Raw genomic sequence first — 288,358 nt, forward strand, 5'->3', positions numbered from 1 at the left:
TGTGCCATTCTCTGGGGTGTGAGGTGGTATCTCATCGTTGTTTTGATTTGCATCTCCCTGATGATTAGTGATGTGGAACATTTTTTCATGTGTCTTTTGGCCATGTGTATTTCTTCTTTGTCAAAGTGTCTGTTCATTTCTTCTCCCCATTTTTTGATGGGGTTAGATGTTTTTTTCTTGTAAAGGTCTGTCAGTGCCTTGTATATTTTGGAGATTAGCCCCTTATCTGATGGGTATTGGGTGAATAGTTTCTCCAACTCAGTGGGTGGCTCTTGTATCCTGGGCACTATTTCCTTTGAGGTGCAGACGCTTCTCAGCTTAATATATTCCCATCTGTTAATCTCTGCTTTCACTTGCTTGGAGAGTGCAGTTTCCTCCTTGAAGATGCCTGTAATTTCCTGGAGTGTTTTGCCTATGTGCTGTTCTATATATCTTATGGTTTTGGGGCTGATATCGAGGTCTTTAATCCATTTGGATTTTACCTTCGTACATGCTGTTAGCTGGGGGTCTAAGTTCAATTTTTTGCAAGTGGCTATCCAATTGTGCCAACACCACTTGTTAAAGAGGCTTTCCCTGCTCCATTTAGGATTTCCTGCTCCTTTATCAAAAATTAGGTGGTTGTATGTCTGGGGAACATTTTCTGAGTATTCAAGCCTATTCCACTGATCTGAGGACCTATCCTTATTCCAATACCATGCTGTTTTGATAACTGTTGCTTTGTAGTACAGTTTAAAGTTGGGGAAAGTAATTCCTCCCATATTCTTTTTCCCAATGATTGCTTTAGCTATTCGAGGGTGTTTATTGTTCCAAATGAATTTCAAAAGTGTCTGATCCACTTCTTTGAAGAATGTCATGGGTATCTTTAGAGGGATGGCATTAAATCTGTATAATGCCTTGGGGAGTATTGCCATTTTGATGATGATAATCCTGCCAATCCATGAGCAGGGTATGCGTTTCCATTTCCGTGTGTCCTCTCTTATTTCTTGGAGCAGAGTTTTATAGTTTTCCTTGTATAGGTCCTTCACATATTTAGTCAAGTTGATTCCAAGATATTTGAGTTTGTGTGGCACTATTGTGAATGGGGTTGTTTTCTTAATGTCCATTTCATCCTTATTACTATTGGTGTATAGAAAGGCCATTGATTTTTGTGTGTTAATTTTGTAGCCTGCCACCTTGCTATATGAGTCTATTTTTTCTAGAAGCTTTTTGATAGAGTTTTTAGGGTTTTCTAAGTAGAGTATCATGTCATCTGCAAACAGTGAGAACTTGACTTGTTCCTTTCCTATCTGGATTCCCTTGATATCCTTTTCTTGCCTAATCGCTATAGCAAGTACATCCAGTGCTATGTTGAATAGGAGTGGTGAGAGAGGACAGCCTTGTCTTGTGCCAGAATTTAGAGGGAAGGCTTTCAGTTTTTCTCCTTTGAGGATAATATTTGCCACTGGCTTGTGGTAGATGGCCTTCACTATATTGAGAAAGGTTCCCTCCATTCCCATCTTGCTGAGAGTTTTGATCAAGAATGGGTGTTGGAACTTATCAAATGCTTTCTCTGCATCTATTGATATGATCATGTGCTTTTTATTTTTCTTGTTATTGATGTTGTGTATTATGTTGATAGACTTACGGATGTTAAACCAGCCTTGCATTCCTGGGATGAAACCTACTTGATCGTAGTGGATGATCTTTTTAACGAGGCATTGAATCCTATTTGCCAGGATTTTGTTGAGGATCTTTGCATCTGCATTCATCAGTGATATTGGTCTGTAATTTTCTTTTTTGGTAGCGTCTCTGTCTGTTTTAGGTATCAAGGTGATGTTGGCTTCATAAAAGCTATTTGGAAGTGTTTTTGTTTGTTCAATTTCATGAAAGAGTCTTGCCAAGATTGGCAGTAGTTCCTCTTGGAAAGTTTGACAGAATTCATTAGTGAATCCATCTGGACCTGGGCTTTTGTTTTTCGGCAGACATTTGATTACTGTTTTAATTTCATCAATGGTGATGGGGGTGTTTAGATATGCTACATCCTCTTCCTTCAACCGTGGAAGATTATAAGAGTCCAAGAATTTATCCATTTCTTCCTGTTTCTCATTTTTAGTGGCGTAGAGTTTTTCAAAGTAGTTTCTGATTACCCTTTGAATCTCTGTCATATCAGTAGTGATCTCTCCTTTTTCATTTCTGATACGAGTTATCAAGTTTCTCTCTCTCTCTCTTTCTTTGTTAGGTTTGCCAGTGGTCTATCAATCTTGTTTATTTTTTCAAAGAACCAACTTCTGCTTTCGTTGATCTTTCGGATTGTTTTTTGAGTTTCCACTTCATTGATTTCTGCTCTCAGCTTTGTTATTTCCTTCTGTCTTCCTATTCTTGGGTCCTTTTGTTGAGCATTTTCTAGTTCTATTAGCTGTGTCATTAAGCTACTCAGGTAAGCTCCTTCTTCCTTCCTGATGTGTGCTTGCAAAGCTATAAATTTTCCTCTCAGTACTGCTTTTGCTGTGTCCCATAAGTTCTGATAGTTTGTGTCTTTATTGTCATTTGTTTCCAGGAACCTTTTGATTTCCTCCTTGATTTCATCTCGGACCCACTGGATATTGAGCATGAGGCTGTTTAACTTCCAGGTGTTAAAGTGTTTCTTCTGAGTCCCTTTGGAGTTCACAAATAATTTCAGAGCCTTGTGGTCAGCGAAGGTAGTCTGCAAAATTTCTATCCTCTTGATCTTATGGAGGTATGTTTTATGTGCCAGCATGTAGTCTATCCTGGAGAATGTCCCATGTACATTGGAGAAGAATGTGTATCCAGGTTTCTGGGGATGGAGTGTCCTATATATATCCACTAGGCCTCTTTCTTCCATTTCTCTCCTCAGGTCTAGAATATTCTTGTTGGGTTTCAGTCTGGTTGACCTGTCCAGTGTTGACAAAGCCGTGTTAAGGTCCTCCACAATTATTGTGTTGTTGTTGATATTATTTTTCAGATTTGTCAACAGTTGTATTAAGTATTTTGCTGGCCCCTCATTCGGTGCATATATGTTTAGGAGAGTGAATTCTTCCTGCTCTATGTACCCCTTGATTAATATAAAATGTCCATCTTTGTCCCTTACAACGTTCCTGAGTATAAAGTTTGCATTATCTGATATTAGTATGGCCACTCCAGCTTTTTTATGGGTGTTGTTTGCTTGGATAATTTTTCTCCAGCCTTTTATTTTGAGTCTATGTTTGTTCTGACTATTCAGGTGCGTTTCTTGTAGGCAGCAGAAGGTTGGATTGAGTTTTTTTTTTTTCTTTTTTTTTTTTTCTTTTTTTTTTTTTGGTTTTTGGGCCACACCCGTTTGACACTCAGGGGTTACTCCTGGCTATGTGCTCAGAAATCGCCCCTGGCTTGGGGGGACCATGGGACGCCGGGGGATCGAACCGCGGTCCTTCCTTGGCTAGCGCTTGCAAGGCAGACACCTTACCTCCAGCGCCACCAACCGGCCCTGGATTGAGTTTTTTGATCCATTTAGCCACTCTGTGTCTCTTAACTGGTGCATTTAGTCCATTGACGTTGAGAGAAAGAATTGTCCTGGGATTTAATGCCATCTTTATTTCGAAATTTGGTGTGTTTTTTGGGTAGTCTTGTCTTAGATTAGGTCTTTCAGTTTTTCTCTTAAGACTGGTTTTGTGTCTGTGAAGTTTCTGAGCTGTTTTTTGTCTGTGAAGCCATGTATTCTTCCGTCAAACCGGAAAGTGAGTTTTGCTGGGTATAGTATTCTGGGTGAAGCATTCATTTCATTCAGTCTTGTCACAATATCCCACCACTGCTTTCTGGCATTGAGCGTTTCTGGTGACAGGTCTGCTGTAAATCTCAGGGAAGCTTGCTTGAACGTGATTTCCCCTTTTGATCTTGCTGTTTTCAGAATTCTGTCTCTATCTGTGGGATTTGTCATTGTGACTAGGATGTGTCTTGGGGTGGTTTTTCTGGGGTCTCTTTTGGTTGGTACTCTTCGGGCATGCAGGATTTGATCACATATATTCTTTAGCTCTGGAAGTTTCTCTTTAATGATGTTCTTGACCGTTGATTCTTCCTGGAAATTTTCTTCCTGGGTCTCTGGGACTCCAATGATTCTTAAGTTGTTTCTGTTGATCTTATCATAGACTTCTATTTTCATCTGTTCCCATTCTTTGACTAATTTTTCCATTGTCTGCTCATTTGCTTTAAGTTTTTTGTCCAATCTCTCCTGCTGTATGGAATTGTTATGTATCTCATCTTCCACAGCACCAAGTCTATTCTCAGCTTCTGATACCCTGTCCCAGAGCTTATCCATTTTGTCATTCACTTCGTTTACTGACTTTTTCAGTCCTGTTAGTTGACATGTTATTTCAGTTTGGAGTTTTGTGATTTCTGTCTTCATATTTTCTTGGTTCTTATTAGTGTTCTGTTCAACTCAATCCATGGTTTCTTGAAGTCCGTTGAGCATCTTCCATATTGCTAGTCTAAAGTCCTTATCTGAGAGGTTGATTAGTTGGTTGGTCATTATCTGGTCCTCAGAATTGTCATCTTCATTCTCTATGTCTGATGCTGGCCTGCGTTGTTTCCCCATTGTCACACTTGTATTGTGGGTTTTTCTACGTGTTGTGGTGGTATTCATTGTCTATATGATGCAGGCAGTACACTCCTCTGGCTCCTCCCTTTCTGGATGGGCTGACTTGCCTCTAAGGGAGGGGAGTTTTCCGTGGATGAAGCCTCACACTGGGTCAAATCTTAGGCCCAAGCATGCAACAGAGAAGACAGTCCGGAGAGAAATGTTTGCTTCTGTGATATAGCGCGTTCTTAGTGTGATTTTTCCTTCTTGTTGCAATGGAGTTCTTTCCTTAGAAAGAGTGCATGGCCGCATAGCGAAGCGGAGCGGCCGTGCTCCGCTGGAGCCTCTTTTTGCCCCACTCGCAAGAGTTTCACGCAAGAGGACAGTAGACAGACATAGACAGGTCACACTCACATTTTTTCACAGTTGGGCCCCACTGGGCCAGTGTACTTTCGCAGATTTTCCCCGCCTGGTGTCACACACAGGGAGCTGGCTTTTGCAAAGCTTTGCCGGTTTTTATGCTCTGTAGTCCCTCCCTGAAAATGGCGTCTGGGCGAGCGAGGTTTCTGGAGCCTCTTTTTGCCCCACTCGCAAGAGTTTCATGCAAGAGGACAGTAGACAGACATAGACAGGTCACACTCACAGTTTTTCACAGTTGGGCCCCACTGGGCCGGCGTACTTTCCACACAGGGAGCCGGCTTTTGCAAAGCTTTGCCGGTTTTCATGCTCTGTAGTCCCTCCCTCCCCACCTGTGATTCTTAAGAAAAATATTTAAATCGGACTGTTATAAAAAGGGAAATCTGACCAAAGATGGAATATAAATAAATAGGACAAGTGCACTCATGAAAAAAAAGTACCGGGGGCTGGAAAGATAGCATGGATGTAAGACATTTTCCTTTCATGCAGAAGGATGATGGTTTGAATCCTGGCATCCCATATAGTCCCCTCAGCCTGCCAGTAGTAATTTCTGAGCATAGAGCCAGGAATAACCCCTGAGCGCTGCTGGGTGTGACTCAAAAACCAAAAATAAATAAATAAAAATAAATTTTAGAAAAGTATCAGACTCCTTGAAAACCTTGGTGATTTCTAGATGAAAATGTAACTAGATATGAGAAAGGAGAAGTGGAGAGATGGTCCTGAAACTTTGATGGTATAACAGGTGAATCCTATACATTTATAGAGAAATTAACTGAATTCAATTTCTTTTTTTTTTTTTTTTTTTTTTTGGTGTTTGGGCCACACCCGGCATTGCTCAGGGGTTACTCCTGGCTGTCTGCTCAGAAATAGCTCCTGGCAGGCACGGGGAACCATATGGGACACCGGGATTCGAACCAACCACCTTAGGTCCTGGATCGGCTGCTTGCAAGGCAAACACCGCTGTGCTATCTCTCCGGGCCCTGAATTCAATTTCTTAATTATCCCTTCAATTCTCCAATGTTTAAAATAACAAATCAATGGAAAAAACAAATTTTTACCAGAAAGCATGCTAAGGTGGAACCAGAGTGATAGAACAGTGGGTATGGTGTTTGCCTTGTACATGGTCAATCCAATTCCCAGCATTCCATATGGTTCCTGAAGTTCACCAGAATTGATTTCCTGAGGAAAAAGTCAGGAGCGAGACTTAAACATTACTAATTGTGGCCAAAAAAGCAAACCAAAAAAAGAAGGGGAAGATTGAGAATCACTTCTTCTAAGAGGAATATATTAATAGGTAAGAGAATTGAGAGGAATTATCAAGATGGTAAAAATAGAAATAAAAAGCAGAAAGGGTATAGGGCAAAATTAAAGGCATAGGGAAATGGTACATTAGTGAGACTGGAGTATGGCTTTATTCCAGTATGGCTGGAATAAAGATCCAAAATGGTAACATAAGGAAGGGCACAAGACCATATAAAGAATTGTTAGAGTATGTAGGTATATAAGACCAAGATCACAAAGCAACAGATTTACTTTGAGGGCATTTGGTAGGATGCATAAAATCAAACCAGCAATTTATAAAGATAATATTGTCCAAAAAGGTGAATCACAGATTGAGACAATATTTAAAAATGGGAGACATTAGCAGGTGGTTTTAACTATAAACATAAAAATTCATAAAATAAAAATAATTATTGTACCAATCCAGTGTTGAGGATGTTATTGATCATTACATAGAACAAAAAGAATTTTTGTAATTCAAGGAAACACATGTTTTATAACAATGTTAATAAGAGAGAAGTAGAATGCCTGTCTCAAATACAGGCAGGGAGTGGGAGAGGAGGAAGATGGGGAACATTAGTGGTGGGAATGTTGCACTAGTAAAGGGGGTGTTTTTTTTATGGCTGAAACATGTTTGTAATCATGATGCTTAAACAAAGATATTATTTTTTTTAAAGAAATACATCTTTTTCAAGAGTCAGAGATCAAAAAATTAGGCATGGGGCAAGTGAGATAGTCAGGGTTTAAGGCATTTGATCTAGATTTGAGCTTAGCATCTCAAAGTCCCACCCCCAAATATTGCTAGGTATGGCCCTTGTGGCCCCCACATACTACCAGTCTAAGCTACATCAGTAGTGGCTCTAGAAACTGGAGCACTACCAAGTTTGGGCCATACCAAAAAATACCCCCTCAGAATTCAAAGTATACTATATAAAATTAAAATTAAATAAAAGTGGAAATAATATGTGACTTGGCAAGATCACTCCTAGCTATCCAAATAATATGTAAAAATTTCATTCTAAAGAATATCTCCATGCCTAATCATCACCACATTATTCATAATAGTGAAAACATGGAATTAACCTTGTCTATCAAGAGATGAGCCACTAAAGAAGCTGTAGAAATGATGGAGAATCAGGAGGTTGGGTCAAAGGCAAGAAGTGGCAACGAACCGGTTCCAAGTAGTAGATTGGATTCCTCAAAAATTTGGGGGAAGCTTAGACTTTTCTTCCCTTAGCCAAAATTGTGAATCTGTGGCTGAATAATCACATGCTGCTTCTGACAACAACCAACCCCAACTGCTATCTGGAATTTATATTAGCAGCCCAAATCATGCTGCGCTTTGCTATTGTAAGATGACACCCAGCTATTAACCCAAAGCAAAAGCATTCCCCCAATCTCCTCTTTCCTTTTCACCTAGCCCTTTAATATATAAAAGTCCATCTGGGTGGCCAGTGTGATAGCACAGCAGTAGGGCATTTGCCTTGCACACCCAAGACGAGCCTGGGTTCTATCCACTGCATCCCATATGGTTCCCTAAGCCAAGAGCTATTTCTAAGCACATATCTAGGAGTAACCCCTGAGTGTCACCGGGTGTGATCCAAAACCAAAAAAAAAAAAAAAAAGTCCACCTGGATCTTGTTACACTCTCCTCCACCCAGTCGAATTTAGTTCTGGGAGAGTATAGAAAGAGCAGTTTAGTTTTGGCGCACTCAGAGAGACAATGAGGCAACAAGCAATTTGACTCCATGACTCTCGCTTGACTGGTTGGTTTATTAATTCTTTACTGCTATCCTCCTTCAGATCCATCTGCCTTGGGGTTAGAAATACAGTGTGTGGGGGTAATTTCCCAATAAGTAGATATTTTTACAGCTATAATGTTGATTCTGTTCTTATAATGACAATATTAATAACCTGAAATCAATGAAAATGTTTAAATGAAACTTCAGATACTTGAATCATTTCTTACCTGTGTTGCTTTCTTACAATGAAATCAAGGTATAAGGTCTGTGGTAAAAAAAAAAAAAAAAAACAAATAAGTGTCCAGGGACAAAAGAATTTTTAAAGGCACCAATTGCTCTTGAATTTAAATGTTTTCCCTATGGGTATAATCCTTCATATGTATTGATTTCCCAAACATTTATTCTTCTTTGTTATCTCCTGCACTGAAAACTTCAGTAATACTAAGAACTCTAGTTAAATAGCATTTCCTTCCTCTGATCCTCATGGAATGAGTAGGAAGATCTGTCTTCAGTAGGTCATTTCAACTCAGGGGCTGATTGTAGTCCATGGAAGAAGGAGGAAACTGTCCCCTTCACCTCAGTGCTTTCTGGATTAGAGTAGAATACCAATGTGTCTTTCCCAGGATTGAAGTGATCATCACCACTAGCCAATTTGGCAGCTAAATAAGAGATTGCTCATCATTCAGCTCTGTATAAAAAAAATCAGCATGTACCAGGCAAAAAAATCAAGAACAAATTGCAGCTACTCACTCAACTGAGACAGGCAAGAGATAAAGACTCCCTACTTGAGTCGTCATCAGTGGGACCCACCAGAGTCATCCCCAGTAAAGTGAGCTACTGATCTCAACTACAAAAGAGTGGAAGGCCAAAGAAAATGGAATTGGATGGCTGAGGTATAAAAGATTCACATGCACACATTTTCCACCCACCTCAGAAAAAAGACTAGCAAGTCCAACTTCCCAAAAACCCAAGGAAGAAATCTGAGTCCTTGTTACCTAGACCTTGTGTTTATGGCACAAATGTGTAAAATTACCCTCCATTTTGAAAATAAAAGGAAAGGAAAGAGAGAGAAGAGAGACATGAGAGGGCATTGATTGTGGGAAGGTTACACTGGTGAAGGGGGGAAGGGTGTACTTTTTATGACTGAAACCCAACTACAAACATGTTGTAATCATGATGCTTAAATAAATATATTTTTAAAAAATTAAAAATTTTAAAAAGAATAAAATGAGTGTTTCAGAAAATACAAGTGATTTCCTTTCACTGCCTGTGAAAAGAGTACATGCAGAGTGGATCTATTTGCTTTGCCACATCCTAGACCCTGCTGTCCTTCTGCCTGTGACCTGTGCCCATTCCCTGCTCATTAAGTGCCTTATTCATCACGACAACCGGCTGGAGTCAAAGGCTGCACATTCGTTCAGTTCCAGGAGCTCAGAAAAGCCCCATTAGTTTTCAGATGTTGATGGCAGGTCAGAGGTTCCCCGAGCCTGTCTGGAATTGAAGAGACCTCACAGATTCTTCCATCAGAGATTCCGGAGGCATCAACAACAGTGGAAAAATACCTTGACATTATGAAATGTAAGGGTGGATCAGAGACAAAGGAAACCCGCAACTGTATAAAGACATTTTGCCTTAACCTACCCAGCACTGATCTCTCACCCTACTTTTCTCCTGCTCATACTGGGTCCTTGAGTTCTTTAGTTTTAAATGTTTTCTTTTCATACCGTAAATGTCAAAAGAAAAACAAAGAAACACTATCTCTAGCTACCAGTGCCTATGCTGGAAATAGTGGACAAGGGTTTTGTTTGAAAGCTGAAAGTAATTTGCAAGCAGGAATGAAGAAAGACTCATATTTGTGATGAGTTGCATACATCTTTCTAAAACGCCTCAACATTTTAAATGCTTCTTTGAAAAGGCCTCTGGAGCCAAGTGTAGGTAGGAGGCTTGATTCCCATCTCTCTGAGCTTGGCTTTCTTTCCAAACCCTCCTGACAGGCAGGGTTTTTCAGGCCCACCTTGCCTTTCTGGGCCTGCAAACTTGTTGAGAGAGATGAGGATAGAATGCAACTGCAGTGCTGCTCCTTCTGTGGGTTTGGGGACTAGATAAACTCCCAGTTCAAGACTGTGGGGGTGGGGTGGGTGGTGTCTGTTCAGCCTATACTAGACTCAGAGAGGCAGCATCAACATAAATATTCTGTTCCCACTTGTTATGATGAAAATAACCCTGAATCTAAAAATCACACAGGTAAGCTAGTGTATAAGAAAGGTCTAGACTTGGATATTGTTTAAAAACCTGATTCAAATAGCATTATACTGGGGCTGGAGCAATGGTGTAGTGGGAAGGACACTGGCCTTGCATGCACCCAACCTGTGTTTGATTCCTAGTACCCCAGGTGGCCTGCTGAGCACTACCAGAAGTGATCCCTGAGCCTAGAGCCAGGATTAAGCCCTAGGCAACAATGACAACAGATACAAAATTACACTTGACAAGAAGAATATATGTCACAGGATCTTTTTTTCCATGTGACCCTAACCAGTCATCATGGTTTGGCTGCTCAGAACATGCATTTTTTTATCCTCCAAAAAACTCTCTTTGGAATTTCTTTTGTTTTCTACAGCAATAATTTATCAAAAACTATTGTCTTCTGAAGTCTTTTCAATATGAGTAATTAAATAGTCATCATTGGAAGGCAATAAAAGTGTTTAGATGTGAACACATCTTTCTAGAGCATTCTTTGCTTTACCAGTGATGAGCCAAGCCTGAGAAGTAAGAAGGTAGAGGGGACCCCTCTGCAACCTAGAGTCTCACTGCCAGGACTGAACCTATATCCTGCCATTTTCTGTGTTGATATAAGCAAGTTCTTTGCTCTCTATGAACTTGCTCACTCCATTGCAAAATGGAGATGATAATCACACATCCTAAGGGATATTTTACATGCAAAGTGCTTTTGTTGGACTGGCATAAGTAAATCACTGAGTAAATATTTTCTCCTATTACTAATGCTAGTAAAATACAAATAGGATTGGCCAAAGAGAAATTATGCAGCAGTCTTTTATTATGAAATGTTTCCCATGTGAGCATAAGATATAGCAAATAAACATGGATAGTAGTGTGCACACACAAAGGACAAGATAAGGGCAGAAAATAAAAGACCCCCATAAGGGTTGATTAACTTAATTCAATAACTGCCATTCTGTCAAATATGGGACCGCCACTAAAAGAGACACACTACATTTGAATAACCAATATAAAGTTCTCCGTTAGCTATATTGGTTCTTTTCAATAGGAAAGATGTTGAAATAAGAACTATGGATAAAATTAAAAGGATCTCCAATCACCAGAAGCCTTCTTCTCCACTGTATATTTGACATATTAGAGTATATTCATTTTAGGTAGATATTTAATGTACACAACGCTTAACACAACATATTAATGGTATAAAGTGATAAGGTTGCTTGTCACAACAATTATCACTGCTGTCAAATTATCTTTTCTTGTTGTTAAAATAATTAAAGAACAATAACTTAGAAAGTTTAATGATTAGACTACAATATTGCTATCTATATTTGACCAAATGCCATTATATCTCTAAGACTTATTCACTACTTTTAAACTTATACCATTATTTATTTGTCCTATTCTCCCATTACTTATATCCCATATTATTTTTACTTTATTGGCAGACTTCGCTTTTAATTCCATATGGAAATGATATTCTACAAGATAGATCTTTCTCTTTCTTAATCAGCATATGTTCAAAGTTCACCTATATCATCATCAGTGCAGAATTTTGCCCTTTCTTGTAGCTCAGTACTACTCCTTTGTAGAAATAAACCATATCTTCTTGACCAATTCCAGTTTGGGGTTGCCTTAATCTCTTCAATACTCTGTTACCTGGACATGAAACTGATAATGTGATATATCTGTTTTTTAATTTTTTTATATAGGTTCCTCAAGAAGGCCTGTGACCATTTTCAGTTGACACTCAGGTCAGGAGTGCTGGGGACTGGGACTGTGAAAGCAATACCCTTCCAAGCAGGGACACAGGAGGCAAAGCAGTGCTATAGATAACACTCAAAGCCTCACACATTCTAAGATGTGCCCTAATACTTGTGCTACTTGAGCCATGGCTCCTATTTCTAATATTTTGAGGAGAGTAAAATCCATTTTGTTCAACCAAGTGGTTGAGCCCCACCCACAGCAGAGGTGTTCCCTACATCGCCACCTATGTATTGTCTCTTGATATCTTGGTGGTAGGCATTCACATAGGCCTACATTTCTATCCTATGAAGCTTTAAAGTGTATTTTCTTCAAGATCTTGAGCATCATTTAATGTACCTGTGAATAAGACTGATGGTAAAAATGTCTTTTTGGTCCTTTTTTTTAATCAGATTTTACTTGTATGAGTTCTTTATATATTTTGGATCTTATCCAACATATGGTCCGCAATAATTTTTCTTCCCTGAATAGCATGATAAAGAATGGTTGAAACAATAACCTGGGACATAAAGCAAGATTTAGACTCCCATGATCCTTTATGGTAGGATCATGCCAAGAAATTGGGTGGCAGATGATAGATGGTAAGTAGTAGGTGGTTGATGGTATAACCAATGCTGGTTGAAGGTAAAAGGTATGGGGTAAAGATCTATTGTCCTCTTTCTATTTTTCAATGCCTATTCAAGGTGTCAGTATCAGCAGGTGACAGTGAAAAAGGAGGAGTTGTGGGAGGCTGGAAGTGGTCATCCTGCAAAATGGAAGAGTAAATGGACCAGATAAATATATTATGTTAATGGTCCTGGGCAGCATTAAATTCACATTCAAAGTTCATAGTTATGGATATAAAGTCAAACCAGACATCAAGGTTATGATTTTCCCCAGCAGTGTTCAACTACTTAAGTATGGAAAGCAAATATACTATGGAAAAAGATTAAATTGTGATTGTGATTTTGATAATACCATTAAGTAAAAATGGGGCAAGGAAACCAAAAGGACATGAAAATTGGTAGGAGATATAATTCAACAATTAAGCAGCCATTATTAGGGCCAGTGAGACAGGACAGCACGTAAGACACTTGTCTTGCACACAGCTGAACTGGGTTCAATAGCATTGCTTATGGTCCCCCAAACACTGCCAGGAGTAATTCTTAAGCACAGACCTAAGAGAAAGCCCTGAGGAGAGCTGAGTTTGACCTAAAATAAAAGCATAATATTAAATAAATACTTTTAAAAGGAGTCATTATAAAGAATATCATAAAACATAAGCTGTATAGGGGCAAAGTGATCTCATGAGCGTCAAGTGGAAATACAATAATGATCAGACCTAAATATCCAACCCAGTGTTGACAATAGTGGAATCAAGAGACTCAGACTACAGCAAGCCATAAGCATTATGGCAGTCTGGGAGTCTAGAGGTGTAGATGTGGCATGCATGCTGCAAGCAATGGTGGAGGGAGGTCAACAATGGTGGTGGGAATTGCCCTAACTCACTGTCACTATGTACCTTAAATATAACTGTGACATATTTGTAATTCACATTGATTCCAAAAAAAATTTTTTAATAAAAACATAAGTTGTGTTAAAAAAAGAGGTTACAAAAATGATGAAAGGCAGCAAAAAGAAAACAATAGATATTTGTTGAAGGTGTTCAGAAGATTGAATGAATACCAAAGTCCAGGGTTGTGAGGAACAAATAATAAAAAGATAAAAATATGTGAAAAATTTGATATACATTAAACTGAGATCACCAATACAATTTATAGGAGTTTAAGAAGCATTCTAAAACATTTTCTTTAAGTAAATAGACTATTTTGGTTTTACTTTATTATTTTTTCTAGAACCAATATATATAAACTATAGAAAGAAATTGTCAGGACAAGAGTAGTACTATAAAAGCAAAGATACCTACAAAAGTACTAGGATTTCTAAAACTAAGCAGAGGCTAAAAAACTACCTATCCTAAAAGAAGAGATGAGTGAGAGATCATCATGACTGAACTATGCACAATTCTTTCCACACCAAAATTCTTCTTTCCCCAAAATTTTTTATCTTAATGAAAACTACATAAAGCAAATAGTGGGAAATGCTATGAAGATGGCATATTTGTTCTCTCTGTTCAAAGTAACTTCTATACTTTTTTTAAATTATTTTCTTTAAACCCTATGGCTAACAAGGCTGTTCATAATACAGTTGGGTTTTTTTCATGGTAACAAAATTGTTCATGATAGAGTTTCTGTCATACAATGTCCAACCATGCACATTTCCTACCACTAATGTCCCAGTTTCCCTCCCGCCCTCCATGTCCTGTCTCCATGGCAGACATTTCTCTCTCTCTCTCTCTCTCTCTCTCTCTCTCTCTCTCTCTCTCTCTCTCTCTCTCTCTCTCTCTCTCTCTCTCTCTCTCTCTCTCTCTAATATATAATAGTCTCCATGGCAGACATTTCTCTCTCTCTCTAATATATAATAGTAATATATATCACTGTGTCTAAAAGGAGAAAAATAGGGATATATTTGACAATCATCCTCCTAAGCCATTTGAGCATGTCGTCTTTCTTTCCCTAAAGATCCAGTCTAACATCCCAGCACCTTGGATTGTTCCCAATTCCTTGCCTCTGGGTCTCAATCTCAGTACTCTCACCATCTCCACACAGCACATTGGCTTGTCCTTCCCCATCACCTAGAAGGTCTGGTCCCAAGTCACTGACTTAGCCCATCTTCAAGTCAAATCTTAACTTCTGCATGAGACCTCCTCTGTCTCAGCTCTATTCAAGAGCCTTCCTCTGATTCCAAACTAGTATGACAACACACTTGAGTAATTGTTACAGAAGTATTTCTCCCAAAAATCACTGATTACTAAGGGTTTACTACTCCAGATTCCCCCATCTGCAATTGGAGAATTTCTAGAATTCCTTCAGTCCTAACTCTACTTCCTGGTCCTCAGAACAGGCCTTTATTTTCTCTCAGAGCATTGCAGTATTTGTTTCAGTTTCATGAAGTGGGAAATGAACTCAAACCTGACTTATGGGATCATGACGATTCATGGCCCAAGTTTATGAGAAAGCATCTTTGTAATTGTTGTTTTTTTACTGGACCACACTCTGCTGTGTTCAGGGCTTACTTCTGGATCTGCACTCAGGATCACTCTGGTGATGCTCAGAGACCACATGAGGTATTGAAATTGATGCAAGACACAAGGATCCTCAGCTCTATACTATCACTCCAGCCCAAGGAAGCAAGTTTTATAAAAAAGCATCAAAAAGTCAGGATCCAGGCCAATCTGTTGTTCTTGCTGCTGCTGCTAATGCTACTGTTTCTCTCTCATTCCTGAGACCCAGTGACGTTACTTCTCCAGTTTCTGTTTCATGTAATATGCACAACAGAAATCAACTCTTCTCTAGGGTCCTCATCATTCAGTTTTCTGGTAAGAGCATTTGGAATCAAAATATCTGCACATCTTGACATGGGAGCAATGTACCTGTCCCTATGTGGACCTCAGAACTAATTCATATTCCCCAATTTACTTATCAGTAGCTGCAATACTTGGGGTTATTGCTAGAGGAATAAATCATAGTTTCTTATTCAGAAAATGGTTCTTGAGTGATGTCTTTAAAATTCTAGAGAAGAAAAGGTGAATGGCAAATCAGTCCTTGAAACTCAGCATCTGTTCTCCAGAACTGACCTCTTTCAATTTCAACTTTGCTTTCAAAAAATATTCTAACATGCTTCTAGCTTCTATCATTTATGCCTTTTTTTTTGCCTTTTCATAACCTTTATAGAACCAAACAGTGTTACTTGAGTGCTAATAGGATTTCCATCAGCAATATTATCAACAAGCAATTGGAAGCTTGTCCCTCCAGCTCAAAACTAAGGCAAAAGCCAAGATCACTAACTACAGAAGACTGAATGTGACAACTGTGACTGGGCAGAAATTATCCCTGGGACCATTAAAAAAGTCCCTCGTCTAAGGCTTTGGCCTACGATCTGTACAACAATCAAGATCTCTAATTCCAGAGGTCTGACTGTGACAATTGCAATCGAGCAGAACTTCTGGAAACATAATGAAAGACTCCATCCTAGGCTACATGGTAGGATTGGTACAAAAACCACGAACACCAATTATAAAAGACTGATTACAATAACAGTGATGGAACAGAACTTCTAGAACTGTAAGAAAAGACTCAGGCCTAGGGTTCTTCCTATGACCTGTGCAAATACCAAGATCTCTAGTTACAGAGGTCTGATCTTATCATTCGTGACTGGGTGGATAGCTTCCAGACATCACAAAAGGACCTAGGGGAGGGTAAAAGAACAGGAACGAAGCCTGGAGTTATTCCCATGACAGTATACTTCAAGGGCGGAGAAACCCTGTATCTCTTAAGCCAAGAGAATTCCCTTTCTAACCCTTTCTAATCCTCCAATATTTACTGTGCCTATGATAAAAAGAAAAGAAGCACAAATTAATATTTTTAGTTGTTATTGTTGCTATTTTGGGTTTTTTTTGTTTTGTTGGTTTTTTGTTTTGTTTTGTTTTATGTTTTTGTACTTTGTTTTGTTTCTATTTTGGGATCGGTATTATTGTTTGGTTGTTGTCTTTATTGCTGTAGTGCTTTTCGGGTTTTTTGTAATGATTTTTTTTGTATTGTTGTTATGTTTTTATTCCTTTTTCCCTTTCTTCTCTTAAACCAATATTTATAGTGTCTAGAAGGACTCCTCCCATTTTTTGCTTGTTTGATTCCCCCCTTTTTTTTCTCTTTTTTCTCTTTCCTTCAAACAGAACCACATAACTTGAACCATCTTGTTCCGCCTCACAAACTGAGGGGAAAATAATAGAGGGTACCAAGGCCAAACAGTTGTATGAACATTGAGTAGAAATAAAAAATGATCAGACTTAGGTGCCAAATCCAAAGCCAATGACAACAGAATCGATACCTAATCTACAACAAGCTAGACACAGAAGGGACCTCTTATACTAGCAGAGGGCAAAGGAGGAGTTTATGGGAATAATTCTGGGAACAGGGGTAGAGGAGGACAACATTGGTGGTGGGAATGCCCCTGATTCAATGTCGCTATATACCTAAAATTCTACTATGAATGATTTGTAATCCACTTTGGTCAAAATATAAATTATTTTAAAAAAACTACAAACCCTTGATTTTCTATTGGATCATTGCAGTAGATGCATTTTTTAATTATTTAAAGCATTGTGATTTACAAAGTTCTTCATAGTTGGGTTTTAGGTATACAATGTTTCACCACCAATCCCTTCACCAATGTCGACCTCCCTCAATCAATATTCCCAGAGTCCCCCAGCTGCCATCATAACAGGCTCATATTTTATTTTGATTATTAAAATTGGTTTCATGATTTCACTGTTGTTGACTCCATGGCTTGGATATTTAGTTTGTTCTTTTGTTTTTTTGTTTTGTTTTGATTTGTTTTGGGGTCATACCTGGCAGCACTCAGGGGCTACTCCTGGCTCTATGCTCAGAAATCGCCCCCAGCAGGCTTGTGGGACCATATGGGACGACAGGATTCCAACCACCATCCTTTTGCATGCAAGACAAATGCCCTACCTCCATGCTATATCTCCGGCCCCAGTTTATTTTTTCTTAACTCCACCAATACACCTGAGTCCCCTTGGCCCCTGATTACTATTATTTTATATTTGTCTTTCTCCTCCATTCTGTTTCTTTCCTTTGAGAGGACACATTTGAACTCCCAGTTTGTTCCCCTTGGTTTTTCCAGAGGCACAAGCAAAGAAATTTCTCATCCCTGTCTGTGACTCTTAATATTTCAAAAGCAATATAGATCTTATCTCTGGTCCATTTAATTGAACATAAACAGCAAGGTCACCCCAGCCATTTGGTCCCCAAGTCTTCTGAACCACCATATCAACCTCAAGAGAATATTCAGCATTCTGTCACCTACAATTTAGAAGCAAAACAAATGACATGAATGGCCCCTTAATCTTTTCATTAAGGCTGGCATATGGGCTGGAGTCTGTGACAGGACAGCAGTGAGTGAATGAAAAATAAGTTTCCCTGGTTATTTTGCAGAAGGCTTTAAGACATCAAGAGGACACAAGAGTTACAGTCTAGTTTCCATGATATGTAAAAGGCTCTTCAACAGTAGAGAGAAGGCAAAAGGACATTCTGGCATATTTCACCTACCTCCTCAGGCTTTATAATAATTCATTTTTTGTTCTCGATTGCTATCACTACAATAAAGAAAAATTCCCTAGAAGGAAGAATCAAGACTACTTTGAAATAAGAAACAAATGAGTGTGCTAAAATGCACAGAGCTGCCTCACCCTGCTCAAAGTATCAGCAACTCGCCCTTGCATTCAGTAATTCTTAGCAGAGAAGTCCAGCCCTTTAGGAACCTTCTCAGCACTCCTGAAAATGGAAACAGTGGAAAACTTCCAGTAGCCAGCAAAGTGCTCTCTGATCCATGTCCCCCTTCATATAGAAAGCCATACTCTAATGACTCATGGCTGACTTAGTGAACAGACAGGGTCCAACTAACTTTTCCTCCCACATACACTTGCAGAAAAACCGGCAGAGCAAAAACTGCCCTCTGAAAGGGATAAATATAGAATGATCACATTCATTTGTGGGATATAAAAAATGATAGTATGGTAATAATATCCAGAGATAATAGAGACAAGACCCAGGATTACCAGTCCATGTGAGGAAGCTTGCCACAAATAGTGCAGTTAGGGCAGAGAAGGGAGAATTATGATAATTAGAAGTGAAAATGGGGCCCGGAGAGATAGCACAGCGGCGTTTGCCTTGCAAGCAGCCAATCCAGGACCAAAGGTGGTTGGTTCGAATCCCGATGTCCCATATGGTCCCCCGTGCCTGCCAGGAGCTATTTCTGAGCAGACAGCCAGGAGTAACCTCTGAGCACTGCCGGGTGTGGCCCAAAAACCAAAAAAAAAAAAAAAGTGAAAATGATCACACTGGACAAGAAATGGGTGCTGAAAGGATATAAAATGATAGGCATGAACTACTTCAGTTACAATATTGCAAACCACAGTTCTAAATGGAAGAAGAAAGAAAAACAGAGATGGAGGAGAAGGGAGGAGGAAGAGAAAAAAAGAAGGAGGAGGAGAAGTAAAAAAGTAAAAAAGGAGGAGAAGATCTGACCCAGAGGCAGGCAGTAGGGAGGGTGGGAAGGAAACAAAGGACATTAGTGATGGAAAATGTACACTGATAAAGGGTGTTGGACATTGTATGACTGAAACTTAATCATGAACAACTTTGAAGATGAATGTCCTGCCTTATGGAATAGAAACAACCAACTGATCCAAGATTCCTTTGAGCACAGGTAAGGGCATCACCAAGTAGACAGGCCTCAGTCCTTTGTCCTTCCCTACATCCAGTGGCACAGCTGAGAATTTTTGATGGGTCCTGGGACCAAAGTTCTCCCCTTTGTGGTCTCAAATCTTTCTCCTTGGAGATCGAAGAGTAATAAGGCTCATTGGGGCTGGAGAGATAATACAGTAGAAAGGGTATTTGCATTGCACATGGCAACATGGGTCTCATCCCCAGCAATCCAGAAGTTCCCCTAAATCCTACCAGAAATGATAGATACTGAGGATTTTGTTAGGAGAGAATCAGGGAAGTGTAAGTATTGAGGTTCCAGGGGAAGAGAGTTTTTCTCTGGGTAAAGGGATGACAGAGAGAGGCAGGTCCAAGATAAAGAAAAGAATAGACAGAAAGGATCATGTCCAGTCCCAAGAAGAAGAGCCAAGATCTCTAAGAAGAGGCAACAAAAAGGAAGATTCAGAATTAGTCTCTTCCTATACCTGCTTTAGGACAAGTACATGATTATAAGTCCTTGGCAGCTGCCAGCAACTTGGCATCTTGTCCAAGAGGACAGTGCGCTCTTCTTCAAGCACTTTTCCTCCCTGAAGCCTACACCATTTTTCTCCCTTATCTCTCCAGAGCCAGCATCTTAGGCGCCTGCTTCTCATTCATCATTCATCAGCCAGCTGATTTACTAAGATGCCATTTTCCTCCTCCGTCCATTCACAGTCATTTCCAGAAGCACGCAAATGGCCACACACATTTTCATTTGCTCGAGGCAGTTGTGTTGATGAGTGGTGCTGAAAACAAAATTCCATTACATCAAAGTTAATTCCTCTGCAGTGCATCAAGAGATGCTTCTCAGGGCCAATGTATTAGCCTAGCTATGGTGGCTCTCTTACATGGCACTTCAGTCAGTGACGCCTTCACTCCTCAAATCCTGACCAATCTTTCCACTAATCTGGGGCTGCCTCATCTGAATGAATCGCAAAATGCATCACTGTCTACCAGTGTGTCATTTACCCATTAGTGAGAGAGTATCCCGTGCAACCATCCCAGACAGCAAACACCCACAAGATCCAGAAAATTGTGACTATGGTATATAGGTCATCAGAGTTGATGAGCTCTGACTTGCCTTCATCCTGCCTATAAATCCTTTTCTCATGGCAGTCTATATGGTTGAGAAACTCACAACTGCTTCTTATAAGCAAAGTCAACTGGCAGGGCCAGAGGAGGGAAGCATGGGGACACTGTAGCTCATAAAAGGGTAAGTCAGGTAAAAATTTACACCAGTTGGTGTCAACCCAGGAGACTTGAGAAATGCTTGGATTTCCCTACTTAAGGGAAATTCTGTTGGCCAGAATCAGGGAGAGAGCCCATATGTCATTCACACCTTGCTTGAGTCATGGCTGGTGCTTAATGCCACTAATTCAAGAGAATGAGATTCCTTAGAAAGAAACTGAATGCCCACAAAACACTCAGGGGAGCAGTTCATGGAAAAGCTGCCTGAAAATTGGGTGTCTCTGGACTACAAATGACGCCCTTTGTTCCTATCCTAACAGAAATGAAGAGATTTGAGTGGTGTCCATCTTCATCTCTGTGCCTTTGATGAAAGGAATAATGCAATCAGCTGCACACATGTAGTGGAAGACAAGATGGAGAGGTCCATGGGACTATAGATAATTCTTTATGAGACTGACTAACAGGAAGCAGGTGTCAGTAGAAAAACATTAACTTGTGCCTCTACTAAGCTCCAAAAAAAAAGATGGCCACTAACTCACCCCAAGAAGTCCAATCTAGGCTGAAAACTGTGAGGCCTTCTCAGAATGAGTAAAGGAAGATTCCCATTTCTGTTTGAATCAAAGAAGTCCAGTGCCACCCCCTATACCCTCCAACAAAAAAAATCCAGCCACACAACTTAACTTTATCAAACTACCAAGCTACCAGATCTATAGATCCCAGACTGTGTGGCTGGACACCCCAAAATTTCATAGCAGTATCATCTCAGTAGGATCATAGCAAATATGATGGGAAAGTTACACAGAATATCACCAAGCTCAATGAGCCTAAACAGAACTCAGAAAGCTTAATTAGTACCAACCACAGTCCAGTAAATCCTCAGACACTGATTTTGTAACACTATGGAGAGATTTAATAGTTATTTCAAATTGACCTATGAAACTAAGTTTTGAACATTCCATTTGCCTTTGTGTTGTAACCTAAAAAATGAAGTCAATTTGTTCTTGTTTGCAAGAGGGCAGACTTGGGTAGTAAGTGGAAAACTGGGGACACTGATCGAGGTCAGACTGGTGGTATGATTGGTATTTAAGCATTTAATTCCTAAAAGAACTATACTATTAATAAGTTGGTAAATCATGGTATTATAATTTAAGTTTTTTAAGAAAATATAAAATAATTTTTTAACAAATAAATAAAATAAAAACATTAAGTTGTACAGATACTAAGCACTGCTGTTGTAGAAAGGTGAATGACAGGAATTCCTCAAAGAATAGAAAGAAGGTGTAGAACCCTTCTAGGAACCAATTTTATTCATTGACTCTAGCATGACTGAAGTAAAAACTACTGCCTGTGTCTGTCCCTCATCTCCTTTCCATAGTTCCTCAACCCAAAGTGTCAGAATGAGCACCCAAAAGTTGAGGTCTGGTTCTCTTGCTGGCTTGAGACTTCAGACTTCAGCCCCTGAACCTGAAGCAATGGGACAGTAGGCAGGGCAGGTAGGTTACACGCAGCCTACTTCAACCCCAGTTGGCACCACAAATAATAGTTTCTGAGCTCAAGAATAATCCTTGAATACAAAGACAAGAGTAAGCCTGGGCACTGCCAAGTGTAGCCTCCCTGAAAAAAAAAAAAAGACTCCAGAGTCCAAAGTGATAGCACAGTGATACCTTACACTCAGCTGATCAGGATTGATCCCCAGCATCCATATGGTACCTCAAGCCTGCTAAGAGTAGTTTCTGAGCTCAGATCCAGGAGTAACCCCTTAGTGCCACCAGGTGTGACCTGCCCACCACCACCCCCCAAATAAAACAACCAGACTTCGACCTCTGACCTCTTTCCTCTCACTGTTTTTAAATAAAGGCTTTTATGATTCAACCCATTCAAACCTCCATGCTACGATGGTTATTTCACATGAAAGAACTAATTTCGAGGCCAGAACAATAGCACAGCGGTAGAGCATTTGCCTTGCAAGTGGCCAACCCCAACAGACCTCCTTTAGATTCCCGGCAACCCATATGGTCCCCCAGCCTACCAGAGGCGATTTCTGAGCACAGAGACAAGAGTAACCTCTTCGAACCGCTGCTGGGTGTGACCCAAAAACAAAAACAAAACAAACAAACAAAAGAACCCATTCTGCAGAACAAGTTTTTTTGGGGGGAGTGTTGGGAGGAAGGGTCTGTTTGGTTTGGTTTTGAGTTGGTTTTTTTGTTATTGTCTTTGGGCCACTCCCAGAAGTGCTTGTGGCTCTGCACTTAAGAATCACTCCTGGTGGGATTTGGGGGACCATAAAAAATGCTAGTGGTTGAACACAGATTGGCTGGTGCAAACCAAGTTCCCTACTATGTCTTTGGCCCTAAATTTTTGTTTTGTTTCATTTTTGTTTGGGTATTTGTGGGACACACCCAACAGTACTCAGGGCTTATTACTAGTTTTGTTCTCAGGGATCACTCCAGGTAGACTTGGGAGACCATATAGGATGCCAGGAATTGAACCTGTGTCAGCCACATGCAAGGCCAACAACTACCTACTGTACTACTTATCACTCCAGTCCTCTGTGTGTCATTTCTGATTCTCTTGTACCATTTTGTACAATCCCAGTATGAATGCCCATCTACAAATTCTGTCAAAATCCACTGACAGTTCTGCCACCTGTAGATGCACATGGGTACATGCTCTTGACTCCTAAGATCAGAAACTAGGGTTCAGTGTGTCACAGGACAAAGAAATGCTGGAGGGGATGCCAGGACCTTAGTCAATGATGCTGCGCTCACAGCTGGCCATGCCCTACAGTATGGGTGAGGATCCCCAGTGGTGTTTAGAAGCTCAGTTTATTCAGTCCCCTGCATCTTTACATGCCCTGAGAAAAAGGAGGAAAATTGTAGCTAGGATCAGAAAGAAACCATCAGTCAGCCAGTCACCATATTAACAGCTAGGTATAAGAATCACATTGATGCAATGAGTGCAAATACTGAGCCTACACTGATCTGGAGCCTATTCACAGCCTTCAAAGGATGCCATAAGCACCACATACTCCATGTCATGTTTCTTTACCAAGACCCCATATAGGTCTGATGCTCCACATCAGCTGCAATGTTAATGGGAAAGAGCCACCAAGACTGAAAACCCTATGTTAAACACAGACACCAGTTCTAAGACTCCACTTCCAGGGAGGATATGCTTGGGACACATGTAAGTCTTGGGGTGGAGGAATCAGCTGTGCATCTTGCAAATCATAGCCCTGCTCCTAATTAATGCCATTAAGAAATAAAAACTTGCACCCAAGGAACCAATTCGAAGGTGGCAAAATTGGAATCAAATTGCTAAGGAGCAAGCAGGATGGCATTGAAGAAAATAAACAATCCAAGTGCCCACAAAAGAGTTCCTTGGTCCTTCACATCCAATGAGAAGTAGTATGGGGCTAAAGCATGGGGCACACCTGTATTCCATCCCTGGCATCGCACATGGTCCCTTGATCTCACCAGAAATAATCCCTGAGTGCAGAACCAAGAGCAAGTCATAAGCACTGACAGGTGTGGGAGGAAAAAAAAAGTTTGTAACAAAGAGAGAGAACAGTAGGTAAAGTGCTTGCCTTGCCAAGGCACCACAGCTAAACCAGGTTTCATTTCAGGGCACCACAGATAGTTTGTCAATCACGTCCAAGAGTGCTCCACAGCACAGAGTCAGGAGCAAACCTTGAATAATACCTGATATGACCCTAAAACATAAATTATTTTTCTAAAGAGGACCAGTAGAAGAAATGATCCTAGCAAACTGTGAAAATCCCACCTTGCTATTTTCAAAGCCCTTTTACATCGTTACCAATGCTGACAGTCAACAAACTCGCCAAGGAAGGCAGGACAGTCAGACATCATTCCCTTCTCATTGAAAGGAGAAAAAAAGTCCTGGGTAGTGAGGTCAAAGACCCATAGAAATAGGACTGGGCCAAGTCTCCAGGCTTCAGTCTCCTGCTTCCCACTACCCTCCTGCTAGGAGAGCAGGTAAAGGCAAATAAAGGCATAGGAAGCCTCGAATCTGGAAATGACCTCTGAAGTAGACAAATGACCTCTAAAAATGACCTCTGAAGTAGATTGGCCCCAGATAAAGGTCAAGAAGGGATTTGCATATGCCTGGAGACAGGCTCTTTAGCATCACTCTGAGGCCAGGCCTCCTGATCTCAGTGACTTGAGTTCAGGGTGGTGTGTGTGTGTGTGTGTGTGTGTGTGTGTGTGTGTGTGTGTGTGTGTGTGTGTGTGTGTGTGTGTTGTGTGTGTGTATTCTCACTTCCCAGGCTGCAACCAAAGGAGCTAGAGAATTAACTTCAAGGAGAACAAAAAATTCCTAGGATTTTCCCACTGCCAGTTTACAGGCCAATGAATCGGGTCTAATGACTGAATGTTCAAAAGCTACCAGGGTCCTGGAAAGAGAGGGATAAGGCAGAGAATGAGCATCATGGCCTGGGCACCCTGATGGAACAGCCTCCAGAACAGTATAGTCACAGGGCCAAGGTTACTTCTCCTTTCTCTGAGAACCTCATGTTCTCCTCCCAGAGGGTCCTTCTTGTTAAGCCCTCACCTCTTTATGATCAGGGCTCAGTGAGGAGACTTTATCAAGATCCTTGGTGGATGATAAGGATCCATTTCAAAAGATTCTGTACACACATCACCACAAAAGAGTGGAGATAGAGATCTATGTTTGGCCACAACTAGTGATGCTCAGGGCTCACTCTTGGCTTTGTACTCACTGATTACTCCTGGCAATGCTCTAGAACCTGGGGACCATATGGGATTTTTGTGCTTGAACCCAGGTTGTTCGTGTGCAAGACCAGTGCCTTACCCACTGCACAATCTCTCCAGCCCCTGAATGGCTATTTTTAAATATATTCTTAAAAGAACATATTAAAAAGGAGAAAATAAATAAAATTATAAAAGTTTCTTGGACTGGAGAGATCATATAGCAGGTAGGACATTTGTCTTGCATGCAGCCAACCCAGATTTGATCACCAGCATTCCATATGGTACCTGAAGCACCACCAGGAGTGATTCCTGAGTGCAGAGCCAGAAGTAAGCCCCGACCATTGCTAGGTATGGTCCAAAAAGCAAAACAAAACAATAAATTAATAAAATAAAAAAACCCTGCCAAATCCTAAGAGTTATTAAGCTCCAGAATCTGAGCAATTTCTCTGCCATTGGGAAGAGGATGTTGTGTCTATGCCTGAATATACAAGATGACTTAAATGTTTCTGATTTTAGAGGTAAGAATGCAGTCCCTTACAGAGACCAGGCCAGAACATTGCCTTTCTTATTCAGTTTGCTAAACTCACATTCAAGGAAGCAGAGGCACAGGCTTGCCAATGCCGGCTCCTTGATGAAATGAATTCTGCATCCCCTGAATGAGCTCGGAGCCCATCCATCCTGATGTTTAATGGCGCTTTCCTAGATAATGAATCAGCAAACTGCACAGCCTGCCTTGTTTCCTTGGCTTGGAGAAAAATGTTCTTCCTGCCACACCACTCTTCTGGTTATAATCTGGAGGAAATGTTTCCTTTCCAATTTTCAAGAAATAACACTCTTTGGTTTGGGGCTGAAACAGAGCTCTAAGACAGGTAGAAAAAAACAGAAGCTAATAAAAGAGAATATGACTGAAAAGGAAACTCCAGAAAATCTTTCAACCAAGTAGTGAAAAGCAAAGATCATCAGCCCAAGCCTAGGAAGACAGTGCTGCACCAAGAAAACAATATGACAACCCATCAGTGAGAAAACAGTATAATAATCCCTCAGAAAGAAAACAATTTGATAATTCCTCAGAAAGAAGGAAAAAATAGCAAAATCTTCACTAAGAAAAAATATATCTCCTCATTGAAGACAATGCAACAATCCCTTAATGAGAAAACAACAATGTGATAATCCTTCAGTGAAGACAATATGACAATCCTTCAGTGAGAAAATACTATGAGATATAAGATGAGATAATATATATAATATGATATGAAATATATTAGAGAATAATATGATAATTCCTCAGTGAGAAAACAGTATGACCATCTTTTAGTGAGGAAATAATATGACCATCTCTCACTGAGAAAACTATATAACAATCCCTGACAATCCTTCAATGAGAAAACAATATGGCCATCCTTCAGTGAGAGAACAATATAATAATATCTCAGTGGGAGAGCAATATAATAATCCCTCAGTGAAAAAACAATATAATAATCCCTGAGAAAACAAAATGACCATCCATCAGTGAGAAAACAATATGGCCATTCCTCAGTGCATGGGAGCTCTTTCTGCTGAGGCAGATCAAGGCTAATTAAGATGCCAGATGGAACAACCATGTTCAACATTTAAAGGCCAGGACTGTACTCACTATAATTACTCTGGACTTGGGCCTAAGTGCTCCTTGTGTTGGCTGGAATGTTGGGCAGCAACCTTTGGAAAGAGAAGCAGGGATCAGGATGCTAATACTGAAGAAGGAAGAGCAATGTTCTCTGAGCACAGAATTTCTCCATCTGGTGCCAAGTGATTCTTACAGTTAGGTGTATTGTTTCCCTGAGATTATCGAACAATTGGCATAAACTGGGTGGCTTGAAATAATAGGACAGTTTTGTCTCGGAATCCTAGAGGCCAAAATCAAAGCCATGATGTCAATGAGGTGGGCTGCTTCTAGGGCCCCAGGATCCTTGGGAACTCAAGTGGTGACCCTGGGCACCCCTTAGATACCCTAGGTACCCTGATGGTGAAAAGATGTAGTTCTCCATTCCTTCTCCTCTCTCCCAGGGTTCTCACTGGAAGTGCCTTTAGGGTCATTTTCTCAGAAGAACCCCATTCACCTTGCACTTGGGGCTCACAGAATTCAGCAAAAACATTATTGTGACTAATTACCTCTGCAGTGGCACTATTACCAAACACTGTCACGGTCTGCTGTCCTGGGAATAGAATGTCACAGTTCAGCCCAGAAGAGAAGATGGTCAATGCGCTTAACAGTTCTTCTCTTTCTCTCTCTATTTCTCTCTCTCTTTTACTCTCTCATTTCTCTCTCTCTCCTCTCTGTCTCTCTCTCACACACACAGCCCCCCCCTCCTGTCTAGGGTCTGTTAATCAGATTGTACACCAGTAGCTGACCATCAAAGAGTTCTTCTAAACAATCCCAAAAGTCTACTAGATGCAAACTCATCTCTGGGTAAAACACACAATCAGAAAGATCAAGTTTAGATTCTGAGTCTGGAGTCAGAGAGAAGTATATACAGCCCTGCTCACTCCCAATCGGTATTTGATTCCTGGCACCCTATACAGTGCCTCCAAAGCCAAAAGGAGTAATCTCTGAGCCATAAGTAAGCCCTGAGCATGGCCACGTATGGCTCAAAAACAAACACAAATAAAAAAATTAAACTGATTTCCCCCCCTGAATTATGTAGCTTGTGACCTTGGACAATTTCTGCTTAACTTTGTGATGAAATAGTTGGTTCTTTTGGTTTTGCTTGCTTCTTGTACAGTGGCCACTTGTTGAGGATTCAGTGGCAGGAGACATAGTACAAGGGGTGAGACCCTTGATTTGTGTGTAGATTTCCCCAAGCATCACCAGGAATCACCCCTGATACTGGAGCCAGGAATAGCCCTTGAACACCGAAGAGTATGACTCCAACTCTCCTTTTCCCCAAAATATAAATTAAAAAAAAAAAAAAGTAAAACAGTATCTGAAAAGCATGAATTGCAGAGGGAACCCCAACAGAGACAGCTATCATCTTTCATCATTTAGGGGAGGTGCCTTTGTAGACTCCTCCATGCAAAGCTGATGGCTCCAGACTCCGAGACCTCCAAAAGCACAGCAGTGGCCCAAGCCTGCTCCCCAGGATCATCTGCAGTCCAGCTGCTTCCCTCCCAGCATCTACGCAGGCAACATTGATGCTGCGCAGAGCCATAGATCACAGGCAAGGAAGAAGGCAAGGGCCTGACCAGAATGTTAATGCAACTGCATTGCACCAGGGACAGACAAGATCAGCCCAAGTCCGTGCTGTGGAAAAGCTACTGGGGGGGACTTGGAGATGGAGCCAGTGAGGAAGTCTCACCCCTTAACTTTATATGGCAAACTCAGGAAACTTCATGTCCCTTGCAGACAATATCACCTGGGACCCTATGCTCAGGGTTATTCTAAGATATTTTGCAAGGAGATGTGATGGGTGCTGTACCAGTCTAGTGACCTCACTGACTAGAGGGAAAGGAGAGCTCCTTTCTCAGATTCAAAGCAATTGCCTGCCCCATAGTGGAAAAGTAGAACAAGGATGTATTTATTATATCTGCTGCCCCATGTCCTCATGCTCTCTAGTCTCCACAAAGACATTTCTCTTGAAAGTGCTAGTTCAGGGGCTGGAGTGAAAGCACAGAGGAGTGAGCATTTGCCTTGCACATGACCTACTTGGGTTCAATCTCCAGCATCCATATGGTCCCCCAAGCCTGCCAGAAGTGATTCCAGAAAGCATGGCCAGGAGAAACCCTGAGTGCCCCCCAGTGTGGCCCCAGAACAAACTAAGAAAAAGAAAGTGCTAATCCAAATCATCCAAGATTATTCACATCCCAGAGATCATGTCAAATCCCATATTTCTTTGTATTTTCTCTCACTGAGTAATTTTTGGGCATTTCCAAGAGAGAATAAGAAGTTACACTTAGAGGCTAGAGAGATAACATGGAAGTAGGGCATTTGCCTTGCATGCAGAAGAATAGTTCTTCAAATCCAGGCATCCCAATATGGTCCGGGAAGCCTGTCAGGAGCAATTTCTGAGTGTAGAGCCAGGAGTGAGCCTGAGTGCTGCCAGATGTGACCACCCCCCCCCCCAAAAAAGGAAGAAGTTACACTTACATATTCAATCAACACATTCTATCACACTCAACCCCCTTTAGGTGGCCTCCTTCCATCAACTTCTTCAGGTGGCCTCCCCCAAGAACCCCCTTTCACATTACCTCGTGCCATCTTTTCATTAGCCTATTACAGTCCATCCTGATTCCCCAGTGCCCTGAGAAGAACAGGTTTCTAACATAAAGCAGATCAGCCACCAAGGACTCTGAAGGCAATGCTGCAGTGCTTAATGTGATGATTTTCTTTGAGACCCAATATTACACAGAAATCAGTTTAGAAAACTCACCAATATTTTGCTTTCTTTCCCTGCTGATCCCTACCACAGGCTTCCATGGGGTGGGATAACTAGGCACTGGGAGTTCAGTGAATTCCTAAGAAGCCCCAGACTCTTTCCTGCCTCAGACACAACTCCCTGCCAGTTTCAGGTCAGGGAAAAGCAGGTGAATGTCCCCCCAGCTCAAGATGAAGGACAGTGGAATTATCAGTCTTTTCAGGACCCTAGTGACATTTTTTTAGTTTAGGCATCAAGAAATTACAAAGTTATTCATGAATGGGTTTCTGGTATAGAATGTTTTGACACAGATTCCTTCACCAGTGTCAACTTCCCTCCACCAATGACCCCCCCCCCCTCAGCTCCCTTTTGCCTCCCACCTACCAGTCTGCCTCTCCAAGAGTCTCTTTTTTGTTGTTTGTTTGTTTGTTTTTTGGGCCACACCCGGTGGTGCTCAAGGGTTACTCCTGGCTCTGCACTCAGAAATCCTCCCTGGCGGGCTCAGGGAAGCATGTGAGATGGCAGGAATTGAACCCAGGTTCATCCCAGGTTGGCCACATGCAAGGCAAACACCCTACTACTGTGCTATTGCTCCAGCACAGGAGTCTCTTTATTAAATAAGTTTTTGCACTGTGCTTTCCAGTACTGTTGCTGAGAGGGTTTCTTTTATAACACTTGCCCACCTTTCAGCTCCTCCTCCAATTCCCAATTTAACACTCCCTCTACCAGAGTTGTGGCCCCTTCCCTGTCCAATTCCTAAACCCTAACCCCCCAAATGGTATGTTTTCTACCAAGCACCAGTTCTCATGTGTAAATTTACTCCACATGTCGTATCTCCAACCCCAGGTGAATGAGTCTAAAGTGGGGTCATGCATAAAAGAATCCACAACAGACTGAGGATGAAAACATGTTTAGCCTGGCAATCTTCTACCTCAAATCAAGAGCAAGCTATCTGCCATAACTATGGTTTTTATTGAGTACAGAGACCACCCCAAGGCAAGGGAGTAAAGAGAGAGTAAGCACAAATAACTCAGGTTATCCTGAGCCAGTCCTACTCAGGTTTTCATGTAAGAGGGTCTCTATTTTGAGATAAAACTAAGTTGTAAACAGATAGATACAAAGGAAATAGAGATGATCTTTGTTTTGGGCACAACCAAGTTGTAACCAAACAAATACAAAGGGACCAGGAATGATCTTTGTTTTGGGTAAAATAAGGTGTAACCTAATATTCATGTTCTTCATTCCCATTGTCTTCGGGCACTCATCAATCTACCTCTATGGTTCTCTATATCTCGCATATTAAAGAGATCTTTCTGTCTAGGTCTCTTTCCTTCTGACTAGCTGCACTGGGCATAATCCTCTCCAGACCCTTCCATTGCATAATTTTTTTGTAGTCAAGTAATATTCCACTATATATATGGATCAGTTTCTTATCCATAAGGATAAGATATATCTATATCTATATCTATATATAGATAGATATATCTATATCTATATCTATAGATATAGATATATAGATATAGATATATCTTATCCTTATGGATAAGAAACTGATCCAGTCATCTATTCTTGGACACTTGAGTTGGTTCTAGATTTTGGCTACAAGTACTGTAGTGGACTCTGCTATAAGGAACAAAGGGGTACAGATGTCTTTTCTCCATTTTGTTTTGGCACCCTTGGGGTATATTCCAAGAAGTATAATTGCTGGGTCAAATGTAAGCTCAATTCCTAGGTTGTTTTTTGTTTAAAGAATGTTCAAGGTGCAATTTAGCCCATTCAGCCTCCAAGCAACATTCAGATATATCAGTACATTGTAAAATGTGAAATCACCCCTTTGCAATGGGACCAGTGAGGAACATCACTTCTATAGCCCAGGTGATACTATGCTGATCTTCATCTCATACTTTCCACATTCATTTCTCTGGAGAAAGATTAAGGTGGGTTCAGGCCATCACCCATCCAAGTACAAAGCCTTTTAAACAAATCCAGGTCAAGATGGCAACTATATCTCCAAGAAGAAATAAAAACTTTCCAACATGGTACAGCACAAAGCCAGGTTCCCTGAGGGGAAATTTAACTAGTACAGATACATTCAACTGAGCATCTCGCTGTCAGGAATTTATAATATATTAGTTCAAGTCTCCCTTAATATATTGAATTGGTATGTCCCATGTTCATCTATTTAAAAATAATTTCTTGGAGAGAGCTCTAAACCAGAGAATGAACTGGATACTTGCACTTGATTGTCCACAAATTTCCTTCCCAATATGGAAAAAAATCCCTTGCATAGGTCCAGAGGCATAAAGCATGGTCCATTCTCATTCTTTTCATACACCAAGAATCAAGTCAATGACAAACACAGGGTCATTGCTTTTTGTGATGCACAACACAAATATGCCCTATGGTCACTGTCGTCATTCTTGATTCATGTGTTTACTATAAAAATATCCTGAGTAAGAGGTTTATATGCAGGGTCTATTTGAGTTAGTAGTGGGCCTACTCCAGTACCAAACAATACTTTAAAATTAGGCTGTCTTCTGAGCAATAAGACCCCTGTAGGGTATCTACCCAGAAAGCAGCTGATCTGGGTTTAATCCCTAACACTAGTATGAAACCCTGAGCATACATAATCAGGAGTGATTCTTGAGTGCAGAGCTGGGAATAAACCTGAGAACAATCAGACATGGAACAAAACATGCGGAAAAAAACACAGAAACAAATAAATCAGACCGGGGAAGAGGAACATCAGGACTGTAGTATGTATATATCAGGTGTGGAGAACACAAAAGCTCACAAAAACATGTGTTCCAGCAATGACACACAGCAGAACAGACACTGGTGGATATAAGAGTAGTGGCAGCATTACAGCAGTGGTTGTGCTTATTCTATTGAGCCTCTTTTTGTTTTTTAAATAATTTTTATTGTGGTCAAAGTGAATTACAAGTCTTTCACAGTAATATGTAAGGTACATAGTGACAATGAATTAGGGTCATTCCCACCACCAGTGTTGTCCTCCCTCCACCCCTGTTCCCAGCATACCTCTCCCCTTTGCCCCATAGACTGCTCATGTAACAGCAGTTCTTTGTGTATAGCTTGTTGTAGATTGGATATTGATTCTGGTGTTGTTGACTTTGGGTTTGATGCTTAAGTCTGATCATTTTTTATTTCTACTCAATGTTCATAAGACTGGTTGCTCCTGGTACCATCCGTTTTTCCCCCCTCAATTTATGAGGAAGAACAAGATGATTCAAGTTTTGTGGTTCTGTTGGTAAAAAGAAAAAGAAGGAAAGAAAAGCTGGGAGGAGTCTGCCTAGAGGCTATAAATATCAATTCAAAAGAAAAAAGGGAAATAAAAAAAAACAAAAAGAAACAAAAAAAGAAAAACAATCAATGACAAAAAACACAACAGCAGCAACAAAAAATCATCACCAAAACAACAACCACAAGACAGAAAGAAAAAAAAAAAAAAGGAGGGGGGAATATGGAGGGCTGGTGTGGCAAGGCTTTGTGATTTTACTTTGCTTTGTTTTGGTTTGGTTTGGTTTTTTGCATAGGTACAATAAGTATTGGGAAAGTTAGAAAGGAAATTCTGCCAGAGAGATAGCATGGAAGTAAGCGTTTGCCTTGCATGCAGAAGGATGGTAGTTCCAATTCTGGCATCCCATATGGTCTCCCAAGTCTGCCAGGAGCGATTTTTGAGCATAGAACCAGGAATAACCCCTGAGAGCTGCCGGATGTGACTCAAAAACCAAAAAAAAAAAAAAAAAAAAAAAAGGAAAAAGAAAGAAAGGGAATTCCCTTGGCCTGAGATACAGTTTCTCCATCCTTGAAGCATACTGTAATGGGAGCAACTACAGGCTCCATACACACTCATTATCGAACCCCAAGGTCTTTTTTATAGTGCCAGGAAATTTTCTGATCTTACTGAGCTTCTTTTGTAAGTGCCATTGTCCACCCATCTTCCCCTCTGTGATGGCAGCCTCATGCTCCAAGACCAGACATTGAAGAGACATGGATCTGGAAGCAAATGCCGATGCAGAAAATAATCTACACATACTTAAGGGGGTGAAACAGGTTCAGGAATTCCAATATACTAGCCTACCACTCTTCAAAAGCAGATAGCTCAGCCAAGGAAAGCCAGAAATACAAACCAAAGAACCTTTCCCAAGACCCAAGATTTTTATTAGGAAGAACCAGACCACACCCTGGGGTGAAGAACAAGTGATCTAAAGACCAATCCAAGGTGCTACATTCAAAGATGTTTCCAACCAATGAGTAAAAGGCATATACTATTTGGCGTAGCACCCATTTAATCCAACATCTCCCTAATTGACTTTATATAAAAATGCAGAAATATGAACTAAAAGTAATTCACACCCCCAAGGTTCTAAGGGAAGAGAAGATGCTGCTAATTAAAAGATTAAAGGGTTGGCAATATTTTGCATAGGTACAGCAAAAGTTGGAAATATAGAAGAAAAAAACTTTTGGTCTATAAAACAGGAAGCATCCTGTTACCCACAATGCTCCCCACAAAGCATCCTGCTATAAGACTAACTATAGGTTCCAGGTATATTAATTTGTCTAACTCTAAAATCTTTCTTCAAGGTCCCAGGAAGGGTTCTTCGCAATCACAATTTTCACTGTGATATCAGTCATTGGTAAATTTGGTGTTAGCATATAAGTTAAGTCTAAGTCAGGATGTCCTGAGGCGTCTCCTGGTTTCATCTCACCATGATGATGTGAGGCAGGGAAATCTGCCTTCAAAGCAATTTATAGCTTATTTCCAACCCATAGTCAGGTTAGCATGTGAGCAAGCATGAGGCATGTATGTACCAAAGAACATAGCACCTTGAATTGGTGTTTAGACCACTTGTTCTTCACCCCGGGGTATGGTCTGGTTCTTCCTAAGTATGCAGATCTTGAGTACCATCAAACCCAAAAAGAGAAAGCCTACAAAATAAAAAAAAAATCTAAAAAGAAGAAACATAGAAGCAAGATAAAAGGTACAGTTGCAAACACTGAAACCTGGGAGGAAGTTGAGCTAAGCGGTCTTCCTGCTCAGAATGCAATGTGGAAAGTTTGAAACAGGAACCTCAATGATTGTAAATAAAGTGTAAAAGTATAACAATAAGGAAAAAAACTTGGGAAAAAAACATTAAGACATTCTTCTGTGGGGGATATAAAACTTTTAAAAACTGGGCTTTTGCCCCATTTGCCAGCAGGGAGAAGTAGCAAGAGAAAAGATGGCTGAGGGACAGGTACACTGCAGGGCTGAATGTTTAAATAGGTTTATGATATAGGCCACACACGTGGGCCAGGGCAATAAAGATGTTATCTCTCTGGAAAAAAAAAACTGTTTTGTATTCTGGGCCTGCCTGGACTATTACAAGGTCCAGTAAGTCCCTAAATGCCATTGGTTTAAAAGAGATGGTTGCTGGAAACATCTACAATTCATTCCAGCAATGAATGCCCCCTAATGCTGGATTTGTCCTGCATGACAAGTAATCCTCTCCCTCTGGGCACCACATCATTTCTAATTCAGAAAGACTCTAAGAGGACAACAAATTTACCAACCGGGGAGAAAGCGAAAAAGCATATGTTTTGGCACAAACATATGGTTTCTATAATAGCTCTTTAAAAATTGACTTTGACCCTGATCACTGATGGTGACAGCTTGATTAAGAATGACAAGCCCAATGTCGATGAGGTGGCACTAGAGGTAAGGTGTCTGCCTTGCAAGCACTAGCCAAGGAAGGACTGTGGTTCGATCCCCCGGCGTCCCATATGGTACCCAGGAGCGATTTCTGAGCGCTTAGCCAGGAGTAACCCCTGAGCATCAAACGGGTGTGGCCCCCTCCAAAAAAAAAAGAATGACAAGCCCGAGTAGCCACCTCCACCCATGGCAGAGGCCTGCTCCTAATTTGTGGTCTTAAACAGGGTTATTATAATGGGTGAGGTGATCTTTGCACACATTACCTGTGCCCACCTGCCGTCTTCCAGGCTTTTCACCCTACGTATCAGTCAACTTTATCTGTTTCCAAACTTGAGGGGGATTTGGAATCCCTAAATCAAGACTATATAAGAAAAAATAGCACCTTCTTAAAACACAAGCTGAAAAGTTGTGCTCACAAAATAGAGTGGTTCTTTGTTTGTTATTGTTATTTACTTTTGGTTTTGTTTTGATTTTAGTTTTTGGGTCACACCCAGTGGCGCTATACTTAGCAATCACTCCTGGCAGGCCCAGGGGACCATATGGGATGTTGGAATTCAAACATTCTAATTCTAAATTGGCTGCATGCAAGGCAAAGGCCCTACTGCTGTGCTATCTCTCTGGTTCTTTTTATTGTTATTGTTGTTGTTTTGGGGCCACACCCGGTGGTGCTTAGAAGATAGTCCTGGCTCTGTGCTCAGAAATTGCTCCTGGCAGGCTCAGGGGACCATATGAGATGCCAGGAATTAAACACAGGTCCATCCCGGGTTAAAAAGGAAAAAACCCTACAATTGTACTATCTCTCCAGCCAATGGAATAGTTCTTAAAAACATAGTGGTTGTCTCAACATTTATCACTACCAACAACTCTCAGAACCTAGTCTGAAGCTTCTCAACCAGGCCAGAACTGTGTGGTACACTTTCAGCATGTTTTTCACCCCATTTCCTGAGGTCTACCAGATCTTATAAAAACACTTATACCAGGATAAAGAGATTCATAAAAGCTGAGGGAAGGGGAATCCCAGTTGGCTTGTTCCCATTCCCTCTACCTCACTGTAGCCTGATAGTCCTAGTCTCTGTGAATTCCTCAGGATTCCAAAACAATGACATAAATGCCAAGTAAGATGTGGCTTTTCTTTTAAATGGTAGAGGCAAAAGGCCTCTCCAAACAGTGCGCAAGAGGCCTCAGTGCCCCACTGGTGATTCTCAAAGTTGAAATTCATCTCACAGAAAGTGACTTCAATGGCAGCTTGGGCAGAATTGGATAGAATTTCTTCCCTCTGGACAGTCCAGGATTAGGTTTCTCAAACACCTTCTCAGGTAGTCTCTAGAAACCCACCTTTCTTTGTCTTTAACTCATGATGTAGCATTAGTTAATAACACTGCATGTTTCACAAGTACAGCTTCACAACTCCCAGATGCACAGATTCCACCCAAAGTTCATGTTCTGTCCCTACTATCTCACTCTCTACTACCTTCCCTTCTATTTTGTTTTGTTTCCTGTTTGCTCTGCTTCTTTATATTTCAACTATGAGAGACACCATCTTTCATTTTGACTTATTTTGTGGAAGTAAAGTTTCATCCTAGTTGTCACCAAAAGCCAAGAGTTTATCTTTTGTTAGCACTGAATCATTCTAGTGAGTACACACACACATATATATGACATCTTCATCATGTTGGCAGAGAAGAAAAAAAATCCATCAAATACTGTGGTTGGAAATGTAGCCTGGTGTAGCCTCTCCAGAAAACAGTATGGAGAGCCCTCCAAAATTTAAAAATAGAGCTACCACATGACCCAGCAATTCCATTTCTAAGTAATTACCAAAGAATATGGAAACAAAAATATGAGTGACATATGCAGTCCTTTATTCATTGCAGAACGGTTTGAAACTAAGACATGGAAGTAACCAAAATGTCCAATGACAGAGACTCATACACTTCTCCTTTGCAACAAATCCCAGAAAGTCTCTTCATTTGTCTCTCCTGTGAGGCATTCTTCTATCAATATACTCCATCTTTGTCTGAGTCAGAAATACTCCATTTATTGTTTTGTTTTGTATTGGGGTCATACCTGGTGATGCTCAGGGCTTACTTCAAGCTCTGCCCTCAGGGATCACTTCTACTAGTGCTCAGAGAATCATATGAAATGTTGAGGATCAAACCTGGGTTGACCACATGCAAGAGCCCTATCTGCTGTACTATTGCTCATATTGAATCTGTCTGGTCACATATTCTACTCATTGTTAAAAGGAACTAGGTTCTTTTCAGACTATGTATATTAATAGGAGCTCAATGTTTCCTTTGGATTTGACTAAATATCCAAACCTTTAGGTTATTCTTTCTTTCATCACATTGGGGAGAGCACTAGAAGCCAAAATAAGGTTGGAGGATTCTTCAGTAAATTTCAGGTATTCCTCTATCCCCAAACACAAGCAGTCCAGGAGGCAAGTGCATGGTCCTTGCCCATCAGCTATCCTGTGACCCAGGGAGATTCTCAGCTCCCAGGTCCTCCATCATTATTACTGTCTCCTCTTGGCTGACATGGGCCACATCCAACCTCATTCACATGAAAAGAATGAGTACCAACAAACTGAATTCCAGTTTTGTGATCTACCATTGCCACACATCTGGGTCCTCTGCAGGACTGATAAGGAAATTCAGAAGTTTTTGATCACAAGGTTAGGTTTTCAATCACAACTTTCCAGTAAACTGGAAGAGTTAACCTGGTCACTGAGTCACCTCCAGAATTCTTTCCTCTGAACTAGTTAAAGTAAACACAACTTAGCATCCAAGGAAATAAAGCCAAGTAGCTGAAGGGCCTGGACAAATGGAGCTGCCACAAAGGAAATGCCCAGAGTCACTTCCACCTGTCCCCCAAAGTAAGATATTCCTGAGTGAGAAAATGGGGAAACACTCCAAATGAGAAAGCTGACAATTGGACACTAATGCAAATGCCTGCAGAGACCTACCCCCTCATCTCTTACCAATGCCAGATCCAGACAGAAACACTATTGTCTTACCATCCAGTTCCATCCAATTCTTTCAACATTCCTTCAAGAAGCTTCCCTCTTCCCTTTACTTTCATTAGTGTGTCCTTCACTCCTGAAGGCTCACCATTTCATATCCCAGCTTGGTGTCCATTCTGCAGACACAGAGAGTACAGATTTCAGGCTCTCACACACAGAGAGCCTGGATTGCCTGACTCTGGAAATGTGGCCTCTTTTATAGATTTATTATTGAAAAATGAATGAGTGGTTTCTCTCCCTGTACTGGAGCAGGGGTTTATGCAGAGAGAAAAGTTCAGGCAGTCCCCCCTGTTCCCTGGGTTCCAGGTACTTGACTAATATAGGAATGAAATGGGAAGTGGGTTACTTAACTCTGTAAGGGAAGTAGACGTAAGTCACCATGACTGAAGGACTTAAAAGGTTTCTGTCCTTCCTGAGAACTAAAACTTTGTACATTTTGTACAAAGTTGGGGGCAACATTTAATATACCTGCAAGTAGAGAAGCAGCAAGTCAAGAAAGCTCCCACCTCCAGGAGTAAAAGTCATAGAGCAGTGAGTGTCTAGGGAAAAAGGAACTCCCATTGTCTTCATAAGTTACCAAGAAGCTTCTACATCCCAGCTGTCCATCCCTGCCTTTATGAGAAACAATATAGAGATTCCTTTAAAAACTAGAAATAGAGCTCCCATATGATCCAGCTATACCATTTATAAGGATATACCCTAGGAACACAAAAACACAATACAAAAAATGCCCTCTGTACACCTATACTCATTGCAGCACATTTACAATAGCCAGAATCTGTAAACAACCCAGATGCCCAACAACAGATGAGTGGTTAAAAAAACCTGTGGTACATTTACAGAATGGAACATTATGCAACTGTCAGAAAAAAATGAATGCATGAAATTTTCCTATATATAGATGGACATGGAAACTATTTTTAATATCTTTATTTAAACACTGATTGTAGTTGGGTTTCAGTCATAAAAAAAACACACACACCTTCACCAGTGCAATATTCCCATCACCAATGCCCCCATCTCCCTCGCCCCTGTATTTAAGACATGCTTTCTACTTCCCTCACATATTGACATTGTTATGATAGTGCTCAGAGCAGTTATTTCTCTAACTGCACTCACCACTCTTGGTGGTAAGCTTCATATGGTGAGCCAGTCCTTTCAGCCGTCATCTCTGGGAATTATTTCAATAATGTCTTTTATTTTCCTTAAAACACATAGATGAGTGAGGCTATTCTTTTCTCTCTCTCCCTCTGACTTATATCACTCAACATAATAGATTTCATGTATATCCATGTATAGGAAGATTCCATGACTTCATCTCTCCTGGTGGCTGCATAATATTCCATTGTGTATATGTACCACAGTTTCTTTGGCCATTCATCTGTTGAAGGGCATCTTGGTTGTTTCCAGAGTCTGGCTATTGTAAATAGCACTGCAATGAATATAGGTGTAAGTAAGGGGTTTTGTATTGCATTTAGAGTTCCTAAGGTATATTCCTAGGAGTGGTATAGCTGATCATATGGAGCTCAACGGTAGTGGGAAGGTCACATTGGTGGTACATTGTTGGAACATTGAATGACAGAAACAACTGTATTGTGAACAACTTTTTAAGGCATGGTGTTTAAATAAAGCAATTAGAAAATAAATAAATAAAAATATAAGTGGGCTCCATATTAAAACATTAATTAGAAAATAAATAAATAAAAATATAAGTGAGCTCCATATTAAAACATTAATAGGATCCTAGGGCCCAATCAAGTGAAATTCATTCCTACCCAACTTCCTTTCTTGCCTGGCTTTTGCTTTTCTGAAATTATGTTCCATTACAGCGTTACTGTCCAAAGTTTATTTTAGGCTCTTTTTCCACAAGAATCCAACCTAAACAATAAACAAAGCAGCTATTTTCTTCTTTGATCCCCAAAGGATATTGTTTTATTTTGGTTTGTGGGGGGAGTCATACCAGACAGTATCCAGGGACTCTCACCTCTAGGTTAAGAATTGTTCTTGGCAGTGTTCGTGAAATTACATGGCACAAGGACTCAATCCCAGGCCCCAGCCCTACATGAAAACATACACCCACCCTCTGAGTGAGGTCTTTGCTCCCCCACTTCTTATGGACAGTGTTGACTTCATTCTGTGATAATGATTTTGGATGAATTCACTCATTAATTCCTCAGTACAGTCTTTTGAGTCATATTTATATCCAAAGTCCTGGATTGTCACTAACTGGCAAGATGGTTTATGGAAAGCCACTTCTGCCTTTAACTTCCAAATTTCTCAATACTGATACCCCAAAGACCCTTACTAGAACTTGAATTAAATGGAATTAAATCCACTTTATTTGATTCAAATCAGTACTAAAAGCCATTATTGTAATGATTCAAATATGTGTGTTCTATTGGCCTTGCAGAGTAGATTTCCTCCAAAATGCTACTTACTTCAGTTTCTACTTTCCCCACAGGCATGGAAACGAACAGTTTTTTGTGCCCATGTAGCTCAACATGAACAGAAATACAAGTACTAACCACAACCCCCCCAGAGAGGCAGCCAGAGAGAAATAAAGTGGCTCATTGAGAACCAGAGAATAGTTGATATTTCGAAAGCTTTGAAGAAAGGAGAGAGTCACAGGCCTCTGGTCACCATTGTGATAAAGTCCTCCCACCACCTCTGGGGAAGGAGTATTTCTCAGCCCTTCCAAAGACATCATATGCTTATAAATCACAGTGGCATTAACTGACTCTGCTTAGACCCACAATCTATCACTGTACCGATGACAGCAAGAGCAATAGTGCAAAATCACATGCATTATTGATGTGCTCTCTAATGAATGCCATTCAGTAATTATATTCCTTCTTATTAGACATGCAGGAAAGACATGTATAAAAATTTACATAAACTGGAGGATTTTCTGAGTCAAATGCATCAGGGTTATGAGGTCAGGAACGTTTACCCAGGGACGCTTTTGAGCATTATCATCTCACCCTATTGATTACTGGAATTTTTCACACTCCCCATTCAATCACTTCCCATGCCTTCACCACCAAAGCCTGAACTGTGGGCCACTATCAGCAAAGGGTCCTCCTCTCTTATGATCAGGACATAACAAAGTGACTGGAATGACATGATGACTGACAGAGTCCCAAAAATAAAATTCAAATTCAGGGCTGCTGAACTCCTGTGCACAGCCCTGCAGAAAGGCTCACAGGCAGATCTATCATAAGACAGGTAATAGACAACACCCCAGACTTTTACTGGGACCCACAACCTGTTTGAGAATGCAGAGAAGGGAAAAGCCTCTGTAAACAGAACGCCACACTTGGGTGGGGAATAAGGGAATATGAGAGCACTGGTAGTGGGAGTTGGCACTAATGGTGGGATTGGTGTTGACATATTAATATTATATGCCCTAAAACTTAACTATCACCAACTTTGTAAACATAGATTATTAATATTATATGCCCTAAAACTTAACTATCACCAACTTTGTAAACATAGATTCTTTGATTAAATACATTTTTAAATCAAGAACTGACAAACCAACCACTGAATCTGGACAATTGTAGACTATCTTTTTTTTTTTTTGAGGGGGGGTTCACACCCAGCAGAGCTCAGGGGTTACTCCTGGCTTTACACTCAGAAATCGCCCCCGGAAGGCTCCGGGGACCATATGGGATGCCGGGATTGAACCATGGTCCTTTTGTATGCAAGGCCAACACCTTACCACTGTGCTATCTCTCCGGTCCCAAGTAGACTATCTTAATCAAAGTCTAGTCTACATTCATTACCAAAAATAAAAATGACACATTCATCATGGCCACAAACCATACATAACTCAATAGTGCCCTCCCCAACATGTTCTGGAGATAACATCCTCCCATCCAGATAACAGCATCTCATCAGGGTGTCCTCAGGTGGTCTCTCTCTCTTTTTTTTTTTTTTTTTTTTTGGTTTTTGGGTCGCACCCAGCAGCGCTCAGAGGTTACTCTTGGCTCTACGCTCAGAAATCACTCCTGGCAGGTGCGGGGGACCATATGGGATATGGGGATTCGAACCAATAACCTTCTGCATGAAAGGCAAATGCCTTACCTCCATGCTATCTCTCCAGCCCCACCGGTGGTCTCTTTTACCCACTACATAGAGCTCATTTTCATGTGTTTTCTGGAATAACCATTTTAAAGACAGCAGCATATTCTAGAAAGCTGACAAAGCTTCAGCAAATGAAGCCACCTTTGAGAGTGAGGAGATCTGAGTCTGAGAAATCTAAGTGCTTCCCTGTTAACAAATAAACAAGATGCCTAAAGGTTTTATTGACCTAAAAATCCTGTTTTGAAATTTCCCTTTTTTATCGTTTACAGCTGAAGATACTTTGGGAATTTGAGGCTACTTTGATTCTCATGAAGCATTGAATCAAGAATGTATGAAAGACATCAAAGATCCTGTCTGCTCTCTGCTCATCCCATGCCAAACTGTGGTAGCTGTGAAGGGGACTCTGATAGCCCAGGTCTGTGAATAATGCTGAGCAAGATGGTGAGGAGCCTTGTTCAAGGGAGCAGAGCTTAAAGACTTGCGTGCTGTGTTTCCCTCAAAGAAAGCATGTTCAGTTACTTCCCCTCAATATTTCAGGAGGCCGTCTTACTCAGAAATGGTGCCATTGGATAATCTGGAGATAAGGTGCAGGAAGGCTATGAACACTTCATCCCCTAGGGCAAAAGTCCTTTTAAGGAAAGGAGACACAAGTAGTGAAGACATGGAGACACAGTGGGATACCTTGAGGCAGAAAACAAGAGGAGAGGCAGCAATACACTAGGAGTTCTGGACATGCCAGCCATTCTCAGAACTCAGAGGGATGACAAAAGAGGAATTTGCATCCAAGCTTGCAAAGGAGCCAATGATACAAGAAACTTCAGGCATCTGGATGTCACAGGGCAACACATTCTGGGCTCTATGTTGCCAATTTGTATACCTGGTTGCTGTTTCCCTAGGAAGTCACTGACAAGCAGGAGTTCACCATGGAAAAACTCTCTCTGGTCTAAAGGATGTCAAACACCCAATGTGGGAGTGGTGAAAGCAGCAGGAACTCTGGCTCCAAACTAAAAAACACTACAAATACCAACAGTCTACAGGATCTGTCCCAAACTCTCTCTGGGCCACTGTGGATTAGCAGGGGAACATTTGCAGAGGAGATGGTTTCCCCTGCTACCTATCCTGATGACCCAAGTTTGGTTAGACAGAGACCCAAGAAACATGAAAGTCCGGCTTGTCTGGCCTTGAGGTTAGCGGATCACCTGGCTTTGCCGATCCTGATTCCACTTAGTTCCACTGATGGAGAATGAAGCTGCATTTCTTTCCTAAGTATACCCTTGTTTTGTATGGCACCACACTTGGCAATGCTCAGGACTTACTCCTAACTCTGCTCTCAGGTATCACTTCTGGTGATCATAAAGGACCCTATGCAATGTGGGGGATTCAATCTAGGTTGGCCATGTGCAAGGCAAGCACCTTTCCCACTGCACTAACATTCCAGCCCTATGGTGTTTTTTGAATGAGAAAATGCTGGGGTGTACAGCTGATAGATAGCAGGAAACAGTAGCTGCTCTGCAGATAAAAATCGGGTGGCAAAAGCAGAGAAACCCTCTGCATTGGATTCCGGTGTACAAGAGCACTGATGCTTCCAGGGGGCTGTTTGATCCTGGTTATTGCGCTGGGGCATCTGCTCTAACAGTTTTCTAATGCGAGCTAAGACCATCCTTGGCACTTGTGCGGTTGCTTTTCCCAGCCGTGAAATAAAGCAGTATTTGCATTTCTTTCCAACCTAAGCTGTGAGGCAGGATAACGTGTCTCACAATTAATGAGCCCATTTTAATGCGGTGCAGCAGCTCTGGTGTGGCTCCAATTCTAAGAGACTGGGGAGGGCTCGCGGACACGATTGCTCTGCGGCAAACGCGTCCTTGGTAGTACTATGTGGGCAAAGTCATGGGGAGGAAGGACATAAGAAAGACCAAAGAGTGTGAGCTGTAAACTGAGGAGGACAATTTTCCATGGATGCAATCCTAAGTACAAATGCTATAATAGAAGGTAAGCAGTTTCACCATCACTGTGACAGGGACTCTTCCTCAGCCTTGAGGGCACAGGATGCAGGGTAGTGATGGGAAAGGGCAGACAGTGACCATCCATAGGGAGCTTCCAACTGTTTGGTTAAACATGGGACTGCCTTGGGTTTGATCCCTGGTACCTCGTATAGACCCCTGAGCACTACCAGGATTGCCCTGAGCACAGAGCTAGAAGTAAACCCTGAATATCACTGGATATGGCCTCAAGACAAAAATAAAACACCAAACAAAAACATTGTGAGCTCCTTTATTTTGCTTCCTGACAGAACCCTCCTTTTTCTCTAAACTATTCTGTTTTAATGCTTTGTTCATTTAATCTGTTTACATCCCACATATGTACATATTTTACTGATAACATTTTTTTGTTTTTGTTTTTGGGGCCACATCTGTTTGATGCTCAGAGGTTACTCCTGGCTAAGCACTCAGAAATTGCCCCTGGCTTTGGGACCATATGGGATGCTGGGGGATAAACGGAGGTCCTTCCTTGGCTAGCACTTGCAAGGCAGACACCTTACTTCTAGCGCCACCTCACTGGCCCCACTGATAACATTTTTATATTAAAAATGGGTTTGATCATAAGTCAGAGGGAGAGAGATAGACACAGAATAGTCTCACTCATCTACGGGTTTTAAGAAAAATAAAAGGAGCCGGAGAGATAGCATGGAGGTAAGGCATTTGCCTTGCATTCAGAAGGTCGGTGGTTTGAATCCAGGCAACCCATATGGTCCCGTGAGCCTGCCAGGAGCGATTTCTGAGCATAGAGCTAGTAGTAACCCCTGAGCACTGCCAGGTGTGACCCAAAAACCAAAAGAAAAAAAAAGAAAAAGAAAAAACATTTTTGCAGTAATCCTCAGAGACAAAGAGATGAGGGCTGGAAGGTCCAGCTAACATCATGAAGCTCACCACAAAGAGTGGTGAGTGTAGTTAGAGAAATAACTACACTGAGAACTATCATAACCATGTGAATGAATGAGGGAAGTGGAAAGCTTGTTTAGAGTACAGGTGGGGGTGGGGTGGGGAGGAGGGAGATCTGGGATATTGGTGGTGGGAATATTGCACCAGTGAAGAGGGGTGTTCTTTACATGACTGAAACCCAACTACAATCATATTTGTAATCAAGGTGTTTAAATAAAGATATTAATTTTAAAGATGGGTTTGATGGGGCCAGAGAAACAGTATAGAGAGTAAAGCACTTGTCTTGCATGCAACAGATTCATGTTAGGTCCTGGCACCTCATGTGGTCCCTTGAGCATCATCAGGGTTAATTAATTCCTGAACAAAAAGGTAGAAGTGACTCCTGAGCATCACCAGGCAAAAAATAATGCCCTAAAAGCAAAAAATAATAATAATTTGACATAAAATCTTGCTTTTTATGCGATCTCGTGCAAATCTATGTGTAATTTTAATTATAATTTGTGATTATAATATATTTGCAATGTACAATATAGATATAAACAATTTATAATTCATTTGCAAAATTGTAAGTATACTTTCAATTTCTTAGAGTTTATAAAGATGAATTCCTTTGTTTTGAAAACTAATAAAAGGTACTATGAAAGTACCTATTTTTTTCACCCCTTAAGAGAGATATTAGGGACTGGAGAATAGGAGAGCAGGAAAGGCACTTGCCTTGCACATGGCCAGCTTGGGTTCTATCCTCAGCATTTCATTTGGTCTCCTGAGCCTGCCAGGAATGATTCCTGAGTGCAGAGCTAAGAGTAAGTCCTGAACACCTTTGAGTGTAACCAAATAACAAAAAAAATTTTTTTAATTTTTATAATATAGAAACAAAAGAAAGATATTTGAAATATAAAATCAAAATATAAATAGTAATAATCTAAGTTAACTCTTTGAATTTAACCTTTCTTTTTTTATGGAGGCACACCCTACATACTCAGGTCTTACTCCTGGCTCTGTGCTTAAGAATTACTTCTGGTGGGTACAGGAAACTCTTTGGGGCGCTAGGGATCAAACCCAGCCAGCTTCATGCAAGATAAGTGCCCCCCCCAACTGTACTGTCCAGCCCCATATTCAGCCTTCCTTCCTCTAGTCCAAGCAAGGGCTGACCCTTTGGGAGACCAAAAAAGACAAACCTATCAGCTTCACAAGTAATTTCTATAGAAACTAAGCTGTATTTTCTGAAAAACAAACCTGACTTTGTTTCTTCCCCCATGCTCCCCTCTCCCTCCTCAACTCTCCAAGACCTTAGCAGTATTACTCTCCCCTCCCTATGTGACCTTGAGCTTCACTAGATTTGCCATCAGGGCTCTCTTACATGTCACTCCACTGAATTCTTTTGTATTTACAGGGAGCATGCCCACCAAATCCAATGCAGCTCCATGGTACCATGTGTCCCTAAAAGAGAATCTGATACATGCCCAAAGTTACTGTAGCCCCTGCAAAGTCAGAAAGCAGAAGGCAGGCCTGGGTCCAGTCTGATGCCAAAATTGGGCTCTTCATGTTAAGCCAAGTCCAACTCCTTCCCACTGTGTGAGTGAATACAGGATACAGATTCAATGTCAGTAGAAAAGTCTCCTCAGGAATAAGTTATAAGCCAAGATGGTCAGTTGAACGACCCTGACTTCACTTAAGATTCTCTTTTTTCAAGGTAGACTATGTAGCTCACTTTTCCCAGTACTTTTCTTTCTTCTTACTCCCAATTAAGTATATTACAGCACATCTGTGTGTCTTCTCATTGACATAATCCCAAGGCACAGGTCAAATGTGATTGCAAGTACTTGAGCCAACTTTTCTTGCTGGTTTCCTTTGTTTTGCCACTTCCATGGCTTTGTCTTGCTTCTCCCTCATGCCAATTCCACGATATATAATAAACAATGTGCTTGTCTTATCATAAAAATAAAGCTGGAAACAGAAGGCTAAATCATTCAAGGCATGAGCAAGACAGGCCCTGGGGAACATTTCATAGCCTTCCTCACATTAGTCAGTCATTTCACAGTACCTTATAAAAATGATGATAGGAGGTCCCCAGAGGTGGAAGGTCACTGTAGTCCCCAGAGTGATTTTATTTTGGAGGTCACAAACTAGAAGCAACAACTAGAAGGGGAAAATATTACCAAATACTAGTATTTAATAATAGGTTCTGGGGACCAAAGCAATAGTGCAGCAGGTAGGGGATAAGGGGTTGAAAGGGAAGCAGGAAAGTATGGTGAAGGGTTGAATGGATAGACAATGGGAGAAGGGTGGGAGGGAGAACAAGAAAAAGAGAAGGATGAATCGATTGAAGAATGTATTGTTGGATGCATGAATGGATGGATGTAGGTAGGAAGGAGGAAGAAAGGATGGGAAGGATAAATTAATGGATGGAGGGATGGATGGAAGGATAGAGGGAGGGAAAGATGACTAGAGATGGATGAATTTTAACCAACAACACCCCATATCCCCAATTGGGTTGTCTGGTCTCTCCTCTTTCTGCTAATCTCAATGACCTTGCTTCCTTATGTTTCTACCACATGGCTCAGGAATCTCCCAGTCCTGAGCCCAATTTCCAATGTCCCTTCTTCAAACCTATCCCCATCCATGTCACGTGCTGACAAAAAAAACCAATCAGTGTTCAGGAACTCAGCTCTCAACCTCAGTAGATCTACTGCACATTCATGGTTACAAAATATATCTGTGCCTCTAATCTCTCATCCAATATTTGTTCTTAACCAGCAACTTTTTTATTTTTCATAATAATAACTTCAAATACTTGTCATTCAGTTTCTATTCTTTTTTTTTTTTTTTTTTTTTTGGTTTTTGGGCCACACCCGGTAATGCTCAGGGGTTACTCCTGGCTATGCGCTCAGAAGTTGCTCCTGGCTTGGGGGACCATATGGGACACCGGGGGATCGAACCGCGGTCCGTCCAAGGCTAGCGCAGGCAAGGCAGGCACCTTATCTTTAGCGCCACTGCCCGGCCCCCCAGTTTCTATTCTTTAGGGAACTGGAGAGATAGTCTAGTTGAGGGGACTTGCTTTACAAGCAGTCAAATCATGTTCAATCTACACCATCCCAGATGGTTCCTGGACACCATTCAAAGTGATCCTTGAATATAGAACCAGAAGTAACTCCTGAATATCACTGGGGTGGCCCTCCCAAAATAAAACACACAGTTCCTTTCATTTCAATCCCTTTCATTCAGTGATCTTCCTCCTTCTTCATCTATGAGGCTATTAAATATGATCTTTCTCACTTTTTCTTGAGTTTATCTATTAATTTATATTCCTCAGTTTTCCTTCCTCTCCTTCAACTTCAGAAGCTTTCGTATCATTCCTCTCAATCATGGTCACATTTATGATTGGAACCTTGCCCATATTTCCTCAGAATTTGTCACCCTCTTCCATAATTTAATCCTACCTCACTCGCCTCCATGAATATTGGCAGGCAGAACACAGATATTTATAGTATCTTTTTAGTAACCTAAATATCTGTTTGTAAAGATAAGATTAAAAGATGTTGGGTAAATAATAAAGCAGATAGGTAAAACCCTCAGCCAGTAAGGTCTTGTGACAAATATCCAATCACAAAGCACCAGTCCTGGAAGGGACTCCAAGGTCATCGAAATCCCTGTCTCCAGCTAAACAGCACAAGAAAAATGTCTCACCTCCCATGAAAATTCTCTCAAGATAGAAATTCCAACAAGTTTCCATACTGAGAAGCCATGCAAAGGGATATATTTTGGTGGCCAGCCAGCCCTTTCCATATTCTCCTATTTCTTAAAATGCTTCATTCAAAAAGACCACAAAGCAATCAACTCAAATTACTTTCTGGAAATGAATAATGTGAAACTCTGGGAAAATGAAGTTAGCTCAGGACTAGCAGAGACTAGAGAGACAATAGATGGACTTCTTTAGAGAAAAAGGACTTCCTTAAGGACAATATATGAAAGAGAAGGGGGACCTATGGCCAGTGGCCAATGGTAACCTGACATGTACTAGATACAGACACAAGAGCACAGACAGGGGTAGCCAGAACCCTGACCAGAAAACATAAGAAGGTCTTTAAAATCTTTAAAAAGAAATTTAGTATCTTTTCAAATCACTGCTGATACATGTGTTTCTTTGTGATGTTGCCAGACTTTATGTCCAAATTATAGAAACACTGGATTTTCCCCCTCCTAAATCAATTTTCATTCTCTATAAAAGTAAGGTATTTAAAGGTGTAAAGAAGAGTGGGAGGCTTTGAGAACAATGTGATGTTGTACTTAAAACAACAGGAAATCAGGGAAAGAGCAATAGTACAAAGGGAAGGGTGCTTGCCTTGTACGTGACCAACCGAGGTTCAATCCCCAGCATTCCATAAAGTTCTCTAAACACCACCAGGAGTGATTCCTGAGTATAGAGCCAAGAGTAACCTCTGAGTATTTCTGGGTGTCCTCCAAAAAGAAACAAAAAAATTTAAAACAGTTTTAAAATGAAACAAAGATGATAAAAATTTTCAGATGATAAAATGAAATAAAGATGATAAAGATGAATGTTTATGGCATGATACCATTGCTTTATTTATAAAATAAACATACTCTTCATAAAAGAAACTAAATAAATACCATAATTAAATTTCATGCCATCAGTTCTCTAATCAACTTTGAAAAACATTATGGTATAGAATATCTATGAAGAGTCATTTTACTGCATTTCACTGATCCAGGGTGCAGAAAAATTAAGTGACTTATCAAAGATCTCACAGCCTTTAAACAGTTTAGATCACAGTTCAACTTAGGTCTTCTCACCCTAAAATATAGATCATTCTCTACAGAGAAGGATGCTATAGGGTCTACACAGCTTCTTCATGAGACTTGTCAACCTCTTCTCTCCTAGAATATTCTTATAAGTTACCATAAGACGTGTCTGTCATTACCAGACTACAACAACATTAAAGGCCCTCTGAAATGGGTCTTTCCCATGAGTTATGATAACTTTGTAACATTTTAAACAGAAACAGATCACCACCTGACTAATGTTTATATTAAATCTTTGGAATATAATCACTTATTAGAATGGAAGGCCCAGAGCAATAGTACAGCAGTTAGGGTGCTTGCCTACCACGCAGCCAACCTGGGCTCAATCCTCAGCAACCCATGTGGTCCATTAAGCACTGTCAGGAGTGATCCATGAGTTCAGAGTCAGGAGTAAGCCCTGCTGGTGTGGCCCTGAAACAGAAACAAAACAAACAACTCAGTGCATCGGGGCTAGAGAACAGTACATAGTGTGTTTGCTTTGCATGCAACTGACCAGGTTCTAGCCCCAGAATCCTATATGGTCCCCTGAGTGTAGAGCCAGGAATAACCCCTGAGTACCTCTAAGTGTGGCCCCAAAACAAAACTGAACCCAAAAAGATGAAAGATTGACTAAAAGGTTTTTCCTTTTTCTCTGAGCATCAGGGACCTTGATCACTCTAGTCAGATGTAAAAGAGGCCAGATTGGACAAATTGGACAGGCCTATCTAAACAGGCCTCCGGCATCCTGAAATACTGCCTACTGGGTAGGCAGACATAAAATATTCTAAACACTCATGGAGCTAGTCACAGTTCAGTCACAGAAGCTCTGGCAGGTATAGCTGCAGAGAGAAAGAGATTTATCGCAAGAATTACCTGTGCAGTGGGGTGATGGGGGGGGGGGGTGTATCTGGCTGAGGCCACCCCAGGTTACCAAGGCCAGAAGCCAGAAAACAAAGACTTCAGTAAGATTAGAAGCTGCCAGCCCAGAAGAGTTGTTCTCAGGGGGCCAGGTTCTTTCTAGGGTAGTATCCCCTGGGGAATGCAGGCATGGTTTTCCAAGTCACTCGCTTGGAACTTTTGTTTGACTAACTGGCAGACATGCCCAGTGGTTGAACACTGTCTTGCAGGCTAAGACCTTTGAGTTCAACCCTGACACCACCCCCCATGCAGGGTCACAAACCCACTAAAGAAATATGAGACCCCAGGTCATCAGAACAGCAACAATAGCCAAGGGAAGGGTGAGGGGCTGAGGGCAGGCATTGTGACACCCCACTGAAGTCAAGGTGCACTCACTTCTCTGACAGACTCCCCTGGTTGAGCCACAGCCCTGGGATCTGAGCACCTTGAGAATGCGCTCTGGGCTTGGAGCTACTGACCACTGATTTCAATGCCCTTGTAAGGTGGAGACTTGCTCTCCCACCACCACCACAGCTCTCTTTCACAGCTCTCAGTCAATTTTTCTATATTTGAACCCAGGAGGACACCAAGGACAAGAGGAAGCACCCCCTCCTGCCTCGGGAACTGAGAGACAGTCACTGCATGCACCACTGGCCCAAGGGCTGTACCTCCCACGCCCAAAACTATGGACAAGGGAGCTCCTCCAGGGCCTGTGGAGCTGATCAAGCAGATTGAGGGCTCTCAAGGAGAGAGACAAGGAGAACCAAAAACTTGCTGTTGAGGCATTGTCCTGTGCACTGATGGGGGATCCAGCCACAGTCTGGCCCAAATGCTCTGGATGTCAAGAGCAGCTCCCATCTCCAGCTTCAACAGCCAGAAATATCTCCCCTCCCCTATGTCTCTGCAGGTAATGAGTAGGGTAGAGCAAGGAACACTGGTATGAAGTAAGGTGGTACAGGGGTGGAACCTTTGGAGGCAAGACCAGGCCACAAGGTGAGCCTCTCCATATAGAAGTCAGGGCTGGAGAGATGAGACAGCAAGGAGGGTATTTGCCTTCCATGTGGTCAACCTGAGTTTGATCCCCAGCATCCCATAGGATCCCCCAAACCCACCAGGAGTAATTCCTGAGTACAGAGCCAGGAGTCATCCCTGACAGTGTTGGGTGTGACACAAAAACAAAGCAAATAATACATATTTATATATATATAGTATATATATATGGCAAAATAGAAATCAGTGGTTTTTGTTGAGCCAAGACTCCCCCATCTAAAATATAGCACTGTACCCCACCTTTCAGGCCTGTGGTGCTCCCTAGGGTGACACGCATACACAGTTCCCTAAGGGACCCCATCCATCTTTCAGATCCCCTACACTCCTCAGGTGCAGGAAAAGGCACCACTCCTGATTTCTCTGCCTGCCCTCCGCACCTGCTGCCTGCACACAGATTTCATCATCCCAGAACTGGGGTGTGAACTCCTGAGTCTGTCCCAGCCAAGGATTCCAGCTAAACCATGCACCTACGGAGAGCAGCTGAGTCAGCTTAGGAATCGCTTACTCTCCACCAGGCTATGTTCAGAAAGAATAACAGTTTGTTATCAATGAGAAATCAGCAAGTGTTGAGTGGGAAATCAAAGCCACATTATCTAACTGTAGTGCTCAAAATTACATCCAGATTCTTATATGGAGCATGAATAAAAATTACATCAGAATCTTATACAGAGTAAACACACAAAGACCGGCAGTTTGTTTTGGGTTTGTACCCTACACAACACACTTCACATTCAAACTTCAGAGACTGCCCTGGGTCCATCTGTGCTGATCCCAGGGACCAATAGGAGATTCTCTCTCTCTCTTCTCTCTCTCTCCTCTCTCTTTCCTCTCTCTCCTCTCTCCCCCCCACCTTACACTCCCTCCCAGGACCATCATTAGGAATGACACAGACACCCACCATACATATCCTGCTGAAAATATAAAATAGGGGAGAGGGAGAAAAAAAAAGAGAGAATATAAAATAAAAAGCCTTGTCTGTGTCAGAAACGTACATGGCTTAGAGACTCACCCAATTCTCCCTCTCCCCAGAGACAGTTACTATGGACCCTAGAAACAGAGATATCTGGCACTTCACCCAGATTTTACACAAGGAGCTACAGTGCCACATGTTTTGAGTTTTCTTTATGAAAACTGCGGAGCTCGCTGGACTCTGTGGTTGTTTCTATCTACCATTCTCGGTGACCTGGGAGCTCTCCTGGTTTCTCTGGCCCAGAACTCAGGCACCGCCGCCCCCACTCTGGCCAGCAGCCCACATGTTCGGTGCAGATGGCAGCACTGAGAATCAATTCATCCGCTGGCCCTGAAGGGCTCAGTGCAATTAAGGATCCACAATCTGGAAGTGCCCCAAGCCCAGTTCACCCCGCACTTTCAGCGATGGCTACCAAAGGCAACGAATCCTGCCCTGAACCTCCAGCCCTGCGTGAAATAACCTAGAAGGCCGGGCCCAGCACGCCCATGAACAGAGTATTCCTCAGTGGCCACTGTGCAGTTCCAGAAGGTGAGCAGATGGGAGGTCACTGCGAATGAATATTCATAGGAAGAAATCAATTATCTGCCTTCTGTGCCGCCTGCCCTTGGGGCTCAGCCAGCCCCCAGCTGTGGGAGTCAGGAGACCATGCCTCAACTCGATCAATTGTCCTCTAAGGTGTACACAGTGACCAGGGTTCCAATTCCAAGTCTGGGATCCTGACAGGACTGACCCCAGAACACTGGAATCTAGAGGGTCTGTGACCTTTAAGAGTCATTGAAAGATAAAACATCCTGTTTCCCAGGGGCCTATGGAAAGCAGGTAAAGTACAGCAGGTAAAGAGCTTGTCTTGCAAATTTCAACATGGGTTTGATCTCTGATAGCCCCTAGGGTTCCCCAAGCCCTGCAAGAGTGATCCCTGAGATAGAAGTAAGTCCTGAGCTTAGTGTGGCAACCCCCAAAAAATAATAAAAACAGGTATTGTTGGAAGTGCTTTATGGCTGGAGTGAAAAATAGACAGTAAGTGAAAGTCCCCTGGGTTGGGTTCTCAGCACTACAGTCCCCTGAGCATCACCAGGCATAGACCTGGACGCCCTGAGCACTGCCAGGGTAGTTCTGGGTAATTCTCAGCAATGCAGAGATATATCAAGAATCCCTGAAGGAGGCCAGAGTTACAGTACAGTGGGGAAGGAGCTCACTTTGCATGTGGCCAGCCCAGTTTCAGTTTCCTCACCCCCGTATCCCATAGGGTCCCCCAATCCTATTGAATCCTGAGCACAGAACCAGGAATAACGCCAGAGCACCACTGGATGTGACCCCCAAGAAAGAATCATGGGGGAATTCCTAGACCTTCTGAGCACGGAGACATCTCATATGAGGAGCACATGTGGCCTAGTGTGAGCAAAGCCAGGAGGTTGAGCCTTGACTGCCAAGTACTACCAGGAATAGCCCTGTCTGGGTATGGTACCCCCTCGAAATCCTTTCACAGATGTCAAAAATAAAGTGGCTGGGAGAGCCAATGGCAAGTGGAGTGCAGCACATGTGCTTGGGGAGACCTCGGCTCTCAGCCACCCCCAACTCACACCTCAGAAACTGTGAAGCCAGAGCCTCTCAGACATGCTGGCTGGGGGTCCTTGGCAAACCCCTCAATTCAGCTTTCTCTGGAAGCCACCCCAAAGAAGACTGCCCCCACAGTTAAACTTTCCTGGAATTCACTGCTGTGGGCAGTGGGAAGATGGTGAGAAAGGGCAGATCAGAGGGGAGTGTCAGGAAGAAAGATTCAGAGTATACCAGGAAGTGCTAGGGACTTCCTCTTGGCTCTGTGCTCAGGGCACTCTATACTGGCAGTCAACTCCAGTTGGGCAGAAAGTAGGACACAATTTTTACCCTATACTACCTCGAAACCTAAAGTTGGGTTTGTTTTGTGTTTGTTTTTATTTGGGGGCCACAACTAGTGATGCTCAGGGGTTACTCCTGGCTCTAAGCTCAGGAATCACTTCTGAGTGGTCTCGGGAGACCTGTTGATGGCTTGCAGGGCATTGAACCTGGATTAGCTGTTTGCAAAGCAAATAGTCTCCCTGCTATACTATCACTTTTTTTTATTCTGTGTGTGTGTGTGTTTGAGTTGTTTTTTTAGTGTGTACCTCTGAGGGTGTGTGTTTGAAAAAGTGATCATGGGGTGCTGGGAGGTAAAGGATGATCCCCTGATACTGAGTACAGAGAAGAGGGAGGGAGGGAGGGAGGGAGGGAGGGAGGAAGGAAGGAAGGAAGGAAGGAAGGAAGGAAGGAAGGAAGGAAGGAAGGAAGGAAGGAAGGAAGGAAGGAAGGAAGGAAGGAAGGAAGGAAGGAAGGAAGGAGTACAGAGAAGAGGAAGGAAGAAAGGGAGGGAGGGATGGAGAGAGGGAGGGACGGAGAGAGGGAGGGAGGGAAGGATGGAGAGAGGGAGGGACGGAGAGAGGGAGAAAGGGACGGATGGACAGACGGATGGAGAGAGGGAGGGAGGAACGGAGAGAGGGAGGGACGGAAGGAAGGGATAGAAGGGAGGGAAGGAAGGAAGGGAGAGAGGGATGGAGGGAGAAATGAAGGAAGAAAGGAAGGAAGGGAGAGACGGAGGGAGGGAGGGAGGGAGAGACGGAGGGAGGGAGGGAGGGAGGGAGAAAGGGAGGGAGGGACTGAGAGAGGGAGGGACGGAAGGAAGGAAGGGACAAAAGGAAGGGAGGAAAGGAAGGGAGGGAAGGAGGGAAAAGGGAAGGAAGGAAGGGAGGGAGGGAGAGAGAGAGGGAGGGAGGAACAGAGAGAGGGAGGGAGGGAAGGAAAGGGAGGGAGGAAGGAGGGAAGGAAGGAAGGAAGGGAGGGATTGAGAGAGGGAGGAAAAGAGGGATGGATGGATGGACAGAGGGAGGGAGGGAGGGACAGAGGGAGGGAGGGAGGGAAGAAAGGGAGGGAAGGAAGAAAGGGAGGGATGGAAGGGAGGGACGGGAGGGATGGAAGGGAGGGAAGGAAGGGAGGGAGGATGGAAGGAAGGAAGGAAGGAAGGAAGGAAGGAAGGAAGGAGGAAGGAAGGAAGGAAGGAAGGAAGGAGTACAAAGAAGAGAAAGGAAGGAAGGGAGGGAGGGATGGACAGACAGAGAGAGAGAGGGAGGGATGGAGAGAAGGAGGGAGGGGGACAGATGGACAGACAGAGAGAGGGAGGGAGAGAAGGAAGGGAGGGATGGAAGGAAGGGAGGGAAGAGAGGGAAGGAAGGGAGATAGGGGGGAGGAAGGGAGGAAGAAAGGAGGGAAGGAAGAAGTACAGAGAAAAGAAAGGAAGGGAGGGAGGTATGGACGGACGGACGGCTGAACGGAGAGAGAGAGGGAGATGGAGAGAAGGAGGGAGGGGGACAGACGGACAGAGAGAGGGAGGGAGGGAGAAAGGAAGGAAGGAAGAGAGGGAGGGAGGGAGGAAGGGAGGGAGGGAGGGACGGACGGAGAGAGGGAGGGATGGAGAGAGGGATGGAGGGAGGGATGGACAGACAGACAGAGAGAGGGAGGGAGGGACTGAGAGAGGGAGGGAGGGAAGGAAGGGAGGGACAGAAGGAAGGGAGGAAAGGGAGGGAGGGAGGGAAGAGGGAAGGAAGAAAGAAAGGAAGGAAGGGAGGGAGAGAGAGGGAGGGAGGAATGGAGAGAGGGAGGGAGGGAAGGAAGGGAAGGGAGAGAGGAGGGAGGTAATGGAGGGAGGGAGGGACAGACGGAGAGAGGGAGGAAAAGAGGGTGGGACGGATGGGTGGACAGAGAGAGGGAGGGAAGGACAGAGAGAGGGAGGCAAGGAAGGGAGGGAGAGAGAGACAGACGAAGAGAGGGAGGGAGGGACGGAGAGAGGGAGGGACGGACAGAGAGAGGGATGGAGGGATGGGAGAAAGGGAGACGGAAGGAAGGGAGGGATGGGAGGGAGGGAAGGAGGGAAGAAAGGAAGGACAGAAAGAAGGGAGGGAGGGATGGAGAGAGGGAGGGAGGGGAGGGAGGGAGGGAGAAAAAGAGGGAAGGAAAGAAGGAAGGGAGGGAGGAAGGAAGAAGTACAGAGAAGAGAAAGGAAGGAAGGAAGGAAGGAAGGAAGGAAGGAAGGAAGGAAGGAAGGAAGGAAGGGAGGGAGGGAGGGAGGGAGGGAGGGAGGAAGGGAGGGACAGACGGAGAGAGGGAGAAAGGAAGGAAGGGAGGGAGGGAGGGAGGGAGGAAGGGAGGGAGGGAGGGAGGGACAGACGGAGAGAGGGAGAAAGGAAGGAAGGGAGGGAGGGGGAAAGGAAGGAAGGAAGGAGGAAGGAAGGAAGGAAGGAAGGAAGGAAGGAAGGAAGGGAGGGAGAAAGGAAGGAAGGAAGAGAGGGAGGAAGGAAGGAAGGAAGGAGTAGAGAAGAGGAAGGGAGGGAGGGAGGAAGGGACGGACAGAGTGAGGGAGGGAGGATCAGAGAGAGGGAGGGAGGGAGGGAAGGAAGGGAAGGACAGAAGGAAGAAAAGGAAAGGAGGGAGGGACAGACGGAGAGAGGGAGGGAGGGAGGGATGGAGACAGGGAGGGAGGGAAGGGAGGGAGGGACGTAAGGGAGGGAAGGGAGGGAGGCAGGGAAGGAGGGAGGAAGGAAGGAAGGAAGAAGTACAGAGAAGAGAAAGGAAGGAAAAAAGAAAGGAAAGGAGGGATGGAGAGAGGGAGGACAGACGGACGGACAGAAAGAGGGAGGGAGGGACAGAGAGAGGGAGGGAGAGAAGGAAGAGAGGGAGGGAGGGAGGAAGGAAGGGAGGGAGGTAAGGAAAGAAGAAAGGAAGGGAGGGAGGGACAGAGAGAGGGAGGGAGGGAAGGAAGGAAGGAAGAAAGAGAGGGAGGGAGGTAAGGAAGGGAGGGAGGGAAGGGAGGGAGGGACAGAAGGAAGGGAGGGATGGAGGAAGGAAGGAGTACAGAGAAGAGGAAGGAAGGGAGGGCGGGAGGAAGGGACGGAGAGAGGGAGGGATGGACAAACGAAGAGAGGGAGGGAGGGAGAAAGGGACGGACAGACGGAGAGAGGGAGGGAGGGACAGAGAGAGGGAGGGAGGGAAGGAAGGGAGGGACAGAAGGGAGAGATGGATGGAAGGGAGGGAAGAAAGGAAAGGAGGGATAGAGAGGGAGGGAAGGAAGGGAGGGATGAAGGGAGGGAGTGGAGGGAAGGGAGGGAGGGAAGGGAAGGAGGGAGGGAGGGAGGGAGGGAGGGAGGAAGGAAGCTAGGAAGAAGTAGAGAAGAGGAAGGGATGGAGGGATGGACAGACGGAGAGAGGGAGGGAGGGAAGGGAAGGAGGGAAGGAAAGAAGGGAGGGGAGGGAGGGAAGAAGGAAGGAAGAAGTACAGAGAAGAGGAAGGAAGGAAAGGAGGGAGGGAGGGACGGACTGACAGAGGGAGGGAGGGACGGACAGAGAGAGGAAGGAAGGTACGGAGAGAGGGAGGGAGAGAAGGAGGGAAGGAAGGGAGGGATGGAATGGAGGGAGGGACAAAATGAAGGGAGGGATGGAGGAAGGAAGGAGTACTGAGAGGAGGAAGGAAGGAAGGAAGGAAGGAAGGAAGGAAGGAAGGAAGGAAGGAAGGAAGGAAGGAAGGGAGGGAGGGAGGGAGGGAGGGAGGGAGGGACGGAAGGGAAGGAAGGAAGGAAGGGAGGGAGGGATAGAGAGAGGGAGGGAGGGAAGGAACAGAAAGGAGGGGAGGGAGGGAGGAAGGAAGGAGGAAGGAAGGAAGGAAGGAAGGAAGGAAGGAAGGAAGGAAGGAAGGAAGGAAGGAAGGAAGGAAGGAAGGAAGGAAGGAAGGAAGGAAGGAAGGAAGGAAGGAAGGAAGGAAGGAAAAAGGAAGGTCTATGCAGCGGGCAGCAGGCTGGGTGCACAGCGCTGGGGGCGCACAGGAGGTTTGGGCCGCGGAGCGTGAGGACGCGGCGCCACCCTGTGGCCTACGCGCGCCACTGCGTTCCGGCACGCGAGTAGACTGGAGCTTGTTTGACAGAATCTGCCTTTTTTCACTCGTTTTCTAGTCTGTGCACGGAAGCCCAACTGGCCTCGCGGAGCTGTTATTTATCATCTTAGTAAGGTCAGTTAAAGCTCGAGACTCTGCCGGAAAGCTGAGGCCCTTTTCCACTCCCCTGCGGGCTGTCACACTTTCCAGGGCCCCGGGGCTATTAATTTCTAAGTGCTGAGCTACCGAGAGCGCCCCCAAGCACCAGGGTGGGGAAAGACATCAGCCACATGATGCAACCTTCTCGCTTTCTGCACGTGGTCTTTCCTGTGCCCCCAAATTCTGGGCTCGGGGTTAACCTCTCAGCACACTGAGAGTCGACACCCCACTTCCTTTTGCTGTTGCTTAGAGGGGTGGGGAGCTCCCAAAGTGTATGAAGGAAGTCTGGTTCTCCAGTTTCCAGAGTTTATTGCAGTCCCCATAGGTTAGGAAGGTCCCTAGCAGTGGTCAAGAGCATTCAGGGCTGCACCCCACGATCCTCGGAGGACCGTGAGGGCTGGGGTACACTTTGGAAGGCATGTGTCCTGGACCCTGTGCCATATCTCGGATATCTAGAGTGGCTAGGAGGAGTCAGGGAGAGGGGAGCTGTCTTACCCGGTACATTGCTGCTGTTTCTGCAGCATCCCAGCATCTAGCCACTAAAGGCCCGAAGAGCATCTTTCCGTCTCACGTGCAGCCCTGATCCAACTATCAGAATAGCTCAATCATTGACAAATGTGCCCTGACTGTGGAGTCTCCAAAAACTTACTCGGGGATCAGGGCCAGAGCAGTGGCACAAGGAGTAAGGCCTTGCGCGCGCTAGCCTAGGAGGGATCCACCGACGTCCCATATGGTCCCCCAAGCCAGGAGCGATTTCTGAGCACATAGCCAGGAGTAACCACTGAGCGTCACCGGGTGTGGACCAAAAAAAACTTACTTGGGGATGTAGTAACAATCCCACCATTACCTACTCCTGCTATTAATTAAAGGGTGCAATTTTGGAGAGATTAAGACGGTAGTTTTGTTTTTTGAAGTCACTTCCAGCAATGCTCTGAGCTTATTCCTGGCTCTGCACTCAGGAATTACTCCTGGCAGAGTAATCCTGGCCTCGCATATTGTCCTCTGCCAGGATTCTAATTCCTTATCGTAGGTGCAAAGAGGCTAGAGAGCACAGGTAAGGGAGACAAGAGGACCATGTGCAATAGGAGGGTCATGAGCAATCAGGAGAACCGTGAGGCTCTAAAGGAGGGTGAGCATGAAGTCCTGGGACTAGTGGCCATGAGCAGACACCTAGGGAATGTCCCCTGTGGCCCACAGACCATTGGAGAACACGAGCTTTCTCTTCTCCTTCAGGCACAAAGGAATCTAGCTAGGTTCAAGATTTTACTCCTTCAATAGACAGTTGCTTAAGTAAGAAGGAATGAAAAGTTTGTTCTTGTTTTTGTTTTGGGGACAGACCCCAAAATTCTTTGGAGTTACCTGAGTTCAGGAAGGAATCACTCCTGAAGAGCTCAGGGGATCAATCTAGATGCCAGGTTGGCAAATGCTTTGCCTGCTATATGATTTCTACAGCACCAGGAATGGAAAGTCTTAAAAGAAAATATTTCCAAGGAGAGCAAGGCCAGATTTATTCACTTATTCATTTATTCATGTATTGACTCTCAAATAGTCTAAAAGGATGTTAGTACTCACTTTACAAAATGATTATTGTAAAAAAAAAAAGAGGGGGGGGGCGGAGAGATAGTATAGTGGCTTTTGCCTTGCAAGCAGCCGATCTAGGACCAAAGGTGGTTGGTTGGAATCCCGGTGTCCCATATGGTCCCCTGTGCCTGCCAGGAGCTATTTCTGAGCAGACAGCCAGGAGTAACCCCTGAGCACCGCTGGGTGTGGCCCAAAAACCAAAAAAAAAAAAAAGTATTATTGTTATTGTCCCTTCTCTGCCTAACTGCACTTCCCCGTTCTTTGTGACAAGTTGTGACAATGGTAGTTAGGAATTTTCACTTAGAACAAGAACTGGGAGCTGAAAGCAACAAAGTGATATGTGTGATACCCCTTCAGTAACTATACTGCAAACCTGTGTTTAAAGGGAAAGAGAGAAAGAGAGAAAGAAAAATGTCTGCCATAGAAGCGGGGGCAGGGGAGGGCAAGGCAGAGGGCCAAAAGCAAACTGGGAACATTGGTGGTGGGAAACATACACTGGTAAAGGGAAGGGTGTTGGACACTGCATCCTTGAAATTCAATCATGAACAACTTCGTAAATGTACCTCAGGTGATTCAAAAATATATTTAAGTGGAGTCAGAGAGCTAGCACAGCAGTAGGGAGTTTGCCTTGCATGAAGTAGAGCCAGGACAGATGATTCGAATCACGGTATCACATATGATCTGAGCCTGCCAGGAGCAATTTCTGAGCACAGAGCCAGAAGTAACCCTTAAGCGCCACCAGGTGTGACCCAAAAACCAAATATATATACATATGTATTTAAGTGATTATTATAATGTTTCAGTCATAAGCAACAATTTCATTTACAAGAATCAAAAATGCCTCATCGCTTCCCTGAGAGTGCCAACTTAACACAATTTGTCAGAGAATAACAATTTGCAAGCTTTATTATCTTTCTAGTTTTGGAGCCACACTGATGATACTTAAGCAATATTCAGGGTTCTGTCCTCAAGGATCACTCCTCGCGATATTCAGGGACCATATGGACTGCCCAGGAAAGAACCCAAGTTGGGCTCCTGTCAGGCAAACACTATCCTTGCTATATTTGCACCCACCCAGGAGCTTTGCTGAGAGGTAAAGTTACCACCCATAGGATGGTGTTTCTGTATCTTCCCTTACAGTTCTGGCTATCTCCTAACTTGTTGGAAGTAGGAGTTGGTGCCTTGTAAACAGAAACATGATTTTGAGATTCGGTTCTTCCCCTGATCATGTAGGTTTCTTCTATATTGGCTCGGATCTTTTTTTTTTTTTTTTTTTTTTTTTTTGGTTTTTGGGCCACACCCAGCGGTGCTCAGGGGTTACTCCTGGCTGTCTGCTCAGAAATAGCTCCTGGCAGGCATGGGGGACCATTATGTTCAAAGACTGCCAGCTCCCATTGGTCCTAAACTGCACCAGGCCAGATGACTAAAAGGCCCCACAGTGCAGAGTGAGGACTACTGGTCTTGCAAACCAGGAGTGACTCGAACCTTCCCATTGGCACTTGCTTCCTTCTTTTGTTCTTTTAAAATTTTTTAACTGAAACTCAACTACAAACATGTTTATTATCAAGGTGCTTAAACAAAGACACTATTATAAGAAAAGAAATTAAAAATAAATCTTCCGGGCCCGGAGAGATAGCACAGCTGTGTTTGCCTTGCAAGCAGCCAATCCAGGACCAAAGGTGGTTGGTTCGAATCCCGGTGTCCCATATGGTCCCCCATGCCTGCCAGGAGCTATTTCTGAGCAGACAGCCAGGATTAATCCCTGAGCACCGCCAGGTGTGGCCCAAAAACCAAAATAAATAAATAAATAAATCTTCGGTCTATTTTTTTCTTTTCTTCTTTTTCCCTCTTTCTCTTATTCTTCTTCCTCCTCTTTTTTTTGGGGGGGGGTGTCACACCCGGCAGTGCTCAGGGGTTACTCCTGGCTCCATGCTCAGAAATTGCTCCTGAGAGGCACTGGGGACCATATGGGACGTCGGGATTCGAACCGATGACCTTCTGCATGAAAGGCAAACGCCTTACCTCCATGCTATATCTCCGGCCCCTCTTCTTCCTCTTCTTCCTCCTCCTCTTCTACTTCTTCCTCTTCTTTTTCTTTCTCCTCATGCTTCCTTCTTTAAATCCGCCCGATTAAATACAAACATTTCTACTTCGGGTAGCATTGAACATTACTCCTCCCTACACTGCAAATGACAAGCTTCCTTACTGAGCTTTGGACGGAGCCCAAGACAAAGTCCTGCCAGGGGTCCTCAAACTTTTTAAACCGGGCGCCAGTTCACTGTCCCTCAGACCATTGGAGGGTCTGACTATAGTAAAAACAAAACTTACGAACGAATTCTTATGCACACTGCATATGTCTTATTTTGCAATGAAGAAACAAAACAGATACAAATACAATCTGTGGCCCGCGGGCCATAGTTTGAGGGCCACTGGACCAACACACAAAGGGCAGAAGAGCAAGTGGGGGTGGGCGTGGTTCGAGGAGGAGCTGCAGGGGTGGGCGGGGTGCTCCGTGGGAAGGGAAAGGGAGTGAGTGTGGCTAATGAGAAAGCGGGGCCTGCGCTGGTGGGCGGGACGCGGGACGAGTCCATGGGCCGGCTGCAGGCCTGGAGAACAACCTTCCGCGACGCTGCACCTGCTCTGGCGCCGCGCGGCCAGCAGTCGGCGCTATGGCAGCAGGTCCCAGTGGCTGGCGGAAACTTGGCCGTGCAGCGAGATCAGTCTGGCCGAGAGCGAAGCCAGCTCTGCGGCTGCCACGTGGCAGTCTGGATTTCACAGCCCAGCCCTGCGGCCCTGCCCATCGGGGGAGGGAGGAGCGAAGCACCATAATAAACAGCCCGGGCTGCTCCTTTCCGGAAAGCCACGTGGCTGCAGAGTTCCTCCCACTGACTTTACTATTAAAAATGTGAATTTCTTCTCTCTTTTGGGGGAAAGGGGCACACCCATCTGTACTCCTGACTCTGCACTCTGGGATCACTCCTGGCGACGGTGCATGGGGACTTTAGGGGGCTTGCAAAGCAAAGACCTTTCAGGCCCCAAAATACATGAATTTCCCACCATTCAGGTGTCAGGGCTAGATCTTGATAAAGGACTGTCAGCACCTTCAGATTGAAGTGGAAAAAAAAGTCACATGGGGCAGAGAGATAGCATGGAGGTAAGGCGTTTGCCTTGCATGCAGCAGAAGGACAGTGGTTCGAATCCCAGCATCCTATATGGTCCCCAGTACCTGCCAGGGGCGATTTCTGAGCATAGAGCCAGGAGTAACCCCTGAGCGTAGCAGGTGTGACCCAAAAACCAAAATATAACATAAAATAAAATAAAATAAAGTCACATACTCAGATTTTTCAAAAAAACTGGCTTTAGAAAATGCAGTGCCAAATAAAAGTAAACATAATCACAAGGTCATGAGTCAGACTTTAATTCATTAAAGTCACAGTTCACTTATTTTCCTTTTTTCTGAAATGCCTAGTATTGCACATACTGCATGTAAATTATATTCATATATTCTAATTAATCCATAGTATTGCATATGTTAGGTTTCATAAAAATACATAATTATACAAGTGATTTTTTTTCTATTGTTGAGGTCTTCTTTGTTTTGGATTTTTTTTTTTTTGAGGGTGGGGGTTCTGGGAAACACCTGGCAATCCTTAGGGGTTACTCCTGGTTCTACACTCAGGGATCACTCCTGGGAGGAGGGGCTCAAGGAACTAGATGGAATAGCAGTGGTCGGCAATCTTTTTTTTTTTTTTCAACTGAGCCAAATCTCGCCAAAACCACGATTGAAATTTATTTTGAGAGCCACACATGGTGCGCACTGACAGAGGCTAGGAGCAGAGTCCTGACTCTTGGAGCTGCCGCCTGGCACACAGAAGAGCCAAATTAAAAGTGTAAAGAGCCACATTCGGCTCGTGAGCCATAGGTTGCCAACTACTGGAATAGCAGGTATTGAATCCAGCTCATCCAGAATAAAGCCAAGTGCCCTTCCCACTGTTTCATCTCTTTTACCCCAAGTCAGTTCTTCTTCTTCTTCTTCTTCTTCTTCTTCTTCTTCTTCTTCTTCTTCTTCTTCTTCTTCTTCTTCTTCTTCTTTTTTAATTTGGTTTCTTTGGGGATCACACCCGGCAGCGCTCAGGGGTTACTCCTGGCTCTATGCTCAGAAATTGCTCCTGGCAGGCTCGGGGGACCATATGGGATGCCGGATTCGAATCACCGACTTTTCTGCATGCAAGGCAAACACCTTACCTCCATGCTATCTCTCCGGCCCCCCAACTCAATTCTTAATCCATGCAAACACCAGGTAGGAGACAGAGGGATCCCCGTTCTGTGCCTGGCAGAGGGCAGGAAGTAGGGGCAGAGGGCAGTCAGGCCAAGAGCGGGCACTTCCCTTACCATCCTGATCCCAGAACTTACCATGGGCAGGAGTTAAGGCAGGGGAAAGAGGCCTGGAGCTTGAGCAAACTCCCCTGGTCTACTTGGTTTCCTAACTATGGACAAATAGCCAAAGAGATAAAAGGGTAAGGACGCCAGAATCCTTTATTGCCTGAATGTGGGCCTGAGCCAACAGAAGCGCTTACAAACAGGTTTGCAGGTATAGGTGTGCCATCAGTCAGGAACAGAAACATGTGGGGCACCCCATGCATGTACATACATCTCCAAAAGCAGACAAAAGCACCCCAAGCTCAGGTCTCTGCCTGACCCCCTGCACTTCTCACCCCTTCTTCAGAGGACCAATGTCAGCCAAGGCTTCACAGCAAACTGGTTCTCTGCTCACAGGTCCCCTGCCTGGTCTCTGGGTCTGGGGCAACCCCGAAAGCAGGGCCCAGCTGGACTGACCCCCTCAGCTCCCCATGGCGGGTTTTCTGGCTCTTCTTCCTCTGGCTCTGGGGCCCTGGGGACCACACTCTGTATCGGCCTCGTGTTCGTGCCTCTGGAAACATTTTTCTGCTCCTGGTGCTGACCTCCAGAGCTGAATTCAGAGAGGTGTTGGTCTGTTTCTCAACAGCTTTCTCCGACTGCTCCTTCAGCAAGGCCAGGACCGTCTCTGGGAAAGAAGTGCTGATTTAAGGGAGAAATAAAAGCCAAGAAAGCAATTTCCAGTGGGGAAAGACAGGAGCCCCTTCACCTCAGCACTGCAAACTGTCTCCTCTGTTCCCTCAACTGGGTCCAAGACCAAAGACAGAGCTGAGTAGGGTTGTCCTATGAAGCATGGACCCAGGCTGGTTGACTGAAGCCTGTGGCCTTTTTCATCCTTTTCCTATTTTCTTTCTCTTCCTGGCACCACATCTAGCCATTCTCAGGGCTCACCCTTGGCTCTGCACTTAGGGATCCCTTCTAGCAATCTTGAGGAGGCCACAATTGGTGCTGTTCTAGCTCTTTAGCCCCAGAAGACAGACTCCTTAATAGCTCAGGATACCACCCAAAAAAGTGGTCCTCATCCTCAGGGACTCTATCTGCTAAACCTTTCACCCCAAAATAGCTATTGCCCCTGCCCCTGCCTCTTCCCACAGACTCTGACTTCCCCTGGTACCAAATGCTGTGTCATGGATGTGAAGAAGTTGGATGAACACAGATAGGGAGACACAGCTGGCCACAGCTTGGTCAAGGCTACGAGAAGAGAGGTGGAACCCCAGGTACAACCTGGATACGTCCTTCAGGAGAAACCACAACCCCACCCCCATGCCGGGAGGGTTACTGAGAGTTTGTGGGGACACCCCCTGCAAACCTACACCTTAGAGAACACAGACTCACTGGCAAGAGGCCTGAAAGGGATTTGCTTGCTCTTGGTTTTCACCCGCACTGGCTTGTACTTGCACTTCCCTGGTGGTGCTCGTCTGGAAAGATCAAAGGGACAAAGTGGCAAGTTTTGGGGAGACATCAAGATAGTAAAGAATCCAGAAGGCTCAACTTTGCAAGAATTGGGTTCACCCCCCCACATCAGACAGGCAGATATCTGTCTCAGAACAAGTTGTGAGCTTGTTCAGAGCAAGCTCTGAGCTATGAACTTGGTGGGGTTGTGGGGAGGGCATGGATACCCTAAAGATGCAGCAGACCCCTGGGTATCATCAAAGTGCCAGCTCCAATCTCTGGCAGAATCTGGCTCAGGCTTAGCTGGGGACACCCAAAGGACACCCTCACCCTAAAGCCTGGGCTGACCTGGTGGACTCAGTACAGCAGTGCCCACACAGAGCATCATCACTGGGCTCTTGCACTGAGCATCTCAGAAAAATGGGCCCCTGAGCACAACTTGGGAGAAAAATGCAGAATCTGCTAAGGGGATCAACACTGCCACTGATCCCAAAAAAGGTTCACACAGAGATGCAGAGAGATCTGACAGCTGAACGGAATTCTAGAGACCTCTACTAGGTCTAGGGATCTAGGGAGCAACTAAGTCTCTCTTTTTTTTTTTTTTTTTTGGTTTTTGGGCCACACCGGTAACGCTCAGGGGTTACTCCTGGCTATGTGCTCAGAAGTTGCTCCTGGCTTGGGGGACCATATGGGATACCGGGGGATCGAACCGAGGTCTGTCCAAGGCAAGGCAGGCACCTTACCTTTAGCACCACTGCCCGGCCCCGCAACTAAGTCTTTATCAGGGAGAGCACTGTTGTCTGAGAACCCCAGACAAAAGTTTCCAGAATGGAAAAGAGGAGGCACAAACAAACATGAGTCATCCTGAGAAGGTTCAGAGACTGTCTCCCCACTTTTCTAGGATTCCTAGAGACTGGATCTGCCCATGAGGCTGCTGTCTGTCTCAAGGGGAACAGTTTACTTGATAATGTTTGCTGACTCAGAAGAGGGGGCCAGAGTGATGGTGCAGTGGGCAAGGCATTTCCCTTGCATGCATCAGACCTAGTTTGAATCCCCAGCACCACCCCTGAATCTGATCCCTACCAGGAGTGATTCCCTGAGCATAGAACCAAGAGTGAGTTCTGTGCACAGTTGGGAAAATAAATAAATGAAGATGATTCTGTGTGATTTGTATGGAGAAGGTCTGGGCTTGATCCCTTGGCACTACATGAACATGGCCAAGAAACCCTTCAAACACTAAGCTATTAAGAATCTCTAAGCAATGCCAGGTGTGATCCCAAAGCAAAACAACACCAAATGAAAAATAGTCTTTCCTAGGAAAAGCTAATCCACACAATGGATTTGAGGGTGGAGAAAGAGTAAGGGGCACTGGGGTGTTCAGGAGAGGGATGTGGGTACACTAGTGTTTAAACTATGTGCATAAAAAGCATTATTAACATCATTATAAACCATAAAATTTTAATCAATAATGATTTTTCAATTAAAAATGAAATTCTTCAGTGCATACACTATAATTTTTTAAAAAATAGGTTTAAGATATTGAACTGTGGGGCCGGTGAGGTGGCACTAGAGGTAAGGTGTCTGCCTTGCAAGCACTAGCCAAGGAAGGACTACGGTTCGATCCCCCAGTGTCCCATATGGTCCCCCAAGCCAGGGGCAATTTCTGAGCACTTAGCCAGGAGTAACCCCTGAGCATCAAACGGGTGTCCCCCCCCCAAAGGAAAAAAAAAGATATTGAACTGTAAGAAAGAGCTTAAATGCAATTTGATGGGGTATGTTGGCACTGTGCCCTCTCTCCTGATTTGTGAGCTGGCTATAGTTTGTGAAGATCAAGTGTAACATGTTGTATGTGTGCATTTTTATATGATTACATATGCCAAAGACATAATAAAATGTTTTAAAATAGTGTTTGCTTATTCTTGGTCAGTGAGAACTATTTTTATGATTTTTTAAATGAATTAAAAACCTCACCAGATGGGCTAGAGAGAGAGTACAGTGTGTAAGGTACTTGCTTTACACATGGCCAACCTGGATTAAATCATGGGCACCCTATTTGGTCTCCAGACACCATCAGGAGTAACTCCTAAGCATAAGACCAGGAGTAACCCCTGAACACTGCTAGCTGCGTCCCCCAAACAAAAAAAAAAATTAATTAAAATAAAATATAAACAGCACCAGAGTAGAAAAAGAGACCAAATCTCACCTTGACGGGTCAACAAATTTGTAAATAGATCCACGGGGTGCATAGGCACTGGGGTAGGAGGTGGCGAGGAAGTAGAGCTCCCCTAAAAAGAAGGACAATCATGAAGGGGAAGGACAGAGGGCCTTCTGGCTGCAGAACCTTCACATAGAAACAGGACCCCAGCGTCTGGCCTTTGGACCCCCTAGAGTTCCCAAGTCTAGTCCAGGGGTGATCCAGCAGAGAGCATCTGTGCTTGTGTTCGCTAACCCAAAAGAGCTGCCTTGTTCAGGTTCTGCCCTGGGAAACTCCTTCATCACCTTTTCCGGCTGAGACCTGCGGAGGCTTCTCTGAGCACCTCAGGCACAGCACATTCTGTGCTAAGCACAGGACTTATGATTTCTGCTTTCTCCTTGAGAAACTTCTTGCCAATTTCTAACCATACCTTGCCCTTTCCTCCATTTCTATTTCCTTCATTCCTAGAGTGTGAATTCTGACTCCAGCTAATGCAATTGTACCTGAGAAATGGTCCCACATAGTGTCTGTGCTTTTGTCAAGTTGGATCATGAGTGGCCAGAGCAGCAGCACTGTGGCGGAGGGCACTTGCCTTGCACAAAGTCAACTTATGTTTAATACCTGGCATCCCATATGGTCCCTCTCATTCCTCTCTGAGTCCTGTAGGAGTAATTTCTGAGAGCCAGGAGTAACACTTTATCACAGCCAGGTGTGGCCAAAACCAAACAAAAGCAAAAACACAAGATATTCCAGGACTGTCAGTCCCAAGATTATTGCATTAGAAAGTGTCAAGTTGGGGCCAGAGCAGTGGTGCAAGTGGTAGGGCATTTGCCTTACACAAGGCTAAACCTAGGACAGACAGACTGAGGTTCAATCCCTCAGCGTCCCATATGGTCCTCCAAGCCAGGGGCGATTTTGAGCTCATAGCTAGAAGTAACCCCTGAGCGTCACTGAGTGTGGCCCAAAAACCAAAAAAAAAAAAAAGGTTTCAGATCATTTCAGATCATCAGTCACTCTTCTATTTTTCTGTTTATTTGTCTTATTTGTTTTAGGGCCACACCTGGCTGCAATCAGTTTCAGGCTCTGCTCAGGGATCAGACTTCGAAGTGCTCAGGGGACCAATGGGGGTGCTGGGGATCAAACATAGTTTGGCCACGTGCAAGGCAATTGTCCATACACAACAGGATGACAGTCCCCTGAGGTGAGTGAGGTGTCTGTCCTGGTCTGTGTGCCTTGAGACCCCAACTGTCCCCAGCTTTGCTGGGCTTAACCAGAAACCTGGCACCTTCCCCTCAACTGAGTGCACTTGATATGACCACATGCCTTTGACACATATAGACCAAGAGGCCATTGGTGTCCCAGGAAGTGATGCTGGGTAAATGCCTCTCTCAGTGTCCAGCCACTAGCCACTGCTGCTAGACAGGAGGAGCCAGACTAGCCCACAGAGTTCTTTTTTTTTTTTTTTTGACTTTTTGGTTACACCAATGATGTTCAGGGATTACTCCTAGCTATGGGCTCAGAAATCTCTTCTGGTTTTGGGCTCAGAATTCTTTCCTGGCTTAGGGATGCTGGAGGGACTGAACCGCAGTCTGTCCTAGGTTATCCATGTGCAAGGCAAATGCCCAACCACTTGTGCCACCGCACTGGCCCTGATTTGACACTTTTTAATGCAATAATCTTGGGACTGACTATCCTGGATAATCTTGGGGTTTTTTTGCTTTTGTTTGGTTTTGGTCACACCTGACTATGCTTAGAAATCAAACTAAGGTCCATCCTGGGTAGGCCACATACAAACTGCCCCACCGCTGCGCTATAAATCCAACCTGCCCATTGAGTCTTGTACCTGGTCCAGCTGGCAACTTTGTTTTAGGTTTCTGGGTCACACTCAAATAGACTCCTGACACAGTGCTCACTGAAAACACTCCTCAGGGTGCTTGGGGGATCAAGAAGCCCATGTTCTCTCTCAAGCAATCACATTTCTCTTTTTTATTCTCTCTCTCTTGCTCTCTCTCTCTCTCTTTCTCTCCATACACATACACACATCTTTCTAAATAAGTCTTGTTGAAAATTATTTTGCAAAAAATTTTCTAAACCATTAAAAAATATCCATGACAACGTCAACGTAGGAGCCATCCTGACCAGACAAAAGCACCTGGATGCACATCACTCTGCGGGGCTCAGGCCCACATCACCCCAAAGAGCAGAGTCCATGGAATGCATGTCAACAGAGGTAAGCTGTAGAGTATTTTTGTATTTATTTTATGTATTGTATTTATTTTGTATTTAGAAATAAAGGAACTTGGAGGGGAGGCCAAAGGAGACGGTTGGGCAGAGGGAGTTGGACAGAGGCAGTGGGAGAGAGGCAGTTGGACAGAGGGGATTGTGAGAGGGGAGAGAGAGAGGGAGAGGGAAAGGGAGGAGAGAGGGAAGGGGAAGAGAGAAGAAGAAGAGAGACACAGAGAGGGACAGAGAGACACAAAGAGAGAGACACAGAGAGAGGGAAAGAGAAACACACAGAGAGGGACAGAGAGACACAGAGAGAGAGGGACACAGCGAGAGGGACAGAGAGACACAGAGAGAGGGACACACAGAGAGAGACAGAGAGACACACAGAGAAAGAGACAGAGAGAAAGGCAGAGAGGAGAGACAGGAGAGGAGGGGAGAGAGATCAAACCAGGGAGGATTAGGCTCTTTCAGCCAAACCTTTTGTCCTCCAAAACCTCTTTGTTTGGATCATTTATTGCAGACAATTATTGCCAAGGTCTCCCGAGAATGGGAGTTTGTCTCTCAATTTGGGAGATATTTGGGGACCCTGGATATATCAGCAGTGGACTCAATTTCATGCCACAGTAAGCTGATCACCCCACCCCCACCCCCGCCCAACAAAGAGTGGAACAACTTCTCCTAGTCAATTATCCCCAGCACAACATGTAGAAAACATCACACTACAAGCATGACAATGGGGAAAGAATGCAGGCTTCCACCATACACAGAGAATGAAAATGGCAGATCTGATGACCCAAAAAGTGCCAACCACCTATTTAGCCTCTCAGATAAGGACTTTAGAAAAGAAATATGGAGGATCCTCATAGAACTCAAAGAAAGCATGGAACTATTAGTTTACACCTTATTTTACCTACAAAGATTATCTCTGGTTTTTTTGTATGTTTGTTTACAATTTGGTTTTACCCAGAAACAGAGATTGTCTTACTTGTAAACCTGGGTGGGACTACCTCAGGATATCCTGAGCTACCTGTCCTTACACTGTCCTTACAGTATGTTACAAAGGGGTGATCTCTGTACTCAATAAAAACAGTGGTTCCAGCAGGCAGCTATTGGAGATATGAGGAAAAAGACTGCCAGACTAGATATGTTTCACCCTAGCCTGGTTTGGATTATTTCATGTGTGACCCTGCTTTAGACTCATTCACTTGGGGTTAGAGAGATGGCACATGGGGTGATTTTACATGGAATAAACTGAACAAACCACAAATAAGAATCAAGAAGATATGAAAATATAAATGAGAAAACTTCAAACTGAAATTAGAGTACTGAAAAACTTGATAGGAAAAATGAAAACATCACTGGAAAACCTCATCAACAGAGTAACAGTGGCTGAGGAAAGAATCGGTGAGCTGAAAGATGAAATACATAACTTCATATAACAAAAGAGACTTAAAACAAATGATTAGATAATGAAAAAATTCCTCAAAGAATGTGAATAGATGAAAATAAAAGTCTTAATAAACTCAACAGAAACAATATAATTATTGGAGTCCCAGAGACACAGGAAGAAAATCCTCATAAAGAATCAGCAGTCGGGGCCGGGAAGGTGGCGCTAGAGATAAGGTGACTGTCTGCCTTGCAAGCGCTAACCAAGGAAGGACCGTGGTTCGATCCCCCGGTGTCCCATATGGTCCCCCCAAACCAGGGGCGATTTCTGAGAGCATAGCCAGGAGTAAACCCTGAGCATCAAATGGGTGTGGCCCAAAAACCAAAAAAAAAAAAGAATCAGCAGTCAATTGCAAAAAAAGTCCCAAAGCTAAAAAGTGCATGCAACCAAATCCTGCATGCCTGAAGGTAGTGGCCAAAATAGATACAGAGGAAACCACCCAAGACACATCCTAGTCACAATGACAAATAGCAAATATAGGGATAGAATACTGAAAACAGCAAGATCAAAAAGGGAATATACGCTTAAAGGAGCATTCCTAAATTTTACAGCAGATCTGTCAAAAGAAAACTCATTTCCTGAAAAGCAGTGGTGGGATATAGTGACAAAACTCAACAAAATGAATGCTTCACCAAGAGTACTTCACCCAATCAGATTCAGCTTTAAAGGAGGGTTACACAGATTCACAGATAAACCAGCTCAGAAACTTTACAGACTCAAAACCAGACTTAAAATAAAAAACTGAAAGGTCTACTTTAAGACAAGACAGACCAACAGACACACCAAACTCCTACAGAAAGCTGACACTAAATCTCATGACAATTTTCTCTCCCAACATCAATGAACTAAATGCACCATTTAAGAGACACAGAGTGGTAAAATAGATCAAAAGCTTAACCCAAAATTCTGCTGCCTAAAAGAAACATATCTGAATACTAAGAGCAAACATATACTCAAAAATCAAAGGTTGGAAGACAATGATCCAAGTAAACAATTCCTTTAAACAGGCTTGAGTGGCCACATTAATATCAGATGACACAGAACTTTGACATTAAAAAGTTATAAGAGACAAAGATGGACATTTCTTAATAATCAAGGGATATGTACAACAGGAAGAAATCACTCATAAACATATACACATTTAATGAGGAACCAGCAAAATATTTCAAACCATTGTTAACAAATTTTTTTTGTTAACAAATTTAAAGGAAGAGATCAATAGCAATGCAATAATAGTAGGAGACCTCAATATTGCCCTGTTACTGCTTGATAGGTCAACCAGGCTAAAACCTAACAAGAATATACTAGCTCAAAAAGGAGAAATGAAAGAAATTGGCCTAGTAGACACACATAGGTTCTCCATCCTCAGTAAACTGCATAGATATTCTTTTCAAATGCAGAATAGACCACATGTTGGCCCATAAAACATACCTACATAAGATAAAAAGGATATAAATTCTAAGAACTAACTTCTCAGATCCTAATGCACTGAAATTAGAAGCAAATTAAAAACACAGAAGAAAAACATTAACACCTAGAAATCAAAAAGCTCACTACTAAAAAAAACAATTGATCAGAGATAAAATCGAAGAAGAAATCAAAAAGTCTTTGAAAATAAATAAGAATAAAGGCCATAAATTGTCAGAATTTGTGGGACACAGCAAAAGCAGTACTAAGAGGAAAAGTTACAGCTTTGCAAGCAATCATCAGGAAGGATGAAGAGGCCTAAATAAATAACTTGATGACACAGTTTATAAAATTAGAAAGTGATCAATAAAATAAACTAAAGCTAGGCAGATATAATAAAATATTAAAATGTAGAGCATAAATTAATAAATTGAAAATCCAAAAAGCAATCCGAACAATCAATGAAAGCAAGAGTTGGTTCTTTGAAAAAATAAACAAGATCAATGAACTACTAGCAAAACTCACAAAGAAAGGCATATCGAGAAACTTAATAAGCCAATTAAAAATGAAAAGGAGGTGATTACTACAAATACTACAGAAATTCAAAATCAGAGACTACTTTGAGAAACTCTATGTCACAAAACAAGAAAACCTAGAAGAAATGGATAAATTATTGGGCTCTTATAACCTCCCAAGGTTGAATCAAGATGACACAGCATATCTGAACAGCACATTACTATTGAGAAAATTAAAATGGTGATTGATAAGTCTTCCCAAAACAAAATTCTAGGCCCAGATGGATTCACTAATGAATTCTTTTGAACCTTTCAAGAGGACCTACTACCAGTCCCTTTCAGATTCTTCCAGGAAATTTAAGAAACAGAAACACTCTGGGAACCGGAGAGATAGCATGGAGGTAGGGTGTTTGCCTTACATGCAGAAGGACAGTGGTTCGAATCCTGGCATCCCACATGGTCCCCCAAGCCTGCCTGGAACAATTTCTGAGCATAGAGACAGGAGTAATTCCTGAGCGCTGCTGGGAATGACACTCCCCTTCCAAAAAAAAAAGAAAAGAAAAGAAAAGAAGGGGCCGGAGAGATAGCATGGAGGTAAGGCGTTTGCCTTTCATGCAGAAGGTCATCGGTTCGAATCCCGGCGTCCCATATGGTCCCCCGTGCCTGCCAGGAGCAATTTCTGAGCATGGAGCCAGGTGTGACCCAAAAACCACAAAAAAAAAAAAAAAAGAAGAAGAAGAAAAGAAAAGAAAAGAAAAGAAAAGAAAAGAAAAAAAGAAACAGAAACACTCACAAATAGTTTGTATAAAGCTATCATCACTCTGCTACCACAGTCTGAGAAGAGAGGATGCTCCAGTTTCCAGGGCCCCAGCACGGGGAAGGCCTCTGAGCCTGTGATCTGCCAAGACCCATGTTCCCGGAGTCACCTCTGACAGAAAACTAAAGTTTGGCTGTTCCAAAAGAGCCTTTGCACCTTTCCACAGAATCTCTTCACTCTGTTCCCAGCTTGGGGAGGAGGAAGGTTGAGGTAGGGAGAAGAGGGGACCGACGGGAGGGAGGTGGGCGGGAGCGGTGGCGCAAAGTGGTAAGGTGTTCGCCTTGCCGGCGCTAGCCTAGGACAGACCGCAGTTTGTTCTCCCGGCGTCATATGGTCCCCCAAGCCAGGAGTAACCTGTGAGCATCACCAGGTGTGGCCCAAAACATCTCACACACACACACACACACACACACACACACACACACACACACACACACACACACACACACACACGGAAGGAGGGAGGAGAAGAAAGGATCTGGGGAAAAAGAGAAAAAAGTATGGAGGAGAAAAAAGAAGGAGGGAGGAGAGAGGACAGAGAAGAAAGCATAGATGCAGGAAGAAAGATATTCTCTGCTCCTGGGAAAGGGTTCTCTCAGCCCCCTAGCTCCAAGTGGAAAGAAACTAAGAGCTAAGAAACCAGACTTCCGCCGGTGAGGTGGCGCTAGAGGTAAGGTGTCTGCCTTGCAAGCGCTAGCCAAGGAAGGACCGCGGTTCGATCCCCCGGCGTCCCATATGGTCCCCCCAAGCCAGGGGCAATTTCTGAGCGAGTAGCCAGGAGTAAACCCTGAGCATCAAACGGGTGTGGCCCAAAAAAACAAAACAAAACAAAACAAAACAAAAAAAAGAGCTAAGAAACCAGACTTCCTATAAAAAAAGAAAAAGAAAAAAAGAAAGAAAAGAAAGAAGAAAGAAAGAAACCAGACTTCCAGTGACATAAATGACAGCACAGGTCTACCTTGGATTTGATTCCCAGCACCCCATTGTAGGCTCTACATAGGACCACTGAGCACAGAGCCAGGAGTAAGCCCTGAGCACAGCAGGGGCTGTGTTCCCAAATAAAGGGAAAAGGAAAAAAGAATCTTCAGTGGCCGGAGAGATAGCATAGTAGTACGGTATTTGTCTAGCAAGCTGCCCTTGTGGAACCAATCCAGATTCGATCTCCATCAAACCATGTCCAAGAGTGACTATTAAATGACAAAGAGTGATTAAAATAATGAAGTGGTGAGGAGTGAATGAACCAGGAGTGATTAAAATAATAAAAATAATAATAATAATAATAACAGAAACCTTGGGAACAGGAAGGGAAAATTTTAGTTTTTCTTTGGAACAGAGGATGGGTTGAAAGCTCCAAAAACTTAAAAATAAAATAAACGAATCTTCAAGCTCTGGTTTGCACAGGAGCCTTCCTGGCCTAGAAGAGTTCAGCTGAGGGTCCACTTTGCAGGACATTGCTACACACAAACCCTACCCTCTGCCCCACCCCCAGATGAAAAATTAGAAGTGTGCACAAGTGTGAGGGCTTATTCTGATAAGGAAGCCTCAGAACTGGATTAAGACACCGAAGTCCAAACCAGAATATGGGGGGCCGAGGAGATAGCATGGAGGTAAGACATTTGCCTTGCATGCAGAAGGTTGGTTGTTTGAATCCCGGCATTCCATATAGTCCCCCGAGCCTGCCAGGAGCGATTTTTGAGCACAGAGCCAGGAGTAACCCTTGAGCGATGCCAGGTGTAAACAAAAACAAACAAACCAGAATGTGGGGAGCGGGGCCATCAGCACTGAACGAAATGGGCCAATATTATCTTCCCAAATCAAGTGCTGCTTGCTACAAAAGCCTGAGATGAAACCATTAGCTGGACCATTGAGGTGCACAAAACACACACCTCCCCCATTCCATCTCTGACTCTGTGGGACCCCAGCAACACTGCATGTGGCCCTGGAGTCCCTCAGCATCAACAGGCCCTTGTGTCCACATATCCTCAGGCCTGGTTGGTAGAGAGTTGTTGGGAGAATTTCCTGGGGTTCCCAAACAGTGCTGGGAAAATTCTTCCTCCAAAAAAGTCCAACTGCTGATTTAAAAATGAGTTATTGTATGGTATCTGTCTGTCTCTCTTGTGCATGTATGCATGTGAGCACGCGCGCGCGCGCACACACACACACACACACACACACACACACACACGGGCACACGGGCACACGGGCACATGGGCACATGGGCACACATGCACACACATATATAACCATCTTGCTCTGCTGAGTCTCTGTCCTTCAGTGAGTGGAACCTGTCTAACTGACTGTCCTTTGAGAATTTCTTTTTTTTTTTTTTTTTTTTTTTTTGGTTTTTGGGCCACACCCAGTAACGCTCAGGAGTTACTCCTGGCTATGCGCTCAGAAGTTGCTCCTGGCTTGGGGGACCATATGGGACACCGGGGGATCGAACCGAGGTCCGTCCAAGGCTAGCGCAGGCAAGGCAGGCACCTTACCTTTAGCGCCACCGCCCGGCCCCCTTTGAGAATTTCTTAAGAAAGAAATTCTTTGCCACTAACACTACCTCCTTTCTCACAGGGCTCAGCTGGGGGCTGACCCATTGGTGCCAACCCTCCCCAGCAGTCCAATAAATCCCATATGACTGCAAATTCTAGCAATCAGCTGGAGAGAGGGTCATGACAGGTTGGAGAAACAGCCATGGGCCCAAAGACAGGGATGGCTGTTCTGGTGTGCTTCCTTGTCAGATAAAGAACAAAATTAGACATTGCAGAGCTACAACTCCCGAGTCAGATTTCAAATGTAGGCTGTGGATAAGATGATTTACTTTGCTCATAATCAATCCCAGTTTGATTCCCAGCACAGCATGTGGTCTCCTGGGAACTACCAGAAGTAATCCCTGAGCATAATGCCAGGAGGAAGCTCTGGGCACACAGGGGTCTGGCTCCCAGGCCCCAAACAAGCAAACACATAAAAATGGACAGTATTGGGCCAGAGAAACAGTACAGCAGGGAGGGCTTGAATGCTGAAGACCTGGCTTCCATCCCTGGCATTCCTTATGATTCCCTGAGCCTTAGGAGTCGATCCCTGAGTGTAAGTAAGGAGTAAGCCCTGAGCATCCCCAACACCAAAAAAAATTAAGCTGTACAGTTCTTGGAACTGTATAGTCTTTTATAAAAGGCATCTCAGTGATAGAAGAGACATAACATCTGCTCAGTATATGACACCCACAAAGTGGGTGCTGCTTACAGCACACTTCCTACCTGCTTCGTCCTCAGCAAAGGAGATGATAAACTTGCTGTAGGTGCTGGCCAGTCCTGGGAAAGCACAGGCCTCTGGGCTGCCTAGGCAAATGTCCTTCTTCTTCCATTTCTTGTTTTTATTATCTTCCTGTAAAGCCATAAGTCGACTAGACAAAAAATAAAACCTTATAGGTTAGGAATCCATATTTCTACCCTCTGGCTTATTTTTCCTCCTAGACTCACCCCTTGCTCACCAGAAACTGGATCTCCCAGAGCAAATCAATAACAAGATTAAGGACAAGGACATGATTATGACTTCTTACACTTCTGTCAGTGTCCTCTGTCTGAAGGGGCAGTTGCTTTTCCATCCTAAAACAGGTTTGGTACACCATGAGGAAAGCATCTCTACCAATGATAAATCTCATTTTTGAAATATTAACATTGTGCCAGAACATCCTACACAATTGCATTGTTTTCGTAAATATATCATCTAGCTCGTTCAATAGTATCTGGGAAATGTAACAGTGCTGTCACACCTATTAGTCATTTATCTCTCTTCTTGCTTTGTAATATCAGATTTCATGAATATACCAAAATACCATATACCATATATACCAATATACCAAAAGTGATTCATCGTAAAATGTGACTTCAGTTAATAAATAAACTTAACAGAGGAGAGGGGGAAAAACAAAACTCTAATTTCTTTAAGATCAAGTTCCAAAAGCAAAATTAACCTGCAATGAAAGTGACTGACTGGTGGTGGTGGTGGTGGTGGTGGTGGTGTGTGTGTGTGTGTATGTGTGTGTATAGCACAAAAGTGACTATTTTAGTTGGCAATATACAAAAAGTAACCTTTCAGAGTATCAGTGATGTTCTATGCCCTGATACGGTTGGTGGCAATGCACATGTATGAACACAGTCATAAAAAAAATTATTCAAGGCATTTCACCACATGCCATTAAAACATAAATGGGGGCAGTGCTTCCTTACCCACTCATGAAGTCCCCAAAAATGTAGAGGCCATTGAGATTGGGGGATTCACACCCACGATAGACATAGCCTCCAGTGACTGACTTGCCCACGGAGTGGCCATAAGCATAGATTGGCAGGATATCATCTGTGTGGGAACAAAGAAAGAGAGGCTCATGATGTGGAGAAGTAAGAAGGGGGGACTCTGATTAGATAGAGCTATTGCTTCAGAAGAAAAATACTCTGCTTCTCAGCCTTTGCTTGGGCAAATAACCAAGTGGATCATGGTTAGTTTCTCAACAGCCAACCTGAAACTTCCCAAATTCCCAGGACTGGACCCTCAAGCAAAACAAGTACCCCAATCACCTTCTCTTGGGAGGCAGAGAGCTTACTCAATTTACCTGGGGGCTGCAGGAGGCAAAGTCGGGGTGAGGCAGGGCTGCATAAGGGATTTCGCTTACCAAATATTCACAATAAAAAATCGCATTAGTAAGAAAAAAAATCACATTAAACATTTGCATACCCCAAACAGAACTGCTCGGGGTATGTGAATGTTTAGTGCGATTTTTTTCTTACTAATATGATTTTTATTGCGATTATTTAGTAAGTGAATAATCGTGAATACTGCGATATTTGAAGGCTGGCGCGGGCCACAAAATGTTGTACGGAGGGCCGCAAATGGCCCACAGGCCGCGAGTTTGAGACCCCTGGCTTACAGGCTCCCTTGAATAGGACTCAGGAGAGTCTCAGACTTGAGGATTTGCAAAATATAGAATGTCTTCACTGAGCTCTGAGAGGATCTTGGAAATTAGGACTTTAGGGGGAAGAGTATATAACAAAGCTGGCAGCTCTCAAATAATGAATAACAGTTTCATTCAGCGACTGTGAAGGCAGCTTTCATCTGACCAATATTATACTGAGACCACATGGAACAAGAAGATGTTGGCTGAAACAAAGTCTCATAGGCCCTGCTATTTTGTTCAAAACTGTAAATTTGCTTTGTAACTTAGAGGAGGGCCGGGAGAGATAGCACAGTGGCGCTTGCCTTGCAAGCAACCGATCCAGGATCAAAGGTGGTTGGTTCGAATCCCGGTGTCCCATATGGTCCCCTGTGCCTGCCAGGAGCTATTTCTGAGCAGACAGCCAGGAGTAACCCCTGAGTACCGCCGGGTGTGGCCCAAAAACAAAAAAAACAAAAAAAAAAGAAGAAGAAGAAGAAGAAAAAGAAGACAATTGGAGCAGGAGAGATAGGACAGCTAGTAGGGTCTTTGCCTGGCATAAGGCCAAACTGGGCTCAAGCCCTTGCATCCCATAAGGTCCCCTGAATAACACCAGAAGTGATTCCTGAGCACAGAGCCAGGAATCACTGGATTCAAGAAAAAAAAAGAAGAAGAAGAAGGAGGTGGAGGAAGAAGAGGGAGAGGAGGAGGGGATGAAGTGGAGGGGGAAAGAAGAGGGGGAGGAAGAAGAGGGAGGAGGAGGAGAAGAAGAAGAAGGAGGAGAAGAAGGAGAAGAAGGAGAAGAAGAAGGAGAAGAAGAAGAAGAAGAAGAAGAAGAAGAAGAAGAAGAAGAAGAAGAAGAAGAAGAAGAAGAAGAAGAAGAAGAAGAAGAAGAAGAAGAAGAAGAAGAAGAAGAAGAAGAAGAAGGAGAAGGAGAAGAAGAAGAAGAACAACAACAACAACAACAACACCAATAACAACAACACCAATACCATCAGGAACCATGATCACCACCATCAAGAACCATTCCTGAGCATGGATCCAGGGATTAGGCTCAGAGCACAGCAAGTAATGTCCAAACATCCCTAAACCCAAGATTTAATTTTAAAAAAATATAGAGGGACTGGAGCAATAGTACAGTGGATAGGGTGCTTGCCTTGCATGCAGCCAACCTGGGTTTGATCCTCAAAATCCCATATTATCCCTTGAGCCTGCCAAATGTAATTCCTGAGTCCAGAGCCAGAAACAACCCCTGAGAACTACCTAGTATGGCAGAAGAAGAAGAAGAAGAAGAAGAAGAAGAAGAAGAAGAAGAAGAAGAAGAAGAAGAAGAAGAAGAAGAAGAAGAAGAAGAAGAAGAAGAAGAAGAAGAAGAAGAAGAAGAAGAAGAATAAGAAGAAGAAGATGAAGAAGAAGAAGAAGAAGAAGAATAATAAGAATAAGAAGAAGAAGAAAAGAAAAGAAAAGAAAGAAAATAAAAAAGAAAAGAAAAGAAAAGAAAAGAAAAGAAAAGAAAAGAAAAGAAAAGAAAGAAACAAATAGGTGCAGCTGCGGATAGGTTCACATCTGCCCACACCATCTGAGATTCGGGATCAGAACACCAGCCAGTTTGTCCCCCACTTCTATGCCCACACCCACATTCATTCAGGAGAGCCCCTTCTCGTATTCTTACTCAAAGAAGTGTTGCGACAAAGCGTCTTATCATAGCACCGAAAGCCTTCCCGGGCTCGCCAGCCATAGTTGCCGCCTTTCACAATGATGTCCACCTCCTCAAACCGGTTCTGTCCCACGTCCCCGCAGAAGATGCGACCTCGGCCTTGGTGTGTGACGGGGTCCCCACGGTCCATGGCACAACGCCACATGTTCCGGACGCCATAGGCATAGACGGCAGGATGCGCCCCGGGCTCCGAGATGAAGGGATTATCCGGGGGGATGCGGTAGCGTTGGCCTTTTGAGCTCCCATCCACATCAATCCGTAGCACTTTCCCCAACAGGGAACTTCTGGAAGAAGAACCCCAAGAAACAGGCGTGTTCAAGGTCTCTCCCAACTTTGCCCTCGTGATGACATGCGTCTGCATAGCCACAAACAGCAGATGAACGAGAAATCAAAGTTGCCCATACTTGGAACCTTTCATGGCTTTGCCAAGAGTCATCTTAACAGGAGACAGAATTCCAGTGTGGTTCTGACCTGCACTGCCCACTTGGTCAATGGCAGGAGTACCTGTGTACACCGGGCAGAACCTCAGAACGCCGCTCGCCCTACATTGACATGGTGGGTACTATGTTCCAATCAAGTGTTCAGAAAAGTGGGGAGGTCGCTGAAAGGGCTGGAGCAGTGTAGGGCAGGTAGGCACCTCGGAATGAATTCCAGCACCACATGATCCCCTGAACACTGAAATGAGAACGCCAGGGGCTTATCCAAACACTCCTAAAATGAATCTTTTTGTGGTTGGTTTGGTTTGGTTTTTGGTCACACCCAGCAGTGCTCAAGGGTTACTCCTGGCTCTGCCCTCAGAAATTGCTCCTGGGAGGCTCAGGGGACCATATAGGATGCCGGGATTTGAACCACCAGCCTTCCTGGATCAGCTGCTTGCAAGGCAAATGCCTCATCACTGTGCTCTCTCTCCAGCCCCTAAAATTAATCTTTTAAAAAAAAAATTTGGGAGGTCACATCCAGTGGTGCTCAAAGTTACTCCTGACTCTACATCCAGGAATTACTCCTGATGGTGCTTAGGAGACTAGATGGGCATCAACCCTGAGTCAACTGCATGCAAAACAAATGCCCTCCCTGCTATACTAGCACTCTGGCCCAAATTAATAACAAGTAAGAGGGTAGATCTCATGTTAAAGTCTCACATTGATCAAAAATATTTATGAAAATAAAATAAAATTTTAAAGGCAATGGGAATCCCACAGGCAGGGGAGGGCATGATTTGATAACAGATTATAAATAGTAGTAGATGACTGAGAATAAAAATAGGCAATAGGTAAATAGAATACCAAAAAGAGATAGAAATATTAAAATTAGGGGCCGGGCGGTGGCGCAAGAAGTAAGGTGCCTGCCTTGCTTGCGCTAGCCTTGGACGGACCACAGTTCGATCCCCCGGCGTCCCATATGGTCCCCCAAGCCAGGAGCAACTTCTGAGCACATAGCCAGGAGTAACCCCTGAGCGTTACCGGGTGTGGCCCAAAAACCAAAAAAAAAAGAAAAAAAAAGAAAAAAATATTAAAATTACACATACACACACATTCACACAATGTGAACATTCTCAGTTTTAGAATTCAAAAGATCCCACTTTAAGGTGAGAGCAATAGCACAGTGGGTAGAGCATCTGCCTTGTACACAGCCAACACAGTTTGATCTCCAGCAGCCCATATAATCCCCAGAGTTTGCCAGGAGCAATTCCTGAGTGCAGAGCCAGAAGTAACACCTGAGTGCCACTGGGAATGACCCAAAAGACAAAAAATCAAAGTCCCCATATTAAAAAAGCCCATAAATATATAAATGGACACTCCTGTGAGTGTCTGCCTGGCACTGGGAATAGCACCCAAACATAGTGATCACCAACAGACATGCTGTTGTCAGGGGAGTTGACCTAAACTGGAAAATAGGAGCTTGGTGTGTAAATAACGTCCTGCTCACATATGAGAAACTCAGACAGCATCTCAATATGCCATGGGCAGCCAGCCCAAGAACCAAACACATCCCCCCAGAGAAGGCTCCAACCTGCAGCCAGTGACTTAGTTTGACACCCCTGGAGTCTCCACATAAACATTTGCCACGGGTTTACACTCTGAGGAAAGGGACCCCCACTTTCATCAGGCTTACTTGTTCTGAGCATTTCCAAACTTGCCGAAGGGATCCCCGGCCTGCCCGCCGTCACCGGTGAAAATATACATATAGCCATCTGGGCCAAAAAGCAACTGCCCACCATTGTGGTTGGAGGCTGGTTCTTCTATCTCCAGGAGGACCCTAATAGAGAACCAAGAAGATGCGTCAGGCTTTGAGACAATCTGGAATTGCCCCTCTGAAATCCAAATGACTGGCCCAAGATTGGTAGTTGCTGTGCGTGTGGGTGTGGCCCAAAAACAACAATTAAAAAGACTGAAATTGGGCCAGAGGAATAGCACAGAGGGGCGGGCCTTTATCTTGTACCTTATCGGCCCAGGTTTAATCCCCAGCATTCCTGAGCCTCCTGAGCACAGAGTACCACAGGGTGTGGCCCAAAGACCAAAAACAGGAAAAAGAAAAAGGAAGATGGAAATTATCCGTGGTACTGCCAGGTCCCCAAGCACTGCTAGGAATCACACCCTCAAGTACCAAACTCGGTGTAACTCCCTGACACCTAAACATCGTAGCTAAAAATAATTGTGGTGGGGGGGAGGGAGGCACATCCAGCAGCACTCAGGGGTTACTCTTGGCTCTGAGATCAGAAATCACCCCTGGCAGCCTCAGGAGATGCCAAGGATCAAAACCAGGTCAGCAGTGTGCAAGGCAAATGCTCTCCCCGCTGTGCCATTGCTCTGGCCTCTAAAAAAAATTTTTTTTAAATAAAACATTCAGGGCCAGAGAGATAGCACAGCGGCGCTTGCCTTGCAAGCAGCCGATCCAGGACCTAAAGTGGTTGGTTCGAAATCTGGCATCCCATATGGTCCCCTGAGCCTGCCAGGAGCTATTTCTGAGCAGATAGCCAGGAGTAACCCCTGAGCACCGCCGGGTGTGGCCCAAAAACAAAAACAAAAACAAAAACAAAAAAAAAAACAAAAAAAACAACAACAACAACAAATAAACTAAAATAAACATTCAGGGCTGGCCGGAAAGATAGCATGGAGGTAAGGCGTTTGCCTTGCATGCAGAAGGACTGTGGTTCGAATCCCGGCATCCCATATGGTCCCCCAAGCCTGCCAGGAGCGATTTCTAAGCGTAGAGCCAGGAGTAATCCCTGAGCACTGCCGGGTGTGACCCCCCCCAAAAAAAAAAAAGAAAGAAAGAAAAAAACATTCAGGGCTGGGCTGGAGCAATCATACAGTTGAAAGTGAGGGTGCTTGGCTTGCAGCCAGCTCTGATCCCATTCTTGACACCATATATGGTTCCCTTGAGCACCTCCAGAAATGATTCCTGGGTATAGCCAGTTGTGCCTTAACCTCCCCCCCAATGTTGTAACGTTGTGGATTAATAGAAAGGAACCAGATCCTTTATAGGGGTCACTTGCAAACGTATTCAAGTCACTGTTGTATCTGAAAGAATCCAATCCGAGCTCCGTCACCAGCCATCTAATTAGGGTCTCCGTGTCTGTCCCTATGAGTCCCGCCTGTGTGGGCAGGTCCTGTGTCAGAGCAGGATTAGGGGCCAGTCCCAGGACCCCAAAGTAGCGCTCACCTCTCTGATCTGGGGTCCGCTCGATTGGAGTCGGCCCGAGAGACCTTCATCTCACTGATGCGGATCTTTTCCACCTGCTTAGGGCCCCGGCACGAGTAATAGATGTAGAACTTCTGGTTGCGGTGGAAGCGAGGGTGGAAAACGAGGCCCAGGAAGCCACGCTCATCCCCGGCCCACGGCGTGGTCAGCACAGCGCTACGGAGGTCCAGGAAGGGCTGGTGTAGACGGCTGCCGTCGGGCAGAAACACCCATACCACCCCGCGCTGCTCGGCCACGAAGAGGCGGTGGGTGGCATCGCCCGCGGGCACCATGCTCACGGGGTTCCGCAGCCCATTGGCCACCTCAGCCACGCACAGCTGCAGGCAGCCGTCGGGGGCCTGGGCCACCGCCCCCAGCTGGCCGCCAGGCTGGCCGCGCCTCAGGACACTGGGAAAACAGTAGTCCGGATCTGGAAGGGCGAGGAGGTGGCAGGGGTGGGCCCCGACTGTGGCCAGGGCTTGCTGCAGGCGCCGGTCACTGGTTAGCAGGGCCAGGGCAGAGCGGCATGTGGAGAGGAAAGTCGTGCAATAGTCGGGGCACAGGCCGGGCAGGCTGCGGAGTGGGGTCTGGGGGTTCTCCGCATCGTAGAGGTGGGCGGCATAGGGCGAGCACTCCTGGAAGGGAATGCGAGCGTCGTGGGTGTGGGTCAAGGCTGGGAGTGCAGCAAAGCAAAATGTTCCAGAACCAAACCTTGAGGGTCGTGGTAGGGGCCCCCCTGCTCTGAACGAACACAGGAGGACCCCAAGCACCGATTTCCGCCTGAATGGATTTCCTGGCCTCCCTCGTTTCTACCCGGGCTGCAGATTGAGGAGCAACTGTCCAGAGGCAGGACCAAGGATGAGGCTCACGAATCCCCTGGACTTGCAGCTCCCCAAGGCTCACCCTTACACAGCATGGAAAGCAAGCGACCTGGGGAGCTTTGATCCAGGGAGCGGGGCCACTTGCCATTTCTTAGCTCTTAGGGGAAAAAAATGAGGACTCAGGAGTCTCCAGTGGGGGGTCGGGGGTGAGGGAGAGGAGACTCTGCTCTCCCCAGAGTGAGCAGAGAGGCATCAATATTCTCACTCAAGGTCACAAAACCACAAAATGCAGCTTGGGCCAGAGTGATCACAAAGTGTAAGAGTTAGCACAGCTTATGGGTGTTTGCCTTGCACATGGTCAACCAGGGTTCAATCCCGGGCATCCCATAGGGTCCCCCAAGCATGCCAGGAATGATTTCTGAGTCTAGAGCCAGGAGTAACCCCTGAGGGCCAATGGATGTGGTCCCCAAAAAAGTTGGAGCTGTACAAGGAGTGATAGTGACTCCAGACATGCCCCTCTAGATTCCTGAATCTTCACCCATGAAGAAGAGGTAAGAAGCTACATTAAGAATTATCCCTGGTGATCTACAGGGGGTTACCTGAAAAACTGCAAGATCCCTCCAAGGGCTGCTGGTTTGACTTCCTGAAGCTTGATGTCCAATATCAAGGGGAATTTTCCACCAGCTCATTCCCCAGGAATCAACCCAGAGTGAGCCCCAAGAGATAGGTGGATGTCAGACAATCCACGGCTGGCTTTTGTGTGAGAATGCTGAGTACTCCAGTTGGTGTGGGCCAGCACCCCCACTCAGGAATGCTGGCAGTAGGGCAGGGGGATGACACCTCCCCCCAGGGTGAGTCAAGAAACTGCTGGACCTCCCTGAGGGACCATCAGCCGGCCCCTGGTGGCAGAAGTACCCTGGCCCCTCCCACACCATCATCAGATTTTCCATGCCCTCAGGGGCCCTACACCTTATAAGCCTCCCAGAGAAGTCAGAGAATGCAGCCTGTATTTCCAGAAGATGGAGGAAACCCCTAGTCACCAGAGAACCCCGCAAGAGCTGTTGTAATGTCCCGACTCTCCCTGACCCTCCTAGCAAAGGGGGTGCACCAAGACCAGAAACCCAGAGCTGTAATGGATTCTACTCCCCCAAGTCAGAAGCCCACGCATAGAAGAAGTTAAAGGGGCTCCTCCAAGATAAGGAGACCCCAGAGCATCTCCCAGAGGCCCACACAGCTTGTAAGGGGCCATGACATTCTCCCACAGTTGTGTCCTTCCCACTTCCCATAGGCTACCTGGCAGAGGATGTTCTTAATGTAGCTGCCACACAGCTGGTGGTCCCCAGGGTCCAAGGTGCCCAGGATGGCCCTGAAACGAGCCGCCAAGCGCTGGTCACGCCGCTGATCACAACAGCCAAAGGACTTGTAGTCAGAGCAAAACTCCAGGGGCAGGTGCGGCCGGAAGGGGGGCCCGTAGTCCAGACACTGGGGATGGCCCTGCAGCCAGCCCACCTGGGCCACCAGGAGTGTGAGACAAAGAAAAGAAATGCAAGAAGATGTAGGGTGCCAGGGGGACCACCACCAGGGTGCCCCCACAGCATCAGGCCTCTGCTGCATTTGTTGCAAGGGAAGAAAGCGTCAGGGCTGTCACTCGGTTTGCAGCTTTGTGCTGAGCTGGTTCCCTCCCTCCTCCGGACTTTCCTTCCTTCTCCCCACGCCCCAAGTTCATGGAGGTGGTTTCTGGGCAATGTCCCTACTGTGACCCAGGTGGCTCCATTTGTGAAAACAGAGCTGTGTCCCCTGGTCCCTTCTGAGAAAGAGCTGGCCCAAGTCCCAACCCCAGTGGCTGATTTATTGGGGTGTATGGTTGGTTAGCCAAAAGGTACAGCTGTGCCAGGGAGCCAGGCGGCAGGTCATGAAAGCCACAAGGAATGTGAGTGTGTGTCCATCTGTCCAGGAAGCTCACACTTGAATAGTCCCTCCAGGGAGAGACCCCTGTATGTGTGCGTGTGTGTGTGTGTGTACCCAGGAAGCTCACACTTGATTACAGTCCCTCCAGAAAGAGGCCCATGTACCCCGCAGAGTCCCAGACACCAGGCTGGGAAGGCAAGTCCAGCTTCCTGGTTCCTAAAGGCCAGAGGAACTGAGCGCATCTGCAGGCTGCAGGGAGAGGCAGACTGAGCTGTCTGCTGGCTGGGGATCCAGGAGTTGGCCCCAAAGCTGGGAGAGAGAGCACAGTGCATAAGCCTTAAGGCCACTGCTAACAGGAGGAAAAAGTGAGACCAAGCAAACAGCCAAGAGGCATTGGAAACCTGGGAGCACGACATCAGGCAGCAGAGAACAGGGGTTGCCATTCACATAATGGGTTTATGTCCTGAGGATGTATCTACAAGCCCAGGATATGGCTACATGGCATCTCTATACCTGTGCTAGGCACAGGTTGAGGCATCATTTACGTTACTCAAGGATACTTAGTGGCCAATAAAAGGCACAGGGTCAGAGAAAGTACTGGGGACAATGTACTTGCCATATTCACAGCACAACCAGCTTTGATCTCCAGCACATCTGGCCCCCCAGGAATCACCAGGAGCAATCCCTAACCCCAGACGGGGTGATCCCTGTATTTAGTCAGGAGTTGGCCCTAAGCCCTGCTGGTGTGGCCCTCAAAGATCTTTCGTCATTGGAACTATACACACTGCTGATCTGCAGTTGTTTACTGTACATCGTTTGCACTTTATTACTCCAAATATTAATCCCTTCACCCTGTACCAAGTTCGAATCATGAAGCTAGAAAACTTCCTTCTCATTCTATGTAAGAAATGTTCTTCGGGGCCCAGAGAGATAGCACAGCGGCATTTGCCTTGCAAGCAGACGATCCAGGACCAAAGGTGGTTGGTTCGAATCCCGGTGTCCCATATGGTCCCCCATGCCTGCCAGGAGCTATTTCTGAGCAGACAGCCAGGAATAACCCCTGAGCACCACCGGGTGTGACCCAAAAACCAAAAAAAAAGAAATGTTCTTCCTGAAACACTGCTCAGTACCCACTGTCATTAATGCCAGTTCTATTCCAGGCATGTTTACTCAAAGGTGAGGTCATGTCCTGGCCTAGGAAGTCTCAAGCAGAAATATGGATGCCTGGACAATCAGTGAGTTCCTGGCACAGCGGCCTTCTTGGGAATAAAGCATGGCCGAGGATGCTGAGGCACACAAGATCTCCACATGGGGGCCCGGAGAGATAGCACAGCGTTGTTTGCCTCGCAAGCAGCCGATCCAGGACCAAAGGTGGTTGGTTCGAATCCCGGTGTCCCATATGGTCCCCTGTGCCTGCCAGGAGCTATTTCTGAGCAGACAGCCAGGAGTAACCCCTGAGCACCACCGGGTGTGGCCCCAAAACAAAACAAAAAACAAAACAAAAACAAAACAAAACAAAACAAAAAGATCGGCCCGGAGAGATAGCAATCCAGAACCTAAGGTGGTTGGTTCACATCCCGGTGTCCCATATGGTCCCCCGTGCCTGCCAGGAGCTATTTCTGAGCAGATAGCCAGGAGTAATCCCTGAGCACCACCGGGTGTGGCCCAAAAACCAAAAAAAAAAAAAAAAAAGATCTCCACATGGGCTGGAAAGACTCTCCCTGCTGTGACTGACCTGATGCCCATGTCCCTTTTTCCCTAATAAGCAGGGCATCGAAAAAAGAAAAGTCTCCTTCAGTAAAGAGTTTGAATGATTGTTTATGGAGTCTTTACACCATATTTGTAATTCACTTGAGTGGCACAGAATGCAAATCTTTCTCTAACCAAGCTGTGCACATTCCAGGTACACTGGATGGGTCCAAACAGGCACTTCATTTCTTCTTTATTTGCATTTCCTTGATTCATGCTGTCAATTCTCCCTTTATGTGAAAAACCTGGTCATGTCCTTAGCTCAGTTTGCTCTGCAGTCCTTGTCCTAGTCTTACTGAATTTTAATCACGTTTTTGTGAGTGTTGTAATTAATTGTTTATAGACTATATCCAATTTTCTTTAAAGAATTGTTTGCTGGGGGTCTGGAGCGATTGCACAGCGGTAGCATGTTTGCCTAGCATGCAACTAACCCAGGACAGATCTGGGTTCGATCCCCGGTATCCCATATGGTCCCCCAAGCCAGGAGCGATTTCTGAGCGCACAGCCAGGAGTAAACCTGAGTGTCACTGGGTGTGGCCCAAAAACAAAAAACAAAAACAAGAATCATTTGCTGGGGGGCTGGGAAGGTGGCGCTAGAGGTAAGGTGTCTGCCTTACAAGCGCTAGCCAAGGAACTGACCGCGGTTAGATCCCCTGGCGTCCCATATGGTCCCCCCAAGCCAGGGGCGATTTCTGAGCACATAGCCAGGAGTAACCCCTGAGCGTCAAACGGGTGTGGCCCAAAAACCAAAAAAAAAAAAAAAAAAAGAATCATTTGCTGGGCAAGAATGCTAGTACAGCAGGTTAGGCACGTGTCTTGCATATGGCCAACCCAAGTTCAATCCCCAGCATCACAATATGTTCCCCTGAGCCCATAAGAGTAATTTGTAAGTACAGAGCCAGGAGTAACCCCTGATTGCCAGGTGAACCCCCAAATCATAGCCAAACAAAAAGAATTTATTGCTTCTCTTAATGCACAACTAGAAATAAAAATATTATAAAAAATTCTAGGAATCCAGGGCCAGAGCAGTGGCAGAGTGGCAGGGTGTTTTTTTTGCTTTGCATGTGGCTGACCTAGGATGGACCTTGGTTTGATCCTCCGGTGTTCCATATGGTCCCCAAGCCAGGAGCAATTTCTGAGTGCATAGCCAGGAGTAGCCCCTAAGTGTCACCAGGTGTGGCCTAAAAACCAAATAAATAAATTCTTGGAATCCATTCTCACCTCAATTTTGATAGAGATCACAAGGTTTTGATTAAAGATTACAGGGACTAGTACTCTTATCATTTTGATCTGTTTAGGCTTTTGTCCACATCATCTGGGAAATTTCAGCCCTACAGACTCAACTCATATGTTTTCATTTACTATAGTTTGGTTCTGTGGACAGCTACTTGGTTCATAATATTAAAAGACTGTTGGTTGCTGATAGACATTACTTTCTAGCTATAAAGTACAGGATTAAAATTATTTAAAAAATATTGTTTGTCTCCCATTTTTTTGCAAATGACTTAACTTAATAGGACATAAGTCAATGAGAAATAACTGTGCTCTGCCATCTAACTAATGGAGTAACTCTAGAGTAATAGTAGTCAGTGAGTTAGTTCACACAACTCAAATACCAGTTACTCCATCAGGTAAGGCTTAAGAGCCAAGACAAGACTGAACAAACAGTCCACAATCACACTATGTTCTAAAGCTCAGCACCTATTCTGAGAAAGCTGGTCTAGACTCTCCATGGTGTTTTGCCCAGTGGCTATGCTCTGTGGCCTGGGGACACTATTTTACTGTCTTCTCTACTGTCTTGTTGACTGCACACTGGCTTCCAAGAGGAAAGAGAGGGAAATATCAGCTCTATAGCATGTGCTAAGTAGAAAATAAGAACACCACTAGATCCAATGATGTCCTTCAATCTGGAGACTATTTGGTACCAAAGTGCCATGTCTTGATGCAAAATAAAAAAAGGAGACGTTTTAGGAAGCCTCTCTTCACGGCCAAAGAGATAGCACAGCAGTAGGGCATTTGCCTTGCATGCAGCTGACTCAGTATGGATGGTGGTTCGAATCCCAATATCCCATATGGTCCCCCCATGCCTGCAAGAGCAGAGCCAGGAGGAACCCGAGCGCCACTGGGTGTGGCCCCAAAACAAAACAGAAACAACAAAACCCTCTCTTCTCTGTACCCCAAATTCCACAGCAGAATTCATCACTGATCCATTTTTCATAGTGAAATACTTCATAGGGTTTGTTGAGACTCTAAAAGATACTGGACTTAAGAGAAAGTACAGTGAGTTTGCATGCAGCTAACACGGATTCAATCCCAATACCCCAAATGGTCCCCCAAAGCCAGAAATAAGCTCTGAGCATCACTGGGTATGATCCAAAAATATAAGATTCTAAAATATAAATGCATTTTACAATCCAAATCGAGTTTCTTTATATAATAATAAAAGGCAAAATACATGCAAAGAGCTATATAATGTTTATAAAACTGCATTCCCTCATTAAAGTTTTATTAAAATATTCCTTAATAAATAATAGTACAAAAAGGCAAATACTGAAAAAGAGTAAAGGCAGTGAATTTTTTTCTCTGACAGAATTCTGGCAACCACTCAAGCCATCATGAAATAGAAAATACATTACTAACCTGCTGATCTAGAACTCTGCAGCTTTTAATCTAAAATGACTAAAATTCGGTATCAGTCTCATAGATTTACAATACTAAACTTTTTCACTAATTTCTTCATCTGTTTGATTTTCTTCTTTAAGATTTGATGATCTTGTTTTGAAATATAGCGAAAATATCTACAACCTAAAAAAAAGGCAAAACCCCAGTTTGAAATGTTAGCATCAAATTCTTGGAAAGTTTCCCTTTCTCAGCACCAGCATATTAATAACCATGAAGATGACTGGGGGTTGCTAAAATGCTCATGGATTGAGAACCTGCTTTCTAAATGGGAGGCCCAGGGAGCTGACCCTCAAGTGCAGAGTTGGGAGCACTACAGTTTGGCACCCTCAAACTAAAGAAAAATGAAAATATATTTATTACCTATCTAGACCAAAATACCATACACAAATTATAAGAACTATTGCCACAGAAAACAGTGCTTCTACTGCAAGCAGAGACAAAAGTCTTTCTTTCTTATTTGGTGGCTGAGGGTGGGAGTTTGGGTCTACACCTCACCTAGCTATGCTTAATGAGCACTCCTGGTAGTGCTTGGGGGACCATATGGGGTACTGGGGACCAAACTGAATCTGCCTCATACATACCCTATATATAAAAAGAGTGGTTCTACTTTAACGAAAACAAAATTCACAGAAGTCTGCTTCTAGCAAGGTAACAAAAAGCTAAAAAGAAATTTGGTCTGACTCTAATGCACAGGGGAAAAGCCAGTCAATTCCACATTCCTCCTTTGCCTTCAATCCAGCAGAATTGAGATCACAGAGACCCGAAGCCTGAACAAGGAGACAAGGAGCCCCCAAGAGAGATGGGCCACGGGCCCTAGCAAGGGCAAGGGGAGGACTCCCCAGCCAAATGAGCCTGGAGTGAAATCAGGTGACGAGGGTGGAATGATGGAAACGTACATGAGAAACAAATGCACAACTGAGGGGCTTGCTCCCATCTCACATTTTCAGGCATAATTGTGTTCAGTAATTAGAGAGAACTTCTGAATTTTTCCTTAAGAAAGTGTCAGGGAATAAATAAATTTAAAAAATTTAAGTAAAAAGATGTTGGGTCAGCCTTGGTCATTTCAAAATTTCCCAGAAACTCTATCTAGAAAAAAAGAAAACAAAAATACACGTACCTTTTCCTAACAATATTCCAGCTACCAGAGCTTTCTCACAAGCCAATGTTTTCTCCTCCTTCCAATCACTTTTTGCCCAGAACAAGCTGAAGTGAAAGTTTGGCCACCAACTCTTCCTGGAGTTCCACTCTTCTTCAACCCAGGCCAAGTGATCCCTGGGAAAGAAGTGTCAAAATGGAATGAATGATAATGGCAGGGGCAATTGTACAGCAGACACTAGACTTAAGCATGTTTGACCTGGATTCAATCCCTGGCATCCCATATAGTTAATCCCCTGAGCACCAACAGGAGTGAGTCTTGCATGCAGAACTAGGAGTAATTCCTAAGTTTTGCCAGGTGTGACCCAAAACAGAAAAAAAAATTTTTAAAAAGAGAATGTTAATGACAGAGAGACAGAGACAGATCTGTTGGTAGATTCTGGATTTAAGTAGCATTGATGGAATAAAGACAAGAAAACTGCAAATTAACATTCTGAGTATGGCCATGTACAGTGTATTCTTAAAATTAAGTCCTTGATAGTTCTAATGACATCTCATTTCCCACTCAACAGAAAAGACTGTAAACAGACAACATGGCAAGGCCTGGATTGAGATAAAATCCTAGGTTCAGAAATTTCATTTATTATTTACATGATCTTAGCCAAATTGCTTCGTCTCTCTGCACTTCCCCTGAGGATGTTAATAGCACTCAAACTCATACACAGTTTTGAAGATTAAGCTGGGCTCCATTAGAGTAGGTTTCACTTAAAGTTCTCTACATGCACTGAGTATACATAATACAGTATATTTTCAATAAATGTTAGCAATCAATATTATCTAAAATTATCTAATAAAATTTTACTTTAAATTATATGCCAGTGTGAATGAATATATAAATCAAAATTCTATTATTATATAAATACATAAATGTAGCAGGTCAGCCCCTGAAGAGGTTGACTGATGGAGGGATGGAGAATGAGGCCCTTTTCTTCCAGCTCGGAGCACGCGTCTGCCACCCTGTCTAGCCCATGGTTCTGAGGTGAAACGGCGGGTAAACAGCTCGCAGACAATCAGGCTCCTGGAAATATTTGCTTTATTCGGATGGACAAAACTGAAGTCCAAAGACTCAGATTCAGTTCCAGCCAGCAAAATGCTCCCGGCCTTCCACAGACTCCTGTTTTTATACTCCAGAATCAGGTCCCACCCAATGGTGGGATCAGATACCAACCAATGGTGAAAGCAGAATCAGGTCCTACCCTAGTGTGGGGGCAGAATGCCAGGTCACACCCTAGGGTAGGGCACAATCACCTAATCAGTTTAGGGTGAGCAACATAGTAATCCCCCAAAATATTTACATACACAACAATTCCCCCTTTTGTTTTTAGTAAACAAACAATATTGTCTACAATTATTAAAAGAAAAATTAGTCACTAATAAAAGAGCGGCTGTTTGCATAAGCGCATCACAGCGCATCACAGGAAAATGTAAAGAAAAACTTCTAACCTAAGCACAGGGTGTCTAAAACCAGAAACATGTATCAAGGAATCAACTACAAGCTCCTGAGAAGATAAATCTAAGACGTACATAGATCTTTCGAAGAGACACCAGAAAGGTTGTGTAGCAGGCAAGAAGAAGCACCTTTTCTTTATTTGTTGTTGTTGTTGGTGGTGGTGGTGGTCGTTTTTGGGTCACACCTGGCAGTGCTCAGGAGTTACTCCTGACTCCACGTTCAGAAATTGCTCCTGGCAGGCACGGGGGACCATATGGGACACCGGGATTCGAACTGATGACCTTCTGCATGAAAGGCAAACGCCTTACCTCCATGCTATCTCTCCGGCCCCAGCCACGTGGCTTCATCCCCCATGAAGCCGGCGAGTTCCAGGCCCAGGTGAAATCACTTACTCACACGCAGGCTTCAGGAAGAATCATCTTTATTCAGGCCCTAGCCACCACATGTGTGTGGCCTACTCATAACCTTTTAAGCATTCAGCCATCTTCCTCAAAGCGCCCAGCAGGGCCAAAAGGCAAAGAACCTTAATCCCCTGGCTTCTGGGTTTATCTACCTATTCCAAGACCCCTCCCAGGAATGGGCCGGGTCTTGCAGGTAAAGTCACACCTATTATCTGGTTCCCAAGACCCCTCCCAGAAATGGGTGGGTCTCAGATAAGTACCCTACATTTCCTCCTTTTTTGAAATATAAAAAGAGCCTTTTGTAATTTTGACTCCACCTTTAGCCAAAGGTGGGTTAATATTTTTATACAGCAACGTAATAAAGTGAAAATTAATATACCAGCCCTTTTTAAAAACATATTTTTGCAAAATATACTTTACACTTCTAACCTAAAATTCTATTAATGCTTTTTTACCAAGCACTATTCCGGAACTTTCAAGTTCCTATACTTTTAAACTATATTGGGGGAACTTTTTGTTCCTAAAAACCTTTCCTATACACAAGTACTACAGCATAAATGCTTAACATACATTTTAAAAACAGGCTAAGTACATTAAAATACACAGTAAAACATTTTGCAATTAAAATTATTAACTATGAAAGACAACAAAACACATTTAAATTATAAAGAAAATGACTAAGACAAAGATGCAGGTGGTTAGAAATCAGATGTTTAAATGGGCTAAGCTGTATTACCTCCCTTTATTTTTTATTTTTTAACCACTAACTAACTAAAACTTATTCCATCACCAACTATTAGTAAAATATAAGACTACCCGCTTAGTTCCTATACTTAAAATCATAAGTTTAGATGCTGGTTTGTCTCACGCTGATCTCACCACGTGGCTTTTGTAAGCTTGCTGGTTTGTCCCACGCTGATTTCACCACGTGGCTTCCTTTTAGTTTCAGGCCCCGCAGACGGTTCTGTAGACCATGAGGTTGCAGGTTTTCAGGCTTGCCACGGAGCAAAGCTGAGCTAAGGCGTTTCTGCTTCTGGGCTGATAACTTTTCGCCGCTTTTCCCCTCAGGGCAGCACTTAGCAAGCCAGTTTATGGCCACAGCTTTTTTGCAGAGAGCTTTTGGATGTTCAAAGTTCAAAGTTATTTAAACTAAAAGTTCAGTCCGAAATTTCCAAAGCCGAAATCCAAATTCAAGCTGAAGGTTGTTCTCAGAAAATCAGTCCACTTTAAATACAGTCTTTTTTCTCCTCCGTTTCCAATTTAAACTTTTAATCAGTTTTTGTACAGGCCGAGGTTTTTGTTTCTTGTAACAAAGTTTCAGTTCTGGGCCTGGGATGGGAGTGATACAAGTTTTCAACTCCCCTGTATTACTGAAATTTGTGCCCCTAGAAGGGGTCGTGGCCATCTTTAAACATGGCTTCACGTGGTCAAACCCTTTGGGCTGATTCCATTTGAAAAGAGCCAAAATCAAACAGTAGAGCAGAAATCTCACCATATTCGCTGTTTTCTTGGGTCCAGGATTCAGGTCAAAGTTTGGGCGCCAGATGTAGGGTACTTATCTGAGACCCACCCATTTCTGGGAGGGGTCTTGGGAACCAGATAATAGGTGTGACTTTACCTGCAAGACCCGGCCCATTCCTGGGAGGGGTCTTGGAATAGGTAGATAAACCCAGAAGCCAGGGGATTAAGGTTCTTTGCCTTTTGGCCCTGCTGGGCGCTTTGAGGAAGATGGCTGAATGCTTAAAAGGTTATGAGTAGGCCACACACATGTGGTGGCTAGGGCCTGAATAAAGATGATTCTTCCTGAAGCCTGCGTGTGAGTAAGTGATTTCACCTGGGCCTGGAACTCGCCGGCTTCATGGGGGATGAAGCCACGTGGCTGGGGCCGGAGAGATAGCATGGAGGTAAGGCGTTTGCCTTTCATGCAGAAGGTCATCAGTTCGAATCCCGGTGTCCCATATGGTCCCCCGTGCCTGCCAGGAGCAATTTCTGAACGTGGAGTCAGGAGTAACTCCTGAGCACTGCCAGGTGTGACCCAAAAACGACCACCACCACCACCAACAACAACAACAAATAAAGAAAAGGTGCTTCTTCTTGCCTGCTACACAACCTTTCTGGTGTCTCTTCGAAAGATCTATGTACGTCTTAGATTTATCTTCTCAGGAGCTTGTAGTTGATTCCTTGATACATGTTTCTGGTTTTAGACACCCTGTGCTTAGGTTAGAAGTTTTTCTTTACATTTTCCTGTGATGCGCTGTGATGCGCTTATGCAAACAGCCGCTCTTTTATTAGTGACTAATTTTTCTTTTAATAATTGTAGACAATATTGTTTGTTTACTAAAAACAAAAGGGGGAATTGTTGTGTATGTAAATATTTTGGGGGATTACTATGTTGCTCACCCTAAACTGATTAGGTGATTGTGCCCTACCCTAGGGTGTGACCTGGCATTCTGCCCCCACACTAGGGTAGGACCTGATTCTGCTTTCACCATTGGTTGGTATCTGATCCCACCATTGGGTGGGACCTGATTCTGGAGTATAAAAACAGGAGTCTGTGGAAGGCCGGGAGCTTTTTGCTGGCTGGAACTGAATCTGAGTCTTTGGACTTCAGTTTTGTCCATCCGAATAAAGCAAATATTTCCAGGAGCCTGATTGTCTGCGAGCTGTTTACCCGCCGTTTCACCTCAGAACCGTGGGCTAGACAGGGTGGCAGATGCGTGCTCCGAGCTGGAAGAAAAGGGCCTCATTCTCCATCCCTCCATCAGTCAACCTCTTCAGGGGCTGACCTGCTACATAAACATGCAATTTTGACAGCTGAATTGAAGCTCAGGCACGGCCATGTGCTCATCACTGAGGGATAAAGAGACAGTACAGTGAGTAGAGTACTTTCTGTGCATGTGGCTGATCTGGGTTGATCCCCACACCCCATGAGGTCCCAGGAGCCCACCAGGAGTGATATCTAAGTTTAGAGCCAGGAGTAAGCCTTGAGCAATACAGGGTGTGGCCAAAAATAATTAAGCAAATACAGAACTGGAGATTAAAAGTAAATTAATACATGTCTCTGTCTTCAAAGACGTGATGATTAAGGCCAGGGAAATGCTAAGAGTTCATGGGCTGGCTGGAGCACAGTGTGCACAGGATTTGGGAGTTAATTCACCCATAGGAGCAGCACCCCATCACTCCACCCATCCTCCTGGAGTACTGACAGAAGATTCTAAACAAAGCAAACTAAGTTGACAAAGATATTTCATTATCAGCACCATTCTAGCTGCAAGAGCAAGTCACATCTACAGTTTTCCTAATAAAAAACCAAAAAAAATAACATTTCTGTTTGAAACCATCAACCGCTGAGATGAGGATGATCCAAAGGGCAGCCTTAAACTGTAGGATCCGAGTATCATATCCAGCTCACGCTGGGATTGAGTGCAAGAACAAGCCAGGACAGGCTGGCTTGCACCAAGCCTGTGTTCTCTCTTGAACACTATCTCGCTGTGTGTCTTTCTATGGGCTCCTTCTACTCTCTTTCTCTCGCCTCACATGTTTCTAAGGAAGTTCAGTAGAAATAGTCTCTCTTCTCTTCCCCTCCTCTTCCTCCCTCTCTCCCTCCACTACCCCTGCCCCCTATACTGTAATGCAACTGCCAAGACATGGCTGTGAGGAGGAAGCAGGTGGCATGTAAAGGATGGAGGGCACCTTCTCAGCCCTTTTCCCTTCTGAAACATTCCGAGTGATGAGCGGGCAGCTATCTCAACCATCCCCATAGCATCAAGTCCTCATGAAGGCAGGGAGACGGCTCAAATGGCTAACTAAATACATGTCTCACACACGAGTGTGAGGTCATTTCCACATCAGGGGGTCTCTGTAGCACTGCCAGGGGCAGGCCCTGAGCACTGTCCAGTGAGCTCCAAAACCAAAACTCTCATAGCACAGATCCTGATCAGTAGCATTTCTTGTAGTTATGTTTGTGACTGTTCTTCCCTGCTTCAATTACACTAATAAAACAGACAAAGACACAGTTCAAGAAACCCCCAAAGGACCAGTCAATGGCCCAGGGTGGGCATCTGTCTGGAAGTGCCTTCTTGGCTCGAGCCACACCAAGGCCTAGCCAGAAGCACCAAAAAAGCACAGGACTGGCCACGGTTACAGCAGTGGCAACAGCAGACAGAAGGAGAGTGAAGAAGAATAACATCGAGGGTTGGGACAGTGCACGGAGGTCTAGGATTCATCACTGGAAACACAAGTTCTCCACAATATAAAGCAACAATAATAACAATAATAGGAGAGATGGATAGGAAAGTGAAAGCAGACAATTGGAGGAACTTAATTAAAACAAAAGATCTTAAAATACAAATGATTTGGGGCCGGAGCGGTAGCACAGCGGCAGTGCATTAGCTTTGCACGTGGCTGACCTAGGATGCACTGCAGTTCGATCCCCCAGTGTCCCATATGGTCCCCCAAGCCAGGAGCAATTTCTGAGCGCATAAACAGGAATAACCCCTGAGCATCACCAGGTGTGGCCCAAAAAAACAACAACAACCAACAAAAGATACAAATGGACTTTAAGTCCCATAAAGGGCTGGGAGGTGATTCAAAAGGACTCAAGCACATGCTCTGCACTGGATGGGGCCCCTAAGGTTTCCCAAACCATCAGGGATGGTGCACGCCACATTCCGAACAAAAACACTGACTTCATTTAAAATGAACATGAAGAGATAGCATGGAGGTAAGGTGTTTGCCTCGCATGCAGAAGGTCGGTGGTTCAAATTCCGGCATCCCATATGGTCCCCCGAGCCTGCCAGGAGAGATTTGTGAGTGTAGAGCCAGGAGTAACCCCTGAGCGCTGCCGGGTGTGACCAAAAAAAAAAAACAACATACATAAATATATAAATAAATAAATAAATAAATAAATAAATAAATAAATAAATAAATAAATAAAAATGAAAATGGTGGGGTCGGAGTGGTGACGCAGGCAGTAAGGCATCTGCCTTGCCAGCGCTAGCCTAGGACAGACCACTGTTCGACCAAAATAAATAAATAAATAAACAAACATGGCAGCTCTTAGGAAAATGCACTCACAATGATCCATTAAGGTCTGTCTTACTTACTCCATTAAGGTGTGTCTGAGGCATTTTGCCAAATATTTCCAGGCAGTTATGTTTTTCGTGCACCCAGCAAAATCTAAGACTCCAAACAAGACTTCCAGCCCCAGTTTATGATGTTCTTCTTTTCCTGCAATGATTACAACAATGGAAAATTACATAAAATATCAACATGCACAAAGCTAACAGATCTGTTACCAGGTACAGAAATACCGACTCATCAACCTTCTGGGGCTTTGAACGCTGTCAACACTTTGGAAATATCCCCTTGTTTGCTCTTATAGATTGGTCTAGTATCTCTGTCCATGCTAATAAAAACAAGGGAGTATACTCAAATCCTTCACAGGCTCATGGGGCTACGGAAATAGCATAGACTGGAGGGTGCTTGCTTTGCACACAGCTGACCAGGTTTCAATTCGCTGACACCTCATATGGTCCCCCAAATCCACCTGAAGTGATTCCTGAGTGCAGAGCCAGGAGTTAGCCTGAGCACTGCTGGGTGGGGCCCCTAAACAAAACAAAACTAAATTAAGAAAAAATCCGGGGCCAGAGTAATTGATAGCATTTGCCTTGCATGCAGACGACCCAGGCTTTATCTCCAGGATTCTATATGGTTCCCCAAACTAGCTAGGAGTGATCCCTGAGTGCAGAGCCAGGAGTAAGCCCTGAGCACCACTGGGTATGACCTCAAAACCAAAATAAATTTTGTGGGCTTTTTGTTTTTGTCTTTTCCTTTTTTTTCCAAAATAAATTTTAAAAAGCTGCACAAGTTCTAGATTCCTCAAGACATAACCTATAGTTCCTGCCCCATATGAGTATTTTATTTATAGCTTCATCTATTAGGATAGGATCAAGGCACTAGAAGTACCTATCAAACTTAAGCTGACTTTCTCCTATAAAGAAGTAGATTCTCCACTAAAATTTCTTAGAATTATTGTAGTTCAAGATACACATTTACAACAGCATCCACACTTATGGTTTTGGTGTACAGAGTAACCACACTTCACCCCCACCAATGCTCGGACCTTCCACAACCATCTAAACACTACTTTCTGCCACCTCTTCATTCCATACTCACCCCTGGCCTGCTGTTCTGCTTTAGAATCCAAGGCCAGGAGCCTATTATCCCTGGACGCTATCTATTTCCTGATTTGGTTTTCTCACATTCCACAAATGAGAGGAGAACAAAGCATGTTGCATTATATACTGAGCTGAAAACCAATAGGGATTAAAACCAAGGTGAATTATAGAAACTGAAGACAGTTCTTTCACTACAGCCTAATAGTGTATCACAGGGGTCAGCCACCTTTTTTTCTAAAAAGTTCCTATAAAAACAATAAAGTTTCAAGAGCTTAGCTAGCAGGTTCTACTAACTCCAGCAAAAGAACAGTGCCATGCTGAGAAAAGGACCAGAAACAAGCACAAAGGAAGGAGAGAGCTAGCTCTAGGGCTGAAGCAATAGTCCAGCAATCAGGGCACTTGCTGGCATGTGGCTGACCTGGGGTTAGTCCCCAGCATCACTTCTGATATCCCAAACACAGCCAGGAATGATCGCTGAGCACAGAGCCAAGAGTAATAAAATTCAACAGCAGTTGACTCATTAAAATAGGCAAGGAGGATGGAGCTGGCAAGACAGCGCATCGGTAGGGCATTTGCCTCGAATGCAGCTGACCCAGGACGGACCTGAGATACCATAATTGCCGGCATATAAGACGACTGGGCGTACAAGATGACCCCCTAATTTTGCAGTTTAAACATAGGTTTAGGCCTATATTCGCTGTCAGACAGAACGTTCCTGTGCTGCAACTGTATGTACCACAGTGAGCCAATCACAACAAGCAAAGGTTCAAAGGTTATACTGTAATAGACTTCCTCTCTGACTCTGGCCAATCTGAGCAGGCTTTTGACAGTGTAGATTCCGGTCGAGAACATTGTCTAATTTGCATGCATAAAAAGCCTGCTTGGATTGGCTGAGTTAGAGAGGCGGTCTGAGCAGCCTTGCAGTGATTGGTGCAGGATCGAGTTGGAAAATTCGTTTTGTGGCAATATTCAGACAATTTTCGTTTAGTGACATATTGAAACATTTTTCGGGATATACTCATCGTATAAAACGACCCCCGATTTTCGGTTGACTTTTTTTTGTTTCAAAAGTCGTCTTATATGACAGAAAATACGGTATATCCCCGCCGTCCCATATGGTCTCCCAAGCCAGGAACTATTTCTGAGTGCATAGCAAGGAGTAACCCCTGAGCATCACCGGGTGTGACCAAAAAAAAACAAAAAAAACAAAAAAAAACAATAAAATAAAATAGGCAAGGAGTGAAGTTGGTCCTTTGGGCTATATAAAAAGTCTGGAGGTCCCCAGTCTACAGTATGAACATATAAAGAAATAAACAAACATTACCTGATTTTCTCAGTAATCTATGGAATTCTAACATCAGAGTATGAGATGGTACAATCTGATATAAAATCTGGAAAAAAATAATGTGATTATTTTTCAGTATAATCTAAAGCAATGGTCCTCAAACTACGGCCTGCGGGCCACATATTGTATTTATTCCCATTTTGTTTCTTCACTTCTAAATAAGATATATGCAGTGTGCATAGAAATTTGTTCATAATTTTTGTTTTTACTATAATCTGGCCCTCCAACAGTCTGAAGGACAGTGAACTGGCCCCTTGTTTAAAAAGTTTGAGGACCCCTGATAAAGGCATTTTTCAAATTTCATATTGCTTTCCGGAGAAAATTCTGTCTTAACATGCCTTCAATACACAGATTTAAAGGACACCTGGCTTGGGCTGGAGAGAGAATACATCAGGTAAGGAGTTTGCTTTACATGTTACAAACCCAGGTTTAATTCCCAGCACCTTGAGTACCACCAGGAGTGATCCTTGAGTTCAGAACCAACCAGGAGTAAGACCTGGGCACAGATAGGACCAGAGTGATAGCACAGTAAGTAGGGCATTTGCCTTGCATGTGGCCAACCCGGGTTCAATTCCCACCTTCCCAAGCCTTCCAGGAGTAATTTCTGAGTACAGAGCAAGGAGTAACCTCAGTGCCACTGGGTGCAATCCAAAACCCAAAACAAACATATAAAAAATATCAGAAATGGTGATATATGTTAATTAAATTATAATCAAGGTGATGTTCAAAAATTAGCAGCAGGGGCGGGTGAGGTGGCGTTGGAGGTAAGGTGTCTGCCTTGCAAGCGCTAGTCAAGGAAAGACCGAGGTTAGATCCTCCAGCGTCCCATATGGTCCCCAAGCCAGGGGCAATTTCTGAGTGCTTAGCCAGGAGTAACCCCTGAGCATCAAACGGGTATGACCCAAAAAACCAAAAAAAAAAAAAAAATTAGCAGCAGAACTTTCAACTAGGGTAATAACAGTTCCCTCCTCACTTCCCTGCTTCATCCTGGGACAACAGAATCAAGGCTGGGGTGATCAAGGGCAGGGGCTGCCTGGAGACCCCTCCTCAGTTTATCCCAAGTACCAACCATGGGGCTTAGTTTTCTGTTAGTGCTCCATCACTCAGCAGCGAGGCAAGAACATTCTAAAGTAGACCTGCTCCAAGGCAGAAAGAACAAGGACGCACCTTGAGCACACTTATCAGTTTCTCTCTTGGCGCCTTCTCTCTCTTTAGGAAGTTGTAGAGGTAGATATGGGCATTGGGATTGGACGGAAATTTTTCATCATAGGCGTAATTCGTGAGTACCTCTCGGGCTCCATCTCGATCCCCATAGAAATCCAGCATCTACATTTTTAAAAAGTCACAATACTATTACCTCACATCTGTAAATCTGCCTGAAATGATGCAGAACTAGAAACCTGCAAGCCAAGCATGACTTAGAGACCTACAAGCAGGACTTAGAGAATTACAGGCAGGATTTAGCACCCAGAAACCCACAGTGATACCAGTTCTGGCTTCCACAGGAACTGAACAGCTCCATGGAACCAAGTTCACGTACAAAAAAGTCTACATAGCTTTCCATTCTTTTCCTTATATTTGTTTCTGAAAATATAGCAAGGCAATCTAACTACTGTTCTTGTGAGAAATGAAGCCACTAACAAAAGGTGGATGGGAGTCCACACTCCCCCCTCCATCAATCACCCACAAGTGAATGGCATCCTCTCCACTCACATCCTCACTCTCTTTACATGGGAATTCCTGGGCTCATTGGCACTATTCAGAGATGATCTCCAACAGTACATTTATCTCTTTCACACTTATCAAATATCCCCAAAGCAAATGATTTTGAAGATTTAGACCCGGCTCGGTGCCAGGTCCCAAACAAGATGACATCCTTTGGAATTTTCCAAAAGCCATTAAGCTCCATCCCCTTCACTGGGACCTAGTTTCCTATTTTGTCCTTTGACCTTTGATAATTCAATACATATTCTGCTTTGCTTTTAAGACCTACAAGAATATATAATTGGGTCCAGAAAGATACAACAGGGGTTAAGACATAGGCCTTGCATGCAGATGACTGTGCTTTGATCTCTGATACCACATAACTCCCCAAGCACTCTTAAGGTGTGCCCTAGAGCAGCATTTTTCAACCACTGTGTGCCATGAGATATTATCTGGTGTGCCATGGGAAAAATTCCAATTTCATCCGTAACATGCGCTTTGTCTCACAAATAGACCAATCATTAGATTATCATTAGTATTTCATAATAAAATAATTATAAAATAATTTCTTTGTATTTGATTCCTATTCAAGAGAATTATTTTATATATAGTCAGTATAGGCACAGAGTTAAATTTTTTTTAACATTTTCTTTTTTATTTATTTATTTATTTTTTTATTTTTTTATTTTTTTTTGGTTTTTGGGCCACACCCGGTGGTGCTCAGGGGTTACTCCTGGCTGTCTGCTCAGAAATAGCTCCTGGCAGGCACGGGGGACCATATGGGACACCAGGATTCGAACCAACCACCTTTGGTCCTGGATCGGCTGCTTGCAAGGCAAACGCCGCTGTGCTATCTCTCCAAGCCCTTTTTTAACATTTTCTAATGGTGGTATGCCTCGTGATTTTTTTTTTGAAAAAAAAGTTTGAAAAACACTACCCTAGAAACCCTCAATTTCCATCAAGGTGTCCCATTCTCCCTGGATAACCACAGAGTCAGAACATCACCACAGTCTCAGCTTTGATGTCAAATATCAGATCAAGCAATTGAGACCAGAGGAGACCTGGGGCCTCTTGGGCATTGCTTAGACAGCTGCCCCCACCCCTACCACCAAAATAAATAACAGTGCTGGAGAGAGAGTACCACCCCCCCATCCCTAAAAAAAAATAATAATAATAAAATTAAAATAAACCAAACAGGGCAGAAAGATAGTACCAACCTCATCAACAAATTAAACAAGAGGTAGGGTTGGAGAGACAGTGTCACCCCATCACCAAACTAAAACCATTAAGCTCTTGCCTGCACCTGGCCAATCCAGAACTGATCCCTAGCAGTACATATGGTTCCACCAGCCCTGTCAGGAGTGATCCCTAAGCACAGAGTCAGCAGAAAGCCATGAGAACTGATAAGTATGGCCCAAAACAAAACAACAACAAAAATATTCACCTAACTAGCTTTTGAAATTCTGTTATCATTTTATAATTGCTATTCAATCGTGAAATGGAATAACATTTACAGTATACTAGAAAATTAAGATTATTCAGACCAAAATTATGACATATTTTTGCCCATTAAAAATATATTTTCCCTGTAATTTGTTTTTATCAAAATTAGGCTAAAACAAAATAAAATTAATAAAACATTATGAAAAGTCTACTTACCTCCACATAACTTTTCACAAAAGGATCCCAAACTCCAGGAATTTGAATCAATGAACCAAAGTTCATAGATGTCTTCCAGCTACTGTTGCGCATATTCTGGGAAGCAGTGTTATAAGCATAATCATCCTCATCTATCCAAAGAAAAGATTTTCCACAGTCAGTTACTACTGAACACTTCCGATGAATTAGTTATCAGGAGCTGCCTACCAGAAAAGTCTGCACTCACAGTAAGTTTTAACATTCAAATAATTCTTCAAGAGAACTAGAAAGGACACTTCCCAATTTATTCTGAGACTAACATTAATTACCCTGACCAAAAAAAGCATATCTAAACAACTGTCTTATATATATAGATATAAAAATTCAGAACAAAATTCCAGCCAAATGAATGCAGTAACATACAATAAATGATGTACCTATCAAATACAAATGGAACTTACTCTAAGAATTGCAAAACTGGGGCCGGGCGGTGGCGCTAAAGGTAAGGTGCCTGCCTTCCCTGCGCTAGCCTTGGACGGACCTCGGTTCGATCCCCCAGTATCCCATATGGTCCCCCAAGCCAGGAGCAACTTCTGAGCGCATAGTCAGGAGTAACCCCTGAGCGTTACCGGGTGTGGCCCAAAAACCAAAAAAAAAAAAAAAAAAGAATTGCAAAACCAATGCAACACCTCTAAAATCAACGGAACAAGGAATACAGAGACACATTAATTATCACTACTCATGCAGCATAAGTTCAGGACAATATGGTGACCCTTCATGATGAAAACCTAACTCTTAGAAATGGAAGGAATTTTTCAAAGTGATTAAGTTATCTATAAAACCAGGCTATAGAGAGAGCACAGTGGTAGGGCATCTGCCTTGCATACAGCCAATTCAGGACAGATGGTGGTTAAATTCCCGGCAACCCATATGGTCCCCTGTGCCTGCCAGGAGTGATTTCTGAGCACAGAGCCAGGAGTAACCCCTGAGCACTGCCGGGTGTGACCCAAAAAAGAAAGTTATCTAAAAAACTGACTGCAGTAGGTGTTCTCTTACCTCAGTAGGAAGCACCACAGTCTCCTAAGCTAAAAAACCTGCTCTAGGGGGCAGAGGTAGAAAAGAGGGGATGGTACTTGCCTTGCATATGGCCAATTCTGTTCCATCCTGGCACAATATGCAGTTTCCTGAGCACTTCCAGGGGTGATTTCTCAGTGCACTGCAGGTATGACTCCAAAACAAAAACAAACTCAATCCACTCTAACATCTGATCTAAATCAGACCTAATAGTCAAAAAGTGCATATAGTACAGACCAGAAGTCCTCAAACTTTTTAAACAGGGGGCCAGTTCAGACCATTGGAGGGCGAGACTATAGTAAAATCAAAACCTATGAACAAATTCCTATGCATACTGCATACATCTTATTTTGAAGTAAACAAAACGGGAACAAATACAATATGTGGCCCACGGTCCATAGTTTGAGGACCACTGGTACAGAGTGTCTTCCTCTCTTACCATTTCTAGTATGTTCCAAGGCAATTCAGCAAATATTTGGAACACACACTTACTCACACACACACACACACACACACACACACACACACACAGGAAGGAAAAGCAAAACTATCTCTATTTGCAGGTGGCATGATATAGTGTGCAAAAATTCCTAAGAATCCATTAGTAAGATCACAAGGTTACAAGATCTAAGATCAACTTGCACTAGTACAATTGGCATACGGCCAACCTGAGATTAATCAATCCCCAGCACATCCTACAGTCCCCAAGCTATGCCAGGAGTGATTCCTGAATGCAAAACAAGGAATGAGGCCTGTAAAAAGCTGGCGGAGGCCCACAACAAAGAGAGGGAAGAGAGAGCAAGAGCAAGAGACCCACCCCTCTGCTCTCCACTCACAGCCTGCACTGCCCAGCCATACTATGGTGTTGGAATCACAACAGCAGGCTCTGGAGTCTCTCTCAAATGCACACATGCAGCAGGTGCTCCACTGCTGAGTAATGTCCCAGACCTGAAAGAGGATCTTGGGGAAAACAGATCTCCTGATCTAAAGTCCCCACATAAGGGGAATCCTGGACTTCACGTTCAACTCAGATAGGCCACACAGCAAGAAAATCCCAGCCAATCCCTAACATATATTTGTGTTATCAATCCTGAATTTGATAACAAAATTAGTCTCGGCTTATATATAAAGATCACCTGAAGACCCCAGTGTACACACACACACACACACACACACACACACACACACACACACGTACGTTTTGAGCACAGAGCTAGCCAGCGCGCACGCGTGTGTGTGTGTGTGTGTGTGTGTGTGTGTGTGTGTGTGTGTGTGTGTGTGTTTTGAGCACAGAGCTAGCCATGAGTCATTCATTACCCAAGGAGGGACAGCCAAGTTCCTGGCTATATCAACCAGCAAATATTTGCTGTGTTCGGCCATAACTACGTGTTAGAAGAAAGTAAATATTACCTTTACAACTCACCTGATCAACTAATATCAGTGGGTATTAAAAAAAAAAAGTATCACAAGAGCAGAGCAATAGTACAATGGGAAGGGCATTTGCCTTGCATGCAGCTGACCTGGGTTCTATCCCCAGAATAACCCAAATCTTTGCAGGAGTGATTCCTGAGTGTAGAGCCAGGAATAAGCCCGGAGTAATCAACAGGTATAGGCCATCATACCTCCCTCGCGCCCCCCCTAAAAAAGGGAAAGAGACTCTCCATACAAGTGGTTTCAAAGGACATGAGTAGATGGACAATGTAATACAAAACACACATTAGAAACAAAACACACACAAAACAGAGCCAAAAACAGCAGATGAAGCAGGTCATAAACACGCTGCCACAGGAGAGTGAAGGTCCTGAGGATCAAAGACCCGGTGAGCCACTCTGAAGGGTGCCACAACAGATTACAGACATTGAAAAAAGGAATTTTGAGACAGGGAATTTACAAGCCTAGAGGCCAAGAAAGCTGCTTGCACATAAAGACAATAAGGAAGCACCACTTTTATCATATGTGACATATGTGATGTAATAAATACTGGGACTGAGATGGAGGAAGAGAAAATAAAAGTGGATTAATCCTTTCTTTTCAACATTTTTTTAATAGTTACTCTATCAAACAAGAAAAAGAAAAAAAAAAGAGAGACTCTAAAAGCAATACAAATGTAGACACAGGAAAGGAAATCAGCACTGCTGAAGCAAGGACAGGCTCGGTCTAACAGGGAGGACATGGTCAGTTGCTGGTGTGGTCAGTAATCAAGAAGACAATCATACAAAGAAGGGGCCACTGTGATAGTGAAAGTTGGGAAAAATCATTCTGAACAAAACCAAGAATTGAAAGCAAACCATAATTCCTGAAAGGGAAGAAAGAAAGGAGAGCGGAAAGGAGGGGGAGAGAGAGGGAGAGAGACAGAGGGAGAGGGAGAGGAGGAAAGGGAAGGAAGGAGAAGAAGAAAGAGAGGGCGAAAAAGAGAGAATGAGGAAAAAGGGAAGGAGGGAAAGTGGGGGGAGGGAGTGAGAGAGAAAGAGAGAAGTGTCTGCCATAGAGGCAGACTGGGGAAAATTGGTGGCTGGAAATGAACAGGATGAAGGGATGGGTGTTGGGACATTGTTAGACTGAAAACTTTTAACTCTGTGTTTTATAATGATTTAATAATAAATAAAAAGAAAGCTCATATATTTCTACAGGAAAGAGACAACTTTGACTTAACTGGTTCTCTAACCATATTATTCTTTTTTTTTTTTTTTTTTTTGGTTTTTCAGGCCACACCCATTTGATGCTCAGGGGTTACTCCTGGCTAAGTACTCAGAAATTGCCCCTGGCTTAGGGGGACCATGTGGGATGCCAGGGGATCGAACCGTGGTCCTGATCCTTGGCTAGCACTTGCAAGACAGATACCTTACCTCTAGCACCACTAACCATATTATTCTTAGAAATCACACAATTTTCTCCATTCAAAACAAGCAAGAGCTAAAATGACCCTGAGCTTAAATGATGAATCCTCAAATTCAGCATTTCTCAACCAGGGGTCCTATGTCCTCCCCTCAGCCCACAGGTGAAAAGGGTATAAATAGGGATCCACATCCTAAGACTAGGGCAACGACTGGTAGGAAAGGGGGGGGGGGAGTGATAAGAAGACAGAAATGTGGTTGGAAGGGGACCAGGATTGAAAAAGGGTTGGAAAAAATGACGTAAATTAAGGTCTAAAATGTTTTTGGCTATATCAAAGATATTATAAAGGACAAAGACTTATATATCCATAGAAATGTCTATTCTTGGGGCCAGAGAGATAGCATGGAGGTAAGGTGTTTGCCTTGCATGCAGAAGGTCGGTGGTTCAAATTCTGGCATCCCATATGGTCCCCTGAGCCTGCCAGGAGTGATTTCTGAGCATAGAGCCAGGAGTAACTCCTCAGTGCTGCTGGGTGTGACCCAAAAACCAAAAAAAAAAAGAAAGAAATGTCTGTTTTTGGCATCCAGGATAGAGTCGGATTGGGACGGAGGACTGATCCTTCGCCAAATCCCTCCATTAGGCCTCATCATCTAAGACCGAGCTGACTTGCTGCACTCACCAAGCTGAGATAATTCCATCTTCTTTTTAGACCAAGAATGATACTGCAAAAGCCCTTTATAAGCTTGAACGAGATGGATTAGGACTTCCTGGGAAGACGACTTCTCCCCATACCGCCATGTCTCCGCCTGGCTGAGAATCCTGCTTGCATCCTCAAGCATGCCATGATGCACCAAGTAGAGTGCATGCTGTAAGGAGATCTGCAACAGACGAGAGAGTGAGCCCACCTGAGTGAGTATAGGAAGACGCAACAGAAACACAGTCCAGGATGGGCCAAGAGCCTGGGAAGGCACAAAGGACAAAACTGCCTTCCCTTTTCTTGAACAAATCAGCCAAGCAAGGAAAAAAGACTGGAAACAATGAATAGCATGCAGATGGGAGCTACCTTTCTAGATGCAAACAGATGGAATATCCAGCCAACACTCAGAGACACAAAAACTAGATGGTAGGTGGGGGATAAACTGAAACCAAGCTCAAACACATGTGTCAAATATTGCAAAAGGGGGGAGTTTCTGTGGGGGGGACAGAAACATTTAGGAAATACTGGCAACAGTTGCCCAACTGTGTAAATGTCACGAATGCCACTGAATTCTACACTTAAAAAAATAGATTGTTTACCAAAGTAAAACAATTTTGGGGAACTAGCAAAAAATGATAGGGAATAAATATTATAGGATTTTTCAGGACATACTAGTTTGTTCCAATTCCTCAATTCTGTCACTGTGTTAAAAGCAATTACTGACAGATGGAAATGGATGGGTATAAATGTTTTCCACTAAAGCATTACTTACAGACACTGAAAAAAGGCAATGTATTTAAATTAGTGTTTTGAAATAGCACTCTTGGGGCTGGTGAGGTGGCTCTAGAGGTAAGGTGTGTGCCTTGCAAACGCTAGCCAAGGAAGGACCACGATTTGATCCCCCGGCGTCCCATATGGTTCCCCCAAGCCAAGGGCGATTTCTGAGCACTTAGCCAGGAGTAACCCCTGAGCATCAAACGGGTGTGGCCAAAAAAACAAACAAACAAACAAACAAAAAGAAATAGCACTCTTCTAGTTAATTATATATCACTGAGAGGACAGTACAATATAATCTGAAAATATTTAAACATTTTTACGCAATAGTTTTATGAAAGGTAAACTAAATTTGGAAAAAGTGCTACCTAGATATTAGAAACATTAAAACATTTTCACACATGGGTCAGAAAAGTTATTAATATGGTTAACTCTTTTTTATTTTCTTTTTTGGGGTTTTGGACCAAACTTGGCGGCACTCTTACCTCTGTGCTCAGAAATTACTCCTGTTAGGCTTGGGAGATCATATGGGATACAAAGATTGAATTTGGGTCAAGGCCCTTACTGAAGTGCTATCATCCAGCTCCATTAACTTTCTTTAATAGTTTGCAGTATCCAAACTACCAAAGTCCTTTAACGATTCAATGGATCTTCATCAAAATTGATTCTTTTAACAGAAATAGGAAAAATAAACTTCATTTCTATATTAGTATGTATCCACAAAAGGCCATCAATAGCCAAAGCAATTTTCTGTTTGCTGGTTTGGGGGCCACATTTGGCTATGCTCAGGGTTGACTCCTGACTCTGTGCTCAGGGAACCATAGAAGATCTCTGAGATTGAACCCAGGTCAACTCAGTACAAAGCAAGTGCCTTGCCCACTGTACTATCTCTCCTGCCCAATAGCCAAAGAGAGATTAAAAATCCTGATTTTAAACAACCATCCATAGAAATAGCAATCAGGGCAACTGAGTGATAGTAGAGAAGGGAGGGTGCTTGCCTTGTATGCAGAAGAGCCTGGTTTGATCCCTGGAATCCCACATCATCCTCTAGACTGTACTAGGTGTGATTCCTATGAACAGAGGCACGAGTCAGCCCTGAGCACTGCCAGGATTTAACCCAAAGAACAAACAAAGCTAGAGTTTTCAAAACAGCCTGATCAGTTAACTTACAACAAAGGTATTAAAACTATATAAAGAGCAAAAACATTTCCTTAAAAAAAAAAAAAAAGTGCTAGAAAACTGGACAACATCATGAAATGAATGGAACTGGGTTCCTATTTTATAACACTCCCCAGATCTTATGTAAAATAATCAAGAACTGAAATGTAAAAATAGAGGTATAGAGCTCCTGGAAGGAAACAGAAAGAGAGTGATGCCCCTGAACACGGATCTTAGCAAGGACTGTTTTTCAGAAGACCCAAAAAACACAGGCTAACTCTATGAAATGGAGTTCATAAATTGCAAGGTTTCCACAGAGCCAAGGAAGTAGTTAAAGAAACAGAAGTGGCTGTTCAGAGATGGAGGAGGATCTTAGGTGACAGGAAGGGAAGAAATGGTCCTCATGAGGCTGTTATTCCTTCACCTGATTTATCACTGACGTTTTGCCCTTTTCCCATGCTTTTTGCTTTATTACCTACTTTTACCACTGGGCCAGTAATTTTTTTTTAAGAGACAGAGATCATATTTGTTCTGAGGAGAGAGAAAGAATGTGTTAAGACACAAATTTTTAAGGTGAACAATGCAAGGAGAGGGAGAGAGGGAGGGAAGGAGGAAGGAAAAGAGAAAGAGAGGAAAGTAGGAAGAGTGGAAAGGAAGGAGGGAGGGAGAGAAAAATATATTTGTTCTGAGGAAAGAGAATGTGTTAAAACAACAAATTTTTAAAGTGAACAATGCAAAGACCAGATCAACAGTACAGCAGGCAGGGCATTTTGCCTTGCATACTCCAATCCCCAGCACCACACATGGTCTCTGGAGCCTGCTAGAAGTCCCCATATAGTCCCCTGAACCCACCAGGAGTGATTCCTGAGCAAAAAAAAAAAAAAAAAAAAAAAAAAAACAGAGTGATCAATGCAAATATTAGTTTAGAAAGTCTAACTCACCTTTAAGTAATTCATGACACCAATATTTTTCATCCGGTCAGCAAAATTACTAAAAGTCTCCACATTGCTTTTAGGATGATAATAGAGAATTTCACTTCCAAGCGTCCAGATAATCTGTCCAAACAGAAATTATTAACAAAAATATAATTCTCTCTCTCATGAAAAATTAAAAAAAGAAAAAAAAACAGAAAGAAAAAAGGCTCTAGCCCTCTCCCTCTCTCCCTGTGCCTCTCTCCCACTCATTGTCCCTCTCCCTCTGTCTTCTCTCTCACTCCTCTCTCTTTCTCTCTCTCTCATGAAAAATCAAAAAAAAAATTTTAAATCCTTGCCCAATTTTTATAACTGCAATTGACTTAGTCTGTGATCTAAACTTTCGATTAATGGTTAAATTTTCCTTTATTTTTTTTTGAGATCTATTAGACATCTAACTAATTCAAGGATTACTACATTAGCAAAAGCAATCAGATACTCATACCAAGTTATATGCATATAAACAACCACTCACTGAACAAATTTCCCAGTACATACTAGTATTCTCATAAGCATAGATCCTCACCAGTGTGGAATTCATATACTGTTGGACAAAGACCACAATGACAAAACAAAATAATGAAGTCGGCATTATTCTGGGGCAAGACTGATGCAGGTAAGGGGAGGATCATCACTTGCAGGGTGTGGGGGTTAGTTGCAACTAGTCATAGGTCTAGAAATTTCACTGAAGATGGGACAAAGGAAGGGGTCTTCAGTGGTGGTCAGGCAGAAATAGATGTGGCTTGAAGAGAGAGAATAAGAATCCTCTGGGAGCACTGCGGGGCAAAGTAAGCAGGCAGGTCACCTGGAATGTGGAGGCATCAGAACTTGGGCTTTGAGGGGGTGAACCAGAAGATATGCAGTATCTCGACAGAAAAGTAACACGATCTGTTACTTCAAAGCTTGAACAGGATCACACTTTGTCATTAGTCATTAAAATAATATGCATTAGGACCACAGCGATAGCACAGAGGGGCGGGCACTTGCCTTGCAGGCAGCCAACCCAATTTCAATTCCTGGCATCCACATATCCCCATGGACTGCCAGGAGTAAATCCTAAGCACAGTCAGGAGTAACCTGAGCATCACCAGGTGTGACCGCCCCCAAGAAAAAGCAAACAAAATACATAAAAATGTATCATGGCTCAAGCCATGATAACAATCACGTCAAAGACATCATGCTGTCTGGAAGACAGATATGATCTAAAATACTGGGTAGTAAGAATGGTGTGAGGACGTGGGAAAACCAAACCCTCATGATTCAGCACTGAGCAGTCCCCTGAAGAAAGCTCAGGGGTGGCTAAGTACTGTTGGGGGTGGACCAGTGAACCCCAGCATTGCATCTTTGGACCCACCCTCACACTGACCCAGAGGCCTGGCTGGTCGAAAACTGCTGGAAGGGCCCACCAAGCCTCATGAGCACTCCCTCCAAAAACAAAGATAATTCACCATCATCCCCAACTATATCTTGTGGCATTTAGTACACGCAGTGCAAGACCCTGTCAAGGTTGTTGTAGGAAGTTAAAAGGCACAACCTCCTTGATCTGTCATTCCACTGAGAGCATTTCTCCATACCTCAGGAGCGACCAGCCTTTTGTTGCCGTCAGAATCTTCCAGGATCTGTAAGTAGCTCTGCATGTACTCTGCAGCGTGCTGCCACTGGTGCTTCAGCAGAGCTTCTTGAATAAAACCCAAACAGGCATTTGTCGTCTGAGCAAAATCCTTTTCCATTTTGCCTCCAGTTTCTATGATGTAAAAAGTAGAGGTCTTTTATCTGTAGGAAACCCAGCCCAACCACTGCAAACACTTGAGCCAGTAGAACAGGTGGTACTCAGCCCAGCAGGACAAGTTCCAAGATGCACTGGCTTGAAACAAACTTCCACTGTTTTAATTAGTATCGGCAAATGAAAAACACAAATTCAGCACTGAATATGGAGTCTTTCCAACAGGTCCAAAGCACAACTCCAAATGCTGAGAATGCCTAAAAACCAGGGGCATCATAGGACATCATAGGCAAGCCAGTCTTGGTTCCCAAACATGGATCTAACAAGCATCAGGAGCTGAAGGCTTTTGTTTGGACAGGGTTCAAAGTCAGCACTATAAAGTGAAAATGAGATTTGAACTGCTATAGATATTAGCACTTCTGTCTCAGATCATCGAATCACTTGCCTTGCATATAGCTGACCCAGATTAAATCTCTATGGTCCCCTAAACACCGCCAGGAATAACCCCTAAAGACTGCCAGGTGTGGCCTCCCTTGACAAAAAGAAAATCATTAAAAACAAAAAAATAGTTGGAATTTTTTATAGCCACCACCATGTAAAACAACAGCCCAGCTTTACAACTCATCATGAAAGAGATGCGAGCCAAGTCACTGAACCTGTAGGTTCACCAGTCTTCAGGCTGAAAATTTTGGGGTGCCCTCAGGAAGAGGAGCAGGCTGTGATTTGGCCAGTTCTATAGTTCCTAGAGCTCCTGAAGCACACATGTATATGGATTCGAGATACCCCAAACAAAGTCCACAATCCTGACAGCACAGTAGTAGCACAACAATTAAGAATAAAAGTAGGGGCTGGAGAGATAGCATGGAGGTAAGGTCAATGGTTCAAATCCTGGCATCCCATATGGTCCCCCGTGCTTGCCAGGGACTATTTCTGAGCATATAGCCAGGAGTAACCCCTGAGCACAGCCGGGTGTGGCCCAAAAACAAAACAAAAACAAACAAGAATAAAAGTAGCCAAAAAAAAAAAAGAATAAAAATAGCATAGAAGCTACAAAGCTCAATAAACAAAACAGTAACACAAAAAGCTCAACTAGCAACAAACAGCTCTGTAGATCCTCGATGACTTTAACAACCCTGTTGTAAGATCGAACAATTTTTACATATTTTCTTTTACTGAAGTATTTCTCAATAAGTCCATTTAGTTGTAACAATATAAAATTTTGTGCCTGGAGGCAGGCTTTTGGTGTGAGTGGGAAACTGGGGGCATTGGTGGAAGGAATGTTGCACTGGTGGCAGGATGGTGTTGGAACACTGAACGCCACCAAAAAAAAAAATAATAATAATAATAACCTGTATTATGAACAACTTTGTAAACCAGTGTCTAAGTTTAAATAAATGAATAAAAAAATTATAGGACTTTTCTTGGTTGCTTGCAGTGCCAGGAAGGGAACCCAGGTCCCACACAAGCAAGACATGTACTTACATCTCAGTCACAATCCCATTCCCCAAATTTTATTTTTTCAAATAATTTCTTGTCTTTTTATTTCTTTTTTGCTTTCAGTTTAAAACGATCCTCACACATTTTCCTGAAGACAGAACTGGTGTGGTTACTCATTTCCATATCCATACTGAATCTTCTTTGCACAGAGGCCAAAAGGGGTCATGTGGTAATTACTTACCCACAGCTTCAATATGCTTTTGGAGCCAAGGAAGACACATTCCCATTTCAGATTGCACACACGCCTCATCCTTGGCTGATGGTGTGAACAACTCTTCACTGAAATCACTCATATTCTGACCTGAAAACACACACCCAGCTTGGTTTTTCATTTTGATCATTCTCCACAGAGAAGTTCTATAGACCTTAACGCACAAATATGCACCAGCAGTCTGAAAAGCAGCGGCCTTGCTAATAGGTTATCACCTAATCAGTCATTATTCACAGTACCTGTGAGTTCCTTTAAAGACAAGAATTTATCAGCAACAATCAAAACCCATTTTGAGACCAGAGTGATAGCACAGTGGGTAGGGCATTTACCCTGCATGAAGCCGACCAGGGTTCATTCCCTTACAACCCAGAAGGTCTCCAGAGCCTGCTAGGAGTAACCTCTAAGAGCCGCCAGGTGTGGCCCAGAAACAAAAAAAAAAAGAAAAAAGAAAGTTTCTCAATACTGGCTGGTTTCAAGTACATAGAAAAAAAATAATACTGTCCCTCTAATAAAAAAAAAATTAAATAAAAACTTAAGTCTAGAAATTTCAACAAACTGATGAATTAATTAAAGAGCCGAAGAGATAGCATGGAGGTAAAGTGTTTGCCTTGCATGCAGAAGGTCGATGGTTCAAATCCCGGCATCCCATATGGTTCCCTGAGCCTGCCAGGAGCAATTTCTGAGCAGAACCAGGCGTAACCCCTGAGCGCTGCCGGGTGTAAAACCCCCCCCCCAAAAAAAAAAGAACAAAACAAACAAAAAAATGATCAAGTGCAACAGTAGTTGTAGTAGTAGTAGTTTTTGTTGTTATAACTAGCATTTATGGGTTACCTCGCTAGAGCAGGAAAAACTCACAAGGAATGGGGCTATTACTTTCTTCTTTTTTCATGCAGGAATAACAGAAGAACTTGGGGAAAATTACAGAGCTGGGCTCAACCACAAAGAAAAGGGGGGGGGGACATCAAAGGACTAGGGGAGAAGAAGTCAGTGAACTGTGTACAGAAGGCAGGAGACGAGGGTGTGGGGTTGGGAATATTTTCTTCTTTCGTTTTTGGACCACCCTCGGCTTGGGGGACCATCTGGGATGCTGGAGGATCGAACCGCGGTCCGTCCTAGACTAGTGCGCGCAAAGCGGACGCCTGACGCCCTGCGCCACCGCTCCGGTCCCTTTAAAGTGCCTTTAAAGAGCTAGAAGGGCAGCCGGCCGTTGCTATGGTAACGACGCGCCGCCCTCCCCCGCTCAGTTTCCTGAAACTCCAGACTTCCGGGCACCTGAAGAAAACAATAGGTCACGGCTGCCTCCGCCACGCCACGGCCCGAGCACCACGTCGGCGATACGTACCGGCCTCCAGCCAAGCTCTCGGGCCACTTGGACCCGAGATGCAGGAGAGCGCAACGCGGACCGGAAGCAGATCCGATTCCTGAGAGTTCAGTGTGAGCATGTACAAAGCATGGCGACTTCCGGAGGCGTCCGGCGAGGTCCCGCCCCCAACTAGTACTTCCGCTTCTCGGCCCGGAAGTCTCCTGAAGGCACAGGAAGTGACCCTGGCAGGACCGGGACTGACCTCTTCCATAGTTATGCGTTTGAAGTTGTTCCCCTCATCCAACTACGGTCAGCACAGCCGCAGTTGGGTGAGGGGAACAACCCCAGATGTTTGCACAATGAACTGCCTGGATATTAGAGGGCTTTGCATTGGAAGGCAATGCATGGCCCAGCACCACAGGCTTTCTGAAGGACCTAGCCATAGTAGCCCCAGCACCTTCTGTAGTGAAAGCCAAAATGGGGCTTGAAATAAAAGCACAGTGTCACTCAATCCCAGTAATTGACCTTTACAGTTTCTGTTTGACGCCCAACTGCTTTGTTGAGATCTCTTCTTTTATTCAAGTTTTGGCTTTGAGTTGATGTGTGACTCTCTCCCCAACACTGTGAACGAGAATTTGTTTCCTCCTCCTTTGTGGTCGCTCTTGGGTAGAGATCTCAAGTCACTTTTTCAGAAGACCCTGCATGACAAGCCCTGTGAAATAGATATTATCAATCGTTAGATGGTCAATATGAAATGAGGGCCAGTTGAAGGGCTGAGAGAGTGGTGAGCTCCAGAAAAACAGAGACTAATGGATGACCATGTGTTTGCAGTACGAGGGGCCTTGATCTGTGACAGAAGTGTAAGCCCTTTTAAATGTTTTTTTTTTTCTTTCCTATTTTTAAAAATAATAGCAGAATGCTGAACTAGGAAAGGGCAGATTTGTAGGGAGGTAACTTTAAAGTCATTCATTATAATACTTGGATGAGAGAAGATATAGTTCAAATGATAAGGTACAGTGCTTGCGTGCAGCCAACTGCTGGTCCTAGCATGACTGGGAGAAACTCCCAGCACGAGTGGTAGCTCCCTAGCACCTCAGGGTGTGTCCCCACCCAAACAAATTATATTAAAATCTTGGTACGACTGATATCCAGCACTGCATAAATCCATTCCAAGAATTTTTCTTTTCTTTTTTTAAATTTTTTTGGTCACACTTGGTGGCACTTGGTTACTTCTGGCTCTGTGTTCAGAAATCACTCCTGGCAGGCCCCGGAGGATCATATGGGATGCCAGGATTCAAACCACCATCTGTCCTGAGTAAGCCAAGTGCAATGCCCTACCCCTGTGCTATCTCTCCAGCCCATTGCAAGAATTTTACCCAGAGCTATGCTGAACAACATAATGGTGTAGACTCCCCTGAATCTTTGCTTCTCCCATCCTAAAAGGGAACTATTTAAACAGAGTCACACCTTGGAAGAGATGAAGTGGCCTAATAAGATTTTTACATGGGGTCTGAGTAATAGTATCACAGGGCCAGAAATGTAGCCAACCAGGAATAACTTCTGAGTGCAGAGTTGGGAGTAACTCCTAAGCATTGCCAAATATGGCTCCAAAAACAACAACAACAACAACAACAAAATTGCAACAACAAATATTCACTCCTGGAGGGCTAGGGAATCATATAGGATGCTGAAGATGGAACCTCTGTAAGTTGTGTTCAAGAAAAGCAACCTATGCTGTACTATAGCTCCAGCCCCTGTTTTATCTTTTTAATGTGACTTTTAGAAATCTTAACTTACATGTGTGTAGGATATTGCACAGCATTGTTCTAGGGAATCAGTGAGGTACCAGGTTATGATTATGATAAGATTCTGTCCTTAATCATTCTGATTTGAGCTCATTAAATCTTTTATGTATTTCACAACATTGAAATCCATGTAGACTTAAATAAAAACATGCTTTTATAATGGCAGGTAAAACTCTATATCTAATTGCTTATTGTCCACATTTGACTCATGTCTTCATAGTGTCCTTTGTATTCCCTTTCCTCATATCATAATGGAAATTACAATGTCATAATGACAATTTAAATGCTTATGAAGGATGTTTGCCTTCTGTGGATGTGTGATCTCTAGCAGGTCTACCTACTGTGATTATTTGTTATCCTCAAAAACATACTTTTTTCTTTACAGTCCTTCCTGTCTCCAGGGGAAGATTTGCCTTTTCAGGTGTGCATGGGAGATCAATTAACCCTCTTGTGTCTTTTTAGAAGAAAGCTAGTTTCTAGAGCAAGTACTAACTAAAAATGTTTCCTTACTGACAAGTCATTGATTTGCTATAACTATAGTTACATGTGTCAGCTAAGAGTCAGGTGATTTACTGTCTAATTATTAAACAACATAAACAAACCATCATTTTTTTGTACTCATGGCATTTGCTTTTTAAAGAAACACTAAGTTTTAACAATAGTCCGATTTTTTTCCAAGTAGAACACAATAGTTCTGATTCTTTATTTGCTTATTTTTAATGTTTGGGCTAACCCTGCAGTGCTCAGGGGCTATTCCTGGCATGTAACTCGGTTTGCTCCTGGTAACCTATCTGGGAATGAGGCAATGTTGGGAACTGAACCTTCTGACAGTGTTCAAGAATTACTCCTGGTAGTGCTCATTGAACTATATTTAGTGTCAGGGATAGAACCTGGGTTGGCCACATACAAAGCAAGCACTTTACCCACTATACTACGTTTCTGGTCCCTATAAACATAAGTTTTGACAATATGTCTTGCTCTCACTATTATCCTGCTAAACAAAAACATTATATTAGAAAACTGGAAATATGGAAAACCAAATATCTTGTAGAAATTGAGTTAGGCTAGCCTCACCCTGGAATTTGTTCTATTTGTCTGAAAGCACCAAATGTTTGGCTTCTGTGAATATAGTGCCAAGGTAAATCCAAGCAGAACAGGAAACAGGAACTTGTGCATACATCTATAAATTAGTGACAATTTCAGATGTTTGCATTTCTTTCTTTGTACAATAGAAATTGGTATAATATTTGTTACGACTAGACAAATAGTATGTGCTTCTAGAAGATGAGGCCTTCCATATGACTCAGTCCCTGGAGGGCATAATCATTGACATGGCTTTATAATTATGGAGTACTTCACTCTATTAACTGTGTATACCACAAAAAAATGCCTTATCTTTGACTTTCAAGCCAAGAGATTAATTCATATTCTACAGTGATTCTGCACTTACGAGAGTCTGTCCATTAAAGTCTTATGACTTTTTTCACTACTCTTTTAAGTCTAAACCATCTTTAAAAGAATTACTTTAGGACTAGAGTGATGGCACAAGCAGTAAGGCTAGCATTTGCCTTGCACCTGCTAGCTTAGGATGGACTGTGGTTTGATCCCCTCGTGTCCCATATAGTCCCCCAAGCCAGGAGCAATTTCTGAGCACATAGCTAGGAGTAACCCCTGAGCGTCACTGGATATGACCCAAAAACAAACAAACAAAATAAAAGAATCACTTTAATGTATTTTTTTGTTTTGTTTTTTTTGGGTCACATCTGGCAGCACTCAGGGGCTACTCCTGGCTCTACACTCAGAAATCGCTCTTGGCAGGCCCAGGGAACCATATGGGATGCCGGGATTTGAACCACCATCCTTCTGTATGCAAGGCAAACATCTTAACCTCCATGCTATCTCTCCAGTCCCCACTTTAATTTTTTTTTTGCAGGGGGAAGGTTTAGCCAATACCTGATCATGCTCAGAGTTTATAGCTGGCCCTGGGCTAAGGGTTCAGGCCAGTAATGCTCTGAGGACTACAAGTAATGGCAGGCATCAAGCTCAAGTTGACCCAATCATGTTATTCTTGGGCATCAAATAATTTTCTTCCTGTAATATGAGGACTCCTTGCAGCCCTTCAAAGACTACCTTCCATTTTTCTCTCTTCTATTGCTTGTTCACTTGCTCTTTCCCCTCTTTATTGAAGTTGAATCCTACCTCATCAAGGCCAAGTTCAAATCCCACCAACATTAGTAACCGTCTTCTTTGGAAGTCTTTGGGTTTTAGAATTTGTGGCAAATTTGGGTCATAGAATTTGTGCCACAATATATTTGAGCACTTATTGTGTGACAGATTTCTTACGATCCCCCCCCCCTTCTTAAGAATAAAGATCAGGGGCCGGAGAGATAGCATGGAGGTAGGACATTTGCCTGGCATACAGAAAGACAGTGGTTTGAATCCTGGCATCCCATAGCCTGAGGTCCCCTGAGCCTGCCAGAAGCGATTTCTGAGTGTAGAGCTAGGAGTAACCCCTGAACACTGCTGAATGTGACCCAAAAACAAAAACAAAAAGATCAGTGGGGGAAGGGGAGAGAGAGAGAGAGAGAGAGAGAGAGAGAGAGAGAGAGAGAGAGAGAGAGAGAGAGAGAGAGAGAGAGAGAGAGAGAGAGAGAGAGAGAGCTGTTTCTCTTTAAGGAGTCTCCACTCAGTACAATCCCATGAAGAGCCAGAATCATCCTCTGCTATCAGAGCAAGGCCAAGATTATGACTCATTTCACACCTACTATACACAGGCCAGAAATATGGGAAGAAGGGAGAGGGTAGCCTTGAGAGTTCAGCAGCAAACCATGTCTCCAGCCTCTATATGGCGGAGGTTGATCTGATGCCCCTCAAATTGCTATTTGTCTGACTCATTATATTGTAACCAATCTTAATATTTAAAAAATTAGAACCTTTCTTAGACTCTACCTAATTTATAGCTCTTCAATTACTTTTGTTTGTTTGTTGTTTTGTTTTTGGGGCCATACCCGGTGGTGTTCAGGGCTTACTCCTGGCCATGAACTCGGGTCACTCCTAGAGGTGTTCAAAAGACCACATACGTTTCCAGGGATAAAACCTGGCCAGTCTTGTCAAGGCAAATAATTTTTCCACCATACTATCTTTCCAGCTGCTTTTCATAATAGATACTTTGCGGGGGGGGGGGGGTCCATACCCAGTGGCACTCAGGAGCTACTCCTGACTCTGTGGTCAGAAATCACTCTTGGCAGGCTCAGGGGACTTTATGGGATGCCAGGAATTGAATCTGGGTCCATCCCAGGTTGACCTTGTGCAAGGCAAATGACCTACTGCATGCTATTGCTCTGGCCCCTCATACTAGACTTTTTAAGACAGTTTGTTTGTTTGGTTTTGGTTTTTGGATCACACCCGGCAGCGTTCAGGGGTTACTCCTGGCTCTATGCTCAGAAATCGGCTCCTGGCAGGCTCGGGGGACCATATGGGATGCCAGGATTCAAACCACCGACCTGCATGCAAGGCAAACACCTTACCTCCATGCTATCTCTCTGGCCCCATTTTTAGACAGTTTAAGTAAGATATAAATGATAAGGAAGTACTAACATTGCACAGTTTTCTGAGTTCTTTTTGTTTGTTTGTATCTGGGGACATACCTGGCAGCACTCAGGAGTTATTCCTGGCTTTGTGCTCAGAAATCACTCCTGCCAGGCTCGAGGGACCATATGGGATGCCAGGTATTGAATTCAGACAGCCTTGTGCAAGGAAAATACCCTACTTGCTGTGCTACCACTCTGGCCCCAGTTTTCTGAGTTCTGACCCATGTAAAGATATCTGAAAATCATCACCCAAGCACAAGAGGCAATATTCTCACTCCCCATGTTTTCTGTGTTCATCCTTTGCCTCCTACTCTTGTCACCAGACCACCATGCATATACTCTGTTGTGAGTTAGTTCCAGCTTTCAGTATTTGTACATAAGTAGAATTTTACAGTGTTTTGTTTGTTTGTTTTCTGGGTTGGGGCCATACCTGGTGATGCTCAGGGGTTATTTCTGGCTCTGCGCTCAGAAATCACTCCTGGCTTGGAGGACCATATGGAATGCCGGGGGGATCGAAACTCGGGTTGTCCCAGGTCAGCTCTGTGCAAGGTAAACGCCCTACCACTGCATTACCGCTCCAGCCCCAGAATTTTGCAGTGTTTGTTTGTTTGTTTATTGTTTTCAGACCACATTCATTTGTTCTCAGGGGTTACTCTAACTCTAACTCATCACTCAGGAATTACTCCTAATTGTATATGGGATGCGGGGGGTGGAACCCAGGTTGACTGAGTGCAAGGCAAACATCCTACTTGCATTCTAGTCACTCTAGCTCCCCCTCAACAATGTTTTTATTTTAATCTGACCTATGTCATTTGGGATCTCCTAGCCATTGTTGCTATCAGTAGTTCTTAATTGTTGTTGAGCAATAATTTTTTTGTTTTGTTTTGTTTTTGGGCCACATCCAGTGACGCTCAGGGGTTACTCCTGGCTATGCGCTCAGAGGTCGCTCCTGGCTTGGTGGACCATATGGGACACCGGGGGATCGAACCACGGTCCGTCCTAGGCTAGCGCAGGCAAGGCAGGCACCTTACCTCTAGCGCCACCGCCCGGCCCCTGTTGAGCAATAATTTAACATTTAATACTTATTTACTCTCTAATACCCAGCTAGTGGACAAGCTGGTTTTTATTGTGTTTTGTTTTGTTTTATACTATTCAAATGAAGCCTCTTTAAAAATTTATGAATAAAGACTGACTTTCACACACCTTTTCAGGGATGCAGCTCCAGTTCTCTGAACCATCTTCAAGCCTTATCTTGGATTCCTTCTTTCGTGTGTGTGTGTGTGTGTGTGTGTGTGTGTGTGTGTGTGTGTGTGTGTGTGTGTTAATTCTTTTGGCCACACTCTTCGGTGCTCAGGAATTATTCCTGGCTCTGTGCCTAGGGATCACTCTTGACATTGCCTGAAGGACCATCTATAGTGCCAAGATTTGAACTATAACTGCATGCTAGGCAAGCACCTTTACCTTTGTCCTGTTTCCCTGATTGCTGATATGGCTTAAGCTAGTGGTTTTCAACACTGCTGTACACAAGCTGGTCCAGCAGGGTAAAATGGCCGAAAACCACTGGCCTCAATACTGTGATTAGGTTTTGATCTCTAGTCTTGCTGTTGCTTTCTGTCTGTTTCATCTGCTTTTTGCTTTGCCCTTTTTCTCTCTTGATGTTTCCTTTTAGATTAAGACTGTATTAATCCTCTTTGTTGAATCACTAGCTATAACTCTGTGGTTTTGTTGATATTATTATTGCTATGTGGTCTGTAAAATGAAGCTTTTACTTATTACAGTATATCTTTTCGTCATATTTAAGTACTTCCCTGATAACTTACACAAGCATACTGTCATATCTATTCCATGAATTTTATTGTGGTCATAAAATTTACTCACATATATGCTATATATATATATCACAGTCTAGTATTGTTTTTGCTTTAAAGAATTGATATCTTCCAAAGAAGAAACAAAAAGCCCAAGTAAAAATTGGCAGTGAGGGGCCAGAGCAGTGGCGCAAGGGTTAAGGTGTCTGCCTGGCCCACGCTAGCCTAGGATGGATCTCAGTTAGATCCCCCGGTGCCCCATATGGTTCTCTAAGCCTGGAGCTCTGAGCGGAGAGCCAGGAATAACCCAAGTGACACCGGCTGTGGCCCAAAACAAACAAACAAAAATTGGCAGCAACATTTCTCAAAAACAGGACAAAAAATAGATTAAAGAACTATTAACTTCAAATCATATCTAACATTTCATATCAATTCATAAATGGATAAATATAATTTAAAATAACAATAACAAGGCAGGTATTAAGAGTTGGCAAGGATGTTGAGAAATTAGAATTCTAATGGATTGATGGAAGAAATATAAAAGTTCCACTTTGGGAAAACCATTCTATCAAGAAGAAAGGTGTGATTAAAAGCTAGTTAAGGACTAGAGGAATATTAAAGGAGATAATGCATTTTTCTGTCAGCCCACTGACCCTCAGCAGCATCACCTGTGTATTTCCCATATCATGTATGGTCTCCTGAACACTACCAGGAGGGTCACTCCTGGACTACAACATCAGGAATATCTTATGAACATCAGCAGCTATGGGCAAATATAATAAGATAATACACTTTCATTTTTAATTTGTTTTGTTTTGAGGCCACACCTATCTATGCTTATAGCTTTCTCCTTTCTCGCTCTGTCCTCAGGAACTAACTAACTCTTGCCAGGCATGGGAGACCATTTGGGGGTGAGGTGGAACTTAAACTCAGATAGGCCACATCCATACTTGGCCTGCCTTCTGTATTATCCCCTCAATTTAAAAAATAATATTAAATAAACAATCCAGGGTGCAGGGGCTCATCAGTAGCCCTCATGCCAGAAATGTGTGAGACCCAGAGTTTGATTCTTGTCACTACAGGGGAGTAAAAAAAATCTTTTCAAAATGAGACATTTTTAAGTCAGAGAAAGACAAGAATAGAGGAACTTATTTCAGTCTTAGGGAACCTACTTATAGGGAATGGATCAAGGTCTCTGGTGGTAGGGCTAGGCGAGACATGCTCAAATTATGAATGTATTTCCAAGGCATTTGCAGAGTGGAAGTTGACTAAAAAAAAAAAAAAAAAAAAGAATTAAATTCATAGAATCTGAACAATAGAACAGCAGGCAAAACCCTTGTCTTGCACATAGCTGATCTAGTTTTGATCTCCAACACCCTATGGTCTCTGAAGCACATTCAGAAGAAGTGATTCCTGAATGCAGAGCCAGGAGTAACTCCTGAGCATTGCTGAGTGTAGCCTCCAAAACAAAACCAAACAATTAGGTCCCCTTGATAGCAAGTCCTAGAAAACCGTGAGCCTAAAGCTACTAAAGGCTGTTAGGAAACAGGTAGAGGGGAGAATGATTGCAACTTGGGGACTTTCAGGGTGACCCTGATTATTGGGAGGCCTCCTAGAGGGAACATACGGGCCACTTGCAGCATGGGCAGTTTGTGTGTCCGTGACACCTCAATGAAGCTACTGAAACTAAGTGTAGGGAACCCTGGAATGGGCCTGATTCGGGGTGATTCGTAAAAACTTTATGTCAGCATCTGAATGAACTTCAGTTGCCAGGCAACAGAAAACAGGTGTCAGTGACAAGAGCATAATTTTACTTTTATTTTTCCTTTTTTTTTTTTTTTTTTTTGTGGGTGCTCAGACACAGAGTCCTGCATGCAGAGCATGTGTCTACGCCCTTAGAACTGTAGCCAAGTCTCCTCAACTGTGTTATTTAACACAGGAAGTTGAAAATCGGGGGTCAGAGGTCTGTAGTCGGCTTCCCCTAGCTGCCCTGTAGACTTGCAGCCCTTTGTGGGGGATACAGCTTGTCGTCCATGTAAATAATAATCACTTTGAAACTTAAATGCGACTTTCTCCTGGTCAGGAAGTACCAGCATCGCTTGTTGCTTGACGAGAGACTGATCGGGCTAGTTAAAGGAAGGCACCCAGAGACAGCTCCAAGGGCCAGATGTGTGCTTTGCCTGCTGGAGCCTTCAGCTCCATTTCACTTGGTCCTCCCGTTTTCCACAAGCCCCATAGTATAACCAGAAGCGTCTCCCAGAATAAGCCACCATGTGCTTCTCCCTGTGTGGCTCCAATACAAAGCTACTTTGATTTGAATCTCAAATCTATCCCCCCCTAAACACGCTAATGCTTTCCCACAGTCTCATCTCTAAAAGTGAGACAAGAAGGAGCGGGTCTTCGTCAGTCCCCTAGAAAAACACTCAAGAAATCGTCCTTGGCATTCGTTTCCCCTTACAAAGACATTTATGTTTAAGAAACACGCAGTTGTGCCCAAGGCTTACTCCTAGTTCTGTGCTCAGGGGTCACTCCTGGCAGGGCTTAGGGGACCCTATTCTGTGCCAGGGACTGAATTCAGGACTATGATATCTAAACCCTACCTAGCTGTTTTATCTCTCGGGCCTCTCAGTGCATTATTCTCAAGAGTCTCTGTGTGGTTGGCTTCTACCATACTTTGAGCTGCTTTCCCTGTCCTAATTCCAGTCTCCACCCAGGGCAGGATCTAGTGCAAGAAATGGATGCTCAGGGGCCGGCGAGATAGCACAGCGGTAGGGCGTTTGCCTTGCACGCAACCGACCCAGGAAAGACTATAGTTCGAATCCTGGCATCCTATATGGTCCCCCGAGCCTGCCAGGAGCGATTTATGAGCACAGAGCCAGGAGTAACCCCTGAGCACTGCTGGTTGTGACCCAAAAACCAAAATAAATAAATAAATAAATAAAATAAAATAAAAAAGTTAAAAAATAAAAAATAAAAAAGAAATGGATACTCAGCATTGAGGTTGGAGCGAATCCCTTTTCCCCCTCGGAATGAAGTTGGGACGACACTGAAGCTGTGCCAGGGTACCAGAACCCCCTCCCCCTTCTACGCCCTATTTCTGAAAGAAAGAAAAGCAGAAATCCAGCGGGGGGGGGGGGGGTGCACGTGCGAGGAAGCCACCCCGCAAAGGTAGGTAAGAGCCACCAAACCGTGGGTGGGACGTGGCAGCTTGGAAAAGGAGGCGCCGAGCACGCACCCCAGGGGCGGGGTGCAGGTTGTGTTTGTGTGTGTGTGTGTGTGGGTGTGTGGGGTGCAACCGAGGCTAGATCTTAGGGGACCCCGGAGCCTCGGAGCGGGTGGTGGTTGAGGGTGGCCCGATCCACGGCCACAGTGCGGAGAGCGGCGGTTGCCTCTGCGGGAACCGGGGGCCGCGGCTTCTGACCTCCCCTCCCGGAGGGGGGCACCCCCGGCGCCCCCAGCCGCTGCTGACGTGTCGCCCGGAGCCGCCCCCGGCGCGTGTCCCGCCCCGCGCCCCGCCCCGGCGCCGCCCCGGCCTGGAGTCCGCCCGCCGCGTCCCGGCTCGGAGCGGCCTTAACATGGCTGCGGCGCCGGGGCTGCTGCTCGGGCCGCTCCGGCCGCTCCGGCCGCTCCCGCTGCTGCTGCTGCTGCTGTTGCTCGGCGCCCCCGGATCGGAGGGCTCGGAGGGCTCGGCGGGCCGCGGCCGGCGCTTCTCCGAACTCAAAGTCTGCGCCGACGACGAGTGCAGCAGTGAGTGGGCGCGTCGGGGCGCGGGGGGCGGGGGCGGCGGGCTCGGGCCAAAAAACACTGGGGCCCGCCCGGTGGGGCTCCTCTCCCACTTGTTGCCGCGATTTGGTGCTCCTGGGTCCACCGAGATGAGCGATGTAGGGGTGGGATTGGAGATGGGGTCCCCCGCACCCCACCCCGGGGCCGTTTCTAACGTGCGCTCACCCCACCCCGGCTGTCCACGCCGCCTCGCCACGCGCCACCCCACGCGGGGTGCAGCCTTGGGCAGATGCGCCCAGAGCTCCCGCTGGGCAGAGCCTCCTCCCCAGCCCCCCGAGTAAGCTTAGGAAAGGCCCCCTGGGCGCTGGTCCTCGTGGCCCTTCGTTTGCATCGGATTGGGGGGGGCTTTGGATTTGGGTATAGTTGGGGTGTGCGACCCCGACGCAGCCTGGTGGTGCCCACGTCTTCGCCTTGGCTCTGCTTCATTCAGCGCTGTCACCTCTCTGTGCTTGGAAGGTTTCCTTGCGCACAGCCAGGCTCTAGAGAGGGCGCAGGAAAAGGCCAAAATCTGGAGCCCTTTAAAGAGGCCGAAGATCTGTCTGCAGTGGCCCTCCCGGGATAGAGCTCCTCTTCCTTACTCAGGAAGCAGAATTTGGTCCCCCCACCTCCCAGGGACACCCCCGGACTGGGCTGGGGGTGCCCAGGGGTTCAGTGCCTTGTTCACTCGGAGGGAGAGATGATGATTCAAGGCGTCGTGACTTGACATGCATGGCTAGCTAGTTTCAGCCCTCATAACTTGTTTTTGGGGAGCTGCTTCCCATCCATTGGCCTGACCCAGATCATTCTTAAGGACCGAGATCAGCTTTGGGAAACATCCTTCAACCGGGATCCAGATATAGGCAGGAAAATGTACATGAGGAGAAGGCTGGGGACCCATTGGACTAGGTAGAGATGCTGAGCTCAAACTGGTATTATGCAAAAGTAGATTTCAAAAATGGAAGTGTGTAGCTCAACAATACCTGCAAAGAAAAGAATGAAAGAGTGTGTGTGTGTGTGTGTGTGTGTGTGTGTGTGTGTGTGTGTGTGTGTGTGTGTGTGTGTGTGTTGAAGCCATTCCAGGAGGAGGGAAATCTAGGGCTGATGTCAATGACATGTGACAAAAAAAAAATGATCTCCCCCACCCCCTTTGCCTGATATTTTTTTCTTTCTGTTTCTCACTGAGCGGACCCAGGTTCTTAGCACTCCAGGTTGAATCTACAAACTGGGATTCTTGGTTGAAAGGAAACCTGGGTCCCTCAAACTGCATCTCTGGAGAATGACATTGTGGATGCTCCCTCAGAGCGACACAGGGTGCTGGACGGGCCCCGAGGTTGGAGTAGACCTTGAGAAGTGGCATGTGTCCAAACAGATGTAACCAAACGCACAGGCAGCTGCTGAGCACACACTGGATTGTGCAAAGGATTTAGCAAGGTGTGTGTGTGTGTGTGTGTGTGTGTGTGTGTGTGTGTGTGTGCGCACGCTGTCCATGTGAGCATTATTTTGTCATTTTGATAGGTAATTACAAATTTTCATGATCTTTAGGGGAAACAAGAAAAATCTTACCATTCCAATTCCAGTAAAGTCCTGGTCTTAAATTCTCCACCGTTTTCAATGTAGCTGACCATCCAGTATTTTTCTTTTTTCTCTTTTTGCTTTTTGGGCCACAACTGGTTACACTCAGGGATTACTCCTGGCTATGCGCTAAGAAATCGCTCCTGTCTTGGGGGACCATATGCAATGCTGGGGGATCGAACCGTGGTCCCTTCTAGGTTAGTGGCACGCAGGGCAAATGCCCTACTGCTTGTGCCACCACTCCAGCCCCCATCCAGTATTTTTTTAAATTAGGATATTGATGTATATTAAAATCATTGGATTTTAGGGGTGAAGGATATAGCATAGCGGGTAAGGCATGTGGCTGACCTGGTTGGATCCCCGGCATCCTAGATAGGTCTGTGAGCCTGCTAGAAAGTATTGCTGGCGTGTGGCCCAAAACCAAAACAATAAAAAAAAAAAATCACATTATGCGGCCGGAGAGATAGCATGGAGGTAAGGCATTTGCCTTTCATGCAGAAGGTCATTTGTTCGAATCCTGGCATCCCATATGGTTCCCCAAGCCTGCCAGGAGCGATTTCTGAGCATAGAGCCTGGAGTAACCCCTGAGTGCTGCTGGGTGTGACCCCCCAAAAAAAAATCACATTAGATTTTAGCTTCCAAATCTAATTAAGCCCTTTTTTGCTCTATAACTCCTCCTTCAATGCATAATTAAAGATAGATTCTAATTTCTTTTTTGTTATTTCTAGAAAAAGTACTACTTATCCTTTCTCCTTTTTCTCTGATCTCTTTTTTTTTTTTTTTTGGCCACACCTGTTTGATGCTCAGGGGTTACTCCTGGCTTGGGGGGACCATATGGGACGCTGGGGGATCGAACCGCAGTCCTTCCTTGGCTAGCGCTTGCAAGGCAGACACCTTACCTCTAGCGCCACCTCACCAGCCCCTTTTTATCTGTTCTTAATTGCATTTGTTGCCCATTTCCTCCTACATCAGAAACTGCTAGGGCCTACTAATAGTACAGTGGGAAGAGCACTCAGCTTGCATGCACCTGACTTGGGTTCCATTACTAGTATATCCCATATGATTCTCCAAGTACAGCCAGGAATGATCCCTGAGCTTAGAGCCTGGAATAAGTTTTTTTTTTTTTTTTTTTTGGTTTTTGGGCCACACCCGGCGGTGCTCAGGGGTTACTCCTGGCTGTCTGCTCAGAAATAGCTCCTGGCAGGCACAGGGGACCATATGGGACACCGGGATTCGAACCAACCACCTTTGGTCCTAGATCGGCTGCTTGCAAGGCAAACACCGCTGTGCTATCTCTCCGGGCCCCTGGAATAAGTTTTAACATCAATGGGTGTGATTCAAAAACAACCTCCCCACACCAAAAAAACAAACAAACAAAAAACAAACAAGCAAGGAAAAAAGAAGCTGTATTTTTTCAATACAAAGAAACTGCCACTACTGGTTTCTAGATCCAATGTGTGATTTAAGTCCTTTGTTTTAAGGTGGAAGGTAACCACCAAGCAGTTCTCAGAATTTTGGTATTTTTTTTTTTTTTTTTTTTGGTTTTTGGGCCACACCCGTTTGATGCTCAGGGGTTACTCCTGGCTATGCGCTCAGAAGTCGCTACTGGCTTGGGGGGACCATATGGGACACCGGGGGATCGAACTATGGTCTATCCTACGCTAGCGCTTGCAAGGCAGACACCTTACCTGTAGCGCCACCTTCCCGGCCCCCCTTTTTTTTTTTTAATCCAGGTCCACTGCATGGAGGGCAAGTGCCATCTCCACTGTGCTATTTTAGCTCAGTATTTTATTCTCAGAGTTTGATTGCTTTTTTTTTTTTTGTCACTTTTTGTTTTGTTTTGTTTCATTTGTGGTCACGCCCAGTAATACTCATAATTTTCTCCTAATTCACTCCTGATATCACTGGTATCACTGGTATCACTTTTGATAGTACTTGGGGGTGGGGACCCTTTGCTATACCAAGGATCAAACCTGGGTCCTTTGTGTATCAGGCAAGCTCCCTATCAGTTGTTCTGTGTCTTAGGCCCACATAGGTTTACTTTTGATTGTTTATTTAAGAACATCTTCCTCATTTGGAAACTGCCTTCAAGTTATGGACTTGAAGATGATTTTCTATGGGCACTTCACCTTGTAATGTTATTGGAGCCCCATGCAGGGTGATCCCCGTGGCTGGATGTTATCTGGATAAGGGAAGCAGAGCACAACAAGGCCACAAATGAAACTGACAGTGTTTACTGCTTGCTTCCAGGGAACAGTTCCAGCTATTTACAAACGGTGCCTTTTGATGGTTAGTTCAAGTTAATTGATCCCTTTGGGGATTTCTGGTCCCCGAAGATGCTGCCATGCTGAAGCTAGCTAACATCTGTTCCTACATTTATCCACCTGTAACATGAAGCTCTTGATGATTAGGTTGAGGACTAGCGGGTTAGTGAGAGTTTTCCCCCAGACCAGCCATGAGTGGTGAAATTCTCAGCTTTCTTGTGTCAGGGTTTCTGACAGCAAAGCACTGTCCATAGGAGACGGGAGTGGTCCAAGAGCATTTATGCCCAACAAAGTTGTGTTTCGATTTTCTGTTGCCTAACAAATCAGTGTGAATGATGAAAATTGATCCTCATTGGGAGTTTTTTTTTCTCTTTCTTTAATCTCTAGTGTTAATGTACCGGGGAGAGGCCCTGGAAGACTTCATAGGCCCAGATTGTCGTTTTGTGAACTTTAAAAAAGGTGATTCAGTATATGTCTACTATAAGCTGGCCGGGATAGCGTCTGAAGTTTGGGCTGGAAGTGTAAGTACAAATTAAACATATTTAATTTTCTTCCTGTTGGTTTGATTAGTATTATGTATATGCATATTTAAATCAAGGTGACATTGACTTCTAACATTGTACATATTTAGGGGTTTTTCTTTTTGTTTTTGGGGCACACCTAGCAATGCCCAGGGGTTACTCCTGGCTCTACACTCAAGAATCAATCTTGGTGGGCTCAGGGGACTACTTGGGGTGCTCGGGATCATATTGGGTCAGCTGCATGCAAGGCAAGTTCTCTAACCACTGTATACTTTCTCTGGCCCAAATGTGCATTTCTTTACCAGGCCCACTACCATGATAGTAAAAATTCTCAGCTTCAGTTAAATAGACTCCTCTGCCCTTTGCTTCCATCCTTTGTCCTCCCTAAAAACCTCAGTTCTACAGCCAAAATCCAACAGTTAGTTTTGGCTTGCCTTTGTTCCTTTGCTAAAAACACTTTATGTCCTACTTTTAAGGGAAATACTCTGGCATTTGTCTATCTCCTTCTCATTATTATTATTACCATTATTTTTGTTTTTGGGACCACACCTGGTGGGGCTCAGGGCTTACTCTTGACTGTGTGGTCAGGGATCACTTCTTTTTTTTGTTCTTGTTTTGTTTTAGGTTTTGGGTCATACACAGTAGCGCTCAGGGATTGCTCATGGCTCTGTGCTCAGAAATTGCTCCTGACAGGCTGGGGGACCATATGGGATGCCAGGATTTAAAACAACATCCGTCCTGGGTCAGCTACTTGCAAGGCAAAAGCCCTACCCACTGTGCTATGTCTCTGGCCCCATATATTTGGTGGGGGGGTGATCACATCTGGCAACATCAGGGGTTACTCCTGGCTCTATGCTCAGAAATTGCTCTTGGCAGGCATGGGGGACCATATGGGATGCCGGATTCAAACCACTGTCTGTCCTGGATCGAGGGATCACTTCTGATAGTGCTCAGAGACCATATTAAATGTAAGGGTTTGAACCTGACTTGGCTGCATGCAAGGCAGCCTATGTTCTGTACTATTTCTCCAGTGCCTTCTTTGGATTGATTTTACCTGGCATTATCCTTTTCAGTTTCACTCATTTGTCACAAATGCCCATGGCGTCATTTCTGACACTCAAAGTTGTACTCCACTAGACATATAGACACATTTCTCTTGGTGGATGGTAGGCTTACCTGGTGATGATCAAGGGTTACTCCTGTCTCTGCACTCAGGAATTGGTGCTCCGGGGACCATCTGGGATATTGAGGGTCAAATCTAGGTCAGCTGTGTATAAGCCAAGCACATTTTCTGCTGTCCTATCATTCTGACACATCTTAATTCACTTTTCTCTCCCCTGACTTCTCTGTTGTAAGTGGAGCTGCCGGAGTTTGGGCCGGAGAGATAGAATGGAGGCAAGGCATTTGCCTTGCATGCAGAAGGTTATTGGTTCAAATCCCGGCATCCCATATGGTCCCCCGAGCTTGCCAGGAGCGATTTCTGAGTGTGGAGCCAGCAGTAACCCCTAAGTGCTGCTGGGTGTGACCCAAAAATCAAAAACAAAAAAACAAAAACACACAAAAACACACACCAAAAAATGGAGTCTATGGATATTTTTTTAAGTTGTGTTTTTAAATTCTTTGCATTGACATGGCTATCTTATTGGGAAAGAACTTGATAAATCATATATAGGTCATGTTTTAGCTTTGTAGTTTTTGAATTTTGGAGGCACACCTGGCTATGCTTATTTCTCCAACCTCTGTGCTCAGAGATTTCTCCTGGGTGATGCTCATAGGACCATCTTCAGTGATAGTGATTGAACCAGGGTTGACTGTGTGCAAGGCATTGTGTTACATCCTGTGCTATCTCTTCAGCCCCTGATCTTAATTTTTTAATTATGTTTTTCATTATGTTATTCTGTGTTTCATGGAGAGTGACAGAACCAGTTTACATTCCCACTACTATGTACCAGAAGATTTTCTTTTTAAGGTCAAAGTGTCCCCCCACACCGATATCTGGTCTTTTTGTTCCAGACCATTCTCATAGGTATTAGTTGATTGCTGTAGTTTTAACTTGCATTTCCCTGATCATAGTAATGGGGCACACGTTTTCCTGTGGCCTTTGTTCATTTTCTTTGGGAAAGTATTTCTGTTCAGATATCCTTCCTATGTGATGAGTGGGATCTTATTTTTATTGTTGTTTTTGAGTTGTGTGAGAATTTTTGTTTTATGTTTTTGAGCCACACTTGTTTGTGCTCAGGGGACTTTGCAGTGCCAGGAATTGAACTCAGGGCTTTGTTTTGCAAAGCATGTGCTGGGGGAGCCTGTTGCACTATTTTCCAACCCCTATATGAGCATTTTTAATATCTTGGCTGCTAATGCTTTTTATTGGATATATCACATATAAGTATTTTACCCCCTCATAAGTTGTCTTTTTTTTTTTTTTTGGTTTTGAGGCCATACCCGGCAGCACTCAGGAGTTACTCCTGGCTCTGTGCTCAGAAATTGCTCTTAGCAGTCTTGGGGGAGATCATATGGGATGCTGGGATTCAAACTCAGGTCCATCCTGGGTTGGCTGCATGCAAGGCAAATGTCCTACCACTGTGTTGTTACTCTAGCCCCATAAGTTGTCTTTTTGTTTTATTTTTTAATTTTGATATATTGGGCCACTCCCAGTGATGTCCATTGGTAGTACCTTTAGTTTTATTATTTTGTGACACACCCAATGATGCTCAGAGCTTACTCCTGGCTCTTTGCCTAGGGATCATTCTTTTTTTTTTTTTTTTTTTTTTTTTTTGTAGTTTTTGGGTCACACCCGGCAGTGCTCAGGGGTTATTCCTGGCTCCAGGCTCAGAAATTGCTCCTGGCAGGCACGGGGGACCATATGGGGCGACGGGATTCGAACCGATGACCTCCTGCATGAAAGGCAAATGCCTTACCTCCATGCTATCTCTCCGGCCCCCTAGGGATCATTCTTGATGAGACTTGAGGGACCATATAGGGTACTGGGGATTGAATCCATGTCAGTTGCATGTAAGGCAAACACCTTAGTTGCTGTACTATCTCTGATCCTCAGTTGGTAGTACTTTTCCACTGCTTTTGTCACTGTTTCCTTCCTTCCTTCTCTCCTTCCCTTTCTCCCTCCCTCTCTCCTTCCTTCCTTCCTTATTCCTCAGTTCATCCCTCGATACTCTCCATTCCTTCATCCATCCCTTCCTCCTTCCCCAGCAAGCTCAGGGTTTACTCTAGGCTTTGTGCTCATTCTACCTGATGGTGCTCAAGGAACCATATGCATGCCAGGAATAGAACCAGGCCAGCCATGTGCAAGACAATCACCTTACCCACTATTCTATTACTACGATCTGGCCACACTGGCAGGGACCCTGTCTTATATCTTCCTTAGACTATTTCTATCTCAGTTCAGGGTATTGATATTTTCCCTGATTGCAGCAGTAGCACAGTGTGTTTGGAAGCAACTTGCTTTTCTGTTGAGTCAAAGCAACAGTTCCTTGGTAGCAAGGATATATATGGAAACAAAATTAGATCTTATTTCTAGGGCTAGGGAGAGAGCTCAAAGGGCAGAGCTCATGCTATACATGCAAGAGGCCTGGTTTCTAGCTGGGGCACAGAGCCAGGAGTAGCCCCTAATCACTTATGGGTGTGGTTCCCACACAGAGCTACACCAAAAAGATGATTTCTAGTCTGAGGGCCCAGGATTCTGCCTTTTTATTATAAACACAACAGCACCCTTGTCAAAATAAGGAGTTTTCGCTATTAGCAAAGCTTACACATAGGTAAATGTCTCTGCTTCTGGTTTATCTGGTTTCTTTTCCTTTTCCTGACTTTCTCAGCAAAATTTTCCCGAGGGCTTAGAGGATGTTTTCTCTCCATTTTACCTTATTTCATAGATCTTATACTTTTTCTTTCCTTTTCTTCCTTTTTGTTTTGTTTTTGGGTCATACCTGGCAGCACTCAGGGGTTACTCCTAGCTCTGCGCTTAGAAATCTCCCCTGGGGGCTAGAGAGATAGCATGGAGGTAAGGCGTTTGCCTTTCATGCAGGAGGTCATCGGTTCGAATCCTGACGTCCCATATGGTCCCCCGTGCCTGCCAGGAGCAATTTCTGAGCCTGGAGCCAGGAATAACCTGAGCACTGCCGGTGTGACCCAAAAACCACACACACACACAAAAAAAATAGAAATCTCCCCTGGTAGGCATGGGGAACCATATGGAATGCCAGGATTTGAACCACTGTCCTTCTGCATGCAAGGCAAATGTCCTACCTCCATGCTATCTCTCTGGCCCAATACTTTAGTAAATTAGGAACTCTCTTTTAGCTTTCAAGATGCTTTTCTGGGGAAGAGGCACTCTAGGTGCTCGGGAGCACTTTTGGCTGTGTTTGGGGGCCATCCCATGTGGGAGGTCAGTTCCATACCCGAGGTTGAATCTTGGCCTTATACATTCATAGCATTGCTCAGCTCACTGAGTTCTGTCTTCAGAGCCTCAAGAGTTTCTTCTTTTTTTTTTTTTTTTTTTTTTTTTTTTTTTTTTTTTTTTTTTGGTTTTTGGGCCACACCTGGTGACGCTCAGGGGTTACTCCTGGCTATGCGCTCAGAAGTTGCTCCTGGCTAGGGGGACCATATGGGACGCCGGGGGATCGAACCGCGGTCCGTCCTAGGCTAGCGCAGGTAAGGCAGGCACCTTACCTTTAGCGCCACCGCCCGGCCCCAAGAGTTTCTTCTTTATAAGCTTATATTTTAGGGAGCCATATGCAGGGCTGCCGGGGGTCCTCTCAGCTCAGTGCTCAGGGGCTCTTCCTGGAAATTCTGGTGTCAGCTGGAGGCTCCCAAAAGCAAAGCCTGGAATAAGTTTGTTGGTACTTCTCTGACCCCCCCCCCCCTCCCCTCTTTTTTTGGGCCACATCAGAGTGTGCTCAGGGCTTAACTCCTGGCTCTGTGCTCAGGGATCACTGCTAGTGGAATTAGGGGCACCTAAAAAGGGAGCTGGGGATTGAACCTATTTCAACCACTTATAAAGTTCCCTTTGTACTATAATTTATATTTGATTATTATATTTCCTGGTTTTGTCCTGCTGGGTTTTATTTATTTGTTTTGTTTTTGTTGCTCTCTCCTCTCTCTCTCTCTCTCTCTCTCTCTCTCTCTCTCTCTCTCTCTCTCTCTCTCTCTCTCCCTCTCTCTCCCTCCCTCTCTCCCTCCCTCTCTCTCTCCCTCTCTCTCTCCCTCTCTCTCTCCCCCTCTCTCTCTCCCTCTTTCTCTCCCCCTCTCTCCCTCTCCCTCCCCTCTCCCTCTCCCTCTCCCTTTCCCTCTCCCTCTCCTTTTTTGGTCGCACCCAGTAGTGCTTAGGGGTTACTTCTGATTTTGCACTCAGGAGTTACTCCTATCATGCTTGGGGACCAATGGGGTACTGGTGATCGAACCCTGCCTGGTTGTAGGCAAGCAAGTACCCCACCTACTGTCCATTGTTCTGGCCCTATTCTTTGTTTTTGTTTTTGGACCATGGCCCATGGTGCTGAGGGATTACTCTTGACTCTGCGCTGAATCACTTCTGACAGGCTCCGAGGACCATATGGCATGCTGGGAATCGAGCCCTGGTCAGCTGCATTCTACGTGCTGTACTGTTAATTATAGTCCCATGTGATTTTTATTTTTATTTTGGGTTTCTTAGATCTTCCGACTTTACCTGCCAGTGTAGCAGTTTTAATGGTTCCTTCTTATCTAATCTCGAAGGCAGTCTTCTGCTACTAACCCTGGCACTCAGATAGTTGCCAACTAAAGGAGAGCCCTCATAATGAAGGTGTTTGGGGAGTTGGTGATAAGACAGTCTTTTCCTTTATTTTGTACATTTGATCTGTACACCAACATCTTCCCCTTTCATGCCTGGGAAGTGATCTTCCTTTGAGACTTATGCTAATAAGTGAATGTGTCCCAGGACATACATACATTTTGTATTCCTTAGCCTTTAGTGAGAGGATCAGTGCAATTATTTTCTGTAGAGACTTTTTTGACTGAGACTAAAAAGATATAACACCCAGTGTGTCAATTAGTATTAATATATTGTCTTCTCAAATACTTAAGAATTTCACATATGAGTTACTAGTACAAACCTGGGTTGTAAATATACTAATTTGTTTTGTATAGGAGGGTTCACATATTTTAGAAATTTTGCATTCTTACTACCTAAATTTTTACTTTTTTTTTTTCTGGTCACACCCAAAGATATTCAGGGTCACTCCTGAGTCTGTACAGGAATTGCTTCTGGTAGGAGTTGGGGGACCATATGGGAGTGCAGAGAATCCAAATCTGGGCAAACACTTGCAAGCCTACCCTGCAGGCTGTACTGTCTCTCCAGCTCTCATTTCTGTCATTCTATGGCTGCTTGTTTTACTAGACTTCAGAATGCTGGTTTATGAACAATTTTGTGAGATGGGCAGATGAGCCTTTGTCAATTTGGGATTATTTTCCTAAACAGGCTTGATTGAAAAGAGTGTTAATCATAAAATATAAAAATGATTTTGGGGCTAGAAAGATAGTACAGACAGTAGGTTGCTTGCCTTGCATATTGCTGATTCAGGTTCAATTCCAGGCATACCATATGGTTCCCTGAGCACCAGGGCTGTGGAGTCAGAGTCGAAAAGTTGAAGTCGGAGGGAATTTTGGGTACCTGGAGTCAGAGTGGGTCGGAGTCGAGTCGGAATTGGAGCCCGACTCCACAGCCTGCTGTGCACTGCCAAAAGTGATCCCTGAGTGCAGACCCAAGAGTAGTTAAAGAACCACTATCTTCTTAGCTGATTCCACAACAGCTCTAGCAGTTTCTTTGCTCTAAGGTAGCCTACTCAGGACCAGAGAGATAAGTACAGGATTTAAGGGATTTATCTTGCATGTAGCTGAGCCAATTTCAATACCCAACACTGCCAGAAAGGACACCAGAGAAAGGACATCATGATATCAGGAGCAAGCCCTCTGAGCACCACTCTCTTCCCACTCACCCTCCCCCCCAAAAAAAAAGAAAAGAAAAAGATTTTGTCTTTTAAGGTTTTGTCTTGTAGAGATCTTTGCTCTCTACCTTAAGATGAACTGTTTGTGGGTTCAAAGAGATAGCATGGAGGTTAGGCGTTTGCCTCGCATGCAGAAGGTCAGTGGTTAGAATCCCAGCATCCATATTGTCCCCCGAGCCTGCCAGGAACGATTTCTGAGCGTAGAGCCAGGAGTAACCCTTGAGCGCTGCTGGGTGTGATCCCAAAACCAAAAAAAAAAAGATGAACTGATTGTGCCTTATGCTTAGGATTAAGTTGAATACCGAAGGAGAAAGAATGTCAGTGGCTGTAGGAAAATTGACTCTACGAGGTTCCCTATTTGGTTTCTGCTGGAATAAAATAAAATCAGTATAAAGGTGATGGCAGTGAAATCTTGTGACAAGACCTGTTTTGTTCTCTTTGTTTTCTTTCCTAGCCATGACTCTGTTTAAGCTTGTTGTCTAACTTTTTCCTTGAAAATGATCTTTCTGTTCACTCTTTCATATAGGTCGGACAAGCTTTTGGATACTTTCCCAAGGATTTAATCCATATTGTTTATACATATACCCAAAAAGAGCTTCAAGTTCCAGCAGATGTAAGTTGTGGGGTTTTATTGAGCTGTTATAAATTGGCTGATGAATTGACGTGTTACATTCAGTCTCCTATTTTAGAAAGTTTTAATGTGCTTTAGTCAGGTATAAGGAGCTAGATATATTTGTGTACCAGAATTTAATTTTAAGCCATATTTTTTGGGGGACAGCTTTCTTAATTTTAATTTTTAAATTTAATTAAAAAATTTTAGCCAGACTTATACGAGACTTAAATTTAGCTAAATTTGGAGCCGGGAAGGTGGCGCTAGAGGTAAGGTGTCTGCCTTGCAAGTGCTAGCCAAGGAACGGACCGCGGTTCGATCCCCCGGCGTCCCATATGGTCCCCCCAAGCCAGGGGCGATTTCTGAGCACATAGCCAGGAGTAACCCCTGAGCGTCAAATGGGTATGGCCCAAAAACCAAAAAAAAAAAAAAAAAAAAAAAATTTAGCTAAATTTATTAGGCTGTCTTCAAAAATAGGAGAAAAAAGAAACAGAAGTGGAGTAGGACTCAGAAGAGTCTTTATGACACAAGCATATGATCAGCTAATGCATCAGTTGTTCTTCAGCAAGGTGGCTTTCCCTTGACTCTTGGGGATGGAAGGCAGGTGATCTCCCAGTGGTGCTCAAGAAACCCTGGGCCCCTGCTGGTGATTCTGCTGGCTGGGTTGGTGGTTTAGTGCCAAGGGTCTGAGGATGGGCTGGAGATTATCTGGGATATTTCAGTGGTGCTTGAGGCCCTTGGTGCTTCATTGGGTGTGCTCAGGGGACCTTATGGTGTGGAGATGGAGTTGGGGCCAGCTGCCTATAGAGATGGAGCTTCATACTTATAAGATCTCTCATGCCCCATGACAGCTTTTTTGTTTTGTTTTGTTTTTTGTTTTTTGTTTATTGGGCCACACCCAGCAGTGCTCAGGGGTTACTCCTGGCTATCTGCTCAGAAATAGCCCCTGGCAGGCACGGGGGACCATATGTGACACTGGGATTTGAACCAACCACCTTAGGTCCTAGGTCGGCTGTTTGCAAGGCAAATGCCGCTGTGCTATCTCTCCGGCCCCCCATGGCAGCTTTTATATAGTATTTTCTTTTATATGGGGTTTCCTTTCATATAAAGTTTACTTTTATATGTATTTCTTTTTATATAGGGTTTCCTTTTTATGTGGGGTTTCCTTTGTTTTATTTCTGTGTGAAAAATGAACTCAATATCTTTGTATCCTGCTATTTGATACTTTTTGTGAATACATGTTGTCACTGTTTCTACACTGTTGATTGAATAAGCTCTTAGAAATTTATGCACCTGGAGACAGTAAATGAGTAAAATCCTAAGTTATGTGCTAGTTGAGAAATACTGGTTTATAAGGATTTTCTTTTACTAGGTTCTTCAGTGACAGGGATTCGTTCCTTCATAGCTTGGAAAAGAGAGACTGAGGGTTTCTGATAAGGTCTTCCCGTGTCTAATTTTAGGTATGAACTGAATAGTTGTGACACATTCATCTAGGTCCAGATGTGGGAACTCTACATTGCCAAGAGTCATTTGGATATTTATTTTTTATTGAGTTTTAAAATGTACTGAATCACTACGTTATACAGATTGAGTTTGACATGATTCATTTGTAGCCATATCATGTTCAAGCTCCCGTCCCTTCGCCAGTGGCCATTTCCCTCCACCAATGTTCCCAGTTTCCCTTCCCACCCCTGAGCTTGCCTCTGTGACAGACACTTTTCTTTTCCTTTTTTTTTTTTTATCTATTAGGCACTGTGGTTGAAGTTCTGGTACTGAAAGAATATCATGTGCTACTTTTACCGCTTTTTTCTTCACTCCATGATATTTATTTTTATTTACTGATTTTATTTTTGATCTTAAGAAAAAAGTTTTAAGCCATACCTCATAGTGCCCCATGGCTACTGTGGCTCAGCGCTCAAGGGCATTCCTGCTGCTCAGGGGTCCATATGTGGTATGTGATATTGAACTGGGATTGGCCACATGAAAGATTCTTAAATGTTTCCCTGCTCATGGGCCCTTTTCAGCCATTTGTTTTCTCTTGGAGGAAAGAAAGAATGGAGAGCCTCGAACTCAGACCTCCTTGACTTGGGAGCTTTCCTTTTTGGAATCTTGGCTCTAAGGGGGTTCCTGGAAGCTCAGGCATAGCCATCTGGGGGAGGTGGTCAGGCTGCTGTCAGCAATCCCTGACTTGTACCCGCCTAGGGAGAGACATATGGAGACACCCAGCAGTCAGGGAGACAGAGATCAGGGGCCATTTATATTTATTCATGAAGTTTTGTGACAAATGTAGCTCAGTAGGCAGGATCAAAGGGCTTCATGACATAATTCTGTCATGATTATGTCATAATTCCTGACATAATCTTATTTCTGGAATAAGATCCCACAGATGTGGACAGAGCCAGCAAGCCTGAAGTCTTCCCCTGGAATCACACCTATCTGGCTACAGTGTAGGGGTCCCTGTCTTCTTCCCAATAAGTCCAAAATAAACAAATAGGTAGGACTTTGTCCCAGCCCTGAACATCACTAGCAGTGCCCCCAAAACCTTTAAATAAAAAGTAAAAAACAAAAACAACAACAACAAAAAGTGAGTGGTGAGGCCTGAACAGTGGTGCAGCAGTGGGCCGTTTGCTTTGCATGCAGCTGACCTAGGACAGACCGCAGTTCTCCCCCCGCCGCCTGGGTGTTCCAAATGCTCCCCAAAGCCAGGGGTGATTTCTGAGTGCATAGTCAGGAATAACCCCTGTGCGTCACTGGGAATGCCCGCCCCCCCAAAAAAAAGTGTTAGCAGGTTCTTGGCCCTGGTGATCCTCCCTAAACTCAAGGGCCTGAGCAGCACCACATTCTCGGGCCTTGGCAAGAAACTCAGCTCAGAGTGCTGAGTGTCACAGGAAGTGGCCCTTGGGTCCCTGAGCACTGACTGCCTGGGTGTCCACCTTCCTTCACAACAAAAACAAAAATAAAACCGAAAAGGAATTTGCAGGTGTAGTTTTTGTCTTGTCATCCCACAGGGCTCATATCTGTTTTCCTTCCTCTCACAGGAGACCGATTTTGTCTGTTTCAATGGGGGCAAAGATGATTTCAGCAACTATGATGTAGAAAATCTTTTGGCATATATGGAATTGCCAGAGCCTGACATTGGAGGTACTGAGGCCATTACAAAGGAGGCTTCTTTGCATGAGGAAAATACCTCTGAGGTAGCTGAGCCTCTGCCTGAACCCGGGGCCTCCACTCCAGAGGACAGTGGGTCCGTCACCTCTGGCAGTGCCCAGGAGTGGCAGGACAGACCAGAACCCCCTGCAGAGCCTGCCCAGGGAGCACCACCTCTTCCCAAGTCCCTGGAAGCAAAGCTGCAGGACCGACTCCAAGCACCTGCTGGGGAAAATAGAGCCAGTAACAGCTCACACAGCCCTAGTGAGCTGGACAAGATAGACACCTATAAGCTTTTGAAACAAGACATGACACTGGACTTGAAGACCAAGTTTGGCTCCACTGCTGATGCCCTGGTCTCCGATGATGAGACCACCAGGCTGGTCACGGCTCTGGAGGATGATTTTGATGAGGACCTGGAGGCTGAGTACTATGAGATGGAAGGAATAGAGGAAGAGGAGTCTCAGGACGTGCCACTACTCACCTTCATGGCCGGAGAAGCCGGGTCAAGCCCAGGGGCCCCAGAAGTGCAGGGGGACCCTGCGGGCCTGGAGCAGAATTTCAGTGGGGAGGCCGGGGAGCAGGGGCTGCAGGCTTCAGGTGTCAGTGCTGTTGGGGACCCAGACAATGATGGTGCTGCAGAGCCGGGTGCAGTGGGACTGGGGGTCGAGCTTTCTGACACAGATGACACTGGTGTTACCACTGTCACTGTTGTCACCACAGCTGCAGAGAGCAAAAGTCCGGAGCCACCACTGTCCTCTGCCTTGAAGCTTACAGGCTCTGTCAGAGCACCAGGAGCTCTTGGCACTGGGGGAAACTCTCAAGCAAGTAAAGTCAAAGCATCCAAAGTAGGCATAGAAGCTCCCGTCTCCTCAGTGCCAACAGAGGAGTCTGGGGCCTCCCTGCCAGGTGCTGGGCAGGGGCAAGACACCATCCCCACAGTTGCTGCCAGTGAGGACCCCCTGGGAGCTATTCACATCTCAAAGGAGCCTTTGGGAGAGCCCAGCCTGGCGGAGGGTTCAGGGAGGGAACAGGAGGCCAAGGACAGACCCATCCACATCAGGGAGGACAAAGGGCTAAAGTGGGAACCCAAGGCAGCTGGCACAGGGGAGAATTGGCAACTCGACACATCCCAAACCAGAGTGCAGGAGAACGGAGGCCTGGGGAGTGACCCCAAACCCCCACACACACTCCCCATTGGGCTCCAGAGGGCAACATCAGAGGAGAACCCACAGCTGTCAGGCGGACTGCAGGAAGGGGCTCCCTCTCAGGTGACAAACACCTCAGGGCAGCACCAAGAGGCCACTGAGAAGGAGCAAACTAATGAGGGGAAGGTGACAATCTCGGAGGAGAAGGATGCTGAAGAGGAGGAGGTAGAGGAGGACTTCCTGAAGGAAGGGGCATCTCTGGGCTCCCCAGATATCTACCACCAAGAGCAGGCCATGGCTCCCCATCCAGGAGAAGCAGAGGCCGAAGCTGATGTTTACATGCCCGAGGAGCAGCTGGAAGATGAGAATGCGCTCAGTGCTCGGCAGACTGGAGCCACGGGTGCACAGATACATCAAGACACACCACTGGGCCTGGAGCAGCAGGACCCCAAGGGAGCTGCTTCTGGGCCTCTTGGGAATGTTCCTGAATCTATGGAGCACAGTGAAGAAACTCGGTCACCCTCAAAAATGGGGAACACAGGAGGAGATGCTGCAGATGGAGATCCTCTTGACCAGATGGCAGCCAAGGAGACCAGCATCTCTGTGGACCACAGAGCCCAGGCACCATCCATGGTCCCAGATGTCTTCGCTGTGAACACCCCAGAGACCCCAGAGGCAGCTGTTGCACCCCAGGAAGACAGTCCTGAGCCAGGGCCTCCCCAGCAGCTCAGGGAGGGAGATAGCCAAGAGCAGGATGCTGGGATCTCCAGGGAGCTCATGGACAAGGAGCATGAGACCAGCCTAGCCCTAGGGCCCCCACAGCACCTACGCATCATGAGCAGCTTCTTCAAAGACCTGCAATCTTGGCAGCGATTCCAGAAGTACCTGGATGTGTCCGAGTTGGAGGCACTGCTGCAGGCTCTGGGCCAAGAGCTGAAGGCGGCTCAGCAAGAGAGTCTTCCGTACAACGTGGACAAAGTTCTGGACAAGGTTTTTCGCGCTGCTGAGTCCCATATCCTGAGTGTGGCCGAGCACATGCTGGACACCCGGGTGTCAGCCCGTGGGAACCTGGGCACCAGCAATGACTTGGAGGAGTCAGCTGTGCTTGAAGATGTCCAGGATCTCCTATACTTCGTCAGGTACCAGCACTTTACAATAGAGCAGCCACCACTCCTGGCCACAGCCACAGCACCACCTGACCAGACCTGGGAGGCACCAGTGGAAGGTAAAGCCCTGGGTGTGGTAAAGCTCTTACTGAATGGGGCATGAGAGGGGCTATGGGAAGGGTGCCCAAGGGCCTCACCCATTTTCCTAAAACTATCTGCTCATGGCTCCATATATACCCAAGTCCTTTCCTGCTAGGCGGGCCTCAGATAAGAGCCCTGTTTTTGCTTTGGGGCCCTTCCTCAGGACTGGCTTCCTCTGTCCTGTTTCCCAGCCTCCTACTAAGAGGGATAAAACAGCTGTAGTGCACCCTGCCCTGGTCTGTGGGGCTCTGCTTGGGGCTGGAGTTGGAGGCAAGTGGGAGAGGAGAGCTCAGATCTTTGCAGGGGGTCAAGGGATTCACACAGCTTCTTTTCTCAAGATCTGCCACCGCCCCTTGAAGAGGACTTTTTGCAAGAAAAGGTGGAAAATCTGCTGGACTTGGAGCCAAGCCCTGGAGAGGGGGCCTCTGTGGAACCACCTGGGATGAATGTCATTGATGCTCCAGAAGAGCCGCTATCGGAGGAATCTGCCGAGGCAGGTAAAGTTGGTGGTGGTTCCCAGCGGTGCAAGAAAGCCTGTCAGAAGACCTGGGGGATCATGGTGTGAGATTGGGGAGAGGAAGGGGTAGGGAGAGAGAGCCTTGAAGGAACTGGGGAGAAGGGACAGAGACAGACAGACAGACAGACAGACAGACAGACAGACAGACAAATGGACAGATGGACAGACAGACGGATGGACGGACGGTCAGACAGAGAGCTCTGTGCTAAGACTAGTATTTCAAGTGTTTTTTGGTTTTTATTTACTGTTACAAAGTTGTTCATGATTGAGTCTCAATCATACAATGTCCAACACCCTTCACCAGTGCTCATTTCCTGCCACCTATTTCTCCAGTTTCTCTCCTACATACCCTTATAACCTGCCTCTGTGATAGACATTTTTTCTTTATCTGTCTCTCTCTTTTTTCCTGGTTTGCAGTACTGTTACTGAAATGGTACCATGCATATCACTTCACCTCCTTTCAGCACCTTTTCCTGTCCAGAGCAATCATTTCCAACTCTCATTGTCATCGTAGTTCCTTCTCTGCCATCACTGCCCTCTGTCTTCTTTGTGGCCAGTCACATACCATGGCCTGGTCTGTTTGGCCTTGGTCTCTATTGTGAGATAGTAGGGTTTTTTTTTGTTTTTTTCTTTTTTTTTTTTTTTTTTTTTTGGTTTTTGGGCCACACCCGGCGGTGCTCAGGGGTTACTCCTGGCTGTCTGCTCAGAAATAGCTCCTGGCAGGCACAGGGGACCATATGGGACACCGGGATTCGAACCAACCACCTTTGGTCCTGGATCAGCTGCTTGCAAGGCAAACGCCGCTGTGCTATCTCTCCGGGCCCGAGATAGTAGTTTTTAATCAGACCAATAGCCATAGAAACTCTGGGGGTGACTAAAGCACATCTGTGTCAGAAACTCAAATTTCTATTTAGAGTAAAAATTGAGAAACCACTGGTGGTAAACTCAAATTTTGTTTCCTTCCACCACCCCCCCACAATCATCAGCACAGAGAGTAGCTCAGTTCGGGGGTGGGGGTGGGGTTAGGTGGGACAACCACACCAGTACTCATGTGCCTCTGTGTGGGGTTTGCTCTGAGCATTGCGTGGAGACCATGTACCAATTCACAAAGCCTTCAGTAAGCCTAGTGAACTGTCTGTCTGTCCATACATAAGAAAAAGCTTTTGAAAACTGCAAGGGGGTGTAAATGCATCGGAGGCCTTTGTGCATCAGATTAGCAGGTATGTGCCTGACTGCCTGGCGTCACCACTTGTGGTACTGCTGAGTCCCCGCAGACACTATGGTCATGACTGGAGACCACTAATGTCCTGGGCAGGGTTGGAACACTTTCAAGCAGAGAAAGTCATTTCAAAAATACAAATGGTATTTTATCATTTCTTTTGATTTTTGGATCCTTACCAGGCCGTGCTCAGAGTTTATTTCCTGACTCTGCATGCAGATCACTCCTGGCCGGCTTGGGGACCATATAAAATACAAGGGATTGAAGCTGGTTCGGCCACCTGCAAGGCAAGCACCCTACTTGCTGTACTCTTGCTTCAACCCAAAATTAAGATTGGGGGGGGGGGCATGACTAGGGGCCTCACCTGGCAGTACTCAGAGGTTTCTACTGGCTCTGTACTCAGGAATCATTTCTATGGTGTTCAGGGAACCATTTGGGTACTGGGGATCAAAGCTGGGTTGGCTGCATGTGATAAAATGCCCTCCCTGCTGTACTGGGTATGTGTAGGAGGCAGTGCTCTCCTTGATACCAGAAAGCATGTGGGGAATACCCCCCCCCTCCAGCTCTGCTGCCCCTTGAGGGTACAGACCATGGGTTTCCTGGTCCTGTCGCTGAGCCATGTCTCATAGCTACCCTGCTCATTATGCTCTTGCTCCCAGGGTTGGGGTTCAAAGGGAAGTTTTTGCTCTGTTCTTTGGAAGACATGCACCCAGGCTCCTTATCCCACTGCCCTGCTGCACCTCAAGCAGAGTTTCTAGCACACACTCCCCCCACACACACTGTGGAATCTGAGGTTGTTACACAAATAGCAACAGCAAAAGGGACTCTGTGAGGGACAAGTCCTCGGGAGCAGCTGCTCTGGTGCCCAAATGTAAGGAAGGGTATTGACTAAGCTATATCCCCAGAAGTGCCAAGTTTTCCCCAGCCCGACACACACTTACATTCTGGTTACATATTATGTCCTGTATGCATGTGGTAGATACGGCCAGACACTGGGCACTCAAGTGTTGAGCTTGGTCCCCCAAATCTCCTTTTCCTTTTTATTTTTTTTCTGGTTTTTGGGCCAAACCCGGTGACGCTCAGCGGTTACTCCTGGCTATGCATTCAGAAATCACTCCTGGCTTGGGGGACCATATGGGACGCCAGGGGGATCGAAACGCAGTCCATCCTAGGCTAGCACATGCAAGGCAGATAGATGCCTTACCACTTGTGCCAGCACTCTGGTCCCAACTCTCTTATTATTCTTATTAGTTGATAACTTCAAGTGTTTTTTGCCTGGTGCTTTTGGAAGCCCTGAAGAAGCATCTGTGTAGTGTCCCAGTATCCCTGGGGGACTTGGTTACCTACCTGGGGCTAGCAGGGCTCTGTCAGTAGAAGCTAGTCGGAGTGATAGCACAGTGATAGGGCATTTGCCGTGCATGCTGCTCACCTAGGATGGACCTGGGTTCGATCCCCGGCATCCCATATGGTCCCTGAACCAGGAATGATTTCTGAGTGCATAGCCAGGAATAACCCCTGAGTGTCACTGGGTATGCCCCCACCCAAAATATCTAGTGGGAAGAAACTTGTGAGGGTACTGTGGGTGCCCTCGTTCATCTTGAGGGTTTAAAGATGCTGATGGCAGATTCTGGCTCTTCTTCTAATTGTCCGTGAGAAAAACCACATAATCAATTGTTGCTCAGTGACTGTTCAGAATGAAGAGAAACCTCTGGTGGGAAAGTCTAAAATCCATAACTCCTCATCCTCTTTCTTGGGTTTCAGGGATCCTGGCCCCTGAAAGTGCACCGATCGAGGCACTGGACACTGACAGACAGCTGGACATACATGTTGAGGAGTCATCAAGTTTTACGCTACTGGGTGGGGCAGCTCATCTGATCTATTCCTTCTTGGCCTTTTTTACTGGGATGGTAAGTTGGACGTATCTTATTTCTTTGGATTTGTAGTTGATTCTTACTGTGGTTAAGTTTTGCTTTTTTTTTTTTTTTTTTTTTTTTATGGGGGCATGGAGTTGGAAGAACGGAAGCAGATTTGGGTCCTACCCCAGAGAGCTGAAGGTCTTGGCTCTGGGGGTATGCCATAAGCAGTACCAGGACCCAATCGAGGGGCGGCCACACACTAGACAAACATCTGATATTCTGTACAGTCTCTCCTGCTTCTTACTTGGTTTTGAGCATGAGGTGAAGAACTCACAGTGCCCTTTTGAAACTTACTCTTTGAGGAAGCCCCTGAAATCAGCCTCTGACTTTGGTGGGTCTTAATTGATCTCCGCACTGAGGAGGGTTTGCCCCTGTGACTGAGTGGAGAAACTGTTTAGCTGGAAGGTGAATCACACGTGGAGAGTTGGAGTTCCTGTGGAGGGAGAGAGAAAGGAGCAGAGATGTATGTTGAAGGACAAATGGGAATTTGATATGTGGTGTGTTGGGTTCAAGTGCTTCTGGAAGAGGTTGGGGGCAGAATGGCATCAGGGAAAGAGGATTGAGGACAGGAGGGCAGGAGGGGGACAAGACAGAAGAGTTGGGGGCGAGCCAGGGAAAGAAGGAGAGCTTTGTTTTGGTGAGTGGCTTTAGAAGGAAGGATCTTTTGGAAGACAGCAAGGAAGAAGGCTTATATGTGATGTGACAGTGTCAGAACAGGATGTCTAGGCAGTCAGGAGCAGGAGAGGAATGGGATGGGATGAGTTTCTTTAGAAAGCGTCGAGTTGCCAGGGTCAGGGAGATAACAGGAAGTAAGGTGTTTACCTTGCATGCAGAAGGACGGTCGTTCGAATCCCAGCATCCCATATGGTCCCCTGAGCCTGCTACGAGTGATTTCTGAGCATAGAGCCAGGAGTAACCCCTGAGCACTGCTGGGTGACCCCAAAAAATACAAAAACAAAAAGAGTCGAGTTGCCAATGGCAGATTTGTTCTAAATTCTCTTTCCTAATAAATGTCAAGTGAGATCATCCTGCCAGCTTTAGGACATAGTGCCCCCTGGTGGTGGATGTTGAACTCAGACATTTTTCTTTGTAAATGATGGGCATGAGTTGTGCCCAATTGCTCTTGGTTGGCTTCCTCAAGAGGTGTTTTTTCTTCTTCGGTTCTGTTCTTTCAAAATCCACATAAGGAGAATTTCTGTTCCATTTTTATTTTGTTTTGTTTAGTGGTTTATCAAAACGGTGGGATTTGAGCCACAACAGTTTGGTTTTCAATTCTAGATTCCCTCATTTTGAACAAATTTTAAACTTCTGCTTCCTCCTCTTGAAAATGCAGATATTGGGACTGGACTGTGGTACAGTGGGTAGGGTGATTGCCTTGCACACGGTTGACCTGTGCTTGATCCCTGGTATCCCATATGATCCTCAATACTCTGACAGAAGTCATTCTTGGGCTCAGAGCCAGGAGTAATCCCTGAGCACTGCCAAGTGTAGCCCCCAAACAAACAAAAATAAAATAAAAAACAAATACAGATATGGGGCCTAGGTGATACAGGAGGGAAGGTGATAGTCTTGCATGCAGCCAACATAGGTTTGATCCTCAGCATTCCATATGGTCCTAGAGCTTGCCAGGAGTGATTCTTGAGTGTAGAACCAGGGATTACCCCTGTACTCAGCTGTGTCTGGCCCAAAAAAACAACAAAACAAAACAAAATAAACCAAAAAAAACAAATCTCCCGAACCAAAAGCTTTCAATAAACTTGAAATGCAGTATTGTAGATAATCCTCAGCAAAATATTTTTTCATAAACAAAGGTTAAAGGAAGATGTTTTCCATGGTACAAGAGCTGAAAAAAAATCACTGTCCCAGTGGCAGCATCAGAAATATATATATATATATATATATATATATATTTTTTTTTTTTTTTGGTTTTTGGGCCACACCCGGCGGTGCTCAGGGGTTACTCCTGCTGTCTGCTCAGAAATAGCTCCTGGCAGGCACGGGGGACCATATGGGACACCGGGATTCGAACCAACCACCTTTGGTCCTGGATCGGCTGCTTGCAAGGCAAACGCCGCTGTGCTATCTCTCCTATCATCAGAAATATTAAGTGACCAGTTGATGTGGCCTATTCCCAGCACCACATACAGAGAAAAATTCAAGGAAGACCCTCAGTCATAGGATATGGACAATAGAAAGAATTGAGATAGCACAGGTCTTAAGAAGTAAATTATAAAGTATATTTCTTTGTGTATGTAATATGAGCCTCGCTTAGTTAGGTTGTTGCTCAGGACCTATTCCTGACTGGACAGAGGAGTGACCTCTGGCAGTGTATGAGGGAACTAGATGAAGTGTCAGGGATTAAACTAGGGCAGCTTCCTTCAGAACAAGCACATCATTTCCTGTTTCATCTCTGGCCCTCAAGCCTTTGTTATTATTTAAATTACTTTAAAATATAATATTATCTAAACAAAACTATTATTAGTGAAGTATTGGGTTTAGAAAATATGCAAAAGTTTGACAGTCATTCTATAAAGATCTGGAGAGAAACTCTTCTACATTTTTTTTTCCCCTTTGGGTCTTTGGTGTTGAAACCCTGAATGTCTTCTATACTTAAATTTGGTAGAAGTAATAGCGTAGGGGCTGTAGAGATAGCACAGCGGTAGGGTGTTTGCCTTGCAAGGGGCCAATCAGGACCTATGTTGGTTCGAATCCCGGCATCTCATATGGTCCCCCATGCCTCCCAGGAGCTATTTCTGAGCAGAGAGCCAGGAGCAACCCCTGAACGCTGCCAGATGTGCCCCCCCCCAAAAAAAAAGGAAAGAAATAGCATACTTTTCATTTGAAAGTAGGCATCCAGTAATACATAAAAGATACATAAAGAGTGAAAACTTACCCTAAAGCAACCACTAAAACATCAAAAGAAAGTGTAGCAAATGAGTCAGTCAAGGAGAGAAATTAGAATTAAAATAGTTTCAAGTAGTGTGGGGACTTTTAATGAGCTCACGTACAAAGCTCAGGTACACAAGAGACATGGGTTTGATCCTCAGCACTAAAATACAAAAGCAAAGTTGCTTTCCTTGAGCTAAAATAAAACTGAAAGGAGTCTGGGGACATGGCTGGAAGGACAGGAGTTTGTGCTTTTCAGGCTGGGATCCTGGTATCCCAGGGTCCCCCTGCTATTATTGGGAACAAATTGCCCCCTAGCAAGCAGTCAGGAGTAACCAACACCCCCAGCCTGTCTCAGTCATTTTATCTTGCCTATATTCTACCAATCTAGAAAATGGTATTTTGGTATAAGTTTTCCCTCTTGTTGTGAGGCAGTGTTTGTGTTTTGAATTGGTTTTTCTTTTTCCTGAGAACTTTACGTCTACACACATTTGTAGGTGATTTCCTACAGATTTGCTGGATTTCTTTTGTATTTTTGAAACAGTCCTTGTAATGAAGATGTTACAATTTATTTTCTACGATTGTCATTGCCTGCGTGTTTTGTGGGGGTGGAAACATGATTTTTGAGCAGTCAAGTAGTGCCCCCCATTACTTATCAAAACATCTTCTCCAAGCTGTGTCATATCCCCAGTTACCAATGCAGTTTGGGTCAGTTTCAAGATTTTTCTTAGCATTTCCTTGTATTTTGGGCCAGTGCCACCACAACACACTTTTGCTCATTGCATTTGCCTTTCAACTCCCCCTCCTACTCCATCCTTATTGCTTTTCTGGTTCAGATAACCTCCTCCCCCACATAAACCCAGTCCTGTCGCCTAAATCCAACTTCAATCAATCATTAGCAGACGTTTCCTTAGACTGGCCTTGGCCCACACACAGCCTGGCCTCAGCTCTTAAGGAAGGGCACAGGTTGAAGTATAGTCATCAATGACCTGATGCCCTAGATTAGAATAAAGATTTGGAAGAACGTGAATGGGAAAGCTGGAAGCAAGACCGAGCCCGGGGACCGAGCAGAACTGGGCGGGCGGGCTGTGGTGCCCTGGAGGAAGACGTGGTGACTGCCTGGGACACTGAGCAGGTACTACTAAGGCCGGGCCAAGCTTCCGCCTCCTGAGCCCGCGTCTTCTCCGTGTGCGCGCGCGGCAGGTGCATGTATTTAACGGACTCGTCGCTCATTGTGTATTCTTCCGCGCGCGCTTATTGGCTAGGTTCCTTCGCTGCGCCGACCCATTGGCTACCTGGGCTGTGGCCCCGCCCAGCTAGCCACGCCCTTACACTCTGAGATTCCGCCCCGAAGCGTCGATTGTGACGTCTCATTGGACCGCGACGTGCGGGTCGCGGTGAGAGGAAGGCGAAGTCCTCTCGTCGTGTACGAGCGGCTGGCGCTTCTGCTGAAGGCGGAATCGGTGAAATTGAAAGAGTCGGCGACCGTGGCCCATGGCCCGGGCAGCCCCGGGGGGACGTTGACTTCCGGTCAGCGGGTCCCAGGCTATGGAGTCGGGGCCCGCTCCGGGGCCACCGTTGGACGGCGGCGGCGGCCCTGAGGGAGAGGCGGGCGTCCTGACGCGCGCCCTGTCGTTGGTGTATACCGCCTTCGTGGCGAAGCTCCTGGAGGTGACCGACCCACTCCCCCTGACCTGGCCCGAGGAGGTGGGGCCCGGGGCAAGCGAGGACCGGAGGAGGAACCTTGGCGCTGCTGCCACGGGCTCGGCGGGCACCTGCTCTGGACGCTGGGGCCCGTGGCAACCCTGAGCCCAGTCTGGGGTGGAAGTTTGCATCCGTTTAAATCCGGACTCGGATTTAAAATTTGCAACGCCTAAGGATGTCTGTTGCTGCTGCTGTGATGAAAGATCTGTCTCCCCGGCTTTATTTTTATTTATTTATATTTTTTGGATTTTGGGGTCACACCCTTTGGTGCTCAGAGGTTTACTCTTCCTGGCTCTGTGCTCAGAAATCGCTCCTGGCAGGCACAGGGGACCCTATGGGATGCCGGGATTCGAACCAACCACCGTCCGTCCTGGATGGGCTGCATGCAAGGCAAAACGCCCTACTAGCGCTGTGCTATCTATCGCTCCAGCCCTATAATTTTTTTTATTGTTATGATCGTAGTATGATCTTGATTATTAAGCTCCCAGGTGCTTGCCCCGGAGCGATCTGGGGAACCTGGCACCTGCCAGCTAGCCTCACCCCCAACCCAACTCCTGGCCGGAGTTCTCCTCCTGTTTGCTTGCCTGTTTGCTTGCCTGCTGGAGTGAAAAGCCACCCAGAGGAGCAAATAAATGGGAACCGGGCTCAGCCCGGAGGCGTTTTATTTAAGACCCTTCGGGTGTTCTTCAGGAGGCCGCTGTGGGAAATCTGATCTGTGAGCCGGTTCTGATTGATCCCCGCGACCGGCAGGTCTTTAATTGGGCTGCCTTGTCCCCTTTGTTTCGTCTCTTGCAGCTGGTCGCGACTTTACCCGAAGATGCGCAACCCGGTGCTGATTTTAATGGGTTACCGTGGCAACCTGTGCTGGCCACTGCCTTTTTGGGTATCGTGTCTTTTATTGTCTTTTGGAGGACGGTTCTGGAGGTAAGTGAAGGAGAAGTTTGTATCCGAAGTTAAAAGGAGAATTTTGTAGCCAGTTCACTGTTTCAGTTTCAGTTTTCTGTTTTGGACACCTATGATGTTTGTAAATCCCCAGACTGAACTTGTAACATAATTTAACACCCAGACCCTATGGGCAAAACAGTTCTCGGGGTATAGAGGTGAGAGTGCCCCAAACTGTCTTGAAAGCAGTTTACTGTGACATTTTTAGCCTTTTCTATAATATAATAGTTTAAGCGCTTTATTTATTCTTGATAAAGAGCTAATCATGCTTTACAATGGAAACTTGGTACCATCCTAAGTGATGCATAATAGGTAAGCTGTTTAAATTACAGTTTAAATTACAGGACACATCCCTATAACGGGTTATTAGGCAGCTTTTCTCAAAGACACTGGCAATTAAAACGCTCACAATTTGGTGAAAAGTGGGTAAAGGCTGAAAAGAAACCAATATTGAAAGGTCTAGAAAAATTGTGTAATATTGAAACATATATATGCACAGAAAAAAATGCCAGAAAATACAGAAAACAAGAACATACCTAGGAGAATAGGTATATATAAGCCTTTTTCTTTGTATATCTATATGTATTTTGTGGATCTTCATCACCTATGGTCCCCTAAGTCTGCCAGGTGTGCCTATCCAAAACTTCCTTATTTGATTAATATGTGCAAGAAAATTATTTTTTATTTCCTTTGTTTATTTTTATGTGCATAATGTCTTGTGCTTGTTTTTAGGTACTATTACAAATGTGTGACTGTGTCTTAGGTTTCATTTTAGAGTAATTTTGTAGTATTGGGCAAGATTAATTTGTGTAAACAAATTTTGAAGATGAAGAGCTTTTAGTTTCAATTGAAACCTCACTGGTCTAAAGTTGCCTAATGGTTGAGACTCAGAGTTTTCTGCTATTGACTAATTTTTTAATTGATTATAAAAATCTCTTAGTGGGGCCAGACCGATAGCACAGTAGGTAGGGCGTTGGCTTTGCACGTGACCCAAGATTGATCTCTGGTGTCCTATATTGCTTCCTGAGCACCAACAGGAATGATCCCTGAGTGCAGAGCTAGGAGTAACCCCTGAGTACAGCCAGATATGACCCCAAAACAAAAACAAATCACTTTGAAAAAAAATAATCTTTCTGAATACCCATCAAAACTCTTACTCCTGGAACTTTCCTTAGAGAAGGAAAACCCTAGAGACAGGGAACTATGAGGCCCCTGGACTGTGTGAGTGGGGCTTGGGGCAGGCAAAGAAAGAGAGGAACGTGAGAGGGAGAGGGAGAAAGGAGAGAGGAAAGGGGGGGGATGCCCTGTTTTCGCTCCAGTGTCCCAGCACTGACACTCTTGACAACCTCCTGAGACTTCACAAGGGTCCGAAGGCTCTGTGACCTCATAGAGTTCATTTTACACTAACTCCCAGAACCTTAATCTCTGATCATCATTCGCTTTGCCTGGTTATTTGAGTACAGGGAGGCCAAGGTATCCTGCTTCTAGGTTAGCATGGCTGTGACAGAGTGTCCCATCCCCTTTTTTTGGTAAAATTGGAGCTCTATAGTCACATTGAGAGCTATGCAAGATGTGTGGACTGATCATATATTTGTTTGAAAGGGTGATAAAAGGGGCCAGCGTGGTGGTGCTAGAGGTAAGGTATCTGCCTTGCCAGCGCTAGCCTAGGACGGACCGTGGTTTGATTCCCGGTGTCTCATATGGTCCCCCAACCAAGCCAGGAGCGATTTCTGAGCGCATAGCCAGGAGTAACCCCTGAGCATCACCGGGTGTGGGCTCCCCCCCAAAAAAGGGTGATAAAAAGTTGGGTGATAAAGTTCTTTTTTCTTTTGAGATGTTTGTATTTAATCATCAGTACTTTTCTTTATGACAGAGGTCCCCCAACATACTTAGCCTGTCCCATACTTTATCAGGAAAATGACTCAATTCCCCATTGCCCCCAAATCTACTTCAAGATTCTTCTAAAATAACACTAATCCTATTTTGCAGCGCCCCTGGTGGAGGGGCAATAACACCCACTTTAGGAGAGACTTTCCTAGAAGATGTTTTCTGTCATTTCTTTTCTGCCTTTATATGAGCACAGATTAAGAGCAAAATTTTTAGGGGTTTGTAGAACTGGAGAGATGGCACAGCAGTAGGGCATTTGACTTAACACTCGGCCAACCCGGGTTTAATCCCCAGCATTACATGTGGTCCTTCAAGCCTGCTAGGAGTGATTTCTTAGTATAGAGGAGCCAGGAATAACCCCTTAGCACCACTGGGTGTGGCCCAAAAACTAAAATAAATAAATAAATTTAGGGTTTGAGGAAATCAGATGACTTAGCTTAAACTTCTCCACTCATTGACTTCTTTTTGCCCAAGAAGTTTTTAGGAGGTGCTAGGTAAGAGGCATATAAAATTGGGAAATAAGTCAAAGAAATGTATATGAAAACCTGTAAAAGATTTCTTGGAAATCCACAGTCACTCATAACTGCTTGCTTGTAAGAGTTCTGCATTTGGCCAACCTTGATATTTTCTGGTGAGAAAGGAGTGTACCTTAGTATAAAATTTTATCTTTAATTTTTGTTTCTACAGGTTCTTTTGGAGCAATCATTGTTTCTAGGCCTTATTTTTGGCTGTTTGAGGATTATAAAAAGTGTTTTTTGATAAATGAAACATGGTAAATTTAATATCAGAGTAATTTTTATTATAAAAACGCAATAAAGCTGATGTGTATCTTTAGCAGCAAAATAAGCTGGTAGGGCTTAATTTATTTTAGGAATAATATGTAGGACAAGAACAATAGAAGAGAGGGTAGGGTGTATGCCTTGCACATGACCAACACAAGTTTGATCCTTGGCATCCCATATGGTCTATTGAGCTACCAGGAACTATTTTTGAGTGCAGAGCCAGGAGTAACCCCTGAGCTCTGCTGGGTATGGAAAAGAAAGAAAACAAAAAATGAAGAAATTCATAGTCTCAATGAATCATCACTATCAAAATTACACATAATGTGGTTTTCAAACCATGATAAAATTTGCTTATAATATGACATTTAGGAGCTGCAATATTTTATTAAAATGTTTTGACTTCTTTTTAAATTTCTTTTAGGTAAAGAGTAAAAAGTACCAAGGTAAATATTTACATTTAGACTTCTTTGCTATTTTCCTGGCTGCTTAATATTGGTGTGTTTGATATGAATTGTGTATAATTGAAGTCAATATGGTGATTAATTTACACAGCTCTTGAAAGTTTTATTAATTTAATGATTAAGTTGGATAATTAGTATATGGTGATGCTGCAGAATTGAGAGGAATGAAATAGAAGCATAGAGAGGAATGAAATAGAAGCATAGTCAGGAGAGAGATAAGGATGAGTTTAATTTTTTTTAAATTTATTTAAACACCTTAAATACATACATGATTGTGTTTGGGTTTCAGTCATGTAAAGAACACCACCCATCACCAGTGCAACATTCCCATCACCAATGTCCCAAGTCTCCCTCCTCCCCACCCGACCCCTGCCTGTACTCTAGACAGGCTCTCCATTTTCCTCATACATTCTCGTTATTAGGACAGTTCAAAATGTAGTTATTTCCCTAACTAAACTCATCACTATTTGTGGTGAGCTTCCTGAGGTGAGCTGGAACTTCCAGCTCTTTTCTCTTTTGTGTCTGAAAATTATTATTACAAGGGTGTCTTTCATTTTTCTTAAAACCCATAGATGAGTGAGACCATTCTGCGTTTTTCTCGGATGAGTTTAATTTTAGAAAGTTTGAATGTTAGAAATGCTAGGCAATGTATCCCATAGTAATGGCAAAAAATGAATTGTTTAATTAGTACATTATATATGTAAGTAAATAACTGCAGGACTAGAGAGAATTAAATTCAACTTGTTCAGCTTTTTCTTTCCACTGACATTTGAAGTGATGACATTTTCTGAGAGAAAAATGCTTCCTAATAGAAAGGACATTGACCAAAAGTCACCCATAGTTCTAAATTGCAGTTGAGGCAAGACATCTCAGCAGTCTGAGCTCAGGCTTTGCATATGGGAAGGGTACACCTACTCCATCCACATAGCACCTTTGGGACTGGCCCCCAACCACAGAGCAAGGAATAGCCCCAAGCATTGCTGAGCATGGGCCAAAAACAGTAAATCGCAATCTGGTTGAAACCAGGCATTTTCCTTAAATGTTGAGCATTTGGAACAGGGAGAGAGCATAGAGGTCTGAGCCTCTTTGTCATTAGAGCAGATCTATGAGCCCCTTCCAGTACTGCCATTGTGGTCTTGGGTGGCCTCCTGACTGTGAGCCCTGATTAGCCAACCACTGGGCTCCATTAAAGAGTTACAGGGAGAGAGGCCTCTGGTTTTTCGAGCACAGCCTACGAGGCCCAGAAAAAGATTTTTTTGAGGGGAGAGGGTACATCCGATGACACTCAGAGGTATTTTATACCTTATTGACATTAAGAACAAGTACATTTTTGGGGAATGGAGAGTCATCCAATGGTACTGTGGGAAATTCTTTAACTTCCCCCACCCCTTGGAGCTCAGAAAATTTTTCATGCTAGGGACAGAATAATTAGACTCGCTAGGAAGGTGTTACTTGGAGCCAGGTGATAACATAGCAGGTAGGGCATTTGTTTGCTTTGCATGTGGCTGACATAGGTTTGATCTCTGGCATCCCATATGGTATCCCAAGCCTGCCAGGAGTAATCCCTGAGCGGTGCCAGGTGTGGCCCAAAAGCCAAAGGGAAAAAAAGGTGTTACATATATAGTAGCTACTGTGTGTATGCTGATTAAATACAGTTCAAAAGTATATCATTTAGTGACCAGCCAATCTCGGTCTCTCTTCCCCCTTCTATTTTTTGTTAAAGTTACAGAAGAGCAAATTTCTGAGAAAGTGAAGAATCTCAAAAAAGAAAATGCAGAACTTGCTCAGGAATTGTCAAATTATGAACAGAAGGTACAATAATCCTCTTGTGTTCCCATTCCCCCATGATGACAGCTTGAACCTACTCTCCTGGCTTACAGTTTGCTAATAATTTTTTGACATTGTTTCCTAAGTAGTCACCTTAGTTATAATGTACTGTTTTTTTCCCCTTTGGGGTCCCTTATTTAGTGAGGCAGCATATTTTGTTTCTGATTTCTGAATATTTCCCTATAGATCAAGGAATCAAAGAAACTTGCTCAAGAGACCAAGAAACATAACGTCATTCTTTCTGATAAAACTGTAAAATATGAGGTAAAAACTTCTCTTTTGGGAATTGCTTTCTAAAATCAAAATAAAAGCAAGAGAATATTACTGTCTTAATTTTTTGTAGGATAAAATCAGGAAACTTGAAGAAAGTAATGAAACTCTGAATAGCACGATTCAAAGTCTTCAAGAAAAGCTAGAGTCTGAACGAATTCAAAATGTCAAGAATCAAGACTTGGTAAGAGTGTTGCTGCCCGAGGAATTTACCCCACCCCCCCCTTTTTTTTTTTTTTGGTTTTTTGGGCCACACCCATTTGACCTCCAGGCTAAAAGCTTAGAAATTGCCTCTGGCTTGGGGCAGACACCTTACCTCTAGCGCCACCTCACCGGCCCCTGAGTTTACTCTTATCTCTCTGCGTTTTCCAGGGCTTTAACTGGAGTAAGTAGAAGTTAGAGATATGAAATCACTTAAATCCCACTTAAATCCATACTGTAGAACTTTTTCTTGGTTGCTTGTTTTAAGACCACACCCATTGATGTTCAGGAATTACTTCTGGCTCTGTACTTAAAAATCACTCCTTCTGGTAGTACTTGAGAGACCATATTAGATGCTATAGTTGAACTCAGGTCAACCATGCACCCTCCCCACTGTGCTATCGCTCCCACTCTGCCATTGTCGTAGACCTTTAAATTCTAACACCACAGATAAAATTTTTATGGGCCTAGGAAGTGTTTTTCCTTAGCCTTGGATAATTTTTATATTATTTAATTCAGCCCTCTGCATTCTGCAGAACAGTTGAGAAACCATAACCCCATTAAATATTCCTACAATATTCATTCATTTTGTTTACTACATTTTATTTAAAATTTTTGATATTGGTTTTGGGCCATACCCAGTGATGCTCAGGGATTACTCCTGGCACTGCTTGGGATCAAGTGGGATTCTGCAGTCAGACCCAAGTTGGCCTCATGCAAAGTAAGCAGCACCTTAACTGCTTTTCTATCTCTCTGGACCCATGGCAAGATAAATATTTTTTAATATTCAAAATCATATTTTATTAGTTTTAATCATACACTTTAATATTTACAAAGTTTATTTGAGCAAGTAAATTTTTAAAGTGACCACCAGAACTTTTTTTGGCACCACTAGGAAAAATTGATTTGAACTTTATTGCTGAAATACTTTTGTTTTTTTCTTTTTATCTGCTCATCACATTTTAACTAGAAAGTTTATTTGTGCTATGAAATATTTATGTTTTCATTATATTACTCTTTTCTCATCTCTTAAGTTGCTCACTCTATCCCTGGGTCAAACCTGCTTCGACATTGGGTGTATGTATCACTAGGTAGTAGGGTGTGTTGTGCTTGTTTCTTTTTAAAAAATGATGTTTAGTGTTTCTTTTGAAATACTAATACTTCCTCTTCCCCCATATGTGGCAGATACTGGAAAACAAAAAATCCTTAAAGAAGTTGAAAGATGTTATTTCAATGAATGCCTCCGAATTGTCAGAGGTAAAGATGCTTCTTTCTTTCTTTTTTTCTTTTTTTTTTTTTGGAGGGGGGCACACCCACCTTTGCTCAGGGGTTATTCTGCACTAAGAAATTTCTCCTGGCAGGCTCAGTAGACTATTTGGGATGCAGGGTATCAAACCTGGGTCAGTGATACAAGGCAAACACACTCACTATTCATTGTGCTATTGCTCTAGCTGCCTATATTTTCTGCAAGATACTAACACTATATCTTAATTTTTTTTCCATGACTAAACATTTGATATATGCTAAAATGCTAAAAAATATTTGATAGAAACCAAGAACTATATTGAGTAACTGGGAAAGTTGAACTTTTTGTATGCTTGTTTGTCTTTAATTTAATGAATACAAATGCTTTGTATTCAGGTTCAAATTGCTCTTAACGAGGCTAAACTTAGGGAAGAAAAGGTGAAATCTGAATGTCACCGGGTTCAAGAAGAAAATGCTAAATTGAAGAAGAAGGAGGAACAGGTAAAGAATAGTTCATTTCCAGTATTATAAATCCTGGTATCTCACTACAAATGAAAAAAAAAATTCAATTTTCTTGACTATATGAACCAGTGAATCAATGCCATGACCTTGAATATCTCTTCTCAGATCCATTTTTTAAGGCAATGCAATTTGCCTGCAGGATTCTATTCTTAGATAGTCTATTCTTAGGTATAAGTTCAAACCACACTACCAATTTAACTGCATTTGTGCAATCTCCATTTGATCTGTTATTTTTTTTTCCTGTATGGTTTCTCGGAACTATCAGTGTTTGACAAAATATTCCTTTGAATAGCTTTAAGAGGGAGCATTGGATTAGTTTTTCAAATAAAAAATATTGGGTGTCTTATATTTTAAAAACAGTATTTATAACCTATTCTTTGAACAGTCTAGACAGTTGAACTTGGAAGACTGGGAAATGTACCCTTTACTCCTTTTGATTGTGAGTTGTGGGATTTTACTCTCATTTTTTGAAGAAGGCACAAATCAGGCTGAAGCCCTGCCAACTCTTCTCTGCACAGTTCTGGGGTGTGTGTCCAGCTCAGAGCCTGGCTCCCTCTGCCTCCTGAGCATTCATGGGATTCTGCTGTCTTGGGTCTAAACCTTGGAGAATAATTGCTTTACATGATCAGTTGCAGCAGGAGATCAAAGAATGGAGCAAATCACATTCCGAGCTGAGTGAGCAAATCAAATCATTTGCACAGTCTCAGAAAGATTTGGAGGTGACTTTCAGTCACCAGGACGATAACATTCATGTAAGTCTTCATGGAGGGCTAATTAATAGGCCTTCTCAAAGAATCTGATTCATTCAGAGGGTGAAGTTGTATTGAATAACTTTTTTTTTTCTTTAGGCTTTGACTAACTGTATTACACAGTTGAACCGACTGGATTGTAAATCTCCAACTCCAGAGAAAGGAAGAAATGAGTCTGAGGAGTTATCGAATGGAGAGGTGGGAGGTAAGAGGAGCCCAGGCTGTCGCACTCTGCTTTTCATTCTTGTTTTAGAGACTGCAGCTAAATCTCCTCTCAGTGCAGTTGTGGGTATCTGTCAGTGGGTTTTCTTTTCTTCTCTGTGCTTGGGGGAGATGTGGGTACCACCATGGTAAACCAGTTATGCCCCTAAACTAAAGGAAAATGAGAAATCAGGCAAAATCTGTTCAAAAGGGAAAGAAAAGGTGATGTAAACTTTTACTTTTTTTTTTTTTTAGGGGACTCTCTTGAGAAGGTGAAGACTCAGATAAAGCAGATGATGGACGTTTCTCGGGTACTGCCTTTTCCCTAGTGAACTTCCACTGCTGGTGAAATGGGTTTTTGTTTTGTTTGGGGCCCACCTAGCACTGTTCAGGTTCTACTCCTGGCTTTGCATCCAGGAATCACTCCTGGTGAGACTAAGGGGACCTGTGTAGTGCCGAGGATTAAACCTGGGTTGGCCATTTCTACGGAAAGCACCCTTCCCCTTGTGCAGTGCTATGACCCCCGGCCCCAGAGCTGGTGAATTCTTCTGTGTTGTTGGTAAGGAACTTCTCTCACGCATCTTTCAGACCCAAACTGCTGTCTCCGTGGTCGAAGAGGACCTGAAACTCTTACAGTTAAAACTCAGAGCTGCCATGTCCACCAAGTCTGACCTGGAAGGTGCGTTGTTTTTGTAATTAAGTGGAGTTGCTTTAGCAGCACAAAGCCTGGTGTCTGGTTTTCCTGCCTTCACTGACCCATCTTAATGAATACACATGCTTAGCAGCTTCTCAAGGCCCCATTTGTGTGCAGAAAACTCGTGAGGGTGCTTTTTCCTTGACAGGCCAAATAAAGGAACTGGAAGGGGATCGCAGCTCTCTGCTGTCAACTAAGTCTGGACTGGAAGATGAATGCAAGATGTTGAGACAGAAGGTGGAGGTTCTGAATGAGCTCTACCAGCAGAAGGAGATGATGCTGCAGAAGTAAGTCCCAGCCACTGTTTTAGCTGACAGTTTTCCTCCTATGGCCACCTCACCCCGCACCACCTTTCATGCCACCTGTCTGAGTGTCTGGGTCATGCAACAGGCTTTGAGCCTGGCCCTTGTTTTCAGCCAATCTTCTAATCTAACTCCAGCGAGCAAACTTCTCAGAACTTTTTTCAAGATTAAGTTCTCTGAGGTGGAGTGAAAGTTAAGACCTTTTTTGTGAATGCATGGGAATCAGAGAACTAGGCTTTTTTAGCCTTGCATGTGGCTGACCTGGGTTCTACTCCCAGCATCCCATATGGTCTTCCAAGCCTGCCAGGAGTGATTTGTGAGCCCAGAGCCAGGAGTAACCCCAGAAGTGCTGCTGGGTATGGCTCAAAAACCAAAATAAATGTTCTCTTACACATCTTCGTTGAGCCAGTGAGTCTGTTAGTGCAGGGCCAGTAGTTGTGTCACTAACATTTTCCTAGGTGGCCAGTATTTAACAGCTACTTGTGAAAATATATTGAGTGTATAGTTATGAAAGAATATGCCAGCCTATTTATTTCTGCTAGTGTTAATCGTTTTTCTTTGACTACAGATCTTTGCTTTTTGTTTCTGATTCATAGAAAATTGAGTTTTAAGCTAAGTCTGTTTTGAAACAACTTGAATCAGAGAAGGAATCAGAGAAAGAAAATAGCATTTTTAGTCACATTACCACTGCAATTCGTTATGGTAGATTCTTGATATTTAACCTGAAGGTTACTGGGTTAAATCTGGTTTCTGGGGGCTGGAGAGATAGCATGGAGATGGGGCGTTTGCCTTTCATGCAGAAGGACAGTGGTTCAAATTCCAGCATCCCCTATGGTCCCCTGTGCCTGCCAGGGGTGATTTCTGAGCATAGAGCCAAGAGTAACCTCTGAGCACCGTAGGGTATGACCCAAAAACGAAACCGAAATCAGGTTTCTGGTGGATAACAGTTATCGCTTAGGGAACACTTTGATTTTTGATTCTCTAGTCAGTGAACATCATTTTTAATTTTTTCCTATTTATCTCAGAATGCACACACACACACACACAAATACTTTGAGCCCCATATTTGGGAAATGTCAGTGTTTTCTACTTAATTACACAGGTCAGTTCTAAAAGTCTCTTACTGGGGTGGAGAGATAGCACAGTGGTAGGGTATTTGCCTTGCACACAGCCGATTCAGGACGGACAGTGGTTTGAATCTCGGCATCCCATATGGTCTTCCCATGCCTCCCAGGAGCGATTTCTGAGCACAGAGCCAGGAGTAACCTGAGCTCTGCCGGGGGTGACCCAAATATAAAAAAAATAAAAATAAAAAAACTTTGATTATCTTTATCATTGTGCCAATTTTGGATTGAAAAAAATCTTCTGTGATAGAAATAAGGGAAGTAATTACCATGGACATAGAAAGAACTGCTTATCCTCTGCATCATTCTAATAAGAAATTAGTACTGGCTTTCCACATTAAAGTCAAGTGAGGTTTCAACACCAAATTTCACACCAAACTTAACTTGTCTGAAGGGTGCAATTTTATTTTATATTTGCTCATTTTTTGTACTAGTGCGTAGAGATATATGAGGAGTTAGGAAATACGGGGCAATTTGCCAGTGGGCCAGAGATTGCTTTTCAGCCCTAATTGACAGGTGTGAATTTCTTCCTCTGGCTTCATTGTAGTGCAGACTATAGGTTTAAGAGAAGGGAGGCGGGGAGGAAATAAATTTAGAGCAGAAGCAATAAGGCAGGTACTGCTGGAACACGAGAAACTCATATGACCGCTGATTGTATCTTGCTTAGGAAGCTGAGCCAAGAAGAGTTCGAACGGCAGGAACGAGAACAGCGACTTTCAGCTGCCGACGAAAAGGCATTCTCGGCTGCAGAGGAAGTAAAGATGTATAAGTGAGTTTAGCTCCTCAAGAGCCAAGGTCTAAGCAGACTTCTATGAACACTCTTGTTTCAGAATCATGTTCACATTGTTCACATTATGGCTCAGCCATAAATGGTTCAGGGACATTGAATACATTTAATTCACAAAAATATAAATATATTTTAAATTAGCAAAACAAAAATAACATATCTCTACACCTAATGCTGGCACGACCCAAAGAGATTTGGTTCCTGCTAACAGTGATTCTGTGTGCAGGGGTGATTTCTGGGTTGTGTTTGTCAAATGATGTAGCCAAAGTCATCGAAAGGTTATACTTTTTGGCTAACCTAGAAGTCATGGCTCTGGGAAATTTTTTATTTTGAGATAATTAAAGTGAGAAAAAAACTTAGAGGAAGAGCTTCAATGGCAGATGATTGGAGAACAGAGTGAAGAAGGGTAAATTCAGCTCTGACTCTCTAGGCATGAAAAAATAAATTGTGTCATATTGCTTCTGACTGGTCACCCCTGGTTGTGCTAGAGGAGTCTATTTCTGGTCCAGGGGTTGCTTGTGGGGGCAGGGGCCGAGAGCTCCACATGGGGTCGGGGTCAAACACTGGACCCCATGTGTAAGCCTGTGCTCCAGCCTTTTGAGCTGACTTCCTTGCCTTAGTATGCATCTTAAGTTAACTTCCTACAACTCATTTTGCATTTGTCAAAGTGAAGTCTGTGAAGCATCCAATTGTCAAAGTAACAAGGTTTAACATCTTACTTAGTTGTGCTCTGATAAAATTGAATTTACTTCTCAGGCAGAGAATTGAAGAGATGGAGGAGGAGTTAACGAAGACTGAGCGCTCATTCAAGAACCAGGTAAGGACTTTGTAAGGTAGCCTATTAGAACATGTCACTCAGTTTAACTTTACTAAAATGCCCCTAGAACCTCTTTCTTTTCTTTTCCTTTTATTGTCTGGGCCCCCTCACTGCCCGGTGTGGTGGGCACTGTCCTGAGCTGCTAGGGTTGCAGAGACCTTGCCAGGGACTGACCTCAGTCACCCTGTGTAGGCTCTTTATGGCAGGGCTGTGGTAGGGCACAGGGTGCCACACACACACACTAACTGCTATTCCTGGCCGTGGCCTGGGGCTGTGCTGTGCTGCCACTGCTTGTCAAAAAGTGGATGCACGAAGGGGCTGGAGTGATAGTGCAGCAGTAGGGTGTTTGCCATGCACTCAGCTGATCCAGGACAGACCTAGGTTCAATTCCTGGTGTCCCGTATGGTACCCCAAGCCAGGAGCAATTTTTGAGCACATAGCCAAGAGTAACCCATGAGTATGGCCCCAAAATCAAAAACAAAGTGGATTTATGAAGTGGGTGCACACTGGTGTATAGCAGCAGAGTGTCTCACACAGCAGACACGTAGCACTTGTGAGGAGAATCGGGCCTCTAGTGGGGTAGGCACTCTAGCCCCCAGGCGACCTCTGAGGTGGTCCCAACAAGTGTCTTTTTAAAATAGTTTCTTTCTATATTTTGGTTATTGGATCACACCCAATAGTGATCAGGGCTCTGTCCTCAAGAATCACTCCTGAAAAAAAAAAAATCATTACTAGTAGTGCTGGGGGGGGGGGGTGTACCATATAGGATGCTGGGGGTTGCCCTCCCTGCTGTATTGACTCCTACAAGTATTTCTTGATAATGCCTTTTTTTTTTTTTTTTTTTTTAATTTCCAGATCGCGACTCATGAGAAGAAAGCCCATGATAATTGGGTAAGATTCTTTTTCTTTTTCCCTCTGGGCATGATCTCTGGGCCTGAGTTTGGATAAGTGCTTACATACAGTGTGTCTATATGGGTGTCCTTTCTCCCCTCACAGCTCAAGGCTCGGGCTGCAGAAAGAGCTATAGCCGAAGAGAAGAGAGAAGCTGCTAACTTGAGATTAAAGTAGGTGCCTTTGATCCGTGCCTTACAGTGGGGCCCTGGAGTTTGCAAAGCTACACTTTCAACCCTCAGCAGGACTTGCTTTTTTGTCCAGTGGTCAAACCTGCCCTTTCTCTCTTATTCTAGACTATTGGAATTGTCCCAGAAGATGACAATGCTGCAAGAGGAGCCTGTGATTGTGAAGCCGATGCCAGGGAGACCCGGCTCACAGAATCCTCCACGGAGAGGTAGGGGCAGCCTGGGCTTCAGGGGAACTGGGCGCTCCCCTGATGTTTGCGATATAGGAGAGGGAAGGGCTGTGAGCAGTGACAGCCTCTGTGTGCTGTGTGGCCTGCAGGTCCCCTGAGCCAGAATGGCTCCTTCGGCCCCTCTCCTGTGAGCACCGGGGACTGCTCGCCGCCTCCCCCAACGACTGACCCGCCCACCAGGCCGCTCTTGGCCACTGCACTGGGACGCAGGGAGGTGCCCCATAGTGAATTTGGTGAGTGTGAGAAGAACTGCCAGGAGTTTTTCTTTCCTTTCTGTTGGAGGTTGGGGCTCTTCCCAATTTAGGGCAAGACTCTCAGGGAAGTGCTCAGGAGGTCTGGGAACATCAGCTGGGCCACTGGTTCAGTGCAGAATTCCCTCTGCATCGCCCCTTCCCCTTACTTGAGCACATGCTCAGCTTGTACCCTAATCATGATACTACCTTCTGATCCCCAGAATTCTAGTGTATCTTGGTGCATTGCTTACTCAAAAATCTGCTTTACTAATGAGATTTAGTAAGAAATACAGAAGTTCTAATTTTTGGCTTTTTACTATGCTGTATAACATTAGATTTCTGGCATTCTTTAACATTCTAAAAGTAGCCTTGAAAGGGCCAGAGTGATAGTACAGTACAATGGGTAAGATGCTTGCTTTGTTTGCATCCCATATGATCTCTTCAGCACCCTGTCAAGAGTGATTCCTGAGCTCAGAACTGGGTGTAACCCCTGGTCACTATAAGTGCTCCCCAAAATAAACTCCCCCAAATAAGAAGAGTAGCCTTGGACTTTGATGTTGCAGCATTGCATTCATCTCTTGTCACTACAATCGGAAATGCTCCTTCCTAACCCTGAATGTCTCAGAACCCACTGCAAGTCCTGTTCCTTAGAGCTGAGAAGAATCAGTCCATGCTAGTGTGTCAGATCTTGAGCTTGAAATGCTGAGTGCCACTGTCCTTGTGAGCCTTGACTGCACTTCAATTTCACAACCTTGTGCATGGATTATCATTTTATTTTCCCTTGTCTCTACTGAGATGCCCTGGGTGATGTGGGTCTTGGTAGTCCAAGCCAATGCCTAGAGGTTTGGGGAATCTGGAAGGCTTGGATCAGCATGGCCTGTGGAACCGTGGAACCCACCCACCTGTTGGGGCTTGCATGAGCAGAGCCAGGATGGCCAAGGAAACTTTCAGCAGGGGCTTGTTTCTCTTCTCAAAGCTGAGGCAGGTTGGGAGTCTAAGCAGCTCTATGGCCTGCCTCCCACAGATGCAGCTGGACCTGGACCCAATGCAGCCCCAATGATGAACAGCAGCTCCAGGGGCTCATCCCCTAGCAGGTCGCTGGAAGATGCCAAGGTAAAGTCCCTGCCTCTGGGTCTTCGTGGGGGCATTTTCTGTAACGTCCTGACCTTTGGGTTGTGTTCTTTTTCCTCTCTGCACCATCTCATTCACTTGTTTCTGAAAAGCCAAATGTCCCCCTGGAATCGGCCGCTCCCACAGGCCCCAGTATTCCGCCTCTGACTGAACATCCCGAGGCTGTGAGTACCAAGAGGCATGGGGCTGCCTGGTCTTTGCCTTGGTGTATTTCTGCAAAGACACATAGGAGTGTGTGCGCTGTCTCAAAGCTTTTAACCACACAGTGGCTGAACCTCACCATGGCCTCTGATGCAGGCATTGCTGGGGGGTTTAGCTCTGCTTCCATGGCTTCTACCTCCTTCCCTGTTTGGATTGGACTAACCAGTTAGCATGTGAGTAGTGTCGTACTGTGTGACATGCTGAGTGCTGTGAGGCAGGCAGATCATCCCACCTTGCCTGGTTTCTAATTTTTATATCTATCTGACCTTGCTGAGAATGCTTTAGTTGTACACACAGAAAATCCTATTTTGAGTCTTAATTCAAAAGTGTAGCTTGCTTGGAAGAGAATGTTAGCTGGGAGTGAAACCGTGAACGCAGCATTGGTGCAGTTGTTGTTGGCATCTCTGACACTTGCCTACAATATAGCTCTACATACACAAATGCATGTTTGTTCCTTGGATAGTAGAAGAGCTCAAAGTTTTCTTACTGTAAGTCAGAGGAGAAATCCAAGTCTTTCTAATGTCCTACCCTGTTTCCCCTGTGAAGGCTGTTAATGTTGCTCAGGATGAGAGAACAGTCTGTCAAGCTGGTTTGGGGACCTGTCTCTCTAGAGAACATCTTCAGAGAGGGGCCCAGTACATACTTGCCACCCTCTTTTCTGGAAACAAACCTGCAAACAAATCAATGAAGAGCCGAGTGTTAATATTGTGGGTTGGGTGCTTGTCTTGTACACATCTGACCTAGGTTCAATCTTTAGCATCCCATCCTAACCTCCTAGGAGTGATCCCTGAGCAACGCCAGGTGTAGCCCAGAACCAGAAACGTTCCCAACCCCCAGATTAATTTAGTGCCTGGAAAGCTTCCTCTTTGAGCAAGCAAGCAGGACCAAGCCCCAGCCTCTGTTCAGCCTCCACCAAAGCCCCAGGCAGCATTGTTTCCTTGGGGATGGCTTTTTTGTCTGACAGCAGCTGTTTCCTTGGGGATGGCTTTTTTGTCTGACAGCAGCGTGGAGGATAACTGAGGCCCATTTGAAGTGAGGGAGAGATTCCTTTGTGGGGGGCTGGCCTCAGAGTTGGACCCAGTGTGAGCCCTGGCTGGGCCTTCTTCATGCATGTGGAGGGTTCCCACAGACTCCCTCACAGACTCAGTGCCGAGAGTTGGTGCTGGTATAAGGAGGAAGGCCACTTAGTGCTGCTTCCCTCCCTTTTCAGGGTGAGGAGCACATTTGGCAGGAAGTTTGGGGTGGCCCCACGGACAGATCCATATGTATAGTTTGGGCCCCTCTTTGGAGCTTAGTGCCAGCTCTTCTCTTTATACATTCCCTAAAAGGATGATGGGAAGACTCTGCCCTCATAACTTGACATTTCTGTGATGTGGGGACCACTTTCCAGCTTTGTGCTCTGGAAACCGTGTGGTATCAGGCTTTGAACCTAAACTATTGTTTTGCAGACTTACGATGCAACCTGTTGTACCATTTCTAACCTAGCTCTTTCTCTGGAGATTCATAGAAAAGTGGAGTTTTGTCCACGCTGGTTCTGTTCGTTGAACAGGCGCTGGAGAGCGTTGCTTCAGACATCAGCTGTGGTTGCTGCTGCTGCTGCTCTTTCTCCTAACAAAGCATTTCAAGCACTGGATTTATTTCTCTGCAGGTCAATATGGCCATAAAAGGGCCCCCACCGTTCCCGGGGATGCCTATCCTGGGAGGGCCTATGGCAGGCCCCCCACCACCACCTATGCGGTACGGACCTCCACCTCAGCTCGGCAGACCTTTCGGACCTCGGCCCATGCCTCCTATTCCGCCACCTTTTGGTATGATACTGGAGATGCTGCTGATTGGTTGGGAAAATATGTTCAACCGTGTTATTTTTGCCAGAGAAATCTTCAAAACTGCTGTGCTGTGGGCAAGGCCTGCCAAGGACATGTCCCTCTTCCCTCTAGTTTCTCCAGACTTTCTTAAGTGCACATCTTCCCACTCTCCCACTTGCCAAGCCAGGCGCTTTCTAGGTCAGGAAATGGGGGCTGGCCACTTCTCCTTGAGCACCAGCAGCCCTAACTGCAGAGCTCAGGTGTCCTGGAGCACACCTGCAGATTGGAGCTTCAGGTGCCTGTCAGTCCAGGCATGGGGGCTCTTGCCAGGGGACACAGAAGGAACCAAGAAGAGATGGGTTCCCAGGCCATCTCCGTGGACAGGCCAAGGGGAGTTTTATGGGCCTTCCACCCCAGAGTTTCCTGGGGTCCACATCTGCCTCATTTCTGTCCTTTAGCACCAGTGATTACAGGCAGGGTCATGTGGTGAGAAGGACCCCGGACAGGCCACACTGAACCTCACTAAGGGTGTTATTGCAGCACCCCCAAGTCCCCACAAATGTGATCAGAGATAAACATGCCCAGCACCTGCACTTAGTCCTGCTCCCCATGTGCAGGTGTATTCATGTGACTTCTTCTCTTTCCAGGTCCTCCTCTTCGCCCACCACCACTGGGCATTCGAGATTACCCCCCAGGAGTCCCTCCTGGAATGCGGGATCCACCCTACGACCCTCGGGAATTCATGCCTGGACACGCACCGTTTAGACCTTTAGGGCCACTGGGCCCACGAGAGTACTTTATTCCTGGTCCCCGATTACTGCCTCCGCCCCATGGGCCCCTGGATTATCCACCTCCGCCCCATGGGCCCCAGGATTATCCACCTCCGCCCCATGGGTCCCAGGATCATCCACCTCTGCCCCCTGGGCCCCAAGATCCTCCAGCCTCGTCTGCTGCTAGAGACTTGCCACCTTCTGGTTCTCGAGAAGAGCCTCCCTGTGTGGCTCAGGGCGGCAGCCCAACCTCTGCACAGGCCCGGAGACGGAGTCCGTAAACGTAAACCATGACAATAACCTCGACCTGGCACATCTACCACAAAGGATTTTGTTGGCTTTAAAATCTATCTATAGGGTTGGGGTCTAAGATACAGTGGGGACTTACATACAACCTGGGTTCAATCTGGATCCCATATAGCTCCCGAGCCCGCCAGGCATGGCCCCAACCCCACCCCACCCCCCAAAAAAATCTAAAGGGGTGATTTAAAAAGGTTGGTTTTTAAAAATATGCTGCTCTAGCAGTGTGCATTTTTGAGCCAAACATTGAAAAAAATTTTCCTGTTAATAAAATTATCTTGTAAGCCGGAGCCTCCTTACAAGTTTGAAATGTGCAATAAAGAATACCTGTGTTTTAGTGGATGTAGCATATATAACTGCTAAGTGATTTATGAGTGTCATGAAAATATGAACATTTCCTGTGGAAATGCTATAAGGACATGTATTTCCATTCTATTTTTTAGTGTACAACAGTTGAATACAGAGTAATGGTGTTTATAAGCTTGATTTTTTAAAAAAATACTTGGTCACAAAGACTGTTACACTTAAAATGTTTACTAAAGACCACTAAAGATTATATTCCTCTCCCTAACATTCTTTGTAGTAATAGTTCATAAACACTTTTGGTTACTACTGTTTCCCAAGTGTCCGTTGATTCATTGATTTTTTTGAGACTTGTCCCATTTGGAAACAAAAGTTCCGGTGCCAAAACCGGGGGTGGTGACTTGAAGCTAAGGAGGTTCAACCTGAAAAGTCACCTATGGAAGCCACGAGTGACCTTTGTCTTCAGAGAAGCTGCAGGTCTGTCTGCACCTCATCAGCACATGGCTTCACAGTGGATTTTCTCATGTAGCGAATAGAAGTAAGGGTTTCTCTGAGACAGATGGTAGAGCAGGGAGTGAACTCCCTTGCATGTAGCCCACCCAGTTCATATGTTGCCCCAATAAATCTTGAGCTCCACTGGTGGTGGCCCCCAACTAAAATACTGCCAGGAAAAAAAGTGCTATCAGAAAGAATGGTAATAGGATCCTAAATACCCTACAGCTGAACTCAACTTTTTGGGAGGTTATTTTTGGGTTACACCCAGTTATTCTTTGTTCTGCCCTTGGTTCACTCCTGGTGGTCTCGGGACCATAGGAGCTGCTGGGGATTGAACCCAGATTACCGACAAGATGAATGTTTTACCTACTGTACTTTGCTTCTCTGGGACTGAACTCATTTCTTTTTGTTGGGAGAGTGCAAAATGATTGGATATTAGCATTTAAAGATCAATAAACTTAAAGGACCTAGGGTTGCACCTCAGTCCCGTAATCATATCCACCCTTAACCAGCTCATCACTAAATTACAGAAATGAGCACATTTAAGCTGATGATTACGAGCCTTCCAGAGCAGTTTTAAAGTCGAAGTGCCAGGGCTCAAACCAGGCATCACACCTGTCCTGACAATCCCACTAGTTTGAGGTCAGCATTTCTCAAATGGGAGCATAATGGTACCTCTGGGGCTGTGGTGATGGGCTCAAGATAATTTCAATTTTGTTCTTGTTTTGGGGTCAAACTGGCTCAGAAATTAGTCCTGGCTGGTGGTGCTTGGTGAACAATATGGGAAGGCAGATAGGTACTATCTTCTCTAGCCACCATGGCTTATTTTTAGATGTAAAATAACCTGAAAATGTCAGTTTTCAGGATACAAAATATCAAGGTATTTTCTAGCTTTTATGGGGTCAGTGCTGGGTTCCTGTGGTACTTAGGACTTGGAGCAGGGTGGAGGGCTACTTCCACCAGTAATGGGGCCTTTTGGTAGACAGTTGTATTGGGTGCTGGTGACAACTGGGTTATGATTTATAGACAAATGCAAGAAAGGTAAACATGAGCCAGAACGATAACATAAGGCAGGACATTTGTCTTGCACATGGCTGACCAGTTTCGATCCGACATATGGTACACCCCAAACATGGCTAGGAATGATTCCTGAGCAGAACCATGAATAACCCTTGAATGCCACCAGGTGTATTCTGAATGCGACCTCATTTTCGCATCAAAGCTCTTTTTTTTTCTCTCTATACTGAAACGGTTTGTTTTTGGGTCACACCTGGCAGTGCTCAGGGGTTACTCCTGCTCTATGCTCAGAAATTGCCCCCGGCAGGCATATGGGATTCGAACCACCGTCCTTCTGCATGCAAGGCAAACGGCTTACTGCTGTGCTTTCTCTCCAGCCCCAATATACTGAAATGTTTCATGTGCTCACAGAGTGAGAAGTTCCAATCTTGCAATCTTGGGCTTAGCAATTCTGCGCCTGCTGTGGGGGACCCTCCAGACTCCCTGCAGGGTATCCATGAGCTGCTAGCAGGCCAGAAGCTTGGCCATGCCAGTACACACTGCCTAGGGAGTCACCACCTTTGCCGGCTAACTTCCGGGGCTTAGAAACATCATGGAGGTGAGGCAAAATTTCAACCTGGAAAATGTCCTTGGTGGGACCAGAATGACTTGAGCACAGCTGATCCGGGTTCAAGCTTGGCATTCCACATGGCCTCCTGAGCACTACCAGAAGTAATTCTTGAGAACAGTAACCCCTGAGCACTGCCAGGTACACCACCAAATGCCTAGTTATTTTGGTTGCTTGTTCAGGAGCTAATTAGGGGGTTACAATGGAACACAGGAGCTTGGGGGCATCCCATATATTGTTTCAAAGACTTGTGAAAAAAAGACAAGAGTGTCATTTTTTGCTACATTTTAATATGTTTGTTTTTTCAGGGATAATTTTTCCAGTGGGTGGAATGCTCCCAAATATAGGGTACTGAGTACTTCACAGGGCACAGATCTGCCAGGCACCCTAAGAAACATGACATGGGGGAAACACGGTTCTTGCCTCTGAAGGAACTTGAGGCTGAAGTCTTAAAAGCTAAGAGCTTGTCAGCCAGGAAGTGACTTAAGGCAGTCTTCATCCCCCTTGGAGCTATTATGGACAGGATCATTTGGGAACTTGGTCAAGATCACCAAGACTAGATTTGGCTGAAAATTCTTTTGAGGCTCCAAGTTTGATACAAAGAAAACTGACCTTATTTGCAATGTAGAGTCAAGGTGAAACCTCAAGGGCAGGAAAGAACTAAAAGGACTTCTCTGTGTGCTATCTTCTAAAAGTCAACAGAGAATGGGAGGCATTACTATACTCACTTAAAACTAGGCCAAGGCCTGGCACTGCCTTCATGCCTAGCACTGGTCACTTAAGAGAGCGAATAACATGAGCTCTCCGCCTTCCCCAACTGAAGCCCACCCTAAATCAATGAGGTGAGAACTAAAAGTTTTATTTATGCCCCATTAAAATAAGTCATGTCATCATAATAATCCAATGACTTGTGCATTTCCATATGGATGAAAGTCAGTCTATCTAAATAGGAAATAAATGATAAGCCTATCTACCTATATAAAAAAAATAAAGTATCTCCAGGTTTTGCATCCTCGTCGCAAGAAGAGGTATGCAGGGGTAAAGTTTCACAATCAGTTGTCAGGAAAACAGCATATCCCTGCAAAATCTCCTTAGCATCTGACCCAAATTACTCTTGACTTACTCGATTTAGGAAAACAATCTCAACCCAGCTAGAAATTGGTAATTATTGTGAGGTGGGGGCCATCATTGACCCTGGGATCCATAATCCGGAAGAATGATGATGTGAGCTAGAACAGTTCAATGGATGCGACCAAAGATATACTATACTTGAGGTCAGAAAAACAATCAGGTCATCTGGAAAAACTGCAGCTAGAACCTGGGATCATGCCCATGGGGCTCCTCATCTGGCCAAGGCACACATTGGAACACAGCAGGGAAACAGGTCTGGGGAGACAAGTGGGAAGGGGAGGGGGCCCTCAACTTTTCACACCCATTTTCTTGGGCAGCGAAATTGGTTCAATTCTTCAAGCTGCTTCATGTTGTCCCATCTGCTTCAACCACAAGTTAGACTAGACAGTCACTCAAGAACCAAAAAAAGCAAATGGGAGTAGGAGTGAAGAGATGTGTAAACTTGAGTACATTCTTATTGCTGACATTAGTTTGCAAATGAGCACAGACTGCCTGCAACAGTCCTTGCAGACCGAGGCAGGGGTAGTGGCGAGTCAGACAAGAGACTATCAATTGCACATTGAATAGAAAAGTTAGGGAAAAAAATCCCAAAATCTGCAATAGGCCTGTCTCTGATGGTGTCTTTGATGTCAGTCAGCCATGTGTTGGCATCAGCCATGTGTTGGGATCTAAATTCTGACTGACGAATTAGCGGGTGTACAGGCCTGTTGGTCAATGCAAGGCCACAGTTCTGGTGGTTTCTACCAAGTGGTTGGGTTCACAGCGGTTCCAGCTACCCATAACAGGGTCACTCCTTGTGCAAAGTCTGGTGGAGGTGGAGATAAAGTGGCTTCTTTGTCAACAGTTGCAACTTCTTTCTTTTAAAGTCAGTGGGCTTCTTGTACCTGGAAGCACAAGACACAGAGTTAGTTGGCCCATTACTCAGGCATGACCTGGAAGACATGTAAGTCATATGCCACACCCCTGCGTGATGCTTACAGCTCGATTACCATCGGGCCTGGTTTAATCTCATCCATCTCCATAAAGGCAAAACACTTGGTGCTAGTAAATCTCTTCTTGGGCTTGTAGTGTTTGAATTCAAAAAAAATGGCAGCACCTAAGGTGGGAAGAGGAATCCAGAGAATCAGTCGGAAGGTGAGCAATTGTGTTTTTTTTTTTTTGGGGGGGGGGGGGGTAGAGGTCGGGGAGTGGCGGGAAGTCTCGGATCTCCCAAAGTGCAGGACCAAGCAAGAGGTAGAGTGTGCAAGGCAAGCACCCACAGTCCCCAAATTCATTATTTGGGGTGGCATACCTGGTCACGCTCAGGGGGTTACTCCTGGCTCTGCACTCAGAAATTGTTCCCTAGTAGGCTCAGGGGATCATATGGGATACCAGGGATCCAACCTGGGTTTGTTCCAGGTTTGTGTGCAAGGCAAACATCCTACTGTTGTGCTATCCCTTTGACTCCCCAAATTCTATTTTATTGAAATCAAAACATCATATGACTTTTATGTTTGCCATGGGTCCCTGGGAACTGTGGCTCTTGCCAGTGCCAAACCTTTCGTTAACTTTTCCACGTGTTTCTGGAGCTCAATGCCCACGTTGAAATGCACGTATGTGTCTTCTTTCCGGGAAGCCACAGGCGTGTCCTGCACAGGAGTCAGATCTATGCCATTCAGATCTAAAGAAGGAAAGACATCTCTGCTTAGACATGTTCAGACTTGCAGAGCCAGGAACTGTCAATGAGCTGCAGAGGGTCGAGTGTCCAGGAACCCTCAGGGAGGAAGCAGCAGTTCTTTGTGTGGGCAGCTCCCAAGGAGCTCTGAAGAAGTCTGCTGACCCAGACGGAGACCAAGTTCCAGACAGGAGCTCTTGACACATTTGTCTATGGCCCCAGGACTGAGTTCAGATGGACCTTCAGAGTACTGAGTTCCCTGAAGGCCTGATCCCTCCCTTCTGGAGGCCTTTCCTCCTTTACTGAGGGACTTAACGGTCTGCCACAGGGAGCTGGGATGGAGAACCTGGGGCTCTGCCCAGAAAGCCAAATGCCTTGGGTAAGTGGGGGTTAGTTTTTATGTATTGGTTACCTGGTGATGCTCAAGGCTTACTCCTGGCTCTGCACTCAAGAATCTCTCCTGTGGTGCTTAGGGGACAATTGGGATGCCAGGGATCGAACCCAAGTAAGCAAGCACCCTGCTCGATGAACTACAGCTATATATAGCCCAGGTGGATGAAATGTTTTGAGAGGCAACTCCCGACAGTGTGGAGGGACCTGGGGCTAAGCCCCTAGGCAATATGAATCTGAAGAACTATGAAGGTCTGCAGTGCAAATCCAGAGCCTCCAGCAGTGAGATCTGAGCTCTAACATTGGAATCATCTCCCGGAACTGGAGGGATCTGTTTGCTGCCTGCTTCCAGTGGATTAATTTTCCTTTAGAAATCGTGATCTCTAAAGATCATTTGTTTCATTGGCTCTGTGACAGAATTTTAAGACTAAAGACACCTGCGAAGAGCTTTAGTCGAGCTTAGAAATTTCGCTTTTCTGCACCGAAATGTCCCAAGGCAGTGATGGGTTAAGGAGAATGTGTGTGTGGTCCAGGGTTACTCCCCAGTACCACGAAATCCCCCAACTGACACTAGGTGCTGCCCTGGAGTTCCCGAGCCCGACCAGGGTGGCCAAGAGCATTCCTGACTCTGCAGGGCCTGGGCAGCACCATGTCCTCAGGCCCCTAAAACCAACCAAAGTGTCCCAAACAAGAAAGATCATTCTAGACTTTAGACGAAGGTCTTTACCCTTGACACTGACAGTGATGTAGGGGTCGATACACTGGCCCGCATCTTTCAAGCCGATCTTCTCGATGCGGATGGTGAGCAGCGTCATGCCGGGCTCTGACGGTAACCTCGGTAGCAAAGTGCCTGTGAGTGAAGAAACAACTCTATGAGGGAGACCTGCTGGCTCTTATAAACATTGAGGGCACTGGGAAGGCACCATCTATTTTACAGCCTCCAAACTGCCACACACTTGACATCATGCGAAAGACATGAAAAGCATGTACTTCCCCATCTTTAATTCCACTTGAGGGCAGAAATGTTCATAAACTCAGGTGGCGTCAGAATCCAACTGGCTCCTAGAAGCCATGACCACATGACTGAAATATATGTGATATAGGCATATAGGCACAAGAGAGATCTTCACGCAGGCTCAGAATCCAAACTAAAGCATGTAGTATGACAGATAAAGCTTATAAATATTTGATGCATCATGTGAAAATTTCGGTGCTTGAATCCATGAACAAGCCTCTTGTAAAAACTGACCAAGGAGAATTCTACATATATATACTTCACAGTTTCCTTTCTTCAACCTATTTTGTATCTAGGTCAGAATTATTTACATTGAGAATCAAACAAACTTCATGTACAACTATTGCTTTAAATCTTTCTCAATCCTTTTTTTAAAAAATAGAAAACCCGGGACCAGAGTGGAAGCACAGTGATAGGGTGTTTGCCTGGCATGCGGCTGACCAGGACAGTTGTGGGTTCGATCCTAGGCATCCCATATGATCCCCCAAGCCAGGAGCAATTTTCTGAGCACAGAGCCAGGAGTAACCCCTGAGAGTCGCTGGGTGTAGCCAAAAACCAAAACAAAACAAAACAAATGGCCAGAGAGATAGCACAGCAGTGGGGCATTTTCCTTGCATGTGGCCAACCCAGGAGACATTGGTTCAATTCCTGGCATCCCATGTGGTCCCATGAGCCTGCCAGGGGCGATTTCTGAGCAAAGATCCAGGAGTAACCCTTGAGTACTGCCAGGCATGACCCCCTCACCAAAAAAAAAAAAAAAAAGATTTCATTTTTGGGGGCCAGAGCAATGACATAGTGGTAGGGCATTTGCCTTGCACGCAGCTGACCCAAGACTGACTGCAGTTCGAGTCCACAGAGTCCCAGATGGTCCCCCAAGCCAGAGCGATTTCTGAGCGCATAGCCAGGAGTAACCTGAGCATCATCAGGTGTGCCCCCCCCCCCAAAAAAAACCCACCCAGAACCACACCAGAACATTTCTTGCTGAGGAAAATAAAAGAATCAATGATGAAATCAACCATTCTATTCTAGTTTATTCATGAATCAAATAAATATATGCCTCAAAATATCATGCAAGCAAATTTTTGTTTTACCCCTACAGAAAGTATCACAAACCACAGGTATGTATTCAGAAAATGCTCTGGTTGACATTCTTCAAGTTTTACCCAACTATCTGGTGTCCTATTTGAAGAGTACGAACCAACGGCTACATTCCAGATACATGCCACGTAACCTGCTGAGGAAATTGCTTTCAAATAAAATCAAATTGGTACAAGAACAATCAGGGGTTTAAGAAAATCCAATAACTAATGAGGGAGGATGAATTTCACATATCAAAACTGCAACCTCATAATAAGACTGGAGAAATCATCGTGGCTATGTACACAGTTTTCTAATTGAGAAAATAGGAGACCACCACATAAGAATGCAGAAATGGAGGAAAACCCTTAAGTCTCATTAATAGGTAACTGGTCAAGAAAATTGTCAGAAACAGAAGTAGAATTTGGTTCTTCAATAGGCGAAGATAATCTGGTGGTGTCAATGTTCCGTATTGCCCATTTTCCTTATCATAGAAAACCAAGTCTTCGCTAGTGAGACTTGCCAAATACAGTTTTGAGCTAATGATAAGTTAGAATAAAAAACCAAAACAAAGCACTCAGTATAGCCATCAATGACATTTTAAACATTAAGTTTTTTTTTTTTTTAAACATTAAGTTTTAATTTTACTTTGTCACATGATGTAGGGATCTTAACAAGTCTTTTGGCTGTATTTTTAACCTGTTTTTAATATTCATTTTTCTTTAGTATTAAAGATAAAAGGTGTTAATTTACTCTCTGCCTATTTCTCTACAATGTGTTAAATGGTAAACTCTAACATATATAGTTAAAAAAAAAGCAGTAAGAGACAGTTTGCAGTTTACTGAATAAACAGAAACCAAGTATCCATGGAACCACCTATGAAACCGATTTCTAGGTCAGAAAACTGAAACATTATCCCAGAGGCAACTTTCTGTCCCCACCCAATGTTCTTCCTGATCATGCTTCTTGATCCCAGCTTTAAAGAATAATAGGTTCCCCCACATAAAAATATTTTACCTGCTGTTGAGCTTCATGCAAGCTGTTATTAACAGCTGCTAGTTGTCCCTTTCTATTTGTTTTTGGAGTTACAGCCAAATAGTGCTTGAGGTCTTTGCCAAAGGTGTGCTGGAGTCCACCACATCAATCTAGGCTCCAAGCATGCAAAAGAACACCCAGACCACTGTGCTCTCTCTCCAGCCCCTGCAGCCTGCTCATCGTGATGACAGTGCTGCTTTAGAAGTGGGCCAGTTAATGTACTCCTTCTTTTGTTGATGGAAACTTGAGTGCTTCTTTGGATATTATTACCAAGTTTATTTGGATATTGTTAGGATACTTCTAATAAACATCCTTCCTGTTACACATATTTTGATAAACATGGGCATAGATTTCTGGATGTTTGAAATTCTGGACCAAGAAGAACTAATTTTGATTTTTTTTTTTGTTTGGGGGCCACATCCAGTGACGTTCAGGGGTTACACCTAGATCTGCACACAGGAATTAATCCTAGTGGGCTGGGGAACTATATGGGATGCCAGATATCAAACCTGCAAGGCTGGCATCCTATATGCTGTACTATCTCTCTGTCCCAGAAGTTATTTATATTGTTTTGGGGTCCACAACTGAGATGCTCATAGGGGCCCAATCCCAGCCCTGTACCCAAAGGTAGCCCTGGTCACACCTGGTATTGAATGAGAGCCTCCTGCACCAGAGCCTGCCTCCAGTCTGCTGTGCTCTCTCTGGCCCAGGATGAGGAACTTCTGAGCTCTGTGGAACGTTACCACCAGGATAGCTATGGAAAAAAAGCTAATTTCAAGTGGATCAACTCCGTTCTGCTTCTAGGGCAGTTCCCACTGCTCCAAATCCTTCAAGGCACTGGGGACTTGGAGTAGGAAGGAGAGTCACACTGTTTCAATGTGCAATTTATTTCTCCAAAGACTAGTGTCCTTTCCTGATGAGTTTGTTCTAACAGCAAGAGTTGGTTTCTTTTTGTCTTTTCTTTCTTTTTTTAAGTATTGGTTTCTGTTTGCTTGCTTTTACTTTTGTTTTGGAGTCACAGCTGGTCATACTCAAGGCTTAATCCTGACTGTGCATGGAACATTTTAGGATGGAACCGGGGTCAGCTGTGTGAAAGGCAAGTGCCCTCTCCACTGTCCTATGTATCTAGCCCAACCTCAATTTTTTTTTTTTGGGGGGGGCACACCTGGCAGTGTTCAGGGGTTACTCCTGGCAGGCTTGGGGGACCATTTTCTGGTAATCAAACCCAGGCTGGCCATGTGCAAGGCAAAAGCCCCACCACCACCACCACCACCACTGTGCTATTGCTCTGCCCTCAACATCACCTCAGTTTTTGTGTAGGAAAGTTCATCTCTTTCCCCTGATCTTTAGGAGTGACACTTTAGGTCTCCACTGTTTCCACGTACGTCTTTTAAGACTTTCCTGAGGGAACATGGTCTTTCATGGTAGGGAAGCTTTCATGGGGCGAGGGGTATCACACGCACAGTCACTTCTCATTCCTGGGGGAAATAAAGACACCTAGGGAAACCTGTATCCCTCTTCTCTGGACTCTGCCACATTCTTGTCCTCTTCATTGGTTTGTAGCTGGTGGTAAGACTAAGTGCGGAGGCATGCAACTCCCACGGTAGGCACTGAACCTGGAGGCAGACCTGGGGGGAGAATCCTGATCCCCAAAAGCTATCTTCCAGTTATGTGATAAAACAACTGAAGATTGAAGATTGGCACATGCCCAAGACACGTCTGATCCTCTGGTCTTAGGCGAGACCTTTAACTGAGTTTGGAAGGAGGCTCCACCCCAGAGCCCCATCCACTTCTCGAACCATCACCCACCCTAGCCGCCCCGTGCCTAATGACCCACACCCACCGGGGACTCTTGCAGGCATGGAACCTGGAGAACCTGCTCCGGCTCCACCCTCCTCTTCATCTTCTTCCAACTCCAAATTCTCTTCTTCTCCAGGAGCTAAAATCCTTCTGCGTGAGAGAGGGCAGAGGCATGAACAGAAGAAAACCAGATAGGAGAGTCACAAAGCAATCCCGTCCCCCATGCTCTGCTGACTTATCCAAGTGTCTACACCATGATCAGTGATAGTAGATCAATACACCAATAATAACACTAATGTTAAGTTAAAAAAAATGCAGCAGTAACTGAAATACAGGTGAGAGAAAAGACAAACTGGCACTTATTGGTTTTACCTTAGGGGGACAGGCTGAACATCAAATGGGAATTCTTTATTATAGGTAAGAATATTCTTTAGGACTGGAAATAGAAAGAGAAATAAACATGAATTCTTCAGATATCCCAAATTTACCCGGCATGCGCTCACTGTGAATCAACTTCACTAAGCATTTTCTTTTGCTCACTTTGGAGCCACATTTGGCAGTGCTCAGGGATCAGGACTAACAGCACTCAGGGGGACTATCTGGGGCACAAGGGATTGAACTTGGGTCAGCTACATACATTATCTTTCCAGCCCCTCAATAAGCATTTTGCTGTTGTTTTGGGGGCCACATGTGGCAATGCTCAGGAGTTCCTCCTGGCTCTGCACTCAGGAATCACTCCTGGCAGTGCTCAGTGGACTACATGAAGACAGTGGTTGAACCTAGGTCAGTTGCATGCAAAGCAAGCATTTTACCCACTGTACTATCTCTCCAGGCCCAGATTTTAATGATCTCAAAAAAATTTCTAATCTTAGCATATTACCCAATGCCACACGGAAGATCTTAAGAAAATGAAAATATCCACAATAGACTTCAGGTCTAAGTAATTTCGGAATATTGTCATATCTTCAAAAAGGGTATGTTTCACTCTCAAATTTCCAACGAAACAAACCCTAAAACAATTCTTTTATCTGTGTATGAGGAAATATGGAGTCCAAGAGAAAACTAATATCAATCCCTTCATGAATGTTCACAAAACAATGAGCATCAATGATGAGCAGCCAGAAGGGCCTTAGTGCATGTTGGGAGCTGACTCCCTCCAATTCCCTGAAATGAAGGCTGTAGTGAGAAGGTTCTAGAATGATCACATACTTTTTTTTTTTTGAGGCTTCCCACAGTGATTCCCAATCTCAGTAATACACTTAGACTATCAGGGCAACATCTGGAGTCCTCAGGGACCAAACTCCATGGCTCACACATGCAAAGCAATGCTCTATCATATGAGTTATTTCCTGGCCCTTTTGCTAGTTTATTCTAGACATGCATGTATGCACAAAAAAAGGACTTATTGAAAGAGGCCTTCAATAGCACCTCCCATTGTTTGTGATTGATCTACATTTCTGTGATTGCATTCTGGCATGGTCTACCAGGCTGCCTTGTGGGTTCCTGAAACTATGTGCAGTTGCTGAAGTTAAGTGATGGTATTAGCTGAGCTGGGCACTTAGAAAGGGGCCTCTGATTCTGTACTCAATGTCCTCAGCTCCTCCAATTCTAGCGTCCTGCAGTTAAGAGATCAAATAGATGTTGTGTGTTACCCCCTTCATCCCAAAGGAGGAAATCCCAAGTGCACAGCCTGGAATTACCTCACTTACAAAACAGGAGTCCCATTTGTTTGTCAGACTGCTTAAATACACCCTCTTCCCCCCAAACGCCAACTTTTCGTATAACACTGTGATTTGCAAGGCTATTCATAATGTAATCATTTCTGGCATTAAATGATCAGAAACCAAGCCTGCCATCAGTGTCCCTAATTTTTCATTCACCACCCTAGCCTGCCTACTCGAAGGCACAAATTTACTGCAGGTTGTTTATTTATTTTGGTTTTGGGGCCACACCCGGCAGTGTGTTACTCCTGGCTTTGTGCCCAGAAATCGAACCTGGCAGGCCCAGGTGTGAGATGCCAGGAATTGAACCTGGGTCCGTCCCGGATTGGCCAAGTGCAAGGCAAATGCCTCACAATGTGCTATTGCTCCGGTCCCATACTTCAGATTGTTAACACAAAGGCAAATGGAATGATCAAAACTTAGACCAATATAGGTCCATTTGAAATGATGGTTCTATCTCTCCATAGTGTTACTAAAGTCAATGGACTGTGATTGATAAGAGTTGAGTTTTCTGTGCTGTTTAGGCTCACTGAGCTTGGCAGGCTTTATGGAACTTTCCCATCAGATTTCTTGGGATCCTACTGCAATATGTCCTCCTTGAATACTAAGTCCCTCATGAGAAAGGTATCGAACACTTTGGTCTTTTCCCTCCCTCCCTTCCTCCCTCATTCTCTCCCCTCCCCTCCCCTCCCTCCCTCTCCCTCTCTCTCTCTCTCACTCACACACACACACACACACACACACACACACACACACACACACACACACACACACACACCACCTTTCTCTTTCTCAACAAATATGCAGGTTCCAGTTCTAGACACTAAAGATCAGCCTGCCTCCCATAATAAAACATTTTTTAAAAGAATTACATATATTCAAAACACTATACATCTTAAAGTTACTTTCCTTCCCATTTCTACCATAAACTTTAAAAGACAAAGGACTATAAAATTAAAAAGATAAAGATTTACTCAATCTTCTGCTAGATTATGTGGGGTCGGTAATTCTTCAGGATCTCAAATAAAAGGTCTGTGATCTTTAGAATTGAAGCTGGCATTGCGCCTTTTGGCTCTGAGTATCAGAGTGCTGGAGGGTGTATAGGCTGGAGGTCATGCAGAGCCAGGTCAAAACCTAGTTCTGATAAGGTCACGTTCAAGTGTCAGCAAAATGTAGAAGAAAGGATTCATCTGAGTGTTCGGAGTACAGCTGCTACTTTAGAAAAGGGATCATTATTACCAATGAAGTATGCTATGAGGCAACAAGAAAATTAAGTAAGAAGATGGAGAAATAGAATGGGTAGGGAGCTGGCCTTGCACATGGCTGATCTGGATTTGGTTCCTGAGGGCACAGGCAAGAGTAAGCATAAGAATTGCTGGGTTTGGGCCAAAAGTAAAACCAACCCCCCCCCAAAAGGCATGTTTATATAAGCAGGAATGATTATGTAATTAAGTAATATATAAAGGTAAGTGTTCTACAATTCTCATTAGTCTACATCTAGTCTTTACAGTCTGTGGCATGTGTAATTCTTCAATTTTCACTGGAAATAAATTGGGGGCAAATTCAAAGCAAGAGTATCTATGGAGAAAACCCCTAATCCTAATTATTTGATTATTAAACAGTGGATATTATAGTTACACTTAGGGTCATTATCTAATGGGAACATCCCAACTACAGCTGTAATATTCTTAGCTATCAATGTGCTTTTCTTTAAGATGATTAATATTTAGTCGCAAAAGACCATGTATCATGTGATTTTATTTATCAGAAACCTCCAAAAAGACACTTTCATAAGGCTAGGAAGCAGGCTAGTAGTTGCCTGGACTGGGGGTAGCAGGCTGAGGTACAGTATTTCCTGGGCTGATAAAATTGTCCTCACACTGACTGTGGGGACATATAACGCTTATTAGGCCTTTACCCATATTGCCAATATTCATTTAACCAGTAAAAACAACTTTACTTGGCATTATTCTAACCACCAAAACATTTGCTTGATTTATTTACTTCAAAAAGCTTTCAAGGAGAAAAGGAAAATAGGGATGAAGTACTTTATATAGCAACTCAAACATTTGGATTACAATGTTTTCTTTGGGGAAGGGGAGCACAGCTGGTGATATTAAAGAGGTTACTTCTAGCTCTACATATAGGAATTTCTCCTGGTGGAGCTGGGGGACCATATAGGATGCTGGGGATCAGGCCTGGGTCAGCTGCTATGCAAGGCAAGTGGCTATCCACTGTACTATCTCGCCAGTCCCTGGACTTCCAACTTTGGGGGGGGGGGGTGTTTCTGGGCCACATCTGGCAGCACTCAGGGTTTACTCCAGGCTTTGTGCTCAGAAATCACCCCTGGCAGGCCCGTCCTGGGTCTGCTGCCTGCAAGGCAGACACCCTACTACTGTGCTATCTGTCCAGCCCTGGACTTCCAACTTTCGATGACACACAGTCTAAGTGGTATTGTCAATGATTAATCATGCTACAGTCTCAAGTAGCTTACAGAAAGTATTACAATCTTATAAAAATAACTGCAATCTAATTATAGGAATTCAAACAAGAGGAAGATGAATTCAATTATAGCTAAGCAGCCACACCTAGAATCAAATGGTTTTCCTATTCTATGATGGTGAATTATTACCATTCCTATAAAACTTCTAGGAATAAAAAAAAAATACTACATCAGTATTAACAGTCAGAAATGAAACCAGTATTAGTGCTAAATAGTATGATTTTCTATAAAAGACTTTTCCAAAAGAAATTTCACTAAAAAAATACAAGCTTTGACTTACTTGGCTCTAGCTTCTTCAGATCCTCCAGCTTAAATTCTTCTTGGGATTGTGTGGACTGCATTTAAAATATTCATATTACAGAGGCTATCATAAACATTTCATTACACCCTAGATCTTTAGAGTGACTAGACATTCATAGAATGTACTCAAAATAAATGAAGCCAATTTCTTGGTTTCAAAGTAGAAAATGAAGACTGATAATGCTTTTTTTTTTGCTTGTATATTTTGGAACACTCAGGACATCAACAAAAAATAAATTTATATATTTTATATGTATAGTTTATAAAAATTGACTATTTTACTATGAACTTAGCATATCAACTTCTATTCACATAAAACTGAGACAATTCTGCTTTTGGGCATAAGTAAATGCTTACAGTCTTATCTGAATAATTCAGAATAAAAATTTTTTTTTTTTTTTTTTTTTTTTTTTTTTGGTTTTTGGGCCACACCCGGCGGTGCTCAGGGGATACTCCTGGCTGTCTGCTCAGAAATAGCTCCTGGCAGGCACGGGGGACCATATGGGACACCGGGATTCGAACCAACCACCTTTGGTCCTGGATCGGCTGCTTGCAAGGCAAATGCCGCTGGGCTATCTCTCCGGGCCCAATAAAAATTTTTTTATGCTAAAAAGATAAAAAAGAAATTTACTTACTTGCAAAGCTGCACTTCGTAATTCCAAGCATGTTGCAATTTTGCCTATGGTCTTCTGTAGAAAAAAGAAAAAGCTAAAATACCAAGTTTATTATAGCTGCTGGTTATGCTGTTAATTTTTAATGAAAAGAGATCTGTAAAGTTTCCTATTAAGAAAGCTTCATTTCTTTTTTATTTTATCTTTTTGGTTCTTGAGTAATACCCGGCAGCGCTCAGGGGCTACTCCTGGCTCTATGCTTAGAAATCGCCCCCGGCAGGCTCAGGGAACCATATGGGATACAGGGATTCAAACCACAGTCCTTCAGCATAAAAGGCAAATGCCCTACCGCTATGCAATATCTCCGGCCCCTAAGCTTCATTTCTTTTTTGTATTTTGCAGACTCAAGAAATAAGAGAAGGTTGAAAAGAAGGTGGCTATTTTATCTCTCCTAAGGTGCTATGACCATACTTAAATTGCTTTAATGACAGCGGTATATTTATTTTTGGTTTGGGGGCCATACCTGGTAGCCTTTGGGGGTTACTCCTGGCTCTGTGCTCAGAGAACATAAATCCCTAGGTACTGGCCTTTCGCATCCGCTCAGTCCTTGAAGTTCTGTGTCCCCCCACCACCCCCACCTCAATAACAGCTAACAAGAGCAAGAAAATGGAGTTCTAACATTTTCTTCTCTACCTTTACTGAATTTTTCAAATTCACTGAAAGATTAAAAGGCAAATTTTGGAAGAATGAGCACTAGTATGATTGATTTACTTATGTTAAACTCAGTCTTGACTTGTTCAGTTAAGTATATAGGTGATGCAAAACAAAAATCAATACTTGAGATAAATGGTGGAAACCTTCCAGTCAGCCATTCTGTGTATCATGAGCTATAAAATGGACATAAACAAGAGAGCATAGTCCTTGCCTTTAATCAGCTTCAGCTCATGTTTCATTAGAGATAGGACATATATAGCATTACTATGAAGCAAGAAACAAAGAATCTCAATCGATGAGTTGAAGCCAGTTAAGCTACTGTAGATATGCCCTGAAAACCAGGACAATAATCTCCAGCAGAAACCAAGCCCCCAAGATTGGCAGAGTTTCTAAAACTAAAGGAAGAGCTTAGAAATCTGTCAGGGTTGGGCCCGGAGAGATAGCACAGCGGCGTTTGCCTTGCAAGCAGCCGATCCAGGACCAAAGGTGATTGGTTCGAATCCCGGTGTTCCATATGGTCCCCCGTGCCTGCCAGGAGCTATTTCTGAGCAGACAGCCAGGAGTAACCCCTGAGCACTGCTGGGTGTGGCCCAAAAACCAGAAACCAAAAACCAAAAACCAAAAAAAAAAAAAAAAAAAAGAAAGAAATCTGTCAGGGCTTAGCTGTGTAAAGTTCCAAACAGAAGCAGGGAAGATAGTTTGAAATTAAAGGTGCGGGGTTGGGGGTGCGGGGGGATGTCAGGTATTCTGGAGGGAAGGGACAGTCATGACTATCTGGGGAGTACTTAGCCAGAACAGCACACAGACGGGTTAGACCAGAATCTCAAGAACCCTTTAAGATGACTTTTGTGCTGACAATAAACATTGGCTCAAGCAGAGGCTAGAAGAGGCCAAAGGTAAGATGAGTCTTATTAGTTCAGTTGAGCAGGTCACCCATGATGAGAACAAGATTAGACAGAGGACAAAATGAAAAGGGAGATCTGCAGACAAGAGCCTTATCAGAGCAAGTGTTGGGCTCCAGACACACCTTCTAGGTCTTCCCCAATAGGTATTTCCCAAGTTTTTCTTTGATTTTTTAAAAATGAAATCACTATGAGATAGTTACAGAGCTGTTCATGATTATCAGTCATAGAATATTCCAACACCTATTTTAGGTACCACAGTTTGCAGTACTGTTATTGAAGGGGTATCATGCACATCACTCTACCTTCTTTAAGCACTCAGCTCTTGTTCTGAGTGATTATTTCCCACTATCACTGTTATAGTGGTTCTGGGGCCGTTTCCTACTGTGCTCAGGAGTGACCTCTAGTGGTGCTTGAGGATATGTGGTGCTGGGGAACAAACCGGAATTAGGGGCATGTGAAAAGCAGACAGCTTACCTTCTACACTCTTTCTCCAACCCCAAAGATGTTCCTGCTTTTGTTCTGTTTTGTTTTTTTCGGGGGGTGGGCATTCAGCAATACTCAGGAGTTATCCCTGGCTCTGCACTCAGGAATCACTTCTAGCAGTGCACAGGGGACCACAGTGCATAGGATAACAAGAATCAAACCTGGTCAGCCATGCACAAGGCAAGCACTCTATATGCTATACTAATGCTCCAGTCCCTCCAAAGATGTTTTTTGCTGTTTTGATGACTTGCTCTAATTTAGCAAGTTGGATTGGTGAGTTTTCTTTTTTCATTTTTCTCTTTTGTAAATTTTCTTTGGAAAAGAAATCTCAAGCAAAGAGAAATAGAAAGTACCAGTTTGGCTGGCCAGTGGTACTTGAGCTAGAGAAGTATATGCAGTTATGAACAATGAACAGTCATTTTACTTATTCATTCCTGTTTCAGTACTCTGGTTTATTATTATTATTTCTGGCTGCACCTGGCAGTGCTCAGGGGTTACTCTTGGCTCTGCACTTAGAAATCACTCGTGGCAGGCTTGGGAGATCATATGGGGTTGCCACGGATTGAATCCCGGTCAACCATGTGCAAGGCAAATGTCCTACTTGCTATGCTATTGCTCTAGTCTCTGGTTCCAGCACTCGGAAAATGAGATTATCCGTTTATAATTCTATATGGAATTAGCAATTAATATTTGAGCAAAGTATGAATCGCCTGAATTTCTCTCAGACCGAGCTCCACTTGGTACGGGGTCATGATACTCATACTCCATCCAGCACTTTTACTCCTGACTGATGCTCCTACATGATTTTCCTCAATTTGTTTCTAAAAAAATATAGGTGAGACAATTACTGTAGCAAACTCTTGACCCTGACACCAATAAATGCAATATTTTAAAAGTAATTGTAACAGATGAAAACGAAGTTTTTCAATCCTTTTAATACTGATGCTGGGTATGGCGCTTTAAAAATGTTCTGAGAACCATTTTGTTCTGCCTCACAAATTGAGGGGGAAATAATGGAGGCACTAAGACCAAACAGTTGTATGAGCATTGAGTTGAAGCAAAAAATGATCAGACTTAAACACCAAATCCAAAGCCAACTACAACAGAATTGATACAGAGTCTATTGCAACAAGCTTGACACAGAAGGGACCATTTATACTAGCAGCACGGGGGGCAAAGGAAGGGTGATATGGGATGCATGCTGGGAATAGGGGTGGAGGGAGGACAATATTGGTGGTGGGAATGCCCCTGACTCAATGTCACTATGTACCTAACATACTAATGTGAATGATTTGTAATTCACTTTGGTCAAAATAAAAATTATTAATAAAATAAAAAGTTATGAATGATGTCTATTGGTATTTTGCCATAGTTCAGTAGATTTTTTTTTATAGTTTATTTAAACATCGTGTTTTACAAAGTTATTTGTAATATAGTTGTTTCAGGCATTCAATGAAATGAATGAAAGCTAGGTCAACCTAATCATGAGGAAGTTTAAATAAGATTATAAGCTTTCTTCTTTTTCCATTTACCAGAAATATCATGAATAGATTATTGTTATCACCAATTAATAAACTTTAGAGCAGGGGTCCTCAAACTTTTAAAACAGGGGGCCAGTTCACTGTCCCTCAGACCACTGGAGGGTTTGACTATAGTAAAAACAAAACTTATGAACGAATTCTTATGCACACTGCATATATCTTATTTTGCAATGAAGAAACAAAACAGATACAAATACAATATGTGGCCTGCGGGCCATAGTTTGAGGACCACTGCTAGAGCATGTACTTCTCCTTCAGTACTTTATTTGAATTTAAAATACATACTATGAAAACATTTATCTAAAATTATCACACATGTATAAATATCAATAATCAAAGCTATAGCAAAGCATTTACTTACCATTTATAAAAACTTACTGGGAGCTAAACAATATAAAGCTTCATAAACGCTTTAAAAGTATGCTTTTAATTTTATTATTATTATTTTTGGTTTTGAGGACACACTGGTGGTACTTAGGGGTTACTTCTAGCTCTGCACTCAGAAATCACTCATAGCAGGTACAGGGGACCATTGGGAAACATGACTTTTAAAAAAATAAATTTAATTCCACAAAATATGGAAACTTCAAGTATCCCAAAACCTAAAATAGGTCATTGCTACAAAGATGCTAATAAAAGTAAAGCCATTAAGAAGCAGAAATAAATTCAAAGGAAGACAAAAAACAACTTCTCTTGGCTAACATAAGGAACATTCTCCATTTTCTTTATTCTCTTTTGGCCTCTGTACCAAACCTGACCTCCATCATTCTGTCTACAGAGACCAAATAAACCCAGTAAAAATGTTCTGAAAATAGAGAAGAAAGATTACTGAAAGAAATAAAAATTTAGAAATAATCCATACCATACCCAAACCCCTCAAAAAGTTTAACATCTATACTAGCAAATAAAATAAATGCTGAGAAGTCACAAATTTTCTGTTCCCAAAAATGTACTAATTTTTAAAAGCCATCACTGCCAAAAGTATACACAGAAAGTCTTTGTTTTCTCGTCACTTATTGACTTGGAGATTGTTTTTCTTTATGTAACATTGTTTTGGGGCTATAATCTATGTTTCACTCATATCTATTTACCTTATTTTTTTTGTTTTTTTTTTTTTTGGGGGGGGGGGTCATACCCTGTGGCGGTGCTCAGGGGTTACTCCTGGCTATGCGTTGAGAAATTGCTCTCAAAAAAAAAAAAAAAAAAAAAAGAAAAGAAAAAAGAAAAAGAAATTGCTCTCAGCTCCAGGGACCATATGGGACACCAGGAATTGAACCCCAGGTCTGTCTTGGGTCAGCTGCATGCAAGGCAATGCCCTACCGCTATGCTATCGCTCAGGCCCCAGCCTTATTAATTGTTTGGGTTTTGTTGTTGTTGTTTTTTTGGTTTTGTTTTTTTGGTTTTTTTTTTTGGTCATACCTGACAATGCTCAGGGAATATTCTGGCTCTCTACAGGAATCACTCCTGGAAGGCTCGGGGACTATATGGGATGCTGAGGATCAAACTCAGGTCAGTCTCATGTAAGGCAACACCTTACACACTGCAGTATTGCTCTAGACCCTCTTTTCCCATTTTAAGTAAAGCATCAAAGTATTCCAGTTTCATTACTTATTCCAACAAAGAGCATTCATTTGACACATGAAGATTTCGATCCAAGGAGAAGCAGGATTGAAATATTTTGTGATCTTATGCATTTATTTTGCTGATAATTCTTATACTAAGTTCTTGACTTGAAATACTTTTTTGCATGGTGGCTTTTAATTCTGACAGACTTCCCACAGCACTCAAATGTTCTTTGTTGTTGTTTGTTTTTGGGAGATGTTGAGAAGAAAGTTTATATAGGATGGAGAGAGTAGAAGGGGTAAGGTGCTTGCCTTGCAGGTGGTCAACCCTGGTACCTACCATGTGGTATCCCACACAATGCCAGTAGAGACTCCTGAGAACAGAGACAAGACAAGACCTGTGCAGAACCAGGTGTGACACCAAGCACAAACCAAACAAAAGGAAGCCTCAAATTAGTCTGGAGCTGGGCCACGATTACAGTCAAATATGACTCTGGATTCTCCCCAACTGGAGTGTGGATGGTTTCCACCAAGTCAAACCATCTTCACGGGTGAATGAAAAGATTCATGATGTGAGAAATGATCTAAGTCACTTCTCTATGTGACAATCATTTAATACTCTGGCAAAACAAAATCTACACCATCCTTTATATTTAAGCACAACACAATTTTTATTCATTTATTTGTTTGATTGTTTGCTTAATGGTCTCATAAGACGGATCCCTTTTCATTTAGAAACTAATATCTCTCAAGATTGCTTATGGTACCTTTTGTTCTTCTGTGAACTCAGAATTATTGTGTTGAGCTTGGGCCTCTTTCTGTAGATGTCTTGCTAATCTGCAAAGAGAAAAATGCAACTGAAGTAGCCTGTCCAATGCAACAAGCTGACAACTTCAATCTTTTCAAAAGGGAGTCAAGTACGATTAAATTCTGGTCAGGCTTGTAGGGAAGCTCAGAGAACTGGATGACAGTCCACTGTGGGAGGCCAGGGTCTGACTCCCATGCCACATTAGCCCCCTGGGACAATGTGGGAGGTTAGAGTGAGGGTCTATACAGTGGAGGGGCGGATCAGACACTCAGGACCACATCACCCCATGAGCACTGAAGGAAGAAGCTTCCAAATATTGCAGGGTATGACTCGCCCAAACAAAACAATATTTGGACATAACTTGTTATGTGTTCAAAGTACAATCAGCATCATCTTTAGGACCAAACTCTAAACAAGAAGATGAAAATAAGATACTATTCATACTATTTCATTGGGAACGACTTCAGCTCTGGGTAATAATCAAAACAGCACTGGGAACAATCTAATGGCATTTCCCTTTCTTTAGCATTCATAAATTTCTGATATAACAATCCAACACACGACTGTCAAAATTCTGCTTAAACAGTTCCAGTAGGCACTTAAAAATAATACCAGAGACTCAGTGTCAGATAACTTTTTTATTTTTTCTCACACCCAGCAGCGCTCGGGATACTCCTGGCTCTGTGCTCAGAGCAGGCTTGCAGGCTCAGGAGACCATATGGGAAGCTGAGGATCAAACCTGGATCCTTCCTGGGTTAGCCATGTGCAAGACAAACACCCTACTGTTGTACTATTATTCCGGCCCCTCAGCTAAATGTTAATTTGCTGATGAGTTTACTCAAATTACAGCCAGGATAATGACAATATTCCAACATTCCAACAGATTATGCTTCTGAGCATTTTTTTTTTTTTGTTTTGTTTTGTTTTGTTTTGCTACATCTAGCTATGTTCAGGAATCACTCCTGGTGGGGCTTGGGAAATCAAATTCCAATAATTTGCTCTATCCTATGGACTATTTTTTTTTCCTTTCTTCTTCCCTCCTCCCTTTGGACTATTGCTCAGGCCTCATTCTCAACACTTTTTTCCCCTGGGAGAAAAAAAAAAAAAAAAAAAGAAAAAGAAAATGCTCCACCAATCACAATAAAAGCCATCACCTACCCAACCATCACCAGACTTTGAAAGAAGCAGACTTTGGAAAGACTTTGGAAATGGGAAATCAAGGCAATTTACAAACGGATCAAGAATCCAAACAGACATTTCTCCCCAAGTGAATAAAAGTAGTCAAAAAATACACAAATATCAATATCATTAGTCATTAGGGAACTGTAAATCAAAACTACAGAGATGCAATTTTCATACCCACAAGAATAAGTATATAGGACTTGTTTAAAGAAAGGGAAAAAGAAAAACCAATTGTTGCCAGGCTATGGAAAACAGGAACCCTCAAACATTTGTAGGGATGTAAAAATCATATGTTTTTTGTGGTAGTTCTTCTAAAAGTAAGGGTCCCATGTAACATCCCAATTGCAAAGTCCCAAAAGTATAGCCCACAGAACTGAATCATTTCCCCAAGACGCCCAGTACAAGAGCAAGTAGCAGCATTGTTCCTAAAAACCCAAAAGTGGAAACATTCAAAATATCCATCACTGATAAAAATGCTTATTCATTCAGTGGACTATTATAAAGAATTAAGTCTGCCTCCGCCATGCCAGAGGCCTTCTTAACCAGGCCTAGGGGGGGTTGCGGGACTTGGGTGACCCCAGCACCCCTCTACCGCCTTGCTCCAGATCTCCAGGGCTTCCCCGGGCCATATGCCTGGGCAAGCCAGCGAGGTGGGTCCCTTGGCAGAGCTTGAAGGTACCCTAGGCTTTCCCCCATTCCCCATTCGGCTCCTTAAGGAGGGTCTGGGTGGGGGCTCTGAACTTCTGGCCTCCCAGCTTCTTGAAGCAGTCACTGGTAATCTCTTACCAGTCTATAGTTTCAAAACCGTGCAGGGGCGTTACTAGTACTCACTATAATTGAATTATGTTTTTATGTATGCAGAATGTCCATTTTGTACTCTGCACTTTCGCACACCCATACAAAAGATCATTTTTCTCTTTAACTCTCTTATCCCCTATCATCATTACTCCACATTTACCCTTTTTAACTTAAGTACTGTAGAGTCCTAAGTCACAGACCAAAGTGGTACACTGGAGTTAAGACCCACCCAACTATTCCAAAAGGCATAAAAAGGACACGTATGTCTTTTCAACATTTTATGTGTGTTTTCTTTGATGGCTATAACTTTTTTTTTTCCTTAACAGTGATTTTTGGGCTCCCTGTGTGTGACACCAGGCGGGGAAAATCCGCGAAAGTACACCGGCCCAGTGGGGCTCAGCTGTGAAAGACTGTGAGTGTGACCTGTCTATGTCTGTCTACTGTCCTCTTGCATGAAACTCTTGCGAGTGGGGCAAAAAGAGCCTCCAGAAACCTCGCTCGCCCAGACGCCATTTTCAGGGAGGGACTTCAGAGCATAAAAACCGGCTAACCTTTGCAAAAGCTGGCTCCCTGTGTGTGACACCAGGCGGGGAAAATCCGCGAAAGTACACCGGCCCAGTGGGGCTCAGCTGTGAAAGACTGTGAGTGTGACCTGTCTATGTCTGTCTACTGTCCTCTTGTGTGAAACTCTTGCGAGTGGGGCAAAAAGAGGCTCAGAGGAGCACGGCCGCTCCGCTTCGCTACGCGGCCGTGCACTCTTTCTAAGGAAAGAACACCATTGCAACAAGAAGGAAAAATCACACTAAGAACGGCGCTATATCACAGAAGCAAACATTTCTCTCTGGACTGTCTTCTCCATTGCATGCTCGGGCCTAAGATTTGACCCAGTGTGAGGCTTCATCCACGGAGGACTCCCCTCCCTTAGAGGCAAGTCAGCCCATCCAGAAAGGGAGGAGCCAGAGGAGTGTGCTGCCTACATCATATAGACAATGAATACCACTACAACACGTAGAAAAACCCACAATACAAGTGTGACAATGGGGAAACAACGCAGGCCAGCATCAGACATAGAGAATGAAGATGACAATTCTGAGGACCAGATAATGACTGAACAACTAATCAACCTCTCAGATAAGGACTTTAGACTAGCAATATGGAAGGTGCTCAACAGACTCCAAGAAACCATGGATCGAGTTGAACAGAACACTAATAAGAACCAAGAAAATATGAAGGCAGAAATGACAAAACTCCAAACTGAAATAACATGTCAACTAACAGGACTGAAAAAGTCAGTAAACGAAGTGAATGACAAAATGGATAAGCTCTGGGACAGGGTATCAGAAGCTGAGAATAGACTTGGTGCTGTGGAAGATGAGATACATAACAATTCCATACAGCAGGAGAGATTGGACAAAAAACTTAAAGCAAATGAGCAGACAATGGAAAAATTAGTCAAAGAATGGGAACAGACGAAAATAGAAGTCTATGATAAGATCAACAGAAACAACTTAAGAATCATTGGAGTCCCAGAGACCCAGGAAGAAAATTTCCAGGAAGAATCAATGGTCAAGAACATCATTAAAGAGAAACTTCCAGAGCTAAAGAATATATGTGATCAAATCCTGCATGCCCGAAGAGTACCAACCAAAAGAGACCCCAGAAAAACCACCCCAAGACACATCCTAGTCACAATGACAAATCCCACAGATAGAGACAGAATTCTGAAAACAGCAAGATCAAAAGGGGAAATCATGTTCAAGCAAGCTTCCCTGAGATTTACAGCAGACCTGTCACCAGAAACGCTCAATGCCAGAAAGCAGTGGTGGGATATTGTGACAAGACTGAATGAAATGAATGCTTCACCCAGAATACTATACCCAGCAAAACTCACTTTCCGGTTTGATGGAAGAATACATGGTTTCACAGACAAAAAACAGCTCAGAAACTTCACAGACACAAAACCAGTCTTAAGAGAAAAACTGAAAGACCTAATCTAAGACAAGACTGACCAAAAGACACACCAAATTTTGAAATAAAGATGGCGTTAAATCCCAGGACAATTCTTTCTCTCAACGTCAATGGACTAAATGCACCAGTTAAGAGACACAGAGTGGCTAAATGGATCAAAAAACTCAATCCAACCTTCTGCTGCCTACAAGAAACGCACCTGAATAGTCAGAACAAACATAGACTCAAAATAAAAGGCTGGAGAAAAGTTATCCAAGCAAACAACACCCATAAAAAAGCTGGAGTGGCCATACTAATATCAGATAATGCAAACTTTATACTCAGGAAGGTTGTAAGGGACAAAGACGGACATTTTATATTAATCAAGGGGTACGTAGAGCAGGAAGAATTCACTCTCCTAAACATATATGCACCGAATGAGGGGCCAGCAAAATATTTAATACAACTGTTGACAAATCTGAAAAATAGTATCAACAACAACACAATAATTGTGGGGGACCTTAACACGGCTTTGTCAACACTGGACAGGTCAACCAGACTGAAACCCAACAAGAATATACTAGACCTGAGGAGAGAAATGGAAGAAAGAGGCCTAGTGGATATATATAGGACACTCCATCCCCAGAAACCTGGATACACATTCTTCTCCAATGTACATGGGACATTCTCCAGGATAGACTACATGCTGGCACATAAAACATACCTCCATAAGATCAAGAGGATAGAAATTTTGCAGACTACCTTCGCTGACCACAAGGCTCTGAAATTATTTGTGAACTCCAAAGGGACTCAGAAGAAACACTTTAACACCTGGAAGTTAAATAGCCTCATGCTCAATAACCAGTGGGTCCGAGATGAAATCAAGGAGGAAATAAAAAGGTTCCTGGAAACAAATGACAATAAAGACACAAACTCTCAGAACTTATGGGACACAGCGAAAGCAGTACTGAGAGGAAAATTTATAGCTTTGCAAGCACACATCAGGAAGGAAGAAGGAGCTTACCTGAGTAGCTTAATGACACAGCTAATAGAACTAGAAAAAGCTCAACAAAAGGACCCAAGAATAGGAAGACAGAAGGAAATAACAAAGCTGAGAGCAGAAATCAACGAAGTGGAAACTCAAAAAACAATTCGAAAGATCAACGAAAGCAGAAGTTGGTTCTTTGAAAAAATAAACAAGATTGATAGACCACTGGCAAACCTAACAAAGAAAGAGAGAGAGAGAAACTTGATAACTCGTATCAGAAATGAAAAAGGAGAGATCACTACTGATATGACAGAGATTCAAAGGGTAATCAGAAACTACTTTGAAAAACTCTACGCCACTAAAAATGAGAACCTGGAAGAAATGGATAAATTCTTGGACTTTTATAATCTTCCACGGTTGAAGGAAGAGGATGTAGCATATCTAAACACCCCCATCACCATTGATGAAATTAAAACAGTAATCAAATGTCTGCCGAAAAACAAAACCCCAGGTCCAGATGGATTCACTAATGAATTCTATCAAACTTTCCAAGAGGAACTACTGCCAATCTTGGCAAGACTCTTTCATGAAATTGAACAAACAGAAACACTTCCAAATAGCTTTTATGAAGCCAACATCACCTTGATACCTAAACCAGACAGAGACGCTACCAAAAAAGAAAATTACAGACCAATATCACTGATGAATGCAGATGCAAAGATCCTCAACAAAATCCTGGCAAATAGGATTCAATGCCTCGTTAAGAAGATCATCCACTACGATCAAGTAGGTTTCATCCCAGGAATGCAAGGCTGGTTTAACATCCGTAAATCTATCAACATAATACACAACATCAATAACAAGAAAAATAAAAACCACATGATCATATCAATAGATGCAGAGAAAGCATTTGATAAGGTCCAACACCCATTCTTGATCAAAACTCTCAGCAAGATGGGAATGGAGGGAACCTTTCTCAATATAGTGAAGGCCATCTACCACAAGCCAGTGGCAAATATTATCCTCAATGGAGAAAAACTGAAAGCCTTCCCTCTAAATTCTGGCACAAGACAAGGCTGTCCTCTCTCACCACTCCTATTCAACATAGCACTGGAAGTACTTGCTATAGCGATTAGGCAAGAAAAGGATATCAAGGGAATCCAGATAGGAAAGGAAGAAGTCAAGCTCTCACTGTTTGCAGATGACATGATACTCTACTTAGAAAACCCTAAAGACTCTACCAAAAAGCTTCTAGAAACAATAGACTCATATAGCAAGGTGGCAGGCTACAAAATTAACACACAAAAATCAATGGCCTTTCTATATACCAATAGTAATAAGGATGAAATGGACATTAAGAAAACAACCCCATTCACAATAGTACCACACAAACTCAAATATCTTGGAATCAACTTGACTAAATATGTGAAGGACCTATACAAAGAAAACTATAAAACTCTGCTCCAAGAAATAAGAGAGGACACACGGAAATGGAAACACATACCCTGCTCATGGATTGGCAGGATTAACATCATATATCTTGGAATCAACTTGACTAAATATGTGAAGGACCTATACAAAGAAAACTATAAAACTCTGCTCCAAGAAATAAGAGAGGACACACGGAAATGGAAACACATACCCTGCTCATGGATTGGCAGGATTAACATCATCAAAATGTCAATACTCCCCAAGGCATTATACAGATTTAATGCCATCCCTCTAAAGATACCCATGACATTCTTCAAAGAAGTGGATCAGACACTTTTGAAATTCATTTGGAACAATAAACACCCTCGAATAGCTAAAGCAATCATTGGGAAAAAGAATATGGGAGGAATTACTTTTCCCAACTTTAAACTGTACTACAAAGCAACAGTTATCAAAACAGCATGGTATTGGAATAAGGATAGGTCCTCAGATCAGTGGAATAGGCTTGAATACTCAGAAAATGTTCCCCAGAGATACAACCATCTAATTTTTGATAAAGGAGCAGGAAATCCTAAATGGAGCAGGGAAAGCCTCTTCAACAAGTGGTGTTGGCACAATTGGATAGCCACTTGCAAAAAATTGAACTTAGACCCCCAGCTAACATCATGTACAAAGGTAAAATCCAAATGGATTAAAGACCTCGATATCAGCCCCAAAACCATAAGATATATAGAACAGCACATAGGCAAAACACTACAGGACATTACAGGCATCTTCAATGAGGAAACTGCACTCTCCAAGCAAGTGAAAGCAGAGATTAACAGATGGGAATATATTAAGCTGAGAAGCTTCTGCACCTCAAAGGAAATAGTGCCCAGGATACAAGAGCCACCCACTGAGTGGGAGAAACTATTCACCCAATACCCATCAGATAAGGGGCTAATCTCCAAAATATACAAGGCACTGACAGAACTTTACAAGAAAAAAACATCTAACCCCATCAAAAAATGGGGAGAAGAAATGAACAGACACTTTGACAAAGAAGAAATACGCATGGCCAAAAGACACATGAAAAAATGTTCCACATCACTAATCATCAGGGAGATGCAAATCAAAACAACGATGAGATACCACCTCACACCCCAGAGAATGGCACACATCACAAAGAATGAGAATAAACAGTGTTGGCGGGGATGTGGAGAGAAAGGAACTCTTATCCACTGCTGGTGGGAATGCTGTCTAGTTCAACCTTTATGGAAAGCGATATGGAGATTCCTCCAAAAACTGGAAATCGAGCTCCCATACGATCCAGCTATACACCACTCCTAGGAATATACCCTAGGAACACAAAAATACAATACAAAAACCCCTTCCTTACACCTATATTCATTGCAGCTCTATTTACCATAGCAAGACTCTGGAAACAACCAAGATGCCCTTCAACAGACGAATGGCTAAAGAAACTGTGGTACATATACACAATGGAATATTATGCAGCTGTCAGGAGAGATGAAGTCATGAAATTTTCCTATACATGGATATACATGGAATCTATTATGCTGAGTGAAATAAGTCAGAGAGAGAGAGAAAAACGCAGAATGGTCTCACTCATCTATGGGTTTTAAGAAAAATGAAAGACACCCTTGTAATAATAATTTTCAGACACAAAAGAGAAAAGAGCTGGAAGTTCCAGCTCACCTCAGGAAGCTCACCACAAAGAGTGATGAGTTTAGTTAGAGAAATAACTACATTTTGAACTGTCCTAATATTGAGAATGTATGAGGGAAATGTAGAGCCTGTTTAGGGTACAGGCGGGGGTTGGGTGGGGAGGAGGGAGATTTGGGACTTGGGTGATGGGAATGTTGCACTGGTGATGGGTGGTGTTCCTTTTATGACTGAAACCCAAACACAATCATGTATGTAATCAAGGTGTTTAAATAAAAAAAAATTATGCATTAAAAAAAAACACAGTGATTTTTGATGGCTATAACTTTTGCTGAATATTTTCTTATACAGTGATGATTCTCCCCCGTTTTATCTTTTCTTCTCTTTGTGAACTGTTCAATAGGGAATTTGGTGAAAGAGTCCCTCAATTTAATGCTTATGTTTGAACCAAGTCATGGTATTGTTGGACGTGTTCTTACGCCCCCATATACTCTGATAATGCCACGTGGCTTTATTTCTTGTTTGCATAGGCACACTAAAATGGGAAAATACTATACATACAAATAAGTTCTTATCTAATAGAGATGGGAACACACAAATCTTGTAGTGCAATGGGACCTTACACCCTGAACATTGACATAAAGACCTGGAACAGGCCTCAGAAGAATAGGCATTCTCCATTCACCCCTGATCTAGAGAAGACATCTACAAAATATCCAACATTGTCTTTAACATCACCTGGAGGCAGGGAAGACCTTACTGCTGCTCTGACATCGACCTACTCAAAAGAGACTTCCCTTAACACTGAGAAGACTTAACAACAGCAATGACCTGTTTACTGGACAGGGCTTTCTGTATTGCCCCTTAATTGTGAGGTGAAACTAGAGGATACTCCATACCAGCCTGACTTCAATGTAGGATGTGCAGATTCCAGGATCTTTAATACAGAAATCTGATGCCAACAATAGAGACTGCGTGAAAAATAAAACTGTATTGGCACTACAGACAATGACTTGGATTGAATAAACTAGTTTGCCAGGAGCCTAGAGTTGGTCTTATGCCAGAAAACTTCAGGGGTAGGGTCTCCTTGTATTTAGACCAAGGCTTTTCCTGTCCATGTCCCCCATATTTTGGTGGGCCTATGCAAACAATATTTGCCACTCTAACACCGTTTTTACTGTGCTCTTTTGACTAACCCTTAAAAAAAAATACCTCTTAAACTTTTGATGTTAATTTAAACTAATATGCATGTGCATAAAAATATAAAAAAATGGGCCGGGCGGTGGCGATGGAGGTAAGGTGCCTGCCTTGCCTGTGCTAGCCTAGGACGGACCGCGGTTCGATCCCCCGGCGTCCCATATGGTCCCCCAAGAAGCCAGGAGCAACTTCTGAGCGCATAGCCAGGAGTAACCCCTGAGTGTCACAGGGTGTGGCCCAAAAACAAAACAAAAACAAAAAAAAAAAAAATATATATATATATATATATATATATATATATATATATATAAATACTATGCCTTCAATGTTTAAGGAGTCACATAAGTCTCATGGCTTTAGATTGCTTTGTGTACTGCTAAGAAATGTTATTATAGGGGCCGGGTAGGTGGCGCTGGAGGTAAGGTGTCTGCCTTGCAAGCGCTAGCCAAGGAAGGACCGCGGTTCGATCCCCCGGCGTCCCATATGGTCCCCCCAAGTCAGGGGCGATTTCTGAGCACATAGCCAGGAGTACCCTGAGCGTCAAACGGGTGTGGCCCAAAAACCAAAAAAAAAAAAAAAAAAAGAAATGTTATTATATACTACAATCTGGGGACTTGTGGACAAAGTAATTGTACATGGGTTCTGCCTTATTTTTCTTAATGTTCTTTGACTGTAAGTTCAATATTTAGGCGTCAGCAAAGGGATTTCTTCTGAGAACTCTGTTTATGGGCGATTGTCCTTTCACTGTAACTTACCTTGTCCTCTTTGCATCATTGTTCTCATAATTAAAAATAAAAATTAATTAAAAAAGAATTAAGTATGAATTTAAAAAACCACAATAAATATCAAATTTCTAGGTTTTGGAGAAAAGATATTAATAGTTAGAAGTAGTTTAAAGTAATGTGGCAGCAAACACCCAGTGCTCGGCCTTTGGCACTGTAGGGAAGCAGCATCAGCAGAAGGGCTGACCAGGAGCATGGCAAGCTTCCCCAATTTCTAGAAGTGGCAAGTGTCTGCTGCCTGCCCCGTGGCACTGAAAGGAACCAGCAGCATGGTGAGATTTTCCCCACCCCTGTCCAGAGCGGCACACATATCCTCTAATTAAAGAACAACACATAGAAAACAATATACTGCAAAAGACACAATGGGAAAAAAACAAAGAACACCACCATGCTTAGAGAATAATGGTGACTCTGCAGATGCAACATGTACTGACCAATAAATATTAGCCTCTCCAATTAAAATTTTAGAGAGGAAATCTAGTAATGCTTAAAGAACTCAAGAAAACCCTGGAACAAACCAAAAGAACCATAATAAGAATCAAGACGATATTAAAGTAGAAATGAGAAAACTTTAAACCAAAAACACAGGACTGGAAAACTTGGTAGGTGAAATGAAAACCTCACTGGAAAGCCTCACCAACAGTCAACAGCTGCTGAGGACAGAAACAGTGAGCTGGAAGATCAGCTGCATAACAACTTCATACAACAAAAGAGGTTGGAAAAGAGCCTCAAAACAAATGATCTGATAATGAAAAAAAAATCCTCAAAGAATGTGAACAGACAAAAATACAAGTCTTGGATACACTCAACAGAAACAACATAAGAATCACTGTAGTCCCAGAGACCCTGGAAAAATATCCTCATGAAGAATCAGCAGTCAAGGATACCATAGCAAGAAAATTCCCAGAGCTAAAGATGCATGCAACCAAATCCTGCATACCCAAAGAGTACCAGCCAAAAGAGATACAAAGAAAAGCATTCAAGACACATCCTAGTCAATAATGATAAATACCACTGATGGGGATAAACTACTGAAGGCAGCAAGATCAAAAGAGGAAATTACACAAAGGAACTTCCATTAGACTGTGTGTGTTAAATAAATAACGATGGGGCTGGATGGTGGATGATGCCATCCAGCCCACATGGCTCTGCAACCTCCATGCAGCCGGCGAGTTCCAGGCCCAGGTGAAATCACTCACACGCAGGCTTCAGGAAGAATCATCTTTATTTATGCCCTAGCCACCACAGGTGTGTGGCCTATGTCAATCTTTTAAGCATTCAGCTATATTTTGCTAGCCCTGCATCTTATCTCCTGTTAGCCATCTTCCCTTTGGGCTCCATGCGGCCCAAAGATCCAAAAGCCAGGAAGCCAAGCCGGGCCAAGAGAGAAACGGCAAAAACGGCAAAAGGGCCCAATCCCCTGGCTCAGAGGTTTATCTATCCTTTTCCAGACCCCTCCCAGAAATGGGAGGTCTTGCAGGTAGTTACACCTATTATCCGGTTCCCAAAACTCCTCCCAGATATGGGTGGGTCTTGGGGTACACCACATTTCCCCCTTTTTTAAATATTTTCATGCGCCAACGTAATAAAGTGAAAATTAATATACCAGCCCTTTTCAAAAACATATCATTTGCAAAATATACTTTACACCTGTAACCTAAAATTCTATTAATGCTTTTTTACCAAGCACTATTTTGGAACTTTCATGTTCCTATATTTTTAAACTATATTGGGGGAACTTCACTGTTCCTATATTTTTCCTATACACAAGTACTTCAGCATACATGCATAACATACATTTTAAAAACAGGCTAAGTACATTAAAATACACAGTAAAACATTTTGCAATAACAAATATTAACTTTGAAAGACAACAAAACACATTTAAATTATAAAGAAAATGACTTAAGACAAAGATGCAGGTGGTTAGAAATTAGATATTTAAATGAGCTAAACTGAATTACTTCCCTTTTATTTTTATTTTTTAACTATTAACTAAGTAAAACTTATTCCATTACCAACTATGAGTAAAATATAACGACCCACTAATTTTCTACACCTAAAACCATAGTTCAGATGATTAATTTGTTCCACGCTGATCTTACCACGTGGCTTCTATAAACTTTTAAAGTTCAGATGTTGTTTTGTCCCACGCTGATTTCACCACGTGGCTTCTGTAAACTTTTAAAGTTCAGATGTTGGTTTGTCCCACGCTGAACTTACCACGTGGCTTTCTTCCGTAGTTCCAGGCTCCGCTGCCGGTTTGTGATCTGGAGCGTGGATTCCAGGTTTTTCGCTTTTCCGGGCAAAGCTGAGCCCAGCCAAGCCGATCCCAGCCGAGATTTCAGCCGAGCCGAGCCCAGCCGCTTGGAGCTTTTCGCAGCTTTTTTTTTTTTTTCTTTGGGCGCACTTTGCAAGCAAGTTTTCGGCCACTTTTCTGATGCTGGAGGGGCTTCACCGCTGCCTTATTTTTCCCTCCGGGCGCACTTTGGAAGCAGCTTATGGCCCACATTTTCACAGGGAAAAGTTCAGTCCGAAATTTCCGAAGTCGAAATTCAAATTCAAGCCAAAGGTCATTCTCAGAAAATCAGTCCATTTTCAATACAGTCTTTTTTCTCCTCCGTTTCCAATTTAGACTTTTAGTAAGTCTTTGAAGAGGCCCAGGTTTTTGTTTCTTGTAACAAAGTTTTAGTTTTGGGCCTGGGCTGGAGGTGATGCAAGCTTTAACCTTTCTTGTTTTAATGGCCTTTGAACCCCCAGATGGGGTGTCGGCCATTTTTAAAAATGGTTGCACGTGGCCCAGGGTTTTGGGCTCAGTGCACCCGACAAGAGCCAAAATTAAACTGAAAAGCAGAAATGTTACCATTGTTGCTGGTTTCTTGGGTCCAGGATTCAGGTCAAAGTTCGGAGCGCCAGATGTTGTGTTAAATAAATAACGATGGGGCTGGATGGTGGATGATGCCATCCAGCCCACATGGCTCTGCAACCTCCATGCAGCCGGCGAGTTCCAGGCCCAGGTGAAATCACTCACTCACACGCAGGCTTCAGGAAGAATCATCTTTATTTATGCCCTAGCCACCACAGGTGTGTGGCCTATGTCAACCTTTTAAGCATTCAGCTATATTTTGCTAGCCCTGCATCTTATCTCCTGTTAGCCATCTTCCCTTTGGGCTCCATGCGGCCCAAAGATCCAAAAGCCAGGAAGCCAAGCCGGGCCAAGAGAGAAACGGCAAAAACGGCAAAAGGGCCCAATCCCCTGGCTCAGAGGTTTATCTATCCTTTTCCAGACCCCTCCCAGAAATGGGAGGTCTTGCAGGTAGTTACACCTATTATCCGGTTCCCAAAACTCCTCCCAGATATGGGTGGGTCTTGGGGTACACCACATTAGACAACAATAATAGATTATGCAGATGTGACAGACTTTTTTTTATAATATCTTATTTAAACACCTTCATTACAAACATGATTGTGATTGGGTTTCAGTCATGTAGAGAACACCACCCCATCACCAGTGCAACATTCCCATCACCAATGTTCCAAATCTCCCTCCTCCCCACCCCTCCCCCACCAGTACTCTAGACAGGCTTCCTACATCCCTCATTCATTCACATTGTTATGTTAGTTCTCAGTGTAGTTATTTCTCTAACTAAACTCTTTGTGGTGAGCTTCATGAAGTGAGCTGTAAATGTGACAGATTTGTCACAGCACCCTCAAGGCCTGAAAATAGTGGTGGGATATAGTGACAAAACTCAACAAAATGAACACTTCTCTATGAGTGCTTCACCCATCCAGACTTATATTCAGGTAAGGCTACACAGCTTCATGAATAAACAGCAGTTCAGAAACTTTATGGATGCAAAACCAGCCTTAAAAAATGAACTGAATGGTCTACTTCAAGACAAGACAGACCAATAGACACAACAAACTCGTACAAAAAGATGACATTAAATCCCATGACAACTATCTTTTAACATCAGTGGACTAAATGCACCAGAGTTAAGAGACATGGAATGGCAAAATGGATCAAAAATCTGAATTTAATTTTTTGCTGCCTACAAGAAACACATCTGAATAGTCAGAGCAAATATAGACTTAAGTCAAAGGTTAGAGAACAATCATTCAAGCAAACAACTCCCTTAAAAAAGGCTGCGGTGGCCACACTAATAATAGATAAACCACTTTAGACTTAGAAAGGTTATAAAGGACAGAGATGGACATTTCTTAATAATCAAAGGATATGTACAACAGGAAGAAATGACACTCCTAAACATAGACACCTGGTGAGAAACAATTGCTGAAAAATTTGAAGGAAGACATAAATATCAAAACAATAATAGTGGGAAACTTCAACAACCACCTTCAACACCACCATTTGATAGGTCAACCAGGTTGAAACCTAACAAGAAAATAATGGTTATTAAGGGAGGAATGGAAGAAAGAAGCTATAGGGCTCTCCATCCCCAGAAAACTGTATACACATTCTTCTCCAACACACATAGGTCATTCTCCAAGATAGACCACATGCTGGCCCATAAAACACACCTCCATAAAATCAAAGAGGATAAACAATGTATGAACTACCTTCTGAGATCATGATGCACTGAAATTAGAAGTGAATTACAAATAGACACAGCTGAAAAACTTTCACAGAAAATTAACAATTAAAAACTTTAACTGTTTAATTAAACAGCTCATTACTGAGTAACCAGTGAGTCAGAGAAGGAATCAAAAAGATACTTGGAAATAAACAAGAATGAAGACATGAAATTTCCAGAATTTGTGGGAGACTCAAAAGTAGTACTGATAGGAAATGTTATAGCTTTTCAAGCACACATCAGGAAGAAAAGGGGGCAAACATAAATAACTTAATGGCACAGCTTATAAAATTGAAAATTAATCAACTAAATGAATCATAAGTAGGCAGAAATAACGAAATAGAAAAGCTTAGAGCAGGAATTAATTAAGTGGAAATCTTTCAAACTGAAACTGAAAAAATATCAATGAAAGAGTTGGTTCTTTGAAAAAAAAATAAACAAGATTGAAAACCACTAACCAAACTCACAAAGGAAGGATAGAGAGCAACTTATTAAACCAAATTAGAAATAAAAAGGGGGAGATTACGACAGATATTACAAAAACTCAAAGAATAATCAGAGATTACTTTGAGAAACTATGCCACAAAACAAGAGAACTTGGAAGAAATTCTTGGTCTCTTATAGCCTTTCAAAGTTAAACCAAGATGATCTGGCATATCTAAATAGACCTATTGATTAGGTAATCAGAAATTGTCCCCAAAACAAAAGCTCAGGCACAGATGGATTCACTAGTGAATACTTCCAAGCCTTTCAAGTGAACTTACTGCCAATTTTTTTTCAGACTCTTGCAGGAAATTGAAGAAATAGAAACACTACCAAATAGTTTTTACTAAGCTAACATCACCCTGATACCAAAAACATACACAGATACCCCATGCCCCCCCAAAAAAAAGTACTACCGACAAATATCCTTGAACACAGATGCAAAGCTCTTCAACAAAATCCTAGCAAATTGGATGGATTCTAACGTCTTATCAAGGTCATAGACTATGAACAAGTGGGATTCATTCTAGAGAGGCAATGATGGTTTAACATATGCAAGTCAATTAACTTAATACACCATATCAACAAAATAAAAAAAACAGCCAAAGGATCATATCTATAGATGCGGAGAAAGTATTTGATAAGTTCCAACACTCAATAATAAAGAACTCTCAACAAGATGGGAATGGAAGAAACTTTTCTCAATATAGTCAAGGTCATTTAGCACAACCCATGGCAAATATTATTATACTCAATGGAGAAAAACTTAAAGGCTTTCCTAAAATCTGGCACAAGACAAGGATGCCCCCTCTTGCCACTCCTCTTCAACATAGTACTGGAAGTACTTGCCATAGCAATTAGGAAAAAAAAGATATCAAGGACATCCAGATAGGAAAAGAAATCAATCTCTCACTGTTTGCAGATGACATGATACTAGATTTAGAAAATCCTAAAGATTCAACTAAAAAGCTTCTAGAAACAATAGATTTGTATAGCAAAGGACAGGTTACAAAATTAACATGCAAAAATAAATGGCTTTCTTATACACAAATGATAGAGAAGAAATAGATACTTTAAAAACCATTCTGGGGCCAAAGAGATAGCACAGCGGTTCGACCAACCCGGGAGGGACCTGATTTGATTCCCAACACCCATGTGGTCCCCCAGCCTGCCCAGGGTGATTTCTGAGTGTAGAGCCAGAAGTAACCCCAGCACTGCTGGGTGTAGCCAAACAACCAATCAATAAATAAAGTTAGAAAAAAAAATTCTATTTATAATAATAGTACAGAAACTCAAATACCTTGGAGTCAACTTAACTAAAGAGATGAAGGACCCAAAGAAAACTACAAAACACTGCTTCAAGAAATAAAAGAGGACACCTAAAAATAGAGACATATACCCAGCTCATGGATTGAGAGGATTAATATCATTAAATGGCAATACTCTCCAAAGCATTGTACAGATTTAATGCAATCCCTCTAAGGATATGATACCCATTACATTCCTTAAAGAAGTGTGTCAAACACTCCTGAAATTCATTTAGAACAATAAACATGCATGAATAGCTAAAGCAACTCTTAGGAAAAGAAGATGGGAGGCATCACTTTCCCAACTTTACAAAGCAATAGTTGTTTAAAAAAAAAGCATGGTCTTGGAATAAAGACAGACCCTCAGATTAGAGAACTAGATTTAAGTATTCAGAAATTGACCCCCAGACATACAATAAATTAATCTTTCATAAAGGGGCAAGAAATGCAAAATGGAGCAAGAAAATCTATTCAACAAGTGGTGTTGGGATAACTGGTAAGCAACATGCAAAAAAGCGAACCCAGACCTCTATCTAACACCATGCACAAAGGTCAAATCAAAATAGATTAAAGATCTTGATATCAGATCTGGTACTATAAGATACACAGAAGAAAATGTAGGCAAAACATTCCATATCAGTGAGACTAAAGATACCAAGGTCCAAGCAAGTGGAAGCAGAGAAAAACAAATGGGATTACATTAAACTGAGAAGCTTCTACATTTCAAAAAAGAAATACAGATGGCCAAAAGGCACATGAAAAAATGTTCCACATCACTAATCATCAGGGAGCTGCAAATCAAAACAACAATGAGGTATCATCTCACACTACCGAGACTGGCAGACATCACAAAGAACAAGAGCAACTAGTGCTGTGGTAGATGCAGGGGAAGGGAACTCTCATTTGTGGCTTGTGGGAATGCTGTCTAGTTCAGCAGGCTTTCTGGAAAACAATATGGATATTCCTCAAAAAATGGAATCTGAACTAACATGTGATCCAGCAATATCATTCCTAGGGATATACCCTAGAAACAAAAGAACACAATACAAACATGCCCTCTGCACTCCTATGTTCACTGCAGCACTATTACAATAGCCAGAATCTGGAAACAACTCAGGTGCCTGACAATAGATGAGTGGCTAAAGAAACTGTGGTACATAAACACAATGGAATACTATTCAGCTGTTAGGAAAAATGAAGTCATGAAATCAGTTTATACATGGAGAGTATTATGCTGAGTGAAATGAGTCAGAGGGAGAGAGAGACACACAGAATAGTCTCACTCATCTGTGGGATATAAGAACAATAAAAGCAATTATGGTAATAATACCCAGAGACAATAGAGATGAGGGCTGGCAGAAGCAGCCCATGATATGAAGCTTACCACACTGAGCAATGAGAGTAGTTAGAGAAATAACAGCACCAACAAGCACCATGAAGATAATGATAAAGAGAAATAGAATGATTGTCCCTAAGATAGGTATGGGGTGGGGGGAGGAGAGTATTGGGGAACACTTGTGGCAGGAAAGTTACACTGGTGAAGATTGGTGTACATTCGATGACTAAAACCCAACTACGAACCTTTTCGTAACCACCAAAAGAGAATTTGAATAAAAAAATATATAAAATAAAGTAATATAGTACAGCTATCCTGACAAATTAACCTGGTGAACTATTTATTATACTTTTACAACCAACTTAGAAAATTTAACACTTGCTTTCCTTGATTACTGCCACTTTTCCCCACAGAGTGTGCTGTGCTTGGAAATCAGTTTCAAATTCTTTTTTTTTTTTATTTATTTTTGATCATAGTGGCTTACATATTGTTGACAATGATATTTTAGGTACATATTTACATAAAATCAGGGGGAATTCCCATCACCAAATTGTCCTCCCTACACCTCCGTTTTTGTCCTACCACCCATATCCTCTTCCCTCACCCACAGGGTAGCTAGGATGTGTGGTCTCCTCTGTATCTAGCCTACTGCATAGTAGTCTTGCACCTCTTTGGTCCTGGTGTCTCCCTTGTTTCCCCCTCTAATTGGGGGGGCAGGACTAGCTAGTTCAAGTTACGTGGTTTTGTTTAAAGGAGAGAAAAGTAATAAACTGGGGTAAAAGTCTAATACGCCGAAAATAAGTGGAATTCTTCCAGAGGTTTTCAACATCGGTTTGAGAAATGAAGGAGAGAAAAAAGGTGAAACATTCCACCAGTACAAAAAGAAGTGTCAAATATCCCGTGAAGGCTCCAATAATAAGCACAAGCACCAAAAAACAAAACAAAACAAAACAAAACAAAACAAACAAAAAAAACAAAACAAAACAAAAAAAATAAAAACCCACAAAAATAAACACAAAACAAAACAAAACAAGCAAACAAACAAACAAATAAATGTCATGGTCTTGATATAGGAAACATGGCATAGCATACAAAGGAAGAACAGAAAGGAAGAGAAAGAATAAGTATAACTGGGGACAACTTCAATTATCACACCCAAACAGAGAAATTGACCAAAAATAGATGGGTAAATAAAAATAATAATAATAAATGAAAATAAAATAATATATATAAAAAAATAATGATTTGTGCTTTTTTTTTTTCCCCCTCAAATTCTTTGACAGTTCTAAAAAATGTTTTCTTTCAATTAAAAATCGACACTTTAAGTTCTTTTGGGCCACTCCCTCCCTGACAAATGTGTGAAAATCGACATAAATGTCACATAAGAAACTGAGAATGCTGAATTGATATGTTTTCCCTTTCATCCTCCTTCTATCTGGAGATCTGGACACAGCAAATGTGAATAAGGGGAAACAGAAACTCACACTAGCTGCTGACAGAAATGCCCTTGGGGAAGCCAATTCAGTTCAGTCAGGCAGTTTCTTTCCAAAGGCTGCTGCTGAATGAAGTGAGGAGAGGGGGCGAGAGGGAATGATCTCTCTCAGAACTGTGATATAAGGAAACCAAGTAGAGGGGCAAGAGAAATTGGCCTGAACTCAAGAGCTCATCAAAGGAAAAAGAAAGAGGGGGATGGGATGGGGTTTTTTGGGGGGACGGGGGTTGGCCACTGTTATAAAGGTGGTGAGAACTAGATACTAATGAATGGTGCCTGTAAATAAATTAAATAAGTAAGTAAATAAATTAAAAAAGCGGGGCCGGCGAGGTGGCGCTAGAGGTAAGGTACCTGCCTTGCAAGCCCTAGCCAAGGAAAGATGGCGACCGTGGTTCGATCCCCAGGCGTCCCATATGGTCCCCCCAAGCCAGGGGCAATTTCTGAGCACTTAGCTAGGAGTAACCCGAGCATCAAACGGGTGTGGCCCGAAAAACCAAAAACCAAAAAGAAACAAAAAAATAAATTAAAAAAGAGAAAAAACAAGGGGTCAGAGCAATGGCGCAAGCAGTCCAGGGCATTTGCTTTGCACACGCTAACCTAGGACGGACCACGGTTCTATCTCCCAGCATCCAATATGGTCCCCCAAGCCAGGAGCAATTTCTGAGCACATAGCCAGGAGTCCTTGAGCATCATCACGTGTGGCCCCAAAACCAAAACCAAAACAAAAACAAAAAAGATAAAAACAGTATACACATTCACCATTGGGCCAGCTACTCTATTCTTCAGTATCTACTCAGAAAAATAAAAATACATGTGCAAAAATTACTTACCTGATAATTTTCCATAGCGGCATCACTTTGCTAATACTAAAAAAAGAAGCAATAGCTGAAAAAATGCACTGGGTTTGAAAACACAACCTGGAATAAAGTCTCTATGTGCTCAAATATCAAAACATAAGTACCAGCACATTCCACAACATGGGTGAAGTTCAAGTACATTTGGCCACGTGCCAAATATCACACTGGGGGCTGTAGTGATAGTACAGTGGGGAGGTACTTGCTTTACATACGGCCAAACTGGATTTGATCCTGGCATCCCACAGGTTCCCTGGAGAACCACGAGGTGACCTCTGAGCACTGTCGCAAGGAAACCAAAACCAAACTCAAAAACCAAACAGGAAAAGCCCCTTATTTCCTAACCCCATAAAAGATTTTACTATTTGAAGAAAAAGTAAGCCAAATATCCTTAACTGAGGGCAAGTCCACAGATGTTTTTTGTTTGTTTGTTTGAGCCACACCCGTTTGCTGCTCAGGGGTTACTGCTGGCTATGGGTTCAGATATCGCTCCTGGATTGAGGGGACTATATGGGACACACAGGTCCTAGGCTAGCGCTTGCAAGGCAGACGCCTTACCTCTAGTGCCACTGCTCCGGCCCCAAGTCTACGGGTTTTATCAAGTACCTGAACAGGTCAGAGATGATACTCTATTAGTAAAGGAAAAAACTGTCAGTCTGTGGGGAGTAATTTCTCCTTCCCAGCGTGCCTCCCCAGTGCAAAGGGTCAGTCTCCAAGGAGGTATTTTCAACACACTCTAAACACCCAAACAAGTGACTAGTAGGAACTCATGTGAGAAATAACTGCTTCTCGAACGATCTACAAAGGACGAGTGTTTTCTCCAATCCCGATCAAATAAAGTGCCAAGTCAACAAGCTTCTAAACTAAGGAAGAAAAAAATGCAGCCAAGATATGAAACTGACAGTCCCTAAAGCTTGACTGTCATTTTTGGAGAACTCTTTGCAGAGAGGTGAGTATGTAGACCAGTACTCTCCGTGGACCACTGAGAGCATCACCTAGTGACACACAGGGATAGTCAGCGCTCAGAGCAGTTACTAGCCAGTTTTCAAACCCACTCATTGTCTCTAAAATAACACACACACACACACACACACACTACCACCACCACACCCCCTAGGTCTTAACTGCAGCCTTTTCTCATGAAAGTGACAAATTAAGGAGACAGGTTGTTTTCATTTATAAATTAGCGCTTTTAAAAAGTGACTTTCCTTCAGTCTGCAAGACTTACAAAATGCCCATCATTGCATATTGCTATTCAGATTCAACAGTATTTAAATAGTGATTAGGTAATAGTCCTAGGTCAGGAAGCACAGAGAGGTTACTAAGGAGGTTAAATGCTGAATCTGCCAGGGCTGTTTCTTCCATTAAGACATTTCTAGAAATCCCAAAGGAACCGCCTGCATATGTGATCTTTGTTTGCAATTTCGATTCGACAAGGTCCTCTACTTTGGCTGTGCTACAGGCTGCTGAGGAGGCAGGGAAGTCCCTCCATGAGGGGCAGCGTCATAAGGCCTGGCCTGGGTACCAAGGATGCAAAAGGACATGGGGACTCGCTGCTTTGCTGGTTGTAAGGAAGCACAGGGGGCACGTTCTCCTGCGAGAGAAGAAAATCTTGCAGTGGTCTAACTTTCGGACAAACTCTTAAGAAATAAACCTGACCTACAGAGCAGTGCTCTGACCTACTGTCAAACTGTCTCTCAGAAAGTATCCGTGGTGCCCCCCAGCACGCAGGATTCTGAAACCCCTAATAAGCCCAGATTTTAGATAGAATCCTTCTAGAGATGCTAGGTGATCTTTGTAACCTGAGTGTCCACTCCTTATGAGTACTAACCCTTTCCTGCTGCCAGAGCAAGTGGATTTGAGTTTACTAGCAAAGCCAGGGCAGGTGGTGGGCCTTGGCTGGCCCGACCAGCTCCACATGTCTAAGAGATCTTAAGTGATGGTCACATATGCACTACGAACTACTTGAGTCAAAGGGAGAAGAATTTCCATCCTCCCAAACCAACCATTGGTCCTTCCAAGCAGATACCTGGTGTAAGAGGACTTGACTCGCAGGGTGGGCAGAAAAGAGGGTCCAAACAGCCGGATGTTTGGGTGACAGTTTCTATACCCGCGAAGCTCGTGGGTTCATTTTAAATACACGCCTGAAGGTAGTTCTTTGCGGGGAGGTTGGGAGGACCAGCCTAGGGTGCATCAGATCCCAGGCCCCTCACCCTCCCCAGTTCACATACAGGAAGAGTGTCCACACATTTACACCCCTAGATTCACATCCTGCAGCCCAGCACCAACTCCACCCAAAGAAAGCAGAGGAGCAAGGGAAGGGGGGTGGCGGGGGTGGGACGCAACGGAGCCTTACAAAATAACAGCTCCAAAGCCAAACAGGAGATGCACCGGGAAAAAGAAAACCAACAAAATACACCGCAGGCCAGTGAGGTGGGCTGCACCGAGGAGGGTGCACTTAGTCCCTGACTCAACCCTTTTCCCCCAAGCGCTCCCTCCCGGTGCCCACGCCTTGGGTCCGGGGGAGGAGACGTGGGTGGTGAAGGCCCCCGCGGTGCTGCAGGAGCCCAGGATTGAACTGGAACCCCCAATCTGCGGGGGAGGGAGCAGAAAAAGGGACGTGGGTTGGGGAGGGTGGGGTGGCCGGCTCCACCTGTTGGACGCGGGTCCGAGGAGGGAGAAGCGAAAGGAGGGGTTGGGGTGGAGGGGCAGCCCGCCCGGCAAGCCTGAGCTGCAAAACCGGGGGACCCCCTAGAACCTCAGTGTCAGGGGTCAAGGCCCCTCCCGGTCTCCCAGCATCAGAGACCTCGGCGGGCCGCGCCCCACTCACATCTGATACTCGTCGATGGCTTCCACCAACTGGCCCCACGAGTCGAAGTCAGCGCCTCTGCGCAAACTGGCGCCCCAGCGCTGCAGCAAGCTCCGGGTCGCCTCCGACATGCCGGCGCTCCCGGCCGTCCCGGACGCCCACCCGGGCCAGGCCGGGGCATCCACAGGGCCAGGACGCACCGCGCCCGCCGCCGCCGCCGCCGCCCAAGCCCGAGCCCGCCAGGAGCCGCCCAAGCCCGCTCGCAGCCACAGCCAAACTTGGCGGCGCCGAGGCCACGCCCCCAGGACCACGCCCCTTACAGGGCCACGCCCCCTCCCGCCGCCATGGCTACCGTGGCATTGGGCGGCTAAGCGAGGCGGCATCTAAACGAGGCGGCAGCGCCGTCTCTAGCAGCAGGGATCGCCGCTCGCTCCTACAGACCGGAGATGAGCCGACGAAAGCAAGAGCCCGGAAGTTGAGGATCCAAGGATTGAGGACCCTTGCGGCTGTGCTTTACCTCCCTCTCCAAGACGCGCACTTCCGCCTCGGGAGCTGTCATGGCCGCCGCCAGGGTCACGTGACTCTGCCTCAAACGTCGCGCTTGCCCGGCCCGGCTTCCCGACGCCTCCCTGGAGCTGCCTGCAGACTGCCATCGCCTCTCTTCTCCTCTCTCCTCTCCTCAGGACACACGGTGCTGACTTCTGAGCACTCCTCGTGAGTATCAGAGAGTACGAATTTGCTACCCCTGTCGTTCCCCCCCTGGATTGCTAAATTATGGGTCTTAGAAATCTCCCTGATCCTGGCAGCATCCCAGGTTGATCACCTTGAAACCTAGGCAGCATGAGTCGATGGCGTTTATAAGACTAGAGTCTCTCTTCCTCTTCCCTAATTCCTTGATTTGGGGGTGCTGGGGGTTGGGGGGCTGCTCTCTGAGCTAAGGAGAGGTTTGCTCGGCGCTCGCCTTGCAAGCCTGGCTCGTGGGTGGATGGTCTCGGTGCTCCTCAGAGACGCCTGTTCTGGAAGAGGCGGGGCCACTCCTGCGCATGCGCACTCGCCACCCAGGCCTGGACGCCACCGGAAGCAGCTGGTGGTAAACAGGAAGCGGAAGTCAGCGGCTCCCCGTATCCCGGTAGTTCTCGTCTCTCGGGGACCCCGGTGTGCAGGTGTAGGTGTAGGTGCAGCCTGGAGTTGAGGTTCGTACCGAGAGGCCCGGATCTTGGATCTTGAATCTTGGCCGGGCTGTGTGGCTCTGCACTCGAGACTTTCGCCGGGCGGAGTGCTGAGTCCCCGCAGGTGCCCACTGAGGAGGTTGGCCCACCAGCAGTCGAGGGCCCCGGAGGGTGATCTTGGGCGAGGATTCAACTACCTTTTATCTTGAAGATATATTTTTTGTAATTTTTAAAAAATTTTATTGTGGTCAAAGTGAATGACAAATCTTTCACAGAAATATTTAAGGCACATAGTGACAGTGAATGACGGGCATTCCCACCACCAGTGTTGTCCTTCTCTCCACCCCTCTTCCCAGTATGCATCCCATATCTCCTTCCTTTACCCCCCATAATGCTAGTAGAACTGTTCCCCACTTGTACAGCGTGTAGATTGGGTAGCGATTCTGTTGTCGTTGATATCTTGAAGATACTGATTCTTACTAGCTATTTTGTGCAGTGTATTTATTAACAGAACCTGTTCTTGTCATTGAGGAGTTTGCATTAAGCATAATTTGTTGGGAACACCGATAGTTTAGTCCATTTTCTTTTTTCTTTTTTTTTCAGGTAAGCTGGTCTAAATAAGGGTATTTGGGAAAAATACCTCCTGGTGTGATGGAACACACTTGGTGTTGTTCAACTAGAGTTTCGATCTTTGGGGCTAGAATAACATGGACTTGATTACGATAAATAAAAGCTGTTCTGAATAAGTCTCGTTAAGGCCCTAATTTTGTTGCATTAGTTCACTTACTGGTGAAGGCCCAAGAATCTCTTCTGGTGATCAATGAAGATTTTCTGTAGTTTGCTTCTCAAAAGTGTCATTCGGGAACCAACATTTCTGTCTTACTTAGAACTATTAAATTAGCGCCAGCATTTTAACACCATTCTCTGTGTCTTTCAAGACGTAACATTCCCCAAGTGATTCTTTATATACATTAATTTAGTGCTCCATCATAGTTCATTGCAGTTACTGTGGGGAATTTCCATAAATGGAGGTGATTTGTAGGTGGATTTTATACAGACTTCCTATAAAACAAAATTGACTTAGAGTATATGAAACATATACATGTATTTCATATATTTTATGTGAAATATATATTCTGTAGTAAACTTAATAGTTTTTTCTATGTGAACTGTTAACATGTTTTCTTTTTTTATTTTATCTGCATTGCTTTTTTCTTTAGAAAAATATCAGGGGAAAATGACACATTGGTTTCATCGAAACCCACTGAAAGCCACAGCTCCAGTCTCCTTTAATTACTATGGTGTAGTCACGAGCCCTAGTGCTTCAAAGATTTGCAGGTAAGTTCATTCAATCTTCAGGTTTTATTTAAAGCTCCTTTGGTAATACAGAAACATGTTGTTCTTTTTTTTTTTTTTTTTTTTTTTGGTTTTTTGGGTCACACCTGGCAGTGCTCAGGGGTTATTCCTGGCTCCAGGCTCAGAAATTGCTCCTGGCAGGCACAGGGGACCATATGGGGCGCCGGGATTCGAACCGATGACCTCCTGCATGAAAGGCAAACGCCTTACCTCCATGCTATCTCTCCGGCCCCCAACATGTTGTTCTTACATTTAAACTCATAATAAACATTTTACAATTGCCATGTTAAAGAGTTTAGTCATAGATTTCTGTTTTTGGGGTTTTTTTTTTCTGTTTGTTTTTGGGTTTATCCATTGACACTCTGGGATTATTACTCCTGGTTCTGCACTCAGAAATCGCTCCTGGCAGGCACGGGAGACTCCATAGTTCTGGGTTAGCTGCATGCAAGGCAAATACCCTACTGCTGTGCTATCTCTGCTTAGTAATAGATTTCTTGGCTTTGGCAGTTGTCTTAAGCACAGGACATTCATTTTAGGTCCGTAAGTTGGCCATAGAGAAGGTAAAGGCATCTCAAGCTAAGCTCTTTGTGTCAGAGCAGTTGAGACACATCACACCAAATTTGACATATTTATGGGTCACATTAGTAATGTCATTGAATTTCAAGCAGGGCAAAATCCCCGTGACCTGGGGAATCCCCTTCACATGGGAAAGAGTGAAGTTGAATTTTTTTTTTTTTTTTTTTTTTTTTTTGGTTTTTGGGTCACACCTGGCAGCGCTCAGGGGTTACTCCTGGCTCTACGCTCAGAAATCTTTCCTGGCAGGCTCGGGGGACCATATGGGATGCCGGGATTTGAACCATTGTCTTTCTGCATCTAAGGCAAATGCCCTACTGCTGTGCTATCTCTCTGGCCCCTTCAGTTTATTCTTAATTATTGTGGTTTTGGGGCCACACCATTAATGCTCAGGGCTTATTCCTGCCTCTGCACTTAGAAATTAACTCGTGGCAGGCTCAGGTGACCATAGGGGATGCTGGGGATCTAATCTGGGGTCAGCTGCATGCAAGGAAAGCACCCTACCCACTATACTATCTCTTTCAGTCTTTGAATTGGGTTTAAATAAACCTTGTGGCTCCTGTTAGGGGCAGATTTTTGACTGACTATTAATTTGTATAAAGTTTTATTATAACGTGAGTCCAGAATAGTAGCACAGCAAGTAGGACACTCACATGTGGCCAACCTGGGTTCGATCCCCTGCAACCCATATGGTCCCCCAACATGCCAGGAGTTGATTTCTGAGCACAGAGCCAGGAATAACCCCTGAGCACCGCTGGATATGGCCGAAAAACTTAAAAAAAATAATAAAAAAGACGTTTTATTGTGACAAAGCCAGCTTTTTTTCCTTTTATATGTTGTCTATGACAGTCAGCCTTCAGCTCTTTCCATCTACTTCAGAGGTAGAATTGAATAGTCAATTCAGGACTTACTCCTAGGGATCAGTCCTGCCCAAGCTTGGCAGACCTATATGGGATGCTGGGAATTGATCCTGTGTCACCCTGTGCAAAGCAATTACCCCACTTACTGTACTATCTCTCTGGCTCCCGAGTTGAGAAAAATTATTCAGGATCCACAAGGCCCTAATATATGGTTCCCACACATAAGATTTAAAGTAGTGATATTTTCTGGCCCTTTATAAAAACAGAATTTTGCTTTCCAGATTTAAACAGTATTGGATCATTTGTGAGAATCTGAAGAAGAGGAGGAGGGTACTCCCAGTTTGAACTGGGTTCCTATCTTTTTATTGCCCATCTTTTTATTTCGACTATCTTTCTGTGTCTGTGTCTGCAGTGACCTGCGATCATCCAGGTCCCGGCTCCTGGAGCTCTTCACTGACCTGAGCTGCAGCCCTGACATGATAAAGACTGCTGCTGACACCTACTTTGCGCTGCTGCAAGGTGGGGCCACACACAGTTGAGGGGTTGGGATCTTGCTCTGGGTAGTGTTTTGCCTTGTTTTAGTGAGACCCTGGTTTGAGCACACTGCAAATAGCCTCTGAACACTGCCTGCCTGCATGACTCCCTTCTCCCTAAAGGAACAGCTGAGTTTTTTGTTTTTTGTTTTTAAAAGATGCAGTAGAAGCTCATAGTTCTTGACTTTTTAGACTTAAACAGTTTATTCTTCAAGTTTCTTTTATATGGAATCTTTCGGATTCCACAATTGTGAGACTATAGGGGGAAGAATGAGCTCTTTATGCCCTTTTGAAAATTAGTTGTGTTAATACTTACGAATCAGTGTTGGGACAGAGAAAGAAAGAGAGGAATGAGGACATGCGTATATCTGGAAAAGGTATCTTAGAAGTTTTCTCCTCAGATACTTGATATTTCTTCTTTAATGAGTATGTCTTTTATCACTTGGCAGGCTTCATCAATTCATTAGATGAATCTACTCAAGAAAGCAAGTTGCGTTATATTCAGAACTTTAAGTGGACGGACACGTTACAAGGCCAGGTTCCGAGGTAAGCAGTGCTCATGTCTCACTTTCTAGCCCCTCACTTCCCTTTTTCTATTTTTAATTTTATTTACTTATTTATTTGTTTGTTTGTTGCCACACGTAGCTGAGTAAGCCAGGGTTTACTCCTGGCTCTATGCCGAGGGGTCACATCCTTTGTATGTTTCAAAGTGCTGTTCAGGGCTTTATTGCCATTGCTATGTGGGTTAACTTATCATTCAGTACCTTCTACAGTTTCAGCTTGGGTTTTTGCTATTATTCTTACTGTTGGGTTGCTTGTTTTTTCCCCTTTTTGTTTCTTGATTATGTTTTTTTGTTTGTTTGTTTTTGGATTTTGGGTCACACCCGGCAGCGCTCAGGGGTTACTCCTGGCTCCATGCTCAGAAATCGCTCTTGGCAGGCATGGGGAACCATATGGGATGCCAGGATTCAAACCAATGACCTTCTGCATGAAAGGCAAATGCCTTACCTCCATGCTATCTCTCCGAACCCTCTTGATTATGTTTTTACAAATTATCTAGTTCAGCTTTGCTGGATCATTATTATTGAAACACTTTATATTTTGATGTTTCTGGTCTGTGCTTGGACCATACCAGGAGGTGCTAGACCACTTTACCTGGTCTGCTGCTTACTTCTGACTGGAACTTGTGTCTCCTGCTGTCTCCTGTTGACTGGGGGCATTCTAGTCCTCTGCCAGTCTACCCAGCCCCTTCCTGTACTTTTTTTTTGGGGGGGGGGCACACCCGGCAGTGCTCAGGGGTTACTCCTGGCTATCTGCTCAGAAATAGCTCCTGGAAGGCACAGGGGACCATATGGGATGCCGGAATTTGAACTAACCACCTTAGGTCCTGGATTGTCTGCTTGTAAGGCAAACACCACTGTGCTATCTCTCCGGCCCCCTTACCTGTACTTTTAACAGCATTCCTACTGCGTCCCTCCAGCCTCTTTTAGACACTAATCAGATGGGGGATATTTAATCTTCTACTCATTCTCGCTTGACATAATGTCTGAACTCTACTGAAATGTGGAATAAGTATCAACTGGTCCTGCTGCAAAAAATTGAGATTCTGGACCTAAATCCAGAGTTTCTGACTCTGGGGTTAACTTACAAATCGATATTTTTAAAGCTATTCTATGTACAATAAATTTGGAGAACTAGGATTTTAATACTAGTCATCGTATTTATCTTATTAATTGTTAATTGTATGGGTGCCTCTTGTCTTCCTGTTTCTGTTAAGTAGGGGGACTGAATTCTCTGTACCTGTTAGCAGTAGTCAATAATTTTCAATGGGATGGACTCTGGGTTTTCTGTAGAAATGTCTCAATGGTTGACAGACTGTAGGGGTCGGAGTGGTGGCGCAAGCAGTAAGACGTCTGCCTTGCCCGCACTAACCTAGTACAGACTGCAGTGCATCCCATATGGCCCCCCAAGCCAGGAGCGATTTTTGAGCGCATAATCAGGAGTAACCCCTGAGCGTCACTGGGTATGGCAAAAAAAATCTAATGATTATATTTATGATTTTAGTGCCCAACAGGATGCTGTTTTTGAGTTGATTTCCATGGGATTTAATGTAGCTCTCTGGTATACCAAATATGCTTCAAGACTGGCTGGAAAAGAAAAGTAAGTTTAATGGGGAGGGTTATATGCTTATATGTTTTCAACTATATAGAATTTTATTTTTAAAAGGTCTTATATATTTGATTTGAAAAGCACTATCTCAGAATTGTGGAGCCCACTGGCTTAGAAGGAAGGTCATTCTAAGACCTCAAACCAAGAAAAAGGAAAGATTGGATTTTGACTCCATAAAAATACCATAAAGTTTCAAAAATGACAGGCTAGCTATAAAAAATAAGCACCCACATTGTTTTGTATAATGTATGCTCTCAAATCTACAAGAAATGAGACTAGCATATCCACTGAAAATAAGTGAAAGACAAAATATTTTCTTTGTTTTCAAATATTTTCAAGTATTTTTTTCATTTTTTAGCGGGAGTGTACATCACTTTAGGAAGCTGGTAGTTATCCACTGTGATGTATCTATTCCTGCTTGAGAATACTTATTACCATCTAAAAGTGAAGTTAGATGGCATCTGCTGATGTAAAATTGTCTAAAGATTTTTAGATGATGAAAAGTAGCAGAATAGTGAATATTGTATATTGTGCACGTGTTAAACATACAGTTTTATGCTTCTCCATGCAGATGATTACCTGGAAGGGCAAACAGTATTTCTCTCTCTAGAGAGGGTCTTTCTGTTTTTATTTTAATATCATCTCTCTGGGTGTCTTTTTGTTACTTTTTAAGTGTAAAGTTAGATTTATAATGAATTTGGTTCTAAGATATTGTGTAAGTTGTTGATTTTAATACCAGAAATAGAATTCTGACTCTGACTAATGTACCTTTCTTGTTAAGCATAACAGAAGATGAAGCTAAAGATGTACATCGAAGCCTAAAAATTGCAGCTGGAATTTTTAAACACTTAAAGGTAAAATATTAATAATAAAAAGTAAATAGACATGTTTTCATAATTGAGTAGTATGTGGGAGTTTATTTTCAACTCATGAATATGTAGGCTATTGATAGTTACATGTACAGATGCTTCAGTTCTTAGGTTTTATTTTGGTGGTATGGAGAAAATGGTTTCATGATACAAAAGCATATTTAATTATCTTGATGAGTGCAATCCGTGACAAAATATGAAATGTCTGCATGTCGGAAAACCACTAGGAATTTCCTGGTCGAAAAGACACGTTATGCCAAGTTTCCTACCAAAGACTGGTCCTCACAAAGAGTGGAGAGTGAGTGCAGTTAGAGAAGAGAAATATTAAAGGGACATTCATGGTACCCCTTCATAGTACTACCCTTTGTAGTACAAACCACACTGTCAAAAAAGTTAGAGAGGAGAGAGAAGAGAAGGGGAGGGAGGGAGGGGGAGAGAGAAAGAGAGAGAGAGAGAGAGAGAGAGAAGAGAGAGAGAGAAAAGAGAGGAAGGGAAAATGGTACTACCTTTTGTAGTACAAACCACACTGTCACAAAAGTTAGAGAGAGGAGAGAGAAGAGGGGGGGAGAGAGAGAGAAGAGAGAGAGAGAGATAGATCGAGAGAGAGAGAGAAGAGGGGGGAGAGGAAGGGAAAATGAAAATAATGAATGCCTAGAGTGAATGTCTGTCCCAGAGGCAGGTAGGATAGTGAGAGGGAAACTGTTGACATTGTTGTTGTGAAATGGTGAAGGTTGTTCTACATTGTATGGTTAAATCAATCATGAAAAACTATCTATGAAAAATAACCCTGTATTATGAAAAACCTTGTACCAAGATATTTAAATAAAAAATATATTTTTAAGAAAGGAAAAGTTGGGGCTGGAGGGATAGCATGGAGGTAGGGCATTTGCTTTGCATGCAGGAGGACGGTGGTTCATATCCTGGCATCCCATATGGTCCCCCGAACCTGCCAGGGGCAATTTCTGAGCAGAGCCAGGATTAACCCCTGAGCACTGCTGTGTGACCCAAAAACCAAAAAATAAAATAAAAATAAAAAAAGGAAAAGTCAAGTTGCAATTTATCACCTACAGCCAAAATTCTTTTCCAAGAAGCCATGAGGGAACAATGCAGCAGGCTTTTATGTTGTGGCCATATTATAGCCACCTTGTAGCCAGCTTCTCCTCCTTCGGGCTCCCCTTTTCCCTACTCTCTGCCACAGGGACCAGGAGTGTTCATGCGTCTGCACAGCTTCTGGGTGTGTGTTCTCCATCCTTTTGGTAATGTGGGAGATGCAGTTAGTACACATGAACGGGATAGACTTGCCTGCAGAAGGGTTGGGAATTAAAAGAGCCCAGGCTTTTCGCATTTCTGTGGCATACTCCCATGCTCCCAGGCAGTTAAGCCAATGTTTGCATTTGGGATCTCATGACAGGAGATGCCTTTGGAGTGACTAAGAACCTGTGATCCTTAACTATAAAATTGTAGTAGCAACCATTACTAATGTGAATGGACAGTTCTGACATGCAATAGGAGCTTTGGTTACTATTTCATTAAACACTTTTTGGAGGATGAAATTGGAGTTGCAGAGTTAAGCAGTCTGATAACTTAAATTCACCATAGAAATAGACTTAAAAGCTTATTATTAGGAACATTCATTCTTGGTAACTTTAACATGCTCTCTCTTTTTTATTTTTATTCCTATTCCTTCATTTCTAACAGTAAAATTATATTTAATTACATTAATTTTTTTTTTTTTTTTTGTCTCTCAGGAAAGTCATATTCCCAAACTTATTACACCTGCAGAAAAGGGAAGAGACTTGGAGGCACGACTCCTAGAAGCTTATATAATCCAGTGTCAGGCTGAAGCTCAAGAAGGTATCCTACATATTTTAAGTTTTTTTTTAGTAAGATTTATATTGGCAGTCATTTACATCAGTTCAGAATTTAGCTGAGTTTCTGATTTTAAGAAATTTATGGTGAGCAATAACTTGACCTTTAGTATTTTGTTATCATTTTTAATCAGAAAATATCTTCCCAGATTAACTAAATGTTCTTAGAAAAAAAAAAGGATTTGGATTTTGTCACTAATCCTGTAATTATCTTTTATGTCCTCTGTCTTACTCATTTCATTTCTCTTTTACTGTTTGCCTTACATTGAAATCTTCACCTTTGATGGCAGGGAAATAAAAGACAATTAAAGGAAGCAATAGAAGGAAACATGCATAGATCTTTCTGTTTTTCTTTCTTTAAACCTCAGTGCCCTGAAAGTAACTTGTTTCCTCTTAAGTCACAATATTTTTGCGATTAGCTGGTGATTGGCTAGTGATTTATTTAAAGGACTGGGCTAGGAACCAACAAGCTCATTGTTTGGAGTTCATGTCTGCATTCTCTCTAGCTTGCTTTCATTTACACTTGACAAAATACATACTTACGTTATTATTGCCTTTTGGTTCCAGTGACAATTGCCCGGGCCATTGAACTGAAACATGCTCCTGGGCTAATCGCTGCGTTGGCATATGAAACAGCCAATTTCTATCAAAAAGCCGGTAAGCTTAGAACTCTGGGACCATGCTTTGAAATCTTGATGTTTTTAGATTTATTTCCTTTTGGCTTAATGGGGAATAGGCTTAACAAAGATTTGGATTGTTTCATCATTTGAAAAATTGGAATATGTGCTTCATTTTATTCATATTTAAAAACCTAAACCTGTTCATCACTAAGGTGATCTGAGCTTCCTTTCTAATGGAAAGAGTGAAGCCTGCGTTTGAATGAATCATAGCTAAGGTATTATATAATTGGTTTGTCTTGAACATTTTGGGGGCTTTCTACTACCTGTGCTTACCTAACTTAGCTAAACTAAATGGGAAGTGAAGATAACTAATGCATAATATAACTTAGCAAGTGGGAAGCTAGGTCTGTAATTTAGGTCTAATCAGCCTATAATTCATTTTATTCAATTACTTAGAAAATATGTTTGTTATTCTGAGAAACTCCAATTTATTTGCTGAGCATACAAAGATCAGAAGAACAGGGGATAATAAGAGATTGCAGAGATAGCACAGTGGTAGGGTATTTGCCTTGCATGCAACTGACCCGACTGGTTCAATTCCTGGCATCTCATATGGTCCCCCAGCCTGCCAGAGATGATTTCAGAGATGATGCAGAACCAGGAGTAACCCTGAGCTCCGCTGAATGTGGCCCAGAAACCAATCAATCAATAAATAAAGTTTAAGAAAATAAAGATCAGAAGAACAAATTTGCTTGCCAGGGAAGGTAGCCACTTATGACAGGGAATAAAGTACAAGAGAAGTTAGTAGAACCCAGAGGAACTGGGTGTCCCAAAGAAAGCCTGGGGAGGAAGCTGGAGTTAAAGCCTCATTTTGAGAAAGAAACAAGTTCAAAGTTTTTTAGAAATGGAAAGAGGACACTGTTTTATAGAAGCGAAAAAGACATCAACTCATTTATGAATCCTGACACACTAGCTGAAACATTTGGTGATGGGAGAGGAGGTGAGGGAAGCCCTGACCTGTTTAAGGTCAGGGATGGTTCACAAGCATGAGAAATACGAGCCGGAGTTGGGAAATGTTTGGGAACCAGTTCAAGGTGGAGCCAGCCTGGCGCCGTAGCTCACTGGGTGGAGCAGGGCTCATCAACTTGGGGTTCCTGGTTCAGTCCCTAGCCTCCTCTCTTGCACTGCTTGGCCCTCAGGTTTCATTTGGTGTAGTTGGGATGCAGGTGGCCCCCACAAGCGCTGGGTGCAAGTAGTGGCAGGGAGACTCTTGGTAGAGGGTCAGAGGACCCCCCCCCCCCTCACCTAGTAGCCCTGGTGGGAAGGCCCTGTCAGAGCATATGGCAGAGTTGGGACTGGGCAATGTGGCCAAGTACATGCCTGGTGTCACTGAAGCCCTGAACTTACCCGGCACATATGGGTTGCTCCCGGTTCTCTGACCAAACGTCAGACACAGAACATCTGACTCAGTTGGGGTTTCAGTGAAAATAGATCCCAAGGAGCTGGTCAGTTTAGGGAGGGTGATGGGCTTGGCCTTGACAAAGATAGAAGATCAGGAAGCAGGGAGGGGGAGCAGAGGTTGGGGCCAGAGCCAAGCTTAAGGTGCTGGCCTTGCATGATACAGATCTGTGTTTCATCCCCTGCATCCTCTATGGTCCCCTGAGAACTGCACATCATGATCAAGTATGTATTTTATTGGATTCAGTGATGTAGTGGTGAGACAAAAATCCCCCTTGTTCCCTTTCCCTCAGGCAGGGGCAAACCTACAGTGCTGAGGGACTGGGCATGGCTTTGTTGTTTGTGTGTGGAGAGACAATAAAGTGTCAGGCCCAGCCCCAGGCCACTTACATGCCAGGCCTGTGCTCAGCCATTGGCATCTTCTCTCCAGCCCAGGGGTCCTCTGTGCTCCTAGTCTAGAGAGACATTATCTAAAGCTTAAGAACAGTTTTAATAATCTCTGTACCTTGAACTTAGTCTTATCACTTTTAAATGGGCATGTGAAGAAGGTGTGATGGTATTTAACCAACCCTGTCATTTACCTAAGTTTCCCTCTGACTAAGACCTCACTTTAAAGTGCACATTGCATGTGGCTGACCCGGAATGGACCCAGGTTCTATCCCCGGCATCTCATACCCGAGCCTGCCACGAGTGATTTCTGCAGTTATTCCTGCAAAGCCAGGAATAACCCCTGAGCACTGCTGGGTGTGGCCCCAAATCAAAAAACAATCAAACAAAAAAGAACAAGTGCACAAAGAACTGTGAGTTTCCATGCCTGAGTTGGGACTTAGTGCCATGCTACTTTGAAGTATCTGAACACATGAGCTGAAAGTCTCCTAGTGAATGGGGTGAAAATGATATTTTACTTTTTAAAATGTAACTTTAGATCATGCTTTATCCAGTTTGGACCCTGCGTACTCTGCTAAATGGAGAAAGTACCTGCACTTGAAGATATGCTTCTACACAGCCTATGTGAGTATCCCTGTGCCAAGTGATGGCCTGTTCCCTTGTGCCAGATATCTGGTGCCAGGCTGGTCTTGCCAGTGTTCAGTGAATGTCCCCACTTAACAGTGTTGCCACTTGAGTGGAAAGAGGATGGGAAATTTCAACTGGAATTATAGCAGTGGTTATTGGAGTCAGACTTGAAAGCATGGGCCTCCTACTTAATTGTTTCCTCTCCCTATACATGGAAAAAAATAGTTACTTACTCTAATCTTACACTATAAAATGCCATAGTTCTCTGAGCTAGTGACATACGATTAATGAGCATCTTTTGAGGGAAGTATATAGATTGGTTTTTTTACCATCAAGAAAATTTGTTTTGTTGATTTGAATATAATGTGAGAGATCATTGAAATCCTTATTGAGTTCAAAGTAGATTTTTAAAAAAATTATTTTTAAATTTTGGGCCATACCTAGCATTGTTCAGGGTTTACTTTTAGCTGTGCACTCAGGGATCACTCTAGTGGTGCTTGGGTTTGGGGAATTACATGGGATTGAACCCAGTTCAATCATGTGCGAGGTAAACACTCTCCCTGCTGTACTCTCTCTCCGGTCTCAGATATTTTTATTTCTTGTGTAAGATCATTGAATAATCCCTGCTTTGTGTAGACATTTAAAGGGCAAATATATCTTATTTCAGGTTGTTATATTTCCTAAAACCTCTTATTCGTTCATCTAAAAGCCTTCATTCCCTCATTTATCTACTATGCTCTAACTTTGAAAACAGATTTATCAAATACTTTTTTCTCTCAGCCCATGGTTAGAGAGCTGAGTTGTTTCTAAGAATAACATAGTCCCACTGTACCTGAGAAGGTAGAAAGATTAAGGGGGAAAATGTTGCATTAATACTTGAAACAGTGGACAAAGTCTGCATACAAAAAATTATAGCTTATTTTTGGAAGAATGTATTAAAATGGGTTTGCTTGCTTTTAATTCAGGCCTACTGTTATCACGGCCAGACTCTATTGTCCAGTGATAAATGTGGCGAAGCCATTCGATCTCTGCAAGAAGCAGAAAAATGTAAGTGTTCCTGCCAGAATATTTACTGCACGTTAAAAGGCAAATGTTTCCTTATAAAAGGCAAATGTTTCCTTATAAAGGGAGGAATAGGGAGCTATTTGACTGAATTCATGAATGTGAAGAAGAGAGGTGCTTAAGGGAAAGGAAAAACAAATATTTTAGAACCCAGAATCTAGAAAATAGCCATTGTCGCTCTATTTTCTGACTGTTGTTGGTATTACTGTTAGAATAAAGAGCAGTAAAATCTGTCTCTGACAGAAAGCCTTTTTCATCTCACTTGATAATTGTCATCAAAGAGCTTTGTTTCTTTCACGTGCAGTTTATGCAAAGGCAGAAGCACTGTGCAAAGAGTACGGGGAAACCAAGGGACCTGGTCCAACCGTCCGGCCTTCGGGACACTTGTTTTTTAGGAAACTGGGGAGTCTCGTGAAGAATACCCTAGAGAAATGCCAGCGAGAGAATGGATTTATGTGAGTACAGTTTATGAAAGTTCACATCCATTGACGAATATATGTTACTGTGAACCTCTACTGTGAATCGTAGTTTGTATTCTGAGGAGTTTTGGGGAGGTTACAATTGACTATAATATTAGAGATCATTAAAATCCTTATTGAGTTCAAAGTAGATTTTTTTAAAAATTATTTTTTAAATTTTGGGCCATACCTAGCATTGTTCAGGGCTTACTTCTAGCTGTGCACTCAGGGATCACTCTGGTGGTACTTGAGTTTGGGGAATTACATGGGATTGAATCCAGTTCAATCATGTGCGAGGTAAACACCCTCCCTGCTGTACTATCTCTCCGGCCTCAGATATTTTTATTTCTTGTGTAAAATTATTGAATAAGGATTGTTTTGAATTTGAGTTTTAGTTTTTGCTTTAGATTGTTGATAAAATTTACTGTTTGGACCAAAGGTTTTTTTTTTTTTTTTTTAGGAGCTTTAAAGCAATTTTTTAAAATGAACTATAACACCTTTCCACTCCCGCTATCCTTTTGGTCTCTTCTTCCGGTTCCATGCCATTCCTTCCTTCATATGTGCTTCATTTCATCCCGCCTTCTGTTGACTCTCATCTCACTTGGGCCCTACTACCTGGGAAGTAAGGAAATTACTTTCCCTCAGTCCTGCTAAGTCAAGTCCTCTGAAGCAGAGGACTCAATTTTTTTTTTTGTTTTGTTTTTTTGTTGTTTTTTTTGTTTGTTTTTGGGTCACACCTGGCAGCGCTCAGGGGTTACTCCTGGCTCTATGCTCAGAAATCGCCCCTGGCAGTCACAGGGACCATATGGGATGCTGGGATTCAAACCACTGTCCTACTGCATGAAAGGCAAACGCCTTACCTCCATGCTATCTCTCTGGCCCCTGGACTCAATTTTTGACCCTGCTTTTATTTCTTTCCAGTCTAGTATTTTATATTAGTATATTCTATATTACATTGTTATATTCTGTATCATATTCTACATCTGGTTTTGCTGAGCTGCTTTGCTTCTTCACCCTGCTACACTTTATCACCTCCTTTAGAAATTACCCCTGACCCCTTAGATGTCATTTCTTTGGCCCCCTCTTGTGATGTTTTAGCACTTACACTTAATTGTAGCTACTTAGCTTCATTATGTGCATTGCCATCACAAGAATTTCTGACTCTCCCTCAGCATTAAGTCGCATGAGCTGAGAAAATCTCTGCCATATTCATTCATCTTTTTTTTTTTTTTTTTTGGTTTTTGGGCCACACCCGGCGTTGCTCAGGGGTTACTCCTGGCTGTCTGCTCAGAAATAGCTCCTGGCAGGCACGGGGACCATATGGGACACTGGGATTTGAACCAACCACCTTTGGTCCTGGATCGGCTGCTTGCAAGGCAAACGCCGCTGTGCTATCTCTCCGGGCCCATATTCATTCATCTTTAAATTGTGCTTTTCATACCTCACACTGGGATCTCAAACATGATAAAAAAAAATAAGGAATAGGGACTGGAACTGTACTAACAGCAAGGAGGGCACCCCCCTTTCACAAGGCCAGCCTGAGTTTGATCCCTGGTATTGTTATGGGCCCTGATCACTGCCAGGAGTAATTCTGAGTGTGAAGCGCCAGTAGTCAACTCTGCCAGTAGTCAACTCTGTGTCCTGCCAGGTGTGGCCCCAAAAGCCAAATTGAAATAAGGATTGAGTGACTTGCTGTGTGAATTGTGTTTTTGCAGCTATTTTCAAAAGGTTCCAACGGAGGCCCCACAGCTGGAACTTAAAGCCAATTACGGCCTAGTGGAGCCTGTACCATTTGAATTTCCCCTGACAAGTTCGAACTGGACCCTGGAGACGCTGGCTGCTTTCGATCTCACCAAAAGGCCCAAAGACGACAGTGTACGAGTGGGATCCCCCTTCCTTTATGAGAAGAATTAGCCTCTCGGTGTTTGTCTATGAGTTAAAATGACTCCCTACCATGCTTGGTGTTTGTCATCAGAGATACACTCTCTAGGCCTTATTGTCTTCTTTTCAACTGATGAAAACACATTATAAAACACATTCTCTTTTTCCAATTTTTCCATATCTGCTTTAAAGAAGAATATGGGAGAAAACTATTATGAGGAATAATTATATTGTAGCAGTTTGCTGGGTTTTGTTTTTTCTTGTTTTTGTGTTTTTCTGTTCTTTTTTGTTTGTTTGTTTGTTTGTTTTTGGCATAGATAAAATTTGAATGTACTTCTACATTCTTTAAAATTGCCCAGGAGAAATAAGATTGCAAAGAACATAGCAAAGTCTGTCTCAGTGGACTCGATCAAACAATTAAATGGAAATTTTGAAGATCAATTACCAGAAAAGAAGGGTTTTGTAAAAATGGCAATAGAAACTATTATTTTATTCCTCGGAATAAAGCTGCTGGTGTAAGATTTCCAGCCCATACAAAACCATTTGTTACTCTTGAATATCTTTGCCTCTTCTTTATTCTCCAAAGCTAATACTGCAAGAGAGCTCGTGTTAGTGTCAGGAGGATCCAAAGTCCAGGGTCTCATGGTTAGATTGATTTCTCTTTCTCCCTCACAAACGGAAAGTGAATTTAATTTCTCCTCCTCTATCTGGCTTTTCCTCTTCACTGGGATAATCACATCTGCCAGCTTCTCTGGGTTTGCCTCCCTGCTGAGGTTCCTCCCACCCCTTTCTGATGTGTCCTACCTGTTCCTCATCTTCATGTTAACTCATATAATAGAGCATCTCACCCAAAGTGGTAAGGACTGAACTTTCTCTAGTTCTGTTTATGTTCTTAGACTATTTCTCTCTCTTTCTAGGCCAAACCTAAACCAGAAGAAGTCAGACCTGTCAGAGAACCAGATATCAAACCTCAGAAGGACACAGGATGTTCGATCTCTTAAACTACATGGATGCGACATGCACATTGAATGTCTCCACTGGCGGATGAATAAATCTCGGAGCTTCTGAGTTCTCTGAATCCTACATAAGACTTTACAATATTCAGAGGGAATCTGCCTGCCTTTTCTTTGGTTTGTTCATTTTTACTCTGGTGGTGATGTCTTATGCTCCTACCCTAACCCTGGATAGCTTATATTTAGGACAGTGTCAAAGAGTTATTCCTCTAAAGTTTGAATTTGGGGGGTAGGATTCTTCTTTCCTCAAAACTCTAGAGAGAAGGAAGTTTCAGGTTAAAGGATGCCAGGATCATGTAATTTCAGGTGGGTTTTGATTGTGTTCACAGAAATGTTCTGTGAAATAGAAATAGATTTTTAATCAATACTCTTTTTCCCCACTCCCCAAACACATCCTCATCATTATGGTAATTGTTGCCTCGGCTGATTATGTTGAGTTACTTGTCTTTTCTGGTGGAAAGTCACTTCTAGTTAAAGATGAGAAAAACTTCATTTAATATGGTTTTTTGGTTTGTTTTTTGGTTTTGGATTTTGGGTCACTCCCAACTGTACTTGGGTTACTCCTGGCTCTATGCTCAGAAATCACTCTTGGCAGGCTCTGGGGACCATATGGGATTCCGGGATTCGAATCACTGTCCTTCTGCAAGCAAGGCAAACACCTTACCTCCATGCTATCTTTTCGGCCCCTCTAATATGTTTTTCATCTGTTAGCATCGGCAATTTACATGATAGTCAAGGTCTAAGTAGTCCCGAAACTATTTAAGAATTTTTATGTTGATTGTATGCACTTCATTTTATTTTTAGTACAGAGGCGGATATTTTATAAGTACATTTTTATAATTTTTTAAACTTAACAGACAGAACTTGGTGGCAGCTCAATGTGTCTGTATAAGAAAAGACAGGTGGTTTCTTTTTGCAGCTGCAGCTGTTAAATGTTGCAAAGAAGACACTTGAAATCTGAATGAGATAGGACACCCTGATCGCACCAATAAAAGCTGCTTTCTCTGGAACTTATGAAATGCTGCTGTCATCTGATTTCACTGCATGTTGCTTTTATGTGATTTTCTGATAATATGTATCTTGTCAGAAGTGTATTTGTTTAGGCCAAAGGCCTAAAGAGAGAGAGAGAGAACCTGAAATCTGATCTTAAAAATTGTTTCTGTTCTCTGAAGCAGCATAGAACACACACAAACTTGTGTAATAGAGGGTGTGTGATACTTTTATGAGACCACACATCGTAGAATTATCTTTTGATTTTTCTCCTAGGACATGAGCTCATGTTCCTGTTGTAAATGGCAGATTGGTCCTTTTCATAGAAATAATCTTCTCTGTTAAAATTATTATATGCCAAGCACTGCTGAGCACATACATGAACCTTTAAATTTACTCATCAACGTAGAAATAAAAAGTCTGTAAAAGTACTGAATAGGAATAAACGTTACATTAGGAAGATTTGTCTCCTAAATCAATATTGTGGTCAATAAAAGTGCTAACCAATCATAACTTAGACTTCTATAAAAGGCTACTAGAATCAGCAAAGGTTTTTATAAATATATGCCTATGCTAATTAATTTCTGTAGTAAAAATGTTTATTATTTGAATCTGCCACTTCCAGAATAACAGAAGTGATAATTGTATAGAGAGTAATTTTATTTTGCTGTCTAAAGGGGAAAATAATCAATTTTACTGTTTTGTGTGATCGTTACTTCAAAATGATTCATCTGTTTGTTGTGTGCCATTTATTGACAGGGCTTCCAATAGTGTTTTGTGTTAGCGTATTACTCTACTTGTAGGGTCTGTTATAGCAAAGTGTTTATTAGACTATTAAGTACATTTTTACATGGGCATTTTCCTGGCTGATAACTCCCCACCCTGCAATGGAATTATGTAATATGCCCAGTGCCCAGTCAAAAGCAGTAATTCTTTATATTGCTTTTATATCAATAATTGGCATTTTGAACAAGCAGGTAAGACACTTTGGACTCAGCCAAGGTGACATTTAGTTTTGTAACTAAAATACTCCATTTCATACGTGATACTTTGGAAATGGTTAGAAATTTAAGGAAGTTTGTTCACAAAGGTAAAGTTGCATGAAGATTATGGGGAACTGTGATTAGTGTTAATTTGTGTCTGTTTCCCTTTAATTTAAGCCAGTTACAGTTAACATGTCTTACTAAATGTATAATGAATTACCTTTTATTTATGAAAATAAAATAATTTACTGACACTCTAATTAGATTTATTTTTTAGCAAATTCTTTTTGCACATTAAACCAAAATAGTTACTACAAAGCAAAACTACTGTCCTCAAGACTAACATTTTGAAAACAATTCCCTATCTCAGCCTTTATTTGGATGTTTTTTTTTCTCTCCCTTTTTATGTGATGGTGACAGATGACTGGGGCCATTTGTACATTTGGTTATGGAGCTGGAGATTGTAAATAGCAAACCCACCTCCATCACACTCAGCATATAGGGGGCTCTTCAGGATTGAACTTGGGGTCTCACATCTCCGAGGTGGGCATTTTGCCTGTGGTGGGTGGGTCTTGCTTGGGCTCAGTTACATAATTTTATGCTACAGGAGTAAATAACTTCAGGTTCCTCAACTATTAAGTCTCCTTTACCTAGTTAGCACCTACCACCTCTTTGTGTAAATTATTTCAGTTGTGTGTATCGTAATACTACTTAGAACAAGACAGTGTTATGTGCTGTGGTAGGCTCAGCCACTTTAATCTGGCTATGCTATAGAGAACTTTGCACTTTGGAGTTTATCAGTATTAGATAAAATGTATTGGGGAAATAAAAACCAGAAATAATTATTTAGTTTCCCAGACCATTCTTTAGAAAATACCCTGTTTTGGGGGGAGGGGGGGAATCATACCTGGTCGTGCTCAGGGGTTACTCCTGGCTCTGCACTCGGATGACTCCTGGCGGTGCTTGGGACACTGTATGGGAATCAGGATCGAACATTGGTCAGCTGCTTGCAAGGCAAACACCCTACTATCTCTCCAGCCCTCTACATTTTCTAATATGTACATAAAGCTCAGCTTCAAATACCTGGGGTCCCATAGTGTATAGTAACTTGCTTAGACTTTATATTTTTATTGGAATGAATATTTTAGTGGCAAAGTAGTGCACACCCCAAAGGACAGGCTTATCAATGAAGTCAGGTCACTAAGACTTTGGGCAAGGACACATGTAATATTGAAAATAGGGGTCCCGGAGAGATAGCACAGCGACGTTTGCCTTGCAAGCAGCCAATCCAGGACCAAAGGTGGTTGGTTCGAATCCCAGTGTCCCATATGGTCCCCGTGCCTGCCAGGAGCTATTTCTGAGCAGACAGCCAGAAGTAACCCCTGAGCAATGCCAGGTGTGGCCCAAAAACCAAAAAAAAAAAAAAAAAGAAAGAAAAAGAAAATAGGGACATCTCTTCTAGGTGAGGAAGCTGCCAGATTCTCAAGGGAGATGAGCTGTGGCATGTTAATAGGCAGTTTGTGTGCTTCTGATGAGCTTGTGTTCACTTTTCTCAGCTAGAGAGACAAGAATGAGGCTGAATGTTGCCCTGTGAGTGGGTTCACAGGGCCAGAATTCTAACCCAGATTTCTGGGCTTCTAGCTGGAAGCTGGTATCAGGAGCCAGTGTTAGCTGGGGTCACTTGAAAACATTTCTCTGGTGAGTAAAATCAGGATCTCTAGGAAATGTTTGGTGCTGTGTCTTAGATGAACAGGCCGCAGAGCTGATGTGTCCCTTGATGAAGATGACAATGTTGGAGTTGATTCTCATTGAAAGTGACTCTTAAGGATAAAAGGTCTTTTCATTTAGGAAAGAAAATCAGAAGTCTGTTAGTTTCCAATCCATGACACCTTTCCCACCTAGGAAAAGGAGATATGACTCATTTATTAAACAAATACATGCCAGTCATAGACTATTTCAGCAGTGAGCATGAGGTCAAACCCCTTCCCAGAAGCTGGAGAAGGAAGGGAGGAGAAGTGAAATTCAGTATCTACTGGGGTGAGGCACCAAGACAGCTACACAGGAGGTGAGGCCCTGAGACTCACACAGAAGGGACTGAGAGGGTCACACAGGAGGTGAGGTGGTGAGATAGCAACATGAGATGAGTGAGGTGCTGAGAAAGTCACACCAGAGGTGAGTTGCTGAGAGCATTAAACCAGAGGTGAGATGCGGGGTCCTGCAAACCCCCCCGGAGGGGCCCGGCCAGCAGGAATCAATCGAGAGGCTTACGGACGACCACACCTTTATTTAGCAGGGCTAGAAGCACGACCACACCTGTAAAAATCTGAGAGAGGTTAGTAATAATGACCTTAGACGATCAGACCATTCAAAGGTGATTTTATTGGGGTCCTGCATCTCTTATATAGGGAAGGTGAAGGGGGCAGGCAAAAGGTGGTGTCAATCATACTTTTGGCGCGAAAGCCATTTCATTACAACTCAGGCTAGATGAAACAAAGGAAGTAAATCATTCTCCAAATAGGGCAAGTGGGCGGTGGGCTAGGGGGCAGGACAACCTACAAGTCATTTCCAGGAAAACATTTTGTGACCTTCTTAGCTGCATTCCTAACTCTTAACAATTAGGAGGCGGGGGTTAATGTTCTACAGGAATAATCTTGGACAGATAATGTAACATATCTAATGATAAATGCCTTGTTAATTCAGGAATGTAGTTAAGGGAGTAAAACCTTATTTCTGGGAATGGTACCGGGCTATGTTTGCTCTTCTCCGGGCCACAGAGTTAATTATCTCCTGCAGCTGCACATTCTTTCCTGTTAACTCAAGGACTCACAGCAAAACTGCACGTAGGCAGCTTTTAGGTGAAAAGCTGGACTAAGGCAGAAGACAGCAAAATGGCCTCTGATAAGTCACAGTATCCAACATCTCCCCCTTTCTCTTCTAATAAAAGAAGGAAAATCGTGAGTGGGTGGAAGATCCGTGTCTTAGGCTACAGGGTTTGACCAGGTTGGACATGGCCATCAGCCGCATTTAAAATGGTGACTACGGACGCAGTGGGTGTGCGCAGAGGTCCGAATTATACGCCGTAGCCTTTTGGGGCCATGCCCTAACTGGGACCCTGCTAATCCCGTCGTAGGCATCTCCACAGCCGAGAGCACAAAGACCGGAGCGAGCTCCGTTTGTTAGCGATGCGCTCAATCTCCTGGAAACTTAGTGGCTGGAAGGGCGGCTTGGTGACTATAGCCAAGTTTTCACAGGAGTCACATGGGGCCAATTGCTGGTAGTGAACCTGAACAGAGGTTTTTTCCTTATCATCTGCCTGATTTTTAACAAAGTCAGTGAGTTTGCGGAGAGCCCATGGGCCAAGGGAAAGGAGCAGCATAAGGCTAATAAGGGGGCCCAAAACGGTGGACAGTATCGTGTGGAGCCAAGGAGAAGAGAAAAACCAGCCCTGGTACCAACTTTGTTCTTGATCAAAACGGTTCTGAAATTCTTTCATACCATCGCCAATGTGTTGAACACTGTCCCTAACTAGTCCAGTTTTGTCTTTGAAAATACAACATTGTTCCTTAAGGGCTACACAGACTCCCCCTTCCTTCATAAGGGCAAAATCTAAAGCACGGCGATTTTGAAGGACAACATCAGCAAGGGAACTGACGGTATCAGTGAGAAATTGTAAAATGGTTTTGATTTCATTGACATCTTGTTCTGCCTGAGTGAGGATACGAAAGTTGGATTGAGAGGAGACAAGGGAGTAGATTCCTGTGCCAGCGCTGGTAGCGCCAACAGTGAGAAGAACGGCAAGGGTAACGGTGGTGAAGGGTTCGCGACGTTGCCGGTAGAGGGGCGAAGAAGAGTAGGTGTTTGTGGAAGTACTAGACGAGGGAAAGATATGTTCTGAATGAATGGTAATTTTAGGGGGGAGAATGACGAGAATGCAATAGTCATGAGAAAGGAGAAAAGAAGAACGAATGACAAAAGGAGTAAGGCCAGAGGCACAGGCAAAGTAAGTGCCATTGGGTGCTAGCAGATAAGTGTCAGAAGAGGAAGAATTGGAGATATCCACAGTGTCATTGCACACATCGAGCAGCTGGCTAGGGAGTAAGGAGTCAGCAGGCTTGAGGCAAAGACCAGAGCCTACGACTTGACCGACCATTATGCCATGTTGAGGATGTGTGTTCCAACGTAGACGGGAGGGGTCTGAGGTAGAGGAGAGGTTGCCAAAAACAGCAACGCCTTCATAGAAAGGAAGTTGAGGAGAGAAACAAAGCCAACGGCGTTCATAGGCAGGATCCGTAAGAGCGAGAGCAGAAGCATTCATAAGGTTGAGAATAACTTGAGAGGATGGAGTGGGACCGGAGGGCAAAGTGAGTTGACGAAGAGAAGTAGAGGCAGAGGGGAGAGGGGGAGGAGGGGAAGGGATTTGAAAAGGGGTACCTAAATTGGGGTGAAGAAAGGCATTGGGGCCTACGACAAGGGGGCGGGAGGCTGGTAACTGTTTAAGCAGGCAGAGGGAGAAAAGACTATAATTGGTACCCTTAATGTAAAGTCTGAGTCCCCATTGGGCAGCCTGAGTCCAGTGATGTTTACGGCCAGCAGCGGTGAAGTTGATGAGAATGGGATTGCACCAACCATGGGTGGTAGAGGAAGCATCGCAGTTCAGAAGGGGCAGAGAAGGAGGAGGTCGTGTAACAGTGATGAAGTCCCAAGAGGAAGATGGGTGCCAGTAGGCAGTGCCTGTGGTTTCGCAGCCCCAGGAGGCGCAGAAATACTGTTCATGAGATCCGCATCTGATGTCGTCGGAGCGGGGACGGTGATGGCCGGGGCAGACGTAAAAGGTGGTGGTAGGGTGGCTCAAAACGTCTCTGCGGACGACGGAGTTACAGCCACCGGCGGCAGGGGCATAGTAGTCATAGTGGTCAACAGCACGGGGTTGATGCAAGCGAAAGGTGGAGGTGCCCCAAAATGAGCTTGCACCCATGGCGAGGGCACAAAGGTCGACTTGCAGGACAGGCCAAGGAATGGAGGTGGAGAGAATGGAGGTTTGATTGGCGACGTCGCCAGCCTCATTGATGATCTGCCAGGTATAATTGAAGACTCGGTAGCGGTCATTGGTCTGGGCTGGGCAGGCGGAGGGGAGCAGGAGCAACAACAGCAACAAGAGGGCGCGCATGTTCAGAGTTGATTTCAGGGACGACAGCGTCAACGGTGTTGGGTTCTGGAAGAGAAGGGGGAACGGGATTCTCAGGGCTAGGGGCCCTGGGCGGGTTATAATGCTTGACCAGCTGGTCTGGAAGCCAGCGGGTGTCACAAGTGTCGGTGTCATGGACACAAGCATGGCCTTTTCCCCAGATGAGAACTGGGTGGGGCCCTTTCCAGAGTCCTGGTCGAACATCTTTCCAAAGGACAGACTGGAAATCATTGGCAGTGTGTGGGTGCCAATAACGATCAGCCGCCGAGCGGCTTTGAGGATCTAGAGACAAGAAATTGAACACAAAAAGTGCATGGGCAAGCAGGAGGCGGTGCTTGCCTTGGCGGGCGTACAAGGTTTCACTTTCGTCTGCGAGCTTAAAGAGCATGTTTTTTAAGGTTTGATTAGCTCGCTCAACAATGCCTTGACCCTGGGGGTTAAAGGCTATTCCCGTTTTGTGCTTAATGCCAAATTTAGCACAAAAGTCTTGAAATTTGTGGCCAACATATCCGGGGCCATTGTCTGTTTTAATAATTTTGGGCACTGCTAGAATGGTGAAGCAGTGAAGCATGTGGGCGATGACATCGGTAGAAGATTCTCCGGTATGTAAGGAGGCACAAATAAAACCACTAAAGGTATCAACAGTGACATGAACATATTTGAGCTTGCCAAAGGCTGAGAAATGCGTGACATCCATTTGCCAAAGTTCACCGGGCACGATGCCTCGGGGGTTAACGCCAACGTGAGGTTCAGGGAGAAGAGAAAGACAAGATTTGCAGGAGCGAACAATTTCGCGGGCTTGTTCGCGAGTGATAGCATATTTAAGGCATAGAGTTTGAGCATTGAGGTGGTGGAAGCGATGAGCGAGGGAAGCTTGCTGCAAAGGGGATTGTGAGGAGGGTGGAGCAGAGTTGGAAAGGACGAGGGCGGAGGAGGGGGTACGGGAGGCAGCATCAACAAGGGCATTGCCAAGGGTCAGAGGACCGGGCAGGCCTGAATGCGCTCGAATGTGGGACACAAAAAATGGATTGGAGCGTTGTAAAATAAGCTGTTGTATATTAGAAAAAAGGGTAAAGGCGGGAGTGGAGGGTTTAATGAAAGGCACTGTTTCTAAAAGGGGGAGAGAGGATGCAATGTAATGGCTATCTGTATATAGGTTAAAGGCCTGAGGGACAGAGAGAAAAACTTGATGAACGGCCTCCAGTTCAACAAGCTGGGCAGAGTCATGGGCGGTTGTTATAGTGTGTTGAGCGCCATCAACTGAAAAGGAAGCCATACCATTGGAGCTCCCATTGGTAAAGACAAGGGAGGCAGTGGAGATGGGTTGATGTTTAGTAATTTTAGGGAAAACGACAGGATGCTTGTTAAGAAAGTGTAAAAGTTTATCGGCTGGCATGTGTGTGGAAAGGGTGCCTTGAAAGTAAGTGAGGAAAAGGAGCCAGGCTTGATCCTGGTCTGCAAGCCAGGCTAACTGTTGTGTAGAGTATGGGAGAATGAGGAGATCAGGATGTTTAGCAAAAAGTTTGAGAGAGATATCGCATCCTTGGTGCAAAAGTTGAAGAATAGATGAAGGGTATGTAGAAAGAACTTTAGAAGGAGAGGAAGGAAGATGAACCCAATAAAGGGGGGCAGTTTGCCAGAAAACTGCAGTGGGTGTAAAGGCGGTGGAACAGACAATGAGTTGTAGGGGGATAGAGGGGTTATAGTAGGTAATAAATTGGTTTTGAATGGCATGATTAACAAGATTGAGTGCAACACGAGCTTCCTCAGTAAGCGAGCGAGGGCTAGAGGGGTTGGAGTCTCCCTGGAGGATGTCAAAAAGGGGTTTAAGATTTCCCGTAGTGAGCTTAAGATAGGGGCGAAGCCAGTTAATGTCACCAAGGAGCCGTTGGAAATCATTAAGTGTCTTGAGGTGCTGCGTACGAATTTGCACCTTTTGTGTTTTTACTTGGGAGGGCAGAAGTTCAAAGCCTAAAAACAGCTGGGGTGGAGACACCTGGACTTTATCAGCTGAAATGTTAAAGCCTTTGGAGGATAAAAGAGAAATGAGATCGGAAGAGGCAGAGCGTAGGAGAGATTCATCGGCACAGGCAAGAAGAATGTCGTCCATATAGTGCAAGATATAAAGGGAAGGGTGTAAGGTGTGAAAGGGATCAATGAAGGAAGCAACATATTTTTGACAGAGGGTGGGACTATTGGCCATGCCTTGAGGCAAAGCCTTCCACTGGTAACGAGGACAAGGACCAGCGCAGTTGGAAACTGGGAGGGAGAAGGCAAAGCGTTTGCAATCATCAGGATGAAGGGGAATGGAAAAGAAACAATCTTTGAGATCAATAACCATTTTAAAAGTGTTAGAGGGAATGGCGGACGGTACTGGAAGGCCTGCTTGAGCGGCTCCCATAGAGACCATTGTCTTGTTAATTGCTCTTAGATCATGGAGAAGGTGCCACTTGCCGGACTTTTTGCGAATTACAAAAATGGGCATATTCCAAGGGGAGGTGGAAGGTTCTATATGACCAGCTTCAAGCTGTTCTTTTACAAGCGCTGAAGCAGCCTGGAGCTTCTCAGCGGATAGCGGCCATTGCCCTATCCACACAGGAGTGTCGGTGTGCCATGTGATTTTTTCTACCGGGGGTACCGGTGTGGAGCTAACTGACATAGAGTACACAGAGTTGTAGCCAAGCCCTTGGCGGCCGGGATTGGGTGTTGGCTGAATAGGCTTGGAAATGCCTTGCAAATTTTTACCCAGGCCTTTAGAAGGCATATAGCCGTGATGCATCATCTGGGCCAGAGCGGCAGGGTTTCTGCATTTGACGATATAAACACCCATTTGCTCCATGATGTCCCGACCCCACAAATTAATGGGCAGGTCTGGGATAATGTATGGGCGAACAAGGCCAGTGTCTCCGTCCTCGTCTTGCCAGACTAATTTATTGGCACTGATGAGGACTTGCTTTACGGTACCTGCGACTCCAGAGACGGAGTCAAAGGAGGCAGTCGTAGGCCAATCGGGAGGCCAGTCAGCGGGAGAGAAGCAGGTAGTATCTGCGCCAGAGTCAAGAAGGCCCGTGAAGGGCGTGCCTTCGATTGTGATTACAAGCGGGGGTCTAATTTTACACATGGCACGAACCCAAAATATGTCGGAGGAGCCGGGATCTGAGTTGCCGCAGATTTCTGGGAGAGAAGGCAAAGTGACGTTGAGGGGGAGCGGAAGGGCTTGCGCAATACGCTGCCCAGGCAGTACTTGGACGGGGTAGTAGGGGGCGACTGCGAGAAGTATAATTTCCCCAGTATAGTCATTGTCTACTATGGAAGGTTGTATGATTAGACCTTTGATAGTCATGGATGCGCGCCCAATAATCATAAAGAAATGTCCGGACGGTGGCGGACCAAAAACGCCTGTGGGAATTTGGCAAACACCATGCTCAGGGGTTAATAAGTGTGGGGAGGAGGTGTACAAGTCCAGTCCTGCGCTCCCCGGGGTTGCCCTGACAAGGGAGGCTGCTGAGGTGGGAGCATTGAGGGGGGGACTAGTGGCTGATGCTGGCAAGGCTGCTGTTGCTGCTGGTAATATGCCTGGGGATCTGGGTTGGGTTGGACCGGCTGGCTGGGCTCCGAAGCCGGAACAAAGCGTTGAATTTGATGGCGCGGGGCCCGGAGCCGGCCCCTGTTGGCGTTTCCCTGAGCCGAAAGGCGGTGATTAGGCTGCAGGGGATTGCCAGCTATGTCTTTAACGGCATAACACTCCGCCACCCAATGGCGGCCACGGCGGCAACGTGGACAAAGTGGAGGGCGGGGGTTTGCTGCGCCTGTCTGTATGACAGGGGCTAAGCGCTGAGGGCATTGAGAGATAAAATGTCCAGTTTGTCCTCACGAATAACAGACTTTGCCCGAGGATTGGGTTTGATAGGCGGCTATAGCATGAACAACTCGATGGGCAATGGGATCAGCATTACGGCAAAGATCAATCATGTCATGAATGGATTTGTTAGCCATGCGTCCCTTTAAGAGGGCTTTGCAAGGCGCATTGGCGTTTTCATAGGCAAGGTGCTTGACCAAAGGATTTGTCATTTCAGAGGAAGAGGTGCCTGCAATTCTCTCTACAGCCTCTAGGAGGCGACTGATGAACGCATTATAGGGTTCATCTGGTCCCTGTATAATTTGACTAAGCGGAGCATACGCATCACCCTCTTTAGGTAAATTTCGCCAGGCTTTTATGGCGGCAAAACCTGTGTTGGTGAGGTAATCAAGGGGAAACATGCGTTGCTGCTGCATAGTATCATACGGGGCAGAGCCGGAAAGCATAAGGCGACATGTTTTATCTCCTCTAGCTAGGTCACGACAGGTTTTATAAAAGTCAGTCTCCCAGAGCAAGTAAAGCTTATGCGGCAGCGCGTTGGAAACAACACGCTTCCATTCAAAAGGTAAAAGAGCACCGCCATTTCCCAGTGACTCAAGGCAGGATATAGTATAAGAGGCCTGAGTGCCATAATTTTTAACTGCCTGGAGCAGTTCATTAAGGTCCCTTTTGTTAATTCTCTCGTAACGCAAGTGTGTCTCACACTCCAGAGGTCTGGCGCCGCTAGGTTGGGCTTCCTCTCCTTCCGAGTCTGTGTCGTGCTGGGAGCCGGAATCAGCCGCTGCTTCGGCGGCGGCCTGGGCCTCGCGTTCACGCCGCACCCGACTACGGGTGCGGGGACCAGCGGGCGGCGGGGGAGGGCGGGAAGTGTTGGGCGGTGGAGGTTGCTGAGAGGGAGGCGGAGGAAGATTTTCTCCATTAGGAAGAAGAACAGGGAAAAAGGATTGTGCAGTTGGATTCATTTTATTGACTTCATGGGCAAGTTGGGAAATCATGGAGGTAATGGTAGTGAGGTGAGAGTCTAGGGCAGTAGGAGGAGGAGGTAAAGGCGGAAGGCATGTTGGAGGAGCAGGAATAGTGTATGGCGGAGGCCCTGCGGCGGAAGGGCCGTGGTAGTGAGCTGCTTCTTCCCTTAGGGCTTGAGTGTCTGGTGGATTGAGTTCCTCAGGTGGGGCTGAGGCCAGGGAGGGATACAGGCGAGAGGCACCAGAAAGGTCTTTGAGGGCAGTTTTTAGCTTAGAGGCGAGGGAAGGGTTAATAGTATCAGGTATAGACGCAGGGGCAGTTGTGGAATTTTTAGGAAGAGGTGTAGTGGCGGTGAAAGCTGAAGAGGAGGAAGACGGAAGGTGGGATAAAGAATTAGAGCGAGAAGGGGCCCTGGAACACTCACGAGAAGCTTGTTCGAGATGAGATTTGGCAGCACAGACAATTTCTTTGGCAGTTTCCTCAGTATTATTAGCTACAATGATGTCTCGCAGCAGGCTCCAATATTGCAATATTATTTTCTCTGTTTCGGGTTCCTTGTTAACCGTAAAATGATCATTTAGCTCGTTGCCTATTTTATCCCAAGTGGACGCAACAATTTCTGGGCGGGTGATAACAAACCAAGGACAGACATCATGAATAAACATCAAAAAAATTGCAAATATCTTTTTTGGTAACCTCTACATGTCTGCGTTTCAATTCAGACTGTATTTCTCTAATGAATTTAAGTTCAGTACTCAATGTGGCACCCATGGTAGCGGATCCTATGGGTGAAGCCCCAAAAGCCAATCAGGGGCAGCGGGGGGAACGACTTAAAAAACTGCAGTTTGTTAAGGCTAACTATTTCTACGCGACCCTGATGAGGTACCTGCGTTTTACGAAACAGTTCTGGACTCGCCGCTCTGTAGTCGTTCGAGTGTGGTGGTGGTCTTTGGGCCCAGCGTTGGGCGCCAAAATTCGGGGTCCTGCAAGCCCCCCGGAGGGGCCCGGCCAGCACGAATCAGTCGAGAGGCTTACGGATGACCGCACCTTTATTTAGCAGGGCTAGAAGCACGTCCACACCTGTAAAAATCTGAGAAAGGTTAGTAATAATGACCTTAGACGATCAGACCGTTCAAAGGTGATTTTATTGGGGTCCTGCATCTCTTATATAGGGAAGGTGAAGGGGGCAGGCAAAAGGTGGTGTCAATCATACTTTTGGCGCGAAAGCCATTTCATTACAACTCAGGCTAGATGAAACAAAGGAAGTAAACCATTCTCCAAATAGGGCAAGTGGGCGGTGGGCTAGGGGGCAGGACAACCTACAAGTCATTTCCAGGAAAACATTTTGTGACCTTCTTAGCTGCATTCCTAACTCTTAACAATTAGGAGGCGGGGGTTAATGTTCTACAGGAATAATCTTGGACAGATAATGTAACATATCTAATGATAAATGCCTTGTTAATTCAGGAATGTAGTTAAGGGAGTAAAACCTTATTTCTGGGAATGGTACCGGGCTATGTTTGCTCTTCTCCGGGCCACAGAGTTAATTATCTCCTGCAGCTGCACATTCTTTCCTGTTAACTCAAGGACTCACAGCAAAACTGCACGTAGGCAGCTTTTAGGTGAAAAGCTGGACTAAGGCAGAAGACAGCAAAATGGCCTCTGACAAGTCACAGTATCCAACAGTGAGATGCTGATATGGTCACATAGGAAGTGAAATGTTGAGTCACACAAGAATTGAGGTGCTGAGATGGTCATACAAGAGGTGATGTATTGAGACGGTCACATAGGAGGTGAGGTTTTGAGAAGCCACACAAGGTGAGGGGCTGAAATGGTCACATAGCAGGTGAAGTGCTAAGAAAATCACACAGGAGATAGGATGCTGAGATTGCCACAGGAGGTGAGTTGCTGAAAATGTCACGAAGACGGGGCACTGAGAGGTCACACAAGAATGAGATGCTAAGAAAGTCACATCCATGGTGAGGTGTAGTGACCACACAGGAGGTGAGGTGCTGAGACAGTCACACAAGAGGGGAGGCACTGAGAAGGTCGCACAGTAGGTGAGGCGCTGAGATGTTTGCACACAGCAGGTTTGCTGCAGAAAGGGTCACAAGTGGGGCTCTGAGAGGATTACACAGGAGGTGAAGGGCTGAGACTAATACAGAAGGTGAGGTGCTGAGGAAGTCACATAAGTGATGCACTGGGAGAGTGACAAATGAAATGAACTGAAATTATGACACAGGAAGTGAGATGCTGAGATGGTCACACAAGAGGTAAGATGCTGAGATGGTCACATAAAAGGCACTGAGGGTAAACAGGAGGTTACCAGCTGTGGTCACTCAGAAGGTGAAGTGTTGAGATAGTCACATAGTAGGTGAGTTGCTGAGATGATCACACAGGAGGAGAGGCACTGAAAGGTTCACAGAGGCGAGGCACTGAGAAGTTCAGTCAGGTGCTGTGGAAGTCACAAGGAAGTGAGGCACTTAGACCACACAGGATGTAAAGTGCTGAGAGTGTCATGTAGTAGGGGAGGTGCTGGAAAATTACACACAATCTGAAGTGCTGAGACAGTGACACAGGACTGAGGTTCTGAGACAACCACACAATAGTTGAGGTGCTGAGAAAGTAACACAGGAGTGAGGCACAGAAAGAGTCACACAGGAATTGAAGTGCTGAGATTGTTCCACTGGAGTAGAGATGCTGAGACAGTCAACAATAGGTGAGGCGCTGAGATAATCACACAGAAAGTGAAGTGCTGAGAGTTTCACTATGGAGATGAATCACATAAGTTGCTGAGATCGCTCAGAGGGTCACATAAGAATATTGGGGTACTCATAGGGTTGCAAAGAAGGTGAGGCAGTGATAGTGTCACAAAGGTAGTGAGGTAATAATATAGTCACAGAGTAGGTGAGGCACTGAGATGGTTACCAGGAGGAAAGGTGCTGAGGTTTACACTTGAGTTGAGGGGCTCAAAGGGTTACACAAGAGGTGAGATCTTGATAGGTCACACTGGAGGTGAGGTGATAATATGGTCATAGGTGAGTTGAGGCACTGAGATGGTCACAGGAGCTGATGTGCTGAGAGTGTCATACAAGAAGTGAGGTTCTGAGATGGTCACACAAAAGTTGAGGTGCTGACAAAATCAAATTGGAGGTAAAGTACTGAGATTGTCACATAGGAGTTGAGGTGCTATGACAGACACAAATGAGGCACTGAGATAGTCACAGTAATGAGAGGCTGAGATAGTCACATAGGATGTTGGCTCTGATGTTTCCTTACAGGAGGAAAGGCACTCAGAGGACTACACAGAAAGTGAAGTGTTGAGATGGTCACACAGAAGGTGAGGTGCTGAGAGGGTCACAAAGGTAGTGAAGTGTTGAGAGGGTCGCACAGGAAGTGAGTGGCTGAGAGAGCCATCCAAGAGTTGATATACTGAGATGGTCATACAAGAGGGAAGTGCTGAGTTACACAGGAGATAAGGCACTGAGATGGAGTCACAGGTGGTGGGATGCTGAGAGGATCACACAGGAGATGAGGTGTTGAGAATGACACAGGTGGTGAGGTGCTATCAAGGTCACAGTGGCATGAAGGCTGAGATAGTAACACAGGAGGTGAGTTGCTGAGAGGGTCTCAGGAGATGAGGTGCTAGATTATCACATAGGAAGTAAGGCACTGAGAGGGGAAGAGAGGTGCTGAGAGGGTCACTCAGGAGGTGAGGTGCTGAGAGAGTCACATAGAAGGTGAGGTACTGAGGGTCACATGAGAGTTGGTGCACTAAGAGAGGGTCACACAGAAGATGAGGTGCTGAGATAATCAAAGAAGTACTGGCTCTGAGCATCAAACAGGAGATAAGGTACTGAGACAGTCACACCAAAAATGAGATGCTTAGATGATCACTCAGAAGGTGAGATGATGAGTATCAAATAAGAGATGTGGCTCTGAGAGGTCAGACAGGAGGTGAGGTTTTGAGAAAGCCACACAAGAGTTGAGGTGCTGAGAGGTGAAGTGAGCTGCAGAGAGGGTCACACAGGAGGTGAAGTGCTGAGAGGGTCACATAGATGAGATTCTGAGGCCAATGCTGACTGTTGGTGGCTGCAGATGGTTGGGCATCTCCCTTGCAAGTACCCAGTATTTAAATTTTGAATCCAAAGGAAATGACAGAAGGGTTCCCTGGGACAATTATTTTAGAGAGCAGAACAGAGTCCCTTGCTGGAAGAAGATAGTGTGCCAGTTGGAGGTTCGTGAGGCCTGGGAAGAACAGGCAAGGAGGAGCTTTAGAGTGGCAGCTTTCCTTCTGGGCTGAGCTCTGGACCCAGGACTCAGGGATGTGGGGCATGTGTCCCACTTCTGAACTTCTCAGAGACATCTCCACATCCACAGCCAGGAAGGAAGGAGCTGACCTACTCTGGGACAGGTACATGAACTTTCTGAAATTGAATTACTGTAAAACAAAGTTAGAGTTGTTGGGTTACTGATCCTACCCTAATCAATAATTTTACTCCACCCTAGGATGTGATCTAGTGATAGCATATTGGATTATCCCTTACTTGGTATTCTGCTCTCACCCCAGGGTGGGACCTGATTCTTGTCAATAAAAGCAGGGGTCTGAGGAAAACAGGGGCTTATTATTCGGCCTTCTTTCACTGAGCTGTGCTCCATCTTAGGAGCAGAATGCTTGGGTGGTTTGAATTCCTTGTTTGAGCACTGGATTTCCTAAACTCATTCTTGTACCTCTTCACTATGTGAATTATTTCCTGTGGATCTTTACAACTGGAACTGTTTCCACTGTCCTAATTGGGCAGGGGAATAACTGCCTTTACTAGGAGCTGGGAGCTTGGTGGGAATCAAATCTCAACCAATTTCCTAGAGAATGTGACTCTTCAACTAGCACTCCAATAGACTGCGACCCAACCCTCATCAACAGTAAGTGAAATGCTTTCTTGGAAATCTCTCTTGGAAATTTTAAGATGACCTATATGGTTAATTGCATGGTTATGCCACCTTGTTTCAAACAGATTGGTTCGGCGTTGTTTAAAGTTTTTGCTTTCAGGTGGCTGTGGTCCACATTGGGAACAAAAGTATATAATTATAAAATTGGCTCTCCTGTACTGTATATATCCTTGTACTGTATATATCATTTTCAGAATGTCAATATTGGCAAATATAATCCTGCTGAGATTATTGATTTACTAGGTACTAAGGGATAAAAGGATAAGGAATAGTGAATCTCCTCCCATTACAGAAAATAAGGGCCTTTATCCTATGCATACCCAAGCCCAAGTGCAAACTGGTATATCATCTCTCACCACAAAAAATAAAGGCGTTTATCCTGCAAACACAAGGGCTCAAAACAGAGATTTAGAAACACACAAATCTATTCCTATATCAACCACTAGTGAACAGTCACCTGTACTAATTCCATAGGTGAACCTTGATTATATTGATATATCTGACAGGCATACCGGTGCTGAATCAGAGGATGAAACACCACAGAATCCTATTTGGAGTAATTTTGCCAACATGGGCTCAGACCCTTTTTCTAGAGTTGACGTCTAATGATATGAACCCCTTGAGATGGAAGACATAGATCAGTGTAAAAGCCACGTAAAGATTATGGTCCTACATCACCATATTGTACGGAGTTATGAAATTTTTGGTGTCAAAAATCAGTTTGGGTTCTGCATGATTTTAAAAGAATAGTAAAAATGTGTTTAAATTCACCTCAGTAGTTCAATGAGACATATTTTACACGAAAGGAATTAAAGCTAAGCTCTTTATCCCAGAAGGAACTAAAAAAATGTGTGGCAGGGGTGACCCTATCTTATGAACTATTGATGGGTGAAAATCAATATTCTAATGTTCCAAGTTCAAGCTGCTTTATCAAAGGAAATTTTGAAAAAAGTTAAGGAAATTGCATTATCCTCATGGGAAAAAGTTGATTCCATGGGAATAAATTCAAGGAATTTTCTTAAAATTTACAGGGCAAAAAACACAGGGCAGTCTTAAACCATATGTAAAGTTGGTAGGAAGGCTCCAGGATGCACTTAAATTGCAAGTGAAAGATGAGGATAATAAAAAATTTCTTGAAAAGAATTTGGCTTACTACAATGCTAATCAGCTTGCAAATCAGTATTATTGCCTCTGATTGATAAAGCTGATTTGAGCGATTTTCTCAGAGTCTGTCAGAATATGCAAGATATAACTCAACCCCCATCTCACACAAATTCTGTATAAACTTTTACAGTGACTAAGGACATTACAGCTTCTCCCCAAAGGGGACAAAACAAAATCAGGAAATCAGGTTTTTGCCTGAAATGCAGTAAAGGGGGTCACTGGGCATAAGACTACCAGTCCAAAAACCACTTTGATAACAACCTGGGGAGAGGTTTGAATACAAAACACAGGAGGCAAAGTATCTGCTTCCATTGTGGGAAGCCAGGAAATTTCAAAAGAGATTGCCCACTTCTTTTAAATTCAGTACCCCAGGGGCACAGATACACCAGGCAGGGAAATGTTAATTTGGACTCACCTCAGCTCCATCAAAATCAGGGGCAAAACCCCTTAACCATAATGCTCCCCAGCCCAGCCCAAGGAAATTCTGCACTGTAAATGATCTGAATTCCACAACCACAGAAAGTGGTGGTCTGGACAAAATATGTCTAGAAGACACTATTATCTATCCAGGACAATATTCTTATATGTTGAAAACAGGTATTGGGGAGTCTAGCAGGAGGAGGCTTGGCAGGCCCACGCCATGCCGGAGGCCTGCTTGGCCAGGCCTAGGGGGGGGTGCGGGATTTGGGTAACCCCAGCACCCCTCTGCCGCCTTGCTCCAGATCTCCAGGGCTTCCCCGGGCCACACCCCTGGGCAAGCCAGTGAGTTGGGTCCCTTGGTGGAGTTTGAAGGTACCCTAGGCCTTCCCCCACTATCCATGCGGCTCCTTAGGGAGGGTCTGGGTGGGGCTCTGAACTTCTGTTCTCCCAGCTTCTTGAAGGATCTCTCCTTCCTGGGAGCCGGGAGTCTAGCAGGAGGAGGCTTGGCAGGCCCACGCCATGCCGGAGGCCTGCTTGGCCAGGCCTAGGGGGGGGTGCGAGATTTGGGTAACCCCAGCACCCCTCTGCCGCCTTGCTCCAGATCTCCAGGGCTTCCCCGGGCCACACCCCTGGGCAAGCCGGTGAGTTGGGTCCCTTGGTGGAGTTTGAAGGTACCCTAGGCCTTCCCCCACTATCCATGCGGCTCCTTAGGGAGGGTCTGGGTGGGGCTCTGAACTTCTGTTCTCCCAGCTTCTTGAAGGATCTCTCCTTCCTGGGAGCCGGGAGTCTAGCAGGAGGAGGCTTGGCAGGCCCACGCCATGCCGGAGGCCTGCTTGGCCAGGCCTAGGGGGGGGTGCGGGATTTGGGTAACCCCAGCACCCCTCTGCCGCCTTGCTCCAGATCTCCAGGGCTTCCCCGGGCCACACCCCTGGGCAAGCCGGTGAGTTGGGTCCCTTGGTGGAGTTTGAAGGTACCCTAGGCCTTCCCCCACTATCCATGCGGCTCCTTAGGGAGGGTCTGGGTGGGGCTCTGAACTTCTGTTCTCCCAGCTTCTTGAAGGATCTCTCCTTCCTGGGAGCCGGGAGTCTAGCAGGAGGAGGCTTGGCAGGCCCACGCCATGCCGGAGGCCTGCTTGGCCAGGCCTAGGGGGGGGTGCGGGATTTGGGTAACCCCAGCACCCCTCTGCCGCCTTGCTCCAGATCTCCAGGGCTTCCCCGGGCCACACCCCTGGGCAAGCCGGTGAGTTGGGTCCCTTGGTGGAGTTTGAAGGTACCCTAGGCCTTCCCCCACTATCCATGCGGCTCCTTAGGGAGGGTCTGGGTGGGGCTCTGAACTTCTATTCTCCCAGCTTCTTGAAGGATCTCTCCTTCCTGGGAGCCGGGAGTCTAGCAGGAGGAGGCTTGGCAGGCCCACGCCATGCCGGAGGCCTGCTTGGCCAGGCCTACGGGGGGGTGCGGGATTTGGGTAACCCCAGCACCCCTCTGCCGCCTTGCTCCAGATCTCCAGGGCTTCCCCGGGCCACACCCCTGGGCAAGCCGGTGAGTTGGGTCCCTTGGTGGAGTTTGAAGGTACCCTAGGCCTTCCCCCACTATCCATGCGGCTCCTTAGGGAGGGTCTGGGTGGGGCTCTGAACTTCTGTTCTCCCAGCTTCTTGAAGGATCTCTCCTTCCTGGGAGCCGGGAGTCTAGCAGGAGGAGGCTTGGCAGGCCCACGCCATGCCGGAGGCCTGCTTGGCCAGGCCTAGGGGGGGGGGCGGGATTTGGGTAACCCCAGCACCCCTCTGCCGCCTTGCTCCAGATCTCCAGGGCTTCCCCGGGCCACACCCCTGGGCAAGCCGGTGAGTTGGGTCCCTTGGTGGAGTTTGAAGGTACCCTAGGCCTTCCCCCACTATCCATGCGGCTCCTTAGGGAGGGTCTGGGTGGGGCTCTGAACTTCTGTTCTCCCAGCTTCTTGAAGGATCTCTCCTTCCTGGGAGCCGGGAGTCTAGCAGGAGGAGGCTTGGCAGGCCCACGCCATGCCGGAGGCCTGCTTGGCCAGGCCTAGGGGGGGGTGCGGGATTTGGGTAACCCCAGCACCCCTCTGCCGCCTTGCTCCAGATCTCCAGGGCTTCCCCGGGCCACACCCCTGGGCAAGCCGGTGAGTTGGGTCCCTTGGTGGAGTTTGAAGGTACCCTAGGCCTTCCCCCACTATCCATGCGGCTCCTTAGGGAGGGTCTGGGTGGGGCTCTGAACTTCTGTTCTCCCAGCTTCTTGAAGGATCTCTCCTTCCTGGGAGCCGGGAGTCTAGCAGGAGGAGGCTTGGCAGGCACACGCCATGCCGGAGGCCTGCTTGGCCAGGCCTAGGGGGGGGTGCGGGATTTGGGTAACCCCAGCACCCCTCTGCCGCCTTGCTCCAGATCTCCAGGGCTTCCCCGGGCCACACCCCTGGGCAAGCCGGTGAGTTGGGTCCCTTGGTGGAGTTTGAAGGTACCCTAGGCCTTCCCCCACTATCCATGCGGCTCCTTAGGGAGGGTCTGGGTGGGGCTCTGAACTTCTGTTCTCCCAGCTTCTTGAAGGATCTCTCCTTCCTGGGAGCTGGGAGTCTAGCAGGAGGAGGCTTGGCTGGCACTGGTAATCTCTGTCCAGTCTACATTTTCAAGAAACATTAATAGTACTCTCACAAGAAACATTAATAGTACTCACTATCATTGAATTATGTTTTTATGTATGCAGAATGTCCATTTTGTACTCTGCCCTTTTGCATACCCCTTCATAAGTTCATATTTCTCTTTAACTTCTTTAACTCCTATCATCATTACTCCTTTTTTACCCTTTCTAACTTAAGTACTGTTGAGTCCTAATTCACAGACCAAAGTGGTGCCCTAGAGTTATCACCCACCCAACTATTTTAAAAGGCATAAAAAGGACACATATCTTTTCAACATTTTATGGGTGTTTTCTTTGACGGCTATAACTTTTGCTAAATACTTTCTTATACAGTGATGATCCCCCCCCCCCCATGTTTTTTATCTTCTCTTTATGAACTGCTCAATATGGAATTTGGTGTGAAAGAATCCCTCAGTTTAATACTTATGTTTGAACCAAGTCATGGGTCTTGTTGGAAATGTTCTTATGCCCCCATATATCTGATAGCACCACGTGGCTTTATATCTTGTTTGCGTAGGCACACTAACATAGGAAAATACTATACATACCAATAAGTTCTTATCTAATAGAAATGGGAACTCACAAATCTTGTAGTGCAATGAGACCTTACACCCTGAACATTGACATAAAGACCTGGCACAGGCCTCAGAAGAATGGGCATTCTCCATTTACCCCTTGATCTACAGAAGACATTTACAAAACATCCAAGGTTGTATATAACATCACCTGGAGGCATTCCTGTACCAGGGACGACCCTACAGCTGCTCTGACATCGATCTACTCAAAAGAGACATCCCTTAACACTGAGAAGACAACAAGAACAATGACCTGTTTACTGGACAGGGCTTGCTCTATTGCCCCTTTATGGTGAGGTTTGTCTATAACATCACCTGGAAGCAATCCTCTACCACGGAAGACCCTACCACTGCTCAGACATCGTCCTGCTCAAAAGAGACTTCCCTTAACACTGAGAAGACTTAACAACAACAACCTGCTTACAGGACAGGGCTTCCTGCATTCCCCTTTCATGGTGAGGTGAAACGAAAAGGCACTCCACATCATGACTTCAATGTAGGACATGCAGATTCCAGAATCTTTAATACAGAAACATGAGACCAACAACAGAGACTGTGTGATAAGTGTGTTGGCGCTACGGACAATGTCTTGGAGTGAACGATAACTTTCCTGAGGCCTAGAGCTGGTCTTATGCCAGGAAACTTCAGGGGTAGGATCTCTTTGTATTTAGGCCAAGGCTATTTCTTTCCATGCCTCTCATATTTTGGTGGGCCTATGCAAACAACAATTGCCACTCTAACACCGTTTTTACTGTGCTCCTTTGACTCTAATCCTTAAAACACACCCACTTAAAATTTGAGGTTAACTTAAGCTAATATGCATGTACATGGAAATGTAAAAAATACTATGCCTCTAATGTTTAAGGAGTTACGTAAGTTTGATGGCTTTAGATTGCCTTGTGTGCTGTTAAGAAATATTATAATGTGCTACAATCTGGGGACTTGAGGGAAAAAGTAATTGCACATGGATTCTGTTTTATTTATCTTAACTTTCTTTGGTGAAAATTCAAAGTTAAGATATCAGCAAGGGGACTTCTTCTGATAATTATGTTATGGGTGATTGTCCTTCCACTGTAACTTTACCTTATCCTCTTTCTTTGCATCTTTTGTTCTCATAATTCATAATAAAAAATTATAAAAAAAAAAAAAAAAAAAAAAAAAAAAAAAAGAAAACAGGTATTATGGGCCCAATATCCTGAGTGGCAAACAGTCAGTATAATTTTGGTTAGGAGCAGCCTCAGTATCAAGGGAATTTTAGTCGTTAATGGAGTCATTGATTCAGACTCTATGGGAGAAATAATTGTGATTATTAGTGTACCAGTTATTTGGACTTTTAAGAAAGGTGAAGGAATTGCTCAGATCGTGATAGGGAAATCAGATAAGAAAAAATCAGAAATTCTGGAAGCACTGATCCAGCTGTCATCCACAACCCACTCGTGGCTTTGGTTGCTAAAACGAGGGATGAAAATCCAATGTTGAAATTTCAATTGCAAGGGCAAACTTTTGAAGTGCTTCTGGATTCTGGAGTATAAATTACCATAATCTCTGAAAAAGAATGGCCAGAAATTGGCCTCTCCAGGAAATCTTGTATTATCTGAAAGGAAAAGAAGATTTAAGCTCCTGATTGCTGAGTACAAATACTATGGTGTGCAAAGGCCCAGAAAATCAAATAGCTATAATTTAAACACACGTGGGCTCTTTTTCACCATCTTCCTGGGGTCAAATGTACAAAAACAGTGGAATGCAGAATTTGATATCCAACTAGCTCCAGAAGAACCTGAACCATCCTCTGTTTTAAAAAAATCAAAATTTTTACTAGGAGCCACTGCCATTAAAAATCCAGCACAGATAAAAATCAATTGGAAGGTTGATGACCCAATATGGACAGGTCATTGGCCCCTTAATGCTGATAAATTAAAGGTGCTGAAAGAATTAGTGAATAAACAGTTGAAATTGGAACACACTGAAATGTCCTTTTCACAGTGGAATATGTCCATATTTATTATACAGAAAAAAATTGGAGAACTGCAGATATTTGATGGATCTTAGAGCTGTGAATTTATCCATGATCCCCATGGGGAACCTGCAGACTGATTTACCTTCATCTGTACCTATTCCAAAGGACTGGAAATTAATAATAATTGATCTAAAAGACTGCTTTTCTCATATTCCTATACACCCAGTTGATAGAAAACATTTTTCATTTTCAGTTCTGTCTCCCAATAGTAGTTAACCCTGTAGGTTTTTTTTAGTGGAAAGTTTTACCACAGGGCATGTCAAACTCCCCAACAATGTGTCAGTTTTTTGTAGAAAAGTTTTTGTGCCTTGCTAGTGAAAAGTTCCCTCAGTCTCTCATTTATCACTACATGGACAATATTTTATTAACGATGAACAATGAGACAGATTTACAGGTTACTTATACTCTTGTGTTACTATTTACAAGCATCAGGACTAAAAATAACTTCAGAAAAAATATAGACTGCCACATTATCAATACTTGGGTTTCATTTTAGACCAAACTTCTAGATGCCTGCAAAATATTTCTGTTAATCAAATAAACCTCAGAACACTTAATGATTTCCAAAAACTTTTAGGCAACATAAACTGGTTCTGTCACACCCTGGGTATACCAAATGCAGAGCTGGCTAATCTTTTTCAAACACTGGAGGGAAAACTTGACTTAAATAGACTAAGGCAGTTAACACCAGATTCCTAGAAAGAATTGGAATTTTTTTCTGAAAATCTTTTTTTTTTATTTTTTATTTGTAATTATGAGAACAAAGATGCAAAGAAAGAGGACAAGGTAAAGTTACAGTGGAAGGACAATCACCCATAAACAGAATTCTCAGAAATCCCCATGCTGATATCTGAACTTTGAACTTTCAACCAAAGAACATTAAGAAAAATAAAACAGAACCCATGTACAATTACTTTGTCCCACAAGTTCCCAGATTGTAATACAAAATATTTCTTAGCAGCACACAAAGCAATTTAAAGCCATAAAACTTATGTAACTCCTTAAATATTGAAGGCAAAGTCCTTTTTTACATTTCCATGCACATGCATATTAGTTTAAGTTAACCTCAAAAGTTTAAGTGGGTTGTTTTTCTTAAGGATTAGAGTTAAAGGAGCACAGTAAAAACTATGTTAGAGTGGCAATTATTGTTTGCATAGGCCCACCAAAATATGAGGGACATGGAAAGGAAAAGCCTTGGCCTAAATACAAGGAGACCCTACCCTTGAAGTTTCCTGGCATAAGACCAAATCTAGGCTCAAGGCAAACTAGTTTGTCCGATCCAAGTCATTGTCTGTAGTGCCATTACACTTTTATTTTTCACACAGTCTCTGTAGTTGGTATCATGTTTCTGTATTAATGATCCTGGAATCTGGATATCCTACATTGCATTCAGGATGGTGCGGAGCATTCTCTCATTTCACCTCACAATTAAAGGGCAATGAAAAGAGACCTGTCCTGTAAGCAGGTCATTGTTGTTTTCAAGTCTTCTTAGTGTTAAGGAAAGTCTCTCTTGAGCAGGTTGATGCCAGAGCAGTGGTAGGGTCTTCGCTGGTAGAGAATTGCTTCCAGGTGTTGGTATATAAAACCTTGAATGTTTCATAGATAGCTATCCTCGTTCAGTGGTGAATGGAGGATGCTCATTTTTCTGAGGCCTGTACCTGGTCATTAGATTGATGTTCAGGGTGTAAGGTCCCATTGCACTACAAGATTTATGTATTCCTATTAGATAAGAACTTATTTGTATGTATAGTATTTTCCCATTTTAATGTGCCTATGCAAACAAGAAACAATGCCACATGCCATTATCGGCACATATGGGGGCCGTAAGAACAAGTCCAACAATCCCCAAAACATGGGTCAATCATAAGCATTAAACTGAGGGACGCTTTCACCAAAATTCCTTATTGAACAGCTCACAAAGAGAAGAAAAGATAAAAGGCTGGCAGAATCTTCACTGTAAAAGGATACTTAGTAAGAGTTATAGCTGTCAAAGAAAATACACATAAAATATTCAAAAGACATATGTGTCCATTTTATGTCTTTTGAAAGAGATGGGGGTTGTTAAATCCAATGCACAACTTTGGTCTGTGATTAGGACTGTGCAGTACTGAAGTTAAAAAGAGTAAATGTGGGGTGCTGGTGGTTGGGGGTGAGAGAGTTAAGGAGTAATAATGAACTTTGTAGGAATGTGTGAAAGGGCAGAATGTGTTGGGGCAGGAGGTTGGTCTTGGTGCTTAACAAGTTAAGAACTGAGGGTAAAGAGGGTTAATTAAGGGGAAGATAACGAATCCGGATTGAGAGATGAGGGAGTAGAAGGGGCTCTGGTGTGGGGGAGGGGCAATATATCAGAGTGGCTAAATACCTTGTATAGCTGAATTGTTTATGGATTAGGCTTGGCAGTCAGAGAGGACCATTGTATAGGAAGTCACATCTACATATACATTGATTTTAAAGACCTATTTGAATACTATCCTCCAAATCTAGAGCATTCCACTTTTTCCTAGAAACAATCAAGATATAAGAACATTTTTGGGTGAAGTTAAAAGGTATATATGTCATGTGGGTGCATCTGCACCTGTGCACTTTTGAAAATGAATAGTAGTAAAAAAAAAAAAAAAAGAGAAGCCCTGAATGGGGTCCAGCATGCAAATGACAGGAGTTTGTTTCCCCAACCCTCCTCCCAGGGCCCGATTTACCAGGTCCGGCCCTGAAGACCAGTCTGGCATGAGTGGATCTCAGTCCCTTGTCTAAGTGGTCAGTCCAGGGGTCCTATGGCTAGCTGTCCTGCCAGAGCCCCCCAACATACCAGTCGAAGACACCCAGACTTTAGCATGTTGAGTCTTCTGAGCCCAGCCCCTGCCTCTGTCGTTTGTGTATGCATAGGGAGGAATTTCTCTCCCCCGCTCTCCCCCCAGGGACTGATTTACCAGACCCAGCCCTGAAGAAAAATTGGAATTTTTTTAAACAGACCTCAAAAAGGTCTTTCTGTTGATCTTATTGGCAATAACATCTCCCAAGTTTGGACCTTTGGAGGGGCTTTATTTATATAACAAACAACCCTGCTTGGTATACCTTATTTAGAACTGATTTCAGAGCTTATCATCAAAGCAAGACACAGAGCTATTTCTTTCCTGGGTTTTGATCCAGACATAATAGTTTTATCAATACCTAAAAAGGAAATTGAGTCAGTCTGCCTCATAATGAATCTCTTCAAAGGGCATTTTCAGATTTCACAGAAGAAATATCCTCCCAATAACCAGCAGGAAAGGCTTGAGACATTTTAAATAAAACCCAGTTTATTATTTCTTTAATTGTTGGGCTTCTCAAATTCTCAATGCCCAGTTTTTTTTTAAATCAACAGATCTTAAAATGGAAAAGGAAGGATAACAGAAGATAAAATTAATATGGCTATACATACTAAATACAAGTAAGCACAGCAAGTAGAATTAGCAACACTGAACTACTTATTAGCACATGAAACAAGATCATGTGACATTTTAAGTGACTCTGCTTACGTGGTAGATATGTGCCCTGCCATAGCCACGGCCTCCATTAAGGCCAATAACCCGATAATACAGAATTTACTTAAACAATTACAACAGTTTCTCCAGAAATGGACTGAGCAAATCTTCATCACACATATTAAAGCCCACTCTGGATTACCAGTATCGATAGCTCAAAGAAACAAAACTGCTTGCTTATTAAAAATGCCTATATTTAAAACCCCCTTAGAAGAACATTCAGATAGAGGTAACCAGCAGAAAGACAGGTACTCTGTAACATCAGGCCAGAGAATCTGCCTCTGCTGAGTGATTACCAACTGGGAGAGACTGTGTGTTGCCTGTGCTTGTTTTTCTACTGTCCTGTGTCCTGAAACTCTCCTGCACTGGCCGAGAAGGGCCCAGAAAAATCGATCTCCTAGAGGTTCCAAAAGAGCATGACTGCTCCACATCACTTCGTGGCCATGAACTCTTTCGAACGAATGAACCCAACCATAGCACGCAGGGGAAAAAAAAATCACATTACAAGTGTGACAATGGAGAAACCTTGCAAGCAGGCACCATGCACAGGGAATGAAGATGATAGCTCCAATGACACAAAAATGCAAACCATCTGATTAAACTCTCAGATAAGGAGTTTAGAATAGAAATATGGAGGATGTTCACGGAAATCAAAGAAATTATAGCTCTAGCTGAACAGAACACAAAAACAGAAATCAGAAAACTCCAAACCAAAATAACAGATCTAAAACACACGGTAGCTGATCCGGAAAACTCAGTGGACAGTCTCTCCAGCAGGGTAACAACAGCCAGGGACTGAGTCAGTGAACTGGAAGATCAAATGCAGAAAAATTCCATCCACAAAAGAGACAGGAAAAGAACCTTAAAGCAAATGATCATACAATGGAAAAAGTACTCAAAGAATGTGAACAGATGAAAATAGAAGTCTTTGATAAACTCAGCAGAAACAACATAAGAATCATTGGAGTCCCAGGGGCCCAGTAAGGATCCACAGGAAGAATCAATAGACAAAGACAAGATCGCAGAGATACTGCCAGAGCTAAAGAGTGTATTCAATGAAATCCTGAATGCCTGAAGAGTACCAGATACAAGAGACCCAAAGAAAAACACCCCAAGAAACATCCTAGTCACAATGACGGATCCTACAAATAGAGATAGAATACAGAAAGCAGCAAGATCAAAAAGGGAAATTATATTTAAAGGAGCATCTAGAAGATTTACAGCAGACATGTCACAAAAAACTCTCAAGGCCAGGAGACAGTGGTGGATGTTGTAACAAGACTGAATGAAATGGAGGCTTCACCTAGAATACTGCACCCAGTTCGACTCACATTTAGATTTGAAGGAAGGATACATAACTTCACGGATAAGCAACAACTCAAAAACTTCATAGATAAAAAACCAGCCTTAAAGGAAAAACTGAAAGGTCTACTTTAAGACAAGAGAGACCAATAAACACACCAAACTTATACAGAAAGATAACATTAAATCCTATGACAATGTCAATGTCAATGGACTAAATGCACCAATTAAGAGATGCAGAGTGGCAAAATGGATCAAAAAGATGAACCCAACTTTCTGCTGCCTTCAAGAAACACACCTGAATAGTCAGAACAAACATAAACCCAAAATCTAAGGCTGGTGAAAAATCATCCAAGTAACAACACCCTTAAAAAAGCTGGTGTGGCCATATTGATATCTGATGGCACCAACTTTAGACTCAGAAAAGTTGTAAGTGACAAAGATGGACACTTTGTACTAATCAAAGGATAAGTGCAACAGGAAGAAATCAGATTATTAAACATAAATGCACCCAATGAGAGACCAGCAATTTATCTAATACAATTACTGACCAATTTGAAAGAAGACATCAATAATAATAAATAATTGTGAGAAACCTCAACATGGCCCTGTTAACACTTGATAAATCAACCAGATTGAAACCCAACGAAAATATACTAGCCCTGAAAAGAGAAATGGAAGAAAGAGAACTAGTAGATATATATAGGACACTCCATCCCCAGAGACCTGGATATACATTCTTCTTCAATATACATGGGTCATTCTCCAGTGTAGACCACATGCTGGTGAATAAAACATACCTCCATGAAATCAAGAGAAAAGAAATTTTGCAGGCTACATTTGCTGACCACAAGGCTCTGAACTACAAAGGGACACAGAAGAAATACTTTAACAACTGGAAATTAAACAGCCTGCTACTGAATAACCAGTGGGTCCGAGATGAAATAAAAGAGGAAATCAAAAGTTTCCTGGAAATAATGACAATGAAGATAAATTACCAGAATTTCTGGGACACAGTGAAAGTGTTCCTGAGAGGAAAATTTATAGCTTTGCGAGCACAAATCAGGAAGGAAGAAGGAACATACTTGAAGAGCTTAATGATGCAGCTTATACAATTAGAAAATGATCAACAAAAAGAACCAAAAATAGGGACACAGAAGGAAATAACAAAGCTGAGAGCAGAAATCAATGAAGTGGAAACCAAAAAAAACAACAACAACAAAAAAAAATCCAAATGATCAAAGAAATTAGAAGTTGATGCTTTGGGAAAAAAACAAGATTGATAGACCCTTGGCAAAACTCACGAAGGAAGAAAGAAGAGAGAGATGATCAGTAGTGGGATCAGGCCTGTGAATACCCACTGCACTTCAGCTTGGGCAACATAGCGAGACCCTGTCTCTATAAAAAAAAAAAAAAGAAAAGAAAAATAGAGAAACTTGGTAACCAGTATTAGAAATGAAAAAGGGGAGATAATTACAGATATTTCAGAGATTCAAAGGGTAATCAGAGACTACATTGAGAAAAACTATGCCAGTAAACATGAGAACCTGCAAGAAATAGATAAGTTGTTGGACTCTTATAACCTTCCACGGTTGAGTAAGGAGGATGTAGCATATGTAAACACCTTCATCACGATTGAGAAAATTACAATGGTAATCAAATGTCTGCCCAAAAACAAAAGCCCAGGCCCAGATGGATTCACTAATGAATTCTTTCAAACCTTTCAAGAGGAACTACTACCAATCCTAGCCAGACTCTTTCATGAAATTGAAGAACAGGAACAATTCCAAACTGCTTTTATGAAGCCACCATCACCTTGATACCTAAACCAGACAGAGATGCTGCCAAAAAAAAAATAACAGACCAATATCCCTGATGAACACACATGCAAAGATCCTCAACAAAATCCTGGCAAAAAGTATCCAATGCCTCATTAAGTACACTATGCTCAAGTAGGTTTTATCATAAGGAATGCAAGTATGGTGTAACATTCGTAAATCTATTAACATAATCCACAACATCAACAAAAAGAAAAATAAAATCACATGATTATATCAATAGACACAAAGAAAGCATTTGATAAGGTCCAACACCCATTCTGATAAAAACTCTCAGCAAGATAGGAATAAAAGGAACCTTTCTCAATATAGGCCATGCCATCTACCACAAGCTAATGGCAAATATCCTAAATGCATAAAAATTAAAAGCCTTCCCTCTAAATTCTGGTACAAGACAAGGTTGTCCGCTCTCACCACGCCTCTTCAACATAGTACTAGAATTACTTGCTATAGCAATTAGGCAAGAAAAAGATACCAAGGGCATGCAGATAGCAAAGGAAGAAGTCAAGCTCTCACTGTTTGAAGATGACATGGTACTCTACTTATAAAATTCTAAAGACTCTACCAAAAAGCTCCTAGAAACAATAGATTCATATAGCAATGTGGCAGGCTACAAAATTAACACAGAAATCAATGGCCTTTTTGTACACCAATAATGATAGTGAAGAAATGCACATTAAGAAAACAACCCCATTAACATTAGTGCCACACAAACTCAAATATCTTGGAGTCTACTTGACCAAAGACATGAAGGACCTATTCAAAGAAAACTATAAAACCCTGCTCCAAGTAATAAGAGAGGACACAAGGAAATGGAAAAACATATAACCTGTTCATGGATTGGTAGAATTAACATCATTAAAATGGTAATACTCCCCAAAGCATTGTACAGATTTAATGCGATCCCTTCTAAACATAACCATGACATTCTTCAAAGAAGTGGATCAAGCACTTTTGAAATTCATTTGAAAAAGTAAACACCCTCAAATAGCTAAAACAATCCTCAGGAAAAAGAATATGGGAGAGATTATTTTCCCCAACTTTAACCTGTATTACAAAGCAATAGTTATCAAAACAGCATGGTACTGGAATAAAGAGAGACCCTCAGATCAGTAGAATAGGCTTGAGTACTCAGAAAATGTTCCCCAGACACACATTCACCTAATTTTCGAAAAAGGAGCAAGAAATCCTAAATGGAGCAAGGAAAGCCTCTTCAGCAAGTGGTGTTGGCACAACTGGCTAGTCACTTGCAAAAAATTGAACTTAGACCCTATCTAACATCATGTACAAAGGCAAAATCCAAATGGATTAAAGACCTTGATATCAGACCTGAAACCATAAGGTATATAGAACAACACATAGGTAAAACACTCCATGACATTGAGACTAGAGGCATCTTCAAGGAGGAAACTGCACTCTCCAAGCAAGTGAAAGCAGAGATTAACAGATTGGAATATATTAAGCTGAGAAGCTTTTGCACCTCAAAGGAAATAGTGCCCAGGATAACTGAGTGGGAGAAACTATTCACCCAATAGCCATCAGATAAGGAGCTAATATCCAAAATATACAATGCACTGACAGAACTTTACAAGAAAAAACATCTAATCACATCAAAAAATGGGGAGAAGAAATGGACAGGCAATTTGACAAAAAAGAAGTGTTGGAAGCTATAAGACTTAGAGAGCAAAATGGAGTCTCTGATGTGTGCAATAAAAATGGATTGGTTCTCATTAAAATTAATTTTTGAATTCTAGCAAAGACTGGGGACGCATTAGAGTAGGGTTTAATAAAGGGAACGGTTTCCAAAACTGGAATGGAAGTAGCAATATAAGAGTTGTCTGTATACAAGTTGAAGGGTTCAAAAATTGTTTCAAAAACTTTTTCTACAGCTGCTAGTTCTACCAGCTGTGCAGACCTGTGCTCTGTGTAAATTTTGTTAGTTTTCCTTGTACACTAAGGGCTGCAGTTCCATTAGAGCTGCCATTGGTAAAGATAAGAACTGCATTAGGAATGGGTTGTAACTTAGCTTAGGGAATACCACAGTATGCTTTTGTAAAAATTGTAGCAATTTGTTTGGGGGGGAAATGGTTATCTATATCTCCCGAAAAGCCTGCACAAAAAATGGCCCATTCATCTTGGTTCAGAAGTAGCCATTGCACCTCTTTTTTAGTATAAGGGATAATAATTTTAGCTGGATGGCATCCAAACCATTTTAAAGCTTGCTCGCACCCTTACTGTAGCAGAGAAATCACTAAATGTGGATATGTGGCAAGGGTTTTGTCCGGGTTGCTGGGTAAATGTACCCAAAAAAGCGGACCTTCCTGCCACAGAAGGCCAGTGGGTGAAAATTTTGTGGATAGAATGAGCAAATTTAAAGGTTTTTTTGGATCAAAGTATGCAATAAATTGTTCTTGTATTGCTGTTTGGACCATGTCTATGGCCTTGCAGGCTTCCTGAGTTAATTTTCTAGGGCTGTTAGGGTCTGATTCCCCTTTTACTATATCAAATAAAGGTTTGAGGTCTCTAATTTTAAATATGAGCGCAGCCAGTTAATGTTCCCCAAAAGCTTTTGAAAATCATTAAGGGTTTTTAAAATACTAGCTCTAATTTGGACTTTTGTGTTTTAACTTGGTTGGGGAGGAGTTTAAAGCCTAAGAACAGTTGCGGAGGTTGGAGTTGTACTTTATCTGTAGAAATATTAAAACCTCTGTCCGCAAGCTGTGCTACTAATTGTTCTCCAAGGCTGATTAATTTTTGTCATCTTGTCCAGCTAGAAGAATATCATCCATATAATGGATTATATAAATGGAGGGATTGTTACTTCTAAAAGGGTCAATGGTTTGCGATACAAATTTCTGACACAAGGTTGGGCTGTTAGCCATGCTCTGAGGCAACACTTTCCATTGATATCTAGGGTTGGGCCCCTTGCAGTTAATTGTTGGAAGGCTAAAGGCAAAACATTTGCAATCCTCTGGGTGAAGGGGTATAGAAAAGAAGCAGTCTTTTAGATCAATTATAATTTTGAAGCTGATTTTGGGGATGGCTACTGGGGAGGGAAGCCCCAGTTGGAGGGCTCCCATAGGGACCATGGTTTTGTTTATTTCTCTAAGGTCATGTAACAATCTCCATTTTCCTGACTTCTTTTTAATAACAAAAATAGGTGTGTTCCAGGGAGAATTGGAGGGCTCTATGTGTCCAGCTGCCAACTGCTCCTACACTAACTGTTGGGCAGCAGTGAGTTTTTCCAAGGAAAGTGGCCACTGGCCAACCTATATGGGAGTATCAGAGACCCAGGTTATTTTGTCCGCTTGGGTAGCAGGAGGGTCAGAGGCCGCCATTAAAAAGGTATATGATCAGGGATATATCCCAGCCCGTGTCGGTTCAATTCAGGGTTAGATTCTATTAGATCAATCCTTCCTTGCAAAGATTTTCCCAATCCTTTGTGTAAGTCATATCCTTGTGCTAGCATTTGTTGTAGTACTTGAGGGTTTTTGCATTTTTTAGATAAAGACCCATCTGTTCCATGAGATCTCTTCCCCATAAGTTAATGGAGAGGTCAGGTATAATGTATGGGGTTATGGTTCCTGTATCTCCTTCCATATCTACCCAGGTTAATGGTTAGAGCTTAAAAGGACCTGTTTTACAGTACCTGCTACTCCAGTAACACTGTCTAAGGTTGGATGGTCTGGCCAGGATTTGGGTCAAAAATGGGGACTCATACATGTAGTATCAGCCCCAGAGTCCAATAATCCAGTAAAAGATTGACCATTGATAGTAATAGTTGAGGTCTAATTTTACTAATGGCTTTTATCCAAAAAACTTCAGAGGACCCAGGGGAGGAGGCACCTCTAGTAGCTGACAGTGCTGGAAGAGTGGTGTTAAGAGGGAGCAGGAGGGCTTGGGCTAGGCGTTGCCCTGGAAGTATTTGAATTGGGCCATAAGGAGCTGTGGCAAGGAGCATAATTTCTCCAGTATAATCATTATCCACAAAGGAAGGTTGCACAATAAGACCCTTTATAGTGGATGAAGCCCGCCCAATAATAAAGAAAAACATATTGGGTGGTGGTGGGCCGAAGACTCCAGTTCCTATGACCACCACTCCATCTTCTGGTTTTAGTATTCTTGGGGAGGAGGCACAGAGGTCCAGTCCTGCGCTCCCTGGGGTAGTCCTGAGAAGGGAGGTTGCTGTGGGGTGCAATTTAGTAGATTTGGCTGGCTTTGGGCAGGAGCCACAAAGGGTTGTGCTGTCTTAAAGGTCCCTGTTACAGTCTGCTTGTGATGTATAGGGCCCCGGGGCTGGGACCTCCCCCTGTTTCCCTGAAGGGGCGGAAGGGGGTTTCCTGCAATATCTGTTTTAGATCGGCAGGAGGCGGCCCAATGTCTGCCACGGCGGCATCGGGGACAGAGAGATGGTTTGGGCTCAGTAGTAGATGTGGTGAGCACTGGCGAGTGTTGGGCCAGGGGACAGTGTTTAACCCAATATCTTATCTGTCCACATTTATAGCAGGTTTTTTCTTTGGATTGTCCCTGAAAGGCTACGAGGGCTTTGGTAATCTTATAAGCGAAGGGATCTGCTTCATTGCATATGAGGATCATATCATGTAGGGTTTTATTTTTAACCTGTCCTCATAGCAGTGCCCTGCAGGTTTCGTTTGCATTTTCATAGGCCAATTGCTTAACTAGAGGGTTATTATTGTCAGAGATGCCCAGGATATGTTCTACTGCTTCCAAAAAGTCTACATACAAATTCATTATATGGTTCTTGCGGTCCTTGGCGGACCTGAGTTATGGGTGTAATAACCTTTCCTTTTTTTTTTTTTTTTTTTTTGCAATGCTTTCCAAGCCTGTGTGGCTGCCGCATATGCCTGAGCTAATGTTCCAGGAGGAATAGCCTGTTGGGCAGTGGGGGTTTCAAAAATTCACCAAATAATATCCACAAGAGTGAAAGAGAAAGAAAAAAGTGGAAGAAAAGGGACAAGGAAAATAACATAAAAAACAAACAAAACAAAACAAAACAAGAAAAAGGAATGCTGGAGTGGCAGGGTTTGGAGTTCCCCCACTTTTTTTTTTTTCATAGGCACAGTAAGTATTGGGGAAGGAAGGAAATTTTTGTGGCCTAAGAGATTCAGGGTTTCTCCACTCTTGAAGCATATTGTCATGTGATCAACCACTAGCTCTATACATACTCATTGCCATATCCCAGGGTTTTCTTTTGTGGTGTCAGGAAACTTTCTTCTCTGTTGTGGATGAGAAAATTAGGCCACTGTAGCTAGCAATCTTGGTATTTGTGCAGGTCCTAGGACAAGGCCAAGGATAGAGTCTTTACGGTTCTAGAGGTTCTGTTCCATCATTGTTGGTATGTTCAGTTTTCTGTATCATGTGCTCCATGTTTTTGCTCATTCCCTAAGCCAAAGTCTAGGAAATTATGGTTCCAAAGATTCTGCTCAGTCACTGTTGTCAAAACTGGGCCTCTGTACTAAGAAATCTTGATTTTTGTAAGAATCCTGGGCTACAACGTAGGGTAGGGTTTTCCTTAATGGTCTCAAGGTAAGTTCTGCCCAGTCACAGTTGTCAAAGTCAGTTATCTGTAGTTAGTGCTCTTATTTTTCATAGTTCAAAGGATGATACATCTTCTGATTTCCACTTAGTGTTAGGTGATGTGATAGGACCTCCTGGTCTTAGGTCAAGTTGTCATTTCCTCGCTGTCCTCATTGTCATTAACACAGGCACAAGTAAATCTCTCAAAGGAGCTTAGTTCCTGGTGTTGTTGCAGGGAGTTGTTTTAGTTCTAAGTCTGGGATCTGGGGTTTGAGAATGAACTAACACTGTCCAATCTCGTGGAGACTGAGTTGTATCCACATGACATATGTCCAGGATGGGACATATGTATAAAAAAGTGTGAGTTCTTATCCTTAGAAGATAAGATCTTGTTTCTGTGTCTATGATTTCCCCTTATTTATTGTGCCTATACAAAAATGTATGGTGTCCTTTTGTATTGCTGGTGTTATTCTGGGTAAGGATGACAGACTACACACACAGTATCTGTGGTATGGTCTGAGCTTTTATCCCAGGCAAGACATTTTCTTGGTTATTGTACCAAGCAGCACCAAAACTGGTGAGGATAGAGAAAATATGTATATATAAAAAATAGGAAAAATAGATAAAACTGAGATAAAAAAGTAAATTTAAAAAAAGGAAAAAAAACAAAAGGTATTTGAAGAAAGCAAGTGATGGGGGAGGCTATCTGTATATTTAGGAATACATATCTTAAGATGCATTATTATAAAGGTATTAAGCTTACATAGGCAATATAGGCCTCCCAATTAGGTCTTCTGAGGTATTCTTGTGGGGAGTTAAAGCAAAGGCACTTTTTTGTATCACAGACCTTGGTCTAGTTTGAGATATGATTTGCAGCATTTCAGAGTCCTGTAGTGTCCTTGAGCTGGGGGTTTTGTTGAAGCAGATTCCAGTATCATGCAACAGTTCATGACTTGATGGGGGTGAGAAGGGCCACAAAGCTTGAGTCAGCAGGCATGTTCGAGAGGGTGTCTTTCATTGAGGAGCTGGATGGTGGTCTGTTGGGGCAGGAAGTCGGTCTTGGTGCCCAACGAGTTAAGAACTGAGGGTAAAGAGGATTAAATAAGGGAAAGATAACAAATCCGGGTTGGGAGATGAGGGAGTAGAAAAGGTGGGGGAGGGGCAATATAGAAGAGAGGCTATATACATTGTATAGATGAATTGTTTATGGATAAGGCTTGGCAGTCAGAGAGGACCACTGTATAGAAAGTAACGTTCACATATACACTGACCAGAGATCTATTTGAGTGCTATCCTCCATATATAGGGTATTCCATTTGCTTTCTTATAAATAGTCAAGAATTGGAATAATTTTGGATGATGTTAAAAAGGGTATTTGTCTTTTGAAAATGGTTATCAGTAAGAAAAGACACCACTGTAGGGGGTCTGGTATGGATAAGGGAATTTTCCTTTGGCTAGCTGTCCTGGCACGTGGGGTCTCTGAGCCCAGCTCTCACCTCGGCAGTTTGTGGATGCATGGGGTGGGGTTTTCCTCCCTACCCATCCCCCCAGGGCCCAGGTTACCAGATCTGGCTGTGAAGACCATTCTGGCGTGGGGGGGTTCTGATCTCCCGGACTAGTGGTCAGTCTGGGGGGTCTTTGGCTAGCTGTCCAGCCCAGTGCCCACAACATACCAGTACAAGAGGAACCAAACTCCTGGCATGTTGGGTCTCTGAGCCCAGCTCTCGCCTCTGCCAGAATTCATTTCTTAAGAGTCATCTTTTGTCTACTTGGCCTGACTAACCCTCTCACGGTCATCCCTTTTTGACTCTGATAACCCTCTCAGGAACCCATCCCTTCTCTACTCATCCTGACTAACTCTCTGTGTTGGGACAGTGCAGTGTGAAGAGGAACTGAAAGAGACAGGTGGCAGGAATAGAGACCTTTGTGGCTGTGTCTAGTGGAAAACTCTCTCAGCTGAGGTTTGCTCAGTGGAACTATGCTCAGCTGGGACTATTCCCACAGACAGACATTTAGGGAAACTGACTTTTTAGAGAGAGTGACAAAGGCTGGAATCTCTTCCCAGGAGAGACAATGGGGACTCCTTTGTGGGTATGTTTTTGTGCCAGATACATAAGTGTGCAGGAGGCATGCTAGTTATACACGTCAGCTAGACTCTGGGCATGACCAGAGGAAAATTGTATTTATTTCCCCCCTTTCCATTTCCAGTAGAATATTCTGTTGCTTTTGTCCCATGTCCACATCATTTTTTGTCAACAGAACAAGCCCAGTGCTCTAACAAATCCCAAACACACCCCTAGGTGGCGCTGCCAATCTTTAGAGTCACCAAAGGCATTCGTGCCCCTCACTTATGGGATCATCGTTGCAAATTGTGCCCGTGCTACTTAGACAATCACCAGCTTTAAATCTGCACATTCCCCCAAATTCAACACAATCAGGGCCTAATTTATCAAAGAGTGTTATTGGCAACGCCAGACATTTATCTTTGTGTGAATTATAAAAGTTTTTGTTAATGGTCTAAAATCTGCAAACCTGCAGGAAACATTTGCGATAAATGGATTTTTTCCAGACAGTGTCTCTGTAATAAATAAGTCATCCTGGTGATTAATAAATGCTCTGTCTTTATTTTGTTCCATTGTAATTAAAAACCTGAAGACAATAGGAGAACTCTAGGAACTCCAGCTACCAAATACCACAGTATAAACACAGATTGAGGGGCTGGAGCAATAGCACAGCAAGAGGGCGCCTGTGTGTAAGCACACAGCTGACCCGAGTTAAATCCCTGACACCAAAAATGGTTCCTAGAGATAGGCAGGAGTGAATTCTGAGAACAAAGCTAGGAGTGAGTCTTGAGTATTGTGTGGCCCCACACCAAAGCCAAATCAAACCCAACCCAACCAAACCCAATCCAGTTCAAAATAAAACCAAATAAAATATATATAACATTTACAAATCGAGGCTCAGGCACTACCTGGGTTTTACTATAATTGCCACTGTTGAAATTTCTTTGTTTTGTTTTTTTGTTTTTGTTTTTGTTTTTTTTTTTTTTTTGGGCCACACCCGGTAACGCTCAGGGGTTACTCCTGGCTATGTGCTCAGAAGTTGCTCCTGGCTTGGGGGACCATATGGGACACCGGGGGATCGAACTGCGGTCAGTCCAAGGCTAGCGCAGGCAAGGCAAGGCACCTTACCTTTAGCGCCACCGCCTGGCCCCCACTGTTGAAATTTCTACATGAGTCAATAGCAGTTTCAGAATTGAAACAAACAAGCAAATAGGAGCAAGAGAGGTGAGATACAGTGTTACCCCCATCCCCCATTCTTCCTTTGTAACCTTACCTGCTAGTAAGACCTGCCCATTTCTGGGAGGGGTCTTTGGGAGGTATCAATAGGTTTGCCTCAGGGGCAAGAAGGGAGATTTGTAGGAGAGATTGGGGGAGATTCAGGAAGGAAGAAGGAAGAAGGAGCTGCAGGAGGGGAGATGGCAGAGAGAAGTTAAGACACAGGGCAAGCTGAAGAGAGCAGCTTAAATATGGTAGAAGCCACATCTGTTGGCTAGGGCCTTGAATAAAGCTGATGTTTCCTGACACCTGACTGCCTGTGAGTTTTCTCCCTGCCGCTATCCTGAACCCCCAGACCCACCGGCTGGAGAGAGTTGCAGAAGCGTGGCCCGAGATGGAGGAGTAAAGTCTCACCCTCCATCCATCACTATCCAGCCCCATCCAGGGCTGTTATTCTACAGTATAGCAGGTGAGGTGCTTGCCTTGCATGCAAGGCTTCATCTCCAGCACCACATATGGTTGGTTTTTCAAGTTAATATTACCCTGAGTAATCTCTGGGCACAGAGTTAAGCCATGAGCACTATTAAGTATAGCCCAAAAGCCGATTTAACTCTCCCCACCTAAAATAAAAACCAACCCAGAAATGGAGGAATGTTAGGACTCCTAGTGCTGGGAATGTATCTGGTTTCTAGTTTGTTTGCATCAGAGGGATTTGTAAAGGAAGCTAGAATATGTCACCCCAAATTGTGCTTCTCTAATATTAAAAAAAAAAAGCTTGAAGCTGAAGGCAATTTGGAAACTGACAACCTGGAAAAAAAAATCTTCCCTTTTCACATAATGGCAGGAAATAAACCCTCTTTTATACAGGTGAGAAATTTTTCCTTTACTCACCACCCTCTCCTCCCTTGAGCATCCTTAGGTGTGCCTACACTGTGAATGTTCTAGAAAACATAAATTTGATGGAAATGGCACTTATGGGTGTGGATTAACCCATGTGCTTGTGCATTAATAGTTCAAGATCTGCCTATTTTTCTCATCTTCCTTTTGTTTTTGGCCCACACTCAGCTGTCCTCAATGCTGATATTTTTCTGGTTTGGGGACCATATAAGATGCTGGAGATGGAACTTGGGTCAGCTGCATGCAAGGCAAGGGCCTTCCCCACTCACTCCTACCCGCTGTATTATTGCTTCAGCTCCACCAGCTCCCTTTGTCTTGGCTTCTTTCTCAAGTTCTTCTCACTTTTGTTGGTCAAGGGAAGGTAGTAAGCAGCCTCTGCCTATGTCATGTCTGATGTAGAACTAGAAAAACCCTCTCTTGAATTCAATTGAAAAGTGAGTCACATGCCCCTACTTAAACGGGGCCAAGGCAGCACCTGTGGTCCTCTAATTAATTTGGCACTGGACAATTGACTCTTATTGTTGTTTGTTTTTGTTTTGGCTCCAAACCCTGCAGCACCCAGGGGTTACTCCTGGCTCTGTGCTCAGGAATCACTCCTGAGGGGTACAGAGGACTACGTGGGATGCTGGAGATCAAACCTGGGCCTACTGTGTGCAAGGCAAGGGCTTCCTCACTGGACTATCATTCCTGCTTCTAGACAAGTGCTGCTTATTCTGGGGTTTTCATCTGGGCCCTGCTATGCCAACCATTATCCCATCAGAGCAGTGACAGTGAATGATGCTTTCATCTCATCATTGTGCCTTGAAGAAAAATAGAGCTGCTGAAGAGGGTGGAAGATGTCGTCGTCTTGCAAGGGTAATCTCAGTGTCTAATAGAAATAACTGGGTCAAGACAGGATTCTAAGGTAGTAACAGCTCAGTAGCTACAGAGCATTTCTCTTTGCATGCATGTGGTTTCTTATTTATACTCTAGTGGAAAATTTGGACAGGGATATTCATCTCCAGAGCTTGCAGGAAAACACACCAGATATGTCTGAGCTGACCCTGTCACATATCTCTGAAAAGAAATTCCAATTTATGCTTCCTGATGATGGTGGTCTTGTCCAGGCATTTGGCTTTCCTAAACTGAAGCCCATCTGTTTCAAAGGTCTCTTTTAGCTCCCAAATTTAATGATTCTGAACCTATTCTTGAAATAATTTATTTTCATATTTTACCATTCAATAATGTCAGAATGAGTGATGCAAGAGGCACACAATTGAATTGTAGCATCATAATTTACATTAGCTAAATTAGAGAAGCACATTATAAATAACTTTATTTCAAAAAGACAAAAAGTTCTATTTTTAATGACTCATGTGTCAATATTTGTAAACCTACTAAATAACTTTTTAAATACCTAGTGATGGATAGTAATTCTTTATCTTCAATTTTTTACTTTTTTGCTCCAGAGAAAGCTGTGATGAGATTAAGCTTATATTTTTTTTTATCCAAAATAACTTCTAAATGTAGTTGATATAACCTTGGCAGCCAGGGAAACACATATTTAAAATTTTTCTATGTTGTACCTGTTAATATGAGTACAGTTTAATTTCATAAATGACAAAAGAATATCTAAAGAAATGTGACTTGGAAGTGCTTGTTTTTATTCATTAGTCATGCTTACAAAAGAAAACAAAAAATGATCTTTCAGTAATTATCCCTGTTAAGTAATCAGAGCAACAGTATTAATAGTATTTCAAAAGTACTTGGCAGTAGGCACTTTCCTAGATGCTCTGAGTGTTTATTAGCATCCTGTGAAATGCTTCTGCACTGATTTCCAGGCAAGGGAACTGAAATATGGTATGGAGCAGCCAGAGCGCACCCAGCTGATTGATGGCACAGCAGGGCTTTAAATCTGGGTGTTCTTGGACTTAACTCAAGTTCTCACCACACGTGATACTTCGTGTATGTATTCCAGTTGATGGACAGGAAAGGCTGTTTCTCTTGGTTTAGGAAAAATTGGACAGTGGGCGGTATTTACTTTTACCTGTGTTTTTCTGTTCATCTCCATCTTGTTGCCCATTCTCAGCTTTCTCTGGGGCCCCCAGGATTTTTCACTCTATTCTATCACTCTCAAAATGTGGGAAGCCTCAAAGGGGTTAGTTTGAATTGCTTTTAACTTCTAAGACTATGGTTTGCTTCTTGAGGGAGGGGGACCCTGCAGCCTTTTATGATTATGGAGGAACAAAAGGCATTTTTTTTCTGCTATATGGATTCCAAGTTTGAGAAAGTGGCTGATAGAAATATTAGCAAGGGGGTCAGATTGCTTCTACAGCGTGGTTTCAAGTTTGGAAGTCAATTTTTACATGATATGCCATTTCTCATGTGACACTGTAGGAAAGAGTATCTAAAGAGACCAATTGTGAGTATTTGGAAAAGAAAGGCACAATTTAAACATTTTAAAATAAGGTCACTATGTACACTTTATGTTCATTCCAAACCTGCTCTTTTTCTTTTAAGGAAGGCACAAATAATTTGAAGTCATTCACAGGATTATCTTAGAATGAAGCATGGAACAAATGGTTTTTGAAAAGGATTGGAAGAAGATAAGAGTCAAAACCCTGTAGTCCAACAACTTCTCAGTGGGAAGACCTATAAGTTGTTGCTCACAAGAAAATGAGCCTATATGCTTGCTTCTGATATTGCATATATATTTTTTATAATATCCTTAACTACTAGTTAAATGATGGCTTGGCTATCCATCAGATGGAAAGATTTCTTCTCCAAGAAATGTCATAGGGGCCTTACTTGACTTTTTTTCCTTAAAGATGAGAGATGAAATCATGAGACCCATGAAACTTAAAAACATGCCTGCTATGTTGGCAGCTAGGACAGCGGGGTGGTGGCATGGGATGGGCTCTGGGAAGATTGGTGGAGGGAGATTGACACTGGTGGTGGGATTGATGCAGAAAGATTGTATGTCAAAAGCTCAGCTATGAATAACATTGCTCATCATGGTGCTTTAAATTAAGAATATGTAAAAAAGGTAGGAGATGAGATGTTGAAACAGGCTAGCCTTTAAGAAAACCTCAAAGACCCTTAAATTGTCTTATTTTTGAGAGTGTTCTTCACAGCTAATGGAGCTTGGAGGCTATTCTCAGCTTTGTGTGAGAATGGGGTTTCTTCCAGTGAGGTGCTCAGGAGACATATAAAGCCAAGGATTGAACCAGGATTGGTAGTATACAAGGCCACTACCTTAACCTATGTTCTCTCACTCTAGCTCAGTTGTACCAATTAAAAATGCTAGTTTGGGGCCATAAGATGGTATAGATATTTAGGCACTTGTTTTGCATGTTGCTTATACCTGTTTAATCTCCATATCCCTTATAGACTCCCCTCCAAGCACTTGCAGGTGTGATTCCTGAGCACAGAGCTAGAAATAAGCCGTGAATATTGCCAGGTGAGGCCCCAGACTAAACCCAACCCAATCCAACTCAACATAACCAAACTAAACCCATTCAAACTAAGCCAGAATTAGTTTGGGTCAAAGAAATAGCTTGATAGGTCGAACACATACTTTTCAAGTTTGATTCCTGGTTACATATTGTGTTTCCAGTACTATTAGGAGTGGACCCCCCCCCATATCAAGGACATAGCCAGGTGTGACCTCAAAATAAACAGAACAGCTCAAATTCAGTAAATAGACATCTGATTTAAGATGCTTTCAAAGCATTAGCTTTGTAGTCATTGTTTTATGCAGGAATCCTGCCATAAGTGCATTACTGTATATTTAAGGGGTGATGATGTCACTTATGAAATGCCCCAGGCAGTTAGGACTGGGATTTGTATAGTGAGAGTCTGTCAGTTGGAGGGAAGCCTGAAGAAGAGCCAGGGAAGAGCCTGCTGGCTGTGGGGCCCAGGGGCCCAGCTGGCCTACCCACCTGATGCCACTGCAGATCAAATCCAGAGAAAGTCTGCCTTCCTGCCTGCAGAACTATCCACTTAGCTACTGCTCCTGCTGTCTTGATAATCTGTGTCTCCAGCACCAGACTTTCTTTCTCTCCCATTAAATGTAGCTTAACAGTCTTGGTGTCTTTGCTACTGACTCTCTGCAACATTAAAGTTTACATTTTTGTTATAGTTTTAGATATCATAGAGCTTTTAAGAACCAAATTTCATTCATTTTGGCTATGCAGCAATATTCAAATCACATTGCACCCTAGTAACTGATTTACCTGTCGCTCTTCCAAATAATTTTCTTTTGCAATTGACATAAGTACAGCTACTCCTCCATGGATGATAGGGCTATGCCCTCATAAACTTTCCTAAGTTGACAACATTGGATGTTGAAAATGCATAGGAGACCTTGAACCTACCAGGTGTGATAGCTTAGCCTTGTTTCCTGTAAATTGGCTCCTTTACATTCACCTACAGTTGGCAAACTCCTTTCACTGGAAGCCCATTTTTTGGGGGGGGGGGCACACCCGGTGACGCTCAAGGGTTACTCCTGGCTATGCTCTCAGAAATTGCTCCTGGCTTGGGGAACCATATGGGACACAGGAGGATGGAACCTCGGTCTGTCCTAGGTCAGCTACTTGGAAGGCAAAACGCCCTACCACTCTGGTCCCTGGAAGTCCATTTTGGAATTGGGTGAAGACTCTTCTGTAGCTCTCTGGAGGAAGAACAATTGGCTTTATTGGGGGCATTTCCCTTCATGCCAGCTAGCCTGATTGTGAGCTCAGCTGGCTCTCAAGTGTATTGTAAAACAGATAGCAAGTTCAGGAAAATATCCAAACTCAAAACTTGAAATATGCTTTCTACTGACAGCCGGTATCACTTCTCACCGCAGTAAAATTGAAAAATTTTAAGTCAAGTCACTCAATGCAAGTCAGGCACCATCTGTAGCTAATACTGAAGACCAATATTTCAACTTGCTTTTCATGGTCTTTTTTTAAAATAGGTTCTTTTTGTTAATAGCTTTATGTAAAATTTATGAAAGTTCATTTAAGCCTCTGCTAAATAATAGTTTTGGAAATGCCACTTGTTTCCAGCCTCCCTTTCATTATTCAGATCCATTAAGAAGTGAGTTTGTAATTCTATAACCATTTCCTTTGCTAGAAGATTTGCATTTCTCTTGTTAAAATGATCATAATAAAGGCATTTGGAGACCCTTATATGGTGAAACTATTATGGCAGAAGTGGAGGGGCACCAGGCCATCTAGCGAATTGAGCTGGTCATTTAAAACTCTTTTATGTGAGGTCCAGTCTGTGTGTGTGTGTGTGTGAGAGAGAGAGAGAGAGAGAGAGAAAGAGAGAGAAAGAGAGAGAAAGAAAGAGAGAGAAAGAGAAAGAAAGAGACAGATAGCTAGGGCTGAGATTGCAAAAACATAAAAGGAGGGTGGTGGTCAGGAAACTTTCTGATTCTACACTGTGCCCAGACCTTTCAATTTCTGTTCGACTTTTTCCCTGTGCACAGATGAATAGGAGGAAAAACAGTTCTCACACATGACTGGAGGAAGAAAAAAAAAATAAGGAAAGGAGGGAGCCGGGCGGTAGTGCTAGAGGTAAGGTGCCTGCCTTGCCTGCGCTAGCCTAGGACGGACCTCGGTTCGATCCCCCGGCGTCCTATATGGTCCCCCAAGCCAGGAGCAACTTCTGAGCGCATAGCCAGGAGTAACCCCTGAGCATCTCCGGGTGTGGCCCAAAAACCAAAAAAAAAAAAAAAAAACCCAAAAAAAACAAACAAACAAAAAAAAAATAAGGAAAGGAACCAAGAGCACCAGATAGTGGAGAACAGACCACAGGGCACCAGTGATGTACCAGTGGGCCTTGGAGCATGGGTATCATGAACCCCAGACCCTGTCATTGTGGGACAAGATCAATAAAGGAATAATTTTCTGAAAGATGAAACCAGGATATTGGGGGGCCTAAAGCTACTGACTTAAACTTTGAAACAAATGACTAAAAAATATCAACATTTGGAGTTTTTAATGTGAATTTTACACATAACTCTAGGACCCACACACTCAAGAACTAGACCAGAGCTGCCATATCCATACTCAAGTTCAGTTTGGTGGAGCACTTGCAGAGGAGTATTCATAGATATGCAACAAGGAACTAAATTTCTCATCCTACACAAGATGTTATTAGGCTTAGAGGACTCTGCTTGCAGGTGCTTTTCTTTTCTTTTTATTTTTTTGGTTTTGGGGCTACAACTGGCAGTGCCCAGGGAATTACTCCTGTCTCTATGCTAAACAATCATTCCTGGGTATCTCCAGGTATTTCCTGGTTGCTGGGGATCAAACTCAGGTCGATCACATATAAAGCAAGCACCCTGACCACTTTGCTATTACTCTGGCCCCTGGAGGTTTTTTTTTTTTTTTTTTTTTTTTTTTTTTTAAACCACCATCTAGTTATCACATAGTAGAGCATTCAGTTCTAGTTTCTAACTCAGCGGCACATAGGCAGGAGCCACACAACTGTTCAACAGAAACAGCTGGTGGTGGAGTCTAGATTTGAGTTTAAGAAAAAGTTGACAATACCTCAAACACACTCTGGAGCTGAGGCTGGAGTTTGGTTTTCTTTCTGCCTGCAATAATTCCCAACAGTTAGAATCAGATAAACCCTACAGACTGAGGATTATGTAGGGCTGAGGGTTGTTGGAACACGAAGTCTCCACCTACTCAGTTCGGACCGAGTTTTCAGATGCCTGCTGCAGGTGTATTATACATAATTCCAGTTTATTTGTGCTCTCTGACGAACAGGTCAATCTTTTGCAACATACCTCTGAGTCAGTAGGCTTCAAGCAAGAAGCTCATCCAGCCAAGCTGATGAGAAATTACTATTTGCTCATAATGGGTCATTGTGAGGATTAAAGGAGATGAAATCTGTAAAGCATTTAAAACAGTTTCTGGCATTAATTTGAAGTGCTCACTGTCTGTTGGCTATTAATAGCCTTATTATTGCCATAGACCGTTATTCTGGGCTCATTTTAACCATGAAACTGTCTTACAATTCTAGGGACAAAGTCCAATACAAATATAGAATAAGAACCCAGAAAGAATGATGGTTTTAATATCGACTCACACTGCTTCCTGAATGGCTTAGTAACTTCTATCAATAGTATTAAAAAAGTCAACTTTAAATTGGTTTGAAATCAGTTATTACCAAAGAGTTTATTATGGTGACTGAATCAAGATCTATGGTAGGCATTCTTTGCATATTATTTGTGCATTATTATTATTATTGTTATTGCTATTATGGTTTTGAGCTACACTCAGTAGTGTTCAGGGTTTACTCTTGTCTCTTCACCCAAAAATTACTGCTTGTATGGCTTGGAGAACCATATTGGATGCTGAGGATTGAACTCTAATTGGCTGTGCTCAGAGGCAAGCATCCTACCGCTGTGCTACCACTCTAGTTATTGAATATTATTTTTATTAGCCTTTTATGATAAGAAAACTAAAATTGAACGAGTTATTAGTAAAATTTCCACATTTGCACAGCTAGAAAGTGGTAGGTGTTCCTGTCTAATCGCTGGATATATTTATTACCTTATGAGGCACAAGATATTCTGAAGATGGGATTAAATGGAAGGTCACAGATGTAAAAGATTGTCCCAGCTAACCTGGGTGGGTGGGGGATGTATTTCTAAGGCTCTTAAATGGATAGGATATGAGGATAGAAGCAGAAATTGGAATGAAGGAACTGGGATTGTGTGTGTGTGTGTTTGTGTGTGTGTGTGTGTATGTGTGTGTGTCTTGCTGATGATAGAACCCTGACTCACACACACGTCTGACCCTGAACTCTCAGCCACAGACCAGATTTGAGGTTATAATAATTTGCTATAGCAGTGATGGGAATAGGAGACATTTCCTTTGTGGTATTTACAAATTATTCTATCTTCCATATTAGTGTCTTTGTAATTTAGCACATACAATTGGCTTTTTTGGGGGTGGGGTACACCCAGCAGCACTCAGGGGATACTCCTGGTTCTGCACTCAAAAATTACACTTGGCAGGCTAAGGAGATGCTATGGGATGCTGTGGATATAAGTTAGGTTGGTCATATACAAGGCAAATGCCCATCCCGCTTTGCCCCACAATTTTTTTTTTAAATCAACATCATAAAGAACTTGTTGATAATGAGGACAAGCATTTACTTACTTCATCATTTGGTCCCACTGAGTAATGCCGAGATCAGTCTTGCTGTTGTTCTCAAGCTTTCTCCCCAGAGCCCTCCCCGGCCCGGGCCCCAGCTAGCACCCTGATGCAAATGCTGGGAGTCTCCTGAAACCAACTCTCCTGCATTGAATGTCAAGATCCTATTCATGTGCAGCTGATCCCTCTCTGATCCCACTTGTTTGTGGTGGTGTCGGAAGTGGATGATACACATGAATTCAATCATTTTTTTTAAATTAATAAAGATTTTAGGGGATCAGAGAGACAGTTTAGGAATTCAGGCACTCAGCCCCGTGTGCAACAGCCAGGTTCAATTCCGGGCCCCACTCCTCAGTGAGCACTGCCAGGAGTGACTCCTGAGCACTGAGCCAGGCAAAGCCCTGAGCAACGACCGATATGTGTGTGGCGCCTTTAAAAAGAAAAAAGAGAGCTGGGAGGCATTTGTTTCATAAGAATGGGGGATGGGAACCTGCACCCCAAGACTGTAGACATTGTGAAGGGGGGAACTTGTTTAATCTAATAAATCCTTCAAAGGGCTCTGTTTCAACTGGTTGAACCCAGTAACTCACTTAATAAATGGACCAGGACACGAGGATAAATTCTGATAACTGTCCTTCTGACAGTTTTACTGAGGCTGCCCTTGTCTCTCCCAGAGTGCTGTGAGGGACACGCTGTTTGGTAATAACTGCATTTTAGAAGTGAGGAAACTGAGCAAGGGACAGAGATTTTGACATTTTAGTTGTCACTTGGTTTATAACAGTTGTTAATATTGAGCTGATTCTAACTAATAGAAAATATATGAATTATTTTTACATTTAAAATGTAAGCCTTTAAGCCCCCCCTTCCCCATTATTTAGTCTTTTTCTAGCTACTAAGTTATCTAACCTTTCAGGGAGAGGATAAAGCACGGTTTTTAAGCAGCCATACACATCATGGTTAAGTAAGATGCAATGCATAAAATATCCACTAGGTGGCAGTTTTTCCATAAAAAAGTACTCGGCATTACATTGTATATTGCAAACATGTTACATTATGCATGTCCATTTATGCACACTAGCGGCATGTCATAGTTTCCAAAAATTTATAAAGAACAGATGATTCTGTGAAACCTGCAAAAAATAACAGTCCTCCCCCTTATCTGACTTGAGTCTTGAACAAGGACAATCTCTGGCAGGAAGCCCAAATTAGAACTGCTCCAAGTAACGGTAAACGTTGATATATGTATGTATATATGTATGTCAGGATATTTTAACTGCCATGAATTGTTTATTTTGGGTATGTTCAGAAACAGCAATTCAGAAGTGATTTGCTTCAGAAGGTCAGCTTCCTCATGGATTGTAAATAAAAGATAAGGAAAACAGGCCAGGAGTCATTATCCATGAGAAAAGGGAGCAATTAAGAAAAACTCATGGGGCCGGGTAGGTGGCGCTGGAGGTAAGGTGTCTGCCTTGCAAGCGCTAGCCAAGGAAGGACCTCGGTTCGATCCCCCGGCGTCCCATATGGTCCACCCAAGCCAGGGGCGATTTCTGAGCACATAGCCAGGAGTAACCCCTGAGCGTCAAACGGGTGTGGCCCAAAAACCAAAAAAAAAAAAAAAAAAAAAAAAAAAAAAAAGAAAAACTCATAAGTTAGATTTTGTGTCAAACCTCGCCAGGAAGTCTAGGATAACCGATCCTCTATGACCTTACTATTTGTCAGTAAGGAAGGAATGTGGCTTTCATGCCTTTGTGTAGAAGGTATAAAAGGTATATGCAAAAGTCTGTCAGGATTTCACATCTCTGGCCTGGGATCCTCAGTACTGAGCTATCTAATAAACTTTCTATTCTTTAACTATCTCTTGTGTCTCCGCGTGTCTGTTGTTCTGGATTAACAATTCCTTTGTTCTGGATTGCTCTATAGTTAATTTTGGGGCTTCTTAGCAAAAAAAGAGAAAGGGCCTGGTCCATACCTAACTAATATGCTTCCTAAATTGAAAAGGGCCTTATACATAGACAGCTTTGAGTTAAGTGTCTCTTTAAAACAAGATCTTACATAATTCATCTTATAACATACACAGTGCCATAGATAGCATGTGGGCAGGCAGTCAAATTTGTAAAACTGAAAACAATGTTTAAAACTATTTTTGAATATTTATTTAATTAATTAATATTTTTTGCCACAGTTAGAGGTGTTCAGAGCTTATTTACTCTTGGCTTGTGCTCAGGAATCACTCCTGGCAGGGATTGAAGGAACATATGAGATGCCAGTGCCTAAACTCGGGTTGGCTGCTTGCAAGACAAGAACCTTACCCACTGTATATACTATCACTCTGGCCCCTGCTTTTGTGTGTTATTTTTTAAAATTTATTTTATTTATTTATTTTTGGCTCTTGATTTTTAATTTTTGTTTGTTTGTTTGTTTTTGGGCCACACCCAGGGATTGAATTCAGGTCGGCTGCCTGCAAGGCGAATGCTGTGATATTGCTGTGCTATTGTTGTGCTACCAGCTGTGCTATTGCTCTGGCCCCTTGTTTTTTATTTTTATTTTTTAAAAGCCATACTAACAAAACAAGCCTAAGGTCTTACATGAAACAGCTTTATACTAAAACATTCCAATTTTAAAGGAAAAACCAACAAACATGACTATACACTGTGAGTTTATTTATATGTCGTTGTGTTATTCATCCCCCCTAACCCCATGCTTAACATTTTCACCTCAGAGTCAAATGTTCACCCATTCAGAAAGTCCAGAATTATCATATAAGGGCAGATCAAATTGATTTTTTTCTTTAGCAATGCAATTTAGAAAAAAGACTTTTTGAAAATAATATGGGAAACATTGAAATGCTATCTCTGTGGAAACATGGTTGATGCATTTGCCAACAAGCCCCTTGTGTCCAGCACCCACTCCCACCATGGCTAACACTAGAGTGAGAGCTGTTCATCAAGGAACATAAGCTGACATGGAGAAATTCCCAAAGACTTTCCACATTTACTCTAGCTTATTGATTTTGTTTTTAGGTCACACCTGGCAGTGCTCAAGAATTTGTCCTGGCTCTAAACTCGGAATTTACTCCTGACAGGCTTGTGGAAGAGGGCCCAGAGGAGTGGGAGACCCTATGGGATGCCACAGATGGAACCCAGTGTGATGGAACCAAACTATTTATGCTTGGTTTTGGGGTCCCACATGAGCTGCTCAGTAGATCATTCAGTGTCAGGAATTGAACTCAGGGCTCCCACATGCAAGGAATGTGCTTCAGCCTTTTGAACCATCTCCTGGTCCTAACTTATTTGTAAAAGATCCTAAATGTAGGGCCCTGAGTGATAGCACAGTGGGAAGGGCATTTGCCTTGCACACTGGGTTCCATCTGTGGCATCCCATAGGGTCTCCCGCTCCTCTGGGCCCCCCTCCACAAGCCTGTCAGGAGTAAATTTCGAGTTTAGAGCCAGGAGAAATTCTTGAGCACTGCCAGGTGTGACCTAAAAACAAAAATAAAAAACAAAGAAACAAACAAGAAGACTCTAAATTCATTTTGCAACAGAAAGTATGGTACCTAAAAAAGTCAATAAAAATGCATATTTACTCTTGGGCCACATCAAGTAGAGCATTTGGAAGACAATATGACTCAGTGGGACACATTTCCAGGATTGTAACATTCAATTTCCTGGGCTGTGAGATTTTTTTCAGGTGTTAGTCTAGGTGTTTGGAAGACATTACAGACTCTTACACGTTTCCTATTTTTGGTAGATGTTATGAACTGTGCTTTACTAGCTTTTAACATGTAAATACTCTGGTTTGTGAATTTTAAAATGTACTTTGAAATGATCAATTCAGTAGTTTGCCTTGTCATGAAAAGGAAATATTCTGCCACTAACCCCATATTTAAATGTCAGTGACTTCACATTTAATAGCACTTATTTTATTTGTTGAACTGAATTTATCAGTTTATTTTGGGAAGTGCAAAGATGCAAATGCAATTGAACTTTGCTCCTCGAGAGCATCCATGACATGCTAGATATGTAGCATGCATCCTATCAGAGCATTTCCTTTTCAATTCACTGCTTTGCATGCCTAAAGATGTGCTCCCCAGGAATAATTTATTCACCCTGGTTCTGACAGTTTCTTAAATATAACACGATAATTTAAATACCAGCACTTTATTTTATTTTATACCTGTATTAAATTCTACCACATTTTAACCTCATATATTCCTCAGTTTTTTCCAGGTCATACAAAAAATTACAGGTGGGGAGGGCTGGGGAGGAAGGATCAGTTATTGGTGCTTTGAGACAGAAACAACTTTCCACTCAGAGCTGAAAATGTAATAAACACTCTACTGTTAGTGCTGGATGATTGATTGACAATACCTGTTTCTGTTCACTAGCCTTGAAATTTGCTAAAAAAAGTTTCCTTTAAGGGAAAATATGAGCAAATACCAATGATTCACTCTTTTTTTGTTTGCTTTTACCTTAACTATGGGAAATATAGGTATCACTAACTTCGTTTATTTGAGGGGCTGGGTGGGTGAAAGAATATCAGATAGGGTGCTTGCTTTGCACATTGCCAATAGATCC

The 288,358-nt window shown here is 43.6% G+C and overlaps 5 protein-coding genes across 6 annotated transcripts; 2 read left to right on the plus strand and 3 right to left on the minus strand.

The window, feature by feature from the left end:
• Positions 1–65,549: 65,549 nt before the first annotated feature.
• On the minus strand, positions 65,550–88,679 carry HHIPL2 (HHIP like 2). The gene is made up of 10 exons (XM_049770768.1): positions 88,401–88,679; positions 87,635–87,864; positions 85,517–86,275; positions 83,966–84,109; positions 81,809–82,137; positions 79,439–79,565; positions 78,467–78,612; positions 68,813–68,894; positions 66,553–66,635; positions 65,550–65,845 (listed from the first exon to the last, which is right to left on the minus strand). Exons 1-10 carry the CDS (start codon positions 88,677–88,679, stop codon positions 65,550–65,552), a joined length of 2,475 nt encoding a protein of 824 aa, XP_049626725.1.
• Positions 88,680–92,710: 4,031 nt separating this feature from the next.
• On the minus strand, positions 92,711–117,588 carry TAF1A (TATA-box binding protein associated factor, RNA polymerase I subunit A). The gene is made up of 10 exons (XM_049770769.1): positions 117,477–117,588; positions 115,650–115,819; positions 114,046–114,159; positions 111,155–111,353; positions 106,588–106,718; positions 104,392–104,550; positions 103,204–103,270; positions 100,806–100,929; positions 93,812–93,966; positions 92,711–92,817 (listed from the first exon to the last, which is right to left on the minus strand). The coding sequence occupies exons 1-10, from the start codon at positions 117,586–117,588 to the stop codon at positions 92,711–92,713; spliced, it is 1,338 nt and encodes a 445-aa protein (XP_049626726.1).
• An 11,970-nt stretch (positions 117,589–129,558) lies between these two features.
• Positions 129,559–174,694, plus strand: MIA3 (MIA SH3 domain ER export factor 3). Of its 2 annotated transcripts, XM_049770251.1 has the most exons (27): positions 129,559–129,759; positions 133,998–134,131; positions 141,650–141,736; positions 144,772–147,253; positions 147,614–147,772; positions 150,773–150,918; positions 156,313–156,441; positions 159,550–159,571; positions 161,313–161,401; positions 161,603–161,680; positions 161,760–161,870; positions 163,073–163,144; positions 163,529–163,633; positions 164,284–164,406; positions 164,503–164,608; positions 164,860–164,915; positions 165,193–165,283; positions 165,447–165,585; positions 167,392–167,493; positions 168,268–168,328; positions 169,184–169,219; positions 169,325–169,392; positions 169,516–169,616; positions 169,727–169,870; positions 170,895–170,983; positions 172,851–173,010; positions 173,655–174,694. In XM_049770251.1, the coding sequence occupies exons 1-27, from the start codon at positions 129,588–129,590 to the stop codon at positions 174,056–174,058; spliced, it is 5,466 nt and encodes a 1,821-aa protein (XP_049626208.1). In that variant the 5' UTR covers positions 129,559–129,587; the 3' UTR covers positions 174,059–174,694. The 2 variants fall into 2 exon arrangements, with proteins under 2 accessions (XP_049626208.1, XP_049626209.1); XM_049770252.1 differs by lacking the exons at positions 129,559–129,759; positions 133,998–134,131; positions 141,650–141,736; ... (1 more) ...; positions 147,614–147,772; positions 150,773–150,918 and adding an exon at positions 155,292–155,484.
• A 3,592-nt stretch (positions 174,695–178,286) lies between these two features.
• AIDA (axin interactor, dorsalization associated) lies at positions 178,287–218,803 on the minus strand. The gene is made up of 10 exons (XM_049770260.1): positions 218,637–218,803; positions 195,709–195,778; positions 189,761–189,814; positions 189,106–189,160; positions 184,974–185,037; positions 184,645–184,751; positions 180,402–180,524; positions 179,168–179,290; positions 178,609–178,726; positions 178,287–178,514 (listed from the first exon to the last, which is right to left on the minus strand). Exons 1-10 carry the CDS (start codon positions 218,744–218,746, stop codon positions 178,418–178,420), a joined length of 921 nt encoding a protein of 306 aa, XP_049626217.1. The 5' UTR covers positions 218,747–218,803; the 3' UTR covers positions 178,287–178,417.
• Positions 218,804–221,005: 2,202 nt separating this feature from the next.
• On the plus strand, positions 221,006–236,032 carry BROX (BRO1 domain and CAAX motif containing). The gene is made up of 12 exons (XM_049770258.1): positions 221,006–221,122; positions 222,986–223,092; positions 223,556–223,652; positions 225,171–225,266; positions 226,057–226,129; positions 227,893–227,998; positions 228,580–228,669; positions 231,016–231,101; positions 232,070–232,151; positions 232,471–232,621; positions 234,340–234,499; positions 235,423–236,032. The coding sequence occupies exons 1-12, from the start codon at positions 221,022–221,024 to the stop codon at positions 235,504–235,506; spliced, it is 1,233 nt and encodes a 410-aa protein (XP_049626215.1). The 5' UTR covers positions 221,006–221,021; the 3' UTR covers positions 235,507–236,032.
• The last annotated feature ends 52,326 nt before the right edge of the window (positions 236,033–288,358 follow it).

Source organism: Suncus etruscus, chromosome 3 (assembly GCF_024139225.1).
Source record: "Suncus etruscus isolate mSunEtr1 chromosome 3, mSunEtr1.pri.cur, whole genome shotgun sequence".
Taxonomy (NCBI): domain Eukaryota; kingdom Metazoa; phylum Chordata; class Mammalia; order Eulipotyphla; family Soricidae; genus Suncus; species Suncus etruscus.

Bases quoted from the DNA above. Each gene is read 5' to 3' on its own strand.
- HHIPL2 (XM_049770768.1), bottom strand. From the start codon at position 88,679: ATGTCGTGCTCCCAGGTTTCCAATGCCTCTTGGCTGTTTGCTTGGTCT. The intron at 86,276-87,634 runs GTGGGAAGGACA...GTGTTCGTTCAG, and splicing joins TGCCAGGTAGCCTATGGGAA to AGCAGGGGGGCCCCTACCAC. The intron at 65,846-66,552 runs GTGAGTCTGTGT...CTTCTTTCCCAG, and splicing joins CCCTTTCAGGCCTCTTGCCA to AGACGGTCCTGGCCTTGCTG.
- TAF1A (XM_049770769.1), bottom strand. From the start codon at position 117,588: ATGAGTGATTTCAGTGAAGAGTTGTTCACACCATCAGCCAAGGATGAG. The intron at 114,160-115,649 runs GTATGGAGAAAT...CTGTTTGGACAG, and splicing joins AAAGGCTGGTCGCTCCTGAG to ATTATCTGGACGCTTGGAAG. The intron at 103,271-104,391 runs GTGCGTCCTTGT...ATTTTTTTCCAG, and splicing joins AACTGATAAGTGTGCTCAAG to ATTTTATATCAGATTGTACC.
- MIA3 (XM_049770251.1), top strand. From the start codon at position 129,588: ATGGCTGCGGCGCCGGGGCTGCTGCTCGGGCCGCTCCGGCCGCTCCGG. The intron at 161,871-163,072 runs GTAAGAGTGTTG...CATATGTGGCAG, and splicing joins ATGTCAAGAATCAAGACTTG to ATACTGGAAAACAAAAAATC. The intron at 169,220-169,324 runs GTAAGATTCTTT...CTCCCCTCACAG, and splicing joins AGAAAGCCCATGATAATTGG to CTCAAGGCTCGGGCTGCAGA.
- AIDA (XM_049770260.1), bottom strand. From the start codon at position 218,746: ATGTCGGAGGCGACCCGGAGCTTGCTGCAGCGCTGGGGCGCCAGTTTG. The intron at 195,779-218,636 runs GTGAGTGGGGCG...TTCTCTTTGCAG, and splicing joins GCCATCGACGAGTATCAGAT to ATTAGCAAGACATCTACAGA. The intron at 180,525-184,644 runs GTGGGTGTGGGT...CTTCACTCACAG, and splicing joins CATGCCTGCAAGAGTCCCCG to GCACTTTGCTACCGAGGTTA.
- BROX (XM_049770258.1), top strand. From the start codon at position 221,022: ATGACACATTGGTTTCATCGAAACCCACTGAAAGCCACAGCTCCAGTC. The intron at 225,267-226,056 runs GTAAGTTTAATG...TTTCTTGTTAAG, and splicing joins AGACTGGCTGGAAAAGAAAA to CATAACAGAAGATGAAGCTA. The intron at 232,152-232,470 runs GTAAGTGTTCCT...TTTCACGTGCAG, and splicing joins TCTGCAAGAAGCAGAAAAAT to TTTATGCAAAGGCAGAAGCA.